At 34.7% G+C, this 283615-nt stretch overlaps 12 protein-coding genes across 25 annotated transcripts; 5 read left to right on the forward strand and 7 right to left on the reverse strand.

The window, feature by feature from the left end:
* The first annotated feature begins 12914 nt into the window (after nt 1-12914).
* On the forward strand, nt 12915-14298 carry LOC129236898 (thioredoxin, mitochondrial). Of its 5 annotated transcripts, none has more exons than XM_054871188.1 (3): nt 12915-13122; nt 13493-13696; nt 13775-14298. In XM_054871188.1, the coding sequence occupies exons 2-3, from the start codon at nt 13514-13516 to the stop codon at nt 14063-14065; spliced, it is 474 nt and encodes a 157-aa protein (XP_054727163.1). In that variant the 5' UTR covers nt 12915-13122; nt 13493-13513; the 3' UTR covers nt 14066-14298. The 5 variants fall into 5 exon arrangements, with proteins under 5 accessions (XP_054727163.1, XP_054727167.1, XP_054727166.1 ...); XM_054871192.1 differs by lacking the exon at nt 12915-13122 and adding an exon at nt 13190-13210; XM_054871191.1 differs by lacking the exon at nt 12915-13122 and adding an exon at nt 13197-13289.
* On the reverse strand, nt 14175-17162 carry LOC129236897 (5'-AMP-activated protein kinase catalytic subunit alpha-2). The gene is made up of 2 exons (XM_054871187.1): nt 16412-17162; nt 14175-16294 (listed from the first exon to the last, which is right to left on the reverse strand). The coding sequence occupies exons 1-2, from the start codon at nt 16682-16684 to the stop codon at nt 14873-14875; spliced, it is 1695 nt and encodes a 564-aa protein (XP_054727162.1). The 5' UTR covers nt 16685-17162; the 3' UTR covers nt 14175-14872.
* Nucleotides 17163-17640: 478 nt separating this feature from the next.
* LOC129236896 (carboxypeptidase D) lies at nt 17641-67581 on the forward strand. 2 transcript variants are annotated; one of them, XM_054871185.1, is made up of 12 exons: nt 17641-18759; nt 52037-52272; nt 53586-54065; nt 54325-54425; nt 58643-58748; nt 60324-60966; nt 61194-61603; nt 61676-61946; nt 62015-62238; nt 62356-62508; nt 62581-63668; nt 64954-67581. In XM_054871185.1, the coding sequence occupies exons 1-12, from the start codon at nt 18199-18201 to the stop codon at nt 65079-65081; spliced, it is 4401 nt and encodes a 1466-aa protein (XP_054727160.1). In that variant the 5' UTR covers nt 17641-18198; the 3' UTR covers nt 65082-67581. The 2 variants fall into 2 exon arrangements, with proteins under 2 accessions (XP_054727160.1, XP_054727161.1); XM_054871186.1 differs by lacking the exon at nt 17641-18759 and adding an exon at nt 34266-35842 and having other exon boundaries at nt 64954-67580.
* Nucleotides 67582-71022: 3441 nt separating this feature from the next.
* On the forward strand, nt 71023-116823 carry LOC129238186 (arginase, hepatic). The gene is made up of 5 exons (XM_054873223.1): nt 71023-71753; nt 71824-72021; nt 73508-73694; nt 109922-110021; nt 116342-116823. The coding sequence occupies exons 1-5, from the start codon at nt 71549-71551 to the stop codon at nt 116705-116707; spliced, it is 1056 nt and encodes a 351-aa protein (XP_054729198.1). The 5' UTR covers nt 71023-71548; the 3' UTR covers nt 116708-116823.
* Nucleotides 77941-108691, reverse strand: LOC129238183 (protein elav). Of its 5 annotated transcripts, XM_054873217.1 has the most exons (5): nt 107887-108691; nt 107572-107800; nt 96960-97371; nt 92779-94114; nt 77941-78339 (listed from the first exon to the last, which is right to left on the reverse strand). In XM_054873217.1, coding segments are annotated over exons 3-5 (1449 nt in total). In that variant the 5' UTR covers nt 96961-97371; nt 107572-107800; nt 107887-108691; the 3' UTR covers nt 77941-78227. The 5 variants fall into 5 exon arrangements, with proteins under 5 accessions (XP_054729192.1, XP_054729190.1, XP_054729191.1 ...); XM_054873215.1 differs by lacking the exons at nt 107572-107800; nt 107887-108691 and adding an exon at nt 98342-98581; XM_054873216.1 differs by lacking the exons at nt 107572-107800; nt 107887-108691 and adding an exon at nt 97744-98073.
* Nucleotides 116792-124046, reverse strand: LOC129238185 (endoplasmic reticulum-Golgi intermediate compartment protein 2). Its single transcript, XM_054873222.1, has 6 exons — nt 123872-124046; nt 123650-123805; nt 123293-123585; nt 117695-117992; nt 117443-117592; nt 116792-117381 (listed from the first exon to the last, which is right to left on the reverse strand). Exons 1-6 carry the CDS (start codon nt 123990-123992, stop codon nt 117065-117067), a joined length of 1335 nt encoding a protein of 444 aa, XP_054729197.1. The 5' UTR covers nt 123993-124046; the 3' UTR covers nt 116792-117064.
* Nucleotides 118087-120583, reverse strand: LOC129238182 (double-strand-break repair protein rad21-like protein 1). The gene has a single exon (XM_054873214.1). The coding sequence runs from the start codon at nt 120389-120391 to the stop codon at nt 118220-118222; it is 2172 nt and encodes a 723-aa protein (XP_054729189.1). The 5' UTR covers nt 120392-120583; the 3' UTR covers nt 118087-118219.
* LOC129238190 (COMM domain-containing protein 10) lies at nt 122577-187414 on the forward strand. 5 transcript variants are annotated; one of them, XM_054873230.1, is made up of 4 exons: nt 122577-122650; nt 124262-124507; nt 124637-125112; nt 125170-125901. In XM_054873230.1, the coding sequence occupies exons 2-4, from the start codon at nt 124476-124478 to the stop codon at nt 125238-125240; spliced, it is 579 nt and encodes a 192-aa protein (XP_054729205.1). In that variant the 5' UTR covers nt 122577-122650; nt 124262-124475; the 3' UTR covers nt 125241-125901. The 5 variants fall into 5 exon arrangements, with proteins under 5 accessions (XP_054729205.1, XP_054729202.1, XP_054729203.1 ...); XM_054873227.1 differs by lacking the exon at nt 122577-122650 and adding an exon at nt 187162-187414 and having other exon boundaries at nt 124637-125281; XM_054873228.1 differs by lacking the exon at nt 122577-122650 and adding an exon at nt 140826-140915 and having other exon boundaries at nt 124637-125281.
* LOC129238191 (uncharacterized) lies at nt 140719-141255 on the reverse strand. The gene is made up of 3 exons (XM_054873232.1): nt 141188-141255; nt 141006-141116; nt 140719-140923 (listed from the first exon to the last, which is right to left on the reverse strand). Exons 1-3 carry the CDS (start codon nt 141225-141227, stop codon nt 140760-140762), a joined length of 315 nt encoding a protein of 104 aa, XP_054729207.1. The 5' UTR covers nt 141228-141255; the 3' UTR covers nt 140719-140759.
* Nucleotides 154735-156119, forward strand: LOC129238431 (putative nuclease HARBI1). The gene is made up of 4 exons (XM_054873456.1): nt 154735-155075; nt 155137-155290; nt 155435-155529; nt 155583-156119. Exons 1-4 carry the CDS (start codon nt 154839-154841, stop codon nt 156117-156119), a joined length of 1023 nt encoding a protein of 340 aa, XP_054729431.1. The 5' UTR covers nt 154735-154838.
* LOC129238188 (uncharacterized) lies at nt 156089-157036 on the reverse strand. Its single transcript, XM_054873225.1, has 2 exons — nt 156904-157036; nt 156089-156837 (listed from the first exon to the last, which is right to left on the reverse strand). Exons 1-2 carry the CDS (start codon nt 157026-157028, stop codon nt 156252-156254), a joined length of 711 nt encoding a protein of 236 aa, XP_054729200.1. The 5' UTR covers nt 157029-157036; the 3' UTR covers nt 156089-156251.
* Nucleotides 187415-192647: 5233 nt separating the features above from the next.
* LOC129238433 (piggyBac transposable element-derived protein 4-like) lies at nt 192648-200081 on the reverse strand. Its single transcript, XM_054873457.1, is given in 6 exon segments — nt 192648-193075; nt 193367-193604; nt 196557-196736; nt 199297-199443; nt 199507-199786; nt 199828-200081. Coding segments are annotated over 6 exon segments (1527 nt in total).
* Nucleotides 200082-283615: the final 83534 nt, after the last annotated feature.

Below are 283615 nucleotides of genomic sequence, written 5' to 3' on the forward strand. Positions count from 1 at the left end.
TGTAATAATCTTATTATTATACCCAACCATTTTTGGCACTACGTAGCAAAAGTAACCACTCATGGGGCATAAATCGTATTACTCATTGCCAGAAACTCATACAAAATATTTAGCGCGTTATGATTAATCAAAAATAAACTAAATACAATACTCCACCCGTTTATCGACAACTTTGTATAAATAGTGCAGCTCTATACATATGTACACACATCCCGATGTGCATATGTAAATAATATATAATTTCAAGAGGTAATTTACAATTGAGGAACTACTGTAAAAAAATTGCGCTACATTGTATATTTTATAGATTAAATATTAATCCACAAATATAAAAAATCAGTAAACTTAGTTAACTAATGAGATTTGTTAGCCTATTAAAACATTGTTGAAAACTCTACTATTTATAACTATGCATGGGACGCCCTCTAATACCTACCTCAACCATTTTGAGAATATTGAATAGCCGGAAGTTAAATTAAGCAACCGCTCGAAAAGGTTTCGCTGGAAACAGTTTAAGTAGCATTGACCCGATTTACACGAGGAGACATCTGGAAGGGAAACATTTTGTTCGGTGGCGAAGGACGGTCGGGGAAGAGAGAAGGGATTTTGTCTCCCGTACTCGGCGACACGCTTTGCTCTTCTTATTCGTATTTCCAATCTTTCCAATTTTTGACAGTTGCTTCATTCGTTTTCTTCTTTTTTGGGAGAAGGTTCTGAGTTATGTGTTGGTTTTCAACCAAACGGAAGATAACAAAGATGACAAACATCCCAACACTGCTTGGGAAATGCACGATTATTTTTGCTAGTAAAGTAGGTATAATTTAAAATATATTATGGGGCATTTTTAAGTTGAATTCTAATTTTCCCCGCATTTCTAGATATTCAAGTTAATTTTAAGTTAATTATTTATGTATGAAGTATTTTTAATTTAATTTTTTTTATTCAAGTATAAGAATTTATAAATATATTTCAATAAAAAAAACAACAAATTATTTATAATTTAACCAGTTTGCATTTTTCATTCATATATTTAAGAAACTGTTGTCGAACGCTCTCTGCTTTACATGTAAGCGCGTGTTAGAATACATCCGAACCAGACGATGCTAAAGTGTTAAATGTCAAAATGTCGCGGCAACATTTTTGCCCGTGTGAACGCGAATGAAACTTCAAAAGAGAATTTCCAGTGTCTCCCTTCCAGATGTCTCCTCGTGTAAATCGGGTCATTGTGTGTTATGAAAATACATATGGCATCCCTCCAAGGGCCGATAGTGCCCATTTAGTCCCGATTTACACGAGAAGACATCTGGAAGGGAGACACTGGAAATTCTCTTTTGATGTTTCATTCGCGTACACACGGGCAAAAATGTTTCCGCGACATTTTGACATTTAATACTTTAGCATCGTCTGGTTCGGATGTATTCTAGAACGCGCTTACATGTAAAGCAGAGAGCGTTCGACAACAGTTTCTTAAATATATGAATGAAAAACGCAAACTGGTTAAATAATAAATAATTTGTTGTTTTTTTATTTAAATATATTTATAAATTGTTGTACTTGAATAAAAAAAATTAAATTAAAAATACTTCATATGTAAATAATTAACTTAAAATTAACTTGAGTATCTAGAAACGCAGGGAAAAATTAGAAATCAACATAAACATGTCCCATAACTATTTTAAATTATACCTAATTTACTAGCAAAAATAATCGTGCATTTCCCAAGCAGCGTTCTGATGTTTGTCATCGTTGTTATCTTCCGTTTATATGAAAACCAACACACAGAGAACGTTAAATATAGAGAATTCTCACGAGCTACGAATAGTGTGAATTGTCAAAAATGAAGTGAAACCGCGAACACTATTTCACCTCGCTTAACTCGACAGCGGGGAAGTTCTTAACAGGGCTGATTACAGTGAATTATGTACAAGTACATTGGCTCTGCTCAGTTTTTGGTTTCTGTATGAAATCAAATTGACGAATGCCGACGGCATTTTGCAAGGCATTTGCTTGTGCATTTTTATGTTCCCTTGGTAAACGAAAATTTATTCAATTTGTCTTTTCAAACAAAGGTGATGAAGAAAAAATGATTGAATTTATTATATGCGCCAAATAAAATCAAAGTAACTTTAATATTTTGATTTAATTTAAAAAAATACATTATAAAACGACCTCTCACATTTTGGTATGTGCGTTTTAGTAAATTTAAAACTAAACAAATTTGATGAAAATTTTTACTAATATTTTGAGTCGAAATTAATTCATAGCATACAAGTGTTTTGGTATATCGACATGTGTACATATTTACATTTGAATATGCATTTTTTGTTCCTTTGGCAAACCACATCTTTTTCAATTTACATTTTATTACAGGGAATAATAATATACATACATTTGTATGTATGCATTTTCTAGATAGTATAAAACTTTAAAATAAATAAAGGAAACAAAGAAACGTATTTGCATATATGGGACAACTAAATTCAATTGCATCTTTATTAAATATATACATATATGTTGCACGCATATGTGTGCACTGAAGCAACATGACCTACCTCACGAGCATCGCCTTATATTTCATGTAAATAACCTAATGATCAAATTCCTGCCTCACAAATGCTAAAACAAATTTCTGTTGAATACTCATGTACATATTTGTATGTGCGTATGTACACTTGGTGCCCATATCCCTTCAAACAAATCAAAAAATTCTGTATACAAAACGCTTCATTACCAGGCACACAGAAAGATGGCATATGCAAATATAAATATTGAATTCAAGCAAAACAATGCTTATTAATATACACATATGCATGTACATACAAGCGCACACACAGGGCATTCGCTTTATTCCTCAAAATGCGTATGTCGTTCAAAGCTAAAATTCTATGCCTAGCGACTACAAGAACAAAATGCAGTCATAGACGCAGGCGTAGCGACCATCATTCTAGTTGCCATAGCACTGAACAGTCGCGGCGGCGCCGAACAGTTTCAACTATTGTAGTGTGCAACAAAAACTCATCTTCAAAAAATTCATTGATAAATTCGAGCTCATAGTTCTAAGAGCAAGAACTTTCATTCATAAAACGAGCCGCCCATATGCCAATTTTCTCGACAATTCGAAATTAGTCAATATTGGAATATTTCGCGAAGAATTATTTGCCAATATTTGATAAATCTTCAATTTTTGTCAAGTCGAGTGCCCGCGGCATCGTACATATGTATGCAAAAATATATGTATGTAAATATGTCGTTCTAAATGCTCGACAGCCGCAGCTGCTGTGCGTCAAGTGCGCGCATGAGCATACAGTAAGTTGCAGAAGAAAACAAGTAGCTTAAAAAAAAGTCTGATTCGGACATTTTAATACTAAGATAAAATTTGGAAACAATTATTTTATGTTAACTGATAGTAGGCAAATAGTTAATTAGTAGATTACTTTACGTACATATGTAGTTTTTCAATTGATAAAAAGTGCACAAAACATATGCATATATCTGCAGTTAGAAACTTACTCTGAAATCAGAGCATTTGAAGATGCCTGTAACATTTCAAGCTTACTGTACATACAATGCTGTGCCAATGAATGTGCGCTGCGCCATGAGTGCGCGCTGGATTTCTTGCGAAGTTTTACCGTTTTATCTTGAGCTGTGGCTGGTGAGCACACATACACACAGCATATACATATGCGCAAATGTATATAAATTCACAAATTTACATTTGCATATGCCATCTTCCTGTGCGCCTGGTAATGAAGCGTTTGCTATAGAGGATTTTGATTCAGTTGAAGGTAATTCAACAAAGTTTTACAGACACCAGACAGACAGACATAACATATGTACATAATTTGGATGATTTGGAGAAATTCAAATATATATGTAGGTCATATTAAAAAGCTACCTAACATTCTTTGCTTCTAATCACCAACAAATTCTTATCGACTGCTGCTAAATTTACATAATTCAGCCCCTCACTGTTAATTTTTGTTGAAAAATGTGTCTATGGTGAATTGTCTTCGCGAGACGAGTACCCCTCGAAAATGAACACTTTCCAGTCATTAAGACTTCTCTATTCATTAACGTTCTCTGCAACACATAACTTAGAACTTTCTTCCACAAGAGAAGAAAACAAATGAAGCAACAGTCAAAAATTGCTTTAAGATAAGAAATACGAATAAGAAGAGCAAAGCGTGTCGCCGAGTACGGGAGACAAAATCCCTTCTCTCTTCCCCGACCGTCCTTCGCCACCGAACAAAATGTTTCCCTTCCAGATGTCTCCTCGTGTAAATCGGGTAAATCGGGACAACGTTATATATAGAGAATTCTCACGAGCTACGAATAGTGTGAATTGTCAAAAATGAAGTCTAACCGCCGCCGGGGTGTGGTGAAACTTTTAACAGAGATGTTTACAGCGATTTCTCTTTTAGCATATTGGCCCTGCACAGTTTTTGGCTTCTGTAGGAAATCAAATTGACGACAAGCCGACGGCATTTTGCAAAGTATTTGCATGTGCACTTCTATGTTCCCTTGATAAACGAAAATTTATTCAATTTGTATTTTCAAACAAAGGTGATGAAGAAAAAATGATTTGAAAATTATTTAATGGGCCAACATTTCAAATCAAAGTAACTTTGATATTTTGATTTAATTTAAAAAAATACATGATAAAACGGCCTCTCACATTTTGGTATGTGCGTTTTAGTAAATTTAAAACTAAACAAATTTGATGAAAATTTTTACTAATTTTTTGAGTCGAAATTAATTCATAGCATACAAGTGTATTTACATACATTTGAATATGCATTTATTTGTTCCTTTGGCAAACAAATTTTTTTCAATTTACATTTTATTACAGGGAATAATAATATAGTACATACATTTGTATGCATGCATTTTCTAGATAGTATAAAACTTTAAATTAAATAAAGGAAAGCTTCAAAGAAACGTATTTGCATATATGGGACAACTAAGTTCGATTGCATCTTTATTAAATATAGTGTTGCACGCATATGTGTGCACTGAAGCAACATGACCTACCTCACGAGCATCGCCTTATATTTCATGTAAATAACCTAATGATCAAATTCCTGCCTCACAAATGCTAAAACAAATTTCTTTTGAATATTCATGTACATATTTGTATGTGCGTATGTACACTTGGTGTCCATATCCCTTCAAACAAATCAAAAAATTCTGTATTCAAAACGCTTCATTACAAATATAAATATGTGAATTGAATTCAAGCAAAACAATGCTTATTAATATACACATATGCATGTGCATACAACCGCACACACAGGGCACTCACTTTATTCCTCAAAATGCGTACATATGTCGTTCAAAGCTAAAATTCTATGCCTAGCGACTACAAGAACAAAATGCAGTCATAGACGCAGGCGTAGCGACCATCATTCTAGTTGCCATAGCACTGAATAGTCGCGACGGCGCCGAACAGTTTCAACTATTGTACTGTACAACAAAAACTCATCATCAAAAAATTCATTGATAAATTCGAGCTCATAGTCCTAAGAGCAAGTAGTTTCATTCATAAAACGAGCCGCCCATATGCCAATTTTCTCGACAATTCGAAAATAGTCAATATTGGAATATTTCGCGAAGAATTATTTACCAATATTTGATAAATCTTGAATTTTTGTCAAGTCGAGTGCCCGCGGCATCGTACATATGTATGCAAAAATATATGTATGTAAATATGTCTTTCTAAATGCTCGACAGCCGCAGCTGCTTTGCGTCAAGTGCGCGCATGAGCATACAGTAAGTTGCAGAAAAAACAAGTAGCTTAAAAAAGGTCTGATTCGGACATTTTAATACTAAGATAAAATTTGGAAACAATTATTTCATGTTAACTGATAGTAGGCAAATAGTTAATTAGTAGATTACTTTACGTATGTAGTTTTTCAATTGATAAAAAGTGCACAAAACATATGCATATATCTGCAAAGTTAGAAATTTACTCTGAAATCAGAGCATTTGAAGGTGCCTGTAAACATTTCAAGGTTACTGTACATACAATGCTGTGCCTATGAATGCGCGCTGGATTTCTTGAGAAGTTGTACCGTTTTATTTCGAGCGCAGTCACCGACAAGCAGTCACCGCGAACGGTCACCAACGCTCCTCGGCTATTTATATTTACAGTGTTTCACATTATTGCTCAGTGCCTAAACAGCTACCTAGTGTTATTGTGCTATTTGTATTATCTTTGTGCTAAATTTACTCAAATTTACCCACTTTCACCGAACACACACATAACAACCGCAGAAAGTCAACATAATTCAGTGTCAAATGGCCCCTGGGGCCACCAACCTTGGGGATAATAGGTTTGCTCTATTATCCCCCAGCCCCCGAGCTAAAAGAAAAAAAAATCAAAGTGAAAATCCATTTCCAGAATTTCCTGAACTCCCGGTCACCAAAAAAGATGATCCAAAATTCATTATAGTGAAAGCCAGCGACCCAAAAAAAAATCTTTCAGCTTACTCCATCTTCGCGATCCACAAATCTTTACGGGCTATAATCCCAGTTTCGGATGGAAGCCTAATATTGTTATTGAAAAACCAAACAAACGCAAAAAAATTTCTAGATGCCAAGACTCTCCCTGGTATATGCGAAATAACGGCAAAATACCACGAAGGACTCAACAGCGTCAAAGGAACGGTTTATGCTCCATTCTTAAACAACGTGCCAGAAACTGAAATCGTAGAAGGATTAAAAGAATACAACGTCTCTAGTGCATACAAATTCCAACGCACAAGCGATGGAACCTTGAAACCAACCGGAGTCGTCCTCCTCACATTCGACAGTTACCATCTACCCGATAAAATAAATATCGCATGGATCAACACAACCGTCAGGCCTTACTACCCCAACCCAATGCGCTGCAAAATATGCCAAAGAATTGGACACACCCAAAAACACTGTAAAGGCATGCCCGCTTGTGCCTCGTGCAATCTACCTCCCCACGTTCCAGAACCATGCACAAGAATCTACTGTGCAAACTACGCTGGAGATCACACAGCAGCATTCAACTCCTGCCCGAAATACAAACAAGCAAAAGAAGTGCTTATAATAAAAACCCAAGAAAAATGCTCTATGCGCGAAGCCAACAAAATTTACAAGTCCCGCAATCCAATACAGGTTAGCTCCACATCCTACGCAAGCGTCGCTTCAAAAAGCAACGTACCTGAAGAAAAAAAAAATGTAAAACAAAATACCATTATCCCTTCAATAATAACCAAAAATAACACAGAAAACCTATAATCAACAAAAGAAACCAAAACAAACACCAACCAACAAAAACAACACCACAATCACATCTCACCTACTATTACCCAAAACACATGGAAATCCACACGTTTTCACAACAACAACCAAGCACAACAATACACTCCAGAGCATCATCTGCGACCACAAACAACAACATACTAGCTACATCTCCAACAATGGCAACATCCGAAGAATACCTAGACAAAGCAACAACGCTCAGCAAGGACCAAAACTCCATCTCGTTCTCAGAATAACATATTTACATACAAATTACTATTTACATATACACAATTTCCACAAACATCTGTACAAAACTATATCTATCACCACACACACATACACTTATCCATACATACTAAGCTCAGCCACTAAAATTAGAATAATTTTATACCATCAGTATGTTACTTGCTGTATAGCCTACATTATGTACCATAACAATGTCTGTTAAAATTGCACAGTGGAATATCAAAGGATACTTTAACAATTACAATGAGCTAGACCTCTTAGTCAGAGACACGAAACCTCATCTGATATGTCTCCAAAAAACCCATATCCCCCACCACATTAAACACGCAGTCACACCAAAAAACTACGCAGGGTACTTTAACAACAGCCAATGCAATAACACTTCTAAGCAAGGAGTGGCCATTCTTATCAAGCGCGATATACCCCACAGAATAATATTCCAAAATTCCATGCCTTTATCCATAGCCATCGAACTCCATCTTTCCCCGTCAATCACAATAATCAACACCTACATATCTCCTAGTCAAAAATTCTCTGAGAGTGATATTTTCCCTCTGCTATCCCACACCCACAATTCCACATTACTTCTAGGTGATTTCAATGCCTGGAGCCCATTATGGGGCTCTCCAAAACCAAACCCTCGCGGCATAACGATGGAAAATATAATCTTAACAAAAAATCTTGTCATCTTAAATGACGGATCTCCAACACACCTCTCTACACACAACACTTTCACATACATTGACCTTACGCTAGTTGACGCCAATCTACATAAGTCCTCGATGCACTTGGCAAGTAAAAGCCTATATGGAAGTGATCATTACCCAATACTTTGTGAAATGCAAACCAACTCACCTCCCTGTAATCTCAAAAAATCGCCAAAATTTAAAACAGACGCCGCCAATTGGCAACTGTATCAATCCCTCTGTGAAAGAAACTTCGGTAACTGGAACTCCACCAACGTCCACCAACATGCATCAAAAATTACAAAAGCCATCAAAATTGCTGCCAATATAGCTATCCCACAGAGTAATACCTCACACATCAGAAAATATTCAACATGGTGGAACAAAGACTTAAACACTCTCCGTACCAATAAACAAAAGCTTTGGCAAATATACAAATCCACCCCCTCCCTCCCCAACTTAATAGAGTACAAAAAAGCTAACGCACTGTTCAAAAAATCCGTCAAAATTGCCAAAAGATCATCAATCACAGAATTCACAAAAAAATAAACCCTACCTCCACACCAAAAAAATTTGGGCCTCCATAAAGTCTCTTATAGGCATCCCACCAATTCCCATTACAACAATCCGACTCCCAAACAACAAGATACTTTCCAGTTCTTCGGATATTGCCACCGCCTTCGGAAAAACTTGGTCAGATTACGCAATGGACTCCAACTTCCCATTAAATTATATCACAAACAAAAGATCAGTACTATCCCAAACATATAACCCTCATAAACTAACAGACGATGCACAAAGCCTAGAAGTTGATTTTAGTCCAACAGAACTACAACTTTCCCTGCAACACGCCAAAGGCAAGTCACCCGGTAGAGACAGAATATCCTACCCTATGCACAATCCTACAACCTGCCCATTTCTTGCAAAAAATCTCTGTTATCCCTCTACAACAAAATCCTACAGCAAGGCTGCTACCCACACCCATGGCTTTCAGCCACAATAATTCCTATACCAAAACCCAATAAGCAAACAAACAAAACCGACGGGTACAGACCCATTTCCCTTTTATCCTGCATGGGCAAAACTCTAGAAAAGATGATCGCCAAACGCCTAATGTGGTTCATAACAAAAAAAAATCTCATCAGTCACAAACAAATCGCCTTCAAAAAACAACATGGCACACTACAACACTTCATTGCAGACTCCCTAACAAAAAAAAACCACGTCACAATCTTGGCTACAGACTTTGAAAAGGCCTTTGACCGCATCGGCGCCCATATCGTTATCGAACAGCTAACATCCTGGGGAGTTGGACCAAAGATATACAATCTCATAAAATCATTCCTCACAAATCGTAAATTCTATACACGAGTAAACGGTTTTTTCTCCCCCATATACTCACTTGAAAACGGTATTCCACAGGGCTCCCCCCTTTCCGTAGTCCTCTTTATTATAGCCTTTGAACAGTTAAATAAAGTCACATCCGTGCACAAAAGTTTAGACTTCAGAATATATGCCGACGACGCTTTCTTCTAATATATACAAAATCTAAAGACATAAACAACGTACAAAGAACTCTGTCGAAATTGCTGGAAGACATTAACTCCTGGGGACAATACTCAGGAGCGATCTTAGCACAGGACAAATGCAAAATTCTACACATTTGTCGAAAATCCAACTGCCCCCAGCTACAAGTAAACACAATGAATACAACCATAGAAAATGTCAATTACCTGAAAGTACTGGGCATCATTTTCGATACCAAGTACACATTCAAAGAACATTGTATCTACCTAAAAAAAACCTTATAGCCCGACTTAACATAATCAAATACCTTACCTCAAAACACCTACATATTCACACCAACACACTTGTGAACGTAACCAGGTCTTTGATTCTATCCAAAATAGACTACGGTCTTCCAATATATGGAGGATGCGCCAGCTCTCATCTTAAACTTCTCAATAAACCTTATCACACGGCAGTACGCAGAAGCGTGTACGCCTTCCCAACATCTCCAATTAAATGCGTCCTCGCCGAGGCCGGGCTGCCATCCATCCTTGAACGATACAAAACAGCCACTTTGAGGCTCATTCCGAAAATATTGACCACAACCAAAAACGCCTCCATGCACAAAGGAACTTACAAAATAAAGTCCGCCGTACGACATTGCATCTCCAACCTTAACGACCTGGATATAAAAATACCGCCAACCTGTTCGACGGTAAGCCGCCAGGCGCCATGGCTCCTACATCCTAACTTAATCGATTATAGTCTTCATTCCTTCAAAAAAAATAACACCAGTCCTGACACATTTAAACAGCTGTATCATGAATTAGTCAACAAGAAAGATTTAGCCAATAGATCCCTATTATTTACCGATGGGTCCAAAATCGACCACAGTACAATTTTTGCTGTCGTTGATAACAACGGCAAACTATTAACAGGTGGTCGACTACCAAGTTACAGCTCTATCTATTCATCAGAAGCCTTCGCAATTCTGAAGGCAGTAACCCTCGCATCTAATGCAAAAGGCAAGTTCGCAGTCTTCACCGATAGTTTCTCTGTCCTCCAGAGTCTGGACAATATTCACAACAGCAATCAAATAATCTCCCAAATACGCGACCATTTAATAAAAAAACCTGGCAAAACAAAAATAATATGGACTCCAAGTCACAAAGGTATTACCGGAAATGAACATGCCGACTCTGCAGCCAAAAGTTTACACCTCTCTCCCGTCATCACGTTCAACCCTCTCATGCAAAAAGACTTCCGCAAGCTTATCACTCATTACCTCTACTTACAGCAACATAACACCTGGACTCATTTCAACCACCCTTACACTAACCTCAACCCTGAATGCAAAAAGTCAATTTTCCCATCTACACTATCGAAAACGCAAACCAGTGTCTTCACCCGCCTAAGAATTGGCCACTCCAAACTAACTCACGAACACCTCCTCTCATCCACACCCCCTTCTGCTTGTCCATATTGCAGAAACAACCTAAGCATACTACACATCCTCGACAACTGTCCAGCTCTGTCCACCAAAAGACAACTCCACTTCAATTCCACACAACCTTCCAAACTCCTAAAAAACATAACCGTAGACAATGTACTTAAAATATTCAATTTCCAACCTAATCAACAGCATTTAACCAATATCGACGAATTAAAAAAGCTTAACAATTTTCTATACGTGTAAAATAGCATATAAAGTTATATTTAAAACAATAGTACCGTAGGCCTAAGTAGCTAGTGTGCTCTATCAATTAGTGTTATATTTCATATTGCTCTAATAAATAATAATAATAATAATATTTCGAGCTGTGGCTGGTGAGCATACATACACACAGCATATACATATGCGCATATGTATATAAATTCACAAATTCACAAATTTACATTTGCATATGCCATCTTCCTGTGCGCCTGGTAATGAAGCGTTTTCTATAGAGGATTTTGATTCAGTTGAAGGGAATTCAACAAAGTTTTACAGACACCAGACAGACAGACATAACATATGTATATAATTTTGGATGATTTGGAAAATTCAAATATAGGTCATATTAAAAAGCTACCTAACTAACATTATTTGCTTCTAATCACCAAGAAATTCTTATCGACTGCTGCTAAATTTACATAATTCAGCCCCTTACTGTTAACTTTTGGTGAAAAATGTGACTGTGGTGTATCTCGCGCGCAAAACGAGTACCCCTGAAAATTGCTTACTTTCCAGTCATTGAGACTTCTCTATATATTAACGTTCTCTGCTTGACCCGATTTACACGAGGAGACATCTGGAAAGGAGACACTGGAAATTCTCTTTTGAAGTTTCATTCGCGTTCACACGGGCAAAAATGTTTCCGCGACATTTTGACATTTAACACTTTAGCATCGTCTGGTTCGGATGTATTCTATCACGCGCTTACATGTAAAGCAGAGAGCGTTCGACAACAGTTTCTTAAATATATGAATGAAAAATGCAAACTGGTTAAATAATAAATAATTTGTTGTTTTTTTATTGAAATATATTTATAAATTCTTATACTTGAATAAAAAAAATTAAATTAAAAATACTTCATATGTAAATAACTAACTTAAAATTAACTTGAGTAACTAGAAATGCGAGGAAAATTAGAATTCAACATAAACATGCCCCATAATATATTTTAAATTATACCTACTTTACTAGCAAAAATAATCGTGCATTTCCCAAGCAGTGTTCGGATGTTTGTCATCTTTGTTATCTTCCGTTTGCTTGAAAACCAACACATAACTCAGAACCTTCTCCCAAAAAAGAAGAAAACGAATGAAGCAACTGTCAAAAATTGGAAAGATTGGAAATACGAATAAGAAGAGCAAAGCGTGTCGCCGAGTACGGGAGACAAAATCCCTTCTCTCTTCCCCGACCGTCCTTCGCCACCGAACAAAATGTTTCCCTTCCAGATGTCTCCTCGTGTAAATCGGGTCCTTCCTGTTAATTTTTGTTGAAAAATGTGTCAGTGGTGAAATTGTCTTCGCGAGACGAGTACCCCTCGAAAATGAACACTTTCCAGTCATTAAGACTTCTCTATTCATTAACGTTCTCTGCGCCTTCTCTATGAATTTACGTTCTCTGGTAGCAGCACAGGGTATCGGTCTGATGTGATGTGCTATGCTCGTCAGTCGTGGTTGTTTGGTATGAAAATACATATGGCATCACTCCAAACGCCAGTGCATTGACATTTCTTAATCGCCAAAACTTTCCAATACACGGTTGAAAGAAAGAGAGGGCATTCTATCAGCCTTTTTTCCAGTGGACTTTTATTTTCAACACTTTACGCTGTTTTGTTTGATTCATTCACAATTCCTGCTAAAGCACCTAAATATAAAGGACTAATTTACATTAAATAACAGAGCCAATAGTAACAAGGTAAATTATTAATGAAGAGTTCTTGAATATTGGCTTAGAAGAAAATTAGATTAGTAGACGTCAGCCGAACAGCTGGGCGAAATCTGGGGTGAAAATAAAAACTGAAATTTATGTATATACGTGAGCTAAACCTTTGCTAGACATTTTCGTATATTTAAAAGCAACAGGTAAACAGTTTGTGTGTTGTGCGCTACAAAAATGCAAATAATATTTATCTCCCAAATGTGATACGTCATTTCAACTCAAAGTACGAGCGTTTACTCTTATTTTTTACCATCTGTATTTGATAAGATATTATCTGTGAGGAAAAATAATACAGTCTTATACTTATTGATTACTAGCAATACATTATTTTTGCATTGGGTTTCAGCTATAAAAAAATCAGCCGAAGATGCTAAAAATTGTTTCCCAAGGAGTTTCGCAACGTATAGTCGCTGGATTGGTAGGCAGCGCTCATAATAATTACCAACGTTTGCCACCCAGCGCAACTAAAGCCGCACAGAAATTTATATCGCAATCTTGCTGCTGCGGCCGTAAAGTTGTGGTCAAGGATCACTATGAGTTTGATCAAAAGGTGAATGCTAAGTCTTAAATTTTCAAATGTCAAGTGCATTATGTAATCAATACGGCTATTTTATTATTGAACTTTCAGGTAATAAATAGCGACAACCCAGTTGTGGTAAACTTTCACGCAGAGTGGTGTGATCCTTGCAAAATTCTTACTCCAAAAATGAGTGAACTTCTGGATGATTCGGAGGAAATCGACTTGGCTACCATAGATGTGGATTCAAATATGGATTTGGTTGAAACATTCGAAGTAAAGGCCGTACCTGCAGTGCTTGCTTTCCGAAATGGTGTGGTTGTTGATAAATTCATTGGACTAGTAGATGCAAATATTATAGAAAAATTAATCAACAAACTAAAACCCAAGAAACAGCTTTAAATCGCAACTACCATCATCATTAAAAAAAAAATATTTTACTGTAGTTACAGTACCGAGGAAGGTACTGAAGGTTTGCTGAAATAATTGTAATAGAAATAATTTTCCTATGTTGAGTTTGTAAGTAAAACTTTATTTACAACATTGTACTCTTCTGTTAAGTTAAGTATATTTTTTACATGTATTCCAATAATAACAATTTTTCCTGATTTAAGATATAAAATTATGCATTACGATGTGTTTAGTATCATTTGAAAGCACTGATGTGCGACATTAGCCATAATTAATAAACGAAGTGTAAATTTTTCGGCTTCCTACAATTGAAAAAAAATAGCCCATTTATTTCTTGTTAATATTTTTGAAACAGGTTATTAGACAATAATTAATCAAATCTTACAGTTGGCTCTTACTTAAAGAATATAGCTTTCTTTAGATTTGATTTTTTTCGCTAAATACTATAACAGAAAAAACTGCGATAAAACTTAATTTTCGAAATAAAAACCGTGTTTTTGAAAAGTTTCATTTGTTAAATTTCTAATAAAAGCGTTAGTGATACTACAATAATGAATATATTATTTTCTTATGATTCTAATACGTGATAGATGACTATCAAACGACGTTCCCATCTTAACTAAATAGGCACCTGCACCATTCCACTTTCTACCCGCTGCTAAAAATATGCATGTTCGACATTTTTTCCAATCAATATAGTGACCAAAGAATGTTTCTCAGACTCCTTATTTGCATAAGTTCAAAACTCTACTTCACTAATGGTTTCCCTCAATGACTACCTAAATTTCCTTCTGCCATTTAACGTGCCAGTTGTATGATCAAAGCGGCGCACATCTCGAAGAATTCCATTGTGTGGTGCCCTGTGGGCTGCTGCGGCATGGCACCCTGTACACTTAGTGGCGGTGGTGTCAAACTCTCCAATATAACATCATCTCCCTGCTCGACTTCATCGTTAGTTAGAGACTTAAAATCTAACAAGTAACTCTTGGAATCCACTTGATATAGCTGAAGCGACATCTTGGAGAACTTGCCTGTCTTAAGATTTTGGCGACGCACACGCACATGATACGGATTTATGATCTTCCATTCATAATCAAGAGCCTTCATGGCACGATACACTTCCTGCATAATATCGTTGGGCTTACTCTGCGATCGTATTCCCAAATGCCATTTAGCGCGCTTAATGGGAGTACCGCGTGCTGCTTTCTCGGGGAATGCAGCACCGCCCGATGCCTGTACCGACATGGCAAGTTGACGTTCGCGCATCGGTGCAATGCGTTCGGGATGAGGACGCATAGCGCCGCTAGTGCCGCCGGGTGTCGATGTGCCCGAAATTGAGCCTCCACCTGTGACTGTGGCTACCGGCCCAACAGGCTCCGACCTTTCACTAGGCGAGTGAGTGACAGGTGGTGGTGAACCGGCGACGAAAAAGTTGTTAATCTCCGTTTTGGCAGCCTCGTCAGCGAATCGCTTGTTATCAATAATTAAATGGTAAGCAATAGCCAGCTGATCGTGTGGATCGCCGCTGAGTAGCGCATTGTGCACCTCAGCCTCTTTTACGCCAAACTTGCCGCAAACTTCGGCAACTGCAACCGTGTCAATAACGTTCGAGTCCTGCTCAATAGATGAGGGGAAGAGGTATGAGGGTAAATCCTTTTGGAACCACTCGTGCTTTTTAATCTCCTCCATTGTAGCCCGTTTCAAAGGATCTACTTGCAGCATCTGACACACCAAATTGACCACCTGCTTATTTAGATATTCTGGTATTGGAAAAATACCCGATTTGATTTTTCGAAAAAGTGTAGGTACATGTTCGTCATCGAATGGAAGAGTGCCACATAGCAGTGCGTATAGAATTACACCGCATGACCATATATCTACTTCGGGACCAGCGTAGAGTTTGCCAGAAATCACCTCAGGCGCAGCATAATTCGGGGAGCCGCAGGAAGTGCGCAAGAACTCGCCATCTAACATCATGTTAGACAAACCGAAATCGGCGATCTTCACATGCAAATTATGATCAAGCAACAAATTTTCCGGCTTCAAGTCGCGATGTACCACCATGTGACGGTGACAGTAGTCTACACCGGATATTATCTGCTGGAAGAAGCGACGTGCTTCGTGCTCCTGCAACTTTCCATGCTTGACTATATAATCGAAAAGTTCACCACCGCTCACGTATTCCATAATCATAAAAATATCAGTAGGCGTGGAAATGACCTACATTAGAAGAAAAAGCAATAATAATAAATTGAAACAGATGACGTAAAAAAGATAGCAGCCCCTGTTGGTCTTTGTAATTCCACAACTAACCAAATCGACAATGTGTACACATACCTGATAAAGTTTAATGATGTGCGGATGCCTAAAGAGCTTCAAATTCTGTATCTCCCTGCGAATTTTTCCCACGACGTCGAGACTTTTAATCTTCTGTCGATTTAGTATCTTGACTGCCACTTTGTGGTGAGTCATCTGATGCTCGCCAATCTTTACCTTACCAAAGGTGCCCGTGCCAAGCGTAGCACCCAGCAGATAGTGGCCAATTTTAACGAGTGGTTGAGGGCCACTACCCGTGACCGCCTCGGCTGCGGCAGCACGTGATTGTGGCATAATGGCTAATGTGCAATTAGTAGCCGATATGCAAAGCTGTCCAAGCCTATAGAAGTGATCTTAATAACTTCGAGTGCTCCACTATGGTACGATGTTTCGGACTTCTGCTGAGGTCACGACAGTAAACGGACAAACACACGAGTACTTGTTACGTTTAGATGTATATTATATATTTTCCGAGCTCCACTTCCCTATCGCATTATTTTTCCTATAAATCTTAAAACTCTCTGCCACTGCTGCTTAATTACGCTGCTAGGGCAACGGCTGCTAATACGGGAAAATTGCCCTCAACAAACATTTAAATACGTTTAATGGCACCTCGTTTGCGGCTGAAATGCTTTGTCCCAATTTTTTAGCTTATAATTTCGATTTTCGTACTTATTGATGCAATTATGAACGTTTCTCACACTGTTAAAATTTTTTGCAATGACGAATGATAGTGAACGTTCATCGGTTTATCTGCGAATGACAACCTCGAAAATTTTCCAATTGTTTTTGACAGACGGGCACGCAAACACAGGGCGCTGTGTTTAAAAGTACGAATAATATATACTTGGTTAATGGGTAACTGTTTAAAAATACAATCAGAAACTTACGAATAAAAGTTTAGGGAGCAAAACTTATCGGATATTTAAAGTCAAATTTAGAACAGAATTCATGTTTGTAATGTTAAGTCTTTTTGGTCTTCAAAAGTTCCCTATGTCTCTGTGTGTATTATGACATCACTTTCTATATAAATTTAAATTGGTATGTATGTATTGTATAATTTTTTTACGCTAAGATAAAGTAATAAATGCCACAATTTACCGATTGCTGTATTCGGTTATGCGACTCCCAGCGACTCATTTACCTTGCCCACTTGTTTTTATAGAGGTGCGAATGTGTGGCTTCTTGTTTGTGTTTTGACAGTTGCAGCTTTTGTTATTCTGCTGCTGCTACTGCTACTACTGCTGCTAATGCCATTGAGTTGTTCAGTTTGTGTCGTTAACGTTGTTGGTTGGTCTAGTTCGTTTCGAATTTTTTGCGTCGAGTCGCTTTTTATTTGTTCATGCAATTAATAATATAAATAAAATTACCTCGCACATTTAAATATAACGTGAAAAACGGATTTTGTATTTCTCTGGTTGGGAACAGAAAGTGGGTAATTGTGAAAACGGGTGTGTTAAAATATCTGAAGGATCTGCAATTGCGCGTAGCGCAGACAAAGAAATCACGTAGCAGCAGAGAAATAATCCAACGTCAGCAAAGTAAATGCCAGCGGCCGTCAAAGTGCGCATTGCTGCGCAGTGCGTAAAAGTGATATTTTTCCGGAAAACAGATAGCTATTGTAATTAATAATTATTATCAGTGGAAAAAAGTGAAAAATTGTTTTTGTTACCAATTCGCGTCCGGTGAAACGCAAAATAATTCTAAAATTTTCTCATAAATCATATAGCTGTGTGGGTGTGTATGTAAACGGGTGCACTTTCGAAGTGATTTTAGTTACAACTTAAAATAAATTAAATTGCAACGCAATGCTTTTCATACCATTTACGTCTGCGCAAAGCGTATACGCCTATCTCATTGTCTTTATTATTACATGGAGCAACATGCAAAAGGGCGTCGAAGCCGGCGCAAATATTACTGCTGCGGCCGGCGTCGCAGCTACTGCTGAGGCAGCGGTAGCTTCTACACCACCCGCAGCGATTGTGGAAGATGAATCTTTTATAACCCACCCACCGCCGCATTTTCTAAGCAATGGTGAAATAAGTGCTTTATTTGCGAAGCTTCAGGATCTTTTTCCACATCTCGCTTCGAAATATTCCATCGGCAAAACGGTGAAGGGTCGTGAAATATATGCGCTTGCGTTGACAGCACGCAGCAAAAATGACAAAAATGGTAATCTGTTGCGACCGCTGGTTAAGGTGACTGCCAATATACACGGTGATGAGACGCTCGGTAGACAAATGGTGATATTTCTAGCACAATACTTGACAAAAAATTACGCGAACCTGCCGGAGGTGCAACGACTGCTGAACAACACTGAAATCCACTTATTGCCCAGTTGCAATCCTGACGGCTTTGCGGCAGCAAAGGTAAGTATTAGCTGAAAAATGAAAATATGCAATAATAATAATGCGAGTAAAAACTTAAGAGACTCAAATACATAATCTACTGCTCATAAATAAACGCGATACTTATAGGCACTTGTTTCAAATAAGGTGATGAAGATTGAGGAAACAAGTACCTGTCAAGAGGATTATTCCTTGAGCAAAGCTTAAACAAATACAATTCGAATTGAACCAAATTGCAAATATGTATGTATAAATGAAAACAAGCAAATTACTTTACTATCCAAAAAATAAGAAAGTTACATATAATTTTGGAGGTTGCTTTAAAGTTCATGGGAATACCGTCTTTCGAAAGAAAGATCAAATCACAATTTTGCCTCACATATCACAGATTACTTCCATGTTTTTTCTGCCTACTGCTTTAAAATTTTTCTGTTTTATTTGCTTCGGTTGAGAGGTTGGAGTCCGAAGTAATGATATGTTTAATTTAACTTCAATTAATTGTGTATGCAAGCGAAAAACAGATGTATTACACAGATAAAAAGAAAAAAAACCAAGAAGAAAACCAAAACCTCTCTCTAATTTTTTATTATTCTGAAAAACCAAATGTACCATTGCAGATGGCGATTACTTGGCCTGTGAATGTGTGTTTTGCTTTTTAATTCTATCATCTTAAAATATCGTGCATTAGTAACATTTGTGAAACATTTGTGCCTTAGCAGCATTCTGAGGCAACATATTGCATTGCAATAATAAATAGCAGCACTCCTTAAAACTCAATAATGAATTCGCGAAAAAACTAAAAATTTCCATAAGGGTATACCAGTGTTAAGCCTTTCATACAAATCTGTGTACATATTGGTAGTAGAAACATAACACTCATTAACACTTCTATGTATACATTTTCACATTTTTAACCATTTAATGATCCATTTCCTTCAAGAAATGTTTGCTCCCATTTTTTGTAGCCAATGACTACAATTCAGTTTTTATTTCTAGACTTACTGTTTAATATTGCTTTTCGGTTTTACTTCTTCTCTCACTAAAATACTTTCTACAGAAAAAGAAAATTTGAAATTATTAACTAAAAATTATTTTTCCCAAGCAAATCTGAAATTGCTTTGATATACAGTGCTGGGAAAATAATATAAATAAAAAATGTTCAGTATGTACATATGTATATACTATAAATTTAGTTTTAAATTTAAATTTACGTAAAGTCGTTTCTATTATTTTTTTCGACACTGTAATCTCCTAAAAAATATGCATACAAATGCTGGTTTGTTAAGGTTTCGCGATGTGAAATGAATGTAACAAAAATAGACAAAGAAAAAGATGCTTGTTTCGAATTACCATATAAAATTTTAGAAATGCAAAACAAGGGAAGTCTTGTTTTCGATTTATAATGATAAGCGAGTCAATATGTATTTTGATGATTAACAAAATATTGGGTTAACTAATAAAGTCAAATATATAATTAATAATAAAATATAAATCTTATAGTTTCATGTCGCCTCGGAGCGACTCCTATGAAAATTTCCTTTTTCAAAGTAAACAATTTTGTGCAAAGCTTATTCTATTTATCAGTTTTTGCAGTGAACAATTTAAGAATACTACTTAGTTTTATTTTATTGAAGATTTGGCATTTTTTATTGGAAGTTTTTAATTTAGCAAAAAATACCGAAGCATAATTTTGAATAACTTTAAAATATACATATGTATTTGCAAAATCAGCAAACGTATAAATAAACACATCATGCATATGTATGTGTGTACATACACCCCACACAACAGACATGTGATAAGCTGGGTTCTGCCTAAATGAATCCGAGCCGAATGTGGGGTTGTTTTTATTCATTATACGAGTATACGACATATCTTTATCTCCCATTTGCATTGAGGTTTTTTTTTGTTTGTAGCTACAAATAAATGTTACTACTATGTATGTATGTATGCATGAATGCGCGTATCAAAATGTTGCTGCTTCAAGTATCTCAGTTGTTGTACGCTAGTGTGAAGTACCACTATCTTCTTCCAATAACAACCTTTAATGACTACCGAGAGACTGAGAGGTAGCTGTCACAGTTTCACGAAACGAACTGTGTATTTGTATGAAAATGCAAATAATAGCAATAAACAATGTAAGAAATGATGAAGACAAACAGCAACAACACAAGCAATGAGATATACATATTGCATGTAGATAAATTACATTACATATGTATGCATATGTGTGCAATAACTACATGTAAGTAGCTACAAACCATAGCATTTTGTCACGTGCCTTCTCTACTTGTGATAAGAAGGCGGGCGCTCAATAGTGGAATGAACTGCGAAAAAATGAATCGAAGACAAGTCAACGATGCGGCCTAGTAAATGCCCGTGTTTTCTGACTTTTTTTCTTGTTGTAACTTCCACTTGAAAATTTCAACAATAATGGAAAATAAATTTCAAAATTCCAGTTCGAATGTTTTCTTCCGGCAACGCCTTCTTACTTTTTATTTATTTGCATATATACATATATATAAAATTCAAATTATGTATGTATCTATAGATCGACTTGCGTCCTAAACGCATAAACCGATCGTAACCAAATTTGAAACACGAACTAGATACCTTACCGGGATGGTCATGGGCTAAAAAATATTTTGATATATATAGGGGGCGTGGCACCTCCCATACAAATGGAATTTTTAACAGTCCGTATTTCTGGAAGTATTTACGTTAGACTACTGAAATTTGGTAAGGGGTTATATGACATTAATCCTTACCACATCCAGAAAAACTGCGTATAACGAAAAAGGGGGCGTGGCACCTCCCATACAACTGGAATTTTGTATAGTCCATATCTCTGGAAGTATTTAGGCTAGACCAATGAAATTTGGGAAGGGGTTATATGAGGTTAATCCCATATAAATGCAATTTTTCATTGTCCATATCTCCGGAAGTATTTGGGCTAGACAACTGAAATTTGGTAAGAGATTATATAAGGTTAGTACCTAACACCTGCATGAAAACTGGTGATAGCTAGAAATGGGGCGCGACACCTCCTATACAAATGGGATTTTTCATGCTGCATATCACTGGACGCATTTATGGTAGAATACCAAAAATTGGTAAAAAGTTTAATGAAGCTAGTATTTAGTACTCCTAGAAAAAATATGAGCTTAGAGAAAAATTGGGGTTAGACCATTTGATATTGAAACGAATTTATATTATCAACGATAGAGGTATTGCTGAATTGAATGCATTCTCTTATTGGTAAAGCTTTATCGGTAAGTAAACAGTCCAGCAATCTAACCAACTCAGGTTTTACCCATGGCCAATTATATGTACCCTGCTCCAGAGTTGGCGCACCGAAAAATCTTTTTATTTATACTCAAAATAATATAACAAAAAATGTCGTATATCCGTTCGTTTTAAATAATACCTAAACTGACTTAAAAAAGTTAAAGTTGTTTTATTTACATTGCATACTTTTTGATAGAAATGTGGGGTGAAACCCACGGGTATAAGCTAGTTGTATAATATATGTATATATTTTTTGTTTTGTTTACGCTATCATTTTGTGTGTGTCAGTGTGTAATTTTGAGTCATCTTCATCAATTAAAACAACCGACTGGTTAGGTAACGTTCCCACGACAGTCGGTTCTACGTTACCGGAACGGCCAAGGACTGTCACTTCAGGAGTATTCCCCATATATGTATGTATGGGGAATGATTATGCTGCTACAACAACAACAATTGGTTTGGCAAAACCGTTAGCGTTTAAATCGGAATTCATTGATGCCAGTTCGTACGTAAGCACTTACAGTTGTGTACAAAGTAATATGTATACAAAAGTAAATAAAATTGGAAGATTTTAGTAGTTAACAAAACTAATTCATTGCTTATAAAGCTGAAGCTGAAGCAATTGTTGTGCCATATTTTTTTTGTTTCACACCTTGCTTTAGTCGGTTAATAATGTCGTACTTGGTCCGATTATCTATATTGAGATTTATAAAAGCAAATTTTTCAACGCAAATTTATTTATAAGCCGATCACAATTAACAAAGCAAGCAAGTAATTGAAGACCTGCCAGATTTATTATAACAAAGATTTATAGACACAGCTGACTAAAATGTTGGCACAGTTTTTGTTAGTGAAATATTCAATTCAATATTCGGTGCAACTTAATCACATAAGATATCGATTTTTAATGATAACTTATTTCGTATTAACTGTAAGATCGCCTTAAACAAGATTCTCTGAAAATTGTTTAACCTAATCTAAGCTAAAAGACGAAAAGAATATGTATTTTCTCGAAATTCGCCTGGTTATTTTAACCCGAGACCTGACGACGGTTCGTTCTAGCCCAATATTTTATCGCAAAGTACTGTATATTCTTTTGTTGAAACAATGGTTCAGTGTCTAAAAAATAACACATTTTATAAAAGTTCTCTGCTGATTAACAGAGAGAAAATCAATGTCACTGAATCTAAGCTTTACTTAAAACCTATGCCTTTCACTTTCAAAAAACACTTTTGAATACCTGTACTTTCACGAAATAATTTGTCTGAGAGAAAATCTGGCTTGTTCTGGCTTCATACAACAAAGCATTAACTTTTCTTGAAAGTAATGACGTCTTTCGAAAGTGTTCAAATGTATGTATAATATTTTCTAAAGAGATTATTCTTTTTGTAACGCGTAGGTCAAAAAATTACACCGTTAATCGGTGCGGGTGTTTTTCATTTTACTTGGGTGTGCAATAAATTCTGATTCTTAGTTGTGCTTAATAATTTTCACACAACTGTATAGTATACATATATTTTATTTATGTGTTTTCCCATTTATTCCAATGTGTTTTTGTTTTTACCAAACTGTATTAACCATATAGGCTAAAAAAAAAATTGCCGAAAACTTGTCCATTTTACAATACTAATACATATACATACATACAGGGTGAACGATATGAAGTGTTACCAACTTCACACTGCTTGTATCTATGTAACAGCTCATGACATCAACGTCAAAATTGTTCTAATGACAGTTCAACATATTGTTTATAAGCCATCAAAAGCATTTGCGTCCCAGTTTTGTTGAACTTTTTTTTTCTGTGATGGAATTCAAACGTAATAGTGTTATATTTGGCTGGAAAATCACAACCAGTCATTATCAAAGTGAATAAAATGTTTGCGTATCGCACTATAGAACGTTACAATAATACTGGTAGCATTGCAAAACGCTATGGAGGTGGACCAAAAAAAACCGCAACAACGCCAGAAAGTGAAGGCTCGACTTGAACGAAATCCCTGTCGAAGTGGAAGAAAAATGGCCAAAGAACTGAAAATATCGCAAGACAGCATTCGACGCATATTGAAAAACGAGCTCAAGGTAAAGGCTTACAAGTTCCGAAAAGCACACGATCTTTCACCCCAGCAAAAAAAAGCTCGGTGCGAAAGAGCAAAGGAGTTGTTGCGCTTGCACGAACGTGGCGAATTTCCTAACATTGCGTTTTCTGATGAAAACAATTTTCCAATTGAGCAGTTCATAAACACTCAAAACGATCGTGTTTACTTGACCGAACGCTCATACGAGAATTCGAGCCTACGTATGGCCACTCGAAGCAATTTCCCATCGCAAGTAATGGTTTGGGCCACGGTGACCGCTGATGGACGCTCTCTAATCGTTTTTATCGAGCGTGGGGTCAAAGCAAATGCGAGTTATTATGGGGAAAATGTCTTAGAAGCTGCTTTAGAGCCGTGGACACGCAAACATTTCGGTCGTAGACCATGGACGTTCCAACAGGACTCGGCACCGTCTCATAAAGCTCGTGTGAACCAAGAATGGTTAAAAAATCATGTTCCACATTTCATTTCGTCCACACAATGGCTTTCGAATTCGCCAGACGCAAATCCGATGGACTATTCCATCTGGTCCATTTTGGAGAGCAAGGTGAGGACTATAAAATATGCCAGTATGGATGCGCTGAAAAAAGCGATTATACGAGAAAAAAGCGATTATAAAATACCTCAATATCACATTCGTACAGCATGCAACTCATTTTTTGACCGTTTGAAGGCTATAGTCAAGGCAAAATGTCATATCGAGCTAAAGCGAATGTATGTTAAAATTGTAATTATTTTTGAACAATTTTGCCTCTGAAATCAATAAAAGCTAATTTCACACAAAAAAGTTATGGTGTTTTGAATAGGTAACACTTTATATCGTTCACCCTGTATATATGTATGCAAAGCAAGTGGCTTCTGATGCCGCAGTACAAAAAACGTGTTTATTTTCATGCTGTCAAATAAGGGTACGTCAAATACTTATTCCACATTGTTTAATACTTTGGTTTTAGCTTAGTTGCTTTAAATGCCGCTTTACGCCTATTATTCGTTAAAAACTTTAAGGTTTCTTGCTGGCGCCCATAAATGCTTGCTGACACCTTCTGCTGCCTTCTTTGTTTCTATTTTATGAGTTTTTTGCCTCGATTGCTTTTGCGTTATTTTCGCTTAAATATTTTGCTTTCTGTTTTATGGCTTGACTTTTCAATTTTCATCTTAATTTTTTTCGTCAAACCTTTCGCAGTGCAGTCGCGGAGCGCTTTTTTGAAAGTAAATTTGTTTGCGCTTTTTTTATGTTTTGTGATGCCTTCAATAAATTGTTGGCTTAGAAATAACTGTATTTAAAGATAAATTATTCCTTCCTTTCTTTTGTGGTTACGTTTCTTTATGATTTCACGCTTTTCGGAATATATATATTTTTTTTTATATTTTTGTATTTGTGCTTCTCTTTATTCCTCTATTTCGCCTAATTTTTCATCTTTCATTGAATTTTATTAGATCTCTATATGAATTTAAGTGGCATAATTTTACATATTTCTCGTAATTAATGCCAATTATTTGAGATGACGCCTTTCACTTCACACTACTTTTCCTCAAAGGCCCCCTATAGCGTTTCATTGAGTCACATTTGAAATGTTCCAGTTTTTGTTATTGCTCCATGGCAATACAACCACTTCTGAAAGAAAGTCGTCAGTTAGGCAGAGCAAAAAAACATATTATCATATTTTAAGCTGAAATTTCATATTTTTCATGACCTCAGCACCCGTCGCAGATAAGGTTAGTTTAATCAGTAAATTTCCATTTAAGGAGACAGATACCGGCCATATTTTCCTTGATTTAAAATTATTTAAAACTAGCTTTAACCCGCGGCCCCGCTCGCGTCGGAGTTGAATTTGAATTTGAAAAGGTCGCACCAAGGAGCACCAGGAGGTTTGGTGGCTCCTAAAACACTCAGGCTAAAGAGCCCATTGTATTTAAAGCTCTGGAAAGGAGGTAGATAGTCAAGTAGGGAAGGAGAAAAGTATCAGAGAAAGAGATAGGAAAGAATAGAGATAGTTAGTCCTGTGAGAATTTTCCAGATTCTTTGGTAAATCTGTAAATATCCTCCAGTTTTAGAGAACGAATATTACTCATTCTCTTAACATCGGAACCCAATACTCATAGCCGTGCTGTAGCAAAGGCAAGACACTCACAGAGAAAGTGCTCAGTACTATCCGCCTCCTCCAAGCATGACAGCCATACCGGGTCCTCGATGATTGCAATGGTGGTCATATGCTGGCCCCATTGGTTGTGTCCTGTAATGATGCCGACCATCAACTGAATGTCTTTCCTTCTAAGTTTTAGTAGAAAATTTTACAGTTTTCTGTTCGGACTTGTCACAAAACACTTTGCAGTTCTGCACCGTTCCAGACCGGACCATCGCTCTTTATGTAGTATAGATTTCCTACATAATCGCTGATCCAATTCTTGATTCCTGCGGAACTGATTCCGATTATTGGCTCTGGCCCCTGTGGGGGCACCGCTGATCCACGGTTGGCCAATTCGCCGGCGATTTCGTTTCCTTGAACACCGGAGTGTCCCGGAACCCATATAAGTACAAGCCTGTTTTGTCTTGCGACAGAATTAAGCTTCTTACATTCTTGAACAATCTTTGAGGTTTGCTTCGCGTTCTTCAGGGCCTTCAATGCAGCCTGACTGTCACTGAAAACTCCAATCTGTTTCCCGCTCCATCTCCTCTCGATTATCCATTCGGCAACTTTCGGGATGGCAAAAACTTCTGTTTGGAAAACAGTTGCCATTCCCCCCATAGCATAGGAGTAGGAGTAGTTTTGAGGGATTTAGGATATGTATATAAAATAATAATTAATAATTAATTACCATAATATTACAATACCAGACATCCGTTGCTATGTCTGTTGGAAGGGAGTGTCATCATAAAAACATGCCTATAACCTTCATTGGGTGAAAATATGAATGTATAATAATTTTTACGTCATTTGGTGTTGTCGTTTCGTAGTGATGCGCGGACAACGTACAGACATTCACCTTTATAGTATAGATAAAGAAGTCAATATATTTTTTTCTAAATTGGCATACAGTTTATACATTAAAATAATATACAATTTTTTTTATTTTAATCATTTAAAATGGCGGATATACACTCAATTCTTCCAGGAAGGTCACAGCGGGGCTTCTCAATCGGCGGGAATTGTAGCATCGACGTCAGTGACCTGAATACAAAAAACCAAACATTTTTCTTGTTTATTAATGTCATAATTACTATATAAATTAACAATAAATGGAAAAAAAATCGTAGAATAAAATGCTTAAAAAAACAATAAATGGAAAAAAATCATGGAATAAAATGCTTAAAAAAAATTGCTTCGAAAAAATTATTTTTTCCAAAAATGTTCGAAAACTTGAAACACATAGAAAGTAATATCATTAAAAAGATGTGTGCGAAATTTCAGGGGATCGATCAATAACTTTTCGAGTTATCGTGTACGCCAATCCGAAAAATATAGTTTTGAGAAAAATGTGTCTAAAATCGGCAACGTAACTATACTTCTCCCAGCGCTCGAACGCAAAGAACAGAGTCGTCACGGTTGACGATCTATAATATAAGAAATACTTAAATTTACGCTCTAAATTTTAAATTTTCATTTAAAAAGTACCTCATGCAGCTGATTCAGCATTGTAAACTATGTTTTGTTTTCAACTGATTGCGCCAAACGTTGGCTGTGTGAGGCTCCTATTACGTATGTCCGTTGACAGCTAATTAGAAACGCAGTATTTTGACTACTTTAATTTGTTTTTTAGTTTCCAACAATTTTTTTATAAAAACAACAAATATCATATAAGTCAAAATTTAAAGCTTTGTATATTTTGCATTAATCACTAGCTCACTAGTTTCCATATTTCCAGTTCAGTGTAGTCTTTTCTAGGAATTTTGCACTCCTCTTTTTAATTTTTGTTTTCCACCAACACTCACTCACTCACTCAGCAGTCATTTCTATCCCACTGACAAGTCAAATGAAACTGGTTTTTCCTCTTTTCTCTTCCATTATAAAGCAGAATGATACGCCGCAAATTGAACGAAATAAAGCAATCGTCGTTATTTATGTAAATAGTACACGGAACGGAAATGACATAAAAATGACAGCATTAGATATGTTAGAGATGTGCGAGTTACAAAACAAATTACGCCAATTTCTCCGATCTCACATAAAAAACAAAACAAAATTATGGAGAGCAATGTTTTTGATTCCATGTTTTTTTTTTAATTTTTTGTCTCTGAACGTAAAATAGAACGTTTTTTGGTTTATTATCTGAATTCTACTGTGGACGTACTATCGACTAAAAAAATGCTTCTACTGATACGAGTTCCATCTGCATTTAAAAAGGTCACAAAAGCCAATACAAACACAAATACAAAAATTACTTATGTATGTGCAAGCAAAAATATTCCAAAAAATCTGCTGCCACGAAAGTTGCTCTAATACATGGCGTCTGTAGCGAGAAGGACAACTGCTGACGTATATTTAGCTAACCCTCGACCGCATATCCTGTCGTCCTTCCGTTATTATATACTACGGTTGTTTTTGCTATTTACACATACAGGCTTATTTGTATGTATATAAACATATGTACATATTTATTATTGATCTGTTCATTCACAAATTGATTCATACACAATAGAAGCTGAATCTTTGTAGATGCCAATTGACGTCGTTTTTCTTGGGTGAATGACAGTCTAAAAACAAAACTGAAGTAAGTCGTAAAACTGCGCAAAGGATATCATATAGCACTAGAAAGCTATTCTTGGGCTATCACGCGTCACATGCAAAGCGAAATTTTTAATAGATATGTATATATATATACTTCTTCTTCTTCTTAATTGGCGCGATAACCGCTTACGCGATTTTGGCCGAGTTTAACAAAGCGCGCCAGTCGTTTCTTTCTCGTGCTAACCGGTGCCAATTGGACACACCAAGTGAAGCCAAGTCCTTCTCCACCTGATCTTTCCAACGCAGAGGGGGCCTTCCTCTTCCTATACATACAAACATGTATAAATAGAAGTACATGGAAGCGTTGGCGTAATAAAAACTTCTCATGCAGCATCTGCTCTGTATTAAAGTCAAATTTCAATATGCGTGTATTGAAATTCTGGCGTTATCAACTTTTCTAAGTTGGATATTTGAGATTTCGTTTACACGCAATAGCTGCTTTCGATTCGCCAAGAAAAAAATTGAATGTAAAAGCAACAACAGTTTAGCAATTTTCAATCAACTTTCTTTCAGGCGGCTTGCTTAATCCAGTGTATTCAAGTGTAGTCAGTTGCCTTTATAACGAAGCCGTTGGGACCGACCAAACACTTAGTTTTAGGGGAGCTCCCATTATAGAGGAGTTAAAAACGACGAGTTGTTCTTGGCAATCAACGACTTGAAGTATTATAGAATTTTCTTTTTGTTTGTTATAATGGTTAAGAGGTGATATTCCATATTAAATTTTTTGCGTAAGCGATAAGGTATTGCTTGTCTCTTTACTAAGGCGATAACCTCAATTTAAGGGCACGTGTAGAAACAATTGTAATGCAAAAATTTACTGTTACATTGTTTTAAGTTCCCCATGCAAATTGTTTTTGAACTTTGGTAAATTCGACATACGTTATTAAAAAAAAAATGTCCCTTGCATTTGAACAAATTCATTATAGGTGAGTTATTCTGTATGGGAAAATCTGTTTCGTCGTTAATGAATTCGTTACGGAGAGGAATTCGGTGTGGAGAGGCTCTAATACAAGGTGACGCAAAATTAATCACCCTATCGGACGATTTATAATTTTTGCAAATGGGATCGCCCATCAATTATATCTGACACTTGTGAACTAGACAGCTGCAATATACAAACAGATATCAGTGCAAATATCAATGGTCAAAATAAAGATTTCCATCACTCAAAATCATTTCTTTTAATTAGGAAAAAAAGTTATTCAAAAACAGAATTGGATGATTAATTTTGCGCCACCTTGCATAAGGGGAAACTAAAAAAATTGTTAGTATAGTTAGTATAATTAAAAAGAATGAAGTGGAAAATCAATACAAAAATATCTAAGTGAAAATCTCTGCCATAATTGTATGAAAAAAGCTCACATATGTGATGACTTAATCAACTTCAGTTTAAACGTATTAACAGACCAGCCAATCATTTGACCACCACAAGAGCTTATTGCTCACAAGCGAATGCGGCAAAATATATGTATACTGGTGCGCATTTGTACACACACAGTTGCTAACTGCTAGCCCAGCTCAGCCCTTCTGCAAAAACAAATCGAAAGATCGATGCTTTAGCTTCCAGCTGACTTTCGGTCTAATTGGCTACCTATCGCCTCATGGCAATGGCCGATTGCCAAATCTGGCTCTAAAGTGCATAGCGCTTGTTGTTTTTGTTCTTTTTTCGCGATTAGTTTTTGTTTGTTTTGCAACTAGAAAATATCATGTGACTAAATGAGTCGTGCTTTTGTTGAACTATTTCTGTTTCTTAGTTTTACATGCCACTCAATGAAGTTGTGTTCAGAGAGCCAAAGTCGCAAGCTTGGCGCCTCTTTGTTTTGATGTTATTGGAATAAAAAGAAAGTTTCAAATGGCACAACAAAAGGTGCAATTGAATATGCAATGTTTAAAAAAAATATAACCTTGACAAACTTCCACAATTCATTAAAAATTTATTTGAAAATCTTAATTTGCCTCATCTTTTTATCCGCTTTTTGGCTTTGATTGGCGGCTAATTCGGAAAGTCGTAGCTGCTACATTTGGTCTTGTCTAATTTTTCAAGCATTCCACTTCATGGCACACATGGGCAAACATACGCACATATGCATATTATATAAGTTAGTGCTAAATGGCTAATGCTTAGCTTAATTCCACCAGTACGCCAGCTAATCCCTTCACAAGCTTAAATGCTTTTAAAGCGCGCAGATAAACACGTTGTACTGTCATTTCATTCTACATGTGTATATACATACATGCATACGTATATATGTATAAGTATGTACTAAGTACTAGTAAGTACGTGGTTGCATGTAAATCTTGTAATTTCTTCCCTCAACCGCTAATTTACTTGTTTATTTACACGCGCACTTAACAACTTGTCCCAAAGTAATGAGTATTGCTCGAATGTAGAGCTGTTCTCACCATTCACTCCATTTATGTATTTGTTGTTTTTAGTCACTCTCTCTTTTCACATTGGCACTATTTCTTGAGCGCATAAGCTTTCTTTGCGCCATCTGCATATCAAAGCTCTCTGCGCTCTGTCTCTCTTTTTTTTGCGAGTAATGCTTTTTCCAATTTAAGCTCCGCTTTTTCTATGCGATTTCTTATTACTAACAAAAAAATATTATTTTTAATTCCTATTCAAGTGCAAAAAAACACAACTGAAACTTCTGGCTAAGGTCAAACCAGCACGCATGAATTCTTGTATTCACTTATAGTTAAATAATATCCTTATCAGTCAATTAGTTCCACGATAAAATCTATTAACGCTTTTGAAAATGTTTTAAAAATGGTTTATGTGTATTTGCAATATTGTTTATCAAATGCTTATCTAAAGCAGAAAACGATAATTTCGCCTAAAATACCGACAATTTGAAAAAAAAAATAAAAAAAATTTGAATCCAACCGCCGAAAGAACTTGTAAATTTCGTGAGCTGCGTTACTAACACTGACATATTACCAAATTTTAAAGTTTTATTTCTTAATTTTTATTTTTTAAATTTCTGGACATGAAATATTCTAGGTATGAAAAAATTTGAGTATTCCCCTTTGAAACTATGAACTACACTTTTGTAAAAAAAAAATATAAAAAAATAGTCAAAACTATGCATCATGTCGCGCAACTGTACCCATTTTCATCAGCCATTGTTTTCACATCTGGATCTTACATTTTTACTAGAAATTCTGGGTATGCAGTTTTTTACTCCAAAAATGTCGAGCATTCCTTATATAGAACGTAAACTATGCATTCTATTTTTGGAAAAAATGGTGAAAAAATTAATTAAAAAATAAATAAATAATCAAAATTATGCATCAGGTCACTGCTATTATCATATTTTACTCATACAAGCTACTGTATGAAAGTTTTTTTCTGCTTGATAAAATGTTCACCTGTGGAAGTTTTTTGTAGACTTTTTTCTATCTATTTCAAATCTTATCTGTCGATGTTTCAACTTCACAAATGTATTATGATGAAATTTTTAAAATATAAAATTTACTACATTGAGGCTTTCTTTTGTTTCACTTGGAAAAAGTTAGACTCACTTAAAAGAACTTTATTTTTGAAATTTTAGAATGATTTATATTAATTGTTACAAGTTTTATAAAATCTAAAAAACCCATTTATACAAATATGCGAATAACTTAAAATTTTATTGAAAAATATATTTTAATATTTTTCGCAAAAGCTTCAAAAGCTTTAAGCTAGTTTATCAAAGTTTCATCATAACAACACATAAACTATAATTTTCCAACCATTTTCAAAGTTGGTTTTTGTGTCTTAATTAAAAGTTACTAAATGAATGAATGATTCGGCTTTGAATAATGGCGGGCTATCGGTTGATCCAATATGATAATCGGCCTTAACTCGCTATTTCCACACCGAATATTAGTTTCCATGGTACCAATCGTAGCTGATAATGCAAACCCCAGCATAAAATATTTTCTCGTGATATAACTTTGATACTTAAAATTTTTTATTTACAATTTATTTTAATAAATTTAAATTTCCTAAAGTAGCTTTTGAAAGCTCCAAACTTTTATGTTCGAATTTTCGTTTTTAAAGTTTTTTACTATCTTTTCAAGATTCAAATGTGTATCCAAAAAATTTTGATTTTTCATTTCAAAATTAATTTATTAAATTGAAATATTTTGAGCTGGCTATTAAGGCGTTTCATGCCCAAGATTAATTTTTAAAATTTCTTTAGTTAGTTTTCGGCTTTCAAATGTGAATCTAAATATTATATAAGATTGTTCATTTCAAATTCAATTTACTAAATTTATATATTTTAAGGTAGCTTTTAAAAGCCTCAGTCGTCGCCGCACTTTTTTGCTCAAATTTTTTTTTTCTAGTTTCTTTATAAATAGAACTAACAGTTTAAACTCTCGCTCTGTAGTCTCGAATTTGTATCCATAAAATTTAGAAAAGTAATGTACAGAGATGCTGCTCATAATTTTTCCCTTTTTCCATTTTTTATACTTGTATTAGAAATTATAAATCGGTAAATCGTTAATATCAATATTTTCAAATTCATTTTTTTTTTTAATTTCACTTTACTACTGAAGATCAAACTCAAACTTAAAAACTGTAAACTCCGAATTTAAAAATAAAGTTACAAAAAAATTTTCAGTTGAGATATCTTGAAGCTATTAGTAAAACCTCTAGTTAAATTCAAAATTTTTCATTATCTACTGGTGAATGAGGCGAGCGAAAAAAATGAAATTGTTTGGCGTACACTATTTTTCCATTTAAAACACTTTTATTACTTTATGGCTTAATAATACACAATTTTTGTTTAATCAGCTTTAAAAAATGTACAGTGCATGGGAATACATTGGGAATACATACGCCAAATTGGCACATACCTACACATCGAAAATTACTGATAATCAAACTAGTTTTAGCCCGATAAGCAAACAACTACACAACACCAAACGAGGGTGTTGAACACCGATAATGACAGTTATAGGTACATATTTGTTTACTTGAGTTAATAAAGTAAACAGAGAGGGGTTTAATTGCACAGGAGTACAGTGAGAGACGTACTCATACCAGGTCGAGAATCATCAAGCGGGAGACTCACTTTGATAGCATGAGATGCTAGAGCAAAGCTGAGTGCAGAAGAGCGATGAAATAGAAGTAACTAAATGCATTGAAGTGGCTCACCACGAACGTTAAACTACACTCGTGACGTCATTAACCAAAAAGTGAACAACTAGCTGAATGGAACCTAATGTTTTTTTTTTTTTTTTAATTTTTGTATGAATGGCTATTTTTGTAGCGCTCAAAGGCGCAAATTTCCTATAAAGAGCGCGCATAGTCACTCTCGCTGTCGTTCGGCGAAGCGCTTTTGGTGTGATGACTTTTGCCGCTGGCGAAGCGATGACGCCGACAAGCGATTCACACAATTTACGACATAAATCAGCAGCGAGTCATTGGATTTTATTCAGTTTGAGCAAAACGAGCGCCGAGCGTGAAGCAATGCAGTGACTTAGGAAGGAATAAACGCTTGTTGTAGCTAGAAATTTTGTTTCTCGCCACCCACTCTACCAACTGTTGGCAGTGGTGTTGCAGACAAAAAAAGCATAAGAAAAACGAAAACAAAAGGCAATAAAGTTAAATTTAAAACGTTAGGAAAAACAATAAGTTGTTTAGTGTGAAAAGGAAAATCAAAAACCTCGAAAATTGTATTCCTACAGTGGGTCTTGCATCGATAGATAGGCAATCAAAAACACTTCAAATACAACATTTTCGTGTTACTCTATTTGCTTAGTGTACGCTTTCGACTGAAAGCAGTAAATAAGCAAAATTTCGCAAATTTATTCACACTTTGGTGATAATAAACGGTTAATTGTAAGCGATTGCAAGGCAGCGTGGAGAAAACCGTCGCCTGTGTAGAAAAGGCGAGAGCAGCAAAGTGGTGCTTGAAATTTCGACAGCTTGGCGTGAAAACGGTGGGCATTCCGTTTTTAGTATACCTAGAAGAGTAGCAGCAGACAAAGAAATGTGAGATTTGGGGAAAATACATTACAATAAAAAAAATGAATAAATAAAAATAAAAACAAAAACAAAGAAAGCCGCGGCGAGGCATCAAAGCAAGAATTAAAAGACAGCGACAGAGCCTTTGCACGCATTTCCAAAGGCTCAGTGGTCGCGTCCAAAAATAGACATACCGAAAACGAACAGAAAAGTTACTGCCTCATATCACCACCCACTTTGCATAATAAATACGCACACCGCCGCCCACACGTCACACACGTCACACACTCATACAAGCAGCCGCCTACGCGCTCCCGTTTGCAGTGTATAACCACGACCGAATACCAACGACCAACATCGACCCGCAATCAGAAAGGCGCATCTTGGTTAAAAGCCGTAGCAGTGCTACCTCGCGCCTTGCAGCGACAGCCGAAGCTGCCTAACCAGCAACAAAAATAAAGTAGTATACGGTTTTAGAATAGTAATTTTGCGCATCGAGCTATCCCAACCAACGCCACTTATCACTTGTCAATTGCGAATTCCACGTCAAGATGTTCACACGTTTCAGCAATCTGCAACGGTGGCAGTCACATCTGTTGTTGTTGGCGTTCACGCTGATGGTGCTGCTGTTCGGCACCTTCACGCAGGCTTTCATAATCAAAGAGGACGAATCCTTCCTGCAATCGCCCTACTATCAATCGCAGGGAGAAATCGAAGATATGTTTGCACGCTTCGCCAAGACATTCCCGGAGAATGCGCGTGTTGAGACTATTGGACGTTCTTTGGAGGGACGCAATTTGATTGTGCTGCAGATTGGCAAGAATGTGCAACAACCACGCACTCCACTCACGCCCATGGTCAAGTACATTGGCAATATGCATGGTGACGAGACAATTAGCCGCCAGTTGCTCATCTATTTGGCGCAGTATTTGCTGTATAACTATGAGACCAGTTTGGAAGTGGCCAACTTGGTCAACACAACGGATATTTATCTGATGCCGACGATGAATCCAGATGGCTTTGAGCGTTCGCAGGTGAATAAGTGGAAGAGTGTTGTAACGTAGTAAAGAGAGGGAGCAGTTAAGTTTATTAAAAATTAAATTGCTAGTAAATATAAACAAACTGCTAAATTAAGGATTTCTAGTGGAAGAGTTGTGCGAAGTGTGAAAAATTGCGAAATTTTTAAAGTTGACTGTGAAAATAAGTACTTTAAATGTAGCGTTGCATGCGCAAGCAATAACAGCTCATTTATTTCGTCAATGGTGTCGGTGTGCATGGACTGTAAAGTTTTTATTTAAAGCGATTTTAATTTTTTATTTTAGTTTCTTTCTCTTTTTAATTTAAAACGTGACGAATATTTATTTTTATCAGCACTTCGAAGCCAAGTCATGCAATTTAATTTAACTTCAAAACTCGTTACTTGCATACTTTCAAAGTTTAACGCATTCGCATCGGCATATTTTCATATAAATCGAAGTATTTTAGCAGTGTGAAGATATTTCTGTGTTATTTAAAACTGCGATAATTGTTTTTGCAGCTTTTATACATATTTTATTGACATTTTCAGAAGTTATGCATGAGAAGTATTAGTATTGTTTTTTAGTACGATGGTGCCTCTCTTGTGTAAGGGTACTTCACAGAATTTGCATACATATCGTGTTTTGCTTCTTATCTCTTATGTTCTTCATACTAGACATATTTTTGTGGGATATTTTTCTTTCTTTGTATGCCTTAGTGTCTCCAGAGTGTGTTTTTTCATGTCACCAGACACCTTCCAGGTGGTGTTGAAGTTGGAGTAGTATATTGCATACACATATAATAAATTTTTCATTTCATCATGCTTCGAAAATTATACCTGATATACGTACATTAGGGTACTTCACTCTCCATACAAAAACAAATTGCTATTGTGTTTCCATCGGAAGATAGGATTAAGAAAAATGAATAACTCAGCCGAATCTTGACAGATTAAGGTTTTTAAAATTTCAAAAATTTACCTGTTCACGTCCCAAATTTTTTTCGCAAATATCAACACACCCCCGCATTGCACCGGCACATACTATATGGCGATTACTTTTCCAAAAAGGTTCTTTGATAGTTTTGTGATTGGTGGAGTCAGTTGTGTATTACAGCCTTCCAAAATAAGGTAGGAAAAGAAACATTTCGTTACATGGTGAAAAGTCGGAGCCGGCGGCCAAAGAAATGTTTGCTATTTATGGACCCAATACAGTATTGCATGCAACAGCAAAGCGGTGATTCTAACAATTCCGTTCTGCTAGGCCAATCGATGCCGGCCCTCAAATCGGATCGTCATGTTAACACTCATTCCGTTGTCCTGGAATTGAAGATTAGAAAAATTGTGTGGAAAAACTTGCATAGAAATAATTATAACTATCTGAGTTTCATCATTAAAACTAAGCGAAAAGACGTTGAGAACCTTTTACCGAATCTAATAAATATTGCTGGTATATTAAACGCCTAACGAAAAAGTTTACTCTGCAAATATATCATTCTTCTGTAGCGAAATATTTAAAGAAGAAATGAACAATTTTCATTTTACGATTATTTTAAATACAGGCACAGCTTTCTAAATTATTTTTGGATCTAGAGCTCTTCAGTGAAGCTTCAGCATCTATTTACTTTACCTTTTAACGCTCAATCTAGGGCGCGCTAATTGATTGAATTCAAGTGTTACTGCTCCACTTGTTTTGCGAGATGGTTTATATTTAACTCTTGTCTTTTATGACTCGGTGTGAAATCCAAATACGCCACGCAGACTACGCATCTCATATCGGTTGGGTTTTATTATTATTACTGTTACTTATTGGCGTATCTTAACTTTTCTTGTGAAAGATTTAACATGTAAGCAAGTTTGGGGTGACAGTCATGCATAATTCAAGCAGCTGAGCTGCATTACAATCAGTTGTTGCTGTACAATCAGTTACTTATATTTACATACTATAGCGTATCATTTGAATTAATTGAAATAAGCAGCTGGAGTTGACTCTGAAACCATCAGACCATCGTCTGAACAAGAATCATTTTGAAAAAAAAAAAAAAAATAGAAACTGAAGAGTTTTTTTTTTTACTTTTCGAGCTCATATTCACTCCGCTACCAAAGAAAAAGTGATTGTCAGGGAATATCAAATCTTCTATACTATATGCTGGTATTCATCGTCTGGATCATTTCGATGCCTTCCTGTGCTGATGATAGAATGGCGGTTAGAGAGATATAATGACAAAAACCATCTTCATACTTAAAGTATAGCCTGGAGATAGTTAGACGAACTAGAACCATTTGTTGCATAAAACATTCGCCATACATTTTCTGAAAATAGAGCTGTAGTGAAAATCCTTGGGCGGATTCTTCCGGTAAAGTAGAACCGACTCTCGTGGGAACTGGAACCACTTCGTTAGAGCAAATGAAGATGTTGTTGTTGTTTCAGCAGTTCACTGCTTCTTTTTATATAAGTCGCATTTCTTATTTGATTCGCCTAGTACCCTTTTATAATTCTCATCCGGCTTATGACATATTTAAAATATATGTTTTTGCGCTTGTAAGACTACTCTCACCTACTAACCAAACCTCTTTAAGTTCTAAAAGCGCTTGGCTGCATGGTAGTCCATAAACTTATATCCAGCCGGAGATCCCACTTATTGTGATTATTATTAACTTACAATTCTCCCACGCAGTAACAAGGCAATTAGTGCCCACCAAGCCTTTGTGTTTAGAGCAAGTCACCTAAAATTAACTTTCGCGCGTCGAGTTTTCGTCAGAAACTCAAAGTGTCATAAATACATAAAAATTTAAACTAATTTCAGGAATACCAATAAGAGGTCTCTCATGTACCTAACACCTTTAACGTATCAGCTTTCGGGAACTACAACCCATAAAACGGAAAATCAACGTTTTTCATAACCCATATTTTCTACTAAAAAATCAAGGATCGTTAAGAGCTTCATAGGAATAATATTCGCATTACCACGGTGTCTGTTAGGTGAAGAAGGTAGGAAAAATAAATAACCGAATATATCTATTTACGCCATTGTTATAGACTTACACAAGTGCGTCTCTGTTGTCTAGGAGATATTATCTAGTTTCTAAGTATCATCAGTTACTCGTTTTGTTTAAAAAATCTCATTGATACACTTTGAATTCTACAAGGAATGTCATTGCCGGAACGATTCAACAGACCTTAATACCACAAAGTCTAGATGCTTTGTTAGCTTTGTGCTTTCCCTGAAGTCCAATCTAATCTGCATACAAAGACTTTTTAACTTCGAGGAATCCACCTCCACCACTATATAAATTTATCTATATTTAGTACATTTATTTAGCGCCGTAATCAATAGTATTGAGCCATACAAGTATGTAAGCCTCATTAGACCGCCTACTATGGTGTTCATATGCCGTTCTCATAATACTTGGAAAGTCCTTTATAACATTTTGTACACACATATGGTACATACTAGAAATTCAAGTCCTAACAAAATGCTAACACCTGTTTGCGAATAGCCTAGACAGACTATTAAATTTTTTTCTCTATACCACCACCAATTGTCTGCCATTACTGATGTGCGAGTACATTCTCCCAGCTTTATACTCCCTGCTTACTTTCCTCTGCATACGTGTCCATGAGATATGATACATAATTTACACTCATAGTATACCGTTAAATTGTATTGGTAGGGAGCAAGTTTTTTTTTGCGAAAAATCAATAATAGACCAACATTGGAGTTTTCAGCTCAATTTTTGTTGATTTTGCGACAGCTGCTGCGACACCAAAATTCTAACAACTCAAAATGGCCTAAATATTCGTATGTATTTCGTAGCAGCAACACTACGTTTGGCATTAATGCATAGCAGCGGTAATAAAACAAATATACGAATAACTATCACTCAACGTAAGCGCTGTTGTGTGACGAGCTGGCGCTGCTGGTATTTTCATTTGAAAGGAAAATAGAAAATGTATTTCTGCTTCAAAAACAAACAAGTTAAATAAATAGAAATATATTAGAAGTGTGTGTAGTGTGTGGTTTAATCGTTGTTATTTGGAGGTTGTGTATTTGTTGCTGAGTGAGTTGAATGAGTGGGGAGTTAGTAGCGAGCGCACAGAAAAAGCCGCCATAAAGCCGATGTATGCAAACGCTTCGATATGTGTGTGGGCATTGATGGCAAACAGTTGAACAAATTTCCTGTTAACTTATTTTTGCCCTGCTGACACTACTTGCATTTCTGCACATTCCCCGCCGCAGGTTGTTACTCGCTCGTATCGTTTATCATTTGAAGTTGTTGTCAATGTTAATTACATATAATATATATTTTTGTTTTTGCTTTGTGACATTATGACGTTGATGCGTGCGATGGAAAATAATAATAATAATAATAAAACACCAAACTATTCACATCTACATAAATACATATTTATGTGTGTATGTCTATTACTGCCCCCATTCTTTTATATAATTTCGATTTTCAGCCGTCTCCAGTCGTTACTAACTGCTGTTTAACAGCGCATGGCGTCGGCGTGTCTTATTTTTAGTTTGATAGGAATTGCAATTGTAAATTAATTTGCTTAAAAATAAAAATTACAAATTTTTTAAAGACGTGGAAATATTTTATTTTAAATAAAAATCAGTATTATTTTGAATAAGCTCATGAATGATTAGCGCAGAAGTTCCAAAAAGAGTAGAAATAGCACCCGCTAAATAGTAGTAAAAAATCCATAAACCTTAAAAAAATATTGCTTTAAATATTTAAATCTAAAACACATAAAAAATATGAACCAGGCTTTCGTTTTTAAATACCCTGGGACTGATTAGTGATTAGATTCATAAAAAAATATTTTAAAATAAAAACAAATTTCAATTAGTTTATTACGAATTAAGGCGGTGTAATCACATTTCCAAAACAAAATATCAATTAAAAAAATGTTTAATGCAGTAAAAAATTTAAATTTATTGAAATAAATAAATACATTTTTTTTTAATTTTTTTTGTATTTATTTATATTTTTTATTTATTTATTTATTATTTTTATTTAAAATAAATAAAAAAATTATAAACAAAATTATTTATTTATTTCAATAAATTTTTTTAATAAAAATAATGATTATATTTTATTATGTTTTCATTAATTTCAAAATAGAAGTACAATACAAAATAAAAATAATTTTAAATAAAAGTATCTAATTTATAAAATATTATTAAATAAATTAATTGCTTTTAATTCTCTCATGGGTGATTAGCCCGACTAATGAATTTTCAAAAAAAAAAAAAGAAATTAAATAAATTCTACAATGAATAAAAAATGTAAATTTGTTAACAAGATATTTTTTTAAGTAAAATTTAAAATACAATAGAAGTGTTTAGTTTCTTAAATGACTAGCTTATTTTTTAGGAACACTTAAAAGGAAGCAACTACGAATGACCACCGCTATTAGGGTGTACTAATATAGTTGAATTTGTAAAGTAAAGAATAAATTCAGTAGTTAAAAAAATTCTACAAAATAAAAATTTAAATGCATTGCAAAGAAGATAAAAAATCAAGAAATTATTTTTAAAATTAGTTTCTAAAGAAAACAGTTTAAACAAATTCCGGGAAAAAATTAATAATTATATTAGTTTCTATTCTAGTATTCTATATTTTTTAATTTAACACCATTTATGTTTTAACATATGTACATATAAGTATAGTACTATTTTTTTTGTTTTAATTTCATGGATTATATTTCAATGATTTGGTCACAGTTGGACACGTAATTTTATGCTTTTTGCCGTGGGTCGCTTGTATGTGCATAGCTAAAAGTTTTCATTAATTTTTATTATTTTTTAGCGATAATATTTCGCTACAGTATGTAATTAAATGCATTTTATTATGTACTAATATTATACATTTGTCGCTATCTCAGTGCCTCTTTCTCACGTTGAAAAAAAAACATAGCGAATAGAAAAATAAGACTTCAACATTTTAAACTACAAATACAAAAACCATAAAGAAGCAATTTGCGTGCTGCCAATTTATTAACGAAATCGTCGTTCATAGCAAATTATTTTTTTATACGTTTTTTCTTCATCATTGTATTCATGAAGGTTGGCACATTTATAATGCAACTATTTGTGCTATTATTTCAGTACCATTTTCTTCTCATTTTTATTCTAATAATTATTGCTGCTCTAAATTCATTTCGAAAAAAAACTTCTTTAATGCAATATTAAGCCCAGCCGACAGCAACGCCAGCAGTGCAGTGTTGGTTGACAAATGACGTTTGTACTTTGAATTATATACATATAAAACGATTAAATTTAACTATTCGCCTTCGTACCTCTACCGGTCTTCAAAGACAACTTTGACAATGCATCTTGTTGTTATTATTGTTATTGTTTTTATTCTTACACATAGCTTGTTTTTGTTGTCTTCTTGTCGCACATCGTGTTTACTGTTTTGCGTTCATTAATATTTGTACTTTTATTTCAGTACTTCGTGTGGTTGTTGTTGTTGTTGTAAAAACAGCATTCCATACATACGACTATTTATGCTTACTATGTACCAAGTAAATACATAAATATGCATATAAAATAGATTTCAGCTCCATCAACCCCTCCAGTTAATTCAACTCAATCGATAGATAACACGCATTTGGCTCACTGTGGTTTCTTGACTACATTGAGCAGGCTGCAAAATGTCATGCAAGCAAGCTGACTTGATTTGATATCTAATTCGCTTCACATAATGCTAATATATAACAGCCAAACAGAATGGAAATAGCTATAAAAACATTTACAATGACGATATGAAAATGTTTGCTAACTTTCTGCCATTTGCAATAGAATTAGTATTAGATAGGGAAATGAAATTGATCAGCATCACGTTGGAGCGGTAATTTAAATACAGCGACAAACATGAAATTTCCCCTATCAATAGGTTAGATCGAACTAAAAGACTAAGACGTGGTATCTCCTGAACCAAATATATCCGTAGTGTTGCCACTAATATTTACAACTCCTAAATATATACACTCAGGACTCATGACTCAGCAACAATGTTGAATGTAAATCGCTGCTGGCCAAGCTCCAGTTTTACTAATAAAAAATGGGCAAGTTGAACGAATTCCGACAGTTAATCAGCCTGGGAATCACAGAAGGCATGCAAACACTCCGCATCTCTGCCTGACTATAATAGATTAGATTTTTTTTATTTCTATCTTTAACATTTGCTACTTCCTCTCCGCCACTGGTTAGCTTTGCTCTTTTTATTGTATTTATTAAACAAGCAAGCCTATATTTTTATTTTTATTAAATTAAAATTCTGAAACAAATTTATTGTGACTTCATTAGTATTGTCAACAGTGTCCAAAATTCAATGAACCTTTTCATGTGGCTGTCACTCAAACACATGATGGAAAGAATAATGAGATGGCGCCTATCGTGGTCCCGTTACTTTGCTCTCAGCGAATTTGACAACGAGTTACGTGATTTTAGCTCCAGTATGGCCAGATTACCATTTTCGTAACTTGATTTAGCATTTTTTTTTTGTTATTTAGTCTGAGAGTTTTTGTTCTTTCTTCATGACATTTTTCTAGCCTGTTCTAATTAAAAGCAATGTTTATAATTATGTAAAATATACATTTTTTTTAAATTAGTTAAATAATTCACTTAGTTTTATATAGCTTTACTTTCTTTAACATCTGGTGGCATTGCCCGCGATTGCAGGTGTTGTTGGTGTTCTTCTGCTTTCGGCAGTCAAATCTCTCTCTCGCTACTGCAGTATTGCCTACCTTTGGATATAAAAACGCACTAAAATTCCCATTCAAAGAAAATAACCCAACAAATTTTTATTGAATCATTTAAAGAATTTTGTATGCGTGACAAATTGTCTTTAGGATGTGCGTAATAAATGTGTTATGCTTATGTACAATTTAATTTATAAGTTATTTTTGTCAAGCGAGACTATTTTGTTAAGGGAAATTAATTTGAGGTTATGTAACTAATTAGATAAAGTACTCTTTTTGTAAAAATGTTAGTATGGTTTCTTTAGTATTTTCTGGTATTTTGTTGCTTATTTTTATAATGAATACACCTCTTGATGCCCTATGTCCCACTAAGGATTGATGGCCGGAAGAAACGATTACACCTCTATGGTTTTAATCCGCATTCAGTAAATTCAAACGCCTTTTAAAATGTGTAAAAAGTGTTCAATCTTAAGAAGAGTTCAGAGAGGGACATTTAATATTCTTCCATAACCTTAAAAAGAGCAAAAAATTAAATTCACACTTTCAAAATATCAAATTTTACAAAAACCAACTAATTTTCATTAGCACTAAAATCTTCTCAGAGTGGCCTTTTTTAACCTTCTTTTGTATAATAATACAGTTTTATTTTAACCTAAAGTTTCGGCAGCTTTAAATTAAAAAAAAAGAGGTTGTCTGTAAAGTCGGTTTACTGACGATAGTTTAACGTGATAACGTCATAAGAAAATACTAATTGAATGGTTGCATTTTTCAAAAGAAAATTTTAATTTTATTTGTTTGATAGATATTTTGTATGGATATAGAGAATGAGTTAACATTAACATAACATAATATACTTTAACATAACATAACATAACATAACATAACATAACATAACATAACATAACATAACATAACATAACATAACATAACATAACATAACATAACATAACATAACATAACATAACTTAACATAACATAACATAACATAACATAACATAACATATCATAACATATCATAACATATCATAACATATCATAACATATCATAACATAACATAACATGCTGTTCAAGCAAGGTAACGACGCATGAGCAAGATAACGACGCATTTTTTGGTGCGTGCAGCTGGCTACATAGAATTACTATATAAGACGTTATCACGTCAAAAAATAATAATAACATTAAAACAACAGGTATTATTAACAAACTTGGTTTTATTTTAAATTCTTCAAGTAAATCAAATTAATAATAATCAATAAGAAGGCATATGCAAATACAAATAAGTGAATTTATATATGTACATATGCGCATATACATACACATATACGCTCACTTAAGTAGGAGAGAGCAAGATGTCGAACGTTGCCGTTCGTTTGCTTTGTTTGCTTTGTCGTTCGTTCCGCGCTTTCGCTTGCAGTTCATTCAAGGTAACGGCAATGAGCAAGGTAACGACATATGAGCAAGGTAACGGCAATGAGCAAGGTAACACTAATGAGAAAGGTAACGACACATTTTTTCGTGCGTGCAGCCTGTTAAATCGAATTATAAGACGTTATCACGTCAAAAAAAAACAAACACGAAACTTAAAAATTTTCGCATTTTCGGTATAAAAAAGCACTACATTTATTGCGAAGAGCAAATGGTTGGCAATACTGCACAACTCAGCAAACGTGACGTTACGTACTCTCTGATGGGCGCAATCTTTTTTCTATCATTCTTGACTCAAACACACACTGTGCAGATACGATATTACGCACTTGTACACTCTAAGGTTGCTCATACGCCAGCGATAACCTCTCAACATATAATATTTGAATATGTACTTGTTCACATGCGATTGTACGCTAGTGTGTGAGTGTTTGCTTTAAGTTTTTGTTTACTTGCAGTTTTTTCACAGGAGTATTTGTATGCTTGTACAATAAACATTAAATAAACTTAGTTTTAATATCTTTTAGTTCCTCATGCAAAGTGCTTAAGTAGATTTTGCACCTTTTCAATTTGCACAGCACACATCTGCACACATTACCAACTTACGATCTAATGTATTTATGCACTCACGTGTGTATGAATTGTCATTGTTGATATGTTTATTATGCGTCACGTATGTATTTGTTTTGTTCATTGGCGTTACGTCTAAGTGGTTTTATTATTTTTTTGTGCTTATTTTTTAGATTTGGTTTCGATTAGTTTAATAAACAGTCAAACTCATGTGAGGTGGGTTATTCCCCACAACAATCAAGAGTAAGTAGGTGAAACGTAAAAATAAAGCACTGTCCTTGAGTTAAACTATTTAATTCAAATATTATCCCCATTAAAACTTCAAATTAAATAATAGATTAAAAAATGAATGTAAAAAGTATGGCATATAAAAGTAAGTTAATAAAATTTTATTAAATAGAGACTAAAATAAAATTAGAAGTATTAAATAAAATATAAACAAAAAATATTATAGAAATAAAATGAAATATAACAAACAGGATATTATAAAAATTAAATGAAAATTAAAAAATTAATTAATGAGAAGCAAAATAAAAAAAATACGACAAAAATAAATTTAAATTAAAAAAATCTCAAAACAAAAAACAAATGAATTGTGAAATGAAGTAAAAATATAAAGAGAAACAATACAAAACAAAAATAGCTAGTGGTGGTTTTCGTAATGTAATATAAGTATAATTATTTCTCTAATAAATAAATAAATTAACTAAAAAATAAACTAAAGTGAAATGAAAAAATTTATCGAGGACATTTCTTTCATAAAATAACATCACATAAGAGCCATATTTGTTCGCAAAAAAAAAAACAAGACGAAGTAAAACTCGATCTAAACTTTCCAAAGATTTGCCCGCCAAACTGTGGTGTTTATTTGCTAATAATTGTTATTTCGTGAATTTGTTTGATTTTATAATAACAAGTAACTTTTTCTTTTAATATACAAGATAAGTTAAAATAACTAACTTAAGGAGCTTTGTTGTTGTTGTAGCAGTACCTAATAGACTTCGATTACTTATGCAACGGGCACTTTATAATAATTATTTGCATTGTTGTTTTAAGCCGTTATCACATTTTTTATATGCTTACAACTGAAATTAAGTACTCAGTTTAACACATACGAAGGTGAGCTGAAAAATACTTTGGCTAGCATGCAAATATTGTTTTTTTTTAGTAAAATTCAACTCTCACAATTTCATCAAAGCGAATGCGTTCTTAGAAAAAAGTTGTAATTCATAATGCATTTCCTATAAATTGTTGTGGATGCTAGGTGATAGTCCTAGCTCCTAAATCAAGTGAAAAACGAAAGTGCGTGGAATGTCTTCTAGATAATTTCTGGAAATTTTAAACTGAAAAACCGCCACGTCGGTTTAAAAAAATGTTCCAATGAGCCTAAAGCCTCACTTTCTTTCAGTCGAAGCTAGTTAAAGACTTGGAAGATAGTTAAAGACTTGCATGTCTTTGGACAACATATTTGACGGTTGTATATATACTTACAGCTCATCTTACTGTTTTAGGTATACGACTTGTATACAATATCAGTTTCTTTGTTTGCTGTTTAGGAAAAACATGTTTATCTTTTGCTATTCTTAAAATACGTATGTTTGGATTTGTTCAGCCCTGCATGATTATACTTAGAATTTACTTAACTATTTTTATTTATTATTTGTGAATGAAATCATTCTTTAACAAGCTCTATAACTCCCTCAATTTTGCTCTGGTTTGCTTAAAATTTTAACACAAAATTACGGAAGCGTTAAGCCTTTTAAATATGTAAAAATTAGAACAATGTTGCAAAATGCATATACATACATACATAAGTATGTTTGGCAAAACAATATTTTATGGTCTGAAGAAAAAACTGAAATATAAGCAAAGCTTCGGGCATACTTTGAAGTGCATCAAATAATTTGGACAAATAACAATTTTTTAAGCTGCATTTTGTATGTCATACATACACCACATATGTAGGTATGTATGTTGTTGTATCAAATCAACAATTGCTTCATGGCTTCTGGTATTACCAAATGGAAGCATACAACTTTATCGTTTCATGTATTTTTATTTTTTAAACTTTCGAAGCATTTGTTATTGCACAATTGGCGTTTATTTGCATTTTTTACGAACAGAATTTCAAATCAACAATTTGCGCTGCTCACAAAGCGAGCTACGGCGTGCATTTGTATGTGCACTCATACATGTATACATAATATGTATGTGCATATGTGCATTTGTTGAAAATTGTTCGACAAATGTCGTCACATGAACAGCTTTCAGTTCACCGTACGTCTGGGCAGACATACAGACATACATACATAAGGATATATCAACGAGGCAGCCTATCAACATTTCGACATTTTTAAACGCCACGCATTCGCAAATACAAAAATTATTTGAAGAAATAAAAAACCCTAAAGTGCGTGCCTTTGTATGCCATAAAAAGTCAACAACGTGCGACAAGTACCAAATAGTAGAAAATAGATCCAAGTGCATACTTTTCACACCATAAACACGTGTATACATATATATGTACAAGTATACACAAATACAAATGTATGTACATATGTATGCATATATGTGTGTTGCGTGTAAGCGCATAAGAAAACATTTTTGAAAATATGTAGTTATTATTGTAACGGCAGCATTTTGTTGACGGTAGACGGGGTCCACGATTGTCTAAATAAGTGAATTAAAATTCGACTAACTGCAATTTTAGCAATTTTGTATTTTATGTGTTTGTGTTAAAAGCGCGCAATCATAAGTGTAAGCTTTTATGGTTGTTCGCTTTTTATTTTAATTGTTTTTCTGTGTATGGTTTTCTGTATTTTCTGTTTTGATAATTTTGTATGTGTTTTTGTTAATTTTTTCAAATTAGTTTTTGTTTTACTGTGTCTGTGAGTTGTGTATACTTATATCAAAATCAGTGTGAAACTGTTCAGATATACATCCTGATTACGCAATTAAAATTTTTCTATAACTAAAGATTTGCGACCTAAGAACGAAGAACTAAATTAATAATTTATGTAATAAATACTTATGTAGCTGTGCATAAACTGAGTAAGATTCCCCATGCAACCCTGTTGTGATTTTTCCATAAGAAGAACAAAGTATGTTTATGTTCAGTAAATTCCAAAACAAAAACAGATTTTTTGAAAATTTGCTTTCAATTATTAAATTGTTTTAAAATTGTACAAAGAACACAACCACAAGAAAAAAGAATATGGCTGGAGAGTAGTTTGTGGAATGAGTAGAATGAGGAATGAGAATAGTTTGGCGGTTTTTCGTGATTTATGGTCACAGCGGCCGCCGTAGCCGAATGGGTTGGTGCGTGACTACCATTCGGAATTCACAGAGAGAACGTAGGTTCGAGTCTCGATGAAACACCATTTTTCTAATAGCAGTCGCCCCTCGGCAGGCAATGGCAAACCCCCGAGTGTATTTCTGCCACGAAAAAGCTCCTCATAAAAAAATATCTGCCGTTCGGAGACGGCTTGAAACTGTAGGTCCCTCCATTTGTGGAACAACATCAAAACGCATACCACAAATAGGAGGAGGAGCTCGGCCAAACATCCAAAAAGGGTGTACGCGCCAATTATATATACATATATACATTAGCTGACCCGGCGAACTTTGTTCCACCCTAGAGGCAATAAAAAAGCAGATTTTTGATTTTTTTAAGTTAATTTTTTTATTAATCACGTATTTCAATGAAGCTTTAATAGAACGCACTCTTCAGTTAAGCACCTTGTGATACACGACATTTTTTGTTTTATTATCAGGTGCAAGAACAAACAACGCAGATGGTTTTCCGACCCGTGAGCATGCCACATATAATTGACCATGTGAGAAACATTGATTTTCTAGATTCAGATCACAAACTTTCAAGTATTGGCCTTGTGATTTGTTAATGGTCATGGCGAATGTAAGACGGATCGGAAATTGAAGTTTTTTAAACTTAAACGGAAGATCGGTTGGGATCGTCGGGATAATCGGATCATTGTTCATCAATTTATTTACCACCAAACGCGTTCCGTTGCAAAGTTTTGGTGGGCTTATGTTTCGAAACATGATTACTACAGGGCCAACTTTTAGGCGTAAATTGTGCGGTGGTGAGCCAGGCACATCCAAGGACTTTAAAAATTCAATTGGATAGTTGGTGGCTTCATCTTCATTTGTTACACAGCCAATGGATTTGAATGAATGCTTTGTTCCAATGATATCATTTTGAATTATGTAGTTTAGGTCATCTACACCTTTATTCTTAGCCGCTAAAATTGCTCGCTCACTCAACCATTCGTATTTTTGAGTGTTTGCAAGAAAATGACGTGATTCTGGTGTTTCGCCATAAAGCAATGAATGCAATGGCTCAGGTGGCGGAGTCAATAATGACAATTTCACTCTTCCACTAAGGCAGCACAATCCGGGCGTTTCTCCGGAAAACTTCAATGCGCCACAATACTCGCAAACAACGTTCATTGGCCCAATGCAAACGCTAGGAAGCAAGCAGTAATCAGTGTTGCAATTATATTGAAACGCTGTGCGATTCAAATCAGCACTTGATAATTCTCTTCTTTTGCGTCGAAAATGATCTACTTGTTGATTTCTGTTATTCGCTCGACGATTTCGCTTTGCCAACCGAGCCGTTTCACGGGCTGCCTCGCTTTGCTCTTGTGATTGAGAAGCACGAAGTCGAGCCATACTAACGTGGCGCTATTCACGGGCAATTCCTTGTACTTCTTCAGTCGTTTCATTCGCAATGTTTCGTATCCTTCTTGCATTACGACTTTGTCGGGAAAGATTCGATCGTCTTGATCGCGGCATTGATAATGATGATTCAAAGAGAATACAAATTACTGTGATTATATATTTCTGACAAAATTTATATTATTAAATTTTCTACTTAACCATAAACAAAATAACGTTTAGCTGTCATTTGCGTTTTGTTATTCCATATCAGATGCGTTTTCGTTATACCACATTTTATAATGACTTCATGGAAACACGTTGGAATGGGATAAAATGTATCCTATGCCCGTCTCCTCGTTCTAAGCTACCTCTCCACCAATTTTCAGCCAAATCGGTTCAGCCGTTCTCGAGTTATAAATAGTGTAACTAACATGACTTTCTTTTATATATATAGATATATATATACTATATATATGGTCACAGCGAGCGAAGATTGCTAGCCAACGGAAGAAGAGGCAAATTTACGCAGAGATGCAAATGATCTCTGTCAATCTTATTTTCATGCTAAATTTCTGTCGATTTTTCTATTTTCACGAAAATGAAATAATTTTCAACTGTGAAATGCTAATTTAATTTGCTGAATTGAGTGTGTGTGAGTGAACAGCAACATCGATAACTTTTGTTGTTTTAATTTTTTCTATTTTATAACACTTAATTAATTGTTTATTTGATCGCTTAATTTAGTTTTGTTTTTTATATCCTTTTATTTTTTTTATTTTTATTAGTCATATCAATTAATATAATTAATTTTAATATATTTAAATTTTTTTAATTTTATTTGTCTTATTTTTTTTTTTATTTACATTTTCGTTTTGTTACTTTAATTTTTGAATCTTTATGGTCTCTTATTTATTTATTTTTTTAATGAGAATTAAATTTTTTGTTTTTTTAATTTTTGTCCTTTTATTGTATTTTATTTTATTAACCACTATACAAATATGTGCTTTAGACAAGATATCTAATTTATTTTTTTTATTGGAACCCGTCTGTTTTACAGTGGACTTACTGCATCGCTCAGATGTATATATGTCTGTATGTAAGCATGCTTTATTCAATAATTCGTTAACTCGTTTGCATTTCGCGGTTTCCTGCGTTGAATGCCAATTTGAATTTAAAACCTCCAACCGACCAACTGCTTTGAATGATAATCAAGTGCGCAGAAAGGTCAAGTACAGGTGTACCCGCAAACCACTATTAGGCTTTTTGTAACCACCTAATGACAAGCCACAAATCCAAATATACCAATTTGGCCATACTTCGATTTTTATTTTTGCTCTACTTAGCCCGTTCGTCGTTTAATGTTGCTGACATTTAATATACTTTTTCTTGCATACATATGTATATAGTATATGTATTTGCATACATTTACATGTTTGTATGTGAGTAAACAAAATAAGTTCCCATATGGCAAAACTGAAAAGTCCTTTCAACGCTCCAACAGTTGTTGGTGCCTCTCAGCAATGGACGCCTTCATTGGCGTATTAGCAACACATAAGTATTTACTTCCACACATACAAATGAGCTGTGTAATATGTAATCTACAACTTGCTGTCCTGATTATCTTGGACGTATTACGCGCGTCTGTTGCTTTTTTTGTCTTATCAATTTTGCATTTTTTCCAATTCCACATTTTGTATTTTTTTCTGCTGTTTTTGCTCACTCTTGTGTGCCATTTTTAGCCCTACATCACTTCTTTATATAACTGTATTTTGTTTATTTGTTTCTTTTGCGCATATTTGCTGCGCCACTTGTATTTCCAGGAAGGTAATTGTGAATCACTTCCGAATTATGTTGGTCGCACCAATGCTGCTGGCGTCGATTTGAATCGCGACTTTCCTGATCGTCTGGAAAATCAACAAACCATTCAATTGCGTGCGCACACACGTCAACCGGAGACGGCGGCCATCATCAATTGGGTGCTGCTCAAACCGTTTGTGTTATCGGCGAATTTCCATGGCGGCGCAATTGTGGCCAGTTATCCGTATGATAATTCAATGTAAGTAATATGACGAAGAGGTGTGAACGGGAAGAAATAAGAAAGCAGTGAGGGGAAATAAGTGCACAAACGGGTTTGTGTGTTCGCAATATATGTATGTAATTCGGAGCATATGTTAATAGATAAATTTATACCCACGGAATATACTCGTAGGTGGGCTGTTATGGGAGTAGGGAAAATTGCCAAAAATGGGAGATACAATTGAAAGGATTCTAAAAGTAGTAATATTTAAAATAAAATTTACCTATAAAAGCACACATGTGCGCTTGTGGATCCCCACCGCAAGCATTCCCGCTTAGTCTTAGAGGAAAACAGTTCCTTAGCTTCAAAGAAATAACTTCACCGATTTTTCGATGTTTTCAATTAGTACGATTTTTCTTAGTCACTTCTAATTATTTAATTAACTTTCAAAAATGTTAGATAAAGTAAAAAGAGCTGAATGTTCTCCGTTAGGTGTCTTAAATGGATGGTACTGTACCTAAATATGATAAATGTATTATTCGATACATCAGCGAAAAATATATCACCGAGCGCACTAGTGTATGATGTAACCGAGATAGATATACACACAAAGGGTCTTTCAAAAGACGCGTCTAGATGTTGTTTTATTGAAAATACGGCTATTAATATTTATATGTGAAAAATGACATCATGTAAATGTGCACCAAGAACACGTCTACAGGTAAAATCCACCAAACAATCGTTTCATAAATTGCTAATTGTTGTCGAGATGTCGAGGCTGATGGTTGTTCAAGATCACTTTGCGCTACAACAGCAATTTTCCCAATAGAACGACCAGTTTTTGGCCAGCCAGTCCTTATTCTATCCTCGACAGAACCAATTTCATGATTTTTTTCATCTACCTTTGAATTGTCGACTCATACTGACAATTATTTCCACCAACAAGTTACGAATTTGCGATATGCTGTTCTTAAAGATCGATCATTTTCATGATAAGTTTCAATAAATCATGATAAGTATTTAATAATAGCCGTCACTTTTGAGTGGCCCGTGCACCCGATGAGTCGGTAGAAAATTAAGCTATCTGAGCAAAGTAGATGCATGTAAAGTGGAAAGACCGAAAGTATTCAAAATAAGCTAAATCTGTCATTTTTTATATAGCGGTAATTTTCAAAAATCAAGAAAATAGTTTATTCTATTAATAGGTAAAGCAAGTTTGCTCAAATTTCATCCAACTTTAAAAAATTCTTGAGTCAAAACCGATTGCCTCTTTCACGAGTAATAATATTAATTAATTTCGTATCAACCACTTTTACTCCAAAATACAATAATCTACTCGTATGCATCATTAGCGCCCATCACGAATGCTGTGAAGAAAGTCTAACACCCGACGATCGCGTCTTTAAGCTAATGGCGCATACATACGCCAACAATCATCCGATTATGCGACAGGGTCACAACTGCAATGACACATTCACCGATGGCATAACGAACGGCGCGCGTTGGTATGAGTTAAACGGTGGCATGCAAGACTTCAATTACGCCTTCACCAACTGCTTCGAACTAACCATTGAGTTGTCGTGTTGCAAATTCCCAACAGCCGCCGTGTTACCCACCGAATGGGGTCGCAACAAGCGCAGTCTGATGCAGCTGCTGAAACTGGCCCATATCGGCATCAAAGGCTTGATTACGGACGCTAGCGGTTATCCAATCAATGGTGCAAATATTGTGGTCTCCGGCCTGGAGGATAAGCCGGTGCGAACTACACAACGCGGCGAATACTGGCGCCTACTCACGCCTGGCATCTACAATGTACAGGCGTTGGCATTTGGGTGAGTTGTTAACCAGAGCGGGAAGGGAGGAGGAGTGCAAACATATGACTGCATGAATTTGTGAATGTCTCCTTGAGTTGAACATTGTATGCAGAAAAACTTGCGAAATCGATCGACATGTATGCGTATGTGTATGTGTGTGTGTGTGCAAGCAAAAGTGAATGCAAATTTAAACAAAAAAACTTGATAACTTTATGCAAAATTATAATGAGTTTTATTTGTTTCTTTCTTCTTTACATTTCTTTGGCGCTGGCTGCAGCTATCAGGCCAGTGAGCCGAAACAGGTGCATGTAACTAACGAGAACGGCGAGGCGCTGCGTGTCGACTTCACACTCTCACCGCTCGAGACGAATTACGATGGTATAAGCAGTTTTTACAATCCATATTTCTTTAGACATTAAAGAGCGAGATCTCAGCTGTGGTTCAGCCCGCCCAGTTGTGGATGGTTTAAATTTTCGTTGTTCATTCTACACTTTTTTATGTTTTTGCGCTTCATTTTATCATTAATTTAATGCTTTGTTGTTTGTTAAAAAAAAAGCTTGATGAAGAATTACAGCCAGCACAGCGTACGAAAGTGTGTATAACAAGTTACATAAAACTAGATTTGTTTTTTGCATGAGTCCACTTTTTATGGCTCATTTAGATAGAAATCTTCAATGAAACCACAAATCTATCAGTTTCTATTGAACTGTTTTGTGTGATCTACTGCAAGTGTGAGCTTTCACACCACTATATCTTCTCGGCTGATTTTACTGTGTATTCTTGCTGATCTGCTACTTAATTTTTTATTTCACTTGCTAAGCATTTTTTACATTAGTATTGTCTCTCACATGAGCGCATGGCATTACAAAAATATCGCAAAAAACTTTCACGCTAGCGTTCAACGAAGTTCATATAGGCTTGCATTTCCACTCTCACTCACTAACTCATCCATATGCACCGTTTTTCACACTCACCATGCTACTAATAAAAGCACACTCTACTTCACACAGGCATTCCTAAAGCTTTCATTATCGCGCCCCATAAGCTTCCATCAACCCATCTCACAAGCTGTCACTATCACATACCTTCATTCACCTTTAAAGTAGATGCCAATTTTTTAAACTTCCATGCACAAATGGCTTTCGACACCATCTTGCAGTCTGATTTGACTGTGTCCTTGTCAAATTTTCCTTGTGACAAGACTAGCGCCTGAATATGTCTGAATATTATTAAATATGAAAATATATGCATATGTAGGTATGTTTGTAGTTTTAATTACCACATTAACTACATACAATGAAATGGCATGAAGTAAAACAAAAATCCATAAATAAATGTATGTATTTATAATACGTCTATGTATGTATATTTAATCACTGTTATTGTTATAATCTACGTGTGTATGTGAGGAATAAATAAAAATAAAAACCGGTTTTGTGTCCAATTATTTATTATTCACCAATCTCGCTGATAAGATTTTAACTAATTACCAGGTATCGCTTATGAAAAAATAACTAATAAAAATAATATATAAATGAATATGATTTTATTGTTATCATGTAGTCACATTGTCATATTTGCTATAGAAAATATTCATCTTTAAATTTGAATCTGACCCAATAATGTCAAAAAGCACATGTCTCCGGAGAATTTTTTTTTTTGTGGAGAAAATGCACTAACCATTCACATTTTTTACGTTTGGTTAAATTTATCTTAGAATGTTTTTTATTTTTATTTTGAAAATCTGTATTAAGGAGATTAGAGAAAAAACTAGCCACTGTAAACTAAGAAAAAACTTTCCAAAGCCTACTCTAGGTGGCTCATAGACATTGTTGCATTGGGCAAATCTTAAAAGAAATCCATTATTTTTGCGAAACATTATTGGGCAAATGGTTTAAAACTGTCTTATGGTCGATCTTTAGCTCAACTTCGATTGATTCTGTGATTTTATCGACATTTTCTTTTTTTTCAAAAATGCCTGAACGGAATGGCCGAACCCAAAATTGCACGTAATTAACTGCCACAGTATCTGTACCATAAACACCATTTACAATTCCAGCCTGGCTTGCATTTTTGCCTTTATCAAAAAATAACTGTAAAATGTACCGAATTCTTCTCTTTTTGGTACTTTCATTGTTAACACCCTGTAACTCACAACTGAATGAAACAATGCGGTAACAGCAAAATAATTTTTTTAGTATGAAATGGTACCTTGACAATGAGCATAAACTTCAAATTGTTTGATTGATACTTTACGAGATATCGATCACTACAGCCATCTACCGCGAAAATAATGGTTTCATTTTTCCCAAACCAATATAAGCTCTTAAAAGCTCTATCTGCAACTATGTAGTGAAAGCATCGAAGCACTTTTTAAGTTTTCACTTAACGACATATAAAGCTTTTACTGAAGTATTTTCTTATATAACTTTTTTTACAACTTGCGTGCTTATTACATACAACAAAAATCTCGTACACATTTTAAAGCTTTCACTAATCACTTTTAAAAATTTTACGTGAATGGTGGTCTCATGTAAGCTTCGCGTTCCTCTATATTACTCGGAACTGTACAGCATTTTTTGTTTTAAAACTTGCGTTGTCAATAGCTTATCGGAAATACTTTGGAGCTTTGAGCTTTCACGTGAACAAAAAACTTGCAGAAATTGTTAGGCATTCACTCATAATTAAAGTGAAAAAATAATTAAATATCAAACGATTTCTGACCTCAATTTTAACTAACTTTAAAGGAAAACTTTTTATAATTCATATTTAACAAAAATTCAAAAAGGCACATCCGATTATGGAAATTAAAGGCTCAGGCAAATTTAAGTACATCGTCACGATATGTTGAGATCACTAATAACACGAAATGGAAAAAGTACCAGCAACCTCCAGCTTCGAATGATAAATCACCAAACAAAAGTGATACATAATTTCACCATCTATGTGAATTGTCCATTAGCTAATAAAGTGCTAACTAACAGAAAACCAGTGTAGGTATTCTTAACCCTAGAAGCCCAACCTACATCGTTTTTTGACGTACACCCTGAAAAAAAATAGGCACGCATCATCGGACCGACGTGACTTGCCAAACGAGCTCAGTAGTATATTTTAAATAATTGATAAAATATTGAAATGGACTTTTGACAGCTCTCAAAAACACCGATTTATTTAAATAAATGCTTTGGAAATTGGAAATGCTTTCACTATAAGCAGCTGTAAAATTTTCGTTTAACATTCACAAATTTTTGTGCCAAATTTGTCAGTTGTCATTTGCCGGGTTTACCTTTTCTGCATCACATAGTTGGGAACCCTGTATGCAGTTAACAATTATTAAATGAAATGAACACAAAAGAGAGTTGGAGTGGGATTAGTAGAAGCCTTAAATAACCTTAATACCTTAAATAATTTTGGGATTTTTTTAAATTTTCATTATTTAGCGCTGAAAACCAAACAAACATATTTTTTGTTACTAAAATAGTACAGTGGAGCGAATAATTTTTGGAAAATGCAAAAAAAAAAATTACAAAAAAAATAAAAACCCGTTTCACTTAAAAAAATTGTGTTATAACTATGCGCTCTGTTACAAATTATATTTATTCAGAGCGTTGTTTTGCTTTCAGATAGAAAAATAAATGCACATGTTTCTTTATTAAAATTAAAAAAAATATCAATATATATAAAATTAATTTTATAAAATAATTATATTAAATGTAAAAACTATTTATTGAAATTAAAATTTTTTTCTAATAATTAATTAGGCATACATACATATTACAGTGTTATAATCAGTAAAAAATAATGTAACTATCAATTATACTAAAATATTTGAAAAAAATATCATATATGAAATATCAATGAAGCAACAAACCCCAAAATGCACCAACCAACTGCAATTAAGTATGAATATAAACTTGATCAAATAAAAAAATATTAGCAGCTGTAAAATCAGCAACGTTTATTTTTATTTATTTATGGGAAAAAGATTTTGCATACCCGAACCTCACTTTTATATTTTTTATAATATTTTTACTTTAACGCGAAAACTCGCACTCATCGCAACCGTCGAAAGCCCAATGCTTAGTAGTAATGGATGTTGAAATTGAAATGCACCTGTAAATTAGGTTTTTCATTTGCTGAACTTTAATGTTTTTATTTTAGAAGACAAAATAATTTATATGAAAAAATGTTTTTCCCAAAGCCTTGCTGATCATAATTTGCGTTAATTTGTACGATGATTTATTCCTGCATCGAAGTTGCATTTTTTTTATTTTTATATTAATCTATTTATATTAGCGCCATTTCCATGTTTTCAATCTCCCTATACTTCTTAATTATATGTTTTATATTACTTTTCTTTTCTCATTTGGTTGCTGGCTATTTCTTTTGTTTTATTTTTGTTTTTCACAAATCTCTACTCTTTTTCATCGGCATAATTTTTGCATATTTTTAACATTTATTTAACATTTTATTTAATTTCTAAACATATCGTACGCATCTTTCTGCTCTTAAATTGGGTCATATTGCAAATATATTTATTTACTTTACGTTTGCCTTTTTACTTCATCACCCACATGCGTTCTACTCATTTTTAGGTGATTTCCGTAAAGTGAAAGTGGAACGATCCAAAGCGCTAACCAGCGAAGATGATTTCTTCACACCAACGAAATTCGAGCATCACAACTTTACAGAAATGGAAAAGTTTGTATTAAAAAATTTGAATATTTCAGCTCCCGAACTCAAGCAGGTCAAAAGTAAAAGTGTTTTTAATAAAATAAAAAAGCAACGCCATTCTTTAAAAAATTTAAAAGATATATTTCGGAAACTTGAAGCAGCGTGGTTCCTAGACCTGTGATGTTTATAGCTTTCACATCACAGTTGAGCTTGAAAAACTGAGCTTTTTGCAATTACTTACTTTTAAACATTTATAATATTTAAAGCTTTGCACCATAAGCCGTTGGCAGCTTTCATGTCAAGGTAAGTATTTGCGTTCGGCAAACATTCTAGTCGATCGATGCTCAAAAGACACTGGAATCATAAGAATTCTCAGCTTAAAGCTCACTCAAGATAACACATAATGTCAAGTTTAGATAGCGCAACGTATACCAAATTCTGTTAGAGCTTTAAATCAACGATTTCCCTGCGCTGCGAATCCTGTAAGTCAGTGGCGACTCAAATTTAGTATGCGCGCGCAGCTGTTTTAAGCTTTCACGCTTATTAGGAAAAAAGCTCTCTCTTTACTCAAAAATATGGAGGCGCACTTATTAACGTGCCCCTCCTTTACAGCCAATTCACAACTTTCGAGCTGTGAAATTGATTTCATTCGTTATCGCGCTTTTTAAAGTTATTTCTTTAAATCAACAAGTTATTTATTTAAAATTCATAATAGGCTAATCGACTTTAATATCCTTGAACAAAGATCAGAGCTTTGTACGAAATTGAGTCTCGACAAAATTTTTTACAAAAAAGTGGACGGAAGCACTTATCGAAAATTTAAAAACTAGAAAAATGTATTTAAATGAATGTCTAGGTAGTCTGTATTCTTTGTTCGGAACCACATATTTTTTGAAGTTTGATATCCCACATTGAAGCTTATTAAAATGACATATCGAAATAAAAAGACAAACCGACACGTTGAGAACTTAATTCGCAACAAGTTTTCCGGTTCAGTGGTAGAGTTTGATAGCTTGGCACAAAGCTTGGAGTACAGAGATATCAAATTTGATCACCTATTCAAATGGTCACGGTTTTGTTTTTGTAGGAAGCTCTATTTTATATTCATACGATGTGAAGTACAGATTACACAATTTGTTCCCATCTTTTTCAACTTATGAGCTTTGCGCTCCTCCAACACAATTGCATCGCTTTGGTAGTCACTGTATGAAATAATAATGAAAAGTTTAGAAATATGCTTCAGCCTTAAAGTAATAATTGCCGTGCAGCCGATTGCATACTGCCAAAGATATAAGCTTTATATTGAAATGAGCTCTTCTTTCAGTGCTAGTTAAACTGAGTTTAAAATTGGGCATTTACAATTAGTTTAACGGGAAAGCATAGTGGAACTAGCAGTGAAACTCCCAGAAAGTCGAAAAAAGCGTTTTTATTCATGAATGCCGATTATCGGAGGTCCTTGCACCCAAATTTGTGTTTTCGTCGATTTTTACACCCCTAACTGCTTGAGTTCTCCCTAACCTTTTTGCTAACGCTGTTTCTAAGAAAGCTTTTTGTTTTGCCAATAACATTAACATTTTTTCCCTCCTTTCAACGACTCTATAGGTTCATACACAATACCGCCGAATCCTATCCCAGCATCACGCGACTCTATTCGATTGGCAAGAGCGTAGAAGAGCGCGATCTCTGGGTAATGGAGTTATTCGTGACACCCGGCCAACATATAGCGGGCGTACCGGAATTTAAGTATGTTGCCAATATGCACGGCAACGAAGTGGTCGGCAAAGAGATGCTACTGCTGCTAACGAAGTACATGTGCGAACGTTACGGTGTCGACGAACGCATTACGAAGCTGGTGAACACAACGCGCATGCATTTTCTATACAGCATGAATCCCGATGGATATGAGATATCACGTGAAGGTGACAAATCGAGCGGTAATGGGCGTGGCAATGCGCATAATATCGACTTGAATCGCAATTTCCCCGATCAATATGGTACTGATAAGTTTAATGCGGTGACCGAACCAGAAGTGGCAGCAGTAATGAATTGGACACTCTCGATACCTTTCGTGTTGTCGGCAAATTTGCATGGCGGCTCATTAGTAGCCAACTATCCATACGATGACAATGAAAATGATTTCTCCGATCCGATTGCGCGGCTACGTGTCGCAACGACAATGGGTCGCAAGCTGAATCCAACGGAGGATAACGAGTTGTTCAAGCATTTGGCGTTGGTATATTCGGAGGTTAGTGGGAAAATATTGCTAAAACGATTTAAAATGGTTTGTAAAATAAAGAAAATATCACTGCGAAATCAGTGGGTATTCTTAACTCATTAAAATCGCAAAGCTGGCTTGAGAAGTGTACACTAAAAAATGTTAAGCTATTTTTCTTTGGCGAACCTAAACCTTCCTTTTGCCAAAGCGCCTGTTGGTGTGGTTAAATTTCAACCTCTCTCTGTATTTTCGTTTAGGCCCACCCCACCATGCATCTTGGCAATCCCTGCCCGCTCTTCAAACATGAACACTTCCCAAACGGCATTGTCAATGGCGCTCAGTGGTACAGCGTGACGGGCGGTATGCAGGATTGGAATTATGTACGCGCTGGCGTTTTGGAACTAACACTCGAACTGGGCTGCGATAAATTTCCAATGGCCGAAGAGTTGCCGAAATATTGGCATGCCAACCGTGAGTCGCTACTGAAATTCATCGAACAAGTTCACTATGCCGTACATGGTACAGTGCGTAGTTCGATCGGTTCGCACATTGCGGGTGCGGCAATAAGGTTGGACGACGCAAAACATCCAAGTTTCAGTGGTGCATATGGCGACTATTGGAAGTTGGCGCTACCAGGCAGGCATAACATCACAATAATAGCTGACGGGTGAGTGTGAATAGAATGAACTGCTGTGTGTTTGGTATCGAAGATTTGTTAAACTTATCCGTTGTTGGCCAGGTTTGCACCTTATCGTGAGGAAATTGAAATCCCGCAAAGCACACGGGAAATGCGACTGGATGTGGTCATGATGCGTGATGACCCACAACATTGGTCGTCCGCTAATGATTTTCGTGTGATAGAAAACGTGGTCAAAACGCGCTACCATAGCAATCCGGAGATGAGACAGCGATTGGCCGAGATCGAGAAGCAGCATGGACAGATAGCGATCTTCGGCTATGCGGAGAGTGAATTTGGCATCTACTATAGCTCGCTGAAGCTGACGTCAGATGTAAGTGCTGTGATGTTTATTAAATAATTTGTATTAGAAATGTGAAATTAATTAAATTATAATTGTAGATCGGTGATCCGGAGGAGAGCAAATACAAGATACTCATACTCAGCTCCTTCTTCGACACTACATCGCCGCTGGGCCGTGAAATCACTATGAATATGGTGCGCCACATACTTGAGGGATATAAAGTACGTGACACGAGCACCTTGAACTTGTTACGAAAGAGTGTTTTGTATTTTTTGCCAATAACCCATAACTTCGATGTAATCTTCAAAATGTTCAACAGAAAGTAAGTTTGATGGTGGCGCAAGTGAATTTAAAAATGGGCGCAGTGAAAATATGTTATTTTATATTTTCTTATTGAACACAATTTTTTTAACTTAATTTTTTCATTATTTTATCGCAGTAACTCCATTTGCGATCCCGAACTGGGCAATGAACTTGCCGATCGTATACTCGGTCCCGAATCAGAAAAGAAACGCGATTTACTGCTTCAATTCTTTGATAGCGAGCGGTTCGATTTGATGTTAACCTTCACTGCGGGCAGTTCAGAGTTAACGTAAGGGTTCAGCTCTCTTCACCGTCTTAAATTTTCATTTATTTCTGTCCCGTTTTTGCTCTCCCTTCACAGTTATCCCAAAGGCGATCCGATAATTGAGAAGTTCGCACACGCCATCAAAGATAGCAAATTCAGCGCACCTTCGCTCCAATGTCCTAACACCAGCACGCGATCGCTACATCAATCAGCTACCGAGCGTCTCACCAATCTCCTCTACAAAATGTACAACATTCCACTCTTCAGCTTGGGCATCTCCTGTTGTCGCATGCCCGAACAAACGCAGATCGGCGCTATTTGGCGTAGAAATATCGATAAAATCAAGAATTTCCTGCAGCTTATCGAAACAGGTGTGGTAGGTGTGGTGCACAACGAAAAGGATGAACCGCTACGCGACGCCTTCGTACGTCTTGTCGACTATAGGCCGGTCTACAATGTGACGCGCAATACCGCACGTTTCCAAATCATCTTACCACCGGGTGACTATGCGTTGGAAATAAGCGCACCCAGCTATGAGTCGACAGTGAAGCGCGTGGTAGTCACTCCACAGCAAATCAGCAATTTAGGTATAGTGAAGTTGAACGCCTACACTCTGCTCACCGGCGTAAGTGAAATACATCGCTTAGGCGGCGGTGGCGATTCAGACAACACAGGCAGTGCTACCTCTTTTACTGCTGCCGAAACTGCGACCATTTCGGGTTTCATTTTAGACGTATCCAACCATCCGGTCAAGCATGCAAAAGTCTCAGTGATAGCGCCACACACGCGTAACTATCTTCGCAATTTCACCGATAGTCTGGGCGCATACAGTATACGTGGCGTGCCGCTGGGCGAAATCACGCTGAAAGTAGAAGCTCCACGGCATTTGGGTGCTCAACGGGTGGTTCATGTGGAAGGTGGCGCGGTGCGCGGCGTCATATTCCGTCTAAAGGCTGACGAACATGTCTGGGGTATGCCGCGCTGGTTATTCATCATGTTTGCTAGCATTGTCATAATTGTCGCCATGATTCTGTGCTTCCTGTGTGTGCAATTTCTGTTGGCCCGACGACATCGTGTGGATAAACGATACTACAGTTTTTCGTTGCTGCCGCAAAAGGGCAAGGAACTGTTCGAAGACGATGGCGAGGATGGCGAAACGGAACTGTTCCGATCGCCCATTAAAAGTAAGTGTAAATGGCTAACTAGTTGTAGCACTTCAGTGGAGTGGAATACTATATCAGTAGAGTATTTTAATATGTATATGCGGCGAGGTTACGAGGTTTCCGCTTGGGAAAATATCTCATTTCAAGCAAAAGTTTCTTCTTCACTCCAAGGAGCCTTATACTACAAGTATAAGGAATACTGTACATACGCAGCTATATTTACCAATGACCGAAGAAGGTCATAGTTCAGTTCATTTCAAGCGTTTGGTACTATCGCAGGGTGCCTTCCATTGTGCCTTGCTGTGTACTTATGTATATGTCAACACCATTACCGTAGAGACATCTGTTAGAAACCGAGCCGATTTTTAAACAAGCCACATGCTTTCTTTGCAGGCTGACTAAAGTAAAAAATGTCCTGAAGAACCATCTCCTTATTACAGTCGCCTTGTGTATCCGGAACGATCCGAATTTACATCCGTCCCAGAACAATCACTTCAAAAATATTTCTCTAAAATGTGCTGCGTTGATACAGCAACAAATAACTAATTCATCTGATATCCATTTCAGTTGTTCCAAAGCTCGGTGAAAGAGATTTGAGGGTTTCACCGAACTAAGTAAAATTTAGTAATGCTTATGAAACAACAAGCGTAATATTTTGAAAAACAGCAAACCCTAAAATTTACTTTTTATTACACATTTATTCTTGGAGGTGTTATTGGAACTCGCTTATTCATCTACGATGTTGTACCAAGCGGTAATGTCCTGTTAAAGTAATGTTTTGGAGGAAGACGATGGCGCCACCTTTCACACAGCCATCGTTTATCTATTTACAATGCAAAAATACGGTCGTAATAAGGGACTCTACATCGCCAAATTTATACGTCTTGAAATTTATAGCTTTAACATCATACTTTTGCCAGGAATTTTATCGGTTTACCTTAAGAACTCCCGACCAATTCTCTTCTCACATGAATTTGTATGCACAAAATGTCGCCGACGGTATGTTTTCCTTTTATGAGTAAAGACGAGTTTACATACACGATCAGATGATTTGACAACAACTGCATTTAAGCAGATGGCGAAACAATCTTAAACTGAGTGATTTATCACCTGACTTGCTGCTCACTCTTATGTGTGAATTGCCATCAGGCATAAATCGTGACTTCAGCAGCGCACAGCTCCATATATTAAACTCGGCTTTAGATAATCTCGACAAATTATTGTGTAGTCGTTCTACTTACACATACATATAAATGTACTCATATGCATTTACAATTCAAAAATGTTTGCTTCTATCTGTTCACAGAGGGCATGTCCATACAGCCATACTTTGATGATGAGGGTGTTGAACAAGATCGCAGTGAAGACGATGATGAAAATGAATTTAATGACGATAGCGGCGAAGAGATTGTTATGCTGGATAAACGAAATTAACTGTGATCTAAAAATGTTGCTGATAATATAGTAAATAAAGAAGAAAAACACAGAAAGCAGCCAGCAAATATTTATCCAAAGTATGTATGCAGATGAAAGTCAGACTTTCAAAAACTTAAAACACATTTTTTTAAATGTAAACATTTTATATAGAAATATGTAAAGCAATTAAAAATTAAGTACACAAACGCTCTAATAGATTATTTATCACTTAAAAATGGTTTACGCAATATTTAATTTGAGCGAAATAAATGTAATTTATTTATTTTTATAAACAAAGAATAAAAATATTTAAAATTAATGTAATATTATTAAACGGCACAATTTATTTTAATAAATGTAATAATCATGTGAAAAAAATTGAAAGCAACAAAGAAAGTGTCTTTAAATAAAAAGCTAAAACAAAATACGAACCACTACTGCCAACCTCTCCAAACGAATCTCATCTAAAAGTTAACACAAAAGTTCTGATAAAAGTATATTAATATATGTATAAAATGTAAAATTTAATGTGAAACGGTAATTTTGCTAATTTTTCGCCGTGCTTTTTCTAAAAATACGTTTGTTCAACAAAGACTGAAAGTAATTGAAAAAGATTTAAATTAAATAAAACAGTGATTAAAACTTTCAGGCAGCTCATTAAAAATAATTTTCTGTCTATTATTTAGATACAAAAATTAAAATCAAAAAATAAATAAATTATTATTAGATGTATCTAACTTGCATCTTTTACGATAAAAAATATTAATAAATTAAACTTTTTGTGATAAAATTTTTCTGAATTGAATTGAATTTTTTTTCAAAATTGATTGTCAATATATGTCAAATTTTTCAGAAAAGCTTCAAAATTGGTTGTCAATACATAAAACATTTTTTATTAATAAATTAAAACTTTTTGTGATAAAATTTTTCAGAAAAACTTCAAAATTGATTGTCAATACATAAGACATATCTAACTTGCCCATTTCCAAGCTTTTGATTGGGAAATAGATGCCGTAAATTCAATTTGACCCATTTCTTCCAATTCTCAAATTTTACATTCATTCCATTATAACAAAAAAGGTTGTCGGAGTATAGCAAAAGGGTTATCGGTATAAATTACATTCACAGTAAAATACCTGCCTGCGAACGGCTAACGCCAAATATAAAAAAAATTTAAGGCACAAAATAGCTTTTCGAATAATACGCAGCGCCAATTTAAGAAAATTTTGCGAAAAATATAAAAAAATTTAGGTATTATCAACTCATAAAAGCATATCTGAATATATTTTGCTGCCTGTATCTGTTTGTTTTTTCAAAATTTTTATTAGTTAAAATTGCAACCTTCAACGTATATCGTATATCTAATAGAAATTGAACAAAATTTAGTTAATTTATTTTATTATCAATTTTTATGGCCATTCCATAAACGAATGATAAAAATTTGTGTTGTTATTGACGGTGACTTCGCTGGGCGCTCCTTTCTTCGACAGCCTGGGGCAGTGCGCCAACCTAAATTTAATCAATCTCCTCCATTATATCAACAGCTTTGTCTGGCTGTAAATATCTACCTATTGGGGGTCTCATAATGGTATCAAAACGCCGCTTTAGTGCTATTTGAGGAGTGCCAGACCGGCACTTCAACCATTTCCCCTACCTACCTACGGTGACTTCAAAGTAGCTTATGAACCCACTTTTTTTGTTCGTAACTGATTCTTTATTTTTTATTTAAAATTGTATACTTCAGCCTTAGTTTCCGAGAATGTAAATGATAAAAAAATTGTTTGTGGATATAAAATTCATTTATTTCTTTTATAAAATTTCTATTGCGTAAATTAAATTTTGTACATGTTAAAAATTATGATGTTGATTTTAATTTTTGAAAAATTAAAAGATCACCTTTAAATAGCTGTTGTACCACGGTACAATGAAAAAAATATTTTCGAAAATGTAATCAATCTTTTTTCTGGTTAAAATTGTGATGCTAGTACCGGTATATAAAACATTCCACACCAGTTTAGGTTTTCCGCAATTTTTTTACGTCATCTTTTGAAAGAGGTTGTATGTATGTAATTACAAAAATTCATATTAGTATGATAGTTTTTAGCTATTTTATGAAATTTGTTTTAGAAAAAATATTTAGTCACAGACTTTATTTTTATTTACTGGAAAATGTATTGAATACCAAAACTGTGCAATTAGTTAAGAAAATTAAGAAATAAAGAAAAAATTAAAAATATAAAATGATATTAAGCAGATGACCGCCGCTATGCAACTTAATTTATAAAATTTACGAAAACAATTAATTTGAAATGAATTAGTGAAACCGGTGTGCATATAAAACACGGATAAAAGAATGTATATGTAACTCAGAAAGTATATATATGTGCACATATGTTACATATGTTTATGTATGGTTGTATGTGCAATAATTAATTTGCGTAGCGTCATCTTTAGCTTGTAAGTGATTTGTATTTTTTACCGAAGAAAATTAATAAAGAGTATGTATATTTATTAACAAAAACGAGAAAAAAATATTACTTTTGAATTTTTGATGATTTAAATCAGAGTAAGGGCCGATTGTGCATGACTCAGATATTTTACGATTCTCCTAACACAATTCCCCCCTCAGCGACATTTCTGTTTGAAAATGAAGAGCTGCATGAGACTTCAGGTTTTGCGTCGTTTATTGTGAGCACTATTTTTGATATGCTTTACAATCTATTATATTAATATAAATTTTTTATAAACATCTTTTCAACGGAAAATTATAACCTAAAACGTGCAAAGAGCGTATCGACAGGCTTAAAGCCCTTTTTTTGTACTTTTATTTTTATTTCAAGGGGCACGTCGTTTTTATTTTATTGTATTTATTATAATCCTGTGATAAGACAATACGAGTATCTGCGCATATAAAACTGGAAGCTTTCGAACACACATATTTACTATGCGACATATAGAGGAAATATGCATGTATGTATACAATTTGCTTTTATTTATTTGCTAGTAATTTCTATAGCAGATAACAGTAAACGTTGACGGGTCAAAGTTTGTATATGCGTATATATATGTGTGTGTATATTAATAAAATATGTGGTACAGAAGTGTGACTTGCGATAAGAGGCTAACTAACGGTCGACTTCACGACAGCTTATTAAGTGCAAAAATATTTTTTTCTATTTTCAAGTTTCGATTTAATTTTTATTTAAATGGTCACTTAAGTTGGAGTTAAATATGATCAACTGCAACTCTGGCTATATTCCTATATCAGCTGTTACGGCAGTAACAAAATATTATTTAAAATTTTTAAATAAAACTACATTAAACATCATTTAAAAAAAATGTACTATAATTTTGCAATACTAAAACACACAGTGTTTGGAAGCTATTCCAATTTTAAGCTATGCAAATTTTTAATTGTTTTAATTGCACATTTTGCGAGAGAACATGAAAAACGTGCTTAGAACCCGTAAAGTTATGACTTAAGCATTAAGCTGATTTTAGCAAAAAGTTCCTGTTGCTTGTAGAATTTCGAAAAAATAAAATGTTCCTTACCGGCCAGACGGGGTAAATAGTTACACCAGACTCGAGGAAAGTGTAATAACAGATCTAACAATTTAAATATTGATACAAGTAACGACGTCTGTCAATAGTTAACAAGTGTGAGATTTAACTCCATTACATAAGAAGTGGAAAAAATGCGTAGCGGCATGATGAGCATCAGTTTTATCGACGTGGGGTAACTAGTTACCCCAGTGTGGCCGCAACCGTTGCTCGACATATATGAACGAGACTGATTTAATAAAACACAAACGGTTAATTATTGTTCAATTTTTATTTTATCTCCTTCAAAGTAATCACCATTGGAGGCGATACACATATGCCAACGCTTTTTCCAATCATCATAGCATTTCTGGAAGGCCGATTTCGGTATGGATTTCAGTTCCTTCTTCGAATTCTCTTTTATGACTTCAATTCTCTCAAAATGTTTTCCACGGAGCGGCAACTTGAGCTTGGGAAACAGGAAAAAGTCACATGGAGCCATATCAGGCGAATACTGTGCTTGCGGAACGATATTAACATTATTTTTGTTCAAATAATCGCGAACAAGACGTGGTGTGTGAGCTGGTGCATTATCGTGATGCAAGAACCATGACTTGTTGTCCTACAATTCCTTCCTTTTAAGACGAATGTTCTCGCGCAAAGGCTAATAATATTCAGCGTTAACCGATCAGCCTTGCGGAAGGAACTCCGAGTGCACCACACCTTCGTAATCGAAAAAAACAGTCAGCATAACCTTAATTTTTGAGCGACTTTGGCGTGGTTTTTTGGGTTGATGTACGGCCCTCTTTGAACGATTTGTACCACTGGAAAACACGTGCACGCGATAGAGCAGAGTCCCCATAGGTTGTCTGCAACATTTTTAAGGCGTCTGAAGCCGAAATTTTGTTGGAATAACAAAATTTCAAACAAATTCTTTGTTCAACTTGAATTTCCATCGTTAAATTCGAAAAACACACTCGAGCTTGACTTGTTTACAGTAGCACAGAAAACAAACTATGTGACATATCACGCTGAAATTTGCCATGTAAGCTTATAACAGTCCTACCATCCAACAAAAAATTTATTTTTGCCATATGTCATCCGCGGACCGTTTTATTAATAAAGTCTCGTTCATATTTGAGCAGAAGTATATATATATTTTTTTAATCGACTTGTTTGCAGTGTCAATAAACAAAATAAAGGTAAGTTTTTGATATTTTGTTAATAAAAAAATTGTTGCGGTGCTAATCATTGTAGAATCTTGATTGTTCATGTTAAATAATTTATTTAATTTTTATATGATGTATTATATCGCAAAACGTACAGGTGGCCGATGCGGATTTTCTTTGGGATGCTCGATAAAGCAGCTGTCAATTCCCGCATTATGTGGAAACTCAAGGTCAGTGGCACACGGGAATCCACTTCTGAGATTATCGTTTTGAAAATGCTGAATGCTCATCTCACTTTCCCGATGCTACGCTAGATATTGGAAGGACAATTTCTTCGGAAAGAGCTGCAGATGACCATGAAGAGCATCTTAGAAATTGACACCAACCCAGAAATAGGTGACCTGGAAAAAGTTACCTTCGATTCAGCGAGGGGATGCGTGGTGTGTGATCGAAAGAAGGCAAAAAAAAAAACACGTGTTGGATGCCCGGTTTGAATAACACACAAAAAAAGTAAACTTTATGGTATGTAATGTTTTTCATTTTTCCCTTCTAAAATAAATATACTTTTGGAAAGATTGGTGGATATTAATATTTTTTTAGGTTTGTGGCATATGTTGTGCATACAATTCTAAAATTTTAGCCCTTAATATTGAAAAATGGCGGAGCAATGAATTTTTTTATAAAACAAGCCATTTTTGCTAAATTTTCACATTCATGACTACTTTTTAAAAATCCATTTGTTAATTCAGTAATAAAAATTGTAAAAAATGTTAAAGGAATATTAAACAAATATAACACAACTGGTTATACATAAGTCTTAAAACATCGAAATATTCTGTAGAATCGAATTTATCAGCGTGGGGTAATGAGTTACCCCGGTGTGGCCGGTGAGGGTTAATGTCAAAGCAATCGGTAACTGGAACGAACCGGATTATGTGTTGCCGGCCGAGGGCTCCAGTAAAAACTCCCTCCGGGCACATACGTGTATCGGGAATATTTAATTCTGCTACGACAACAAAAGCAGCATGAAGGTGTGCAGTTCGATCTACGCAGATATAATTTACGAAAAAAGCAAATATCTCTCTCACATACATACATATACATATGTACATATGCACATACACATGTGCATCCAAATCACGCTAATACAAATAAGCAAAGTATTAGTTTACCAAAGGTTATCAATGCTTATCACTTTCGCGCGCGAGAGAGTCTTCTTTCTACTTTTCGTTTGCGTTAGTCGCACGTCTTTCAAGCAGCATCACCAGCATTTTTATATTGGCGTCTCCCCGTCATTCTCGTTCAGTTTGTCACTTTAATCGGCAGTTCAATTCCATAGAAGGCGACGTCATTCCAGTTGTTCCGCAAATTTGTTTTCTTTATCTTAAAAATTTATAGTTTTTGTGTGAGAAAATACTAAAAACAAAATAAGCTGACACATAAGAATAGTGATGAACGTGCAGCTAGAAATAGGACTTGAAGCCCGAATTCCTGCAATCAAACGCAACTAAAAGTGCATTCGTTTGTGTAGTAGTAAAATAATTCTTATCAGCAACAAAATTTGATTTTCAAAAATTCAAAAAAGAACAGCTGGTAGCAGTTCCTCACTTATTCTCAACCACACTTAGCCATTTAGCAACAGTTTGAATCGAGCAAAACCGAAAGTGAAACGCGCGCCGCGGCAAAGATCAATCCGCACGCCAACAAACGTGTATTTAGCACATAACTGTACTAAATAATTAACTAACTCTTGAACGAATAAACCCCGATACGACGATGTTGAAGCGCTGTGCCACACGTGTCACGAGCCAATTGAGTCGTTCGCGAAATTTCAGCAACAATGCCGATGGCGATGCCAAAGCGCGTCTGGGAATTATTGGTGTGCCTTTCTCGAAGGGTCAGGGTAAGGAGGGTGTAGAAAGAGCGCCTGCCCTCCTGCGTCAGCACGGACTGGTGCCGCTGCTCGAAGAGGTGTCCTACGGTAAGAAAAAGTGCTGTCGAGTTTTATTTGCTCGCATAGAAATACAGTAAAACTTTTATTCCGCTGCCAGGCAATTTGCAAGTGCACGACTATGGCGATTTGCAGTTCGATGTCGATCCCATACCGGCGGAGGCGCCCGAATATCGCAGCATTAAGAATTATGGTGAATTTATGGGCTGTAATAAGGCCTTGATCCGTAAAGTGCAGCAGGTGCTGCAGGAGAACGATCAGTTTTTGACGATCGGCGGTGATCATGCGATTGGATTCGGTAAGCGTGAAGCCCAGGAGGGAATTTGTTGGAATTTTCACTCATATACTATATAGCAAGCTGGCTGCTCAAGTGTGCTATAGAAAATTTTTTAAAACTAACTTTGATTACTTTTTTTAATTCTAACAAAGCAAAAACTAGTTTCGAAGTAAATTTGTAATCAAGTGTAAAGTGTTTTTTTTTTTTAGATTTTGTGCATGATTTATTTGTGTGTGCTGAAGTAGTGCTGGAGCAAATTATTTATAAAAATCGGGTGTTGCATGAATAGATAATGAACTGAAGTAGTCTAAATTTCCATTTCAAATTATGCTCTGCTCTTAAACGTCTTGTATGAAAATGTTACTAAAACTAATGAAAAGCGTATTATTACTATAAAAAACATGTTTTTCTTAAATTGAAAATTTTTATGTTAATTTTTGAATGTTATTCAAACTGCAATAAGTGAAAAATTATTGTTCCGAAAATATCGTTTTGCCTTTTTAATTGAAATATAATCTTTTGACGCCCTCGTTAGGTAGAAAATTACATAATTTTTTTTTAATTGGAGATAAAATTTTCTCTTGAATAGAAAACTTTTACGAAACCGTGCAAAAAACTGCAAAAGCGCATTTTTACTAAATAAATAACGTTTTTTTTTGTTTTTAATTGAAATTAAATCTCTTGAAAGTCATTACGAAAAATTGGCATGCAATCTCCTCTTGAAGCATCCAAGTTATTTGCAACCTATTTTCCACTTTTAAATAGGCGGAATACACAGTTAAAAACAAAATTATGTGTTTCACAACTGCACCTCGATTTTTTAGCATAAAGTTATGGCATTATATAAAAAATTAATTTTTATCTTTTAAATAACGACAAAAATGCTCAATTGAAATAAAAGAAATATTCAAACTTTTATCTAACTACATTTTAAAATAGCCTTCTAGCGATTTTTACTTACCTTACTTACGTTTACTTACTTTTACAATATGGGATTTTTTAAATAAAATATAAAAAATTGTGCTAGGTAATTTATATTTTTTTAACAATTACAAGCAATTCAGGCTCATAAATAAGCGTTTAAGTACTCAATTTTATCAAATAAATATTTTTATTATTTCTATTAATTCACATTATTGATGATTTACACTATAGTGAACAATTTTGAGGTTATGTACTACATTCGAGTTCGAGGCTCGCAAAATCGGACACGGAAATATGCAGTGTAAATATACATATTTATGTATGTATGAACGTGACCGACGTGTTCAGTTCAGTTTCTGCACAAAAAAGTCACAATCTCGACGCGTAATTGTTGCTTATCTCAAGGCGCTTAATTCAAAATATTGAAAGGCTCATGGACATCATTTATTATTTGAGAATTCTTTACTCATTCGCAAAAATTTGTCATGTTCAAAAGCATTTATCTTCCATGCCATTATCCACAAAATGCACTTTCCTTCGTATGTTTGTAATTTTTTGTTTTTGTAACTCCCATTTTCTTTAGGCTCTGTCGCTGGCCACTTGCAGCATACACCCAATTTATCGCTAGTATGGGTGGACGCACATGCGGATATCAATCTACACAATACCTCGGAATCTGGTAATATCCATGGGATGCCTGTGTCATTTCTACTCAAAGAACTGCGCGTCTTCTGGCAGCATGCGAAACTCGAACAAACGGCGCCTGTTTGGTAAGTCACAATTCGCACAAAGCTTTGTATGTAACACTATAATTATATATGTATGTAAATGTGTAAGTAATTGAGTATGCGTAAAACACTGTACTAGAAATCCTACATACGTAAAACTTTAATACACCGACATACATACGGATATACTTCTATCGCAGTCACGGGAACACCCTTAATCACGCGCGCACCTTTAACCCACAATCATTGTTTTGCTTAGTGCGTAATACGAGGGAAAAACTACTTTTTTTATTTTTCCACATAGTCTGTTTTCAGGCTTATACATTTCGTCCAACGCTGTTCTAGTTCGTTGATCCCTTCCGAATAATAGAATTTATCCAAGTCTGAGAAATAGCCATTCGTTTCTGCAAACTCCTACTCGTTTGAATAAAATCTTTTTCCCGCCAGTCATTTTTTCAAATTGGAAAACGAATAGTAGTCCGAGGAAGGCAAGTTTGGAGTATAGGGGGGATGTGAAACGAGTTGGAACCCGATTTCCATTAATTTTGCGACTACAACTGCTGAGGTGAGCTGATGCGTTGTAGTGATGGAAAGGAAAAATCACTCGACTTCCTCGATTCAAACGAATGCCAAGTACCGATCTGGCTGCAACTTGGTGTATGTTCTCCCAAGAGATGTTTCGAAATAAAAATAGCATCGATACGCGCCAGTAGTGCCACGAACTTTTCAAGCGACTCTCGTATATCCGCTATCAGCTGCTGCGATGGCACCTCTGAGCGAAAATATAAAACCCAAATAAAACAAAGTCTTAGTTTTGTAATAAATTTGTTTATTTGTTAATGTTTTTTGAATGCATTGAGTCTCACAAAAAAACAGCAGGAAAGAAGAATTATATACACGTAGATGTATTGATAGTCACAACAGCAAAGCTTGGAAACTAGAGGTTATTTATTAAGAAAAACAAACAGCTGCGTCGCGCTCAGTAGCATTTTTCACTATCAGCTGTCAAAATCAATTGCCATGCGGAACACCATATTTATACCCGCTTTAATATTCGTGATGCACTTTAAAATTATTTTCCACGTATTATTGCTGCTCAGCATAAATCATAAATCACGCTGCGGCTGTGATAGTCCTTCGGCGCTTCGTTGAGATCATAGAAACTCAGCTCCAGCCTTTTTTGTCGGCAATATTTTTGCCAGATAATTCCATAGCATCTACTAATCGCTTTTTTGTTGTTGTAACTGCATAAAAACACTATCGATAAGGCTTTTGTGGTACGCTGCTTGAATGACAGCCTTTGGCGGATTCAAATTCGGTTCATTTCAGCAGCATAGACCAATTGTTTTGGGAAGAACCTTATGCTCGTTTGTTGTTGTTGTAGCAGCATAAACATTCCCCGTGCATATACTTATGAGGAATGCTGCTGAAGTGACAGTCCTTGGCCGGATATAAATCCGGGTCGTTCCGTTTACGTAGAACCGACTGTTGTTTTGGAACCTTATGCTCGCTTGTTGTTATTGCAGCATAAGCAATAACGTTGCTTATTATTCTTATTTTATGTTTGCTTCCAACCGTAATCCAATTGCCAGTTGGCCAGTAGTGCAGCTACTCTCTAACATTCACTTTTCTTTTCAATGGGTATACAAATTCAGAATAATTTCATCAAATATTTTCAATTTATTTATACTTTTTAACGAGTTTGCTATACGAGTATATGTGTAATTTAAGTATTTTAAAAACATTGACTATAAAATATATCACAAGTTTATTGCTTCAAATATATACTCTATACGTTACACGTTTCATTCGCAGTCTTATCAAAATTGTACATACAAACATACATATATGAACTTACAGCTATTTGTACTTGTTTAGTTCATTTTATTGGAAGCTCTTTTATTTTATTTCTATTTTAATTTTTTAATTAACTATTAGCAAATATTCTGCTTAAAATGAAAAAAAAAAAAAAAAAAAATGATATGTATAAAACAAGGTAAAACAAATGAGTTAATTAAAAAAATGCACATTTAAACATTTTATAAAATTAGAATGCATAACAAAAGCATACTAAGAAATTGTTTCCTAAATAAAAAATACAGAATTTCATTGATAAATAAGATTTTGTAGCTTGAAAATATTATATATACAAAAATAAATATTTAAAAAAATATACAAAACTTAAAAAAAAATATCTTTTTTTAAATATAAAATTAAAAAAATTACATTTTTTAATTATAAAAGGAATTGCATAATATATATGACAAAAAATGCTTCTTTAGAAATTAAGTACATTTCGCGCATAAAATAATTAACACTTTAAATACAATAATCATATATTAAAAAAATAAGTTCTATCTAATTCAAATAACACAAATTTCTTGTGCTTAAAAATATATAGCTAATGGCATAACTCAAAAGCTTTTGCTCAAAAAATTGCTGGCAAAACAAATTTAATTCAATACTATTCAAGTGCTTTCAACTCAAAATTTCTCATTTTCCAAAACTTATAATGAAAGAGAATTTGGCGATTGTCATTATGAATTTAGAAAAATGCAATTTTTAGATAAAAAATTAGTTGGGAAAATTAGGAATTTGTTTTAAATCAAAGAAAAAAGCTCGCAAGCTTGATTAGGCTTATTTCTGAAAGAAAAAAAAATCGAAAAACGAACGGGTAAGTGTGTTGGAGGGGGAAAACTAATTTAGCAAGCTTTATCCTTTCTACTCGAAATTTTCGGTTCTTAGAGAAACAATCACAAATTGTGCTTTTGGCAAGGGAAGCTTAACTTCAGCAGTTTTCTGAAATTTTCAACATATGCTTTTTTGTGATTTCTAGGGATTTTTTGCTTTTTTTATTCTTTTAAACTGACCGTATACCGTTCAAGCTTTTAAGTCATGAATACAATGCATAAATAAATTAATAAATAAGAATATAACTTTACAATTACGTAATAAGTTTAATGATATAGCATATTCAATTTAAAATTACGAGAAGTTTGATAAAAGTTGTAATTATGGAAAAATGTTACAATGCGATTAGTTGTAAATCTAAAAAAATAGTAAAAAATGGTTTAGTTGAAAATCACAAAATCGTATTATACATTAGTGCAGACCCGATATGTTTTTAACGAAGTGGTTTTGTTTTGGTGAAAGGCATTTGGTTGGAATAATGCCGTACGTTTTCTAAAAGTACCTCTTTGACCTTCGTTAACTTTCGCTATGGTTATAAATTGCAGTAATTATTATATTTTTAGTACGTTTAGCATAAAGCAAATACAATTTCAATGAGAAGTTTCGGTTAAAAAAGTGTTCAACGTTCATAATATCTCCTGTTTCTCGAAATAATTTTTTTTTTATATTTTCTGCCCAAAATTATTTTTTATGCCCTTTATTTTTATTTAAATAACAAAATGTCATTTAAACTTTATTCTTTCAAACAAGCATAAAGTTACATTTTTGATTATATTTTGCTTTGTACGCAAATGCGTTTTTGATTTTTTTGTTTAAACTCAATTATTTTTCTGCTTCTTGCTTTAAACAATCATTATTTTTTTACTCTTCTTTTTTAATTTAAATTTTTTTGTTAAAAACTATTGTCACTCATTTGATTTTATTTTTTTTAATTTTTATTTCTATTCATTCTACATACTTTTTATTTAGTTTTCATTATTTCACTCAAGCTCAATTTTTAATTTGAATTTCTTTGTTCCGGGTGTAACCCCTTATCCCGTTTTGTACTCTATCGGGTCTACATTAATTATCATGATTATCGGTTAGATTGGTGATAAATGGTTGATGAACGATTATTTTTTAACACTCGCTTTTATCTTATGCTTTGCAATGTTTTCATACCTTTTTTGGCAAAAATTATAAGCAAGTCTTACAATCGCTAACAGAAATTATACACTAAATTTTCAAAAAAAAATTAGATTACTAAAATATAATAATATAATGATAATAATTAATAATTATAATAATTAAATACTTTGTACGTGAGCGGTTGGCGTTCAAGAAGTTCAAATAATCTGGGATTACATATTTATTTTTTATTTATTTTTCTTTAACTGTGAAAATTAGCACACAAACACCTGTAAATAAACAAATTAGAATTAAATTAAAAATATTACAATACAATGTTTTGCAAAATGTACGGCTAAGTAATTGAATAGTTGAATAGAAGAAGGCAAATACAAACCGAGCTTTTGTTATGACTCATTTAACGGTCGACTGATTTTGAGAAAACGAAAAAAGGTACATAACTTGGCATTTGATAACTAAACAGTGTTGCTTGTTTTTCTTTTTTTTTTTTGTACACTTCGGTACGGAGCACATCCAAAAATAACCAATAATGGGAGTGTTGAAAAGATTTACGCAACGCAATTCATAGAAAAAATTGAAATAATAATAATAATCAGTTGTCTGAATTATACGAGTACATATGTATAAGCCAATTAAGAAGTATGGAATACTAATTTTTCAAAATATATGAAAAATTATAATAACTTATAAAATTTACTTACCGAAACTATACACAATACAGTTATACAATATACAAATACATTTACAAAACTAGACTCAACAAATGCGTGAAATCGTGGGGAAAATACCGTTGTGTAATTTTTGATTGTTTTGCCTTCGATTCGTCTTCCGTTCATTACGAATAGCAGAGAAGAAACAGCTGCAAAAACTGAAAATTTTTGGCGAAAAAATTATGGTACACTATTTTAAACAAAGATACAAGGACTTTGTGTTCCAGTGTAAGTAAAAACTGAATTTCTCGTTAGCGATGGGGTGTTGTAGTCGATGATGGTATTTACGATACGGTCAAAGAATTATCATCACAAATTAAAGGATACAAAAGTAACATATTAGGAAGTCGGACACAAACACAAAGCGAGAGCAAGAGAGAGACAATTTGAATACAGTATATGGGTGTATAAAAAACACTGATGAAAAGAAAATCATATGAGAATACAGGGTACTTCAAGCTCGAGTTTCTTTGTGAGCGCTATCTTGTGGGCGGCTGTCACAGTTCAGTGGTGGTATTTGAGGCTCTGCAAAGATGGTGGATTTACCAAAATTCGTATTTTCTCGGTAATTTTTTTATTTTTCGATAATATTTGCTTTTAGATAACATTTTTGAGAACTAAAGAACTACTATAATCATTACAATTGTCCAACAGTTATACCAAAAATTTTAGCCAAGCTTCAGCCTGTATGTATACAATTTTCAAAATCAAATGATTCAGTGTGACGTAGGGTAGGGTTCACTAACATTTGTTTTTGCTTATCAAGTGAGTTTTGACTAAGCGGACAACTTATTTCTGCTTCTTATTTATTAAATCAGCTGATAATTTCCAAGATCAGCGAACCGATAAAAGTTTGTGGAAGTATTTTAAAGCGCTTGCCATCATAATGGTAGATATTTGTACGATAGTGTATCGATGCCCTACTCTCGGTCGTACGTTTTTTTGCGACCAAAATGACATCACATGCGCTTTTGACGCCTGCGTGAGTGATAGGTAAGCATTTACCGGCAGTTTCAATCTAGCTTGGCCGATATCTGGATACAATCCGGAACCTGTTTAATTCTTACTTATAGAAAAAATAGACTGGCGCATACTTTCGTAAAAGATGTTTAATCCAAATTTCTTCTCCAAACTTTGAAATGCATTTCTATATTTTCCTAGAAATGGTGGCACCTTCGAACGACAAATTGATTTTAAGGAAACATTTTGCTTGGTGTACACTCAGAAGCCTTTGGAAAAAGTGTGTGTGAAATTCCGTGTCCCACAAGATGCCGATATTTCACGTAAAAATATTCGGTTACTGTTGAATTTCTATCAAAGTGTTGCTTTGAAGAATTCTTATAGAAATCATATGCAATAGAAATATGAATGCCTGACAAAATACTTTTAAAGTTAATTAAAATTGTGCTCTCGCATTCCCTTTTTTGCTTTTTGTAGAACATTTTTTTTAACTTAAACCAATGAGCCGAAAACCACAAAGCGATAACAACCTAAAATAAAAACGCTAGCAAATTCATTTTTGGTACGCTGCTGACAACTAATACAACGCTATCAAATAAAAGATAAATAAAACCAAACTAAACAAACGAAATCACAGAAAATTCTGTTTTTAAAAATTAACCTAAATGATTAACGAAAACGCATCAGAAATTAATTGAACGAAGAAAATCGAAAAACTCGAGATAAATAAACTGTGAATTGAGCGAAAAAATATTGATGAGTTATAGAAATTATAGGGACCAATGGCACACACAGCAGGTAGGTAGTAAAAGTAAAGTAACCAAAACACAAATCGAAAATTGAAAAAATAGCAGTGAGTTAAAATCACTAAACGAAATCAGAAAACAAAGTGAACGAAAGAATCCAATAGAATTTAAGTGCGGAATTCTTGACAACATAACAACAGCGAGGGCGGGGCAGAACGAATGGCGCAATGAACAACACAAAACCAAATTAAAGTCCAATAAACAAAAATTTCTTTTTTAATTTAAAAATTATAAAAAAAAATATTTTTTAATTTAAAAATTAGAAAAAATAAAATTATTTTTTAATTTAAAAATTAGAAAAATTTTTTGTTTTTTTTATCAAAAAGGCGCAGAATTCGAAGTAGATGTAATTTCACAAACGAAGAAAAAATTATAAAACTAAAAAAAAACCACATACGAAACAATATTGAGAACGGAGCTATTCGAAACTAATACTCGGAGTGAAATATTACATGGAAATATCACTTGAATATACATATATATATTGTTTTTGTAAAATAAATGAAGAAAAACTCATAATCATATTTTGAAACACATTTATATGTAATATTACTTTCTTTTTGGGTTTTTGGTTATTTTTTGGTTTTGCTTATAATTAAACTGCTAGCAGAATAATAATAATTATGTATAAATGTAATCATAATTTTTAATATAATAATAAATTGCATTAAATATCGTTTCTTTTTCGTTCTTTAAAATGTGGTAAATATATAAGAAATGAATAAATTAAATATTTTAAACTTATATTTGTTGTCTCTTGGTAGTATTGAATATTATTATTTCTTAATTCGTTATGCATTTTTGCTTGTTGTTATTTTTTATATTTAGTTGAAAATTCATATTTTTCTTTGAAGTACATATTTTACATCAACACTTTTTAAAAGCATTCAATGATTTTTAAGAAAAAATGATATTAAAATGTTAAAACATTTTTTCGTAAATGAGTATTATCTTTTGTAAATAAGCAGAATTGGTGCTATCAAAATTTCAAGTATTTATTTCTGGAGCAATATCATGTATAGTTTGGTAATTGTTTCAAGTTTTGGAATGTTAAAAAAAACAAAAGAAACTTGTAAAATTTGCTTCTTCTCTTTTTTTTTAGGGAAAGTTTCGTTATTTTACTATAAATTAGGCTTTTTTACACTTATTTCTTAGAGGTTTTCCAGACTTCGCTTTTGCATTTTGACTAGCATTGGAATGTTTCTTTATTTTATTTCTTAAATTTATACACAAAAATAAAAAATAAATATTTTGAATTCATAAGAGAATTCGACTTATGAGATCGATCAACAAAACCTGGGTTAGCCTTTCAGCGCCGCTTGACTAGAAAGAAAATTCATAGAATTTTTCAATAAATTTTTACAGTAGAAAACCACATTTCAAAAAATGCGGGTATAAAAAAATTGAATTGTTTTAAAATACCAACTACAAAAACACAAGGAAAACGAGTGTGTTGAAGAGAGCGCACATAAATAAAGCAAAATTATGTAAAATCGCATTTCTTTCGTGGAACTTGTTTTTGTATTCTATTATAAATTCTTTTTGAAAGAGCGCCACAACTTAAATGTTACGAAAGAGCCGCAGCAAGTATTATGGGAACAAACACAAATCGCTCGACACAAGTACAAAACCGAAAAATAAACGAAAAGAGCAATGAAAAACAAAATCAAACGAAATGAAATTAATTGAAACAAAACGAAACGTTTGACAATAAAACGAAAACTAAACGTCAACTATACAACAAAACTTAACCAACCAACGAAATATTGTACAACCAACGAAAAACTTAGAGTGAATAAGAGAGAGAAATTACAAATTGAAAGTAGAAAAGAAAATGTGGAGTTGAAATTGAGGGGGAGGAGTGATGTAGGCGAATAATGATGTATGAACAGAGCGCAGCACGCAGCACACAGCGCGCGTTATTCTTTTTTTTTCATATAATCTATAAAACTGCAATATGTAGTATAAAAATAGAAGTTTGTGTATATGCAAGTTCTTCCAAATTCTGGAACTTACTCTATTATTTTAAACGATTTTCGACCAACGCTAATTGGCTTGCACGCAAATGTAAAGGTTTGAGCCAATTTTTCAGTGTGCAAATTTAGCTGTGGAGAATTTTTCGAAACTCAGTTATTTAACCCTGCCTTACTGGACGCTCAGCTAGCTAGCAGGCAGGGCTAAACAAGCTAGGACTGAAAAACTGGCGTTGTTTTTGTTTTCCAATGCCATAATTTAAGCCTTTTTAAATTGCCGCTCATACTCTTGGAGCGCGTGCGCGCGTTTATGTGTGCCACGTTAATGAAAAGAATTACTGATAAACAAATTATAAAGGGGAAACGTAGAGGAAATAAATCATGAGCACATAATAATGATAATGACAATAATAATTAGAATAAAATAAAAACAAATTAAATTCAAAAATCAAAATTTATATTTTATTTAAGGGTAAAAACACTGTTTGTCGTCTAAAGGTTTTCTTTTGCGTCGCTTCAAATACACGCATAATGATTTTTAGCGCACTTTCCTTATTCTTTTTCCATACAATTTTGATGCTTTCTTTTGTGTGGGAAATACAAATTGAATTAAAACGTAATTAAAATAAAAACACAAACTTATAATTAAAATTAAAAGTAATAATAAAGTTTAAATTTTTTCTGCAAATTTTTGATGTGTTTAAAGTTGCGTTTTGAAATGAGGCTAAACCGGTTTGAGTTTTTTTTTTTTAAATACATTTGGGCAAACACAATTTCTTATTCAAATTTTGCGTATAAAAACGTGAGGGTGCAGATGAACTTAGGCGGAAGCTGCCGGGTGCAAAGAGAGTATCGTATGTCAATTTTGTATGTAAATGTATTTGAGAAATTTTTAACTCATCTGGCATTGATATACGAAAAACGTAATAATTTATAAAAAAATCCGAAAATGTTGCATATAAAAACCAAAATAACTTTTTGATACTTTCCATACATAAATATTTTATGAAAATTTCATTTTGCAAAGAATTCAAAACTATTTTAATTTTTTTATTCTTCTTTCATTTGAAATAAAGTTAACAGTTCTATGTTTTAAAAAAAGTTTCAACTTATGAGGGAACTTCCAGAGACTTTTCAACTTTGCCTCTCGCGCGCTTCTAGAGTTCTTTCTGTGCTATTGGCTTACTGTGTAAAATTTCCAGGAGCCGAAATATGGTGCACTGCAGAAATTGCAAATTTTGATTTTTTAACCAACGTTATACGAGTACATATATTTTGCCCTCATTGCTACACGGTGCAATACCTTGTATGGGCTTGATGATTGGTTGATTAAAAAATTTTGCAATTAGTTACATTAACTAAAAATTAAGGTGACAAAATATGATTTTGTGTGGCTTGAGTATAATGCAATATAACTTAATCAAATAATAATATAAATTGAAATTAAAATATATTATATATGTATATATAATCTGAAAAATAATTAAGATTAATAAAATTGAAAAATACTTTGTAAAAAGGCGCATTCGCTGACTGCGTAGCGGTGCGCTAAAATAGTTTTGTTTATTTATTATTTTATAATTAATTTTTTTTCAATAAGATGTTTAGCGCTTTTGCAATTGTTTGATCGTATTTTTTGGCATACAATTTTATTTTCATTTGCTGTGTACAAACATTGTTGTTGCAAAACATAAGACATGAACAGAAAAAACCGTAAAATTATAAACATTAATAAAGTATAAAATTGTATTGAAATTAAAATTAAATTAAATTGGTTAACGCAAATAAATTACAAACTAAACGCAGGGAATGCAGTGAAAAGAAAAAAATATTTTAAAACATAAGTCAATTAAAACTATGGTTTACAAACTGCTATTTTATTTAATGCTATTTTGTGGTTTATTCAATTAAAAACAAATATTAAGAAATCATACAAAACAAACTGAAAACCCATAAAAATAGTAATTATTATTATTGTTTACCCAATCTATTATTATTTTCTTTTGTTTTGCTTCGTTTTGTTAAGGTACGCATATCATGGTAATAATTATAAAACATAAAACATTTATATAAATTGTGGATCATAATATGAAAATTAAAATTAAAAACTAATAATTATGTAAATAAAAAAAACGAATTATATGTAATAAAACGCACACATTTCAAAAATGCAATTTGAAAAAAAGAGAAACCCCTAAACTGCCGCTACTTTAAGTTTTCGTTTTTAAGTTTCGTAGCTGCGCTTTTGCTTTTGTACGTCAATTTGAGTTGGTTTGTTGCTATATGAATTAATTTTTAATTATTTTTTTCACTTCGCTTGTTTTTCGCCATTTTCGTGCATTTTTTCTGCTTTGTCTAGCTGCTTATTTGCTCGAAATACTGCAATTTTTTGTCTTGCTCCTCTCTTTTTTTATTTTGTGCCGCTCTTTCTAAACATATTGATTGATAACGACTTCTTGTGTTTGCCAACACCTCCTCTCTCCTCTAACTTTTGCATGCTTTGACATTGTTTACATAATTTTCAATAATTCTTGTAAGTACAACCATGCACTGCATTGACCGCTTTGCTATTGCTGCACTTCCTCTGAGGTTTCATCGCAACAAACATACATTTAATGTAAATTTTCATTTTAGTTTTGCCTTTCCGCCCTTTCCGCTTTAGTTTCATTAAAATTCGATTTTCTTGCCAATTTGTGTATTCTCTTTTTCCTGCTCTTGAGTGTCTGCACTCCTCTTTTCCCCCTCTATTTTCGCGCGTGATTGTAGATTCTGCATTCTTCATTAAAAAATTCTTTTTTTTTTTTTTTTTTTTTGTTGTTGTTTCAAGAAAAAAGCAAAGCATTTTATCAATATTTTGCTTCTTGCATTTGGATATATGCAATTGTTTCTCTTATTTTACTACTCTTTCGCTTTCATTTTTCAACTACGTGTTTTTGTTAAGTTTGCTTGTTTCCATTTAAAAAATTAATGCTTAAAATAAATACTACATTAAAAAGTAGTGTTATTAAAATATATGCAAAAAATTTATACTTTCTTCTGAGATACACATTTTCGCGTAGACACTATTGCACAGAATTTCTCTCCGCTTTTTAGCAAAACAAATATATTTGTAATAATTTTTTTAGGTTATGGTTTTGTGTGCACTTCGGAGGCTTTAAGTCTCTACAATAATCTCAACAGATTTACGTGCGTAATGAAATTATTTTTTCTTTGCAATTTTTACAATTGCCATTCAATTTATTTTGAACCTTTTTTGTGGCACAACAGTTTAAGACAAAGAATTGAAAAAATCAGAAAAGTGAGTTGAAACACGAAAAATTGTCTTAGGTTTAGAAAGCCATGCACGACTGAAAATAGTGAAATTATTAAAAAAAAAATTATAAATTCTTCTTTGAAAACGAAAGTAGTTAGAAAAGCGCGTAGTGCTGAAGATGCTTTAGTGTAGCACTTTATTAGTAGGTAATGGTGGAGTGGAAGTGGCCAGTGTATTGTAGAGCCGCGAAGCTCCACTCACACCACTGTATGGCATGCCACACACGATACACCCAATAGGGTAGATCACAATTAAGAGCAAACAACCAGGCATTACGGCATCGGAAAATTATTATGGCAATAAAACACTAAAATGTATAGAGCAGTTCACAATTAAATGCAAATAACATGGCAACCCAACAACAAAACATTCATACATTATTTTTATCGGTAGATGGCTGTAGTTTGCAAAAGCCGTGTTTTGCAGTATATTTGCACATAATTGCGAATTGCCTTTATAATTTGCAAAAGCCACGATGCCAGGCGATTTTCAGAAAAAAATCCAATATTTTTTTTGCTAGTTTTTGAATTTCCAATTCTCAACTGGTTAATGCATAAAATTTCTAGCATTATTCGATTTTCTAATTTATTAGATTTAGTTTTCATTCTATTTCTAATATTATTCGATTTAGTTTTCATTACCGTTTTTTCTCAATTCGAATTTTCATTTTCTTTTTTAAATTGTCGAAATTTTTTCGAAACGAAATGTTTTTTGCTTTAACTAATTTGTGTATCTCCATCAATCAGCCGAAAAGTGAGAAACTGTAGAAATCTTAGAAGAATGTGCAAAATGCAGACTACTTTACTGTCGAAATTTAATTAGTTGCACGGAAACTTATTCAAACAGAATTAGCACTTGGTAAATAAATTTCAATTTGAATGCTTTCATTTTAATTTAACCATTGAACTATTTGTTTTTGTTTTTGCTTATTATAAACATAATAATTGCATTGCATAATGAACGGTTGTAGCTATAGTGCTTTTCTGTTCTAGCTTTCTCTGTTGTTTCGAATGATGTATATGAACTACTAAGTGCTAGATAGTAATTTCTATAGCTGTATACCTTTTAATCGATTTTATTATTTTATTCTTTTTTTTCATTCATAATTTTCACATACATACATACGTATGTATATACTATGTGAGACTTAATCATTTAAGTTATTCTCATTTTTTATTCAAACTTCATTATGCCACTGCCTAACTTCAGTAGCAAACTGTTTCTCTTTATTTACTACACTGCTTGCTTTTCTCCTCGCCTGTTCGTTACGCATTTTTTGTTTTGCATTTTTGACTAGAATCCTTGTTTGTTTCATGCGTTTTGTGTATACTTGTGATTTTTTCATGTTTTTTTTTTGTTTTTTGTTTACCACCGGTTTCTCTACTACAACTACGTTCTTAAGTTTACATCGCTTTATATTAACTTAATTATTTTATTTGTTCTTATGCATTTCCTAGCTTAGCGCTCGGTTTACTTTCTTCGCTTTCGTTTGCATATTTTGTTCATGTTCCACTTTTTCACTTCTTAAGAAAAAATAATAATAGTAATATAGCAATACATGTGGCACAAACCACAACGTATCGTTTAGCATCCAAAATGTACTACTTTAATAATGAACTAATATAATAAATATTTTTTTACTTTTTTCTGGGTTTCTTTTTGTTTTGCTTTGTAACTTCTCTTACTGCCGCGCTAGCATTTGCTCATGCCTTTCTATGCGCACCTATGAAAAAACCGGTATTCGCGGTGCTAACCAAGTGTGCTATTCGCCCTGCTTGGCAAAAAAAAAACTACAACTCTAGGCAATCAGTCACCGTGAATACCCCTAAAACGCTATGTTTTAGCTATTTTGCTATATGTTTAATCGAAAATTGCAAATCTACAACTAAATCACTTAACAGCTACCAAATTATGTTTAAATAGACATACACTTGAATACATACATATATACCTATGTGTTTGTTTGTAATTATGTTAGCGTGTAGATAATATATGTACTTGTGTGATTAACTGTTAATGCAAATATAAATTTTCTTATATACATCTGTATATATGTACATAAGTGGTGGTACATATAGTGGTTTTTTTTGTGACAGTGGCAGCTCTTTCCCCGCTGGAAATCTTCACAGAAAGTCAATACCATATCCTCGCGGAATGCAATGAATCGCTTTGCGCCTGAACAACGTTGGGGAATATTGCAAACTTGTTTCCAAAGTTAAAGTTGTGTAGCCCAAATAGTGCGTACCGACAACTTAACATTTCACGCAACAGCCTGATGCGAATTTTGCACAAACAACTGCAAAGATTTCTCTGTTTGGGCCTTACGATTTTGCTCCAAAATCATCTTTTCCGAAGAAGCGGTTTTTCATCCCGGCGGCTATGTTCGCAAGCAAAACTGCCGCATCTGGCGATCGGAAAAGCGGAAAAGCCGCACGTGATCGTTGAGAGGCCAATGCATAATCAGAGAGTGACAGCTTGGAGTGGATTTTGGAGTTGAGGCATCATTATATATGGCATCGTAAATAATGGGAATGTTTGCTCTTTTGAATAAAACAATTACATACGGGAAAATTTACTTTTGCTCATCTTTTTTTTTTTTTTGAAATTTTAAAAAGAAACCACTACATGGACCACCCTTTATATGTGAAATTGAAAGCGAAATTGTCGTTTTTTAACAGCATATAACATATAAAAAATCAAATAAATACATTTAATATGTATGTGTGTATGTATATATTATATATATAAATTGTGTAAATATGCAATAAATATGTATGTATATATAAATATATTTCGCTTAATTATTTATATATTTACTGTATATATGTGTGTGTGCATGTATATGTGTTTGTATGTATTATGTGTACAAATTAGCTGGGGATCACGCACACGCGTCAACATTCCATAAATTAATTTTATATATGTATGTAAAATTAAATTATAAAACTGGGTACACGCGTAAAAGTTCTATATACGAGCCTATTGATTAAATTAAAAAAATTTTAAATTACAAAAAAAAAAAAACAATAACAACAAACAGAAGAGTAGTAGCTGTCGTGAGAAATCGAACTTATCCCAAAAAACTGCAGGAATTGAAAATATGGTGGTATGCAGCAGAGTTCACGCAAAAAAAAACATATTTTGTTTAACAAATTAATTCTAAATTAATAAAATTATTGTACAAAACCAATTCGAATATTCACACTAATAATGATTGGAACAAATCGAAATAAAAGAGCACTAAACTGTATTTCCGCAACAACGCAAACAAAATGAAATTGAAATCGAAACAAAGAAACCAACACAATAAGTCAATATATTGCACTACAAACGAAATCAAATAGATATTCATGAAAAATGGAAAACAAAATCGTACTCAACGAAATATCTCCAACAATTGGAAAGCTGTCTCTATTTGAGAAGAATAACCAATTTCGTTTTGTTCTTCTTTTCTACCTTTTTGAAAGCAAACCAAGCTAAAATATTGGAAATACGCAAAATAATAAGTTTTTGTTAAAAATTTACAAATACATACATATGCACATAAATACATACGTATGTGTGTCACAAGGAAAATATTTGTATGTCGTCTAAACCATACTATTCTTCACATTAAAATACGTTCACATGTTAGTTTTTATTGTATTCGTGGGCGTTTTGTGCTTTACATTGCAATTTTGTCGCAAGAAATTTTCATTTTCACATTATTCGCTTTATGCAGCAGCAGCGGTGGTGAAAAAGTAGTGCTAGGTCAGGTCAATGCCGGCGTCATTTGGTGCAGTCTGTTAAACATTTAATTAGGATGCTTTCAGCATATAAACGGTATATAACCAATGCCAAGCCTAAAATCCTTCTGATTAAGCGCATTATCACAACCCTGTGCAGCGCTTTCAAATTGCACAAGATCGAATTCGAACCTATCAAAAATGTCATTCAATGACATTCAAAAGTACATTTGTACTGATTCAATTTTATGATTTGTTGCGCTTACATTGCTGATTCAACAAGCAAACGACGCTTTTCAGCGCGTACGAATATTTAACTGCAATATAAAAAATTAAACTGCATTTTGTTGTATGACTTGGGCCGTATGCTGTTAAGCTAATATTTCTATTCAAAGCGTTCTTGTTACTACTCAGCGTATTAAAAGGCGGATAAATTTTCTAGTTACTTTTTATGCTCGTAGCTTTTACTATGCTTCAGCATGAAATTTCTCTGGAGTTAAATACTTATTCAACCCCATTATAGGCGTGAGCATATAAATAAAACAAAAATAAATTCTGTTAAAAACGACGTCGACATATTTTTCGACACTTCGTACTTTCCCTCCCCCAAAATGCACAACAAAAAATGTGCGTTTGACTGGTAGTTTCGTTAACATACATGCATACTGAAGTATGTATGGATGTAAAATACTATATTAAGTTACCGTATGTGAACTACATACAACATTTTTGTTAACAATTATTATAAATATTAGATAAATGGTAAATTTTTATACTTAGATTGTTTTTGTTTTTGATTTTTTTTTTAATTTATATTGCATTGCTTGTGTGTATTATTATGACTGAATTGATGTACGAATTTTATTTGCTTAAAAGTATTTATGTTTTTTTTTTCAACTTTCTGCGTCTATTATGTGTTTATATATGTATGTATAATTATTGTTCCACACTCGATACTGTCTTGCTATGACCCTCTATATTTTTATTAAAATTTAAATTACAATTGCAAAATCAACGCGCTATAGTCTTTTTTTATTCCTATGCTAAATAGGTTAATTCACCAGGGCGCACGCAGGGTTTGCTTTCATTTTCTATTTTATTATAAACTTAAACCAAAGTTCTTTGTTTATAATTTTGTTTTTGTTTTTTTTTTTTACTTTTACTATTTAATACTGTAGCAGCCTCCTTGACGTTGCTTTTACTATGTCCTCTAAGTTTATTGTTTATTTATATTATTTCATTTACTAGTTTGCTCTCGCTAGTCTATTTAAATATTTAAAAACTGGTTCCTGCTTTTTTAATTTTTAATTAATTCTACTATCGCTCTCGCTTGCTTTTCTGCGCTTTCCGAAGCGTGCCACTTGATTTTCAACCAATTTTTTTCACTTTTCTTAATATGTTTACTAAGCTTTTGAATATTATTACTGCCATTTATTGGCTTTGTATAGCAAGAAAAAAATGTTTAACTGCTTAAGTAATTATTTTTTATTCCATGAAATATATATTTTTTTATTACCTGCGTACGCGCTCATACCGCTAGCCATAGCTATTTCCCTCAAGCCTTGCAAGCGAGCATTCGCACTCTGACTATTTTAATGCATTTTGAAATTCAAATTTTTTTAAACGCGCTATTTTATTTAAAAATTGTGTAAAAATGTTCAACTTTAAAAATTGCAAATGAAAATTAATTTAAAATACTTTGCTGCCAGTAGGCCAAGTTTGCGTTTTACGTTTTTATGACGTTTCGGAAGATTACGTTTACCCTTTTTTGTTGTTGTCAATGTCTAATGCCTGTAGCATACATTATATGTATATAGTTTCTGCCGAATTGGCGCTCATTAAGCATCCCGGTTTTATATATAATTTTATTTAATAGTTTAGTACAACTTGCTTTTCATTTTGAATTCGTTTTCAAGGTAACTATTTTTATAGGTAAAAAAAAAATCATGTGCCGATTTCTTTGTTGAATTTCAATTTAATAGAAGGTTTCATTGTATTTTATAAATATTTTTTTCATACACGAGCACGCAGTAACGCCTTTGGAGAGTTAGACAACGCGCGTGAGCAAATTTGAAGGAATGTAAACAAATACAGAAACACTTCCTTGGAGTTAGATTTGCAAATCTCTAAACTTTTTTGTTTCTCTATAGCTATAGCTCTTCAGCTATGATATCAAAGCTGTATTTTTTCTGTATTTCTTTATATATTTTTCTATTCAAATTGCCACGAATTCTCCACCATTTTAGAAATCTACGGGCGCGTATTTTTTCTTTACGACATTTAGCTTATCTTCTTATTTTTACAATATAATGAGCATTCAAACAAAGAACAAAATCAGCAAAAATTCAGCCTATTTTATTTGAAGAAGTGAAAATAAGAAACCCAATTGCATCTTCACACTGGAGGATGGCCGATAAATTTCTGTACGCGATTCTGATTTGCCAGTAATTTTTTCGCTAAGCATAACTGCACCCATACACCCACAAATCTTTACAACCATCCTCATCAAATATCTAAATGTAAATTTAGCGTTCGCTTGTTATAGACATTTTTATGTTGCATAAAATTTGTTAGAAATGCATAACTAGCACCTAAAAGATATTTTGTATTACTGAATTTAAGCAATTTTTTTACTTTTGCGCGCCAGCAACGGGCAGCCTGCTCACATAAGTATAAACACAGAGACACACAGGCGAGTGTTTCAGCTGTTGGCAAATTTAAAAATAGCATACTTTGAGTAATAACTTTTAATTGCTGCTGAGCATTTGCTTAATATGCAAGAAATATTTCTGCATGAATAGACTGAAATTTGCCAAGTTTTGCAAAACCTACGGTAAACGTTAAATATACTATATACGAGTATATGTATGTCAAACCAGCTTTCACCTTATATTTTTTGAAACAATCAAAAACGGCAGGTTCATCAACAACCAATGCAAAACATGAGGGTTGTATGATAAAAAGTGGCTGTTCAATATACCCATGGTGTGGCGTGTGAGAAAACTGCCGCCTGCTGTCGCGCTTATCGAGGGGTTGGTTGCTAACCGGCACTTGCCGCGCCATTTTAATATTTGCAGCACTCATTTGTGCTCACATTTTCTTTGCACAAAAGTGTTGGCTAGCCAGTTGCGAGTGGCGAAAAAAGCAAAACACATTCAATGCTTTGGCTTACATATTTTCAAAACGCTGTATATTCGCTGACACACGCTCTCTTTTTCACGAATGAGCCTTTCTGGTGCTTCTGTGCTATAACACAATTTTCGCTTTGCCGATTTATTCTTTCACCTACTACTCTGTTTGTTTTTTATCATTAACTTAATTTAGCTGTTTAACAATAAATTAAATGAATTAATTTTACTTTCGCAAGTTTATTAATTAATTTAATTTATACCTTTGTGTTAGCTCAAAGTCAGAATTTCTTTAAGGTTGTACTTTTTAATTTTCTCTTAGAATTTCTTAATACAAAAAATGGAAAATACGCGGTTGGCGAGCACGTGGTAAATCGCATGTGGACAATAAAAGTGTGTTAGATGTTGAGAGCGTAAACCCAATCCATCCCCCACAACATGCTCTCCCACGCACGCACACTAACAAACTTCTACAAAAATCCAACTCGCGCATTTCCACCAACTTGCCTGATGTTACATAGGTCTCTCCGCTTTTCGTGGTTTGTTCCTGGAATTGTTGTTGTATTTCCGCTACCTTGTTTTTGTTTTTGCGTTGTGCATGTATGTATATGTATGATGTTGTTGTTGTTGTTTACTACTACTATTGTTGCTTTTTGCTGCTACTACTGAAGTTCAGTTGAAAGGGGTCTTACTTGGATTTATTGGTCTTGAAGCTAACTTGCAGCACCCGATTGCCCAGTGTGTAGCCGTTGAGTGCGCGAATTGCCATTGCAGCTTCATCATAGTTGGTCATCGAAACGAAACCATATCCTTTACACTGATTCGTAGTTTGATCCTTAACGATCTTGACCGATTGCACTGCGCCGAATGGCCCAAATAGCTGCCATAATGACGCCTCCTCCGTTTCGGGCGCCAAATTATAAATGAAGATGGGATAAGCACCGCCCGGACCACTGGCTAGTGCGCTTGCTGCGGCCGCTGTCGCACCCAAACCATTGGGCAGCATAACGTCCAACATATCACCGGCCATGGGTGAGAAACGGGCCAAGCCCTTATTGACCGGTGTATGCATTGCGCCGCCGATGCGCCGCACCAGCTGTGGATTGAGGAATGCAGGCAGCTGTGGTTGCATGATCTTGCTAGTGCTGCCAGGTGTGTTCGAGAATTTCACCACAATGGGGTCGGTACAACCGGAAGGGGTGGTACCGTTCAATGCAATAATGGCGCGTGTTGCCTCTTCACGTTTGTCGTAGCGTATGAAACCAACGCCTTTTGTCTGTGAATCGTTGCCAGCATTTTGTAGTATGCGTGACGTGATAATAGCGCCGAATGGTGCAAAAATAGCCTCCAACTCTGGCTGTGTCATATTCTTCGGCAGTCCAGAGACATATAAATTAGCGCCTTTAATGGCATCCGATGAGGGGCGAGCGAATGACACTTTAATAGTTTTATTTTGCAAACGCAGACCATTCAATACATTTACCGCTTGTTCAGCATCTTGTGGGCGTACATAGTTGACGAAGCCATAACCCAAACTTTGACCTTTGGTTGGTCCTTGCGGATTTAAGGGATCCATAAAGGCTTGTGATTTATCACGTATCAATTTTACGGATTCGATCTCGCCTACACTGGAAAATAACGAACGTATTTCATCTTCAGTCATTGTTTGTGGCAAATAGTTCACAATGAGATTGGTGCGTGTCTCGCTTGAGCCATTGCTGCCATTCTGCTGACCATTCGAATTTCCATTGGTGTTCTGCTGCTGCAATTGCTGAGTGACGGCTGCAGCGGCGGCGGCGACAGCTTGTTGTGTTTGCTGTTGCTGCACCTGTAAAATGGCCTGCTGCACCTGCTGCTGCTGTTGCAGTTGTGCGGCAGCTGCAGCAGCGGCAGCAGTCTGCGCAGGCGATGCATTCGTAGCGGCTAGGGCGGCTGCGGCAGCGGCCGGATTCGCAGCGGTCTGAGCCATTAATTGGGCCTGAGCGTCAACGGCGCCTGCAGCACCGGCATTCGCCATCATAAAATCCACTAAACGGCAAGTATAGGCACAGCGAATCGAAAAGGACGTAGAGTAGAGGTTGGTGTAGGATGCATGAGAAAAAAATTAAAAGAAAAATTAGATAAATTTGTAAAGTCAAATACGCATAAAAGGTATGTTTTGTTTTATTTGTATAAATATGTTCATTCATTATTTAGTAAATATACATGAGTCTCATTGCTACTGCTTTATTTGTAACAAATTGAACGATGATCTAAGTATTAACTTAAAACTTGGTCACAGAGAATTTGTTAACTTTATTTAGGATGTGCAATCAAACTCAGTGTCACATAATTTTGTGCTCCAACAAGTAATCTTTTAATGCATTATCCATGAAGCAAAGTTGGAGAGCTCACATCTTAAATAATGGTGTGCTCTACTCTATAGTAATCGAATAATAACGGGTGATTTTTTAGCTGTTATCTTTTTAAACAGTTGGTTTAAACAGCTGACGCACGTTTCGTGTTTTGTTTCACTTTCAAACATCTTTAGTTTGGTCTATAATTTAAACATGAATCGTCTTACAAACGAACAACGCTTGCAAACCATTGAATTTTATTATAAAAATGCGTGTTCTGTTCAGAAAGTTTATCGCGCGCTTCTTTCCTTTTATGGTCAGTTGAATCGAACCACTGAAGCGGCTATTCGAGCTATTGTGACTAAATTTAGAACCAAATTTACATTATTGGAAATCAAACCCCCAACACGCTTACGTAGAGGGCGAACTGAAGAAAATATCGCAGCTGTATCGGCCAGTGTTAATGATGACCATCAATTATCGATTCGTCGCCGTTCGCAGCAATTGGGCCTCTATTACTCAACAACATGGAAATGGTATCCAACTTTTTTGTGCCAAAAATGCAAGAGCTTGATTTGCATTTCATGTGGTTTCAGCAATGGACTTGTAGAGAGGCGAGTTCGGTGAACATTTTATTTCACGTTCGGGACCTGTTAATTGGCCACCCAGATCGTGCGATATAACGCCTTTAGATTATTTTTTGTGGGTCTATGTTAAAGCTCATGTCTATTCAGACAAGCCTGCTTCAATTAACGCATTGGAAGACAACATTAAAGCATTTATATGCGAGATACCGGCCGAAACATTGGAAAGAGTATGCCAAAATTGGACTAAGCGGATCGACCATTTAGCGCAGTCGCGGTCAACATTTGCATGAAATAATCTTCAAACATTAAATTATATGGACTGTACTATCGATTTAAATAAAAAATTTCATGCATTTTTCTGAATTTTACGTGTTTTTTTGAAAAACTTTCCTATAGCTCTTAAAAAATCACCCTTTATATAGTTATCGTTTCTGCAGCAGCAGTAATCAGCCTTGTTGTTTTGTTTTTGAAACACTACAAAATCTGGGTGTTTCTATTGGGCCATTGCTTTATACATACTGCAGCACAATTCACAATGGTATTGAATAGAACAATACAAATACATGTATATAATATATATGTATGTATACACGCTTGTCTGAGGAAATCGAAAATTAGTTAATTCCAGAGTGTTTCATTTAAAAAGAAATAAGGTGGAAACAAAAAAAAACCTCTCTACGGCCAAAATACAAGTATGTAGAGGCGCTTGTGTTATTCGGCTTGGAATGCCTTTTGCGCAAATAAATAGACAAGTGCTTAACTTATAACAACTATAAGAAAAAAGATCTAAGCGCACATATTCCTATGTAAACAAATATTAATGCAAAGTTTGTAAAATTTTCACTCAGACGATTAAGTCTCTAGCTAATAGTATATGCATATATGTATGTAGCTTGAAAAACTATTCTGAATGAATTGTAAGCTATTGTTTGCTAGCAGTTTTACTAAGTGTCCTTTTGTTAGACTAACTTTTTCCCCTTATCAAAACATTTTATTAATTTTCTACTTACAAATACTGTGCAGCGTAAAAAGTTATCGTTTCAGAAAATCACACCTAATAGACTTTCCCCTTTCATACAACAAAAATGCATTAACCCCTTTAGAATACTGCTTAATTGAGTTTCCTTGTTTAAAGAATGAATTGACTTATTTAATTGAATTGAATTAGTTTAATTTTTCTTGACAGAGAAAGAATAAAGTTTTTTTTATTTTCATTTTTCATATTTTATTATTTTGAAAGGGATTTTTTTAATTGAACTATTGTTCTATAAAACAGTATTCGATTTACCGGTCTATTGAACAAAAATTTGTGTTTTTTTTTTTTCAATGCTCTATAAAGCGGGGGTCACTGTATATACCTAAATTTCATTAACTTTCCTATTTCCTCATTCAAACTATGTATATATGCACGTACTTTTCTCTAAGGTAAATATTTATTACAAATCATTTAAAGCGGTAACCGTTTTATATACCCTTCAAAAACAACCCAATTAAAACAGATATGGAAATATATGCACTCACGTAAATACAACTGTATCTACAACGAAAAAGCTTGGAAAACGCGCTAGCTATAAAATGCCAAAAATATGTTTGGTTTTTGACGAGCTACACTGGGTGGGGGACGTTACCGCCGCCACAGTTAATAAAGCGCAATCAGCGTCGACAGCGTCAGAACAAAATATATACATACATACGTTTATACATATGTCCTCTTTACCCCGCAGCGTTTCTGTTTGGTATTATATTTTGTACTAATGCGCCGACGCATGAAAGAATGAAATAAAACTATGTACACCTACAAAGAGAATAGACAAAATATGCACACATTTGATGCACATACATACGTAAATGCGGAAACGCTGACGGCAACAGTCCTGCATCGTCGTACGCCAGCGTATGTACATGCACAATAAAGTACAGACGAAGGCTTTACTTTTGTATAATACTCACTTGTGTTGGCGTGTGGTTTTCTCGTTGCGGCCAGAATTTTGAAGCTTTTTTTTAGTTCAACTGCGCTGTTGCGTAAATTTTTTTGCTTTGCTGTTTCGCTGCTTGGTGGCGATACCGACAACTGTGTCGGTTACGTCAACGTAGATTGCACGAAAATGCAGTTAGTTGGCAACGCTGTGGCTAGCGTTTTTATTGAAATTAGTGAGAGGTTCGGCTACTGGACTTGCCAATCGATTTATCGATTTTCTTTATAATGTATATAAATACTTTGCTTGCCGCTTCACTTTTTTCTTGTATAAATTTTCCGCTTTCTGACGATTGCGCGGTAGATACACTTTTTCTAAGGAGACTTTTTCGTTTGACGTAAATTTGCTCGCACGTTGCTTGGAAATTCTGCTCGCTGTAGTAGTTGCTGTAAAATTAAATAAAGTTGATATAGACTTTTTTTCGGACAAACACATAACATTACTGCACAATAATTTATAAAGCTCAAAAGTAATTTTGGATATAGTTAAATTACAGGCAATTAAAAAATAAAATGAAGTTTAGACTTCCCAAGTTCTAACTTTTTGAGTTAGTACAAAAAGAATAGCAACGATTGCACGCACACTCGCAAATATATACCCATACACTTGCACGAGATTTAAATTCGCTATTGCCATCACTTTTCTGTATCTATAAGATACTTTTCGTTTGTGGTTTATATTCGCAATAGAAAATCATAAATATTACGTTTTTCCTTCAATACCGCATTCAATTTTCTCTTCGCCTCTTCGAGTCTTACTTTTCACTTTTTGCTGCTGCTGTTTAATGATTGCTCAAACAAAATGTGTATAATTTCCAAATGCAATATTTTCGCTGTATAGCTAGTATGCCGACTATTGCTCACGTTATTATGCCAGACAATTCACTACTATCGCTTCCTTTACTCTGTTCCATTATATCAAGCAGAGGTTGCCCGTGGGACGACGACGTCCCCTCCTCATTCCACTGCGTCTTTCACAAAAAAAAACATCGTTCTCTACGCTGCGCAACTGCGAGTTTGACTCTTCCAATCAATATATTCATGGATGCCTGCTGCCATGCTGCTTCGTATATTCGTACGGTTTATTCGTCGACTGGTCGCTTGGTTTTTGTTGCTGTTGCTACACCCTTTTTCTTTGCATGCTCCGGTCGATCTTGGATTTCCTTCTACTTTTCCACTTTAATAACGCAACAATGGAGTTAATGAACTTTACTCACATGCGCTTCAATTAATTACAAACTCTTGTACCAGACACTTTATAGTGCAATTAGACACAAATACAATTAGTTTTCGATCGTTCTTTCCTTTTCTATGCACACATACTCCTTAAACTTAATTTATCGAATTTCCCCATTACCTTTTTATAGCTTTCCCGAAAATATTTTTCTGCCCATGAATATAAAATGTATGCGAATATTAGTGTAATTAGTTGTCGCCGTGTCGTTTAACTAACGCAAACTTTATAGTTTTTTATTTGAATCACAAAGCGATTTGATTTGTTTTATGAATTGCTAAATTTTTTTCTCCTTCTCTAACTTTTGTATGTATATACACGACATAGACGACAATTAATACCGACAATTGATGTGTTTATGACGAGCACACGAATTCAAGTGAAGAACGAATTTCACACACGCGAGAATCGAAGTTACGAATTCACAAACGAATCCCAAGCAGAACAACGTCGCAGCGCACGTCAACGAGCACGCACTGCGGCGAAGTGGACTTCGCAGTCACTATTGGCGACGGAAGCTTTTATGTGTTGCCGGATTTTCATACGACTTCGTCCAAATTATTTCGTAGTTCAGTATCTGCGTTGTTCTTATGTTGTTTGTGTAGCACTGAAAACTAATTTTTTCACGTTCTCTGGCAATACTAGGTACGCTGATCTTATTGTTGCTTCAATATTAACATTTCTTGTTACTTTAGTTTTGATGTGTAAAATGGCCGACGCTCCGAAGAGCGCAAGCGGCTGCTAGGAAATAGTGAATACCTGTGTGTAGTAGATATTAGAATTGTGTACACATCAATTCATGGAAAACTCATATATGTATATATATACTTGCATGTACATATATACATATGTAGTTATATCGACGTAGAATTGTAATTTCGAATTCGAATTGTAATTGTAATTCAAATTTAATTTTAAATAAGGACATACAAACAATTTCACTATTTCCAAATGGCAGGATCCTAGCATGAACAGTAAAAAATTAAACAAAAAGTTCTTGTATTTTTTGTCATAATTTGTTTTTAATAGTTTTTAGTATAGAAAGTACCATAGAGAGAGAGAGTCGGATTCGATGTACATAGTTGTATATATTTACATATGTATGTGCTACATCCCGTCGTTAAGTTACAATGGACATTTGATGGTACCAATATAAACAGTTAGCCAAGATAATACCATTATTATAATAACATTTACTATGATTTCAGTTTTCTATATTTACCAAAAATTGTTGATAATTGTTTTTGCTCTTATTTTTGTCTGTAAAAAGTTATTCTTCGAGTTATCAGTTGTATGTACGAGTATATACTCAAAGGCATATGTGGCTTTATGAATGTGGACGGTATTATTTCCGATGGCTTTCAACTTCCGTTTCACTAGTTGGTATATAAATATATATATACGATTGCTTTTGCGTAAATTTATTCACCTTCATTAGGGAGAGTGCACATCATAAATACAAAGCACAGATTGCTCGTTAACAAACAGTGGTGCAGCCGACGTTTACTTCGCCGGCGACTTTAGCGCTTACGACGCCGCCATTAGCGATTTCCGACGTTGCGGCAGGTATGTAAATGTAAGTGACGAAAATTTACAATGCGAAAAGGGAGTTTCAGGCAGTGCGCAAGCTTCCGCCTTACTTCACGCACTGCAAAATAAGTACAAAAGAAGGAAAGAAAGAGAGGTCGTCAACCGCTTTATAGCGAGCGAAAACAGACCGACCCTCCGAACTACCAGAGAACGTTGATTAAAGTTCTCTGCTTCTACTGCATAACACCGCTTTTGGACGGCGATGAGACGATGATACAAACGAACAAATACAATGATATACAAGGTGTGTGTCAGCACACTACGAAGAACTGCAGGGTGGTCGCTTCTTTGCGTATCAGCAGAGAATCATATTGAACGGATGTAAGAAAAACAGATTAGCGTACTAGTAAAAATGAGGGACAAATGGACGCCCAGTTAAGGGTTGAAAAGTCTTCTGCCCGCTATTAATCGCGTGAGTTTTGTTTACATTCTCTGTATGCGTCGGGGGCGGCGATGCCGCGGTTTGAGAAAATCGTATTCTGACGGATGTACTCTTGTACATATTTATGTATATATGTTTTACGTAACACAAGCGTGTCGAGTAAAACTTGAGGGTGGCTTGGGCGCTAAATAAATTATATGGAAGCCAAGGATAGATAGAGCACAGCACAATTATTGCGAGCAAACGAAAAAGTGAATAAAGCGGAGGAAAAGTTACAAAAATATAAAGTGGTAGTAGTAGTAAATATAATGTGGCATTTTGTGTATAAAAAGGAAAAAATGCAAAGTAATAGAATACTGATGTTGTTGACTGTATGTATGAATGAATTTAAAATCACAAAATGCTATTCATTGTACGCGTAACATAATGCAATGCAATTAACACCATCAAAAGCGAATGGCAACAGTTAGTGGCAGCACCAATAAAAATCAGTTGCGACAAATTATCAAGCCGCAGAACAAAATGACGCACAATCATACGACGCTTCGATTTACGATCAGTTCAATCGATTCGCTTCAATATGATTAATGTGCAGGATTTATCGGCATACATCCATATAAACATAGGTATTGCAGACTAAAATGTTGAAGCAGGAAGTTTTTTGTTTTTATAAAAAATAACAACCACCATGCGCCAATTTTCAAAAGCGCCACTAACAGCAAATACTAGCACGACGTGCTCATCGCTTCGGTTTCCTCACTTACATACATGTGTATGTATGTATGCAGCTGCATGCCAAAATATGTATATACAGTTATATATGCATGTATTTCTGCTCTGCTTTACAATGGTTCTAGTAGACCAAACGGCGACGTCTGAAACGTAAAACAACAACAATAACTATAATAGCAGTTCGGTGACCAATTCACACGGTATCTGCAATTTGTTGTTGCTATACATTTAACAAGTGAACATCAATTTTCATATATATTATATGCATATGTATCTATACATACTTGTAAATATATACATATGTACATACAAATATGATGACGAGGATCGTGTTTTGAGATAAAGGCGACACATTGAAGCCTATTAGAAATTAGCTGATTGCAAGAAATTGGTGTGTTCGAAGAAGTCATTGCATATTTTTGAATAACACGGAGCTTGTGACAAAATTGATATTTTAGAGAGGGGCTGCCCAAGCTGGAAACGTTTAGAAACGTATAATCTGTTTTAAATGTTTCCCTTTTTTTATAGCTTTTCTCTAGGAGAGAATCTGCACTAATGATGGTTCACACAATCCCGTCATGGGTAAGGTAACGCAATTTTAGAGTTTTATTATTATTATTATTACTGTAAATAACTGTTGCCTTTCTCTGCTCGTTCATTTTTATATAAACATATCCTAACTTTTCATTTTTGTTTGCAAAAGTCAAAAGTCTCACTTCTCTCTCACAAAATTACCGCTGCAATCTACGTAGTCTTGTATTCCAACATTCTTGGGTGTAATTAGGTCTGTTCTTGTAAAATTTATCCAGTAACTTAATTTCGAGAGAATTCGCTCTCAAAGGGAAAAATATCAACAAAAAGCACATGAACGCAAAATCAGTAATAATTTGCAAGTTTTACGAACAGCTGATTAAATTGTTGGCGAGAAAACCCAAAAGAAGTACAAATGTTTTCAGTTGAGCTACCTCGTATTAAATTAAAAACAAAAAACAAAATAAAGCAAATAAAATGCAAAATGATTTTATTTTGCCGCCAATAATTTGTTAAATTTCATCATCGCTGTCAGATGAAGAACATTCTATTAGCAATTGTATTGTTGTGGCAATCAAATCTTTCTTCATATTATTACAGGGAGTGCAGCAAAGGTGGCTGTGGTTCAGAAGTGCATACCTAATAGCTATTTAATATAATATATGACTTCAAATAATCTTTCGCAACAAACAATTCCCAAGTTTCAATTCGTGTTTATTTCTGAGAATGTGTTTATTATATGAGTTTAGCGATACCGTTATATGCAGCCTATTATTTTTATTAAGGAACCGACCAATCGATTTGTGTTGTTGAAAGCTGAAATTTTAAAATAAAGGCATCATGCATACACGTGAATAAGTAGTTCTTGGGGTTTTCGTTTTTTTTTTTTGTTAGTATAAACATAAGTGCACGCATAAAATATAAATTTTTACCGCAAAACTCAGCAAATAATTTCTTTATTTTTTATAATTCTTTCCTACCACTACGCTAATTTAATACTTGAAACCTTAGTGCCGTGTAGCAATAATGGCAAGGAAACCTTCTATTTGTCAGTTTGCGACATTTTACAAGTTTTAACCACTTAAATTTTTTGTTGGTTTTTTTTTTGAGGACTTTATTGAGGAAATACAAAACCAAAGACGACAACATAGAAACTTGAGCCGAGGTAGTGTAGGTCAAGAATAAAGCGACATTATAATATTGATACTGGAGCTCTACATATCTACATAAATTCATGCGCACATACTTTATATGATTGTGTGTACATGGTACACACGAGTGCATTCATACAGAGCACTAAAAGTTGCCTTCATTCCAATATCCAATATTCACGCGCATCATCAGTAATAAACTCTTGAGCAGCATGGGATAATTTTCTTCTTATACAGTCCCCCTCTTCTTTGTGATTTTAGTCGAGTTCAACAAAGCATGCCAGTCATTTCTTTATCTGGCTCACCGGTGGCAATTTGAAACAGCTATAAATTTCGTATAAGTTATAGAAATGATTAGTTAATCCAACTAGGACTTTTTAACGCAGAGGTGGCCTGCTTCTTCCCTTGGTCGCTGTCTTTTTTCTTATTCCTGTAATAGCCCCTTCTATCGAATTTTTTGGTAAAATTTTCGAGCGTTTTTCCAGTTTGCTCTTCACAGTTACCGAATTTCGGCCTCGTTCTTTACTTTACATATAATTTTTTTGCTTTTTAAACTATCGGGGCGATACTACAGGGCTTGCTTTGCGCCTAATCACAGTGTTAGCGTCTTTACGTTTTCATTTTCTTATCCGGTGCTCCTGAAACCAATGGCAATGTCGAGTGGCGAATATACTGACTATTTCTTGCGATTGCAGACTTTCGACGTCAAGCTTTTCTGGTGATGTTAGAAGCCATTTTGCTGCTGAAAGGACTGTGTAGATCTTTATTGGATAGGACGAATACGGTTAAAAAACAAAGAAAAAGTAGAATATTTAAAATGAAATGGATTCATAAAACGCATTTAGACAAAGTCAGCTGGGTTTTACTCTTTTAAGCTGCAGTGCATGAAGAATTACAATTTTTTAGAAAAATTCAAATGGGCAAGCATAATCACATCTAATCCACCCTTAACTTATGCAAATGTAGCGAAAACAAAGCCCCTGAAGCAGCATTTTATGCCACTATTTACATATATATGTGGATGTGTGTATACCTATGTTCATATAGAGGGTATACCAAGTTGAAGTCTCCTTTTTAGCAGTGTTTCGTTTTGACAGTATGTAGAGTTCATTGTCATATTCTTTCATAGATGTTAGGTAGAAAATCTACAATTTATTAAAAATTAATATAGTTCAAGATAATTAAAGTCTGCTAGAAAAGGAGCGGATATACTCGTATGTGAATTTGAAATTTCGCAAAATTATGCATATTTTCAGTCGTTCAACAAAGCTCTGAATAAAAAAGTGAATAGCAAAATTTAGTATTTAGTCGATTAACTTGAAAATAGATAAAATTACCAGTGGAAGCTCGCCTCATGTGTTCAATTGAATATACCGCCGCCGTAAGAGAAGTATTGAAAAAGTTCAAAACTTGTGGGATGGTATGGGTATTGACGATAAATGGTTCAAACAAGATATTGAAACGTGACACATAGCCACCGAAGCAATCAATTTTTTACAAAAGAAATTCCCAGGAAAAATAATTTCACAACATTCTGCAATAATTTGGCTGGCAATATCAACCGATTTAACGCCATTGGACTATTTTCAGAGTTTATTTGAAAGCTTTGAAAGATAAAATTCGGTGCGAAATCGCTGAGGTAAAGTCTCAATTGTGCTTAAATGTCAACAGTAAACGTGCACGCGGTGGACACTTTATATAATTGTATTGTATATAATTGGCACGTATACCCTTTTTGGGTATTTGGCCGAGCTCCTCCTCCTATTTGTGGTCTATACGTCAATAAACAGACAACAAACTTCCATTCGAAATATGTGTTTTATGTGAATTGAATAAAAGAAGCTCGAACTTGAAAGACCTTGTATTAACACCCGTGCATGCATGCATGTATGTATGTCTGTAAACTAAACCGCTAAAACCTGAAAGTCAGCCGATTGTGTAAGGCTTTTACAAGCAAAACAACTTTGAATAGAATGAGCATACATACATACATAGAAGCATGTAAAAGCACCCCTTTGACTTTTTTCCTCTGAAAATCCTAATAATAGTTGTGCGGCATGAAAACTAATATTAAATGGACTTTCAACATTGCACGCCTGAACGAGCGCCGCTGAAACTCTTTCGGGGTGGACGTAACTGGGCCGCGTAGAACCATGTTCCAAAAGGCGATTGCAATATAAATGGGCACACCCATACATACAAGCGCATATGCACTTATGAGTAATGCGACATAAGGACAGCAGCCAACTGCCAGCCATGCAGTTAGCTTGTCGTGTCCTTTTTTAATGCTATTTTTTCATTTTTTCTTTTCTGTGTGTACACAAATTCTCTCAACAAGTCTCAATGGGGAATTTTCAGCTCGCGGCCGTAATGCAAATGACTCCTTCACGTGCTTTGGATGTTGCCAAGCGATCGTGTGATGGTGATCGTAGAACGTAGCATGTGTTTCAAAAGTTTTTGACAAATGTGCACATTTCGAAAACGTAACTCGCAAGCTGTCAGCTGTCAGCTGCATTGGTCCACAGTGGCAAGAGAATTACGAATTCTGCCTGGAATATTGTTGGGTAGGATCCCATCGGAATCGATTTTTTGAATTTGGGCCCATTGATTCCTGCCCCTGTTCTACCATTTTCCAATTTGGACCCATCAGTAAACCATAGCTGGGAGCCAGGTTTGAAAGTGATAGAGTTAGTTCTCCAGTCTGTTCGTTCATTGATTATAACTTGGAAGTTCCTGAAGAGTATTGGTTTGGGTGATAGTATATCATCCCTATGAAGAATGGGACTATGTAGGAAGTCTTCTAAGATCTTTAAATGTCCTTTCATATCCCCACTTTTAAGTTCAGATATACCTTTTAGTCTTAAGGCACTCGAGCGAGCTTCCCTTTCAATTAGAATTGGAAGCGGTGGTATGTTCAGGAGCACACCCAATGCATCCGTGGGACTCGTTTTCATAGCCCCTGTAATACCAACATATACCAGGCGATGCAGTTTGCTTAATTCGTTTGCCGCCTTTCTTTGCTTGACCTTGGGCCACCATGCTAAGGATGCATAAGTGACTATGGGTTTTACAACTGTGGTGAATGTGCAGAAGGTCATTCTAGGGCTTAGTCCCCATGTCTTACCAAAAAGCCTTGTACAGGCAAAGAATGCCCTTGTGGCTTTTGAAGTAACTCTCTCAATATGGGAGTTCCACGTAAGCGTTTTGTCAAGACTAACGCCAAGATAGTTCGCTTCTGTCGAGAGTTCAAGTGTTGTTCTATTAAGGGTCGGACATTTGAGATTTATGTTCCTTCTCCTAGAAAACGGTACAAGTGTTGTTTTGGATGGGTTGATGGAGAGCCCTTTTTCCGTGCACCATTTGTTTATTATTGTAAGGGCTTGCTGCATGCGATCCGAAATGGTTTCCTCATGCCAGCCTAATACATAAACTACTAGGTTATCAGCATAACCCTGAGTGTGACATCCTAGGTTATTCAGTTTGTGGAGAAGTTCATCTATGACTAGAGTCCACAGAAGAGGAGAAAGTACGCCACCTTGAGGGCAACCTCTTGTGGCTTTAATAGATTTGATTGTTCCTCCTAGTTCGGTGCTGATCGTCCTAGATTTCAGCATGAATATTATCCATCTAGTGATGGGTTCAGGTACCTCCTTTAGATATAGGGCATTATAGATTGCCTCATAGGAGGTGTTATCAAAAGCTCCTGATATGTCAATAAATGCACATTAAGCTATCTGTTTGGACTCAATAGCCTTTTCAATAACTGTTACCAGGCTGTGTATTGCAGTCTCAGTGGATTTTCCCTGTTGATAGGCAAATTGAAGTCGATGCAGTGGGAATTTAGCTAGATTGTATTCCCTAATATACTGATCAACTATCTTTTCCATTGTTTTGAGGAAAAATGAGCTGAGACTAATTGGTCTGTATGATTTAGGCAATTGTTCGGGTTTCTTCCCTACCTTTGGAATAAATACGACCTTAACCTCAGCCCATTTTGTAGGCAAATATCCTAGCAGTAAGCTTGCTTTGTATAGTCTGGTCAAATTAGGGATAATATGGTGTTCACCCTGCTGTAAAAGACAGGGGAATATCCCATCAGGACCAGGAGATTTGTATGGGCTGAATGTTGATATCGCCCATTGTACCCGCTTTTCATGGAATAGCTTGTTTGCTAGTTTTAAGTTCTCAGCACCCGCAGATGTAGTAGTTTCTGCCGGTACAGAGATCTCGTCTAGCACAAGTGATCCAGGGAAGTGAGTGTCCAGCAGAAGTTGACTGGTTTCCTCTGGATTCCTTGTGTAGCTTCCGTCTGGCTTTTTCAGGGTACTATTGCCGTTTGAGTGATCTTTTAGTAGGGCTTTTTGGATACGAATAGCATCCGGAAGACTACAAATCTTTTCACAGTGATTCCTCCAAGTAGCCCTTTTAGATTTCCTCAATTCTTTATTGTAGTTGGTTAGGGCTGTTGAGTCGGAGGACCAGTCCCCCATTGCTTTAGCTCTATTCCATAGGGTTCTTGTTTCTTTACGCAGGTTGGAAAGTGTACTATTCCACCAAGGAACATTTCTTTGTGGCTTTTACTGGGCAACTTTCGTGAAACGCAGATATTATGTTTGAATGTAGTTCGTTCGATTCGAACTCAAGCTCAGATATAAGCTGAATGTGACGCTTAGAGCAGTTAACACTTTGTTCTAAATAGAAATGAAAGTAGTCCCAGTTAGTTTTTCTGGGGTTTCTGTAAATTGTCATTTGTGGTTTGGTTGCACCTATATCGAATCTAATATGTCTGTGATCCGACATAGATGTTTCCTCTGACACATGCCAATTTGAGACTTCGGACAAAACATTATGGCTAGAGAGAGTGATTTCAAGGACTTCATCTCTGATTGCATTAATGAATGTAGGTTCGTTGCCTCGGTTTAGGATAGATATATTATACCTAAGTAGAAATTCAATAAGGTACTCACCTCTTGGATTGATGTTTGTGTTTCCCCACGCTGTGTGGTGCGCATTTGCATCACAGCAGAGGATCCACCGGAGACGTTTTTGCTGACAATATTCCACCAGGGCTATAACCTCCCTTGTTGGAGCAGTGACCTCATCTCCTGGAAGGTAGGCGGAGGCAAGTACTACCTCATGCTCACCTTTGCTCGTTGGCACTTTTACCCAAATCGCCACCAGGTCTTCTGTAATGAACTGTGATATTGGGATAAAGGTTAGTTGATTATTTATTATCAACGCCGCTCTGGGACGGTCTTTGTTGGCAGCATATATCAACTTACCGTTTGCGCTCTGGAGTCCCAGAATGACTCCTTTACGTACCCATGGTTCTTGAATGAAAGCTACATCCAAGAGTTCTTGGTTAAATCTCCTCGTAAGCACGTCCGAGGCTGCTTTTGCGTGATGGAGTTTTATTTGAAGGCATCCGAGTTGCCTTCTGGTGTTGTAAGGTTTACGCTTAGGCCAGGTCATCTAGTGATCCTTCGTTTGGGAATGGCTGCCTTTTTCTTGCCTCGGTTGCTTTTCAGCAGGACTGCTTCCTCAGCGGACATCTGATCCCCCCTTCGATCCTTGTTGTGGCTGTACGCTTTTTTATCAGCCTGCAGCGGGGGTCGCATGCGGATACCCTCGGCCACGTTATGGCGCCATGTGCCGGATGTTGTTGGCTTTTCTGGCTCGTGTCTGGAGCAGCTGGCCTTATCGTCCTGGGCTATTGAAGCCGTTGGAGTCAAAGTTCGCGCTTCCTCAGAGCTTTGTTTCGCCGAGGGGTCAGGGTCCTGTTCGGTAACCTTAGGCGGATCAATCGGGCCTTTAGATTTTGGACGAAGTTGGGTTTTACCGAACCCGTAGTTCAACCAGTTGTTGGAAGTCTTTATGACTTCTGCGGAGATTGGTCAATAGCAATGGTAATTTCTACCACAGTACCCTTGCGCACTCTGTTGAGCACCCGCCAGTCATTGGTGTTGAGGCCCTCGTTTTGGTCGTCAAGGAGGCTAATAATATCCTCAGTTGAGGTGCTGTCCAATTCTGGAAAGTGACCAGCGAAGATTTGAAGTTCTAAAAGTAAGGTGACTTTCTATTTTTCTCGAAGAATGTATATTTATTCCTCAATATCTATTTTGTCCACTTCAAACTAATCCCCCGCATATACAGTTCTCTTAAGCCATCGCTTTTTCCAATCCTTGACGAACATTTTATTATTGTCTTGAGCTATTGCAGCTTTGCAGTCTTCATCTCCTCCATCCTTTCATATATTTCTTCAAGTTTGCTAACAGGAAAAAGTCGTAGAGAAATCATCCCTGAGTAATGGCTCTTTTGAGGATCATCATTGGCGTCATTTAACAGCTCCTTAGCGATAATTCAGTTTCAGAGATCTCAATTTGGAGATTCGGCGACTAGTCACCCAGCATAAGCAGACCAAATAGGAAGAGCATTTAAAAACCTGTAACTTCACCACTGGTGCGAATAAGCTCTGGTCCACCGTTAACTCCCTGTCGAATGCGACGAATCACAACGACAAAGTAGCAATCACCTTCAGCGGCTGCACTTCATCGGTGTATTCGTGGAGATGCGTCCTGTCGTGCTTGCCAGATGACTCAGTTTGTAGCGAATGCTGTTGTTGTTGTTGTAGCAGCATAAACATTCTCCATACATATATGGGGAATGCTGCTGAAGTGACTTTCCTTGGCTGGATATAAATCCGGGTCGTTCCGGTAACGTATAACCGACTGTCGTGGGAACGAATGTCTGCAGTGTTGATTCCTACGGTAACACCCAAGCAGAAATTGCTTGCTGAGCATTTTACTGTGCTCCTTGACCCGGAGCAGGGAAGACGTCAGGAGGCATTCCGTGGCTGTCCTGATAGCAGTATTTTGGCAGATCTGGAGCTTTGCCCACTGCAAATTACTAGTACCAGACGACTGTTTGTTTTAAATGTCACCAGCAACATTACTTTGTCTTTGCCCCAAGAGCTTGTCGCAGGCTGAGGACCTTGCTCCGGTTTTGGACCTTAGGGGCGATAGCGATTGTATGTGCAGAGAAAGAGAGCAAACTGTCGAAGGTGACGCACAAAGTTTTGGGGACTTAACGGTCGGTATTGGTGTGTCATCGACTTTCACCTTTAACTGCAGTTTGACCTCGTTCGTCCAGGTGGTAAAGAGGGCCACCTATCTTACTTGAACAGCCTTGTATTTTATTATCAAATTTATTAGACGTACGAAGTATCCATACATGTCATACATACACACATATGAGTATACACACTGCACACGACTTTCTTATCCCTATTTACGTATTTCCTTTTGTTTTCGCTTACAGCTTGGCCGCTGATCAGCTCGTCTATATTGGCTTGAGGGACATTGACCCATACGAAGCATATATCCTGAATAAATTGGGCATACGAGCGTTTGCAATGGATGTAAGTACACTTAGCGATGCATATGTGTGTGTAAATGCATGCATGGATTTATGTTTGTAAGCTAGTTTGCACAGTGGCTAATTTCTGTTTATTGGTAATTCAAGACTGCTGAAAAAATTGTGTATCGTAGCTGCAGGCCACATTTCATATCCAACTCAACAGAACTTTTACTCTTCGATAGGGACAATATTTAGCTTAGATGTAACGCGCGCCTTTTTTGGTATACAAATAGGAATGCTATAACGAATACGAATCAAACGAATGGGATAGTCCATATATGGGGTAAAACTATCCCAAAATTGAAAACTGGAAAAATTGCCTCACGCGGTGTACATCTTCATTTAAATATTACATAAGTAAAGGCTGATCAGATTGAAGGTACTTTTTCCATTAGAGTTTTTTTGACAGATCACGCATGGCTACTGTCAAACTAAATACATTATTTTTCCAATACTCACTGACATTTCATCATGGAAAGATTTACGCCTCAACATCGTTTATAAATCGTACAAATGTATTACGAAAATCGACGCTCTGTGAAAAGTGTTTATCGGAAGCTCAGGCCATCTTATGGTGTTTTGGCTTAATGGCTACGTCAAAAAGGAATATTGCGGTATTTGGGCTAAATAGCAAACCGAAGCCATTCCTTCACATCATTGAAAACAACCGTTTGGTGTGGCCTATAGGCTGTAGGAATCATCGGCCAATATTTCTTTAAAGACGAGACTGGCATCAATGCAACAGTGCATGGCGAATGCTGTCGCCCCATGATAAACGACTTTTTGATGACGGAAATTTAGTCCCGTGATCTCCACAACATTTGGTTCCAACAAGACGGTGCTACTTGCCATACAGCCCGTGAAACAATGGATTTACGTCGTTTCAGCAATTTCGTTCTCGTCTCAGACCAGTGGATTGGCCACTTGGGCACACCTTTGGACTTTGTAAAGACTAAATCTTTTGTGGATAAGCCAGCTTCGATTGAGGCATTGGTAGCCAACATTACTAAAGTTATTTACGAAATACCGACCGAAGTCCTCCAGCGAGTCACTCAGAATTGGTGTATGGGACGGCCGGATTACTGCGCGGTTGTGGCCAACATTTGAAAGGGATTACGAGTATCTTTAAAAAATTAATTCCATGAATGGTTATACACAAAAGTAATAAACATTGCCCAATCAATTTGAATTTTTATATTTTTATTTCAATTTAAAATCCAATATCTCTAATTTGGTCACCCTTTACTTTATGCATCACAAAGTATTGCTGCTCAAAACCCAAACCCAAGTCCCGGTTATATGGCCATGAGGCACGAAACTTTTTTTTTCGATGAATGCACTCGACTCAGTCCACTGTGCATTACTTCACTCGCCCTTTTAATCGAGGGAGTGTATTCTACTGTCAGTTTGTGCAAAACTAAAAATTTTTCGATGTGTCCTCCGGCTTCTATCCTTAACTGGCGAAGTGCATATGTATGTATTTGTAATACATATTTACCTTGTTACAAAAGTTGTTTGACGTCGTTGTTATTTTCACTGCCGTTGGCACGGCGGCGACAACAGGAACAGGATCAATTTACCGATAACCTACTGCAGCTATTGGAGTGATCATTCATATGCTTTCATGCGTGTGTATATATGTATGTATGTGTACAGTATGCGAATTAGAATACAACCCTCACGGTGAACCGCTAGTAGCAGCATATTTTGTATAAAATTCGTGACTTAGGACTCACGTGCTGTGGTGGTTGTAATGAACGCAGGGTGTAGAGTGTCTCATATATGTACATGTGTGTATACAAACATACATTGGTGTGTGCAAAGGGTGCACAGGATCTGCTGATGGTACGTGCATGGACATTAATTTTTACAACGACGTTTCAGAAAGGGGAATGAACCGAATGCATGGCATAGTGCACGAAGCCACAGTTGTACATAGTACATACATTTATGCACATAGTTTATACCCATGTACATATATACATACATGCAGATGTATACATTTGTATCCACTTCTGCAGTTCAGTGCATTTGCAGGCCATTTGCACTTTTTTCCAAACGCCGCTGGGTGGAGGGGTGGCAAAGCACAGCTTAGAGACCTTGCACTTACCGAACCTTCCAACCCATTTTGGTATATTATTTATGAGACGTGAAAATCGTTGTGTTGAAAAATTTTAATGATTTTTGCTTTGTTATTTGCCTTTTGTCCCACCATGAGGATCTTTGGCATTGGAAAAATAATAACGGTTTGCACACACTTTGAAAAATTTCCCTGCAATCATAACTGTACGTGCGTTCGAGCTGTAATAATGTACAGGTAATGCTGCTGGAGTGACAGTCCTTGGCCGAATGTAATTCCAGGTCCTTCTGGTAACGTAGAACCGACTGTCCTTGGTTTTTTCCTCCCGGGCTCGCGGGTGAACACCAGTACTCTGGGCCGAATTATGCACAAGGTAGTGCAGCAAAAAAAAAAAAATGTGAGCGATTAATAAATGTTTAACTCTAAATAGAGCTTACATTTTCTTGTTGTAAATTTATGAATTTACACAGCTGTGACTATCAGAGTGTAGCTATTTTTGTCAGTTTTTCCATTTTTTTTCTTGCCAGTTTATCATATTTCGAATAACATTTATTAATCAATAACTTTTCGTTTTCTGAGAAGATGTCTGACTTTCAACTTTACCATCAAACTTTGAGCCATTAGTAAAGCGTAAGCAGTTTTTCCGACCAGATATATGTATGTAGGTATTGTCAACGCACTCACGTCTAGCTGGAATTCTAGTACTAATTAACCCATTAAGATCATGAAGCAATAATTAAAGGTGATGTAAGTAGCCAATTTTCACCCTGTGTTAGCCATCTTGAAGCTACTTAATAAATCCGTGTTGTCCTCTTGGAAAAGCTACTTTTTATTTCAGAGCAAATTCTAAAGAAAAAGTACTCAAAAGCGTAGAAATTAAAATTTTTGCTGAAAAAGTTAGCAGGCAATACTGTTTTGCCTATTCCATTTTGCTTAGACTTTCGCATCTTTCAATTCTATTGAAAGTTCTGTGAAAATTATTTATTTTATTTATTTTTTTATTTTTAAAAGCTTAAATAACAATACAATTGCTAAATAAACAAAAAGATAACGCAGCGCTAGCAACGGAGGCTTTCAGCTGGCTGGTGCAGAATTCCTGGTTTATATACGTCGTAGAAGATCAGAGTCCTTCAGAAATTTATAGATTTTCGAAATGTTGGAATCGGAAGGGTTAATTAATAGCGATAATGCATCATGACCGTCAAAATTCTGCTGTCTTTGTCTATCTAGTCCAGGGCAAAAGGCTAACAAGTGCAGGATACTGACTGGAGTATTACAAAATGGACATTGGCTTGGTTGCCTCCCTTGCAGTAGATATGCATTGGTGATTACACTGTGACCAATGCGTATACAAGTGTATGGCGTAGTATGTTTAGATGGGAGGGATGATAGATAAGTTGATTTAGTACGATTAGGATTAATCCTGGAGTAGTGATGGCTACAGTGAAACCAGTCAGCTACTAGTTTGGTTTACCTATGCTTCTCTATAAGTCGATAAACATAATTTTTACATAAAAGGTTTGATGTGATCGTAGGAGTAATGCTCATATCCTTGGCAGTATTATCAGCGATTGTATTGCCGTTGATGCATGAATGCCCTGGTACCCACATGATTTTGATATTAGAGGGTGAGAAATCAGGATTTTTCTTATGGTTCCAATAATGTGGTTGGAATTATTATAGTTCTTTATGGCCTGAAAACAGGACATACTGTCTGCGCATATAATGTATTTCCCCTTCGATTTTGACGAATACTGCATGGCGTAGAGAACTGCTGTTGCTTCTGCGGTGAAAATTAAACAAAACGGAAGTAGTAGTCAATACGATATAGGCTCTCCATTCTCTTTCACGACAGCAAAGGAAGTGTAATTCGCTTTGGAACCATCGGTGAAGATTAGCTGCCAACTAGTGCTTTTAAAGCGAGATGAAATTTCTAAAAAATGTGCGCAATACGCTACCGATGTCGTAGTAGATTTTTGCATGTAACTTAAGTCTCGTCGATAATAGTCTTAAGGGCAGTCCATTGTCTTTTGCAAAAGAGGCGCATTTGGAAATTGATGAAGCTATCTTAGGAGCCCGTGCACGCACGTCTGCCGAGTGAAAGCATTTTTGTAGCAAAGCATTAGAAGTGAGAGCAAGCTTAGGATAAAGCTTCCTTATATTGTCCTCCACATTGTCGATTAGTGATGGTAGACCTGATTCTGCCAAGATGTTTTTTATTGGCGAAGTAGGAAATGCACGTAAAGATCGTCGGACAGCAGTATGGTAAGGAGACGCTAGGAGCTTGATGTTATTTTTAGCATGTTGGCCATATATTTCTACGCCATAGTTGATAGAGGATAAGAGGAGCGCCTTTGGAATCAGCGTTTAACCAGTTCAACGGCAGGGAGCTTTACGGTGGGATATCATTTTTACAAAAATTGTTCAGATTATTGAGCATTCGATAAGATAATTGTAAGTAAAGTATGCAATGCTTTGGGCGTCTACTTGTGTTTCTGCGTATATATGAATTTATCTTTTTTTTAACACAGATTTTATACTTGTAACTTGCAGGTAATCTCGTTAAAAAATCAAATGTATGATTAGCGGACGTGACGAAATAAAAGTGGTTTTTCCTCGTTAAGAGTTTCCACTATTCTCAAGTTGTTTTATTATATTTATTACTTCAGTGTAGGTTTACAAATGGCACCTATAGATTCCAATCCGATGCATGGCCAAAATATATATATATATGACACAAATCCATGGGAATAGTTAAGTTAAAAATATAAATAATTAAGTACCACTTATAAAATAACATAAAATTATTCTATGGCTTACAACGACTTTTTTCAATTGTTTACTACATTTTCAGAAAGGGGATCAACTTATGCCCTTTTTTCCCTTGCTTCCAAATTGCATCAATGGATTAAGTAGCATCCGAAATCAGTTGTCAAACTTTACTTAACCTTGTATAATTGAATCATGCATTAAGATATAGTTTAACTCGTTGTCAAGGTGACATTTCACGCTAAAAAAATTATTTTGCTTTTTTTGTTTGTTCCATTCAGTTGTGAATTACAACAAATAGTACTCTCCCTCTGGACCCAACCTATAGATACAGCACGTTTTCTGGATCTACTGTTGGATGAATTAGACGAAGGTAACCGGTAACTACACCGTACTGACAGTCTAGTAAGCTGCTCCAACAACAACAACAACAACAACAACAACATTTTCACGATGTATCAATGCTTCAAACTCGTCCTTATAATTGTTTTGTTGATTTTTCTTAGTGCCTTCTTTTAAATCTCAGTATTTGAGCAGTGTTTGCTGCCTTAAGTTTCCATACCCCGCTTACTACCGCTTCATACATTTTCATCTTATGTGCTCTTGATAGTAATCAAGATTTGAATTGCTTTAAGTGAGCGGAGAAAGCTTCATTTGCCGCATTTACTCGCTCGTTTATTGTTACAGATATACCAGCATTATAACTGATATCTAGGCCTAAGTGTTTTAGCCTCTGGTGCTTATATGTGTGCGTGTCGGGTGACACTCGTACTTGCTTCGTGTCACACATACTTGTTGTCGGCTTTTGCATGATGAAAATCAAAAATTTTAGATATTAGCGTCAAGCACCCGACACGCACACATATAAGCCTGTTGGACAAGCATGCTGGAGCGTCACCAGGGGCTATTTAAACTTGCCAACTCTCACTATGTACTCTCGATTTCAAGCATCGATGAGCATCATCTCTTGTTTTCTTCGCATTTGTAGATTTTAACACATACGAGTATATTAGCGGTAGCGGTTTGACAGAACCTCTCCTCCAATTTCTGATGTAAGTCTTGATGTTCTTTCACAAATGGAGGAACCTGCATTTTTATGCCGCCTCTGAACGAAGCTGTTTTTTATGATTAGATTTTGCGGAAGTTTGCCTTGTTTTATTATTTGATGTTTCATGCCTACACTGTGAGCATGTAATTCAGTTCAGGCACAAGTCCACTCTATGAGCAAATTTATTTAAAACATATTGTTGACTGAGTGGAAGGTCGCACTATCTCGCCTGCCGGTTCGAAAACGCCCTATTTCAGAATCTGGTTAAAAAACCTTCAGAATTTTGTTGACCTGAGATAGGCGTTCTTGAACCATTAGCTGAGATAAGACAATATTTCTCTCAGTCGACGACATACATACATATATTAATAGATGTAGATGCAAATGCACTTTTTAACTGAAATTAATCCGTTCATTTTTCTAGTCTGTGGACAAGTACGGCATTTCTAAAATCATCGAACGTACGCTGGATTCGCTGAAGCCACAAAATAAGATTCATGTAAGCTTCGATATCGATGCATTGGATAAGGTGGTAGCACCGAGTACTGGAACTGCTGTTTGTGCTGGTTTAACATTGCGTGAAGGCATTTCGGTTGTGGAGGCGTTGCGTGACACAAATCGTGTACAAGGCATTGACTTGGTCGAGTTGAATCCCAGTTTGGGTAGCGAACAAGATGTACAGACGACGATTGCCTCCAGCTTGGAGATATTGAAAAGCATGTGCGGTTACAAGCGCAGCGGTAGCTTTGCCAACATAAACCTGGATCTATTCAAGACGGTGAAAAATTAATGTACTAGTATGATATGTACATATGTATTTAGTAGATTGTACGTTACGTTACACACATGTAGATACGAGTATACTTAGGCAATATCAAGAAATAAACATGTTTTATTAAAGTATAATATTTTTCCGCTGATCGCTACATGTGATATTTCACAAAATTACTTACATACATACATTCATATATAACATGTATTATTAATGCATAAATATTCAAATACGAGTATAGTACATGTGCATATGTACATACATATCCCTAAATTTGTTTTTGTTTTTTTTAATTTATTAATGAGATTCTAAATGAAGGCATACAAAGGGTCGGTAGTGAAACTCAAGCAGTTGATGTTTCCATTCTCTGCACTTTTATTCTTTTGGCTCTAGGTACTTCTCTGGCGTTTCATCAGCAGCTATGTGCACATAAGTTGCAATGCCGCTCGTCGTTTGTGGCACATTTGTACTTAGCAAACTTACGCTGCTGGACATGCTGTTCGCCGTATTTATGAGATTATTCGAAAGTATTTTCGTTGTGTTGATCTTGGAATCCCCAATTTGCATTTTACATGTATTTGCACCATCGAAGGATGGAGTGGTCGTATGATTTACTGATTGCTGCAACAGTTGCGGCGCTAATGTCTTAATAGTTACACGCTGCAGAGAAACCAATAAAGAATTCAAAATGCCTGCAAGCAGATAGCATTGTTATGACCAGAAGAAGACACAATACAAGGAAATTGATATTACCAGAGATTACAATGATGCCGGCAATTATTGAGCAGAGACGAATTGTAAATTGCAGGAGATTATCGCGATCAGTGCGTACAATTATCTTCAACGCCGACCAATCATATTTGAAATAGATGCCAGGAGACCCGTACGAATTTTTGGTTGAATCTAAAAAGTATGTAATACAAATAAATATTTTTAAATTATATACATATATGCTCGGTAGATTAAAATATCACTTAATTTAAGCAAAAATATTTGTGTACACACCCAGTTGACGTACATTCTCCGTTACTGAATACTGGTACGTATTGATGGTCGTAAAAGTTTTATGTATTTCGGTTGGCACAATTTTCAAAAAATACTGTACTGTCGTCTCCTCATCGGCCACCACAGTCTCATCGCCCTCCAGCGGTTGTACTATGCGACGGGAATATTGTCCAAAGCTAAGGCGGTTGATGCGATGCGTAAAGTTAGTTGGTGTTCTTCGAAAATCAATCGTCCAATGATCCCCGAAGAGGCCGACAAATGGTTGTGCTCCGCCAACCAAATGCAGCACTCCAGCAACCTTAAAATAATTATGTTTTCTTTATCTATTTCATAAAATCAATAAATTCAAGCCAAAATCGCATAATATGTAGGCATATACATACATACAATCATTTCCTTTTTGTACAATAATATTTATTTATATAAAAATAATTTATTATTTACATACTGAAAATTACAATTTAAAAGCGAATATGCATTCGTTACATTTTGTATAATAATAATGAAAATAAATGTTATCAAGCTTTATAATTTCGGGTTTTCAAATAATGGTCCTCGGGATATTTCAATATCTGAATATGGCTGTAACTGTGCAATGTTGAGTGCTCGAAACTTTTTCAATACAAGTAGCGAGTAAAACTTCTGTGCGGCCTGCTTTCTGGTATTGTTTACGGTTAATGTTGACAATATTAGGCAGTCCTGTTTGAGTAAGCGTGATTTGACCGTGTAGAAAAGTTGCGCAGCTCTCTTATTGAGTACGCGTTCCTCAAATTGTTCATCTGTCTCATTCTCCAATTGCTCCTCGGCAGGATTTGGAGGTGGTGGTGGCAAATCATAGTCATTCCAATCGGAAGATATATCGCTCGTGCGTTGCGTTTTATTTGTCTGCGCTTCTTGTTGCATAATTGGCATATTTTCAGCTTCTTGCAGTATGGATGATACTTGATCGGCTGGTAGGTTGGGTAGATTCTCAATGTTTTCAATGCCGGAATGATGCGGAGTTTGATATCCATGATGAAGTCCGGCAGGTGTCGCGTCCCCGTGATTGAAATCATCGGATGCATCGATACCATGATGAATATTACCCGGCGTTAGAGGTAAATCGTTTAGTGCAGCTAAATTGTCAATAACATTTATATCATTCATACTTAGCATACGACTGGGGCTGCGCATGTTGTCGAACAGCGAGCTCTCTGCAGGTGGCATCAAATTGTCTGTCAAAGAAAATTGTGCTTGTACTGCACTCTGTTCGAGGTCGCGCACAGGCTCCGGAGCCGTAAGACTCTGTGCTGTAACATCCGTAGTGTTCTGCTGTACCACTTGTATATCATGTTTCCGTTTACGTCCACGCTTATTATTAATTATATTTGCATCATTTTCATTTTGTATATGCTCTATAGCCAATAAGTCCGATGGGCCCAGAATGGAGAAGTCTTCAAGCGCTGAACCATGTGAAACTAAATGACGATGATAATTCATGAATAGTGCCCGCGCTGGAATCGTTCTAGAGGGTAGTGAAAAAAGTTTTTCCACACCACCCGTTTCCTTCCAGTATGTCAATCTCTTTGTTGGTGGGGCCAAATCCAACGTCGTCACAATATCAGATGTGTTTGCCAATTGTGCCTTCATTTCTTCGCCTGATATGTTTTTAACTTCATCGACAATGAGCTTACGTTTGCGCTTAGCTTTCGTCACACCTTTGTAGGCAGAAGCGTCTACTGGTGCCAGTGCAAAGCTCTCATCCTCATTTTGTAGCAAGGTTGACTGATCTAAAGGATTTTCATCTTCTTTCGAATTACCTATAGCCTCATTACCTTCTTCTTTTTGGGCTTCTTTCTCAACCTCATTTGCTTCAGAAGCGTGTTCACAACTTGATGTCACTGACGGTGGCCTAATATCCATATTATCCATACCATCGTCATCGGACTCTTGTGCTGCACCGATTGCTGCTTTCAGATTATTGTCACTGGTATCCAGGCGAGGTTCAGCAAATAAGTCATCTTCAAAGAGTTCGGGCTGACCAAATTCATCACCAAAACCGTCCCCATCTAAACGGGAGTTAGCTAAATCCGAGTCGTTCAACGTAATCTTCGGTTCATCTGCCAAAGTTACATCAGCTATTCCACCATCTCCAAATAATTGATCATCTATATTGGCATCAATCGGTCCTCGAATCAAATCAGGAGTATCACCTTCAAATCCCATATCACCAAAACCGTCATCATGGATTGAAAGCGACAAACTGCCTCCATAATCTTCGCGCATAGTGATCTCATCCGCTCTTGATTGGTTTATTGCAAATTGTGCTTCAATGTCAATATCGTTCAACTCGGGTAACGCTGTGTCGAAATCATGAAAAACTTCTGGTAGAGTGATCGCATTCACATTAGCTTCCCTATGACCTTCGGGTAAATCAACCATTCCCGGCCTAAAAGCCATTTTGATCTTAACAAACGCTTCATTACAATCGGCTAATAAATATTTGGCTTTCCTCGAATAAATCCTAACGACGCCCAACAGCAGATGCCCCGATGTGCGAAGCGCCAATTTTACTTTCGGTTGCATTATGCCTTCCACAGATTTCTCAATATTCGTCTCAAACACATGCGCCTTTGTAATTTTCTTATCCCAATGGGCAGCTAACCATACACGGGCCAATGGCCCCTTTTTGGCCAAAATTAAATGAGCATAAAACATATTTTATAAAATTCTAATAGCTACGACACAATTAACCAAACATTTCTTTACAGCTTTCTTTTTGATTGGATTTATAGAGTAGCCACATGTACGCAATTACAATTTATTTAATTGGGATGTGTATACGTTATTGCCACTTAAACAAAAATTTACAGCCAAATTTTCACCAAGCCACTTATTCAACCATATTGAAATATTATTACATTTTTGCTCAAAACAAAATTATGTACATATATCGTTTCTCAAATAACAAAACAATATAACAAACAACAAATAATTAACAATGGCAGTATATAAACGCCAATAACATTCACACACATCAATATTTCATATCGGTGTTTAATAAATGGCAGCACCCTGAATTGCCAATTGCTTTTAACAGTGCATCTTCACATTCAATTAATTATTGCCGATCAGCTGTCGTTTCCCCTGACATATATGAGCCATAAAAAAACAAATTCTTCAACTTAAGCCTTAGTGAGAACCAAGGCGAATTTATTACAGGTGACAGCAAACACGTATAAGTAAAACTCTACATGTATTTGTTGTTGCGTTTGGTCCAACCATCACGTCAAAATCAGCAAGCAAATGCAAACATACGAATGTAAACATACCAATACATACAAACAAAGCATATCATTTTGACGTAAGCCATACCTACGGTGAAAAATTCAGCTGGGTGAATGCTGTCACCTTAATAAATCCACCTCGGTGAGAACGTATTTAAGTAGGTAAAAATAAAAAAAAAATGCGAAAATTTACTAAGAAAAACAAAAGATCAAAATTTTGTGTTTCTACGGCAGTCTTTTGTGGCAACCCGAAAATGTCACTGAAGTGGTCGGTAGTTGGACGGTGTTTCTGCGTTATCAGAACGACCCGGATTTATATTCAGCCAAGAACTGGCACTCGAAAATTTGTATGCTGATACAACAATAAGAAAAAATGTAGAAACATTTAATTAAAATTGTATAGTGCTAAATATGATGCAAACTTCACACATTAAAAGACGTAAATTCGCATATTTCGGACATATCTCTGAGTATGCTGCTCTATACAACAACAAAGTAAAAGATAAACAAAGTTTTACAATTTAGAGAACAGATTAACTTATAAAAAATGTCGAATCTGCTGTTCTACTGATACTGGTTTATGGATGCGCCTTGGCTAAAAAAAAGACGCAAACTAAAATTATGAGCTCATTTAAATGATGTTGTCACGATTAAAATCTCGTGGTGAAGAAGAATTGACGGTCAAAGTGTCAAAGACTCTTAACCTCATATATACTCCTCTTCATGAGCAATGAACGGTATCTAATGGCAATACAGGGTGCAAACGATAGTCGAGAACATGCATATATGTGTATATAACTTTCAGAAGCCGTTATTTTTCTTTTTTCTCTTTTTCAGATAAGACATAGAGGACTACAACTTAACTCAAGAAATGAAGATACATACAGTTATCGTCGCTATATCACACCGATTTAGAAGTCTCTAATTTTCTTAAGTGCGCCCGTTCATTCGTTCATAAGATTGCCCGTGAATTGGTAGTATCAGGCACAGATCGAGATGGATTTTTATAATTATATAATATAGTAAGTTAATGTTGTGTAAAAAATTCGTAAAGTTTCATTAAGCTTTGTTCAAAAGCTAATTAATATTACTTTTAAGTTGCCCTCAAATACAGTATGCACCCTGTATATTGTCTGACTGATATGTAAAAAATTGAAAGCTTTTGCCCGTGGTAATATTGGGTAATCCATATAAGAGTACCATGGTTGGCACGATTCCTAATTGTTTTTTATTCGCCACCCAAAAATATTCCAAGAAATTATTAAAACATCTTTATTTGAACTGAATATTTTTAGAAAAACTTCTTTATGATGCCGGAAATAAAGTGAATACTTAAGTTTCCGCATAAAGGAACTTTCTTTCACGCCTGAGGTATATCAACTAAAGTTGTTTTATTCCAATTTCGCACAAAACACTTAAAAAATTAATAACAAATCAACTTGTTCTATTTTCATTATGCATTTTTTAAAAAACATTTTGAAACATATTTTCAATCTAATTAGTTTCATCTTGTAAAATAATAAAATTTTAAGTAATATTGATGTTTTATTACCCCACATCTACACATCGAAGGTTCAATGCTTAAAATCTGTAATTCTAGTCTTAATTTTGTTCTGCCATACTAACATGTTATTTTCAAAAAGTCAGTAAGCTAGTCAATTTGTGGAGCTCGTGTGCAAAAGCCGTCAAGGTGAGTTGTAAAACCAATAAAAAACCATTTATGTTAAGTCAGCTTTGATAAGATTTTCATAAACATGGAAATGTCTTGACAGTGCGAACCCGTGATTTTCACCCATTATTGTTTTAACACATATATAATATTTTAACATATTCTATGGAAGGTGCAGATGTGAGGATAGTTAAATTTGAACTCGTCATGGACACTATTCGATTTTCGCACAAATGACGATTTAATGAGTCCTATTACATGCTTGTCACAATGGGTCCGCTGCAGCAACGAATTTGACTCAGATCAAATAGATTATGTGTTATCCATGTACGGCACATTGGTAGCGCCTTCTATTCAAATACACATAATCTATTTTGCTCTCAGTGAATTCGATGCTGCAGCGGACCCACTGTTAGTCTGCAACACACCCATTGTTAGTCCGCAACAGACCCATTGTGACAGGTCTATGACTGAATGACTAATTAGTGACATAAAATATCACTTTTACAGAATGGTTTTATGTTAATAACTTTTGAACAAATTGTGCTGCCTCACCGGAATATTAATATATACTGGGAACAAAAACGCGTCATTAATATCGACTATTTTTGACCAATTTTGGCACATGGTCTTGAACTAGATAATTACCCGAGAAATCCTTACCTTATTAATACCCAAAGTGCCATGCAAGCGACACGCGTCGTATTGCTCCTCGTGCAGGGTTTTGATATTCTTCAGTGGTTTAGTAATCATATCATTATTTTTAATAATATCCTTAAAAAGTATATCCGCAACGGAATGATATTCTTCCCGTAGGAATGTATTCATATGTTGCATGCGTTCAAATTGTAATCGTTCCTCTTCAGGTAAAGCCCACCAAGTTCCTTCTCGTTGCAATGTACCATATGCAAAAACATCCTGCTGAGTCTCATCCATAAGATCAACACCGGAAAGAGCTGTTGCGATTATAAAATTACTAATTCAACTCCAAACTGTTATACATGTATGTACTATACGTACATGGACATGGCATGGCCACGGTTAAGTCGACATGCATTTGCACCTTATCATCCATGTCGATATCCGGTTCAAATTGATATATGAGATTAGCTTCTCTGTAATAGCATACTTCCTTGTAAACAAGGTAAATAATGAGCAGACGACTGAGTAATGATACTGTGTTAAGAATGAAACGTCATATTTTGCATATCAGTAGGTACAAATATTTAGAAATCTATTTACATGTGCCACCGATTTCTGTTGTCACCGTATATTTTTCGGGTACTTTCTTGAATGCATCTAAATTCTTGGCTAACTCAATAATGTTACTTTTGTCACCACGATAACGCAATGTAGCCGTCATTTTTAGTTAATTTTCAACTAAATATGTACGTTTCACACTGGCTAAAAAAACAAATCCTTAGAACAGCTGTAACAAAAAAATAAGTCATGGTTGGTAACGCGGTTTTACCGGGTATTGCCAATAAACATATACTATTTGAATTCAATAACTTCCTTATTTTATAAGACATTTTTTTTTTAAATAAACGTATGTTCATTGTACATTTCGGTCTGAATATTAGTTAATATATATTATTGTCCAAATTTTAGTGGAACTTTTTCCCTTTTTAGGGTACGAAAATTAAGTTTGGCAACTCTTAACATCACGTTGGCTATACAGTTTAGCTTGACGGAATGGTAGCAACGCCATTTTCATATGTATGTATATAAGCCAAAATGAAGATTCTTCCAAGCGTTGTCGCGTTTAGTTGGAAAAATCATTTTTATATTGTGCATTAAGGAGAGGAAACTGTTTTCTATACTGTAATTTACATATTCTGTAGTAATGGCTGGAAATTGGATAAAAATTACTGATAGGTAAGAACAGAAATGAGCAAATATGTTTGAAAATTAATTTCCATTAATTTGGGCGTCAAAGAATGACTAAAATTTATTATACATACGTGTTAGATAACCATTTTTAATTAAAAAATTTGTTTTGTATAGAGCCCGAGAGGGAATTAAAATCATAAATGCCCTGCCTTACGATACATTTACTACGGTTCTTAATTTTGTGCATCGGCAAATGACTCCCGTCGCTACCGAAGATGTTATTGAGCCGGATAATGCCCTAGAAGAATTAGAACGTTTGGTTGGTGTGCCGCGTACGGATTTTCTTTTAATGATTAAAACATTTTCTTACATCTTACGACGCACCTCAACATTTGTTATAAAGCCAACTCGTTTGCATGCAGAGTTGCGAGAAAAACTTCAGCTACAAGATGATGCAAAAATCGACGCGATTGTGAGGTTATGGGTGCGGCAAACGACTCCGATTATGAATAGTTTGGCTTGTGAACGGTATGAATCGAATGAAATACAAGATGTGGCATGGAAGTTAAATGTGGAAATCTCATCACACTGTGAACAAAGAGAGAAAAATGCTTTAGCAATGTTGCAGTTAAAAACTGGTACTGGAGAAGGTATCAATTTAGAGATGAACCATGAAGAGTTACTTCAACTGTATAATCAATTTGAAGGTATACAAAGCGAACTAGATTCGTTGAAACATCAACAATCTCAATCGCATCAAAAGGCTCTAAAGGAGTAGGTTATACTAAAACCCGCAGCACAAAAGAAATCTTATTAAGTGTAAGTAAACTAAATGTATATATACATACACATGAGTGTGAAAACTCAACCTGAAGAAAAATGTCGGAAATTAGAATTAAGATTATGTGATAAATGCTAGTCAACTATAAATAATATATAATATAAAACTTATAAAGAGGGTAATGTATAAACTTATTGCTTATATACTAAATTCAATGCAAAGTATTTAATAGTTGTACTCACCCTTATCTGTTACTGTCAAATACTATTCGGTGTATGAATATTTGGCGAGTCATGCATTGGTTTTCGTTTTTGATTTATAACGATGTCTTCTAAATACAAATATGGGTTTTTATAATGAAAATTATGTGCTTCAAATGATGAACAAGTAGGTTCATGAAGAGAAGTCTGAATAATAGTGTAATGAAAAAAAACTCGGAAGGACTGACCCACACTGCTCCCCAATTCTGCAGGGGTTATTGATGGTGGTGTAATCACATGTGAGGGTGCTGCTACAGACCTAGATCTGGTGCCCGAAAAAAACAGGGCTGGACCATCCCCCAATGGGGGCCTTAAAGACCAAAACAGAAGAGGACTGGGCTAATCATCGACTTACACAGTGAGAATATAAGAAAAAAGTACGGAAAGTCAAACTTGAATCCTATAGAAATTTCTGCAGTAACGTCGAAGAAATGAGGAAACAGCGAGACTTTGTAAGGTCCTTCATTTAGACCGCTCAGTAAGGCTGGATTCCATTCGAAAACCTGATGGTTCATACACCATTTCCAAATCGGAAACGTTTAATGCTCTACTCGAAACCCATTTTCCGGGTAGTAGAACTCTCTCTGAAGTAGAGAGTGGCATGAACAATAACGGTAGCAACGGTGGAACCTCTAGGTACAGCTGGTATATTGCTAGTCGGATAGTGATAAGGGAATCGATAAGGTTTTCCTTGTCTTCCTTTGAGAACTTTAAGTCCCCTGGACCTGACGGAATATATCCAGCAATGCTTAAAAAAGGAGGATACAGGCTGATTGAGGCCCTGAAAAGGATCTTCACAGCCTGTCTTGCATTTGGTTATATACCATCCCAATGGCGACGCGTAAGAGTAGTATTTATACCGAAACCAGGAAAAGATGACTATTCCCTAGCAAAAAGTTTTAGACCAATCAGTTTGACATCGTTCATGTTGAAAAGTCTGGAACGAGTGGTGGAGAAACATATTCCAGTGGGGGTATTGCCGAGAAGTCCACTTAGTAGAAATCAACACGCTTACCAGAGTGGAAAATCATGTGACACAGCCTTACACGATCTTGTTAGCAAGATTGAAGCCGGGCTGGAAGCTGACGAATACATAATGGGCGTGTTCGTGGACATTGAGGAGGCTTTTGATAATGCCACTTTCGGCTCGATATGTTCTTCTGCCGTACGACACGGAGTTAATCAAACCATTATAAAATTAATATCTTCCATGCTCTCTGAGAGGCTGTTAACCGCTGGTGGGAGCAGTGACGAACAAATTACAGTCAGGGCCAAGGAAGGATGTGGTACTTCGTCGTAGACTCTCTATTAGTGGAGATGCAGGAACTCGGTTTTCACGTCCAAGCATATGCGGACGATGTCTGTGCGCTAACATCGGATAAATCCTTAAGGAGGCTTTGCATGAAAGTGCAGAGGATTCTTGACAATCGATGATTGGTGCATCCGAACAAAACAACCATAGTCTTGTTTACGAGAAAACGGAAATTGGATGGACTCAGTCTCCCAACACTGAAAGTTGTGATACTTGGTCTTTCCAACGAAGTTAAATATGTAGGAGTAATCTTGGATAAGAAGCTGACTTGGGAGATATACGTTTCACTGAAGGTGAATCGTGCATTGAAGATTTTTCAGCAATGCCGTAGAGCCTTTGGCAAAACCTGGGGTCTGAAACCTGCTGTGGTCCTATGGATATACACAGCACTTATCAGACCAATCATCACTTACGTTTCTGTGGTCTGGTGGCGACGGAGCATGGTTAAGTCCACAATCCGGGAACTATACATGCTGCAAAGAAGTGTATGTTTATGCATTACGGGTGCCATGAGTACAACCTCTGGTGGTGCCCTAAATGCTATGCTTGATTTGCTCCCCCTGGATTTTAAGATAAAACAGGAAGCAATAAAAGCAATGTGTAGACTCCATAAATATGGTTTCTGGCACGAAGGTGGAACTTCGGGACACAGAGAAATCTTTAAGTTGCTATCGGAGCAGTATCCACTGTTTTTGGCACCTAAAGATGACCTGATAACCACAGTTTCATTTGGAAGGAAATTTGATGTCAGATTTCCATTGCGTGAGCAATGGAGCAATCCAGAATGCATGCAGGGAGGTTTGACGGATATTTTCTTTACCGATGGGTCCAGGAATGAAATAGGGTCTGGAGCCGGATGGTACTTAAACGATAGTAATAAGTATTACTATGCTATGGGGGAAATGGCAACTGTTTTCCAAACAGAAGTTTTTGCCATCCTGAAAGTAGCGGAATGGATAACCGAGAGGAGATGGAGCGGGAAACAGATTGGAGTTTTCAGTGACAGTCAGGCTGCATTGAAGGCCCTGGAGAACGCGAAGCAAACCTCAAAGATTGTTCAAGAATGTAAGAAGAAGCTTAATTCTGTCGCAAGACAAAACAGGCTTGTACTTATATGGGTTCCGGGACACTCCGGTGTCCAAGGAAACGAAATTTCCGACGAATTAGCCAATCGTGGATCAGCGGTGCTCCCACAGAGGCCAGAGCCAATAATCGGAATCAGTTCCGCAGGAATCAACAATTGGATCAGCGATTATGTAGGCAATCTACATAAAGAACGATGGTGCAGAACTGCAAAGTGTTTTGTGACAAGTCCGAACAGAAAACTGTCAAACTTTCTATCATCATTCATCATTACAGGACACAACCCGTGGGGTCAGCATATGACCACCATTGGAATCATCGAGGACCCGGTATGCCTGTCATGCTTGGAGGAGGCGGTTAATACCGACGTTTACAGCATCATCTGCCAAGCTTGCTTTATACGGAACTTCATCTCTATTTACACGATCTGATCTTCGTTCAGCCGATTGAGTTTCCCAGACAAAATTATTTCTATCGTATAATTTAGTTGATGGGCGACCACGTCGGCAAGCTTTTGAAGACGATTGATTTGTTTCATTCTCTTTACGTTTACGAGATACTAGAGACCGTTGATTTTGAACTCCATCCTGCATGTCTTCTTCGTCATCATCAGTTTGATAATCACAGGATCCTGATGATACATCTGGTTCTGACTCCGTGTCCGATTGTTATTCACAATCAGAATGATTGTCAACAACTTCTTCCAACAATTCTTTCCGCAGAGTTCTCGTGTGAGAATCTTACTTCTGAAAAAAAAATATAAAATTCCTAAATACGTTTGAAAAAATATGAGTGTCTCCCACGAGTACACGATTATTATTGAATTTGCTCATTCGAAAGAGAAAGTATACATTCTTACGGGGGAATAGATGACAGCAATAACAACACGCAGTAATCAAAAAAAAAAAATCTTTTTCACTTCTCGCGTGTAGATGCAAGTTTTTTTTGTCAAAGTAATTCAATTTTTTATTTATGTGTATTTGAGACATAAAAATTGTTTATATAGATGAAGCTAAGTTTGTACATCGTATATTTATATGTTATTGTATAATGGCCGTATACCAGATTTATGTAGTGAACAATATCATATAAAAATAAAATAAATTATTTAACATGAACAATCAAGATTCTACAATGATTAAAACTGAAAAAAAAATTTTATTAACAAAATATCAAAAACTTACCTTTGTTTTGTTTATTGACACTGAAAACAAGTCGATTTAAACAAAAAAAATCTATGTCGAGCAACGGTTGCGGCCACACTGGGGTAACTAGTTACACTGATGCTCACCATGCCGCTACGCATTTTTTCCACTTATGTTTATAAAAAAATATATAGGGGAGAATGGGGAGTTGTGAGACAGGTTTTGTTTTTGGACCCGTATTACTCAAAATCTTAATATTCTGCATATGTCAACGATGGAATCTTTAGTCAATGAATACTGGAAGCTATTGGTATGACCTATTTAACAAAACTATAATTTTCCTTAAAATTTAAATTGTATAAAATAATATAAAATATAATACAAAATATAAAAATGTGAGGAGTTGTGAGACACCATGGTTTAAATCAATAAAAATGACTTATTTTAGTAGTTAATTCTTTATTAAGATGAAAAATAAAAAAGAAAAGACAATTGTTATAAAAAAGTGTATAAAAAATGCAATGCCATCAATCTGATGATTCGCAGTGAGAACATGTATAATAACCAGTTCGTAAATTGGCACACTTTAGGTGCACAGCTCGATCGCATACATTGCAATGAATGGAGTTGTTTCTGCTTAACTTTTTCGGCATTGCACCTTTGCAGATGATGCAAAAATCTTCTTCTTCAAAATCTGATGAACTTATGAAAGATGCGTTAAAACGTCGAAAAAAACGGTGTCTCACAACTACCCACATTTGTTGTCTTACAACTCCCCAAATCGTTTTTTTTTTTTAAATGGCCGCGTAGTCATAAACACATCGAACGTTCATGCCCAAGTGAATGTGTAAATTCAAAAGTAATAGGACAATTAATAATTTGTATATATTAACATTTGCAATTTGCTTCAACATCTGATCGAATGTATCGCAAAACAAATGATGAAAAAACTTACCGAGAAATTCCAAAACACGGTAACTGGAGAGACGCGTCGAATGCGTGTAAATATGACCAATGCTAGCTGAAAAGTGAGATCGCATCGAGAACACTTGTTGACACTTAAAATCGAATGTAAACAAATGAATAATGCCGAAAGGTAACAATGTCTCACAACTCCCTGTGTCTCACAACTCCCCATTTTCCCCTATTTATATATATATTATATTTATATATAATATAATATTAAATCTCACACTTGTTAACTATTGACAGATGTCGTTACTTGTATCAATTTTTAAATTATTAGACCTGTTATTACACTTTTCTTGAGCCTGGGGTAACTATTTATCCCGTGTGGTCGATAAGTGTTAAGCACAACCCTTCGTCAGCACGCGGTCCACCCGTGTAGAAAAAAAGTGTCCACGTGTGGGCACGCGGGACTCAAAGTGTTAATGTTATCTGGTTCGGCCACCGTTCCCTCAACAGTCGGTTCTACTTAACCTCGATTTATATCCAACATCCATCGATATCGGTTTCCGTCGACCGTTTCGTTTTCTCTGTAAAAATATGGTCCAATGATGGTTTTTGCGCAAATACCGGCCCAAACAGTTATTTTTCGGTCACGCAATGGCGTTTCATGGATCTCGTGAGGGTTCTCAGTTCCCCAAATGCGGCAATTTGTTTATTCACGCTGCCAGAGAGGTTCAAATGTGCCTCGTCAGTCATTAAAATTTGCTTCCATTGGGTTCAGTGTCAACCATTCGAGCAACTGTTTTCGATGTATAGCGTTACTATTTCAGCGCGTTTTTCGGTGTAAAGCAATCCATGATTGAAATTGTACTGAATTGACGTACCGAAAACATGTATGTTGAAGTCGACAAATGACAAAGTTATTCAGCGTTTACATACTGACAGTGTGCAGTCGTTTTTTTTTTTTGACTCGGAAATGCATTGCGGCACCAACGGGGTGCAGTCGGTCTTGCATGGCTTAACGAGTCATTACAACCGTGAATTGGTTTCGTTCAAAAACCCCATATGCATAAGAACAAAAATGAAGTAAGCTGAATTTGTGGAGATTACGTATTAATTGGCATCAAGCGTAGTGGTTACAGTAATATTTGATCTAACCCTCTGAAAAGTTTTTCAATAATGCATTAAAATCGCATGTAATTTGTGTTATTTGGTAATGGAATCATTCTGTGCGACGGATGCAATTGGACGTGTGACGCTTTCATTTTCTATATTCTATATCAATGAAAATGAAACTGCATTTATGAACATATCTGATGATTCGATATCTCTCAAACAGTCATCGACTTTTTGATCATGCTCAATTTGGTCCTCCGGACGAAAATCAAAGGATCTCTAAACTATTATCGGAAGTGAAATCGCCATCATCTTCACTTTCGGATACATCTGTTTCAATCAAACTCATCAATTGAACGATTTCATTATCTGACATTTTCGAAAGATTTCGCCGCGATCGATCCATTTTTTACTGGAAAAAAATATTTTTGCTATATTTAGAAAATTAGGTAAAAATTGAAAACAGACATTTTTATTCACTTTTACTGTACCAAAAAGTGCACAAAGAGTATCACATGTGTATATGAAAAATTAGCCGTAATGCGGAATAACCGTCTGTAGACGGTCAATAAAAAATCACATATTTTTTAGTTTCACTATAACTAATAGTTGCAATGAAAAATATACAGAAAAACATACCTGTTTTGAATTTTTGAAGAAATTTCTGCAATGTTTGGTCACTTTTTAACAAACGAAAAGATGAAATTTTTCAACTGTTAATTTTTTCGACTGATAACAATTCAAGTCTTTTATTGAAAAAAAATGTCACTCTTAGCATTTTCGTGAATTAAATATTTTGGTAAACCCTTCTAGTGAATGTTTATGAATAAAATGAATATTACATACTAAAATTTATATGAATGTCTGTATTATTAGGAAACGCTGAGTCAAAAGTTCTTTTCCATTTTTCGCAACTTGCTAATTTAAGGGGTTATACGCAGTTATGAAGCAAATAAAAGACGGGTTGTCAAGGATTTATCCTGAAGAAACTTCAGAATATTTTAATTTGAAAATTTTTGGCGGTTATAAAAGCATCCTTCAAGAACGTAACAAAATTTTTTATTTATGAAAATGTTGATTATAGAGCGCGCTGCAGGCGATTTCTGGAACCTCCTTTAAAAAAAGACGATTTACGGTGTACATCGTAACTCAGGATTGGATTATCTGAAATCAAAAAACCAAACAAATTTTGTTAATATATTAGATTATCTAGTAATTAATCGTTCGGATAATCAAAATAGTGAATTTTCACAAAATGGCAGCTTTTAAAAGAAATGATTTCGATTTTTACGTTAAAATTTGGCCGTAAATTGATTATAAAATGGAAAATAAATATCAGATTTACAAAAGGAACGATTAATTACTAGAAAATGTATCTTTAAAGATTGAGTTAAAACGGTTGACCGATCAAACAAGCCGTTTTCGAGATATCGTGTACACCGACTTGAAAAATGCCGTTTTGAAAAAAACACGTTTAAAGTTTCAATACCTACCTTAAAACGTGCCGAGGCATCTCTACATATTTAGGTATAACTCCGAAAGTATTGCTTAGATCTACTTCAAATTTCGTGCGTATACTTTTGAATATATGTATGTACATTACAAAAATGAAATAAAAAAAATCGATTTTTTTGAAAGTCATAACTGCGTATAACCCCTTAACTGAAGCAAAATCCTTTTTCATCTCTTAAGTTTTTCAGACATGACATCGCTCATATAAAAAGCTAATGAATATACTAAGATTTCTGATAATATCTGATCTTTATTAATTACACTCTTTGCTTTTGACCAGACAATAGGTTTTTCGACTTGATATGTAAGGATTGCTTTTATAATAGCTTCTTTCATCGTTTCCTTAAATTTTGATTGCTTATTTGGCACTATCGAAAAAACAAACCCTCCTGAAAAAGCCCTCAAAATCATCATACCGAAAAGAGATCATATGTTTGACAGTAACAGGTCTATTAATATTCGGGAATTTTGTCAAAATTGCAAATCCAACTTCAGGAAAACTATTCAAAATCCTTGGCAATGTAATTGTTTCTCTATTTGATTGCGATGCTACGACATTCTTGGTGATCCTGTAAATCTTGACTAACTCAGAGATATATCTTTGAGTGTCTTGTTTAGCTTTCCCACTTTTCGAAACAATAGATGAACCTCTTGATAGCATTAACACAACTAAAAAGGAAATTTCTCTCTTCCTTCCCTCAGCGTCTGGTTGCAATTTTGCCGTTAATTTTCGAATAAATATTGGATAAAGTCCCTGGTATGAAACGGTACTCATGATGCTTTGCATAACGTCATCATCTGATAAGTATGATATCATGGTAGCAATGAAGTCATCTGAATCAGGCAATTCTGTTTCAATAGCTTGAATGTCAAATGATGATGGTCTACTAGTTGTAGCAACAGAGATCTCATTATTTAAATCAAAACCTCGACCTCTTTGTGCCATTGTTGTTTTTGTTGGTTGTTGAGTATCTATGGATATAGATGAAAGACTCAAATTACTCGATTCTGCTAACGAAACAATTCAACTGATAGTCCCGATTTACACGAGGAGACATCTGGAAAGGAGACACTGGAAATTCTCTTTTGATGTTTCATTCGCGTACACACGGGCAAAAATGTTTCTGCGACATTTTTGACATTTCTCTAATTTGTGCAGCGATTATTTTTCTCAATTTTATAAAGTGAAGGAAATATTTTCCAAAAATATGGATAAAAAACAAAAGTGCGAATTAATTACAAGCATATTTCAATGTAGAGGCTATGCAATTGGACTCCGACGACAGCGATAAAGAGGAAATACTTTTAGGTATGTTACTAAATGCTTGTAAAATGTGCACATAAGATTTTTAATTACTATATATTCCTAATAGGATTGGCCACATTGGGCGAGAAAGCTTCACCGTTGCCTATCAAGAGAGCCAAGCGGCAATGGATAAAGGAATGGAGGAAAAATAAGTGCGATCGCGGCTCGTTCGCCTTTTTAAACAAAGAATTGCTGGTGCACGATGAGGAAAGCTACAGGAACTTCCTACGAATATCAAAATCTCAATTTGATTATTTGCTGTCGCGAATAGCGAATGAAATACAACGCTCTGATTCGACTATGAGAGGCGCGATTCCCGCAGCAGAAAAATTAGCATTGACGCTGCGATTTCTCAGCACTGGTAAGTTTAAAGAAATGGTAATGTAGTATTGTTATGAGCCGGTGTTTTTTTTAGGAGAGTCTTACGTGAGTTTGGTTACCAGACCCGTTTATCCAAATCTTCACTATTTTTAGTATAGAAATTGTAATATTTTGCAATTAATGACAATTTTTACGCAGTTTCCGAACAGCAATTCAGAATGGGAGGCCATTGCAAAAGAATTCGCAGTTAAATGGCAATTCCCCAACTGCATTTTCGCGTTAGATGGTAAGCATATAACTTTTCGTCCATCACGCACTGAAGGAGCTTTCTATTACAATTATAAAGGGACTGGAAGCATAATTTTATTAGCCCTGGTGGATGCTAATTCCAAATTTATTTTCGTGGACGTTGGTTGTAACGGTCGCAGTAACGATGCTGGAGTATTTCTGCAAAGGAAATTAAGGGCTGTTCTGCAAGAAGAGAAAGAAATACCAAAAGCCGAGACGATGCATTTAATGAAGCCATATCCCTACCACACGCAATGTGGTGGAACATGCATTTGGAATTTTTTCCGATAAATCTGAAAGTGGCCACTGTAGAGAAAATTGTATTGACGTGTTGTGCTTTACACAATTATTTAATCGAAAATGGCGAAATGTTCACTGATGAGAGAGTAAACGCAGAAACTGTAAATAATAACCACTCAACTGATTCCGATGTATTCTACAATCCGCGAAAAGGTGCAGCAGAGAACGTACGTGAATAGTTTCTCAAATATTTGAATGAAGAAGGCAAACTGGATTGGTTACATAACAAATAATTTGTTTTTATTTTATATATACATATGTGTACATTAGTCTTTGTTTTTGAATTAAAAAAAAAATTAAATAAAAATTCACTTCATGTGTAAATGCTTAACTGAAAGTTTACAAAGTTACAAAAAAATTATTGGCTTTCAATGCAGTCTTTTCTTTAAGGCACTTTGGTGTTCACATTTCTTAACCGTAGATCAGCCCTACAAAAAACTTCACAATTCTATACCGTGTATCTTTTTTGATACATACTGAATTATTATTAAAAATGAAACAAACCAATGTGTTTTTAACTAGATTTTGACATAGTTATAAAATTAAGCTTTATTGACGCATTTTGTACAAATATTTTCCATATGTTTGTCTTTACAATAAGGTTTTTTGCATTTGCTGCAATATAAAGAGGTCCATTTGTTTTTATTTGCTCCGGAACTATAACACATACAACATCTTGCTCGATTCTTTTCTTCCAAACTTTCCATTTTAGCCTTTTTTGATGACCCAGCTTCGTTCTCGTCTGCACTGTTGACGACGCCAGTAAAGAAAATCGACGAAACCATGCCATTTTGAGTACGTTGGGATTGTTTTTCAACACAAGGTTTAGCTAATGAAATGGCAAGTTCATGAAGAAAACACTTGCGTTTTGTGTGCTTCCTTGTAGACTTCCAGTTTGGATCTATTTCATTATATATAATACAGTACAATCGTAATAGTCCGACATTTCTTAATCCGACACGTTCGGTAATCCGACAACCTCATAACGTCTATGGATGCAATTGGCATTATTTTATTTTGATCAGTCGTAGCAGAGCAGCAGAGGGGGATTGTGTTTTGTTTCCCGGTCACAACGTATTTGTAATTAAATTTGAACGACGCCAGTTCTCTCGTGATTTTTTTCTGTCTTTTCAAGTCATTAAATGGAACCTTCGGTAGTCCGGAATATTTGATAATCCGACAACGAGTCGGTCCCGTATGTGTCGGACTATCACGATTGGACTGTATATGAGTTTAATGCTGAGATGTCAATCATATTGGAAAAAACTGCCATAGTCCAACGATTGTTTTTTCGCTTGCAACTGTAACAGGTTAACATTTTGTCCACCGTATCAACTCCTCCTTTCGTCGAGTTATAAAAGGAAATTAATTCTGGCAATTTTTTTGAGTTACCTAGAACATTCGTGTCGTGGTGCATTGTGCTCATAACAATTGTGCATTTGTTTTTATGGCTCATATACGAAACAAGAGTAGTGTCCGGAGTAAATGCAAAAGTTGAATTAAATCTAGGAATGTTTTTGCACTGAAGTAACTTTGGAGGAATGGATCTCTTATTTTTGCGCATTGTTCCAACCATTGTTAGATTTCGTTTTAAAAGTTGTTGACCCAAAGTATGCGACGAGAAAAAGTTGTCCATGGTAGCGTTGTGACCTTTCAATCCTTCCACTAAATCAAGTACGACCCGCTCGCCTTGGTTGCGCTCTGGAATTCCAGTAATTCCTTTTCCCAAATAAGGCTGTATTTTCCAAACATAACATGTTTCGGAATCAACGGCCAACCAAAACTTTATACCTTACTTCTCGGGTTTCGACGGAATGTACTGGCAAAACTTACAGCGGCCGTGAAAACCCAATAATTGTTCGTCTACTGTGATGCAATCATGAGGATTATAGAACGTAGGGAGTAGTTTTACCCACCGTTCCCAAAGATCGCGAATTGGTGCAAATTTATCTTCACTTCTTCTCTGTCGTCGACTAAGTACGTCATCAAAGCGTATAACTTTCAATACATATAAAAATGTTTTTTCGGTCATAATTGTGCGAAATATAGGTCGCCCATATGTAGTATCGAATAAATCATGCAAAGTTTCATTTTTAGATCTATATAAGTATTCCAAAAAAACAATTTTTTATTTATGATATTTTAGTTTTTGAATATATGTATTAACGTACTTATTATATACACCAGCCAATATCAAAACAGCCAGAAAAGCCAGAAGTAAATCTTCATCAATTTCTAAATGTTTATCTCCATGCAATTCTTTCCCATACTTATTCGAATTTTCAATTATTATTTTCGTAATCGATGTAGGGAAAAATAATAGCATGGAATCTCGGATGTTTCCAACTCGGCTAGATGCGTTTCTTGTTACTCCTAAAAGAAGTAAGTCAGTATGTAAATTGAAAAATCGTAATATTAAAAAGCACAGTTAGTAACCTGGTCTCAAACTAATGACGTTTTCCGCCCTTGAACGACAGATGGTGTATGGCTCTGGATTCCAAATGGTACCATCTTTTGCAGTATATAACGGATCAATATCAAAGCTGAGACCAATATTCTCAAAAATATCTGATAAAAAACTTTCATTTGAGTCATTTTCAAACACATAGTCCTCCGCCTCAGTTTCTGAATTGGAAAAATTTTCAGATTCATCGTTTGAACTGTTATCCAGAACTTCATTCACCAGCTCCTCTTAAGTTAAATATTGCGGACGCGACATTTTTGAACCAAACTTCACTAACAATCACTTATTCACAAAAAAAAGTCCGAATAATATCAAAACAAGGATGAAACTAAAACTATTCGCACGAAAAATCATTAAAAATTTCATATGTATCAAATATGATACAATGAGTAGAATTATGAAGTTTTCGTTTTTCTCGCGGCCTACTTGATTTTAAAATTTGAAACTCAGTTTAAAATGTTTATATCAAAGGAACAAACAAAGTCATAAAAGTTGAGGTAAGTGTTGCCAACGTGGACGAATTTATTGGCTTCTAAAATATGAAATGTATCATTTTTGATACAAAGAACGATCTTCGGTTAAACATAACGTCTTATTATTATTTATTTACTAAAACATAATATTTGCCACGGAGTATAGTTATCACTTTTTTTTGGTACTTCAGTATCTAGAAATGAAACAAAAAAACAATTGTAATTCAACATCAACATGTTCCATAAGTTTTTTAAGCCATACCTACTTTATTCGCAAAAATCTTCTCCGTCAAATACTCCGCCCATGGATAGCTGCAACAGATCCTTGTCTGACCATGAAGACGTTCTATATGATGTTGGAGTGCTACGCTTCTGTTGAGATTCTTCTATATATTTTTTGATTACGGATTGGATTTCCCAAGCGGCGCCCTGCTGTTTATCAGGATCTATCTCATCCATTTGATTGGTAACCAAAGTTCCCAACCATGCGTATTTTCTGCCATTTTGTTTCTTTTCGATCATAGACCTAAATACTGAAAACTCATGTTGCATTTCAGCGAAATGGTTGCTTTTCTATAAAAAACAAAATTTGTTTTTTTTTCTATATTTATCGTCAAGTTTTGTACCTTTTTTCGTTTTTTCAGTGGCTCATCATTTACGCTCGAGCTACCGGTTTCTGTGCTCAGTGAGGTAATCTTTTCTGTGCTCACAAATGTGCTGTTTCCTGTACTTACATAACTTGAGTTACTCGAAGAAGCCATCTGAAAAACAAATTTGTGGAACATGTTAAATTATGTCAGTTATGTATTGAAATACATTTTATTATTACCTCAGTATTGTCTTGGCTCTGCCTAGTTGCAACATGGCCTTCAAGAAACGATAATTGGTCAAAGCACCAAAGCTTTGTTTCGTACAAATCGTTTACTCCACTTCCACTTTTTTTGGAGTTTTTTTTGTATACGTAGCTCCCTCATAAATTGGCTACGGAGGTTTTTCCATTTTTTTTTTTACATCGTCCAGTGTGACGCCAACCATTTCCGTTTCCAATTTTTTATGTATATCGGTAAATGCTGACGCTTTTTTGGCTCGATCCATACATTCACTAAAGTGAACATTATATAAGCAAGTATTTTCTTGCACATATATTATTAATTTTTCCACTGCTTCTCTTTCCCACTTGTATTCCATTTTTTCACTTTACGCTATACTTTTTAACACACAGGACTTTATCTCACAAATGACGAAAACGAATGAAGCAAGCGTCAAAAAAATTGTTTGCAGTCAACTTCAACATTGAAAATACGGATAAGCACAAAGCGTGTCGCCGAGTACGGGAGACAAAATCCCTTCTCTCTTCCCCGACCGTCCTTCGCCCATGAACAAAATGTTTCCCTTCCAGATGTCTCTTCGTGTAAATCGGGACATAAAGCTCTGAGATGTTGAGGGACACTCACAAGGATTGATGTTGCTCTGACAATATTCACTTCACTGTCGCAGTGGAGACCCTGTAAACCAACTATCTGCTATTTACACTGCTAAATTGAGGGTATCGTTCACTTGTGAAGTTGTGAGCTTTATAGTAATTTTATGTTCTACGCCGTGCACTTGCTGCCTACTTCCAGTCTATACGTGTGATGCTTTTATTCTCTCGCACTAACAGAAATTTCTCATATACTGCTGTGCTGCTCTAATTGACATTCAAGTTGTGAATGATGTAGGTAATATGTAGTGAACAAAACCTTCTGAACTCATGAATGTTGTTGTTAACATGTAGCTAACAGAATCTCTCGAATAAGTGAATTTCGTTGTTAACACATAGTTAACATTCAAGTTGTGAATGATGTAGGTAACATGTAGTGAACAAAACCTTCTGAACTCATGAATGTTGTTGTTGACATGTAGCTAACAGAATCTCATGAATAAGTGAATTTCGTTGTTAACACATAGTTAACAGAATCTCTGCATCTCTCTATTTATGTACAGGTATTTATTTTAGTTTACTATTTACATTCTAAAATTAGGTTTTTGTGTTACAAAAATTAACTTTTTACCATAATAAAATATTTCAGTTTTGGTTATTATTTTGATTATTAAATTTTTGCTTTTGTTTTCTTATGACTTGATTGTGTCTGTTGTGGCTCATTAGTACTGCTTTTCGAATTTCTGCGATGACTTCGCTTTTCGGGGTACCATTAAATGTATCTGTTGGATATACATAAAAAACATGTTATATATATAAAAAAAAGTGTAAACGAAAAAATGTAAATACCGAAAATAAGTTCCAGATTTTTGAGTCCCAAAAGCGCCGATTTATTAGCTTTCCCCTCAAAATTATAGTGGAACATCAAGTCATTTGAGTACACGCGCTTCATTACTCCTTTGATGCATCCTTTTGCACCCCTCAGCTTCAGCAAAATATTTAGCTAGAAAAGATAAAATTAAGTTATTTATTTTATTAAAAATTTTTTGAGCTTATTTGATATTGTATACATCCATATGTATGCTTCTGAAATAAATATTCTAAGTTAAAATAAATTTTCCAATTTCTGCAAATAGCCATACTTTTGAACACCCTATTGTACGTAATTTTATGTAAATCATAGTTGTTTGAGTGGAAATAGGTATCTCAAAATTTGTGGAATCTCTTATTTCGGCAAATTTTAAAACCGCTATACGGCGAATTCTTAGATGTTACAATTTTAATTTTACAATTTAACTCAAGCAACCATGATCACATGTGTATAGAAATAATAGTTACTATTGCTTCGGAGTATGGCTTGGTATTCAAGAGCTCCTCCAGAGTATTAATCGCATCCTGTGATGTTATTGGGAGCAAACTCTGAATCCTGATATACTCAGTATATTCAGTATATCAGGATTCAGACCATCTCCCGTGATGCGCGCAATACTCTGGTGAACTCTTGTCATCACCACTTTCACCTCCCTCATTAGCTGTCCCTGGACCTGAAATTCCGCTCTTTCTGGCATCTAAATAATAAAGAGCTTATAAAGTTATAATTCATTACTTCAATAAGATACTTGTATAACCTTTTTTTCGAAGTCCTTGAAATTCCTTTCCACCTTACTTTCTAGGTCCCTTAAGGTGGTCTTTATTTCCCCCAATGATTCACGGATATCGCTCCGCATTTCTCTCAGCTCCTTTTGTAAAGAAGCCAGAGAAACTGGTTCACCTGAAATAAGTGTTTTTTTTTAACAACCTCGCAAAAAAATAATGGTAAGAACTAAAATTTATTAAAATATAAAAAAATTTACTTGGAACCGCAGTAGCATGGTTGGATATCGTTGCGCTGGTGGAATGTGGGACTGCTGTACGCCTTTCGTAGGGCTGCGATACAGCAAACCGCTTACGCTGCACGGCAGACCCTAAAATGGAATTAGTTTTAAGTATGAATATAAGTATTTACAATTCTGTTAATATATTTTTATATTTATACCTGTAAAAATAGGGGGGCCCGAGCGTGGTGGAGAGATCATTTCGCTTTCCGAAAAAAAATGTCCTCCATTGTACTTAAAAAAAAGAACGAAATAAATTATGTAGAATGGGGACAAGAATAAGCTTATTTCTATCATTTATACAAAAATATTTATAACTTATACCACTACGACTAATTAGGACTACATTACTTTATATTTCACCTATACAAATACCTAGCCCTGACATAGATTCTACTGGCTCCATAAAATAATTTTCTGAATTAGAAATAAGGATCGCTTTAAAACTTTTGGTTTCCTTATCTAATCCAACAATTTTAACACTAAACCTACCGACAATTCTTGTATACCTATTCCTACCGCGCGCGGTCAAATTGACCGGTAATTAAAAAGATTATCAATTTTATTATTCAGTGCAGATAATGGTTGATTTGTGGCTAAATGTATATAAAATAAAGAATTTTCATGAAATTTCGTCCAAATTTATTTCTATATAATTTCTAAAATTCTTTATAAAAAAACAAATAAAATAAAATTTTAATACAGAATGTTATGCATACATAATATACTTATTCGACTTCTTCGGCTTCCTCACATTGTTTACAAATAATTGTAGTCTGAAATGTGCATTTGCCGCAAACATATTTTTCGCACTTCGAACAGATTTTTGTTGTTTTATTATCTTTACAAAATTTTATTTGGCAAGTTTTTCGTACGCACAAATCGGAACTTGTGGACGGTGTTGGTAAAAGCTTTTTTTCTTGAGATTTTGTATATGCATCTCTGAGTTCTGAAGCTAACTGGAACAAAAATTCCTGCCTGGAAATGTTTTCACCCGTCGTTTCTTTATACAAAATCCAGGCATTTATTCCAGCTAGGTCCAAAATGTAAAAAAAAACCTGAAGTGGCCACCTACAACTTTTCGACTTCACGCTGTATTTCCTTGCCATCTGATCTGCCACATCTACACCAAATTTTGTACTATTATAAAATCTAATAGTTTCCGGTATACGTTTGTTGCTTTTTTCTATTTCTATTGAGTTATGTTTGGAACTTAGGACAAGCACTTTTTTTTCGGCTTACTTTTATACACTGTAAGAGTGATGTAATTTGATTTATACAATTTGCTTGAAAATCTAACCATTTTATCTTTTCTTTCTTTGGCTAACTTTGGCAACTCTCTTTTGTTTCCACGAATTGTTCCAACAATTGAAGTATTTTTTGCAAGTAATTTCTTGGCTAATGATACACTCGTGAAAAAATTATCTGTTGTTACATTCCTTCCGCATCCTGTGAAAGGATCCATCAGCTTTAGAACAACGAACTCCCCAAGTGAAATTGAACAATCTCTCCTTTCATCCTTTCCCAAATAGGGAAACCCATTTATAATATACTTACTATTGACGTCACACGCCAACCACAACTTTATTCCAAATTTGTCTGGTTTGTTTGGCATATATTGTGTAAATCTACACCTAGTCTTCGACGGGAATAACTGCTCATCAACAGCAATATATGCACCAGGTTTATAACAATTTTGAGAATTTTCAATAAATCGATCCCATATTGTAGATATCATAGCAAATTTATTGGTTTGTAAACGCTGGCTTCTTTCGCTCTTCTTATCAAATCGTATGTACTTCATAATTTCTGTAAAATCGTTTCGGCTCATTGTTTTCGAAAAAAAAGCGGGTCCCCAATTTTTATTCCACAAATATGAGATATCCAAATTTTTTGCCTCATATGCGCCGTGAGCATATAGCAAAGAAATAAATGCTTCTAGTTTTGTTTCATTTAGCTCCCACTTAGTCCCCAACACCCTAAATGCTTCTTCTTCTGTACATTTTATAATATGATGCATTATGCGCTGATCAATGATAAGAGTAAATGCCGTCTTCATTTTTCCTTTCATTATATATCGTTTAGCGTATCCTGTTGGTCCTGACATATCCCTAAAAATATTATGCACTGGTAACCTGCCAGATTTAGGTCTTCCGTTTATTTCTTCCCAGACTGTTCCATCAGCAGCAGTTTCGATGCGTTGATCCTCTAAATCTGTCTCACTTTCGGATGTCAATAAAACCCTCTTTCTTTTCTGCCCTGAACGCTTATTTATAATATTCTCCTCTTCACTATCGCTTTCTGATTCCAATTCATTTGTAAATAGCTCTTGATCTATTTCCATGTTTTTTTCAATTTCAGAAGTTTCTTGTTCATCATATTCTGAAAATTCTTCTTCCATGTCCGTTATATTTCTTAGGTAATTTGTAATTTTCAAATGCTTTGACATTTTTAGGGTAAATATCTACAACAGATTATTACACTATGTAAGGAATAACAAATTTACATCCATGTTTTGATACTTTACCTTATCTCCTTCAAATAAACAATTGTAAAAAAAATTGCATAAAAAACTCTTTAGAAGTGCACTACTTGAGACTGTAATCAATACTATTGTTATTTACTCTTTTCACTTGAAAGCGACTCTGAGATAACTGTAAAAAATTTTTCTCTGAGATAACTGTAGAACATTTTTTCTCACCGGTCATATTGACCGACCGCGGTAGTTAGGCTACATAACAAATTTTTTTGGGAAAATAGAAAAAATAACTAAAAGTAAAGAGTGACCAACATATTATATGCATATTCTAAGAATTGTCATATAGTTTGATAACGGTATTATAACGTTTAAAAATGTGTAAGTTTTACAAAAAGTTTGAAAACGGTCAATTTGACCGGTGTTGGTAGGTTTAGTGTTAATGGACACCTTATTACATTGAAAATAACTATCTTTATCTTTGTTAAAATTTATTATAAAAAGGTCGTTTTTAGAAAGTTTGCTAGAACCTGAAATTTTTAATCTTTCCGTTATTCTGAAAAACATTTAACAAATACGTCCGCTGCGTGTAAGTGTGTGTGTATTAATGTGTTCTGTAAGAAAAATTAAACACAAATTTCAATAATTAGAAAAAATACATATGTGAAAGATATAATATCAGACTAATAACGCACAATTGAAAAATTACAAAATACTTACTGAATCTGCCCTGGTAGCTTTGCTGGATGTTGGACGTTGCTAGAGATGGCGGCAATGTAAAACCCGCACGCCTCCCTTTTAATTAATTCGCTTACGAGCTACAAGTTAAGGTTAAAAAAGATTTATTAGTTTAATAATATAGATTATTTACATATACATATGTAGATATACACAACTTTTCACAAATTGCTTATATGTATATGCATATTTCTTATACATAAATGGAAAGGTGTATGCACGTTTGTGTATATAAATATTTACATACATATATGTACATATATCACAATTTTATTCTTATCCTACAAACGTGCATACATTTTTTTCCATTTACTTACACTGCGCAGGCGATTGCTATTAACCAAACCACAAATAGAAATGTATAATGCAAACAATTGGCTTCTTAAACTATGGCATATGCACATCTTTCTGGTTTGGATTAATCGCACTGATCCTGTGACACATTTATTGGCCACAAAATCATATCAATTCACTGCACAGTGTATAAACAAAAGCTATGACCAACTGCACTGGTCATGCCTTTCCATATCTTTAACACATTCACTGATTTAATACTTACCGAGTCAGATGCAGATCCCTTTTAAATTTCTTGATTGTACAACTTTCGCCGTTTATATTGCTGTATATAGTATAAAAAAGATGTTATTAATACAAAATGGAAAAGATTAAATCAGAGGTTTATACATATTTCATGCACCAACCGTGCATATTTACATACAATGTATGGAATGCAAAGTATGTACATATGTACATGCGTAAGAATTTTACTTCGCAGTATATATGTACATACATATATTGCATATTTAATTCATATACACTACGCAGCGGACTAAGGGAATATTAAAATAGGGAGTTAAATAATTTTCTTTAGACATATTGAAAAGAGAACACATATGTATCTGAGGTTAGGATCCCCGCACTGATCCTGTATGGGCAACAAATTGCTTTTCAACCCTTATTTCTCACAAAAACACACTGCACAGTGTATGTATGGATGCAAAAGCTATGACCACCGGCACTGGTCATGCTTTTGCACATTTTATAAGCGAAAAAGGATTTTTTCACGTTGAGCAAACTTACCAAAAGAAAGATGCCCGCTTTTTGCCTTATTGTTTTCTTCTTTTCTTGCTTTTTATTTATTGCGGTGTGAAATACGTTTTTCTGAAAATAAAAATACATTTTATTAGTTTAAATATATATGTATATAATTGGAAAATTTAATAAAAACTGTTCAACTTACCTTTTCGCTTGCAGATTTTCATCGAATTAAACGCGATTCTTTTTTTTATTTCTATTTTCGCGGATGTCATTATGACATTTGCAACTTGTTTTTTGCTGTCACTTTCGCAGTCACTATAATTAAGTTTAATAAGTATTCACGAAAATTATGAGATAAATATATGTATAACCCATCAAAAATGACAACAGAATTAAATGTGATTGTGTGGGTATTATTGGAAAAAATTGAGTGAATGTGGTGGTAAAATTGGAAAAACTGGTGAACGTTGGTTTGCAGGGGAGTTTTCTCTACTTAGGACTTAAATTTGCTTTCTGTTTTAATATCCTAAAACCTGATAAGTGTGTTTTAAGTTCTGATACTGTTGTCGTGTTCTTAGGAAAAGCCTTATCTAAGAACTTCTTGACTTTATTTTCATTGTCAGGTAGACTTAGATACGCCTGAGTTTCTCAAGTAGATTGTCCGTGATGAAGCCTGTCTATGTGTGAGCGGTAAATTCTAGTGAATTGTTTACTACTTTTTCAAAATTATTTGGTAAACAGGAAGCATAAAAAATTGTACTTGCCATTTTGTAAACAGGAAACGAAAAAACTGACTCGGAAAGTGCAACGTAATGAATTTTGCTTGTGAACTTAATAACAAATATGTTTGTGCGTGAACGTAAAGTTAGGGAGGCGTTTATTTATACAAAAAATAGGGTGGTACTATATTCTATTATAGAGATTAGGTGTCACTATAACATTTCACCCACAACTCTTATATTTGTAACAATTTGATATATTGATGTCATTGATATCACTGCTACTCCATACTCTATGGTGTGCGTTTGCATCACATCCTATTATGAGTGGACTAACCCTCTGGTATCGTGGAGTAAATTGTGACCCCAAAAGCAAATTCTGATATACCGGGTGTTTTATTGAATATTCTTGATATATACACGACCATACGGTCGTGGTACTCTCTCTGTACCAAAACTACGGACTCCAGTGCGTGATAGCGGCGGACTATCCAAATTCTTGTTTGCGTGTCCCAGTTATCCATTTTAATAAATTTTAAAGATCAATCTGCAAATTAAAACAAAAAAGGAACAGATAACTTAAAAAGAAAAAAAGTTATTCAATTTTTTTTTGGTAGCGGCTTTCATCAGCCACCCTGTAGTATATTTACAGATTGGTGATCTTCATTACAATTTAATTGATCATTTACAAGCATTGTGTGCAAATTGTCAACGGCTACTGGCACAGGTTTTGTTACGGTCAGAACATCAGCATATTTTATATTACAACGTGTTTTGTAATGGTGACCAGTAACATTTGTTTGGCAAAAATAGCAATCTTCTTCTTTATGATAAGTTTGATTTTTCCATATCATTGGACTCAAAAGTTGTAGTTAGATGATTGTTATTCTTTTTTGATTTTGCTAGTTTTAATTTTGAAGAACAAGCCACACAAATATACTCTGGTTCATACCATTTACTAGTTACGTATGCGCGGTTAAAAATTTCATTATACACTAGAACCATTGCTTTATTGTTTTCAAATTTTAAACGATGCTTCTTATCTATAAACCAGCCGCAAATGTAGCAAAAGCTATTTCGATTTTCGCAAATCATTTCTGATCACACGTTTTTTGTATCTTTAGCACATAAACGACATGACAGTTCCGTTTTATTGATTCCTTATAACATTGAGCAGCAAACAATTCTTTCACGCCAAAAACGAAATGAAACTTCATAGTTTATATCGATATATGAATAGTTTTGCTATGTAATCAAATTTTTGACCGCGCATACGTAAGTAGTAGATGGTACGAACAAGAATATATATTTCTGGCGTGATCTTCAAATTTAAAACTAACAAAAATTAAAAAGAATAATAACTATCATCTACAATTTTTGAGGAAGTAAGAATAGAAAAAATATCATATTACTTGTAAAACTAGTAAAGTGACTATAATCTTATAAACGCAATTCCTTGGATAATTTCTAACGAATTCTTTTGAATTAGGGGTCATTAAAAGCAAAATTAAATACACTTTTGATGTAGTAAGAGAAAATAGATGTTTTATATAAAATTAAAGCTACCAACTAGTCTCAAAGTTGAAAAATTAAATTTTTTGAAAGTTTTTGGTCTCTATCTCCATGAATTCAAAAGATAATAAAAAAATTCTTTCACGGTTGGAAAGGTTAAACTTTTAGCTGGAAAATGAAAAAAAAAAATTAAATTTCGTCAAAAAATGACAAAGATACGATGTATTTTGTACTTGAATATGCCTAAAAACGGTTTTTTGGCTCTAAAACAAGATTTTGAGGGTGTATTCAAAATTTAAAACATACCATTCTTTTCAGTTTTTCATAAGCTACAACCCTCACCATGTCCGGTCCAAAGTTTTTTTGCAACTTTTTTTTTTGTACCACAGTGTTATTTACACCCTGTTTTAAAGCGGTATCTCTAGCCTTTTCCTGAATTATTGGCCCGGATATTGGAACATTTTGGCTTCGGGCCCTACAAAATCACTGGTAACATACATCTCGTCACATACTTTCATAAAGGACCTTTTACTTTGAATATTGTTTCCATCCATCCATTTCGCTCGGATATCTTCTTTATTTTTAATTTTGAACCTTAAAACAGATAATATAAGGACTCTGTACATAATTAAGTCGATTTTCTTTTTCATTGAAAACTGTTTTTACACTCCGAATATAAATTTGAACGATGTTTGTTTTTTTAGTAAAACTTACCTTTTGGCTAATGCTCGAGCGGACAAATTGTTTTCCTCACTAGCGTTTATGATTGCAATTTTTTCTTTCAAACTCACATTCGACCGCGACATTGTTTTACGTCTTTTCACTTTCACTGAACACACTTAACTGAGCAAACCGAACTAAGCATCCGCCTTAAAAAATATTTTCAGCAAACACGGGAATCCCCTTTTTTATTTACTCACATCGTATGTATGTACACAACCACTACGACGTTTCTTAAAAGTCAGTATACATAATTGTAACGAACGTTTTGCATTGTTATATATGTAAAGTTTTGTCCGCTCAAGGGGATTTCGCGTCCGCTCAAGAGAGGTTTTTCTCTGATTTATTATGAAACGAAATCTGTTTGTCCGTTGACAAGAGGTTCGCGTCCGTTTAATAGAGGTTTTTGGTCTAATTTTATGACAAATGACTGTCTGCGTCCGGCCAAGAGAGTGTCCGGGTAAGAGAGGGGCATATGTTCTGAAAAATGCACTTAAAACTACTAGCCACGATGTACGGTTGGCTGCTGTTGACTGGTTCGGCAAGTCTGAACTCGTCGGTTGAGCGACCGGACGGTTCGTGGTGATCTCTGGCGTTATAGTTTTTTGCTCCGTTGCTGCCATGATGGGCTTTTGATAATTGCATATATATTAAAAAGTGTCTCTCTGGCTGGTTTCGATTTTGAAACTACGCACCAGCTAGCGTAGCTGTGGGGCTTCCACGTCTCTTTTTCGTTTTACGTCTAGTTTACTCTAGACGGGGAGTAGTTATCACTCTTCTCACCAAAAATTTTGCGGCCGCCGTAGCCGAATGCGTTGGTGCGTGACTACCATTCGGTATTCACAGAGAGAACGTTGGTTCGAATCCCGGTGAAACACCAAAATTAAGAAAAACATTTTTCTAATAGCAGTCGCCCCTCGGTAGGCAATGGCAAACCTCCGAGTGTATTTCTGCCAAGAAAAAGCTCCTCAAAAAAATATCTGCCGTTCGAGTCGGCTTGAAACGGTAGGTCCCTCCAAACACCCAAAAAGAGTGTACGAGCCAATATATATATGTACAGAAAAATTCTGCGAATTTGGAAAGCGAAATAGACTGTTCATATTTTTCTCCATAGAGACGATGCATTTCAGCTACCGATAAATCACTGGGTAGATAACGTTTGGAAGTATCACGTCGAGTATAGTGCGATTCATATGACGGAAAACTTTTAATGAAATCCAAAACTACTTTTTCCTTTTCTACAGAAAGTTTTTTAGGACCCTTATGTTTACCCGCATGTCTACCTTAACACCATCCCCCTCAAGTTTTTCCTTCGCAATAGTTTTAATAAATTGTTCGGTTTCAGATAATGCAAATCTAAAGCATTTTTGACACACTGCAACTCTATTACTACTAATCTCCATGAATCTAGTGCTTCTGTGTCCATTTTCATACATGGTTTGGAAATGTCTTGAAGCCTCACTGTTTTCCCAAATAAAAGAATCGTGACTTGCACCTGCGTACCTACTGTTCACATACCTTATTCGCTGCTTATGGTCACATATCTTAAGATAGAAAAAAGTCATTTTATTAGTCAATTAAAATTTCAGAAATTAACTTACTATCATTGCGCAATACTGTAATATCCTTTCCTATTATAATAAAGGTGCGAATTGTCTCCAGCAGGTTTCAAAATTTTTATGTGGGTGCCATCTACGCACATAACTATGCCGGGAATTCTTGCTTTTCCAAAAAAATATCTTTTGGCTTCAAGCTCTTCAGTCTCGGTCATTGCCAAGCTTATCCATCTGGGGCATAGTGTTGCCTCTAAAATATTTAAAACTTCTGAACACTGTGGACTGCGCCATGCCAATATTAAAATCTTGCCCAGTACCATTTTGATAACCCCCTTCAGCAAAAAATCTTAGACAGGCTTCTAGTTTGAGCTCTGGCGATATCGACCATGTTTTAATAACAGGAGGCATTTCCCTCTTTAATATGTTAAGAACATATTGGAAAGCTATCTTATTAAGGCGGAATTGTTTAACAAATCTACAAGAGGAGTTTACATAAATTTTCGTCAATTGTCCTTAAAAAGTGAACTTACACATCATCAGGCAACTGGAACACGTCAACAGCATTATCCCTTACTTTTTCCGGGTTCGTCTTGCATCATTGCTTGTACTTTTATTAAAATCTATATAAAACGCTATTGAATCCATTTTACACACTTAAAAATATTTATTGGTGTTTGAAATTTTTACACAGCTGATTATGCTGATAACACAGTTCACGGATTGTAATGCAGTGCATCCGTCGGTAACAATTATGCCATTTTAGTGAAAAAGTGAATCGAGTGCGGATCGAGTTAACTCCCGCCGCATATCATCCGATGTTTATCATAATAGGCAGGAATAATATGAATATGACCTTTTCCTCGGATTGGTTTCATGCTTAACTCTTTTTACCGTGTTGGTTTCTTCAATTTCAATCAAGCCATTAACATAAGCTTTACGTAAATTGTAAGAGCCTAGTCGCCAATACTGTTTGTGTATGAGCTGCTGTTCTTCGTATGTTATTCTCTGAGTGCATTTTTTTCTGCATGATTCCAACGGACGAACGATACACGGGCTGGAACATGTTTTCCAGCTGTTGAAGTATAACTCTCTCCACGATTTCTTAATACTTTTCGCGTTGATGATTGCACTTTATTTGCCACAATTTCTTTCGTAACATTCTCGGAATTCACCTAGTTTAAAATTTTTGTATCACAAATTATAAAACATTTATTTTAATACTTACAGTATCGTTTTCTGAATCTGAGCTAGAAACAGCACACCCACTTATATCAAAATTAGGATCAACAATCGAATCATCGCTAGAAAAGTCAACTACTCAAATTGTTGACATCTAGTGAACCAAATATATTTTCACTATCCATTTAACGAGCAAGCACTTCTCACAGTTCAACAAACTCTTATCAACTGAACAGTTTATGTAAAGAAAAAAATATAAAATGCACACACAAAAACAAACTTCTATTGATTTAGTATACCGTTATTTTCAAACGAAGATTCACCAGAATGCCTTAAGTAAAATTAAGATGTTCTGTAAAACGAAAAATGTACAATTTATGATAGTTTAAGTTTTATAATAAGGTCTTATGTCTACTTAAGTGAAGGATATTTCAAATGATATTTTTAACATAACAGCTTATCTAAACTTAGGAAATCAATCAAAATACATTTTGCGGAAACTGTGCTGGGTGTATAACTTTTAAGTTAAAATAAGTTTTTATGAATAAGTCATAAATAACAAACTGAAATTTTCAAAAGAGCTTAATTTTACTTAAGATAATTTGACTTGGACAAAATATTCAAAAAATATATACCTTGAAAAGTAAACCCCTATCTTCTTCTTAATCGGCGTATCCATGGTGGATGTTCGCGATTACTTACAAAAGTCATTGTGATCTTAGTCGTACGGTTGTCAGGTCATATTATTAATGATGTCATTATATTTTTGTCACACAACGTTTTTCGCTGCTGCTGTTAGTTCGCCGATTGTTTTGAGGCCTGTCCACTCTTTGATGTTGTCTAGCCATGTCATTTTCTTCCTACCAATTCCTCTTTGTCCTTCAATTTTTCCTTGCATCAACAGTTTTAAAATATCATACTTGTCACCTCTTGTTATGTGTCCGAAATAAGCGACTTTCCTCCTTTTTATGCCCGTAAGCATGTTCCTAGCGGTTTGCATTGTATTTAGCACTACGTCATTTGATATTTTTTGTCATTCCAGCTTATTTTCAACATTTTTCTGTAACACCACATTTCGAAAGATTCTAGTCGCATCCATATAAGAGTGTTGACCATAAATAACAAATCTTTTCTTTAACCCGATTGGTATGTCCCGGCGTGTCAGTATCTTTTTGATCTTCATGAAGGCCGCTCTAGCCATTTCTATTCTGCCTCTTATCTCCTGATCATGGTCCCATTGGTCATTCAGCCATACACCCAAATACCTGAAACGTTTTACTTTATGGTTAGTCTCGCATAGGAATAGTCGCTGCTGCTTTTATTTACAATAATAAATTTGGTTTTGTCAATATTTATGTTTCGCCCGAAGTCTTTGCTGTGTTTTTCAACATTGTTTACAATAGTTTGGAGATCCTGGAATTATTTGTTACTAACGTTGTATCGTCTGCGTAGCAAATGTTATTTATGTATATCCCATTAACTTTAATACCTAATTCTGCGTCATTTATTGCTTCTTCAAATATTTTTTCTGCGTACACATTAAATAATAGTGGCGATAGAATGCAACCTTGTCTCACTCCTCTGTAGATTTTTGTCTCTCTCGTGGTGATGTTTCCGAATCTGATTTCTGCAGTCTGGTTCTAATATAAGTTTTGTATACATTTGACGTCATATTTGTTTATGTCCAAATCTTTCATTACTTCAAATAGCTTGTTATGTTGTATTTTGTCAAAGGCTTTCTCTATAAAACTCATGCATATATCTTGATTGGCGTCCTTTGATTTTTGTGTAAGCATTTGAAGACTAAATATTGCTTCTCTGGTCCCAAACCCTTTCTTAAAGCCAAATTGTGTTGTTCCTATAGCGGCCTCGCATTTCTGATAAATTCTGTTGTGAATAATTTTAAGAAAAATTTTTAGCGTATGGCTCATTAGACTTATCATCCGATAATCCTTGCATTGTTTTGCATTGGTCTTTTTTGGTATCACAATAAACGTGGATTTTAACCATGAGGTTGGATAATTAGCAGTTTCATATACACTTGTGGACAAAATAATAGGTGCAACAAAGTTTGTTTTAATTCAAAAATTTGTAAAGACAAGAGTTTTTTTATTGTTTTAGTAATGTTTTATTTCATTAAATAAAAATATGTTGAAATTCATTTTACTTTTTACACTGAAATGAAAATTTAATTATAACAAAAAAATACCATTGGTCAAAATAATAGGTGTGAAATATTATATGACAAAAAACAAAACATAAAGACAGTTCAACTTAAATTTAACCGTTAGTATTTCAATAACCAGTATATCGTCCATGGTTCTGTATAAGTTTGCCTATTCTATTGGGCATGGATTTTATTAATTTTTGGCAGGTTTCTAAAGGGGTAGCATCCCATATTTCCTTGGTCTTCTGCCAGAATTGCTCCTTGTTTTGGAATGCAAAGTCTGCCAGTCTCTTCTTCAAATCACTCCACAAGTTCTCAATATGATTGAGATCAGGGGATTGACTTGGCCATTGCATACAACTTATGTTTGCATTTCTTAGCCACTCCAACACCAACCTCGAGGTATGTTTGGGGTCATTATCTTGCTGATAACACCATCTCAGAGGCATGTTTTCTTCTGCATATGGAAGCATAACATTTTGCAAAATATCCCTATACTCAACCGCGGTCATTGTGTCTTTTATCCGAAATAAAGGACCAACACCCTGCCAAGAGAAACATCCCCACACCATAATGTTTCCGCCTCCATGCTTAATGGTCTTTTTGGTATACTGAGACGCAAATTCTTTGCCTTTCGGGCGGTGTACACTTCTTTTGGAATCATTACCGTATAAATTCATCTTTACTTCGTCACTAAATAAAATATTTCGCCACTTTTTTTCTCCAGTAGGATCACACCAATCTCTGTGCTCAATAGCAAATGCTTTTCTTCTCTGTATGTGCACCTTTCGTAGAAGTGGAACTCTTCTAGCTTTTCGTCCTGTTAGATTAGCGCCCACTAAGCGCAGTCGTATTCAATCCCATTTCTGCTGCGATTTGTCGCGAAGACACAAAAGGATCCTTTTTGGTAATAAGAACTATACGGCGATCCTCTGCCGGGCCGTCAATCTTGCCCGTCCACGATTTTCTTTCTCACACTTCTTTTTTAAAGAGTTCGTAACAAAGTTTTCCGACCGTCCCAATGTATTGGCAATATAGCGATACGTTTTCCCTTCCGCACGAAGTTTCTTCACCAATTGACGCTCTACTTCGGTGCAGTGGCTATTACGACCCATTCTAAATAATTATTGAACCAGTCAAAATAATACAAATTGAACAATGCAGCGAAACATACTTGATAACACTTCAAATAACAAGGTATTTTCGAAAAAATGCTGATACACCTATTTTTATGGCCAAGCGAATTCAATCAAACAATCATTACTTTCCAATAACACGCAAAATTACCAATTGAGTCGCAAAAATGTTTTTTACTTACGTTCTAGTTTCCTTTTGTTTCATTAAAATGTAGCGGTATCAAAAATAAATAACAGTTATTACACTATTGGGCGTAAAATCAGTACAGATTCAGCACACACCTATTATTTTGTCCACAAGTGTATGTGGTTAAACACTTTCATTAGGGTTGGCATTCCACTGTCATTTATAAGTTTGACAATATCAGCTGAGATTTCGTCACAGCCTGCTGCTTTTTTTGGTTTTGATAATTTTATCGCATATTTTATTTCAGACATAGTTATGGGCCTATTCGTAAATGCATCACTGCGCTGCATCATATGATTATTCTGCACTGCCACTGCTAATCAGCTGTTGATGATGCTTTAATTTGCTTATTCTTGTGTTTGCATTTATGAACGAAATAGAATAATGGAAAAGCTAATAATTAATTTAATTTTTGATCTGGACGATAAAACAAGTGATGCAAAATTGTGCAATCGACTAAAGAGAAATATAATTAAAAAAAAAAGAAGAAATTTATTGCTAAAAATTTTTCTGGATAAGAAGAGGCGAATTCCTAAAGTGCTGGATTACTTTAAAGTTATACAAAAGTATCCTGAAGACATATTTTTTGATCATTTTCGAATGAGACGTGAAACATTTCAAGTAAATATTGTATTAACATGTTTAGAAGTGTTTAATAAAACTCTACAACATAACTTTGCAGAATTTGCTACGCGAACTAAAGCCGTTCTGGTGTACATTTAGAAAAGGACGTTTATCTTTCAACTTGGAGCAATGTTTGTATATTACGTTGTGGAAGTTAAGCAATTGTGGGGTAACCTTTCGACATTTAAGCGATCGTTTTAATGTAGCAAAAGGTACCGTTCACAAAATTTTCCACAAAACTGTAAGAGCTATTTGTTGTTTAAAAAAGGAAATAATATGGCCTTCAGTATTGGAGCAACACACCATAATGGAATATTTCCAAAATAGCAGAGAAAATCCATTCCCTTTCGTTATAGGTTGTGTCGACGGTACACATGTCAAAATCCCAAAACCAAAAGAAGATCCTATAAGCTACTATAATAGGAAAGGATTTTATTCTATTAATGTGCAAGTGAGTTTGGCATTTAAATAAAATAAAAAAAGACATAAAATTAAATATTTTAGGCCATATGCGACAACAAATTTCGTTTCCTGGATGTTTTTATTGGGTATCCTGGTAGTTGTCATGACGCCAATGTATGGAATAATAGTCCAATTTATAATTCGGTTGTCGGTGGTCAAATACAACTTGCTCAGAACGCAATAATACTTGGAGACTCAGCGTATCCACTTTCTACGTTTTTGTTGACTCCATACAGAGATAACGGTCACCTTACGCGTGAACAAAAGAAATTTAACTTTTGCCTTAGCTCGACTCGTGTTATGATTGAGCAAGCGTTTGGGATCTTAAAAAATAAATTTAGAATATTATATAGCATGGACACAGCGAGCCATAAAAAAATTTCTAAAATTGTGTTCGCTTGTACTATTCTCCATAATTTTATTATTAATAACGGAAACCCATCAGAATACATATCATCAAATAATAATGTAATAGAAAACGACGATTTTTCTAGCACTACAATAAATGAACTACCAACGGGCGAAGATGAAGACGGAGTTACTTTAAGAAATAACTTAACAACATTATTTTCAAGTTAATTTCAATTTATTTTATACTTTTTAAAAAGCTTTTGCATAAATAATAAAAAAAATAAAATTCCATAAAACATTTGTACACAGCAACTAATTACTAATTTAAAAACATTCTTTGATATAATAGGTACATTTATTTTATTTATTCACCATTGCTTTTTCTAGCACCTCCTTTAATTCCATCATGGCATTTATACGTCTTTCTTCTATGAGTAGTTTTCTCTCTTCTATTGCAAGATTTTCCTCATGGCGTTTTTGCTCCTTTCCAGATTCATCTTCTAGATATTGCAGAATGTCAGTGTTTGTCCTTCGTCTTTTAATTCTACATATGGGAGAGTCATCACCAGAACTTTGCATATCGTCAGAAGGTGTACAAGCATTTCCTACATTTTCATCTATTGAAGACACCAGATTTTCTACGGGAGGGTTAATCGAATGTCGCCCACCATAAATTTCATCAAAATCATCAAAAAATGTCCAAGACGTAGCGTCTCTTCCAGACTCTTTGTTTCTTGCTTTAATTCTTTTATAAGTTGTGCGCAAATTTAGGAATTTTCTGGTGATTTGTTCTTTTGTCAGGTTGAAACTCGGGTACTTCTCCTTTATTTTTGTTAAAACCTGACCCCATAGCACTGACTTATTTTTTCTTCCGGCCACAAAATCAGTTTCCATATCCAAACGGGTTGAAATCAACAGCTTGCACATTTTCCCGTCTAAATCGAATCTAAAAAACATTAAATGCAATAAAAATAAGTAAAACAATAAAAGAAAATACAAACGAAATACTTACACATCTGTTGCATCAGCCATTTTTATGATTTGTATTTTGCGGCTATTTGCGCACAATATACTGCATAGTTGCATTTTCGACCACTTATGAGTTGCAGTGTTGCCAATTTTTGCATTTATGAACATGATGCGTATCAGATGCAACGCAGTGATGAATTTACGAACAGGCCCTATTTTAAGTAGTGGATCATCTGTTGAGTCGTTTGTGCTGATATTTACATCTCTTGAATCGTCTTTGAATAATTCATGGACATATTGTACCCAAATATTGCGTTTTTCGTTTTCATCTGTTATAACTTTGTCGTTTGTTCGTATAATGTATTAATTGTATCTTCTCAGGTTGCATATATCCTTTAGTTTTCTGTGTAAATTAACTTGTAACTTTTCCAATCGCTCTATATCCTCACATTGTCTGCCCATCCATTGGTTTCTTGCGTCTATTATTTTGTCTCTGATTTCCTTGTTTCTACGTTTATATTCGTCAATGTTCATGTTCCGATATTTCCTTCTCTCATTCATCAAGTTCAGAATTTCATCATTCATCCATTTTTCTTTTGCTACATTAATTTTTGTTCCTAATGTATTAGTTGTCAGTCAATAATTCATTTAGCTTGTTTTGGAAGTCATTTCTAATATCGTCGTTTTCCAGTTTTTGTATATCGATATGGGATTTTTTCTGTTTTGTTTTCCATGATGTTAATCGAGATCGTATCGTTGCCAGCAATAAGTTATGATCAGAAGGAACGTCTGCGCCTGGTAGTGTTTTTGCCCGTATCATAGATGATTTGAATCTTTTGTTAATCAAGATGTAGTCAATTTGATTAAGTTTTATATTTCTCATACCATCTTGTGGTGATTTCCATGTGTACAGCCGTCTCTCTGGTAATTTATAATACGTGTTACCAATTATGAACAGTGTTGCCAGAACCAATCGCAGCAGCGTACTAAAGCGATGATCAAAAAAGTAATAGATTGCTGTACTCCGTAATAGGAGTCTAAGCTAAATTTAAAAAAAAAAAAAAAAAAAAAAGCCCGGCCAAACACCTAACAGAAGTCTAATTTTCGTTTAATAATGAATCTGCAAGACAAAATACGGATTCCTTCTTATACATACATGTAGATATTCTTTTATATTAAATTCTTGTTCATGGTCCATTGAAAAAATAATCCGCAATTATTTCACGTGAGAAAATGTTCAGAAACACTCACCTTTCCATACTGATGTATCAGGATTTAATTCACTGAAACGAAAACAAAACACTCACTATCATCACAGTGACAATTCTCGAACTGAATAAACTTCTAACAAAGCAGTAAAGCTCATTCAGAAAGGCAAAGTCAAATAAACGTCATAACACAGTCAGTAACACAGGATATCACTAATTAACATATATTCTTTTAACATTAGCGGGTTTAATATTTTAAGCCTTTATGGCCAATGCGCACGTTGCAAGTTGCAACGTGTTGTATCGTGTTGTTATACATATTCAAAATTGACGATGTGCAGTAGCGGAGAAATTATTGTCAAAAGGGCGAATGAAACAAAAATATCTCCAGACATATGTCCTTTTAGTATACATCATGTTTACTTTTATGGCTGCTGCTCGCCCTCTCTCGTTAACAATGGGACTTACATAAGCAGCGATGGATAATGAAGGTTTCCCAATACGTCTTTTATAAAACATTTTTTTCAAAATTTGGCTGAAATTGTAATTTAAAACATGAACAATTTTTTTCCTGTTTCCTCTTAGAATTGGAAATTGTAATAGATTTCATATGAAGTGTAATAGCGTAATAAACTGAGAACAAATGTAATAGATCTATTACAATTGTAATAGACTGGCAACACTGATTATGAATTCCTCTTCTTGACAAAATTGCGCTAGTCTATTTCCTCTTTCATTTCTGTCTCCTAGACCGAAGTTTCCAGTCACATTTGTTGTTTCCTCTTTTCCTACTTTTGCATTGAAGTCGCCCATGATTATATTTATGTCATGTTTCTTAGTCATCATTAGAATTTTTTTAAGGTCATTATAAAAACTTTCAATCTCGTCATCAGTACAGTCAGCATTGGGAGCATATAGGTACTTGGATAATATTTAACTCAACTGGACTTGTTTTCAATTTTAGGATCGCCATCCTATCAGAGTATGGAATAAATTCGCTAACTTTCCCACAATGCTTTTTCGCGATCATAATGCCTACTCGTCTTCTATGTCTTGAAGAATCATTTCCTGAGTAGTAAAAGTTTACGTCTTTTTTTATGCAGCCGTTTGATTGCCACCATGTTTCGCTTATACTCGTACCAAGAAAGTCAAGTTTCAGTCTGTTATCACTGATTGTGTTGTCTAATTCACCTGATTCGTATAAACTTCGTACGTTCCATGTCGCAATATTTAATTTCCTTAAGTGTTTTATAATATTTTTACTCCTATTATTTGTGTGTTGTTTGTATGTAATTGTCATGGGAGAGTGTACCTTCCGTGGTTTCCCGTTGCCTTCTGAAGGATTATTCATTACAATAGTTTTTGACTGCTAATATCCTATTTTTTGTTTTTTTTTGCCGTTAAATGTCTTATATACACTGGGCATTGTTTACTTATATATATATATGGCTGTCGTCTAGGCCCAAATTGAATTTTTCGTTTGCTCGTATACAATCAATACATTTATTTTTGAGGTCATCTTTGCATTCGCTTGTTTTATGTTTTCTAAAGCATCTGCTGCATGTTTCTTCGTTTTTACATTCTAGTGATTTGTGGTTGTATCCTTTGCATTTAAAGCACCTCGTCACGTCAACTCCGTCATACACCTTGCATTTTTCGCATCCAATACTGACTTTTTCAATTTTTAGGGCGCTCGAGAAATGTTCTTCATCCACTTCCAGTATAGCATTGTAGTACGTTTTGTTGATTTTTGGACCGCGTATTGTTTCAAGACCTTTATTTCACCTTGCTCCATACATTTGTTTTGCTTCTTCAAGCATTCTAATAACTCTTCATTGTTCTTTTCGAAAGACATACCTGTTATCATCAGTTTTGGCTTAAGTGGTCGGGGGATCTTAATCTCGTATTGGTCACTTATATTTTTTTCCATTATTGCTTTAATTTTATTTCTTTCCTCATTATTCACACTATTAATTATCATAGTCCCATTTTGACGTGTTTTTATGTCAGCAAAGTTTAGCTCTTTAGGGTTAATTTTATTATTCAAGTCTTGTTTTGTTTTTGGTTTTATTATAATAGGCACACGTTTTTTTAATTCTGGTATATCCTTTGTTTTGTTTGGGTTACTGTTGAGTTTTAACATGTTTGCATATGTGCTTTTGCTTTTTTCCCTTACCAATGTTTTGATTTCTGTGCATAGTTATTCACTCTCTTTACCCGCAGTTTCAGTTTGCTCTTTCATTTGTTCCGCTACCTTTCTTACCTTTGTTATTTCTTCAACATTTTGTTTGTATACCTCCTGTTGGTATTTTAGACTCGCCATTTTTTCGTTGAATTTCTCATCCATCGCTTGTAACAGTTGTGTCATCTCTCTCTTGTTTGTTCTTAGTGCCTCTTCAAAGTCACTCTTATATTCCTTTAGGTATACAGTAGGTTCTGTTTTTATGCGGTAGATACGTTCCGCAAGAAACAGCATAAAAAAAAACAGCATAAAAAAAGCTACTAGTTCTATAGTAAAACTATAGATACGTTTCAAATGCTAAAACCGCATAAATCTGAAATAATGTAATAAAATCGCATAAAAAAGGGCACTAGTCCCATATTATAACTATAGATACGTTTCATAGACCGCATGAATCTGTGATGAGTTTTTGCTTAGCTGGTTTAGAATCTTGTTTATATGTACAATTCCCGATAGGTCGACATGCATTTTGTAATTAAAAAAAAACCGCACTATTTCAAAACCGCATAAAAAAAAGCCGCATAAAACAGAACCTACTGTACATTATTTTTATTGACGCTCTCCTGAATATCCCGTATGACTAGCAGTGATGTCATTTTTTGTTAGGCCAAAACAGCTGAATCGACTCAAGAAAACAGCTAAAAAAAGCTGAATCTACGGGGAAAAAAGTCGAAAAAAAGCTGATTTTTATATATTGATTTTTTTATTCAAGAATATTTAATTTATCAATAGTACTAGATTTTCAATATCTTCCTTATCGCTCGCATAATATTCTCTCTGTTCTATTTTATTTAGACAGCTGGGCGGTAGCTGGTAATCAAAACAGCATTTGTTTTCTCTGTTTTGTTAATTATATACGTGCATTTCGCGCGGTGAAGCTTAATTTTCGACGCGGTGCTGCTGTCATCGAACTTTTGTTGGCAAAGGTCACTTAAATGATTAACAGGGGCGATTGCGCTATGCTGTGCAACGAATAGGCAAAGCGCTGCCTCCTGCTCAATTGTTTTTGTTGCCTTTTGACTAAATTGTATTTTGTTTTTCTGCACAAAGCCGCTCATCGAACTAATGTGCTTTTTTGTAGCACCATGTGCACGCAAATCACATAGTTTTGCAGTTATGCTGCACTTACAGTAGCTACAATACGCCCGTGTTAAGTCTGTGGAATCCTTCCTCAGCCACTCCTTAAATTCTTTGCTCTGGAGCCACACATCTCGCACTTTTTGCTTATAAATTTCTTTCGGCATCGCTAACTTTTATGTTGTGTGGCAAACGAATTTCACAATTTTAGCGATGGAAGACGCGCAAATTTACATAGGTGGGAATTCTTTCGATAGAAGTAAATATCGATAATTTACTGATAGACTTACATTTTTAGCATTTCAATCGTCAAATGGGATAGAAACAACTCACCAAATTGAGAAAAAGTAAAATTAAAAAAATATATATTTCAATTTGCTAAAAAAGCTAGAATTCCCGCCGCCCGCTGTTTTGAAATTTTTCTCGCAATCTCATTTCCAAAACAGCCAGATCTGGCTGGAAAAAAGCTGAAATGACATCACTGATGACTAGATCAACGTTTTGAATGTATGTAACACACTCCTCGCAAATGAATTTCACCATGGGATGTGATTATGGTCGCTTTATAATTGTAACACACACACATAAGCTGCAAAACAAGCATGCTTGAGCGTCACCAGCAGCTATATAACACTAAGTTCGAGCTCATCTGCTCATATGCCCATATGACAATTTTCTCGTCAATTCGAAAATAGTCAATATTGTACAATAATATTTCGCGTTGAATTACTGTGCGCTCGGGAAAACGTCAACTAATTAAAACCACGAGTGTTGACGTTTAACAAATTGTTGACGTTTATGAATGTAGAAACTTTTAATAAAAAAAACATATTGATAGTGTGCTTTAAACGTTTTCATTGACTATAAACTTAAACTAAACATAAACAAATACAAAAAAAAGAACAAAAAAGGCTTACAGCCTAACTAAAACTAAAGGAACGCATTTCAAAAGAGATCACATTTCACATACATACTTATGCATCTAAAAAAAATCGGTTATTTTTTTCTGTTGTTTTTTCCTTTCCAATACTTGGAGGAGAGCTTTCTCTCGTAAACGTCTTAATACATTTAGGTCATTTTGCTCAACATTCTCGCATTGAGCCCAATCCAAAGCCCGGTTAAATATTTCGACAGCTTCGTTTGGTTTTATTGTCTGTACATTTGTACTCGTATCATCTAAATCGTTGTCATCATCATCGGTCACTTCTAACTCCTCAGCTTCACACGAATTAGAAACATTACCCAGTAGAAAATCTTCATTCCACTTTTGAATGGATGATACTGTATAGTCAACCTTCAAAAATGTATAAAGTTACTGGTCGTGTCGTTAAAATAATTTTATAAAGCGACAAACCTGAGGGTTTATTTCATAAAGCAGATCAACTGCGAGCTCCATTTGTTGTTGCAGTTCCGAGTTTATTTTTTCTTTCAATATGCTTAACGGAATATCTTCCTCCGAATCTGTCTCATTTTCCGTGAAACGCAAAACATTTTGCCATTGTATCTTTGCTAACTTTATTCCATGCGGCTCCTAAAAGCATAACACAATCCCTTAATGTAACAGCTTTCATAGAATCTACTAGATCTGATTTTTTTGCTGTTACCATGGCTAGAAGACTGTTTCTATAATATAGCTTCGTTATTTTAATTGCGTTTTGATCCATTGGTTGGATAAGTGGGGTTACATTCGGAGGAAAGAACATTGCAACTATGTTTCCATCTTCTGTTTCAAGCTCTAATTCACTTGGATGAGATGGAGCATTGTCTATCAGAAGGAGCGCTTTAACTGGCAAGTCCTTTTTTAAAAGAAAATCTGTTACCTAAAATTAGAAAATCTTAGCTATTAAAAGCCATATTTTTTCTGTAGCAGAACAAATATTAACCTGTGACACAAAGGATTTGTGAAACCAATCGTAGAAAATAGCTGTTGTCATCCATGAGGACTTGGAACTCTTGTACTCAGTTGGGCAGTTAAAGTTTTTGAAAATGCGTGGATTTTTTGCCTTCCCAATCACCAACAATTTAAGTTTATGATTTCCGGAAGCATTAGCACAACATAAAAAAGTAACGCGTTGTTTTTGTGTTTACGCCCGGAGCAGTTTTTTGGCACTTGATACGTAAGACTTTTCTGGCAAAATTTTCCAAAATAAGCCAGACTCATCAGCATTGTACAATTGATCATGGCAAAGACCCATTTCTTCAATTTTTTGTTTAAGTTTGATTTTAAATGGTTCGACCAGCAAAGACTGTGAAGATAGCTTTTCTCCAGTTATTTTAAGCAGGCGAACTCCATATCTTTTTTTGGAACCATCCATCACTTGCGTTAAAAGAACATTCCTTTTCTTTTATTTTTAGATGAATCTCTTTAGCCTTTTGTTTGAGCGCTAATGCATTAACCGGATAATGCTTTTCTCTCTGCTTTACAAACCATTGATACAGGCGCTTTTCCATTTTCGGCAACTCTGATGCTCTTAATGTCTTTCTTTTTCCCGGGCCGGAAAGCGTATTTTTGACACAGTCCAAAATTTTATTTTATTTTTTTTTTCATTTTTATCTTGCTAATTGTTGATTTTGAGATACCATATTGTTTTGCTAAAGCTACCGCACTTGCACCCTTTTCTAATAAATCCAAAATATTTGCCTTTTCTTGTAATTTAAGCACATTCGGTTGTTTTGAACACATTTTGGTAATGTGGCACTTACGAGAACAAAAAATCAACTGAACATAAAAAAGACAACACATTGAGATGGAATTTTTTTTCTATTCTACATACATAAATATGTATGTACTTAAATATAAGGGGAATACCCGAATTCTGAACTAATTTCATGAAATAAATATGTGTGTGTGATCAAAACTGTGTATTTTAACTGTTGCTTAATTAAAATTTTTGATTTATTTAAAGTTGACGTTTTTTAGAGCTTTGTGGTTTGGTTGACGTTTTAGAGTAGACAATGTAAAAAATTAAGGGTTGACGTTTTGGGATGTTGACGTAAACTAGTGTTGACGTTTTCCCGAGTGCACTGTGTTTGCCAATATTTGGTAAATCTTCAATTTTTGTCAAGTCGAGTGGCCGCGGCTCCGTACATATGTATGCACCAATATATGTATGTCTTCTAAGTTCTCGACAGCAATAAATATTTTTTCTCTGGCAAGTGCTCGCAGCCACATATGCAAGTTTGTTTATGGCAGTTTGTATGCATGTATTTATGTACTATATATACGTGTGTGCTTTTGCACGTCCATAGGAACGATTTTTCATATGCACATATTTATTTTATTGAGCTGTACGAATATATTGATATTGTAATGAAATCCTGTCGAAATTTATTATTGGTATGTGTTTCTTTAAGTTCCTCTTACCAAATAAATATTATTATCCTTAAGAAAATGAAATACTAGTTTTTTTAATTTTAATTTTCTATTTTTATTCACAGAAATTTAAGTAATCTTATATGTATATGTATATATATTACAATGCTATAAATAATAGGTATTTACATTTCCTGAAATGAAAAAAAAAATAATTATTTTTATTCACAAGTAATTTAAGTATTCTTATATGTATATGTATATACATATATTACAATGCTATAAATAATAGGTATTTACATTTCTTGAAATGAAAAAAAAAAATATATATAAAATTGGGAAAGCACGAATTACGAAATTGTTCTCATACTATAACAATTTCTCACACGACTTCGATATTGACATCGATTAAGTCATTGCGATTTACCTGATTTTTAAAACACTACTCTCAATCCATCATGATTAAGAAAAAATGGTAGTGCTTTAAAAATCTAGGCTCGGGGGCTAGCTGAAAAAGAAGAAAAAATAAAAGAGAAACCTGTAAAATAGACTAAAAAATAGAAAAAACCTGAAACGGAAAATACCTGTAAAATATATAAATAAAAAAAACCTGAAATATAGAAAAGTGGAAAACCCTGAAATAAAAGAATTGGTATCATCATATGCAAAAGATAGCTAATAGATTATTAATTACGTGTGTGAACGGTGAATCTCTTTTCGTGGGGCCCTGGCTTACAACCTACTTACAACCTACAGCTTTTTTAATTTATTTTGCAGTTTTCTTTCTTTGACATTATTGACCTCATTTTGCAAGAGCCACTTTGCATTCTTGAATAAAAGGACAGTTAATAGAAAATCTAATAGCTTCACGGGATGATCTCTACACTCGCCAGATCCTACAAACCAGTCGGGAAATACTTTTTGTGTTTTTTCTTTTAGAGCGGACAACATTAAACATCTAAGACCTGCAATGTGGGCATATTTTGCGAAGAGCTGACGGTACCACACCATTTGGAGTCGACACACTTCGAAAACCCTGTCTTCAGGATTGACAAGCCTTAAATCGCTGTCATCCGTGAAGTTTTTTGATCTTATCAGGGCTTCTGAATGCAACTTCAGCTCCCCTTTTGTTTTCGTCATGGTGTGGGTGCCATTTTCACATTTTAACTTGCACAGCACTTTCTGGTAAATACCACAGCCAGTGAAGTAACGCTGCACTTGTACCTCAGCTTCATGACTTTCTTCAGCAAAATTTAAGTCTTCCACATCAATCTCTTCTAAAATGAGATCGTCATTTCGCTGGTCTCCTACTTCTGTCTCAAGATGACGATCCTCGGGGCCTATATTCCAATCTAAATTTATATCGTCATCATCTGTACAGTTAGAACCTTTTTTCTCAAATCTCTGGCGTAAAATTTTCATTGAGATCAGTCGCGCAACTATTTATTGAATTTCGTGAGCTGTTGGATGGGTATTCATACCCTGACTAGCTCGTATGTGATAGAAAAAGTTTTCTAACGCATCTTGATTTATTTTCCCGGTGAAAATAAATCTGAGGGAGCTTTGCTCAATAAAAAGTTCCTCGCATAACTTTTGCATCGCTAAAATCGTTATGCGGAAACCTTCGATGCACTTAACGCATGCGTTTCCCGGCAACTTTAATGACCGCAAAAAATCTAGATGTTTATTTAATCTATCAATTTTTTTGGTGTCACCCCGCCTAATCGGACTCTTTGAAGGATTTTTCGACTGGAATCTTTTTGCATCCAAGACATCAAACAGATCATTCATTTTTTTAACGAACATCTGTGTTGGCTTAGCGCATTTTATCACGTAGTCGTCACTGCCTAATAAATTTTGGGACAAGGCCATGTCGATACCAGAGGCTACCGAATTGCTCAGGACCTGAGTCGCGCGTGAAACGCTCATTTTTTCCATAAAACTGGGATATATATGGGCCTCCGTTAGTTTCGGACAAATTTTGAAATGGGGATTCATTTGATCTATATCAAACAATTTTTTGATCACCTTGAAGCTTGTCACTCCATCTGATGTTAAGATGTCATATTCCATCGAGGTATTTCGGTCGGACTTTATCAAGTGACAATAATCGTACATGCAAAAAATCTTTGTGTCTTCGTGCAGAAAAAAGGGGCACTTCTCAGAAATCCCTAAAGATTTAAAGATACTAATGTTGGAGAGCGCTTGATCGCAAACTATACCTTTCAAATTTAACCCCATTTTTTTTTAGTTGTGCGATATTTTTCCCCAAAATGGACATCAATGTCTCCGTACGTATACCACCACTGGAGATATAATACGAAAACACGTATTTCCATTTGGAGCACAATCCTTTAACCATAAAAAATAAACATTTATTCCCAATTTTGTTTCCGCGTTGACCTTCCCCATGGTCTACAAACCCATCGATAACATCTCTAGCTTGATTATAGCTTAAGTCCGATTTGATGAAGCAAAACCTAGATCGTCACGCATAAACGTATATGCTTTGGAGGACATATATTTGATGTTTTGGGCCAATGTCTTTTCCTCCTCGCTATAACGATTTTTTTGGCCACTGACGATCATTCTTGCGAAAGTTACAGCATCACTGCTTGAAGTTTCTTCCGCAAGAACTGCACGATTACACAAATATTTATATTTTTGCAGTAGCTTCTCATTCTCTGCTTCTAACTCTTGAATTCTTTTTTTTTTTTTATTTCATTGCTCCGATAAAAACGAGCAGCCTGAGCAAATCGTTCGCTACTGCTTGTGATTTCTAAGTCCTCGCAGATGTTTTTGTTTTTGGGTACCTGCCTTGTTTCCTCTAGCATGGAATATTTTGCGAATTCTTCTAATGTGAGATCGTTTCCTACACCTACTGTACGATTGACGTACACTTTAGTAACGGGCGGGCAAACCCAATCAGAGGCAGTACTAGGTGAGCGACTTCTAGTAACTGGCTCTAATCTTAAAGATGGAACAGCCCCATCTAAAACTTTAAAACGACTTACTTGCTCTGGACTAAAGTGGCGCTTACAAACATATAGCCTGTCAGAATCTGCTGGTTGCACGTTGCAAGCCAGGGCCCAACTATTTCGAGCCTCTCCGCGTCGAGGAAAGGCGTACAACGTATGACCCTTTTCCACCAAGCATCCTACCGCGCAACAGCTTCGTTGCTTCTTCGGCATTGTACAGCTGTACGTAGGGTCATTGTCGTGCCCTATTAAAAAAAAATTATTTTATAATATAATAATTTATAAACATTTAATAATTTATAAACATATAATAATTCATAAACATATAATAATTCATCAAACTACATATAACGCATCACTACGAAACGACAACACCAAATGACGTAAACATTTTTATGCATTCATATTTTCACCCAATGAAGGTGCCACCACTCTCATTCGTCGCTAATTCTTAACTTCCTCCACTTTCCTCCCTCAAAACTCTAATGTTACCAGTTAGCAAGCCTCACCCTCAATAAAACCTATCCACCCTAATATATCTCGAGTTTTCAATAGGAAACTACTATTAACTCTTATTCCAACGCTCACATCGACCACAATAAAAAAAAATATCTCCGTACACATTGATTTGTACAGTAGCAATCACTTTATATAAAATTAAAAAGCAAGCATCGTGGGGTCAACTATGACCCCAAAACCAAATATGAAATACCTGGTAAAATATGAAATATATTTATTATAGATAATAACTATGTATGTAATATGATAAGCTTTTTTATATGAACATTGTTTTAAAATTTTGACGAGTTATTCGTCCATTAATGAATGTTCAACTAAATCATTGATATCACTGCTTCCCTATAATGTGTGCTTCGCGTTTGCATCGCGCGACTTATATCTTCTAAGTCTTCAGACTTAGATTAAAAAAGAAAATATTATTTTTTTTTTTAAATGTTTTATTAACCTCCTCGGTCCCGAGAAAAAAAACATTCACTTTCTTTAAAAATGTGTTTTTTATAACTACAGCGTCAAAATTAAGAGAAAAATTTGTTTCAAGTATATGAAGAACGAAAGGATTATGACATATTGCAGGTGCAGCCCGCTGGACATTTGTAACTAAGTTGAGTAAAAAACGTTATAATACCAAAAACGTAAAGCATTCATTTTATTTAATTCATATTACTTTTAAATTCATAAATAATACCAAGTTAATTAAAATGGTATTATAAAATTATTCTAATATTAATAGAACAATAATGAGCACTTAAGAATGAAACTCCATGAAGCAATGCCGATCGTATTGATGCACAGAAATATGTCACAAGAAATGCATTTAAAACGAGTCTTTTGATTGCATCCTTCTTTACGGCAACGCATAAACTTGTTTTTGTCAGAGATGGCACAAATTGGTAAATGTTTATTCTGCGTTGTGCGTACATCTTTCGGAGGCAACGGTTTTACTTTTCTTTTAACTTTTTTTGTCGGAAGTTCATACTCTATATCTGATGAGGACTCTGCCTCCTTATCTATGGTAGCATCAGCAATTAAACATTCTGCGATATAGAACTTGAAGTCAAGCAGATCCGTGATATTTTTTTTGTTTTCACCACATGTGTAATAGGAGGCGTACCTATCCGCTAAATCTACTCCTCCCATGCATTGGTTATAACCAAGGAACGGATTTTTATGACCTAAAAACCTCTTGAAAAGGCAAAATAAAGTAGTGAAAAAGGCAGAAAAAGACCCTAAAAAACAACGAAAAAGGTACTAAAAACATAAAAAAGGCAATAAAAAGTAAAAAAAAAAACATTAGAAATAAGCAAAAAAAATTAATTTATTTTGATTGAGAAAAAAGGCAATTATCTTAAAATTTATAACTCAAATGAAAAAAGGAACTAGTTTCATTGCACGAAATTTTTGTACTTTTTTATGACTTGGATCTGAATGGAGTTTTTTAAGTCAAACGCCTTACTGTTTATAGTTGTGGTAGCATTGTACTACAAGATGCATCTTAAAATTTTCGGGCAACATTTTCATGCGATTATCGCGAAGAAAGGTCTTGAATGTACTAAAAGTTCGTTCGACTTGAGCTGATACAAGTGGTGCGCAATTTAAATATGGAACGTTGGAAGCTTGCAAATTTGTAGGGATTGAGATGTTCTCCTCTCTTTTTAAAATTTTATCAACACTCCTTATTGTCTCCAAACCTACGTTGGCTGTAAAAACGGCTTGAAATTTTTCCAATACAAGTTTGGAAGCGGGTCCCCGCACTTCTGTAAGCCGCTTCTGAATATTATCTAGAATATTCAATACCTCGCCAACTGGGGCTCCTAAAAAATTAATGTATGTATGTAAATAATTTTAATTTTTTTTTTCATTAAACAACTTCTAAACAACCTGTTTTCTGAAGAACTTCAAAAACCTTTTCTTCCAAAATAAATCCAAAACTATGTTTTATATATATTAAATTAGGCAAAATAGAGTCTTTGTTTAACAATTGTTTGGAGAAACTGACACATGCAGCGTCGTCTGTTATGTGGTCAACTATTCTTTTTATAGACTCAAAGTTGTCGGCATAATACGCGGCTGCAATTAACCACGTACCCCATCGAGTTATCACCTGCATGACATAATACAATATTTAAAATCAACAACAATAAAATATTTTTTAGATGTACCGGCCGTGGGGGAAGAGATAAAGTTGGTTCAATTTCTTTGAAAACTGCCATTCTGGTTGGGCTTTTTAAGAAAACTTTCTTTAAGTTTGAACTCAAGGCGTCAACATCCGAGTATCTTGAGCGTATAGCTTCGCAGACTCGGTGTATACCATGCGCAATGCAAGTTATGTGAATCATATTGAGGTAGAGCAGTTTCAACGATGACGCACTCCTGTTCATGTAGGGCGCAGCATCCGTGACAAATACCAAAACCTTTTCGCGTTGAACTCCTTCTGGCCATAGAATATGCATAGAATCGTCAAAAACTGTTGCGATTGTTGATGAGTTCACTTTTGCCAAAACCTCCACTGTCAAAAGATAACCTCACCCGTTTTCATGCAATGGTCCAACAATAACGTTAGTTACACTGCGACCAGCTTTGTCTGTAGTTTCATCGATGGACACAAAAATGGGGTTTTTTCCTATTTCTAAACGAATTTTCTGAAGAACCGAATAGTAGCAATCCTTGAGATAATTTTTTCTTACAGTTGATTCATCAGGAAGAGTTTTGTGAACGTGCTTCTCAAAAAATGACTTAAATGCTTCACTTTTTAATTTATAGAAGGGTATGTCGGTTGCAATCATTATTTTAGTGAGATCCGCGTAAAATTCATTCTTTTGCATAAGCGGCCCTATCATTTGGGTCTTGGTTTTTATTAATTGTATTCCTTTTACATGTTTTTCACTTTTGATGTGCTGCTGAAGATAATACTTTTTATCGTGATTTACTTTTTTTGAACAAGTGCTACAGAACAAAATGGATCCATCTGTATAAACCATATCAGAACCAAACTCTTTAATCAGCTCATTAATTTTTAAACTTGTCGCTGTTTTAGATTTCGGCATTTTTCGTTTTAATATTATCGTTTGCTCAGTTTTTCCAATTACGAATTGTTTTGAATAAAAAAGCTGTTGAGTTAGCAGTTGAGCAAACGCCTTGAATTTAGCAATAAATTTGGTACGCAACAGGGTGATATGAGCGTTATAAAATTATTGCTGAAATAGTAGATATTGAATACATTGCACGATACAAATTTCTTCAACACCATTTTTATATACAAATCAATTTAAAATATGAACTTTTGAAAGTTTGAAATGGAAAAAGGCATTTATTTCAAAAAAGGCAAGAAAAGGCATTTATTCCGAAAAAGGCAAAAAAAGACAAAATGAAATGTGTATATCCGGCATCAACTAAAGCTGATTCATCGTAATTTTTAATCAAAACCACAATACCTGTTATCAGAAAAAAAGACATTTTCCATAAAATCCGTTTCCTTGTTATAACGTAAAATCGCATTGGACAATCGATGTTGATGTATTTTCTGCCTACTTTATCCCATCGTCGAGCGGATTGAAGAGGATGTGATCCACTCGATTTTGAAGCTATTAATACAGAACGACTATCCATCCACTTAACAATGCACATGTTATCATCTTCTCTTATGAATTCTTCGAAGCTACCTCTTCCCTTTTTTAACAACGCTTTGTCGTTCTATAACTTTGCCCGAAGTTCCTTAGGCGCTCTGTTAAGTTGAATAGTACCTGTTGCAAATATACCTTTATCCAACAAATACTCGAGAATAGCTATATAGGTAAAATAGCGGTCAATGTATATCTCACAACATTTATTGAGGTGTGTAGAAAGCTTTTTTACCACCAATTCCCAAATATTTATCAGGCTTTCCGTCGGGCCATGTATTTGCCCCTGGTATATAAAAAAGTCCAGTATCAAGCCATCAGTCGATGCTAAAACAAAGTTTTTCAATCCCACTGGATTTGGTTTACCTTTTACGTATTGTTTAAGACTCGTTTTTCCTGAAAATGGAATCATTTGCTCGTCGATACTACATTTATTGGGATTAGATATCGATCTACACTTTCCCAATAAAACGTCTAGTTGTAGAGTACCTCCACTTCACTTTCAAACTTCTTTCGAATTCTTTAAATATATTTTTAATACTCAAACTCAAATTATGTAAACCACTCCAATCCACTCTACTCTTCAATTTCAATGACATAATTCTTTTCATTTCAATTTCAATGACAAAAGTTCTTTTCCTTTTTTTTGAAACCCGAAACATAAGTAAACACATGGCACACACCAAATACATTTTTTTGTCATATGATACCCCACCCAAAGCAAAGCCATAGCTCACTGTGAAGTAAGTTAACCTGAACAAAATTTAAGTCAACTTAAGCAGAATTTCATTTGTATAGTATTTTAAGTGTTTACAACTTTGTTATTGATTTTTACTTGTAACAATGTTTGATTGTAATTATGTATATTTTATTGATGACAAGGCAAAAAGAAAGTATAAAATAAAGCCATTCTATCAGAAGGCAGCTCAGTCTCAACCTGATAGTTGGAAGGCAGTTATTTGCCTTAACTGAAAAAAAATCTTTTTTATTTACAAAGGAATCTTTAGTCGGCAGGTTTGCCCTAAAGCTCTTCCATAAAAATAATAACACTTATACTTTGACGATCCTGCCTCACTTTTCATGGCGACCCTGCCATGTCGAATTCTCCAAAGTTTATCTTTTTTATCCTCTTCGGTAACTGACATATTGTCAACAAAATGCATGGCATTTCTCAACTTGAAAAATCGATCTCTAGGGATTTGGGTGATAGCTGGAACTTTTATTTGAGGTTGATAATACATACGTATCCTTGGAAGTTTCATGCACCCCGCTATAATATGAGCGCCTACAAGCTTTTTGTACTCAGAAGGAGTTGCGTTTAAATGGTTGTTGTTTTGATGAGCGTACATATTACTTTTTTCTGAAACCAAACTCCAGAAATCGTCGTTGAAATATTCACAAAAATAATTATAAGGTGTCCACATCTGTCTATTTTCAACATCCCATTGGTAAAGTTTTTTGAAAACCATTTAAATTTTCTGTTTTGTGTTTGCTGCAGAACTTCGCGTATGGAAGGTTCTTCTTCATCGAATAATTCCGAGGTTATTTCCTCCTCCAAATCTAGCCCAATTTACTCCTCCATATCGTCTTCATCATCTGACATTCCCTCAATATCACTTTCCAAGAGTATATCGAAAATTTGCTGCTCTGAAAGTTTACTTGCCATATTTATACTAATACGTTACAAATGTGCAGCTAGCTGGTCATGAGAAAAATTGCCAAAAATAACGGTATTAGAAGAAAGTAATTGAAAGAATTTATACATTACCTCGTTAACTGTAGTTTAAACAATAATATTAAATATTATTTCGATTTTTTCTGCTTCACAATTTTGAAAATTTTAAATATTTTGGCTTACTACTTTACTAAAACTGTTTTTCGTTCAGGTGATGAGACTCAATGTGCTTTATTTTACAGTACTTCCAGCTTTGAGAAAAAGTGTTTACATTTTAGTACAAACAATATGTGCAGCTGGCTATACAAATGGTCACTAGCTCAATAACTGTTTTAAAAACGTTTCTACGAGCATTTAAAATTTGTCCAGTAGGCTGCACGTGAGGAACGAGGAGGTTAAATGAATTCAACCGTTTTGATTATATCGAATTTCATGACTAACTTAAGGGGGGGAAACCGGTTTAGCGGGCCGAAATTTTGGTGTTTTTCTTGAATTTTTTGAACAAGGAAGGAGTAATCAGAAATTGTTTAACCCTTCTGTTACATTCAAAAAAATTTACACATGTGATATTCGGGTCACGAAATGACCTTACCTGTGTTTTGCTTAGATATCAGTATAAAAGTTTATAATTTTAATAGTAGTTTTTAAAATTCATTAGTTTTGTTGATTATTAAGCTGTTATATATGGGGCATTCTTTCTGAACGTGAGACCCCCTGCCCCCAGAATAGATTTTGACGAAAAGAGGTCTATGAGGGCTTAAAATGTAGGTAATTATGTTTACTTTCGAAAGCAAAGTGGCACTTCTTGAAATTCAAAATGGCGGATCCAGTATGGCGGATTCAATATGGCGCAATTTTGCAGTTCGTGCATCAGATTTATGCTATGAACTGATGATAAAAAATGTGATGAATAATCAGTGACCAATAAAAATAAATAATTAACTTGGAAATATGTAAAATTAAATCCAATGCAACAATTTTACTTAAAAATAAATAAAGAAAACACGAAATAGCATAAATCTGATGCACGAACTGCAAAATTGCGCCATATTGAATCCGCCATATTGGATCCGCCATTTTGAATTTCAAGAAGTGCCACTTTGCTTTCGAAAGTAAACATAATTACCTACATTTTAAGCCCTCATAGACCTCTTTTCGTCAAAATCTATTCTGGGCTCAGGGGGTCTCACGCTCAGAACGAATGCCCCATATATATATATTTAAATACATTAGATACATTTTTTTTAATTTGAATGCTCCAAACAATAGGTTTTCGAAACCGTAACCGTTGAACGATGTTGTGGGCACACAGGTTTTTTTGCATATTGCGTACAATATCTGCTGACGGTTGAGTTCTTGGTAGCGTTTTTCTACGTTCAATTTCCCCATGAACAAGGTCTAAGCCAAGATTTTCGAGGAAAAGTCTACGTTTATATGTTTTTGCAGCATTCCACGAAGGATTGATTTCTGTCCATAATACAAAGGCAATCAACGCTGAGATATCTACGATGTTCGCAAAAATTGCTACAGGCCAACGATTAGTTTGTCTCTTGCATGCATATGTTTCTACAAGTTGATCAATACGAGTAGTATCCACTTCAGATTTTGTAGAGTTGTAGAAATTGATGATATCTGGCAACTTTTTTGGATGGTTTTCCATAACGCTTTTATCATGGTGCAAGGTACTTAAAACAGTCGCCATCTTATATTTTTTGGGTATGTATTGCACAAGTGTAACTGATCCATTAAAGAAATGTCGACTGCTTAGCACTGATAGACTCCTTAACTCCGCTTTAGTACCACAAACCGGTAAAAATCGTTTATTACTCTTCTCATTTTCTTCAATAACTCCAGTGCCAAATCCCGAGTAGTAAAAAAGTTGTTGGGTGTAATATTCCGCCCTTTATACCCACTAACGAGATCCAACACAACGCGCTGGCCTTGGTTCCGTTCCGGTGGAGCGGAAGCTGACTCCTTCCCTAAATACATTTGGAAATTAAGGCGAAATTTTGTACGCACATCCGCAGCTACCCATGCTTTCATTTCATATTTGCTTGATTTACTTAGCATGTAAACTAAAAAGGGGCATCTGCCCCTAAAAGGAATTAAACGCTCGTCTACTGCAATATTTTCGTATGGAACAAAGAGTAGCGGTAAATTAGCCACCCACTTCTCATACAAATCGCGAATCGGACAAGTTTGTCGTTCATTCCTTGAGCCCTTCGATTGTCTCTGTCATCGAACCTCAAAACACGATTAATTTCAAGAAACGTGCCAAGTGACATTGTTGCACGGAATAATAGTCGGCCGTGCACTTCATCTCAGAGGCTTCGAATACTTTCTCCGTGTGAACGATATACTCCTGTAAAAAAATACATTTACATATGTCTTCATTTTAGCCATAAATATGGAAAATTATATTGATTTAACTACCTGCTAAAATTAAAATACCCAAATATGCATCGATTTCTATCTCATCTATTTTTTTATATCCAGCTCCAATTTTTTTTTCGCCCTTTATATTGCTGAATTGTGTTATAATTTGCTTTAGTTGGTACGTAAAGCATTGATCGAATGATTCCTTGATAGTAGAAATACGATGTACTGCATATGCAGTAACTCCCTGTCTTCCGTGGATTATATTTTCTATTCTGGCTCTGCCACTATTGTGCCCAACTGGTTCCATTGACCACTCAATAGCTCTATCCTTGCAATAATACATAGGAACACTGCTTTCATTTTCCAATGCAGGTACTATATCTTCATCGTTATCAGAATCTAAATATTCGTCAGAAGATCCTTCTGAATCAAATTGTTCCACTATATAATCTTCATCCCCATCTTCACTACACTCATCAAAATCCTCATCATTGTCAATAATATGCTCTATTTGGCTTTGAGTCGGACGATTTGGCCTCTAAACCAAATTTTCATAAATAAACACACCAATAATAATTAAATATTATAATAAAAATACTTACAGAAGCTTGGAATCTTTCCATTTTTATAAGAATTTAACAAATACAAGCTTTTGCAGCAAAAACCTAATCACAAAAAAGGCGCGAAATATACACTTTATATGTAAAACAGCTGAATGACCCGAAGGTGCGCGCACGTAAGTTTTGATGTTACCACCTGTTTATTAAATCAAAATCATTTTTTTTTATACTTCTATTGGATTTATGTCAATGCACAAAGTCATGAAGGAAATTGTGAATGTTGTTAATATTAGCAGATATGATGAAATTCAACAAAAAAAGGTCATAAAATGACCGGAATGTAACAGAAGGGTTAAGCTGGGAGAGTATTTAATTTTTAAGTACATTTTTAAATTTTTTCAAGCCATTTGAGCCGGAAATAGTGGCGTTAGAGCATGCTGCCCTTGGACCATCGTCATCCAAGTATCTTGCTGGTCGGCATTCCTCAAGTTGCAATTTTTCTCTGTAATCAACAATTTTTTTTTCGTTAACAACAGGTTTCGTAAGATTATGAATTAATCTGTGATGAAATAATATTGAAAATTGCATGGTTTTGAGGCGCTTGAACCCAATGTAATTTTTCATACCATATTTTTTCATCTATTTTGCTAAAAAAAATATTTTTAATGGTAATATAATCTCAGAATTAGGTTCATATGAATTAGAATTGAATAAAGAATAACTCTGAAAAAATTTCATAACGATTGGTCGATAACTTTTTGGGCTAAAGTGCCCACCAGTTGAAAAAGTCGTTTCGAGAAAAACGAGTTTGAAATAAAATGTAGTGAAAACGAGAAATTCAAAGCACTAATTAATTATATAAACTGCTTACTGTTTAACCAGCTATTTCAGCACCACAGAGCAATCCCTCTGATAGTACGTACGTGTCATTTTGGGCTTGCATCTTCTCTTGACGAGCTATACGAGCCTCCCTCCAGCGTCTCCAACGTGCTGCGTCTATTCTGTCATGTTACGCGAGGTTGATCAAGAGTTGAAAGTTGGTGGTATTTGGGCTTTGTGAATATTGACTGCTTTACGAAATGAAAATGTATTGTCAGTTTGTATAGTTATTATAATTTTCATTTGCACGAATTTTGGGCACAATTTACTTGAAGATGAGTGATCAACAGAACACTTTACACAATGAGTGTGGGTGCAAGGTTGAGGGTTGTGAAGTGGAAGAGCGCATGCATCGCATGTATCTTATTACAGCGTTTTTTTGTGTGTCGAAGAAATTGACAGTTCTTACAACTCATGGGGCTTGGGTAGTATGTCCTTACCTTGGTAAGGTAATAGCGGTCAAAAGTTAGAAGGACTACGCCACTTGGAGTTAGTTGACCTTTTACTATTTTGGGAAATTTATAAATTTCTACGACACCCCACACCCTGTTCTTTTAAATTTTCTATTATTTAATTTTCTGCTACTTCATTTAAGCATGGAGCGTAAATTGTACCTTTTGTGGAATTTAAATTCTTGTGCAGCTCAATTTTCACGTTACAAATTCCGAAAAGCTGTTTCGTTGTTGTAAACTTTTTAGCGATAGCACCATTTTTCACAAGAAGTAGTAATTTTCCGTCCTAAGCTCAGTAATTTTTATTATCTCAGAGCTAATGTTTTTCAATGCAAACACACTATATATTTAGGCCTTTCTTTTGTTGTTGTCGGTAAAGTGGGGGGGTGGATTTGAAGATCGTCTTTGGTTATTTGAACGTTTTTCTTCAGGTTGGGGACTAGAGGATAATAGGGCGAACCTATTATTCTCTGTTGGGGTCCCCTAGGGGGACATTTTTACGAGTTTGTATTTCATTTAATTGGTTAGAAAATATGGACAGTTTTTATGCGAAAAATAGGGAAAAGAAACGAGTGTGTATGTGTGTCACTAATTTTAAAACTTCTAAAGCACTGAATTACAGTGAGAGCACAACCGCATAGTATGTCTAGTCGCAGTCGATGACTCTAGTCCTACTGCTTTTCCGTTATAACGGAACAGAAATAACGAAAATTGATGTTATTCATGAGTTAATGAATATTGAACTAAATCGTGCATATCACTGAATCCTATTATGAGTGGATTAACCCTCTGAGATCGTGGGGTCAATTATGACCCCATAAACCAAATATGATGTACTGGACAAAATATGAGATACTTATTTATTATACATAATAACTATGTTTGTAAGTAATATAATATGATAAACCAAGCAAGGTCTCTAAAGAGGGGCCACATTTATTCTTTGATTTTATATATAACAATTATTTTAAAATTTTGATAAGTTATTTATTAGTTACTGAATGTTCAACTAAATCGTTGATATCACTGCTTCCCCATACTGTGTGGTGGGCGTTTGCATCGCATCCAATTATGAGTGGATTAAGGGAACAGATATCTGTAAACGGCCATATTTTATTTTAAAATTTTGATAAGTTATATATTAGTTAATGAATGTTCAACTAAATCGTTGATATCACTGCTTCCCCATACTGTGTGGTGGGCGTTTGCATCGCATCCAATTATGAGTGGATTAAGGGGACAGATGCCTGTAAACGGCCATATTTTATTCTAAAATTTTGATAAGTTATTTATTAGTTACTGAATGTTCAACTAAATCGTTGATATCACTGCTTCCCCATACTGTGTGGTGGGCGTTTGCATCGCATCCAATTATGAGTGGATTAAGGGGACAGATATCTGTAAACGGCCATATTTTATTTTAAAATTTTGATAAGTTATATATTAGTTAATGAATGTTCAACTAAATCGTTGATATCACTGCTTCCCCATACTGTGTGGTGGGCGTTTGCATCGCATCCAATTATGAGTGGATTAAGGGGACAGATACCTGTAAACGGCCATATTTTATTCTAAAATTTTGATAAGTTATTTATTAGTTACTGAATGTTCAACTAAATCGTTGATATCACTGCTCCCCCATACTGTGTGGTGGGCGTTTGCATCGCATCCAATTATGAGTGGATTAAGGGGACAGATATCTGTAAACGGCCATATTTTATTTTAAAATTTTGATAAGTTATATATTAGTTAATGAATGTTCAACTAAATCGTTGATATCACTGCTCCCCCATACTGTGTGGTGGGCGTTTGCATCGCATCCAATTATGAGTGGATTAAGGGGACAGACACCTGTAAACGGCCATATTTTATTTTAAAATTTTGATAAGTTATTTATTAGTTAATGAATGTTCAACTAAATCGTTGATATTGTAAAGAAAGTATTTGTTATTTGTTTTAATATATTTATTTATTTATCGTTTCAAGCCGGGCATACAGCTTGTAAAACGATTGTTTTCTTTCTTGTGTCTTACATACTACGTACAAGCGTTTTTATAGTAATTTTTGTCAATGCAAGCCAATAACAATTTTTTTTTATGTAATATGATTCTAGCATTCACGCGCCGCACATAAAATAATTACGTTAGCTATGTTTGCGTTTAGTTTCAAGTGTAATGAACCTTTTAAGAAATATGATACTCTATTTAAACGGCACAGCAAAGTGAATGCATAAGTGGACAATAAATTAAAAACCAAAACAAAATGTTTATGAATATTAATGTTAAGGCATATCCGACTTATAATCATACTACAATATCACTGCTCCCCCATACTGTGTGGTGGGCGTTTGCATCGCATCCAATTATGAGTGGATTAAGGGGACAGATATCTGTAAACGGCCATATTTTATTTTAAAATTTTGATAAGTTATATATTAGTTAATGAATGTTCAACTGAATCGTTGATATCACTGCTTCCCCATACTGTGTGGTGGGCGTTTGCATCGCATGCAATTATGAGTGGATTAAGGGGACAGATACCTGTAAACGGCCATATTTTATTCTAAAATTTTGATAAGTTATTTATTAGTTACTGAATGTTCAACTAAATCGTTGATATCACTGCTCCCCCTTACTGTGTGGTGGGCGTTTGCATCGCATCCAATTATGAGTGGATTAAGGGGACAGACACCTGTAAACGGCCATATTTGCCCTGATTTTCATTAAAATTATTTGAAATGAAGAAGTCAATATATTTTTTAAAAATTGGCATACAGTTTATTTATACAGGGTGGGCCAAATAAGACCTACTAGGCAGGTCCATACTTTTGCCTAGCAGTATGCGCAGTTGCTCCATCTTATTGAAACCACAAATTAGGATACTGCTCCGCCATTGGCCGCAAAAAGTTTTCAATCAATGTTCTGTGAGAAGCTCCTGAAATCGATTCCGGCGTTTCATCCTCATTTTCGAACAAATATGAACCGATAACTCTAGTGGCCATAACACCGCACCAAACAGTACATTTAGATGGGTGCAACTGATGTTTGGTCTGTTGGCCTTGGATTTTCAGAGTCCCACAATCTGCAGTTTTGTTTGGTGACATAACCATTTAAATGGAAATGCTCTTCATCCGGCATCCAAACATTATTAAAAAAATCAATTTGTGTGGCTAATTGTGTAAAACGAATAGCGTATTGTAGTCGTTGTTGGGGGTCTTGCGGTAGGGTTCCATAATAAATTTCCAACAATTAAATTATAACCTACAAAAAGACAAAAATATATATGTCAAAAAATAAAAAAGTTATTTGTGCTTTACATTAGTAGGTCTTATTTGGCCAACCCTGTACATTGAAACAATATAAATTTTTTTTTTACAATATTTTAATCATTTAAAATGGCGGATGTGCACTCAATTCTTCCAGGAAGGTCGCAGCGGGGCTTCTCAATCGGCGGGCATTGCAGCATCGGCGTCAGTGACCTGAATACAAAAAACCAAACATTTTTCTTGTTAATTGATGTCATAATTTCTATATAAATTAGGGAGGTATAGAATTGGAATGCATTTGAGGTGTTTTTGCGGGTGCTATAAATAAAACACGAAAATTTTTTTTAGTATCCATTTTTTTTACCAGACATTAATCTTTTAACAATACATAAAAAAAAGTCAAAAAATGAAAAACTGAAAATTTTATAAGCTGTTGAAGTGGGCGGGGTCCAAAAAAATGGCGCGCTAAACTGTCATAGTTGCAAGCTTTCTAATAGTCTGAAACCAAAAAATTAAAAAGGTTATTAATTTAAATAAATGCCACTATCGTAGTAACTAAGAAAAACTGAATTTTTGTTTTTCTAAATTACGGCTGTCGAAATAAAATGTACATTTTTTTCTACTTTTTGAAAAATAGTAAAAAAATGTTTACTTTGTTAAAATAATAGTTTGTACGATAGAGATATCTATTGAGAATACTCACAAAATTTCAAGTGAATGGGTTCAGTTGAACTTGAGATATCATGTCAAAAGTTTTGAGAGAAACGCGTTTAAGGGGTTACATCTAGTTAGAAGCCTTGAAAAATGAGGTTTTTAAAAAAAATTTCCTGAGAAAACTTCTGAATTAATTGTTTTAAGCCTTTGTACACATATTATGGTAACTTTGAATAATATTTAAAAAAATTTTATTTGCAAGAATAACAGTTTTTATAGCTGCTACAGCAGATTTCCAGGAACCCCTCCAAAAAAAGACGTTTTACGGTGACCACTATATCTCCGAAGTGGATTATCTGAAATGAAAAAACCAAACGGATTTGATTAAAGTATTGTATATTCTTGTATTAATCGAAGGAATAAGCAAAAAAAAAAATTATTGACAAAAAAAAAATCTATTTTTTGGAATAGTTTTGGCCTTAAATTGTGTATAAACAAAAAAATGTTTATCGGTTTTAAAAAAGCTTCGATTAAGTACTAGAAAATATAGTTCAGAAGCCGGTGTAAAAATTTCAGACTAACCGGTTTAGCCGTTTCCGAGAAATCGTGGTCACCGACTTTCAAAACACAGTTTTGAGAAAAACAAGGTTAAAGTTTTAAAAGCATTTTGCACAGAGTTAAAAAATTTTTTTTTCAACTTACATCGAGTCGTCTATTCCAGGGCCATATAATATACCCTCCGCTGCTTCGGCAGCTTCCAATAAATCAAGCTGGTGTTGTCTACGGACCATTCTTCCCTCTCGTGTGCTGTCATGCGCTCTGCGGTCGGAGATCGTCACGCGCTATTCATCTTTCTTTTCGGAATATGAATGCGCATTGGGCCCAAGTGAAACCCCCATTGCATTCATATAATATAATAATGATTTTATGCCTTCGTTAAATATGCCGGCAGCTATTAATGCAGACATTTCAACAATTTTCGATCCGACTGGAAGTATTTTAGGAGTGATTTTCCATATCAACTGGTTATAGCTCTCGTTACTGTTTTGGGTAATTCCACCAACACATCTTTCTAATAGTTTTTTGTTGCTGAGATCTGTATAAATCGGATGTAAAGCTTCAGCAACATCTTGTGGTAATGACGGATAATCATGTTTGAAATTTTCCAATTCAGTGGCAGCTGCAGCCCGCTGCCAACTGCACCATGATTCTGGTCCGATCGGGCACTTCTCGTGTTTTGGATTTTTATCTGTTGAGCAATAATGATTATATGTGGCCCAAATAGCATTATACATATTTTCAACGGAATCACAATTTCTCCTGATTGCTAAGCCATAGTATACTGTCAATTTGTCAATTAATTTACCAGTAAGTTTGCCTTTTCCACCAAGATTTTTTTTTTGTATTTTTTCCCCACTTGTGTTATTAACTATTTGCACATTTTTTTTCACACAATCTCGCAGTCGCGTGCCCATTCTCTTCTGTACATGTCCAATACATTCTTTTTTTAATAACTTCTTGATCACTGTAAGGTGCAGCTTTCAAAATTGATGAGTACGTTTTGGAGTCACCGTCTCCGATGTAATTTCTGTACATCACCCCAAATGTTTCCACTGAACGTTTGAATAGTTCGATTATTGCATCGACTTCCATTTTTCCAGAAGAACCTGAATGATTTGCACTACAATTATGCTTATAATCTTCATACCAATCATTATACTCTTCAGTATCGAGTTTGTTTCTCCAAGTTTCACACTGTTTGCAATATGAACTTTTCACAAAAATATCGATTATTTTTCCGGAATAGTATCCAATTAATGAAGCCACGCCGTACAAAGAAGAATACCCTCGCTTTTTCCACGTTCCATCGCCAGATACGGTTAATTCTTTAGAATTTTCTTCGCCTTGGTTTTTGGGAGTCAAATTTTGTTCTTGAGCACAAGAAGATAAGTTGTTCGAAGATAAGTTGCATTTCCGACCAGAGGCCTGAGCGGCTTGGTCGAGCGCGCTGCCTAATGATGTAATTGGCACTACGCGGTCCCCCACCCCTGGCAGAGGGTGGGTGAACCATGAGCTCAAGTTCACTTGAGCTGCTTCCGGAGTCTTGTTCATATTTCGTGTATTTATTAATCATTAATCAATTTGAGTTGTGCTGTTTTTCGTCAACGAAAAGTTGTTCGAAGATAAGTTGTATTTCCGACCAGAGGCCTGAGCGGCTTGGTCGAGCGCGCTGCCTAATGATGTAATTGGCACTACGCGGTCCCCCACCCCTGGCAGAGGGTGGGTGAACCATGAGCTCAAGTTCACTTGAGCTGCTTCCGGAGTCTTGTTCATATTTCGTGTATTTATTAATCATCCTGTTTTTACACAGGAATGTATATTATTGATTATTAGATCGTAAGTACTCTGTGTTAAAAAAGCTGGCATGTCCATCAATCCACAAAATTTTGCTGCTCCACTTAACCCTAAACCAAGAATTCTCATGACGAATAAAAACCGTCTATTTATCTCATGAGTGCCCTGTAAAAGAACTAGAGTTTATGTAACGATTTGCACACTTATTGCAAATTAAAACAATTTTGAAACCAAGTCCTCGTTCAGAAGCAGTTTGAAATTGAACATTTCCGTCACAGATTTTGCACTTCAAGTATTCGGAAATTGTTGCAAATACTGTTATAAAGTTTAAAATTCTGTATTCAACAGACGAATTACGCGGAACTGAAATTTCGTCTTGCATTTTGAATTTCTTCGCAGAGGCACTAAAACTGCTTTCATCCGTTTCAGCTGTTTTTGGATTGAAAACATTTTTACGTTTTTTTGTTCTAGACTTACGTACGCCTAGGGATTTTCTTGTTTCTCTAGAACACTTCATTTTCACGAAAAAATCACACAAAGAAATTAAATCACAATTATAAACCACAATTATAAGCGAGCTCACAAGTTTACTGCTTTGCTTGTCTGCTTAGACTGACTACTTTTTGCCAGTTTGGGAATGAAAAATGTACATTTACAGTGTAGGTTAAAAATCTATACTAATACACTGTCACTTTAGGCATCTCAGTAAAAGGTGCCGTTGTGCGTTACGCCGGCCTGCTAATTTAAAGTGCTCTGACGCGTCGTTACATTTATGCGTATAACTTCAAAAATAATCTTCGGAATGACTTGAAATTTTCATAGTGTTTACTTAAATATATGTACATTACAAAAATGAAATAAAAAAAAAATCGATTTTTTGAAAATTCTAACTAGATGTAACCCCTTAAAGTTTCGGGTAAAATTACGCCCAGTGTCAACCACAAACTGACATTTATTTAGATACCAAAGTTTAAATGTATATCTGTGTTATTAGGAAAAGTCGTATTAAATGTGGTTTTCCATTTTGCGCAGCTTGCTCTCTTAATTCCAGCAAAATTTTCTTTCGGAAACGACGTCACTCATATATGAAGCGAGTGAGTACACTAATATTTCCGATAATATCTGCTCCTTACTTGATCCATTCTTTGTTTTTGAGGGAATGATTGTCTCCTCTACTTGATAAGCTAAAATTGCTTTGATTATAGCTTCTTTCATATCATTCATTGTTGCTTGCTTAGTAGGAAGCATGGAGAAAATAAACCCTCCTCTAAAACAGCTTTCAAAATCTTCGTAACCTAACGAAATCATATGTTTGACAGCGACAGGCCGATTTATATTGAGAAATTTCTTCAAAACAGCGAAGCCTACTTCTGGAAAGCTGTTTAAAATGCGAGGCAATGTTATGGTTTCCATATTTGATTGAGACGCAATAACGTTTTTTGTGATCCGATACAATTTCACAAGTTCAGATATGTATCTTTGAGTTTCCTGCTTAACCTTTTCAGTTTTTGAAATAAATTATGATCCTCGAGATAGCAATAAAACGATCAGAAAAGAGATTTGTTTCTTTCTTAATTCAGCATCTGGTTGAAGCTTTGAAATCAATTTCCGAATGAAAACTGGATCAGAACCCTGATATGATGCTGCATTTATTATGCTCTGCATAACATCCTCCTCTGATAAGTATGACATCATCAAAGTTATGAACTCATGTAACTCAGGAGTTTGAGTTTCAAGAACTTGAACATCAAACGTGGAGGGTCTAGTTGTCGTAGCTTCTGTTATTTCCTCGTTGAGATTGAATCCATGTCCACCATGTGCCATCTTAGTATGTTCAGGATTTCCGTCAAGAGATATCGAAGAGATACTAAAACTGTCAGATTCTGATACTGAAGCTTGTGAACTCACGAAACTGTGTGAAGATGAAGAACAGACGCAGGGGTCAATATCGCAATGACAGCATACAGTTCTAGATTCACGAACTTTCTTTTCCTTCTTTCCTTTGGGAGTTAAATTTGCCTTTTGTTTTAAGACTCTAAATTCAGATAAATGTGACTTTAATCCTTTAAGGGTTGTTCTGTTCTTTTCTCGTTATCTGGCAAGCTCAGCAATGCTATCTTCTGAAGCTTTGTTAAATTGACGCCAAAGGCTTTCAAGTACTCAAGCAATGAAGTATCCGTTGTTAAGTTTGTAATGAGGATTTTTGTATTTATAAAGGCTGTCTATGTGTTGCGGGCCGAAATTTTGGTGTCTTTCGTGAATTTTTTGAACAAAACAAGTAAGGGATAAACGCTAAAAAAAAAACACTTTTTTCATGAATTTATTGTAGCGAAACAGTTCAAGTCAGTTTATTAAAAGTTGTTGCATATTATAAAGTAACATTTCAAGAATATTTAATAAAATTTTCATGTAAAAATATTGCAAAATGAGCGAATGAGAGCACATTTACGTAGACGTCTTTTCAAAAATACATTTTGCAGTAGGTGAGATATGCTCTCAGCGTAGAATCATCTGAAATCAAAAAAATCGAATAATTTAGTTAAAGTATGAGTTAAACTTCCCCCCAACGTTTATTTTGACGATTTATTTTCATTTTCAGCCATTTGGTAGTCGTTTGAAGTAAAAAGTGATTTTTGACGAAAAAATGCCGCTATTTTGTAGGCGTAAAACCACCTTAATATAAAAAAAAAATGGCGAAAAAAAACGTTGGGGGGAGGTTTTTTATATGTAAAATATGTGTGCAAAATTTCAAAAGGATCGGTTGAGTAGTGCCAATGAGTGCCAATGACTACGCACTTTAAAAAAAAGGTTCGAGAAAACCGCGTTTAAAGTTTGTAACGGACTACGCGCGCAACTGCTGCGTCTTGGCAGATGTTTGAGGCGGCTCGGCTTTATGCTCTATAACTTAAAAAGTTTTGCTCGGATTGACTTAAAATTTTAACACGGTATTTTTGAAATGTTTTACTACAATAACATGCAAAAAAACAATCGATTTTTATCCCTGTTTTTATACCTTAAGGCATAGAGCTTTTACTTACAGAATTCAAGCTTTTGTGGATTAAATAACATAGTGTAGAATGTAATATAATAGTATAGGTGTAGAATGTAATGCTAATCTCTATTTGCAGTGTTGCCATTCCTACAAAAGTAATACATACTTAACCACTTTGGTACGGCGCGCACTGGCCTCGAAATTTTGCCCACAGCCGGCACTCACCATTCGCATGTTACTTCGTGCATCGACAGTGAATACGTTTTGCTCTTTTACAGATCTGTGACGAGAAAAGCTTTGAAGCACTGAAAACTTATTTTACATTACAGGCGAAGATTACTTGTAATGTAAATCAAGAGAGCGTATGTTTTTTTACGATATTTCTAAGTGTTGGCAAGTTTATTTACATAAATGAAAAATTAGAAAATTTAACTCAAATTTATTGTTTTATTTCATTTATATTACTAGTTTTTGAATATTACTGTTGAGATATTGGTGTGGTTAGGTAGGGAAATAAACATATAAATATAAACTATTAATTATATTTATTTATTAATATTACTAAAGAGCGCGTGCGGGCGCTTGCCGGGTGCTCGATCCAATCTAATCTGTCTCAACGGCAACGACAAGCGGGCAAGCAGAGTGACGCTATCCCCACTTACTTACTTCATACATATATACATATATAGATAGATAAGCGCAGAACGCAACTGCGCAACTTGTATGTATAACATATGATGTATCAATATAATATATAATATATACCGTATAATATAAATGTATATACCTTACACATTCTCGACACACCTCCTTACATTTATATTATACATAATAAAATAATTTTCAAATAATTATTAATACATAAATTTTCATCATTAATTCAAAATTACAATTTTACATTTTCATAATAACTTAAATTAAGTTTAACATATTTCTAAATTTTTCAAAACTTTCTTTACATAATGATTTAGTGAAAATATCCGCCACATTATTGTTCGACTCGACCTTTACAATGTTTATAATCTTTTCTTTTACCATTTCATGTACATAATGATAATGGACTTCTATATGTTTGGAATTCTTTGTAAAATTACCATACTTTGCTATATTTATCGCGCCTGAATTATCTTCATATACATTAATAGGTTTTTCAATTTTAATTTCAAATAATTTTAATAATTCAATTACAAATTTAATTTCACTGGCTGCTTCTGATAACGCTACATATTCAGCAAAGGTTGAAGCCTTTGTTAAAGATTTTTGTTTTCGTGATTTCCAAAACACAACATTACCAAATAATTTTAATACGAAACCAGTGGTCGATTTTCGATCTATATTATCGCCAGCCCAATCGGCGTCAACAAAACAATCCAAAATTTCACAGTCATTATCACCTTTGAAAGTTAAATTTAAATCTTTTGTTTTGTATAAATACTTCAAAATTCTCAAAGCATATTTAAAATGAGTTTCATTATAATAATTTTGAAATCTACTTAAGTAATTAACTGAAAAACTAATATCTGGCCTTGTAGCCGAACTAATATATAATAGAGCACCAATTAAATTTCGATATTTAATATCCAATTCACAATTATCCGATTTTTCAATTTTTAAATTAACTTCCATAGGTGTATTATACAATTTGCTATTTTCCAAATTATATTTACTCGCTAAAGACTCTATATATTTAGTTTGATTTAGTTTCATTAATTTTTCCGGCACACTATAATCTACGGTAATACTTAAATATTCTTTAATTTTTCCCATGTCTTTCATTTTAAATTTTTCTGATAATTTACCTTTAATTAAATTAATCAAACCTTTACTTTTTCCACAAATTAATAAGTCATCAACGTAAATTAATAAATAAATAGTATCTTTTTCCAATTTCAAAACATATAAACAAGATTCAATATTATTTTTCTTAAATCCTAATTTTAATAGAAAATTATCAAGGCACTCATACCAAGCTCTTAGACTTTCTCGTAAACCATACAATGCTTTATTCAACTTACAAACTTTATTCGTTCCATCTTCATAACCTTTAGGTTGTTTAACATAAACATCTGATTTCACGGTACCATTGAGGAAGGCTGTTTCAACGTCCATTTGTTCTTAATAAGGCCGATTCTACAACAATAAGATAATAAGATTTTTAAAGTTTGCATTTTAACTACCGGAGCATAAATATCATCAATAAATTCCTTTTGTTGAAAACCGCGTACAACTAAACGAGCTTTATATTTGTTATCAGATTTTTTCGTATATAACCATTTCACATCAATAACTTTTTTATTTTCAGGATTTTCAACTAACTCCCACGTATTATTATCCTTTAAACTTTTAATTTCATTATCCATTGCTATTTTCCAATTTAATTTATCTTTTGAATTTATCGCCTCCTCAAAGGTATGTGGTATATCAGTTCTACATAAGTTCGCAAAAATACAATTACTATACGCTTGACTATCATATCTATCGGGAACACTTTTTGATCTGGTAGACCTTCTCATAGGAATAAGTTCATCCTTTTTTATTTCTTTTTTATTTAATTTCGTCTTATTTTTAATTTTTTCAACATTTTCTAAGTTTTCAACCTTTTCAATATTTTTAAAATTTTCAACATTTTCTAAATTTTCAACTTTTAAATCAATCTTTTTATCATCAAGCTCATCTTTTTCATTTAAACTTTTAAAACTATCATCGTTAAATTCATCATCAGAATTTTCTGTGTTTTCATCAAAATCAGAACTAGTTTCATTAAATTCACTCTCGCTTTCATCCATATTTATACCGATACATTTTTCTTTTGAATTTAAAATTTCAATATTTCGAGAAACGATAATCTTGTTATTCAACAAAATACGATAACCCATGTTGTCATAACCGACCAAAATTCCCAATTCGGCTTTCTTATCCCATTTAGACTGTCGTTTTACTTCCGGCGTACGAACAAAAACCTTACTTCCATATAATCTCAAATTTGACACGTCTGGTTTTTTTCCAAAAAATATTTCGTATGGTGTTTTCTTTTCGATGGTATTTGTTAATGTTCTATTTTTCAAGTAAGTCGCCGCGCACACGATTTCCGGCCAATATTTTCTATCAATTTGCGCTTCGTCTAATAAACAACGCGACATGTTCATTATTGTGCGATTAAATCTTTCGGCAACCCCATTTAATTCATGAGTATACGCGGGACACGGAGAAATTACGATACCCTTACTTTTAACAAAATCATCCACGTCACTATTAATGTATTCTTTACCGTTATCGCATCTCAAATATTTAACGCGCTTACCCATTAAATTTTCACATTCATTCACAAATCTTTTGAAAACATCACATACCTCTGCTTTTGATTTCATAGTATAAACACGAGCAATTTTACTATAATCATCTATAAATGAAATGAAATATTTTTCACCTTTGAAACCCACCGTTTGAAAAGGTCCACAGACATCAGTGTGTACAATTTCTAAAATTTCTTTTGCTTTCTGTCTGTTATTTTTAAATGGTAAATTTGACATTTTATTTTCGATGCATGTTTTACATTTCATAAATTCACTCGTTATATCTTTAGGAATACCGTCCAATAATTGATCTTTACTTAAAATATTTAAATATTTAAAATTTACATGACCCAATAATCGATGCCATTTTTCTTTCAGATTCATATTATTTTCATTTTTGTTCGCGATATTTACAAATTAATTTTTCTTTTTCAATACGATAATACTTCTCATATGATATAAACCATTCCTTTTTACAGCAACAGCTGTTATTTCGTTTTCTTTATTAATAATTTTTGCCAATTTATTTTCTAAAATAATTTTATTATTATTCGTAATTTTACTCACACTAATTAAATTCGCAGTCATATCTTTTGCAAAAAATACATTTTTCATATTAATTTCACCTTTTTTACCGAAAACATTAAAAATACTAACTACATTTCCGACTTTTGTAGCTTTTACAACACGATTATCACCCAAATGAATATTTATAGGATTTGTTAAAATTTCAAAATTTTCAAAATATGAATCATCGTTAATAATATGGTCCGTACAACCACTATCGAGTAACCAATTAATTTCGCATACATTATTATTATTATTAAACTTACATTTTTGCGCTGTATTACAGTCAACTCTCGCAATCCAAGCTCTGTTGTCTTCTTTTTGTTCTCCTTCTTGCTCGGCTTGGTGCGCGCGCATTCCTCTTTGGCCTCTGCCTCTTCCACGGTTGCCACGTCCTCGATGCGTGCCTCTGCCTCGCGTAGATGGCCATGTTGAACTGCCGGTTGCATTTTGGTCGCCATTTTTACAATCTCGCTGAATATGACCAACTTTTCCACATTTGAAGCACTTTCTTCTATCGGACATGAATGCATTTGACCTCGGCTTGTAATTTTCCTCTTTTTGCATTTTTATTTCTTTCATCAAAACTTTGCTTTTTACATATTCTGCCGTTTGTTCTTCTTCTTTTAATACATCAATTAAATCGCCTATATAGCTATAGGACTCCGGCAAAGTGTTCAATATATAATTCAGTTTTTCTCTTTCTGTAATTTTTGCACCCGCACTTTTTAAATCATTAATGCACTTTTCAAAATCGCTAAAAAATGTAGAAGCGTCATTATAATTTTTTAACTTAATTTTTTCTAACTTATTTCTGTACACAATTTGTAAAGCCGTTGATTCTTTCAGATATAAACTATCAAATTTTTTAGTCATGTCATATGCCGTTTCTTCGTCATTAATGAATTCCATTTGCTTATTGGAAATACCTTTATAAATGAGACTTATTGCTTTCACTTCTTTTGCGTCCCATTCTTCGCCTTCTTTGTCCGTCTTTGCTCGTTCAATATTAACTGCGCACTTTTTCAACTTGACCGACATTGTTAATCGTTTTTTCCACATGGCGTAATCTTCACCATCAAAAATAGGTATCTTGATTTCACCATTGTCAGCCATTGTGTATTGTAAAACTTTCTCGAATTTTCTGACTTAAACGAGAATACAATTTTGACTTTTATTTTAAAACGATAACACTTTTTAACTTTTAACTTTAACGGCAATACTTCACAAAATATTACACGTGCTTTCTGACATACACTGTAACTTATTATTTTAAATTTTCACTTTAATGCGGTACCATAGAAAAACTATTATCACTCGTGCTTTCTGACATACACGGGATTACTTTATTTTTATAAAAAACCGGTACCACTGAAAACTTTTTAACCACCTAACCAAAACCTGGCACTGCTACCATGTTGAGATATTGGTGTGGTTAGGTGGTGAAATAAACATATAAATATAAACTATTAATTATATTTATTTATTAATATTAATAAAGAGCGCGTGCGAGCGCTTGCTCTTTACTTGCCGGGTGCTCGATCCAATCTAATCTGTCTCAACGGCAACGACAAGCGGGCAAGCAGAGTGACGCTATCCCCACTTACTCACTTCATACATATATACATATATAGATAGATAAGCGCAGAACGCAACTGCGCAACTTGTATGTATAACATATGATGTATCAATATAATATATAATATATACCGTATAATATAAATGTATATACCTTACACATTCTCGACAATTACAATAAATGTTATTGTTTGGTGTGGTACATTTCGAAACATGGGACTACAAATAGGCCAACATTGCATTTTTTACAATAATATCTAGTACTGCACCTTTTTTTATCCTTTGAACATACGACAAATCTTCTCATAGGATTTTTCCTTTTTGTTTAATCCCTAATGTACAGCGCTGGAAAATATCTTTCCTTGAAGCGCATAACATTTACTGACGAAGTACCAGTGTTGTATTCCCGCGGTTTCGAGTACTGCTTTAGAATTTCGGTTATTAACGCTAAATGATAATCAGACATTGATATATTCTTTTTTGTATTAAATTTGTATAAACAATACGCATTCCATACTGAGACGTCTAATAAATGAAAAAATAATTTCTTGTACCATTTCAGCGCTTTTCTTGTGCATGAAACCGTCCTAATGATTGCGTCGCTTTTGTCAACTGCACCCATCGAATTGCTATAATCTATAACACATGTAGGCTTTTGAATATTTTCACCCGTTTGATAGTTTTTCTTTTGACAATCTTTATATTCTGCTGAATGACTAGTGGATAACATCCAAACTTCGCATTTGTCTTGCCATTTCAGTGCGAGCAGATTTCCTGATGATTTAGAACTAAGATCTCCTTTTTGTAATTTTTCTGGCATTTTTGGCATACCAACACGTCGCTTTTTTACTGTCCCACATACGTTTGTTTAAAAACTGTGCAAATATTCGAATAGTGCAGGACTTGAATACCAGTTATCTACGAACAATTGATTACCCTTTCCTAAACAAGGTTGCATCAATGTTGCAACAATATTTCCAGTTTTACCGAATTTTTCAGGAAGAGCTTGCACCTCGGTATTTGAGCCGGTATAAACAATTAGATCCAAAATGTATCCCGTTGAACAATCGCACAATACAAATGACTTTATCCCAAACCTATCACTTTTGGATGGTATATACTGCTTGAAGAATAATCGTCCCTTAAGGGGTTATATCCACTTGCGAGGCAGAAAAAACGCGTTTTTTTGTGAATTTTTTCCAAAGAGGCATTTTATTTTATACATTAATGAACAAAATGTAATTAAACAGAATTTAATGTACTTTAACAATCAGTGGTTTATTTTAAAAAATATTGGATCCCCTAGCTCCTGTAGATTATCTGCGGAAAGACCTCCAAAAAAAAGTGCTTGGCGGTGAGCAAGATATCTCTGGTCCAAATTATCTGAAAACCAAAAACCAAAAATATTTAGTTTAGTAATAAATAAATACAGGTAATGATCGAAGGTCTAGTCAAAATTTTGATTTTTGACAAAATGGCGGCTGTTCAAAAAAAAAATTCAGTTTTTCATGAAAATTTTTCACTTCAAAGTGGCTTAAAAAATCGAAATTATTGTCCAAAACCTTATTCCTTCGATCATTACCTGAAAAATATATCTGAGTAAGTCGTGTGAAAATTTCAAACCGATCGGTTTAGCGGTTTCGGAGAAATTTTGCTCACCGACTCTGAAAACACGGTTTTGAGATAAACGCGTTTAAAGTTTCGGGAACGATTTACACTAAATTAAAAATTTTTTTTTTCAACTTACATCGTGTCATCTATTCCAGCACCATAAGAGGAACCCTCTGCTTCGTCGTTTGCGTCCAAAATGTTTAGTTGTTGTTGTCTACGAGCCATTCTCCCCTCGCGCGTCGACCCTTGCGCTCTTGCGTCCGAAATTGAGATGCGCTCTGCGTCCTCTTTGCTCACGTAGGAATGAGCATTGGGTCCAAGTGATAATCCCATAGCACTCATATAATAAAGAAGAGATGTTTTACCTTCATTAAAGACCCCGGCTGCAATGTTTGCAGCTATTTCAATAATTTTAGAGCCAGCTGGAATAATTTTTGGAGTTATTTTCCATATCAGCTGATTATAACTTTCATTATTGTTCTGGGTAAAACCACCAACGCATCGTTCCAATAATTTTTTGTTACTTAGATCTTCGTAAATTGGAAAAATAGCTGATGCAACATCAGGTGGTAAGGCCTCATAATCATGTTTATAGCTGGGCCAAGTTCCCAAGGCTCGCGCTTTTTGCCACGAACACCACGAGTTTTCTCCTATAGGGCAATTATCATGCTGAGGGTTTTTATCTGTAGAGCAGTTATGGAAATAAGATGCCCAAATGGCTTTATACATACTGTCAACAGAATCACAGTGTCTCCTAATCGCTAAACCATAGTAAACAGTTAATTTATCAATAAGTTTCCCAGTCAATTTACCTTTGCCACCAAGTAACTTTTTTTTTTTGTTTTTCCATTCTTATCTTTCATTTCTTCTACTGTATTATTTACTATGTCTCTTAGCCGTTTGCCCATTCTTTTTTGAACATGCCCAATACATTCTTTCTTCGTTACTTCTGTCTCACCATAAGGAGCAGCCTTCAAAATCCCCGAATAAGTTTTAGAGTCACCATCACCGATGTAGTTTATAAAACGAACTTGAAACTTTTCCAATGAACGTTTGAACATGGTAATAACAGCATCAACTTCCATTTTTCCTGATGACCCCTTGTGGTTAGCTGAGCATACGTCTTTGTGCTCTTCCCACCATTCCTGATATTCAGTCGTATCCTTGTGAGATTTCCAAGGCTCGCATTGCTTACAGTAAGAGCTTTTAACTAAAAGATCAATTATTTTTCCACTGTAGTATCCAATTAGAGATGTAACTCCAAATAGAGAAGTAAATCCTCTTTTTTTCCAAGTTCCATCTCCCGAGACTGTTAAATCACTCTTATGTTCATCACCTTGCTGTTCAGCCGTGGCATTCATTTCCTCAACACAAGCTTTTTTTAAAAGTTTATCTGTGACTACTGAGACACATTCGTGGATATTTTTAACGATCATATCATATGAAGTTTGGAGCAAAAAAGCTGGCATGTCCATTAGCCCACAAAATTGAGTAGCACCTTTCAAACCTAACCCAAGGGTTCTCATCACAAATATAAATCGTCGATTTATTTCATACGAGTGTTTGACATAGTTACAAGAGTTTACACTACGAGGATTACATTTATCACATAAGATAACAATTTTGAAACCAAGTCCACGTTCTGAGGCTGTTTCAAATTTTACTGGCTCACGGCAAGTTTTACACAATACATACTCACTAATAGCCGTAAACACAGTTATAAAATTTAAAATTCTATATTCAACTGACGTATCGCGAGTTACATATATTTCCTCTTGCGCTTTAAATTTTTTTGCTGAGGCGCTGAAACTGCTCTCATCATATTCCACGGTTTTCGGATTAAAAACGTTCTTCCGTTTATTTCTTCGAGACAACTGTGCTTTGGAAGTTCTACGAGTTTCTCTGCTAATTTTGCGAGGCATTTTTTACTTTAATTAATTAAACTATACACACTGAGAAATACACAAACTGAGCAGAAACACAACTTGTCCACGTGGAAGATCACTTTTAACTGATGAGTTCACATATTTTTAACTTAAAATTCCGAGTGAAAAACAATATGGTACGGTTACAGAGATCGGATGTTTCTACTGTTATTTTAGAAGGAATGCCTGTAGGTATAACAAAGAAAGAATGCCTGTAGGAATAATACAAAGTATTTTCTATAACTTAAACTAAATGGGGGTTTATGCAGATTCCTGCTGCATACAATAGGTTTCAGGTATAAACTAGACCTTTGTATTATTATCTTAGGGTCCCAAACACAATATAAGTGGAGAACAAAAGTATAGCGGCTAGCAGAACCAGGTGCTACTCCGGCTCGTGCTCCGCCTACTTTCGAACGCTCGGAGACGTTCTTACTAATACGCTCATATCTTCGAAACTAATTGTCGGATCGATTTGAAATTTTCAGAGAATATTCTTAAATATATGTACATTCAAAAAATGAAAAAAAAAAAAAATTCGATTTTTTGAAAATCACAAGTGGATATAACCCCTTAAAAAGTAGCAGACTCTCGTCAATGCATAAATTCCTAAATGGAGAAAATAATTTTTTAAATGTTTCGCGCAGTTTATCAAAAGGTTCCCGAATTTTTGTCAGTCGATCTTCTGACCTTTCAGAGTTTTTGTCGCTAAAGCAAAGCATCTTTTACAATACTGTATATCAGTGGTCGCCAACCTTTTCAATGTGTTGAGCTACTTTCAAGATTTTGAAATAAACAGCGAGCTACTTGCACAAGCCAACATAAATTAAATAATATTCGACATACAATACATGTATTTATTTTACTAATATACGTTCTATATATAATAAACTTATGACTTATAGTGCTTATACTTATGCATAACTACATCCATGTTCACACCTATCAATCGTAACAAAATTTTTTGCAGTCATAATGGCAAATCACAAGCGACTTAATAAAACAACAAAACAGTAATAGTACATTATTATATAAATAAAATATGGGCAGATAAAAAGAGCATATTTAATGAGAAGGTTGACATTCTGACTCATCGATAATATTTTTAATATTTGCAGTATAATTTGAATACAGTTATCCAAATGTATATCTGTAAGCCGATTGTTGTATTTATTTTTAATAAATTTCATATTGGAAAAAGAAGATTCACACAAATAAGTTGAACTGAATAACGCTTTCACTTTCAACGCAACACGACATAAAACCTGAATACTTATCTTTACTTACTAAAGTCCATATACATTTTGTATTTGAACCTAAAGATTTTAAAGTCAAGTCACTTTGAAAAGCAATCAGTTCCATTTCTGTCACAGCAATGTCTTCGCCAAAATTGTTCATAACACAAGTTGCAAACTGTTGTATATCAATGTCCATGAAGGACATTATCCTTGCCTTGAAGCTGCAAGTTAAGCTCATTTAATTTCTCTGTAATGTCCACAAGAAAACCAAAATCTCTGAGCCAAGTCGAATTTTCCAGTTCAGGAATCGGTTCATCGCGTTCTTTGAAAAATTGGAGTATAGCAGGCAGGACATCATTGAATCGTTTAGGCACTCGTCCTCTGCTTAACCATCGCACTTCAGAGTGAAGAAGTAGCTCTCCGTATTGACAGTCAATTTCATCAGCCAAGGTTTTAAATAATCTTCTTTGTAACGCTTGAGCTCTAATCTTGTTCACGATTTTCACCACCAGTTTCATAACGTTGTTCAAGTTTAGAAAATTTCCACATAATGCTTGCTGATGTATAATACAGTGGTAACTAAGAAATTGTGGAAAACTTTCATCCTTATGACATAGCGCCACGAGCCCCTTATCACAACCCACCATAGCTGGAGCACCGTCAGTTGTCAGGCCTACCATTTTTGATATTGGAATTTTCTCAGAAGAGATGAGATTTTTTAAATGAGAAAACAGCTCTAGCCCAGTAGTCCAGTAGTATGTCCTTTGAGTGGAATAAACTTCAAAAGATCTTCTTTAATTGTAAAATCCCTAAAAGCCATCCTGACAAATATGGCCATCTGTGAGGTGTCAACTACATCTGTTGATTCATCCAGTTGCAGTGAAAAATAAATACAGTTATCTAAGTCACTTCTTAACTGTAAAAAAATATCATTGCTCATTACTTCTACTCGCCTCATCACTGTATTAGCAGAAAGTTGCATAGATTTTATAGCAGACACTAGTTCGTCTTTATTTCTAAAGTTGGCGAATAGAGAATCTGCAGCTTCCAAAAATGCTTGTTCTATGATTTCCCCGTCTTCATAAGGTTTTTTCTTTTGTGCAATTATCTGGGAAACACGATAAGATGCTTCAGTTGCAGCCTTATTTTTGTCGATTGTTTTCAAAAATATTGACTGTTGTCCAATTAACTAGATTTTTAAATGTTTCAGTTTTTCTTTTCTGGAGGCAGAATTTAACGGGAATGCCTTCTCAAAATTCGAATGTACAGTTTTATGATGCCTCTCAATATTTCCTTTTTTAGGAACTGACACAGATGTATTACATAACAAACAAACACTTTTGCCTTTAACTTCTGTGAAGAAGTATTGTTCTTCCCATTCCGAATGGAAATGGTATGTCTTCGCCTTCTTACTACTGCTTGCCATAATGTTTCGAACTTTAACCCAACCGCTGCACGCAGAACGTTGATAATGCCGTTCAGTATTAAACTGAGCGCAATGTCGAAGTGCATTGCGTATACATATATAAAGCCAAAAAATTCTCGAACACGCTAATCGGTTCCAGCCGATCCTAGAAGGGAGACGCGTCTTGGCGTCGTGTTTGTCGGCGCGAAATCGCTTACCGCAGTGTTGCCGCTGTTTATCTATTTATTATGAAAATTTCTGAAATTTGCTAATACTGGTATGATTTTCAGATTTTTGGATTTTTTGCAACGTGAGCAGCGCGAGCTACCAGAATTGCCTTTGCGAGCTGCCGGTAGCTCGCGATCGACGGGTTGGCGACCACTGTTGTAAAGCATCGTAGCAGCGACAGACACACGTGTTAGCTCGTTTGTTCTACGATGAAGCACAATATCACGCTTTTAAAACTCTTGGCCAACAATTACAATTGCAACATTGTCGATAGTGGGAGCATTGAATCGTCTAGAGTGCCCACCTACAGGTACGTTGTCTGGACGAATCACGATTTTATGGTTGTCTGATGGCATTCGATCCATCGCTGTTTTGAACAATCGGACCAATGAATTATGTGTATGTGTATTCGGTCAGTTCTCCAACTATTGCTCGTCGAGCATTAGTTGCAATTGTACAGCGTCGATCAATTTCATCTTCGATATTACCAATAAAATAAATTTGTAAGAACTGATAATTTGCATCCTCGAATGGTAATAAAGATCCGACTTGATGGTAAATTTGTCCTTGAATCTGTGTGGAAGAATTTGCAAAATTGTAAATTTCACAAACTTCCGTATTATAAGGACAAATTACCTTAAATGTTGGCATGAAATTATCTGTGATTATTTTCGAAGCACCAAACGATGTTATTTGAAAACACGAATTATACGTTTGAATTTTGTCCAAAAAATGCCTTGTTAATGGTGTTGTTCCCGATACAAATGAACTTAATGGATCAGGGGGAAGTTTTAATTTCGGTAGTTTAACTTTTCCACCGGAACAACAAAGACCATCGGTTTCATTTGGAAATTTCAGTGCCTTACAATGTTCGTAAACTTTAGTCATGGTTCCAATTATAACAGAATTGTGCAAACTATAGTCATACAAATGATGTTGAGATTTTGTACAATTCACCTCTGTCTACTAATACGCTGAGTCATGCTCGCATTTTGTTGACCTTGCACTGCACGATTTCTTCTCATTCTTTCACGATCATTATTATTACGTGTTTCCCGTTTTTCATTCGAATGAGCAGAACGTGATCTGGCCATACGTTGTCTACTTTGCTCATTATGCTGACTTTGTTGCTCTGCAGTCTCTTCATTTCTCCTTGCAGCATGATTACGTGTATTGCGCGATTTACGGCCAAGATCAGATCGTTTCGGCATTTTTAAAAATCGTCGAAAACCACACTTTCAAAATGTTCAGCTGTTCGCAACAAGAAACATAAAAAAGCATCAATAAATACTATATAATAACGAAAATATTGAATAGTCCATTAATGTAATCTCACAAAGCAACAGCGAAGATAATTCACAGCAAATATGTATGTATTGTTGTCTAGACACACACAACATTTAACAAATGTGTTTTTGCATCTGTATTTTGGCCTGTACACAAAAAAAAAAACAATAATAAATTTTAGTTCCATGTGAATTCAATTGAACCTAAATGTTCCAAATACTCACTAAACAAACAACGTAATAAATTTAGAATTTTGTGTTCACGAAAAAACAGTATAACTGTATAAAACAATGAGGTTTAAAATCCAACTAAAAATCAGTTTGATGCTGCACTGATTAGCTTAACTGTGATCGCATGACTATCAACACCCAAGGATGATAGATTTACCAGGCTTGCTAATAACTGCGACGAAAAAAAATGTTGAGGCGAATTTTATCTGCCACCATACACGGGGACGCAAATGAAGGAATGAAAACAAAATGTATAAAGTGGTGTGCGATGCTCGTAAACAAACTGGTGCAAGCCACGACCGGCAAGCCAAGAGGATTCCCTTTGTTCACGACCGTCAAGCCATGAGCATTCCCTTTGTTCTTTTTTCTGTAATATTGAAATGGCGTACTGGCATCATATTGCAAAACCTGGGGTGGATTGGTAAATTCTTTGAAATTCTTCAAAGTCTCTCCGGTAGCAGGCGAGGTCCATGCTTTTAAAAGAAATCGAATTTTCGAACGAGAGGCTGCTGAAAGAACTGAAGGAAAATGAGCCAGCGGACTATAATAATTATATCAGGATGGACGAAGCCTTGTTTAGAAAATTGTTGGACTTCGTAACGGCAAAAATAACGAAACAAGATACCATAATGAGAGAGGCAATATCAGCAGAAATTAGACTGGCAATAACTTTGCGGTATCTTGCAACAGGAAACTCTTTTGCGGACATGAAATTTTCGACGGCGGTATCTCCACAAGCTATTGGAAATATTGTCATTAAGACATGCGATGCCATCAACGAAGTTTTAAGGGACTACATTAAGGTTTGTCAGCTAATTCTTTTAACATTACATATCTTAAAGTAATACAAATCTTTTTAGCTACCGAAAACTTCGGCTGAATGGTTGGTTGTAGCTGCCAAATTTTGTGAAAAGAGCAAGTTTCCGCATTGTATCGAAGCCCTGGATGGAAAGCACGTTACAATAAAAAGGCCACCGCATTCTGGTTTTAATTATTTTAACTACAAGAAAACATTCAGCATTGTACTGATGGCGATTGTTAATAGCAAATCCGAATTTATGATGGTGGACATTGGTACAAATGGTAGAATTTCAGATGGTGGTGTCTTTAATAACACTAAATTTTTTAAAAAATTCGAAAGAGGCCTACTAAACTTACCAAACCCAAGCCCAGTAATTGGTGAAGCACCGATTCCATTTTTTTTTTGTTTCGGATGACGCCTTTGCTCTTCGTCCAAACATAATGAAGCCTTATGCACACAGCGCCTTATCGCCCTCACAGAATTTATTTAATAAAAGGCTCAGTTCAGCAAGGGTAAAAGTGGAAAATGCATTTGGAATATTGGCAGCAAGGTTTCGAGTAATGAATACTACCATAGCTCTTTCGCCCGAAAAAGCAAGCAAAGTAGTATTAAGTTGTTGCTACTTGCACAATTTCATAAAGAAAGAAATTGATTCCGCTTACAATGGCGCAGAATATATTAGCGAAAATCCACTACTAAATTTGGAGCCAACTTTTGGTAGGAATTCAACATCTGAAGCAAAAACAGTACGAACCAATTTATGCGAAGCCATCTATGCCTTACAAGGTTCATAAAGAAATTCAGGATTGTTTTCTCATATTTTTATTCAAAGATTTGTTTTGCTTATTACTAGTTACTTAAATACTGAAAAAATAAAAGGAATAAAAAAGTAATTAAATTTTATTAATTCAATTGAAGTTTACATCTGAGAGTAGGTCTTGAAATGACGAATACTGCACTCTATTTGCTCGATCAGCATCTCCTACATGAATGATTTGTGGAGAAGACGATGAGCTGAACTGGATTGGGGTCGATTGAGAAACAGACGCACTGTTTGAAACATCGCTCATTGATATTGTTTGCGATATTGGCTTATAAATAGCATGCCGAGGTGGGTATGTGGACGTTTGGGTCTGCACAGAATCCAATGTCAATTTCTCCAACTGTCCCAAAATAAAAATTTCGTCGCAAGCCTTTTTCGCAAATAGCTTTTGTTCCACTGATAATTTGCGATATGAGCACGCCCAGCCCTTTGCGTAAGTATCGGCTTCGTCGCTTTCTTCTTTTTGTGCCAAATTTTCAATATGCCTGGTAGCTTTTCGTAATAGCTCCTTCCTCTCACAATTTTGTGAGCTTCTAGGTTTCTTCGTACTTGGCATAGGACTCTGAAAGATTAATAGGAATGTAAAGTTAGAAAACATACTTTTCCAGTGCCTCGCTGCATGCTATTGTAACTGACAGTTTTAATTAAATTTTTGATTTTTCTTGTTGAGCTTGAGGTCAAGTATAAATAAAAAACAGGACGGCGTCTGTATTTTGGTTTTTATTTTCGTCGCTACTTCGATCTGATGATGATCTCAGGCGGAGATCGAAATGTCGACGAAAATAAAAACAAAATTTCTGACGCCGTCCTGTTTTTTATTTATACTTGGCTTCGAGCTGAACAAGAAAAATCAAAAATTAATAATCAAATCAAGGCCAATAACAATTTTCAATATAATTTGAAATAAATATACTTACCCTTGAAGCATTGTCATCGTCTGAACTTATTACTGTACTGATTCCAGGCTCGGGCATCTCTTAAAAAATCAAGGGCTTCAAAATACCATAAATTCGGTTCATACAGATCATCAAGGCCAGCACCACTTTTTTCACTTTGAATTTTTTTTTTTAACTCGCGACGGTAGGCAGTGCGCATGTTTTTGATTTTGTTTTTTACCGTATTCACTGTAGCATTTTTATCAATTTTATTGTATTCATTTTTTAATTGTTCGTATGCTTTTTTTCTAAAATTTTTATTTTTATATTTTTCACTACTTATATCCCACAGCTCTCTCAAATTTTTATATTCGTTAATAAAATTAACATAATTTTCATTATTTTCAATTGCCATTTCTTTCCTTTTTCACTTTATTTTACTCCGCACGAACCTTCTTCTTCGCTTGTTTTCAACGAACTGAACGAGTAAAAGCAGTAAACAATGATACAAAATCAAATTTATTTGATATTTCAGGCAACGGTTGCAGCAACACGAAAATCAATTGGCAACAAAGCTACACACGACGCAACGGTTGCTTCAACATGGCCGTGTTGCTGCAACGGTTGCCTGGTGTGTATTTAGCTTATTATCCTTGGTCAACACACATGTTGCTCTCAGAAATGAACTGCACACAAAACACAAATCAGTAGTTCGGCTTTCGTGTATGTGTACTGAAGCATTTCTCTTCATAAAGAGCGTACAAACCTCTGTGTTTATGTTTACTCTCCGTCGAAAAAAATTTGCAACTTAGCAACACGACACAAATCGTTTCACAATAACGAAAAATTCGTATATTTATTCAAAAAAAGTTGAACACATAAAATGAATGTCAATTCGAAGCTTAATCTAAGAATCGAGCAAAGTTCTGCGGCAATTTTCACTAAAAACACAATTTGTACAATATTTTGATTTTTTCTATGAAGAAAATATTAAAAAACATTTTTTTTTCTAAAAACCTTCCCCGAGTGGATCCCTATAATATGAAAAAAGAACGAATAAAATTGGCCTCGTATCGGCCCAAAAAAATGCGTACAAACGAACATCATTTCATTTTGATATACAGCTGCGGTCAACTAATTAGCAACGCGTCGGTACCGGTATTTGTTTTATTAATAACTAGAAACAGCCCTAACATTATTGACTATTCCCCAGTAGGCACCTTATTGTGAGTAATGTTAATTAAACCCACCACCGTGCTTAAGCGTAGCGCGGGTGTATTTTGGGTTGTACGCTTCCGAACGGGGGCGCCGAACATAATATTTTCCATCGAATGAAAGTCTATTTATTTTCGTTTCATCAGAAAAAAACACCTTCCACTCTTTTACAGACCAATAGCGGTATTTCATAGCGAACTCTAACCTCTTCTTGCGATTTCGTTCCGATAGTAAAGGTTTCTTCCACTGATGGAGAGCTGTTGTTTTCGCCAAAAACACTAACACGGATTTCATTTGCGGATTTTTGTGGGAATTTTTTGGATTCGCACATTATAAGTTCATCTTCTCTAGCGGATGTTTTTCGAGGTCTTTGCTTTCGAGGAACTCTCTTCGTGGTTTTATTTTTCCTGAAATAGTGTATAGCGTTGAAAACCATCTTTTTTGATACGTTTAGGGTTTTCGCGATTTCGCCATACGATTTTCCGTTGCTGTGAAACTTGACTATGATGGCTCTCATAGTTTCGTCGCAGGATTTATTTTTACCCATGATGTTCAGAAACTAAAACGCCCTAGTGTATAAAAAATTGATGGTGTTTTTCTATTAAGTGCAGAATCTAAAAGTGCAGTATATGATATTAAATGCCAGTAAAATCTCCCGTTGGTAATTACGTGACCGACTATTTTTCGAACTAACTCTTAAAAATGCATAAATCTAAAGAAATAACGGGAGTGAATGAAAAATTTTGACTTTAAATTCAATGCACATTTTTAATAAACAGTTAACTAAGAAAAAGTAGACGTATTAACTGTAAGCATTAATCTAGCGCAGTTGAAGATAATATCTGGATATCGTTGTTAATTAGTTGACCGGAGCTGTATATACATGTATAGATAGAAGATAATAACGATGTATGTAATATGAAAAACCAAGTAAGTCCTTCAAAAAGGTGTTCTTTATTCTTTCTCTTTTTACATAGAAATTATTTTAAAATTTTGATGTGTTATTCATCAGTTAATGAATATTGAATTAAATCATTCATATCACTACTTCCCCATAATGTGTGGTGGGTTAATCTTCTGTTATCGTGGGGTCAATTAAGACCCCAAAACCAAATCTGCTATACCTGGTAAAATATGAGATATATTTATTAGAGGATAACTATGTATGTAATATAAAAAACCAAACAAACTCTCCAAAAAGGTGTTCTTATTTATTCTTTCTCTTTTTATATAAAAATTATTTTAAAATTTTGAGTTATTCATCAGTTAATGAATATTCAATTAAATCATTGATATCACTACTATCCCATACTGTGTGGTGGGCATTTGCGTCACATCCCATCAAGAGTGGGTTAATCCTCTGGTATTGTGGGTTCAACTAAGACCCCAAAACCAAATTTGCTATACTTAGTAAAATATGATATACTAGCAGACTCGGCCACGCGTTGCTGTGGCTAATGTTTTTGTTATATTACATAGTAGTAAACTATTCTAGGCAAACGGTAGGAGAATACCAGTCATGGGGACCACCATGCTTTTTTACACAGATGCCATTTGTAAAAAACCATGGCAACCTCCATGATTGATTTCCTACCACGCACAGTGGTCAAGTAGCCAGACGTTTTGGTCATAAAACAATAAGTCAAAGAGAAATAGTACGATTTTGATGAAATTTTTACATAAAGGGTTTTTTGTGTCGCTGATTCTGAAAATGAAATCAGAATTTCAAAATTCAAAGTGGCGGACGCAAAATGGCGGACAGTTTTCTCGAAAAGTGTTCAGATTTTACTGAAATTCACATTACCAAGGTTTTCGGGGTCGCTGATTGTGAATATGAAATCTGAATTTCAAATTTCAAAATGGCGGACCCAAAATGGCGGACAGTTTTCGCGAAAAGTGTTCAGATTTTACTGAAATTCACATAACCAAGGTTTTTGGGGTCTTTGATTTCGACAGTAGATTACGATTTTCAAAAGAATATGCCACATTAAAAGGGGGGAAAATATGTCGAGAGAAATAATACACTTAAACTGAAAGTGACGTATCATACATTTATTTATGAAATGAACTTAAATTTTAATAGGAAGAACATACATTTATTCATATCTCCTCGTCATTGTTCACATCAAGGATGCTGTCTGCCTCAGCATCTGCGAAATCATAACTGAGAAGGGCAATTGCTTCCGGGGACAAACTTTTTCCTATTTTGGGAGGGGTCTTTCTTAAACTAGAAATCAATGGGTCCGAAGATGCTAGAAGTCAGAGAAAAATGTCTTAAATATTTTTTTCTCTCGAACATTTGCGGGAGAAGTGTTCGCGATAATTTTGTACATCTTTGATTCGTGACTCCTGAGCTTTTTCGGAGAGCGGTCCTATCGGCAGAATAGCCAGTTCTACTATTCGCGGGCCATGCAACAGCACTTTGTGCACAGTTGTCGACATGCAGTACCACGGATATAACTTTACAAATAAATCGGCGGTTTCATCGCAATATTGGCCAAAGCTATCTACTTTTACATGAAACCCGCCGGAAAGGACTTTCAAAATTATATGAAATCGTTTCATGAGCTCAACATCGATTCCTATGGAAATGTATTTATATTAATTTATATACATTAATGAAGTTTTCATTAAACCAGGTCAACTTTATGGATCAAGAAGTCAGTGCTGATGACAGTTTGAAGTCAACGACACGAAGGAACAGTGGTGGGCGCGGGCGTCCAGAAACTTCTTTTTCGGAATCCAGTGATCGCTCAAAGAGAAGGAAAGCACAGAAATTGCGTGACAGTTACAGTGCACAGGAGCTATCGTACGCCACGAAAATGGTTCTTCGTGAATCTAGAGCTACCTTAGCATCGAAAGTCGTCGCAGATGTTACCTCCACATCTCCCATGCGAGCAAGCAAGTAACTCAATGCCATGGAGGCTAAAACGGAAACACAAATGTCCCCAAACACCGCTTTAAAACTCGTATTTGATTCGAAATTTCCTAAGTCTCAGTACATAGATATGAGGCACATCACACAATTGCATAATTGTAAAGTTTTCCCCAGTTACAATTCCGTTTTAAACGCGAAAAAACTATGCTATCCCGAAGATATTTCTATTTCCGAAAACTGCGCACAAGTTAAATTGCAATCACTTTTGAATCATACAGGGCAACGGATATTAGAACTCTAAAACGATGTCTTAGATACTATGAAAGCCAGCATTTATGAAAATTTAACGCTCGTTGTAAAGTGGGGGTTCGATGGAAGTTCCGGGCAAAAGGAGTATAAGCAAAAATTTTCCGATCCTAATAACTGCGACACAAATGTTCTCCTCACTTCCCTCGTGCCCCTGCAACTCATTGGCTACGACAAGGACGAATACGATGATGTTGTTATTTGGACCCTCCTCTCCATGGTATTGCAGACCTATTAGATTGCAATTCATACGCGAAACTGAAGAATCCACACTTGAAGAGAAAAAAATTGTCGTAGAACAAATCTCAAATCTGAAACCTTTGCAAGCAGTGATAGACGGAAAAGATTGTAAAGTAGGTTTTAAATTGACTTTTACAATGATTGATGACAAAGTCTGCAATACAGTAACTGGCACTAAATCTGCAATGAGATGTTATTTTTGCAATGCGACATCGAAAAATTTTAACGATTTGGAGGCTATGCGACAGCTGGAAGTTGATGATTCAAAATTAATTTACGGATTATCTACATTGCACTGTTGGATCAGATTTTTTGAATGCTTACTTCATGTTGGTTGTAAACTGAAAAGCGAAAAATGGCAAGCTCGTGGCGAAGATGGTAAGCTTTCTTTGAAGGAAAGAAAAAGTTTCATTCAAAAGGCTTTCAAAGATGAATTAAACCTCCTCGTTGATCGCCCAAAGCAAGGCATGGGTAACTCGAATGATGGGAATACGGCCCGGCGTTTTTTTGAAAACACTGAGACGTCTGCTCGGAATGTATATAAATTAATATAAATATATTTATATTAATGTAAATTTATGTAAACTATTTACCGTTACGCTCGTTGAATCGTCCAACCAGCTTTTATTACTCTCCAGGAAACGATTTTTCGTACTGCGAGCATTTTTTCGTTTCTTTTTCAAAACAGAAATAACTTTTATCAAAGCCATTTTTGATTTTTCTCCGATAACATATGAAGGTGTTGCGTCGTCCATTAGTTTATTACAGATAATTTGTATTAAATTATCAAATTTTTCTGACAGAAAAACATCATGGATGGCATCGAATATTTTCCTCCTTGTCCATGAAAAAATTATTTTTCTCTTGAATCCTATTAAAAAAAAAAATTACTTTAAAATAATAATTTAATTACCATTTAAAAATACTTATTACATTAATTATTTTATTATTATTATTACATGATTTTTTAATATTATGAAAACATGATTTTTATCACTCTTTTGCATTTATTAATAATTATTTATTGTTTTAATAACAATATTCACTACAGAAATTGAGATAAAAGTAGAAATAAACACTCTGCATATGGGTATTTCTAAACTGGCGTGACGGGACATTTGTATGACTAAATGTCAAAAAAAAATGCTTACTTAACATTTCGAAACATTTTATATGAATAGTTGCATTGTAATAAAGGGGACTTTATTTTAGTAAACAAGTTACCGAAATTTATTAACAACACTAAATAATATAAGCTAATATATAGGCTGGCGTGGCGTTACAAAACACGGAAGTCCCCCTTATCTTGAATTTTGAAAAAGCATAATTCTTCGAATTTTGTAGAACTATTCGAGTGAAACTTTTTTTCAGGATATTTAAATATTTAAGGTTAACATTCCAATTTCCTATGTTAAAAAAATGGTTTCGGTTTTTTTTTACCACACAAAGTCTCTGGCGTGACGTTACCTGACGTTATGTTACTGAAATTTATATAAATTATTTTTTTTGTTGATATACCAATTTTTACATTTTTTGTAGAAATTTCAAATAGAAGGGGGGTGTATGTAGAAATTCAATTCGGGTTAGCGCTGTGATTTTGATGTTTTCAGAAAATAAACCAAATAAATAGGCACATAACTTTTGACGTTTAAAAATAAAACATGAATTTTATTTCAAAAATACGGTTTTGTTTATTTAAATATTCCAAGTTAATTTTATTATTATACAACACTTTTATGTGGAAACGCAGTCTCGGCTGCTTTTATTTGCCTGTCTTCGCTGCTTGATAAATGATGAATTTTATGTATTCCAGAAATTTTCGGCAACTCATTCCACTTTTCTATTAGCAAAACAGAAAACTCTTCTATTTGCTGTGTGGGAATGTAAACTAAGTTAACTCCAAATATATGATTTCGAGCACATTGGTAAAAAGAAACTGCAGTATCCAAAATTATATTTTTCGTTTTTGTTACCTGCCAAACTTTTCGTTTTATCGTTGCTCCTACCCCATCGACCGCACCTTTACCATGAGAAGTTGCAAAATAATTCCACTCTAAAACTTTGCAACCAAATTCAAAAACAAAATCTGGCAGGCTTCGCGCAATATACTTATTTTGAAACTGAGAGCTACTTCCATCCGAAAAAATATAAATATTTTGAAATTGCCCATGTTCTTTTTTGATTATGTCTACAAGTTTTGTTAAAAAACAGTACACATCGAATATATTGTGAGTGAGTTTGTCACTGATTATGGAGTACGATTTTACTTCGCCAACCAGCCAAGCAACGCAAGTGAAAATGGTAACTTGACGGTAGCTAAAATGTGCGCTTTGCACCTAATTTTGACAAGTTAACCTATAATTCTCTGCGAAGTCAATTTGAAGAATTAGATCGTCGGAGCTAATGCCATTTTTTTTTGCTTTCGAAATAGTTTTGTTGGGAACGTTTAATAAAAAAGTGGCGTTTAAACAAAGGTAATTGGGCATCTAGTTCGTACAAAAGATCAGACAAAGATCCTTCGGTGAATGTCAAAGCAATGCGGTCTTCAACTTTGCGCCAATGTTTCCATTTAACAGATTCATCTATCAATGGCCAATATTTTAAGGGCACTAATTCATTTCTTACATCCTGAACACAATGTTTGCACTTGTTCATCATACATTTTTCGTTTTTAATGTTGCAACAAGCAGATTCGAGAAATTTTTCAAAGTTGGATGAAAAACATTTTATAAAATCAGCACTGCTTTCCAAAACAAATGCAAAATTGGCGTGATGCTTACAAACACACATATTATGTGGTATCTTGCATGATAGTTGCACTTGTTTTGGTGGCAGTTCGTAAAATGCAGACTTGCTAACGAAGTTAGTAGTTTTCTCCAATTTGTAGAGTTCGTACGACTCAGCAACAGATAGCACCATAAAACGCTTGGCCACTACTTCCCCATCGACAATCAATGTGTCCTTTCTACCTGCGGCTTGGACACTAATATCATCTCGAGTAAACGTCTACGACAAACTGTTTTTGTTTTCTTGTATTGCCGATTTAGATTCGTTCTTCAATGATAATGTACCATATTTTTTGTATAACAAATCAACAATATACCTTCTTTTCTGTGGGTCGGCCGGCAAAGCAGTTTTGGCTTTTTTTAATGCCTTTCCTATTGTTTGCCTGCACCAGCTTCTGGGCTGGTTTGAACATTGAAGCACTAACCATAGAAAGGCAATAATAATTCCACTGCATTATTTTTACTATTATATGAATTTAATTTATACTTTAGCCTCAGCAACACGTGGTGGTAATGCCATTGAATTGTAGCTTATTTGAAACGTTGGTATTTTTAACACAGCGCCATCTATTAAATACTTACTCAATCCAGTCAACAGATGCCGCCATCTTTTAGAATCGTTTAGAGCTAACAGATAATTGTGACTATTAAATAATAAACAAATATTTTGCAATAAAATAATATTGCGACTATAAATTAAGATAAACGCTATCCTATCAAGGGATAAACGCTAAAAAAAAACACTTTTTCATGAATTTATTGTAGCGAAAAGGTTCAAGTCAGTTTATTAAAAGTTGTTGCATATTATAAAGTAACATTTCAAGAATATTTGATAAAATTTTCATGTAAAAATATTGCAAAATGAGCGAATGAGAGCACATTTACGTAGACGTCTTTTCAAAAATACATTTTGCAGTAGTCAGCATATCTCAGCGTAGAATCATCTGAAATCAAAAAAATCGAATAATTTAGTTAAAGTATGAGTTAAACTTCCCCCCAACGTTTATTTTGACGATTTATTTTCATTTTCAGCCATTTGGTAGTCGTTTGAAGTAAAAAGTGATTTTTGACGAAAAAATGCCGCCATTTTGTAGGTGTAAAACCACCTTAATATAAAACAAAAATGGCGAAAAAAAAACGTTGGGGGGAGGTTTCTTATATGTAAAATATATGTGCAAAATTTCAAAAGGATCGGTTGAGTAGTGCCAATGAGTGCCAATGACTACGCACTTTAAAAAAAAGGTTCGAGAAAACCGCGTTTAAAGTTTTAAGTTATGAAAACGTCAAGAAAATACTTTTTTCTCTCTACTTACACGGAGTCGTCGATTCCAGCACCATAGAGTATATTTCCACTAGCTTTGTCATTGTCTTCAGCATTTTTTTAGCAAGTCTACGAGCTATCCTGCCCTCCTTAGTCTGTTGGTGGCATTTTTGGTCAGATCTTTCGATGCATTCATCATTCATATCACTACTTCCCCATAACGTGTGGTGGGCGTTTGCGTCACATCCCTTCAAGAGTGGGTTAATCCTCTGGTATCGTGGGGTCAATTAAGACCCCAAAACCAAATCTGCTATACCTGGTAAAATATGATATATATTTGTTATGGGACAACTATGTAGGTATGTAATATGAAAAACCAAGCAAACTCTCCAAAAAGGTGTTCTTATTTATTCTTTATCTTTTTATATAAAAATCATTTTAAAATTTTGAGTTATTCATCAGTTAATGAATATTCAATTAAATCATTCATATCACTACTTCCCCATAATGTGTGGTGGGCGTTTGCATCACATCCCATCAAGAGTGGGTTAATCCTCTGGTATAGTGGGGTCAATTAAGACCCCAAAACCAAATCTGCTATACCTGGTAAAATATGATATATATTTGTTATGGGACAACTATGTAGGTATGTAATATGAAAAACCAAGCAAACTCTCCAAAAAGGTGTTATTATTTATTCTTTCTCTTTTTATATGAAAATTATTTCAAAATTTTGAGTTATTCATGAGTTAATGAATATTCAATTAAATCATTCATATCACTACTTCCCCATAATGTGTGGTGGGCGTTTGCGTCACATCCCATCAAGAGTGGGTTAATCCCCTGGTATCGTGGGGTCAATTATGACCCCAAAACCAAATTTGCTATACCTGGTAAAATATGATATATATTTATTGTAGATAATAACTATGTAAGTAATATTAAAACGAAGAAAACTCTCCAAAAAGGTGTTCTTAGTTATTCTTTCTCTTTTTATATAAAAATTATTTTAAAATTTTGAGTTATTCATCAGTTAATGAATATTCAATTAAATCATTCATATCACTACTTCCCCATAATGTGTGGTGGGCGTTTGCGTCACATCTGTAATGAAATGATTATTAAAGTAATTTTTATTTCATTTATTGAATTTTATTACTTCAAGCTGGGCATCCAGCTTGTAAAGCAATTGTTTTATTTCTTGTCTCTTACATACTACGTACAAGCGTTTTTATAGGAATTTTAGTCAATACAAACCAATAACAATTTTTCGGTGTTTACTTATGTAATATGATTCTAGCATTCACGCGCCGCACATAAAAGAATTACGTTAGCTATGTTTGCATTTAGTTTCAAGTGTAATGAACCTTTTAAGAAATATGATACTATTTAAACGGCACAGCAAAGTGAATGCATAAGTGGACAATAAATAAAAAACCAAAACAAAACAATAAATGTTTGTAAATATTAATGTTAAGGCATATCCGACTTATAATCATACTACTTATCCCATCAAGAGTGGGTTAATCCTCTGGTATCGTGGGGTCAATTAAGGGGGTCTTCTACCGTCGCGCCTTAATCTCGGGCCTATTTTTGGGAATTAATTACAAAGCAACCACTTGAGATAATGAAATCAGATTTTTTTTATTTAATTTGCACAAGTTTGCACTATTTAAAAATATATTTTTCAAATCGAATTCTTTGGCCCTGTGTCCTTGAACCGTCCTCGAGGTTGCCCTTGTAAAAATGTCCTAGGCGACTTTGTGGCACGCGATCGACCATTTTACTTATCTGAAATCAAAAAAAATTTTTTTTTTATCATAAAGTGTAGCGTTGGCTATGTTTTCCCAGTGGCGATTTTAAATATTTTGAAATTTGTAAAAAATGCGTGATTTTAAAAAAAAAGTTTGAAAATTTCCTCTTTTTTTTACACTTTAGAGGCCCGCAAAATTAAACTAATCAAGAATTGAAAAAAGTGGTCTGGGAAAACATAGCGAGATGTTCACTGAATAACTGGAAAAAAGATGGAATGAATTCGACAAATATTTATAGTAGATGTGTGACCAGAAAGTTGAAAAAAGTCAACTTTCGGGAAAAGGCGTTTAAAGATAAAGAAACGCTCGAAAATGCCACGCGCATGCATGTATTCTCCCCGAAATGCTCATGAAGGAACATGTTTTTCATAAAACCCTCTTTATAGCATACTCTTAACATTAGTAGCTTTTAAAAAATCTAAAAAAAAAAAAATCGATTTTTTCAAACCGTGACGGTAGAAGACCCCCTTAAGACTCCAAAACCAAATCTGCTATACCTGGTAAAATGTGATATATATTTGTTATGGGACAACTATGTAGGTATGTAATATGAAAAACCAAGCAAACTCTCCAAAAAGGTGTTCTTATTTATTCTTTATCTATTTATATAAAAATTATTTTAAACTTTTGAGTTATTCATCAGTTAATGAATATTCAATTAAATCATTCATATCACTACTTCCCCATAATGTGTGGTGGGCGTTTGCGTCACATCCCATCAAGAGTGGGTTAATCCTCTGGTATAGTGGGGTCAATTATGACCCCAAAACCAAATTTGCTATACCTGGTAAAATATGATATATATTTATTGTAGATAATAACTATGTAAGTAATATTAAAACGAAGAAAACTCTCCAAAAAGGTGTTCTTAGTTATTATTCTTTCTCTTTTTATAATATATAAAAATTACTAGCTGAAACGGCGAACTTCGTACCGCCCTAGCGTAGCAATGATGCACTACTTTATTTTGTATAGCTGACCTATCTTAGGTATGAGTACCTATTCAATTTGAACTGGAATCTATAATATCCTCCATATAAAAATAAATCCATAATTACCTGGTCTCGCTATACCTGAAAAGGACTTTACTAATTTAACACGTTGACTGTCAGCTACGAGATAACTCGTAGTATGATTTCCTTTCCACGAAGCCAACTACGAGCTATCTCGTGCTACCTAAAACTACCAGTTTTTGTGTAGCTACGAGTAAAACCGTATTATAATAGTGTTAGTATTGATAAATGGCTTCTGTGAAAAGCAAAAAAAATTTTGGGTTTGGCTTCCGTGAGCTTTTGTTTTTTATTAAAAAAAAATTCATTCAATATAATGCAGAAATTAACTCAAATACAAGAAATAAAGTAATATATTATTGTTTGTGGAAGTTTTTAAAACAATTTTCCACACAAAGGGCTGGCTTCTCTGGACTGGCTGGACAGAAGTAATGCGTTTCTCGGCGTTTTTTTTCTTGGGTACATACACGACATGGCTTTATGGCTTTGTCGGACGCTGTTTTTTTTTCGTTGGTGGTAAACACTCTAAATAATGGAGCTCTTTAGATCTTTTTTTTTTTAAACTGGTTGAAAATCTCCAATCAACGCCAAGACGAATTCTTCTCTGAACTTTATCAGTTTTATTTTAGATGAAGTTACTTTTTGGTAAATTCTCTGAGCATTTTGTATATATATCTCTATAATATGAAGTGAAACCTTATTGTGCTATTAGATGGAGATTAGTAGTACGAAAACATTTGATCTGATCGGTCAATGCCAGACATTCCGTTATTGTAATCTCGAATTATATTCGGTTTCATAGAAATTCTACCATTTCAATAGCGTGCATGTTTGAAATGGAAAGGACTTCTCGTTTCCCTTCCCATTTGCATACAGTAACGATTTACCACATCTTTGGGGTTTCCTTTTCTGTTACTTCGTAGGGTTCCACACACATAAGTTTTTCGTGTATATAACAGTTTTGTAAGACTAAGTGAATTATAAAAATTATCCATGTAAAGCGCGTAGCCTTTATCGAGATAGTCCTCAAGTAAATGTAAAACAACGTCAGCAGTGTGACCTACATTATGGGTAGTTTCCTCAGATTTTCCGCTGTAAATTTTTATTTTTATTACAAGACCGTCGCACAGTGGTGCCACAACGGCCGAAAATACAAGGAGTCATTCTAGAACTTTGAAAATTTGCAGAAATCACTTTTAAGACATTTTAAACTTCTAGTTAAAAAATCCGCCCACTTTTACGCCTACCTCCCACACAACCTTAACAATTAAGTAGCCATAACTTCCATAAAATTAAAAAAAAAAAAATAGCAAAATTTTTTATACTTGTATTTTGTGTAATTCCTAATATTGGGTAATAATTTTGTAAAAATCTGCCCCCTCTTACGACCACCTCCCATACAATATATTACTAACTTAAAAAATGCTCTAACTGGCATAAAATTTTAGGTCAAACTTTAAAATTTGGTACATTTACGTTTTAAAAAGTTTTCAATATTTGGTGTGAATTTCAAATTATTCCTACTATTTTTACGCCTACTTTTCATAGTACTGCAATAAAAGAATTTTTTTTTTTAATCTTTTAATTTTTTACATCATCATGGTATTCCAATTTCTTTAACTGCAATTTTGTTCTAAATGAATTAATATATGGATCAGACGATATTTGAAGATGATGCATCAAATCTTCATTCGTAGAAATGCGGGAACTTTTACGCGAATGAAATTGCCGACAGTTTCTGTAATTCTTATTCATGGCTTATTGAGCTTCTTCAGATAACATTCCTGTAAAACAAAATATTGATAGTTGTGATTAAATATAAACATTTCTCAAACAATAATATAGCAAGAAAACATACCTATTGGCAATATAGCCTCAGATACAATTTTACTGCTATGAATCAAAACTTTATGTACAGTAATGGGCATATAATACCACGCATAAAGTTCTACATATAATTTTGCAGTGTCCATGCAATAGACGTGGAACTTGTTGGTATCTATAAGTTTCCTAATATTTATGGTATTTAAAATAATTTTAAATCGGTGAATTAAATTTTTATTAACACCAGTTATGTCAGCCGTTGTTTCTGGATTTTCAAAAAATCTTCGAGAAACATTTCCATCATTGGTTGTACCCATACCCTGCTTAACAATATCAACTTTTAATCCCAGTACTGATCTAAAATTTCTTTGAATTTCTTTTTTAGTTTGTTCCTTCTGTTCTTTTGTATGTTCCTTTGTCCTCCATGCTGCAAAATTTTTATTATATGCGATGTGCAAAATACACTCCATAAATTTAATTCTCGCATGAAGCGGAGAAATTCCAAATTTCAAAGATTCAGCTGAATTTTCTCTTAAAATCACAGCATTTAAATCGTTCATTTCAGTGGGCTTTGCTCCACATATAAAACAAACTGCCATAGAGGAACTTCTACTAACAGTTGTAGCAACTTTCCCATCTATCATCGTCATCGCTAAACTATGTGATATTGTAAATTTAATATTACACACCTCAATTTCAGAATTTTTCAAATTTTGAATTTCATTATTCATTCTATTTACTTCGCTGTTTATAACATTTGCGGTTTCTTTTACAAATTCAAATTTGATAGGCCTGCAAAGTCTAGTTGAAGATGGATCTGAATTACTCCAACACGTATATAAATCATTTTGACAATCAATTAATGTCAATGGCACAAGAGACGTTAAAAACATATTTTTATCTGATAAATTTTCATCAGAGAATCGTTGATGGTATTCGCTGTGCCCAGATGACCCATCACAGCCCCATTTGCTTAACCCTTTGCACTCGAAGTTTTTTTTGAGTCATATTACCAGCAACTCGAAGCCATTTGAGTGAAAAGATCATATTCACATGTAAGTTCATGATATATGCATTGAAAGAAAAGTCATCGTTGTATGTTATTATTTTTTTAATTGTTTATGGATACAAATGTTAGGATATATAAAAAAAATTATAAAATTATTACATTTTGTAATCTTCCAAAGTGTGATACCTCTCGAAGCAATTGCCAATATCTAATCTTGGCTTCTCTAGACAGGTATCACAAAAATAATGGGTCTGCCGTCTTTCGCCTGGAATTTTTCTATTCGAACACACTACACAATCTTTCTTGGTTCCAGAACGTATAATATGTAGGTGGTTGTTGAGTTTGGCCTCCGTATTTGGTGTGTAACTGTATTCTCGAGATGTGCTGTTTTGTCGGAAATTCCCAATCAATTGGTCCACCAACAATTTTACAAACTGTAATGAAAGAATATTTATTGAAGTTAAATATGTTTATTTGTTTATCGTTCCAAGCTAGGCATCCAGCTTGGCGAACGATTATTTTCTTTATTGTGTCTTACATACTAATTACAAGCGTTTTTATAGTAACTTTTATCAATGCAAGCCAACAACAATTTTTCGGTGTTTACTTGTGTAATATGATTCTAGCATTCACGCGCCGCGCATATAATAATTACGTTAGCTATATTTGCGTTTACTTTCAAGAGTAATGAACCTTTTAAGAAATATGATACTTTATTTAAACGGCACAGCACAGTGAATGCATAAGTGGACAAATAAATAAAAACCAAAACAAAATGTTTATGAATATTAATGTTAAGGCATATCGGACTTATAATCATACTACACCTCCCTTCTTCGGAAGAATGCTCATACAACTTTTTTTTGTATGAACATTCTTTTACATTGAATTGTTAAAATAAAAATGTACATAAGAGTAATCTTAATTTTATTTATATGTATATATTGTATTAATTTTCTAAGTTTAGACCGGTCTTTAAAACTACTTATTGTTGATAAATCTTAAGCCTATTTTTGTGAACTATTTGTTTTTTTAAAGATAACTTATCGACTATAGTAACATTATTTTTATCATCTATTGCTTTAATGGTATAAGGCCCACAATATTGGGGTTCCAGTTTATGGGCCACTTCATTTCTAAGTAAAACTAAATTGCCTATGCTAAAATTGTGATCTAAACTATTTTTATCATAAAATGTTTTTTGCTTAATTTTAGCTATGTCTATCATATTGCGAGCTCTTTTATGTGCTACTTCTAGCCTAAATCTTACTTCTCTAGCGTAGTTATCTATGTTATATAATGGAGTAATTTGGTCTACATTTTTGAACTGCTGAAACATGTTTGGTGTTTTTCCAAAAACTAATTCATACGGACAATAGTCATGTACTGTAGAAGGAGTGGTGTTAAAACAGTATGTGAAGTATTGTAGCCACTCATCCCAGTCGTTTTTGTCAATCGATATGTAAGATCTTATGTATTGATTGAAAGTTTTATGTGATCTTTCTATTACTTCTAATGTTTGGTGGTGGTAAGCAGTTGAATTAATTTTCTCTATTTTTAGCAATTCACATAGCTCTGTTAGTATTGAATTTTTGTATTCTGTACCCATGTCCGAAATGAACGTCTTCATTGGACCGTAGGTAAGAATAAACTTTTCAAATATTGCTTTCGCCACTGTCTTGGCGTTTTTGTCTTGGATGGGTATCGTGACTAAATATTTTGTCATGTCGCATATTATTGTGACTGCATAAGTATTGCCATTAATTGTTGTAGGTAGTGGGCCTATCGTGTCTACAATAACTGTATCAAATGTACCTGTAGGTGTTGGTGTTATAGTCATTGGGCTTTTTAAATGCTTTGTTATTTTGGTTTTTTGGCATTTTTCGCAAGTTTTTACGTACTTAGCAACATCTTTTGACATTTTGTTCCAGAAGTAATGTCTTTTAATTTTCATAAGTGTTCTGAAAATTCCGCAATGACCGCCTTCTATAGGGTCATCGTGGTATCTTTTTAGAATGTCCATTACAGTTTTAGCATCATTGATCTGGGTCACCTCATTCAGTAGCGCTACTTTTACTTTATTTAATATCATATTGCCCTTATTTTTAAAATCATTTATCGAGACAAATTCGAAAATTTTCTCGCTAGGTGCCACTTGTAAATTATTAATGCCATATTTGTCGGCCACTTCGTCGAGCCTAGAGAAGAATTGTCCTAAGTCAATTTTCCCATTAACAAATAAGTCATCAATTTTTATATATGCCATTATAGATTTTCCTCGTTTGATGTAACATCGCGTGGGTGTAATCTTTAATTTATTGTATTTCCTGACGTCAGTGTTATTAATTGGGACATATATTTTGGGCTTATCATATGTTTTAATGTGCTGCTGTGTAGTTGGACTGTTGTTATTTTTCGACATTGATCTAGTCACTATTTTGTATAAATTTTGATTCTTTTCATTTATTTCCTTTAAGTCATTGATTGTAATGCGAGACAAAGCGTCCGCGACGTGATTATCTTTTCCTCTAAGATATTCTACTACGAAATCATACTCTTCTAAATCAAGTCTCATTCGTGTTAGTTTTGAACTTGGATTCTTCATTGAGAACAGGTAAGACAGGGGTCTGTGATCGGTTCTAACTAAAAACTTTGTACCATAGACATAAGGTCTGAAATGGGTTATTGCCCAGTGTATGGCAGCTAACTCTTGTTCAATTGTCGACTTGTTGCTTTCTCCTTTTGTGAAACTTTTGGAGGCATATGCTACTGGTAGATGTTTTCCTTCATATTCCTGAGTAAGTACTGCACCGCACGCGTATTTGCTTGCGTCTGTTGTTAAGCAAAATGGTTTCTTAAAGTCGGGATATTGTAACAATGTAGGACTCATTAATGGTCTTTTGAGGTACACAAATGCATCATTGCATTCTTTTGTCCATTCGAAAGCAACTCCCTTTTTAGATAACCTTGTTAGGTGTCTTGAATATTCAGCGAAGTTTTTAATAAACCTGCGGTAGTAGTTGCAAAAGGCGACGAACCTTTTTGCACTATCTCCGTCTGTGGGTGTAGGATAATTTTTTATTACCGAGTACTTATTATCGTCTGGAAGTATCCCCTTGTTTGTACATTTATGCCCGAGGTAGGTTACTTCATGCATAAAAAATGAACATTTTTCAGGATGTAATTTTAGATTATGTGTTCTACATAAATCGAAAACATTTTTCAAGTTTGAAAGCATATGTTTTTCAGAGCAACCAAGGACTACTACGTCATCCATATATAAGAAAGCTTGCTCTGGTTTTAAACCACTGAAAGCAATTGTCATCATTCTTTGGAATGAATTAGGTGCTACCTTTAAGCCATATGGTAGTCTAGTAAATCTGTATGAACCGTTGTTGGTTGAAAAGGATGTGAAATTTCTTGAATTTTTATCAAGTTCTATTTGATGAAATCCAGTCATTAGATCGAGACATGAAAAATACTTTGCCCTTCCGAGTTGGTCTAAAATGTCATCTATTCTCGGCAACGGGAATTTATCTGCAATTAATTTTTTGTTGATTTGTCTGTAGTCGATTACTAATCTCCATCTTTTTTTTACTGTGTTCGGTAGAGACTTTTTTGGTACCAATAGTATTGGACTATTGTATTCTGAAAATGATGGTTCGACTATTTTGTCTTCTATAAGTTTGTTTACTTGTCTCTCAATTTCATCCTTATGTGTGTGGGGTATACGGTAGTTCTTTATGTATACCGGCTGTTTGTCTGTAACCATTAACTTTTGCTTATAAAAATTATTTGTTGTTATTGTTTCTGTTTCTAACCCAAATATGTCACTGTATTCGGAACATAGGTTTGTCAATTGTTTTTCATATGTTTTAGGAAAATTTTTTCTCAATTTGTCGAGAATGTCCGTTTTTCTTTGTGCATTTCCCGTGTTATTGTTTATTATGTCGTAATCAGAAACATTTTCAGTTAAAATGTTGCTTTGCTTTAAAGATACTGTATTATAATTTGTATTTAAAATGCGGATATAGGCGTTGTCAGGTTTTACCAAGGTATTGGCTATAAATATTCCAGGGTGTGGTTCTTGATTTGGAATCAGTGCTTCATCCAAGGTATTAGGTAAGTTTATTTTTCGTATAACTTCTGACCTTGCGGGAATGATTATTTCGTCGTTACATGTTGTTGTTATTGGTATTTCTATAATTTGTGTTAAATTGTCTGGTCTCAGAATTAGAGCATCGTAATTTTGAGTAAAGTCTAATACACAATTGAATTTTTTCATGAAATCCATGCCTATTATACCATCACATGGAATTGGAAAGTTATCCGGGATAACGTGAAATTTATGTGGAATTAAAAATTTCGTAAATTTTAAATCAAAAAATATTGTACCAATAGAACTGATTTTGCCTTGCCCTATACCGCTTAATGCTGTAATGTGTTTTGTGTTTATTTTTTGAAAAGTGGATTTATTGAATTTTAAGAGTGATATATCTGCGCCAGTATCTACAAGTAGTGTAATGTTTGTATTTAAATCTGCTATTTTAGGTTGTACAAAAATGCTAAAGTTAAGGTTAAGCGTATGTATCTTAGAGGAATAGATTAGTTTTCCGAGTTGTTTTCGTCCGATTGGGCAACTCGTACATTGTGTGTCATGTTCCGGTTGAAATTTGGTCTGCCTTGTCGGTAACGATATCTATTTTGATTATTATTTCCTAAATTATCAAAATTTGAACGATTTTGATTTCTAGGGAAGTTGTTTCTTCTTTGAAACCTTCCATTTCTGGCAAATCGTCCATTAAATGGTCGTTGACCAAAATGTAGTATTGTGTTTTGTTGTCCTGTAGCTTCAGTACAGCTACCAATGAATTTGCTTATCGCATCGTTCATATTGTTAAAATGGCCGGCTTCCATTATTAATTTGACTTTTTCAATGCTGCAGTTTTTGGTCAATGCTTTTACTGCAGTTTGTGTCGAGTATTTACTTGCGAGTTCTGCCGACAACCCATCTGTGATATAGGCATTTTCTAAGTTTTTTGTAAGAGCTTCTATCTCATTACAATAACTATTAGCTGGTTTGTTGTTCTGTCTGATACTCATTATTTTTGCAGCTAATACTTCTACCGATTCTCCTTTAACTGACCTGTTAAGTTTTGTGATTATTTCAGAGATTGTTGTTTCTGTGTCTATGAGATTTCTGGCATTCCCTTTTAATTTTGTTTTTATGAGTGAAACAGCAACAGTTTCGTGCTCACCCTTGATCACTTCAACTAATTTTAAGGAATCTAAGAATGACCGTAGATTTTCTGGTTTACCATCGAATTCAGTCACTAGCTTTGCAGCCGTGCTGAGAAATTCCACAACTGTTTGTGTCATTTCGCCTTCTTCTTCTGACTCTATTTCTGAATTAGTAATTGGACAATCTGTTTCTGAGGAAACTGCTTCAAGCTTTGTTAATAGATTAGCTGGTGGGTTTTCAATAATATTTATTGAAATTTTCTCATTAATTGAATGAGATACTTCCTGTTGGATGTTGTATTTGGCTAAAACTTTTACTAATTGATCTCGTAGTTGCCAAAATATGTCAAGAGCTTCTTTTTGATGATCCTTTGTGAGTCGCTCGAAATTTATATAAGTTAAATTTCTAATTGATTCTAATGCTAATACTAAATTTTCTAAATGTTTTTTAACTGTTTCCTGTTTTATTTGTATATTTTTATTTATACATTTAAACGATTTTTTGAAATTTTCCTTTTCTATGAGTAAAGTTTTATGAATTTCGGACCATTTGTTCATATTTTGTCTAACTCATTAGATCTACTCATATACTTTTTCTTTAGTTTTTTATTATGCATAGCATATAATTTTAATGCTAATATCAATAAGGTTACGACTGTGATTACAATTAAGCAAATTTCTACTAAATTTAAGCCAGTGTTAATGACTACTTCGTTTACTACATTGGCATTGGGTTTATCAACTTTTGATAAGGTTTTTCCCATTTCTGAAAGATTATCTATTGGGGACCTTATACCGTAAATCAAATAATTTATGCAATGTAATAATGTATAATGTATGTATAAATTTTTTTTTTTTTTTTTTTTTTTTTTTTTACATTGGATTTAAAAGTTTTTGTTTTTCAAGTTAATTCATTTATTAAGTAAGCATATTAGAAAGTATATTAGAGAAAGTTTATTATATTTAACATATTCATAAAATGATCTTTAACATATTCAACATATTCATAAAATGACCTTCTGAGTAATTTTTACAGTCAACAATTTTTTTTTTTTTTTTTTTTTATAAGGCAAACAGAAGCCAAAGTTGTTTAACTTTAAAAAAGAAAATTATTTTTGTCTCGAGCGGTTAACGCTTACAGACTCTAACTGTCTGCGTGAAACACGCACAGTTTTTTTTTTGTTTTTATTTATTTAATTTGCTTACGCTGCTGCAGCAGGAATTCCAATTTTGAGATGCGTTCCCAAATGGAGCAAGCCTTTTTCCAAGGTGGTGGTGGCTGAGTGTTGACTTCTCGGAGGAGATATCCAATGCGCTGGGTATAGCCGCCTCTGCGCTTTGGCTTCTTTATGATTGGGATGACTGGTTCTTGATCGGCTGGTTTCTTTAATAAATGGTTTCTTCTCCTGTACTCCTCAATGGAGATAGCTTTCGGCCCTTCTGTGGTCATCTATCTTCTGGTCTATTGGCCAGACCAGGAACTTCACGCAACTGGTAGATCTTATTGGCTGATCAATACCAGGACTTTGTTATTAGTATTAGTATATTATATTATATGCTTTCCGCCACTTGTGCAAAAAATCTTAGCACCAAGCTGGACTTTGGAATAAGCATTTGAGCTTTCCGCCACTTGTGCAAAAAAATCTTAGCACCAAGCTGGCAGGATCGCCATGTAATGAAAGAATATTTATTGAAGTTAAATATGTTTATTTGTTTATCGTTCCAAGCTAGGCATCCAGCTTGGCGAACGATTATTTTCTTTATTGTGTCTTACATACTAATTACAAGCGTTTTTATAGTAACTTTTATCAATGCAAGCCAACAACAATTTTTCGGTGTTTACTTGTGTAATATGATTCTAGCATTCACGCGCCGCGCATATAATAATTACGTTAGCTATATTTGCGTTTACTTTCAAGAGTAATGAACCTTTTAAGAAATATGATACTTTATTTAAACGGCACAGCACAGTGAATGCATAAGTGGACAATAAAATAAAAACCAAAACAAAATGTTTATGAATATTAATGTTAAGGCATATCCGACTTATAATCATACTACAAAACTTCAAGTGTGTCATTGGTTTTTCATTATTTATTTTTTTAACAGAAGTGTACAATATATATGCATTTACTGTACACATTTCCATCCCCCAAAAAAATAGTTTTCTCCACCATTTCAGGGATTTTCTCAGAAAACAATATGTTGCAGCATATTGGTCGGCCCGATCTACTCCACGCATATTTTTTGTGTAATCGATAACAATTTTAGGTTTTTGTATTCTGACCAATTCACCACCACGTACTCTTCTATCAACCGATGTCAAACCCGCTTCATTACGAGTACTTAACAAAGTGACAATCCTTTTGTCCTTCCATGCGAGAACTAGGGTTTTGCCTTTTCTGTAAGCCACTGTTTTCCTGTCTCTTACAAATTGCGGTTTTTTTATTGTCGTTGGTAAATATTTCCTATTTGTTTTGATTGTGCCGGTGAGGAAACAATTCATTTTTAGCAGTTCTTCAGCAAGGGGTATGCTTGTATAATACCTGTCGGTATACATATGATAACCTTTAGCATTAGGAACATTTTCCAATAGTTTTCTGTACAGGTCTAAAGGAATTCTGGAACTGACAGGCAGATCAGGTCTTATGAGATTTTCAGAAGTAATACTGCCGTAATAAGGCAAAACCGAATAAACATAACCGGTAGTTGAGTCGGCCAGAACGTAAATTCTAATTCCCCATTTAGTGGGTTTAGCTGGATTATATGTCATAAAACATATAATATTTTCCCCTTAAATTTTATAACGGATTCATCAACGCAAATCGACTGATACGGTATAAAATGTTAAAATTTTGAGTTGATGTATTCTAAAAAGTTATTAGCTTTTTGAATGCGAGTCCTTAAGCACGTATTTCTGCCTACTGGTGCATTTTTGTGTAAATGAAGCATCCAAAATATTTGCTGGAATCTATCTCGGGTAAATACGTCTGAAAAGAATGGAATTTTACTGGTGAACTTGGTACACCAATATTCCTGGAGATTTGCAACCGGCATGGTTCCCATATTCAAGATCACTCCGATGAAGGCCAGAAATTCTTTCCGATTAACATCACTCCATGTATTCCATATTGATCTCCTTGACAATTGCCTTCCACGCAGTCTTGAATTTGCGTAATCATTTGTCTCTTTTATTATGGAATCAATCAATGTATCCGTAAAATATAATTGAAAAAAATCTAACGGTTCTTTTATATCGTTGGAAATTTGTGGTCCGGCAATTCGAGGTGAAATATCGAAATCCATAGGAGATGGAATATTATCCACTTCCGAAACATCCATCCATTCGTCATTTCCAGTTGAATCTGTTGTGTCTTCTATATTTCCTTCTGTATCACTTTCAAATCCCTCAATATCACTTTCAATTCTCGGTATGTGTCGTCGTACTGCAGGAAATATATCACTATCACTAGAATCGGATTCATGGCTTAGTTCAATATTGTCTGCTTCATCACGGCCAAGAGCGTCTATGTTATTTCTGTAATGTTCACCATGAACTTCGAATTCTAATTCGTCGCTACTACTTTCAATATCACTATAATTTTCACAAATTTTTCTTTTATTTGCCATATCGGGGATATAAATATGAATTCAAAATATAAAAACAACAGATAAACTAGAATCTGATACACACTCTACTGCTGAATAACACGACTTAACTCACTTCCATCCAAGTGCGGAATGCGGAATGTTGCTCAAACCGCGATTGTGTGCTGTCATCGAGAGCATAACAATCTGCGAGCCGCGACCGTTATTTGTCACCAACAGCGAAATATCCTATAACTAATTTTTACGATTTGTTTTTGTTCTCATGTTAAAAACTGAAAATTATTTCCATTGTCTCCGTAGCGGAGCCCTCGACTTTGAAGACAAATTTTAAATGGCTCCGCTCCGGAGCCCTCGAGTGCAAAGGGTTAATAAACGCAACTGATGTGGAAACTCTTCAACTTCACATTGCGATTTAGATTTAAAAATTCTTGAAACTGTGTGATCAAGTAATTGTTGTAATCCAACACTACTACAATTTTCTTCAACCCTAATATTAGCAGGATAACATTGCTTTTTAACTGCCAAAATTTGTTTATAATTTGGAAAAATATCACAACCGATTTCTTTGGCTGAGCTTCTTAAAATTTCATACTGGTGCTTTGATAATGCAGCATCGATTATGAGGCTAAGTGCTTTTTCAGGTGTAAACGATTTAAAATTTTCTTCTTTATTATATCTTTTAGCTGCAGACACTATCAGCTCTTCAGAATAATTTTCACAAATTTGTTTTATTTTAGTCCTCATGACTTTCTTCAAATGAAATACAAGGTCTTCCACGTTTGGCTGAAAGCGAAGTACTTGGCTGCTCAATATTCAAAACGTTTTTATTTATCGTATAAAGCCGTGAAAGCCATTGTTTATTATCAATTAAAAACTTGGATTTAATGCGCGCACTTTTGTTCCACTTTAATTTAAATTTTGGATAGAAATATTTTATTAAAAATTTGCGAAAATTAATTATATTTGTCTCAGACAAATTATAATTTGCTGATATGACACCAACAATAAAGTCAATATCTTTATCCCTATCGAACAATAGTTCAACAATCGCATTATAACGAATATTAGATTTATCCATAACTTTAATAAATTTCTAAACACTTTATATTAAACTTGTATTAACTGTCACTGTCACAAAGATAATAATGCAAGCATATTTATATTTTAATCCATAACGGACAATTGACGATTCACCGCCAGCTCATTAAGAACTCACTTCTGTGTACTCTCCCACCACTCGCTTTGGCGACAAGACTCGCTCCGACTATTGCACGTAAACATATGCATAGCGCGCAGTGTGAATTTCGCGCATGGTTGTTTGTGGTTTTTGTTATGTATAAATCGCTGTGCTATGTCTTGTTTCCTTAAATTTTAGCTGAATTTTCAAGCTTTAATTTGATATAAGTCTTAATGCGGTGCTCAGCGGTGCAATATATTTTCTAGTCCTTTGAAAATGATAAATGTTCATTTTTTTGGGCTGTATATATGCTACATGCAACTTTTTTCCATTTTTTAGGAATTTATTTTTTTTTTTGTCATTTTTAATAAAGAAAAATGGTTCTTACGAATTGCATTTTTAGAAATGTTGTGTGATGTTTCATATGTAAATAACAAGCATTCAAATATAGCACTTTGAACTCCCATATTTCAAATATGTTGTCATACCTTAACTTTGACATACTGTGTACAGAAAAATAATAAAGATTATGGTCTAAAATTTTAAAACAACAATTCTTAATTAGTTGTTAATAAATTTTGAAAATTTCATGCAAATCGAACGATGTGAAAAAAATTGATTTATGGCCGCAGTCTACATGAAAAGTTCCCACTGTGCGTCGGACTCACATAGTTCATATAGTTTGACACCATATTTGTGTTTTTTATTTTTTATGTATTGGCGGAAAAGCAATCTTCCCCGCCATAGCATCGTGGATTCGTCAATACAAATATTTTTACTTGGTACATAGTTTTCACGCATAACATCGTTGAAATGATTTAGGATTGGTCTCACCTTGTATAATCTGTCGGTAGATGGTTATGAGTTATCAACCAAATGAAAATAACGAAGTATCAACTGGAATCGATTGCGGCTCACATGTGTGCGCCAAAAGTTTACATTATATAGCTTGTTTGTGCTCCAGTACAATAAATAAAAAACAATGCAATAAAAACTTTCATCTCTGTAGCACTTACGTCTTGCCAATTTGATATCCTTTTAGATTTTTTATAGCATTTTGATTCCCATTTCCAATGTTGCAATTTCTTGCGCAACATATAAATTAGTTTGTTCTACCAGTAATGCAAGAAAATCATCCGAAAAAAATAAATCCACCAGCGTTTGTACTGTAAAATTTGATGTATCTAATTTCACACCAACATTTTCTTCGAAAAGAAATAATTCAGGATTGTGTTGAACTTCTGTCCACAAATCATCATTCTCATTTGACGTTGTTGCTTGAAAATCATCGTCATTATTATCAGATTCGGAGACCTCTTCAGGTTCGGAGATGACTTCATCTTCACTATCACTTGTATTCTCAGAAGGCTCATAAATGTCGTTACTACCATCGCTGAAATCATCTTCTGAATCACTTAGATTTGCGTTGTACTCAATTTCACTTTGATTCAGTGACCTTTTCTTATCCATATTGGGTTCTTGATAATTATAACAGTAATTTTAGAGAATGTTTATAAATCTAAAAAGAAAGAAAATAATAATAAAATTATGATAATTATAATAAATAATAATAAATAATAATAACTATAAAACAAAATACTATTGAAAGCAAAAATGATGTTTTTTTTAGGAAAAAAAAGGACCTACCTACTACGAGATAATTCGTAGCGAGTTCTTTCCCAGACGCCAACTACGAGATAACTCGTAGGTCCTTTTTCTTCTTTAAAAAACATCATAACAATGATCTAGAAATAGAGTTTTTAGTAATACAATGTGAAAAAATCAAAATGTCATTTTTGGCCACTTTTCTGAAAATGGCCTTGGCAGTCAACGTGTTAAGTAAACCCTGAGCTCAATACCACGCGCGATTTACGTTATCGCTCCACAACAATGTGAAAAAACACATCAAGTTACTTTTTCGACAGCAATATGACAAGTGATTCTTTTATTGATTCTTAACTACTATTTATACATTTTTGTGATTAAAATATTGGAAATGTTTAATATGCAATTTATTTCATATAACTTAAATTCTATGGAAATGTTATTACAATAATTGATTAGTAAGCTATTTATTTTGCATGCCCTAAATTGAATGGAAATGTTATTGTATTAACCTTTAGTTTAGGTAAGCGTTTATTTCATATAACTTATATTTAGTTGGTTACTGCTGTGACTTCACTTCCGGTGTTGATGACCGGTTGAGACATTAGCCCTAGGTGGCTTTACTGGTGCTTGTTGTGTTGGTGTTGTTGTATCCGTTGGGGTTGCGGTAGCGGCCTTAACTCCTCCCCCCATAAAGTAAAGCGAAGGCCACAAAGATGTCTTTGGGGCAGGAGCGTTGAAAAGATGGTTCGGCAAATATTTAACCTTCGTTTTTTTGATGGTATATGCGATGATGAGGATGACAGCAATCCCAAAGGTGAATATTACTACTAAAATTCCTTTGTTCTTTTTTGATGATGCCTCGTAGTTCTCTATTTGGTATTTCCTTAATTTTTTCAGACTTAATTTTTCTTTTATGACCCTCGGTGTTATTTTCGCATAAGTAGCTGGTGGTATGAAAATTTCTTCCTTGTACTGTAGAGGGGTGTCTTTGAAGACTTCATCGTTAACGTAAATTGTGCAGTTAATATAGTGTAGAAGAGCTGTGCCGTTTATATCGTATGGTTCTTCATAGCAGCTTAATTTGATTACCGGTTTGTTAACGTTGATGAATAGGATGTAGTTCGGCTCTGGTTGGGTGATGGAGCTTATCTCGCCGTTATCTTCCAGGTCACATATTGCGTCTCTGTTATTTACTAGTGGGGCGATACATGTTGAGTTCGTGGTGTGTTGGGAGTATTGCGACGACTTGCAGTAGTACTGACCTTCTATCTTTGGGCAATTTGTGTCAAAAAACTGAATGTTGTTTCTATTATATGTTATATATGGTTTTATTTTAATTTTTTTGGTTTCATTTATATGTAGGGGAACAATATGGTAAAGTTTATATGTTTCTTTCGATAGATTTGGTATTTGAATATTGAAAATAATATTTGAATTGTTGTAGTAAGCTTGTAATTGAAGCAGCTCATATATTTGTTCTTTTGATATGATTTTTAATGATTGATTTTTCATTTGTTCATATATTTCGTCTATTTTTTTAGTACTTAATATAAATTTCGGTATTATTTTTAGTTTTGCTAAAATAATTGATTCAGCGATATTGGCTAAGTGATTATTTAAAAGATCTATGTTGTAATTAATTTGGTTAATATATTGGAGCTCTAAAAATCTATTATCTTCTTTTGATATACTATTCATTAGTTTGTTAAGGGGGAGGTAGGGTTTAGCGCTAAAAAAAAACACTTTTTTTGTGAATTTTTTACAGAAATATGGCTTAAGATACTTTAATAAAATCAGTTACATGTTATTGTACATCTTTTCAATAAGTTTTTAAAAAATATTAATAATAAAATATTGACAAATAAGCCCATGACAGAGTTTTTTTGGAGATATGTTTTTCGAGAGGTGCTCTGCGGTGCCAATCGGCATTCGTCGTAGAATCATCTGAAACTAAAAAAGTCGAATTTTTCAGTTAAAGTATGACGTAATGCTCCCCCCTACATTAATAAAAATTTTTTTTTTCATTTTTGTAGTTTTGGTGGCAAAAAAACGTAAAACGAGCATTTTTGGCGAAAAATTTCGCCATATTTGTAAGTGAAAAACAACTTTAAAAAAAAAAATAAAAAAAAAACAGTGTAGGGGGGAGGTATTTTTGATTTAGAAAACGTGTGCCAAATTTGAAAAGAATCGGTTGAATAGTTTCGGAGTTGTGATTGGCACCGACTTTTAAGAAGTCGTTTCGGGAAAAACGCGTTTGAAAAAATGACTCTGAGAAATTATCGATGCTCCGCATTCGAGGTAGAGTGCCTACAAAGGCTATAACTTTGAGAGTTCTGCTCCGATTCACTTAAAATTTTGACACAACATTCTTGAAATGATTTACTATAAGATGAGTGAAGAAAAAAAATTTCGATTTTGTAATAAGACCACGTTTAGATCTGTTGCGTGGTGATAGTGTGTGTATTTTGTTTTCGAGTTCAGTGAGTTTTACTTTGATAACTGTTGTAAGTGTAGTGGTCCCGTGAAGTCTATTGAAGGTGTTTATAGTAGTGTGTATTTTGTTTGTGTTGTTTATGTATTCTTCAAGGTTAATGATGTGTATAAGATTATTATAGTTAGTAACATAATTATTCTTGCAGGTCCAAGCTCAAATTTCACTATTTTTTGTCGGGTGTTTATGTCTCGGTTGTCAATTTGTTGGGGAAATATGTGTGGTAGCCTAAGGATAAAGGTATTATTTTAGTTGTTAGTTTTTTGTGGTTTGTGTATTCTTTTCACTCTTTCAGCCACAGTTTTAGTATGATGACTTTATAAATAAAACAATTTGATATTTGGTTAAATAAGGCTTTAATTATTAAGAAAACTTTTTTTTTTTTTTTAAATACCTTTTAACCCTTCTGCTATGTTAGGAAAAAATTACACATATAGTGTTTGGGTCAATTTGACCCACTTATAAAAACCCCACTAATAACACTATTTTATTGAAAGAATTCATATTTTTTTATTTGAATCAAGTTAAGTGTATGTTAATTGTAGAAAATAGTTGAGATATGTATGTTTTAACGGCAATTTTCACAAACTAAGCTGCTATGTTCCTTGCAAACAAATTTTTGGCACGTACTGCAAACAGCTGAATATTTGTTCGAATTTTTTGTATGATGACAGAAGAAACATCGCTGTCGTTTTTTGGTGGATTAATTTCTGTTAGAAATATTAGAAGTAGACGCTTCTTCTACAGATTTGGAGTTTTCTTGAATATTTTTTACTATATTCTTAGCAGCGATTCCTCGCGGCAGTCTCTCTCTACGGACAATATTTGGTTCGATCATTTGCTTTCCCAGCTCTTCAAGAAAAAGTCTTCGCTTATAAAGCTTGTTGGAGTTCCATGAGGGATTTATCTCTGTCCATATTACGTATGCGTTATATGCCGAAATATCTAACATATTCGAAAAGAGGGCAACTGGCCAACGTTTGGTCTGACGTTTACATGTATAGTTAGCAACCAGCTGATCAAGCGCATCCACACCAGCTTTTGTTTCATTATAGTGAAGTATTATTTCTGGTTTTTTTCTGTCACCCTCATCAACAAGTGGAGAATGGTAAAGGGAGCTCAATGCTACAACAAATTTATATTTTTTTGGGACGTACGATACAATAGTTACATTATCCGTAAATAAAAATTGACTTTCTAAAACGTTCTTTTTCTTCATGTCGACAATTTCTCGTGGCAAAAAAAGCTTATTTTTCCTCACTGTACCGACTAAAGTAATGTTCCTGCGAAGTAGCTGAACGGCGAGATTGTACGTCGTAAAACAGTTATCGCAAGTAATAGTGTGACCTCTGGGAAGGGGTTCTGATAGGGATAGAACAACACGTTCACCTAAAAATATTTGTATAGAGACGGTTTATTTATACTGTACATAGGTTTGAGACATACAAAAAGCCAATTTATAAATGTATTACCTTGGTTCCTTTCCGGTTGCGTATTTCTTTCCCGTCCTAAATAAACTTCCATGTTCCAGGCATACTTGCTTTTTGCATCACAAAGAGCCCATATTTTTAAGCCGTATTTTGCGGGCTTCGATGAAATGTATTGCCTGAAGATGCAACGACCACGAAAAGGTACTAACTGCTCATCTATTGTTACATTTTCATGTAAGTGATAATATGACCTGAGCTGCCGATTCCATTGATCCCAAATGTTTCTTATTGGTGCTAATTTATCACGCTGTCTTCTCTCATCCCTGTCTACAGCGGAGTCAAAACGAAGGCATCGTGATATGTTCATAAATCTTTCCAAGCTCATTGTGGCCCAAAAAATTGGTCTGCCATAATTTTCATCCCACAAAGGAATTAGACTTTCATTGTGCGATTTGTATACTCCTGCTAAGATTTGCAATCCTATGTATGCTTCCAATTCTATAAGGTCTATAATTTTCCAATTGTCTCCAAAAAACTGCAATCCTTTGATGTTGGTCATTTCTACCACTATGTTTTTTATACTTGAGGGCATGAAAATATCAAAAGAGGATTTTATATCTGTGACCATATAAATAGCACCCTTTGATGGGCCAGGACTTTGACATAAAATTTGATTTCGAGGAATTTTGCCTCTTTAAATTGGAAGTGGCTGATCATGCCATATTATGCTCTTATCTTTCGATAAAATATTTGGCAAATTGACTTCTTCTGTCGCATTAAAAATAAATAAATAATTGGCGCGTACACTTCTGTTAGGTGTTTGGCCGAGCTCCTCCTCCTATTTGTGGTGTGCGTTTTGATGTTGTTCCACGAATGGAGGGACCTACAGTTTCAAGCCGACTCCGAACGGCAGATATTTTTATGAGGAGCTTTTTCATGGCAGAAGTACACTCGGAGGTTTGCCATTGCCTGCCGAGGGGCGACCGCTATTAGAAAAATGTTTTTTTTATTAATTTTGCTTTCACCAAGATTCGAACCAACGACCTCTCTGTGAATTCCGAATGGTAATCACGCACCAACCCATTCGGCTACGGCGGCCGCCGCATTGCTACCTTCAAAAACGACATCTAGTTCACTTTCACTGGTTGAAGTATTTGAATCGTCCGTTTCATTTTCTGCGATAGGTACAAAGTCTTCATCGCTATCACTTTCGTCGAAAATATCCTCAGCATCAGAATTCATAATTTGGTGTATTTCTTCAATACTTAGTTTCTTTTCAAAAATAAAATTATAAAAATGTGTAACAGCAACATAAACATAGTAAATTAAATAACTTGACTTACTCTCTTTTTTTGGGACTTTGTAGAAATATATATTTAGCAATCACTTTCTTTATAAAAACTTTGATAAGCTCCTTACTGCGCGATAATAAATTACTAACTAAGCAAACAATCGACACTTACTCTTTGCACAGGTGCATAAAACGGGAGTTCCACTTTTTCGAAAAGGCTATAAATTTATCGAGAATATACATATAAACATAGAGCTGTGCAAAATATACTCGATCTCCGATAACTAGCTTTCTTTGTCTGCGTTTTTGATCGAGTGATGTAATAATAAACGGCAAAATGTTTCAAAATACTAGGTGGGTCAAATTGACCCAACAACGTAATAAGTGTAATGAAATTACATTTGGCATCCTCCAGCAACATAAAAAACAGATGTTATATTAATTTTGTTATTTATCTATTCCTTTTACTGCAGTTAACAAATAGAAGAAGAATCAATACAATACCACTAGACTAACAGGCGAATTTCGATGAGTTTTACTGAAAATTGGGTCAAATTGACCCAAACATAGTAGAAGGGTTAAGGCTTTTGAGGTACGAGGTGGTTAGTTTACTTTTGAAAAATAATACTCTTTAAAATAATACTTTTGAAAATAATACATCACAAGTCTTTTGAAAATAACACCACACGCACTCACAGCCAAAACTTAACTGACTAACCGAACTTCTACTGACGCTCACACGAGCGACAAAGTAGCAGGCGAGCATTAACGGGAAAAGTCCCGTTTTCAATATTGATGTCGAAAATATACATATAAGCACATGTGACTTTTGCTAGTACATATGTATGTACATTTTCAACACGCCACCTCAAAAGTTACATTAACAAATTTTTAAAATATTAATATATTCACTGACGAGCTTGTGCGATTCTTTTTATTTAATTTTTTTAATTTTTCTATTTCTGGGGATAACAATTTTGATCCAGCATTCGCTCATGGGATTAAGGAAACCCAGTAAAACTTAATCCAGATCAATTAATATTTATAGTTAACAAAATTCATTTTCAATTAACAAAAACATTAAGAAATTAATACAATAATTCAGTTTTTCACTTTCATAAGCTTTTAGAATAAGTAAGTAATATGAAATTAATATCATTATTCAATTTTCAGTTTCAAAAATTTTAGATTAAGTTTGAATATTAATATGAAATCAAATATATATAAAAAGCTTCATAAGCCTTTTAGATTAAGTTCAGGGTGTAATCAGAAATAAAGTTGTCCTTCTTTTAGTTTAATTAGGTTTGGTATGAATAAATTGTCTCATTAATTTATTCTGTCAGCCCCAGTTGGTTTCTCAAGGTGATGAATCGTGCTGCTGGTAACGGTTTCGTCATTATATCGGCCAATTGAGAATCTGTTGGAATATACTTAATACAAATTAATTTCTTCTGAACTTGTTCCCTACTGAAATGATATTTAATATCTATGTGCTTTGTTCTCTTGTGGGAAGTAGGATTATTAGCAATACTAATACAACCTTGGTTGTCTTCAAATATATCTATTGGACCTTTTAATTCTAGTTTAACTTCATTTATTAATGACTTAAGCCATAATGCTTCTCTGACACCTTCAAATAGAGCCATGTATTCCGCTTCAGTTGACGAAGCAGCAACGGAATTTTGTTTCATAGTACTCCATGAAATTAAACAATTTTCAAACATTTTAAACACGAATCCAGTAGTGCTTTTTCTGTCAGTCTCGTTTCCAGCCCAATCAGAATCAACATATCCCATCAGAATACTATTAATATTTATATTTTTATGAAATGTCAATTTCAAATTAATAGTGCCTTTCAGATACCTTAAGACCCGTTTAAGACATTGCCAGAGTTCCTTATTGTTGTTATTTGTATATCGACTTAAAATGTTTATCGATGTATTCAAGTCGGGACGTGTACATAACATAATGTACATTAAACAACCAATCAAGTTTCTACAAGGTGCATCATATGATTCTTCTGATTGTAATGCCTCATAGTTTAGTTTGCTTGGGAGAGGTGTACTAACTGCATGACAATCTTCCATGTTAAATTTTCTTAAAACATTGCTAATATATGCTGACTGACTGAGACATAACTTATCGTTCTTCCTGTCAATTTTTATACCAATAAAGAATCGAATTTCCTGTAAGTCAGTCATTCGAAATTTACTTAGTAGGTAAGATTTAAATTTAGACATTGTATAAGAGTCATTTGTAGCAATTACTACATCATCAACATATAGAAGGATATAAATATTTTTAGAAATATCTCCTTTATCTAAAATATATATACAATACTCAGCTCCTAAATTTCCAAATCCAGCCTCCTTTAAACCAATTCAAAAACTTCAAACCAACATCTTGCAGCTTGCTTAAGGCCATAAATTGCTTTATTGAGTTTACATACTTTATCCTCATCTCCATGGACTAAGCCTTTTGGAATCGTCATGTAAATTTCATCTTTTAGAGTTCCGTTTAAAAATGCGGTTTTTACATCCATGTGATGAATTTGTAGGTTATATTGATTTGAGAATGCTAAAAGAAATCTGAAGCTAGAAATTCGTGCAACTGGTGCAAATGTCTCATCATAATCTGTCATATATTCCTGAGTAAAACCTCTTGCTACGAGCCTTGCTTTATAACTTTTTAAATTGCCAAATTCATCTTGCTTTATACTAAATACCCACTTGCAATCAACTATGTTTTTCCCGTCAGGCCTTTTCACTAAACACCAAGTATTGTTTTGGGAATGAGAGTTAAGTTCATCTTCAACGGCTTTTTCCCATTGAACTCTATCTTCACGAAATTGAATTTCGTCATAAGTATTCGGGACGTCATTCAAACATATTTGAGCATTCATAAGACATTTTTCTAAAAATCGATATGACAATTTGAGTTTATCTTTAATTCTTTCACTGCATCTAATTTTCTTTTCAATTGCAACCCCTTTTAATTTATCACCAGTTTCAATAACTGGATCAGCATTCTCGAGACATGTGGAATTTTCTTTAGGGTGCACATCTGATCCTTTATGAACAGATTCATAATTTTCCACCAATGGAACAACCAACTCTTCCAACTCTGTAATTACAGAATCATTACTAGAATCAACTTTATCTAGTTTAACATTAGAGTCTTCTTTATGAACATCACTATTTTCTATGATGTTAACTTCACCCACCACAACATCCCTTGCTATCATAAACTTCCTCGAGTTCATGTTCCACAATTTATACCCATTTGGCTCATAACCGACAAGTATAGTTTTAATTGACTTATCGTCAAACTTCCTTTTTTGAACTTTATTAAGTGCATATACTGTCGAGCCAAATATCCTGAGATATTTCAAAACAGGCTTTTTATTATGCCAAATCCATAAGCTGTTTTCTTTATATCTTTCAAGGCTCTACTTGGGGACCTATTAATTAAATATGTTGCTGTTAGAACAGCTTCACCCCAAAATTGTTTGCTCAGTTTAGCACAACAAATCATGGAACGAGCCTTCTCGGTGATTGTTCTAATCATCCGTTCTGAAACACCATTCAATTGTGGAGTATGAGGAACTGTAAGATGATAACTGATGCCTTTTTCGACACAAAACTCACGCATTTCATTAGATAGATATTCCCTACCATTATCGATATATAGATTCACTATTTTCAAATTAAAGTGAGCTTCACTTTTTGCAATGAAATCTTTAAAAACAGAAAATACATCCGACTTATAAGTTATTAGGTATGTAACACAATAATGTGTGAAGTGGTCAATAAAAACCACATAATAATTTTTGTTATCAATTGTAGTGGGTGTGATTGGACCACAGACATCAGAATGGACTACAAACAATGGTCGCTGGATATGCTCTTTATTTTTACTTTTTTCAAATTTTAATCTAGATTGTTTGCCGCTAATACAAGCCTCAAATATATCACTGTTTGACTCAATACGACTTAAAAGATTGATATCTTCAAACAAGTTATTTCGTTTTAATTCTGAAAATTTTCCTAAACTTATATGACCTAATCTTTTATGCCACAAGAGATACTCTGCACTTTTTAATTTATTAGACGTGTATACTTTTGTATTTAATTGAAATGTTATAATTGGTATATTATACTCACTCTTCCCTTTAAGCACTAATTTACCGTTTTTAGTGACCTTTATGCCTTCAGGACTAAATTCAGTTGTTAGGCCAGCATCCTGCATCCTCTTTACTGATAATAGATTGTGTGGAATTTCCTTGCTATATAGCACATCCTTCAGTGAGATTTTGTTTCCAGCATTGCTTAGGTTGACCACTCCTTTGGGAGTAGCATTGATATATTCTCCGCGCTTTGCAATCTCAATTGCAATATTGGACTCCAAGTGTTCATACTCCGAAAACAACGCTATGTCTTTGATTAGATGGTCCGAAGCCCCAGAGTCAAGAATAAAATCTACCTCACTTGCAATTGCATTATTTTGTGTATTTCTTATCATGAATGCAAATCCGCGATCTAACTGTGTAGTTGTAGCTATTTGAGCCTGTCTCTCTTTGCCATTATTTTCGTTAGTCTGATTCCCTGCCTGCCTTTTCAAAATGAAACAATCTTTCTTTAAATGCCCCAATTTGCCACAGTGAAAACATTTTAGAGGTGATTTAAACCTGTTTTTAAAAGGCTTCTTAAATTGATTTTTGTTATGTTTATTTTTGTATTTATTGAATTTAAAAACGTTATTTCCAATGGCCTGCAACACCTTAGCACTTGTGTCCTTGCTGACACTTTTTAATTTAATTTCCTGGTCTAAAAGTCGTGTTTTTACAAATTCTAATGTCAGGTTTTCCTCTGACAGGGTTTCAATTGCCGTGATTACTCCTTCGTAACTTGGTGGAAGGCTTAAAAGTAACTGTGCAATTTTATCCATTTTATCCAACCTGCCTCCTGACGAAATGAGTTCAGTTATAAGGTCATCAAAAATCTTAAAATGATTTAGAAGTGGAGTATCACCCTTTAATTTTAAAGCAAACAACTGTTTGCGCAAAGATAGCTGAGAAGCTAAACTTTTCCTCTCATATATTGCATCTAAATTTGCAAAAATCTGTTTGGCAGTATTTTCTCTGCTCGCAAGAACAACAAACGAATTGCCTAAATATTCTATTACAATATTCTTTGCATTTCTCTGTGCCTTTGTTATTTCATCTGTCACCTTTTCTGGTTCCTCATCAACTACTCTTAATAAATCTTGTTCTTCTAATAGCCCCCTTACTCTTAATTTCCACATAGAATACCTCTCGCCGTCAAACGGTTTTATGTTTCTCTTTTGAAAATTTATATACACCAAAAAATTATTATTCACACATGTATGCACATATAATTTGAAGTTTGCGTTATGCATGTATGTACGTATGCATGGATGCAAGAATAAAGAATATCACAATAACGGAAAAAAACTTTTAAGCAAAATTACGAGGTACACACGCATTTAGGCAAAAGAAGAGAAAACTAAAAAGAAACGGGATTCAATGCACACACACACACACATATACACATAAACACAAACATAATGTACGTACATCAATAAAATTTCACAATGCTGAAACAAATAAAACTTTAATTAAGATTATTTATAACTTTTCACAATGCTGAAACAAATAAAACTTTAATTAAGATTATTTATAACATTATCAATTCATATATGAACAATGAGATTTATCTTGCGCTGACTGGTCCCATAACCTTTTGAAAAATAATACTCTTTAAAATAATACTTTTGAAAATAATACATCACAAGTCTTTTGAAAATAACACCACACGCACTCGCAGTCAAAACTTAACTGACTAACCGAACTTCTACTGACGCTCACACGAGCGACAAAGTAGCAGGCGAGCATTAACGGGAAAAGTCCCGTTTTCAATATTGATGTCGAAAATATACATATAAGCACATGTGACTTTTGCTAGTACATATGTATGTACATTTTCAACATTTACTAACCACTATGGCGTTCAACATAAAACTAATCTAAGCAGTAATGAAAAATAAAATGTTATGTATATGCAAAATACATGAATAACTTATTTCTTATGAAAATCTACAAAACATGTTTTGTCTTTGCGGATACAAAGGGGGACTTTACAGGTGCTACATTGCCAAACAGTACGTGCTGGACTTCTTTTAGTGCTGCATTTCGCGCATCTTCGTAAAGTAGATCGCTCTGGCTGATGCATATTACTTTCCGTGCGTAACTCTGTCGGAACTGAAGGCTTATGACGTTTTATCAGAACTGGTAATGGTGATGACGGTCCAGAGTCACTGAGAGAACGTCTGGAATGCTTGCCGTTCTTCGCCTGAGCTGGTGCTAGTATGCCTTGGTAAACACTTCTGCGAAAGTCTTTTGTATCCAATTGGTTCAATTGTGGGTGGTGTTCTTTCTGGATCTCTTTATATACTAAAAAAGCATTCACAACTGCGCAGTCCAAGAAGTGAAAAAAAATTCGGTGCCACCATTTGTGCGACTTTCTGTCGATGACATAAGTACTTTTCAACTGGTCGAATTTATCAACATAGTTCATGCAACTGTTGTACTGCATCACAGCTTCAGGACATGCTACTTCAGTCCTGTCTCCATTGCGTTCTCTACGAGTAACAACACCTGCTTTCGTTGGATCTATATAATTGGTGAGAATGAAAACTGATCTTTTGTCTTTCCACTTTAGAACCGCAACGTTCGTGTTACTGACCCTGTAATCATACTGTCGCCGTGACAAATCTTTGTCTTCTTTTAGTTTTGGCAGATTTTTGCGATTAGAATTGACAGTGCCACATGCTAATATATTGTCTTTTCGCAGATCGACTTGTAGAGAATAGCTATTAAAATAATTATCAAAGAATACTTTATGATTTTTATATTTTAAGTTTTCGCAAAACTGACGAACCACCTTTCCACCGAGATCAACCTGTTCCTTGTCACCTTCTTTTCCAGTATATATGTCGAAATCTAAACAGTATTCGGACTCTGCACATTTCATCCAGACTTTATATCCACGTTTTATTGGTTTTTTTGGAATATACTGTTTCAAATAATTGCGGCCCTTGAATTTTATCATACTTTCGTCTATAGCATAATAGTTTTGTCAAAATTTCTTTGCAGTATATCCAAGAGAGGTCTAACTTTGTAAAGCTTGTCATAATTAGCAGCGGTTATATTGGGCATCATGTTGCTATCATTCAAATGCAAGTTATTGAGAAGCCAGCCAAAGCGATTGAGTGGCATAAAATACGATATATAAGGATCATGCGGGTCAGGGGCAGAAGACCAGTAGTTTTTATAACTGGGCATTTTTTTATACCCATTACCAAATTTAGAGCAAGAAATACTTCTATTTCTTCAGGCTTAATAGGTGTATATGGCGTTTCTTTTTGCGTGGCGTATAAATTCGTTTGGAAGCAGATTATTTCAACTAGATCCTCTGACCAAAACATGCTAAATATTTGTGTTAATGTGACATTCTCCAAATCAATTATATTTGTCGGTACACCTCCACCTCCTATATACTCACTTGGCTCTTCCATTTTGTAGTGTCTCTTCCACTTAGGTTCCACCACTTCAGTTTGATTATGACTGGCTGAAGTTGAAGGCAATACTAAATTTGACAAAGGAACGTCATCATCCGAGGTAAATCCATCATCTAACTCTGGCTGTAACTCGGGGGGTATGTCACCGAGCACCATCATACTTTGCGATCCATCATTGTTGTCATCTTCATCTGGCTCCACGCTACATACACTCTCACCATCTGATGGTATGTCTTCTAAAAGAAAGTCTGCAATCTAACGTTCATTCAGTATGCGCGGCATTCTGGAAAAGTAAATACAATGAATTATTTCCTTATAACGAATAACGAACAAAATATGACCTACTAAAGTCACAGTGGTTAGTAAACTAATATTTATATTTACGCTATTTATAACTTACCTTTACGAGATTCTTTAAGATTTTATCATAAACCAAGGAAACCAACACTAAATAACAAAAAAACACTGAAATTGTAACATAATAAGCACTCTTACCTTTTTTAATGAATTTCAAACTCTTCCGTTGGAAAATTAACACTGCGCTGCATTTTCAAATATTTGAAACAACTCAACCGTCACTTCTCTACTTCAAAGATTGCAACGCGTTGACAAACAAGGACATAAGGAAGCAAGGCAGTACTGCACATTATCGATAGATGGCGTAAAAATATATTTTAAAAAATCCGGAAAAGGTGGTTTCAAAACTAACCACCGAACCTGAAAGAGTTAAACTGATTAATATTAAATTTTTTTGCAAGAAAATGAAGTACTAATTATGCTCGCATGAAATCACCAACTTACGACGTTGAAAATTTGTATTGACGACTGAACATAGGAGAAGGCAAAGCATGTGCATATGTATGCGAGTGAACACAAGCTTTTCTCAGCGACGGTTTTGTTCATTTAAAATTTTATTAACTAGGCGATTCCTCGACCTACATATAATATTAGGGTCATGAAATTCGATTGAAATTTGAAAATCAATAATGTTCATATTTTTGAACTTTTTCCAAAAGTTCATATTTTAGAGTACTCAATGGAAGCGAAAAAGTGTTCATATTTTGGGATGTTCATATATTAGGATGTTAATATTATCACAAGTGCACTGTACATACAAGGTACATTTTTTCAAAAAATAATTCAGGAAATAAAAGTTTTAATTTTTTGACAAAAACTGAAGACTTAAAAAACTAGAACTAACAAATTTTCTTACTCATATTCATTTTTAATTTGCTTCGCAAACATAACAGCTTCAGCCGTTTCTACATCATACTTATTTTTTAAATTTGTTTTTATCAAATTAAATTGTGAAAAATTACGTTCAGCCGCTGATGAGCTTTGAGGTAAACTCATTACTTTAGATGCAAATTCAAAAATGTCATTGTATAAATACAATAGACATTTTTCTGCATATTTTATATTACCTACATTTCCCCAAATTTTTTCCATATTGTTTAAACTCGACAGATTAGTTTCTAATTGCAACAATCTATACTGTGTGGATATATCTTCTTTTTTCACTATCATACATGTTAGGAAATGAGTTTAAAAGTGTTAAGAAGGAAATAAAATTATTTTTTGAAACTATTTTTCAGGATCTATTGAAGATATGCACTTTAAAGCAATATTATCGAATTTAAACCCTTTTGTGATTTTCATGAATTTCCAATTGCTATTCAAATGTCCGCATGTTAAGAAATTGGTCAATCATCCCTTTTCCGACAGTTCCATCCCGAGGATTCGAAATAGCATTTACTGCTGAATGTAGAGTTCGTTTTCTGATTTGGTATATATGAACTTTCTATCTTTATAATAATCAACCCATTCTCTTGGATCATCAGATAAAAGCATTTCTTATGAGTCTATTCTTCTTGCAAACATAATTCAATATAGAAACTACGTATCTTTGATTTAATTTGCAAAACATCTGCGGTATCTATTTTTTTCTGTGATGTATATGATTCTGTATTAACTCCAATATAAATATCTTTCAAAGGTAGAAAATTTGACTGACCATTAACATTTAATGTGCTTAATTCCGCTTTATTACAAATATCGCGTTTTATAAAAAAAGGTAAAATTAGTTTATAGTGGGTTTCAAAGTTTTTGTAAATTTTATGTAAGCGAAACTCCTCTGACTGGAAATCTATATTTAATTTTGTGATAATGTTCAATATATGTGAAAGAAAATAGAAATATATTTTATAATAAGGATCACCAATTTTTTCAGCAATGTATTTAGATGTTGAAATGTTTTTCTCTGCCAGTGAAGATATAAGAAAACGTTGCAATGCATCCCACTGAGCCAAAAGTCTATTAACCACTTGCTTTAGGGATAACCAACGAGTATCACAAATTCTCAAAATTTTATGCTTTTTTATGTCAACGTAATTTTAGAACTCTTCAAATTGGCCGATTCTTTTGGGACTATGTGCAAAAAAGTTGCATACATCCCGCAGTTTCTTGCATGCATGAGAGGTACATAAATGCAGCGAGTGATAAATGCAGGGCATATAAAATAAACTTGAATTCAACGTTTTGAATTTTCCACACAGCCCTCTCATCTCAATGGCCATAACAGAAGCGTTATCTGTAGCAAGTCCAATTACATTTTTTAACGCAATTTCTAATCTATTTAAATATAGATACAGTGTTACAATCTCTTAGTCGAAGTAGCCCAAAAAACATGTCACAAGTTGTATGCGTCTATTGAAATATTTAATTAAATTTAACCGCTTCCAACTCTTAAATAAAAAGACCACCACGTTTTTATATTTCATCAATTTTTATTTAATTTCCTTTCTTCCTTTACGACCCGCCACCGCAGAAATTCATATACAAATCGAACGCGTCTTAACCGACAAAATCAAATTCAAGACAAAGAAATAAGAACATAAGTCCCGCTATAATTCATATATGTAATATGTATACATAAAGAGTCTTAGGAATTAGGTATTTATGTACAATAATAAAATCAAAGCCTACTATGTATTAATACAAGCTATCTCGTTTTAACCAAAGCAATTAGTCTTGTTCATTTTGCATGTCACTGCAACAAACTCACATACATATGTGTACATATCACATGAATTTATATTAATATACATACATATAAGCGTAAGGAAACTTGCATTAGGTTGTGCCATCACAATAAAGCGATGTTTGTTACAGTGACTTCAACACTTACTTTTGGTGGGCGACCCGGTATAACCTTATTTTCCGGTTATTTTCCATTCCGGCAATCTTTCAAAACACGAAAAATAGTCACACGGGAAATTGGTTTATCTTCAAACACCTTCAGAATTTCACTTGTACTGAGTCGTGCAAACATTGGCGACAGATTTACGTAAACCCAGCTTGTACGGCATTTTGAATGGAAACTTTCGCGTAATATCAGTTTGACAGTTAAGTGCAGAGTGGGTTAAATAAGACCTACTAATGTCACGCAGCAGGTCCACAGTTTTCCTAGCAATATGCGCAGTTGCTAAATCTTGTTGAAACCACAAATTAGGATACTGCTCCTCCATTGGCCGCAACAAGTTTTCAATCAATGTTCTGTGAGAAGCTCCTGATATCGATTCCGGCGTTCCATCCTCATTTTCGAAGAAATATGGACCGATAACTATAGTGGCCATAACACCGCACCAAACAGTACATTTAGATGGGTGCAACTGATGTTGGTGTGTTGCCCTTGGATTTTCAGAGCCCCACAATCTACAGTTCTGTTTGTTGACATGACCATTTAAATGGAAATGCGCTTCATCCGACATCAAAACATTATTAAAAGAATCAATTTGTGTGGCTCATTGTGTAAAACGAATAGCGTATTTTAGTCGTTGTTGATGGTCTTGCGGTAGGGTTCCATAATAAATTTCCAACAATTCAATTATAACCTACAAAAAGAGAAAAATAAATATGTCAAAAAATAAAAAAGTTATTTGCGCTTAACATTAGTAGGCCCTGTATAAACACACTTGGGCATGACAAGTGCATGGCGAATAGTGTTTAAGGCAGGCCGATTATATTGACCATAATGCGGTCTTAGCGCACGAAAAATATTTGTCACAGAACGCTGATTTTCATAATACAGTTGAACAATTTGTAGACGTTGTTGCGGTGTGAGTCTTTCCATGATGAAATGCCAAACGCTGTTCAACAAATCCACGATGACAGTTTGCCACAACTCGCGCGCGATCTGTAAAAAAAAACGCAAATGAAAAAAACTCCTCTTAATTGATCACCCGTTACATCAGTGTGTTTCTTTATGCACTCAAATATAAAGTCATGTAAAAAATAATAGGGACACACAGAAATATTTCATACGAATACAAATAAAACCATTATTTTCAGTTATTTCAGGTTAGTGTTTTATTTTTAAATAGGCCAATAATATAGCTTAAAAATAATAAAATAAAATACTCAAATTCTTTGCAAACAATAAAAATAAACCAAATTTTAAAAGCTGAAGTTATTTCACGTTGTGAAAAAAAGGGACAGCTACCAAAGTTCAACATTTTTAAATTGTTTATAAATTAAATTATTTTCGCTTTTTAATATTTTGTTGCACAGCCTTTGCTTTGTATAACAGCCATGCACCATCGAGGCGTGGAGTCAACCAACTTGTGGCATGTGGACTGAGGAATAATTTCCCAAGCTTCCTTTATTATTGACTAGAGGTGGCCTTTGTTGGTCGCTTTTTCCCCTCTCAAAGCTACCTTTACATGTTGCCACAAGTTCTCAATGGGATTTAGATCCGGTGATTGAGAAGGCCAATCCAGTATGTTTATTTTATTATTGGTTAACCATTTCTTGGCCAGCTTCGATGTATGCTTCGGATCGTTGTCTTACCGAAACACCCATCGAAGTGGCATATTATCCTCAGTATAAGGCAGCATTACCTCATTTAAAATAGTACAATAAGTCGCAGCTGTCATTTACTCCTCGATTCGGTATACCGGACCAAAACCTTGGTAGGAGAAACATCCCCATACCATAATTGAGCCTCCACCATGTTTAATGGTTTTAATTGTATATTACGGTTTGAAAGCGGTGTTCACTGGCCTGCGAACGTGTTGGGAACCACAGTCAGGATAAAACATATTAAATTTAGACTCATCCGACCACAGGATATTCCGCCATTTCTGCACTGACCCGTTAATATGCTTGTTCGCAAAAAATAACCTTTTAGTAATATTGTTTTTGGACAGAAGAGGTACTTTACGTGGTCTTTTTGGCTCTAGATTTTTTTAATTAGTCTTCTGCGAATAGTAGTTGTGTCGACATTTAAGGAAAATTCACTTTTAATATTAGTTGAAATTTCAAAGGGGTTCTTTTTAAGAAATCTCACTATATTGTTTTCAAGACTTGGAGATATTTTTGTTTTTCGCCTACGTGTTTCCTTATGTGGCGTGTATATTACGCCATTTTCTACCATTCTCTTAGAACAGTTCAATATTTTGGCTATCTGTCTATATGAAAATTCCTTTTTTCGCAATGCTTTTATCTACTCTCGAAGCTGGACGCTGCAATGTTTTCCTCTGCCCATTATGGTTGAATAAATTGTAATTGCTTATCTCTTTAACTTATGTACACATTCTATCTTTTATATAATATAATACTTTTATTCTTTGTAGTTCTTTAAAATCCTCAGTATTTTTGAATAAATATTAATTTAATTTTCGTGGCCCTATTATTTCGCACACACTAAATTGAACTCACTTCACAAAATGATCAAAAATTATGAAACGACGCAAAAAGTTTTTGCTTTGATAACGGTATTTTACTTCAACGGCATCCCAGCAAGCAATCACACAAATAACCTCGTACAATTTAGTAAAGCTGAAGCAGAGTTATGTTTTGAAATTTTTCAAAGGTCGTGTCCCTATTATTTTTCACATGACTGTATGTCTGAAGTTAGTCTCAATGCTTAGTGGACATATGTGTGTGGTGAGCGTTTGCGTCACATCCCATCATAAGTGGTATCGTGGGGTCAATTACGACCCCAAAACCAAATCTGCTATACCTGGTAAAATATGATATATATTTCTTATAGATAATAACTATGTATGTAATATGAAAAACCAAGTAAGCCCTCCAAAAAGGTGTCCTTATTTATTCTTTCTCTTATATAAAATTTATTTTAAAATTTTGATGAGTTATTCATCAGTTAATCAATATTCAATTAAATCATTGATATCACTACTACCCCATACTCTATGGTGTGCGTTTGCATCGCATCCTATTATGAGTGGGTTAACCCTCTGGTATCGTGGGGTCAGTTATGACCCCAAAATCAAATCTGCTGTACCTGGTAAAATATGATATACAGTGTATCACTAAAGTAAGTATGCAGCGATGATTTCACCATGGTACAAAAGAAATAAAACTCAAAAGTAACACTACGAAAACAAAATACAATTTTATTTATTTTTCAAAGTCTTATATACATATTTACAACAAAAAATAATATAAAAGTAATTCTTGTTTTAGCCAGATCGGCTTAATATGAAAGAAGTCTTAAAATCACATTACAAAAATAAGTATGCATTCAATCAAAAACCGAATTCAAGAAAAATTTTTAAAATTATAATAAACTGTTAATATTTCGTTGGATAGCCTTTACTCTTTTTGACAGCTTTTAACCGCGATGACATAGAGATTACCAGATTCTGAGTCACAGAAGTTGGAATCTTTCCCCATTCCTCCATAAGTGCTTTCTTTAGGTCATCTTTGCCATTTATTTTATGTTTCCTTATTTGTCTGTCAAGATGTTCCCACAAATGTTCAATGACAGTCAAATCTGGCGATTGAGGTGGGGTTTTTAATTGCTTTGGTGTGTTATACAGCAGCCATTCTCTCACAACTAGAGCAGTATGCTTGGGGTCATTGGGCTGTTGGAAGACAAATGATCGCTCAAGCCCCAATTTTAATGCACTTTGCTTCAAATTATCCTTCGAAATGTTGAAATAAACAGTTTTGTCCATTATCCCTTCAATCACAAACAGATTTCCTACACCAGAAGCCGCCATACAACCCCACACCATTATTGAACCGCCACCATGTTTAACTGTGCCGGTCATGTTTTGAGGATCAAGCTCTGAATTTACGTTTCTCCATACTTTTTCTCGTCCGTCGGAACCAAAAATATTAAATTTACTCTCGTCAGAGAAAATAACGGTATTCCAAAAGTTTTGGTCTTTGGTTTCGTGCAGTTTTACAAATTCAAGTCTTTTCTTTCTGTTAGTACTATTTACAAACGGCTTTTTACGGATGTTCCGACCATGGAAACCAGCAATATACAGAGTACGACGAATGGTTTGGGGATTAGAAGTCTTGCCAGTTTCTTTTTCCATTTCAGCCTGTATTTTAGGGGCACTCGTTTTGGGGTTTTTCTGTACCTTTCGTACAATTATCCTGCGTTCCTGCTCCGTGAAAATTTTCGGGCGACCAGTTCTTGGTTGGTTCTTGGTATTACCTTCTCTTTTAAATTTTTCAATAATTTTTTGTACCGTGGCATTGCTTTTATTAACATCTTTTGCAATTTGGCGTTGGCTTTTATTATCTTTGTACAATTTTATTATTAAATCCTTCATATCTTGTGAAAGTTCTTTGCCTCGAGGAGCCATGACCAAAATTTTAGCTTGAATTCACTTTATAACTTTAAAAATAATTCGCGCTTACACAACGAAACAAATTTGATGGTTTTTGTCGCAAATAAATCACATAAAGACTAACGAAATACACAAATTTGCGAACTGCATACATACTTTTGTTATATGATTTTTACCGTTTTCTACGTAATGACGCCAGACAAGATAACGGAACAATATGTCGCCATCGTGTCTTTTATATTCTTGTTAGGGATTCTGCATAGCAATTACATATGTACATACATTTGATAAAAATATGTCGAATTATTTTGGGAATAAATTCACATATTCGGCTGTTAATCATAGTGCATACTTACTTTAGTGATACACTGTATATAAAAAAATTAGTTTAAAGAAGTAGTCAACTAAATCATTGATACCACTACTTCCCCATAATGTGTGGTGGACGTTTGCATCGCATTCAACTATAAGCGGTTTAACCCTCTGGCATCGTGGGTCAATTCTGACCCCAGAAACCAAATCTGCTATACCTGGTAAAATATGATATATATTTCTTATAGATAATAACTATGTATGTAATATGAAAAACCAAGTAAGCCCTCCGAAAAGGTGTCCTTATTTATTCGTTCTCTTTTTATATAAAATTTATTTTAAAATTTTGATGAGTTATTCATCAGTTAATCAATATTCAATTAAATCATTGATATTACTACTGCCCCATACTCTATGGTGTGCGTTTGCATCGCATCCTATTATGAGTGGGTTAACCCTCTGGTATCGTGGGGTCAGTTATGATCGAAAAATCAAATCTGCAATACCTGGTAAAATATGATATATATTTCTTATAGATAATAACTATGTATGTAAAAATTATTTTAAAGTTTTGATGAGTTATTCATCAGTTAATCAATATTCAACTAAATCATTGATACCACTACTTCCCCATAATGTGTGGTGGGCGTTTGCATCGCATTCAATTATAAGCGGTTTAACCCTCTGGAATCGTGGGTCAATTCTGGCCCCAAAACCAAATCTGCTATACCTGGTAAAATATGATATATATTTCTTATAGATAATAACTATGTATGTAATATGAAAAACCAAGTAAGCCCTCCAAAAAGGTGTCCTTATTTATTCTTTCCCTTTTTATATAAAATTTATTTAAAAATTTTGATGAGTTATTCATCAGTTAATCAATATTCATTTAAATCATTGATATCACTACTACCCCATACTCTATGGTGTGCGTTTGCATCGCATCCTATTATGAGTGGGTTAACCCTCTTGTATCGTGGGGTCAGTTATGACCCCAAAATCAAATCTGCTATACCTGGTAAAATATGATATATATATAAAAATTATTTTAAAATTTTGAAGAAGTATTCAACTAAATCATTGATACCACTACTCCCCCATAATGTGTGGTGGGCGTTTGCATCGCATTCAATTATAAGCTATTTAACCCTCTGGCATCGTGGGTCAATTCTGACCCCAGAAACCAAATCTGCTATACCTGGTAAAATATGATATATATTTCTTATAGCTAATAATTATGTATGTAAAAATTATTTGAGGATTTTGATGAGTTATTCATCAGTTAATCAATATTCAACTAAATCATTGATATCACTACTGCCCCATACTCTATGGTGTGCGTTTGCATCGCATCCTATTATGAGTGGGTTAACCCTCTGGTATCGTGGGTCAATTCCGACCCCAAAACCAAATCTGCTATACCTGGTAAAATATGATATATATCCCTAGGACTTATACCCAAGTACAGGTGTGGCCAGTAGCTACTTTGGAGTGATGTAGCTTCTAAATCGCTAAAGATATTGACTTGAAATATTTGATCTAGGAAAACGAAGTAAATGTACGTCGATTGGTGTCTTATTTGTCATGCTAGGTTCATGCATTGATGGGATATAAGCTTTCAAAGTTGACACCTACGACTTCTTATACCCGAGTACAGGTGTGGCCAGTAGCTTTTTTTCTCGTTTTTTCTCATTTTTTGAAGGAAAAACATTTTTATTTATTATTTTCTTTATAAAATATTATTTTATTGATTATTTCTTATAACTAAATATGCAAACAAATTTAAATTATTCAATTGTCTTCATTATTTTCACAATTATTACATGTAAATGTATTTGAAGAATGCTGTATGCATATTGGGCGCTGACATATTCTGCACATGTTACGCGTTCGTCTTCTGTGTTGGTCATGGATGTAGCAGAGAAAACAGCTTCCAACCTGCTGTTTCTTTGGTTTTGCACCAGCAGCTGCAGACGTTGATGACCTATTGTCAGCACTTCCTTGCAAGGCCGTACTTATGAAACTCGCGACTGCAATTTTTGTGTTGAAGTTCCGCATCACTTGCTGATTCACCGACCGCTCTTCAATTATGGGCATAGACAGTTCCTTGGCGAGCTGACGAAGAAATCTTTTACGCTTCGCATTGGTGCATCTGATGTTGGGATTATTCTCATAATATATGATGTACGCTGCCAATGCCGTCAAATCAATCATATTGAAGAATAGGGACAACGGCCAACGCTTTGTCATACTTTGGCAAGTATATTCTCCAAGCTATTGGTCCATCACGTCCACTCCTCCTTTTTTCTTGTTATAAAACTCGATCATTTCTGGTTTGCCGCTTTCGCCAATGTGATCATCGTCATGCATTGATGATAGTTATAAGGCGTTTTTCAATAGGTGCGCTTCAACTTTTTTCCGAACGACGCAATATTTTTTATTTTTCGCTTGTCATTTGTAAACTTCATTAGTGTACATTTCATCATGGAACGCTACATACTTGAGCAACGATTGCAAATCGTGCAAATTTTTTATGAAAATAATCGTGCAAATTTTTTATGAAAATTTATAAATTTTCCAAAAAATCATCTTCAGTGATGAAGCTCACTTTTGGCTCAATGGCTTTGTCAACAAGCAAAATATGCGTTACTGGGCAGAAAGCAATCCACACGTAATTCATGAGGCACCGTTGCATCCCGAAAAAATCACTGTTTGGTGCGGTTTACATGCCGGCGGCGTAATTGGCCCATATTTTTTCGTTGACGAGAACGATCGCCACGTTACTATGAATGGAAATCGATACCGCGACATGATAAACGATTATTTTTGGCCGCAATTGAATGGTATGGACTTAGACGACATGTGGTTTCAACAGGACGGGGCCACAAGCCACACAGCACACGCTACAATTGATTTGTTGAAGAGTAAGTTCGATGAGCGCATTATTTCCAGAAATGGACCGGTCGAATGGCCGCCGTGCTCGTGTGATTTGAGGCCTCTAGACTATTTTCTTTGGAGTTATGTGAAGTCATTGGTCTACATAAACAAGTCGGCGACGATTTGTGAGCTCAGAGCCAATATTGAACGCGAAATTGCTGGAATTTCGGCCGATTTATGCAAAAGAGTGGTCGACAATTGGGTTCAACGATTGGACTTCGTAAAACGTGCACGCGGTGGTCATGCAAAAGAAATCGAATTTCATACTTAAATGTATATGTTCAAACTCGATAATAAAAAAAAAAATTAGTTAAAAAAGTCAAACCGTTTGTGTTTTATTCAAAAAAGTTCAAAAGTTGAATCGCTCTTACTGAAAAACGCTTTATAACTGCCTTGTTTTTTTCGGCACATAGGAGCATATGGATATTTTGGGCCTAAAACCGAATGTGCTTGACCTCTCTGCACGATCTTTGTGTGCCAACATCTCCTTTGGTATGTAGGGCTTATTTTTCCGCAGAGTTCCAACTGCCGTCAAATTCATGGATGCCAAGCTTTCCAGTAGATTTAGGGATGTAAAAAAATTGTCCATCGTTATATTTCGGCCGGTTCCATGAAAGCGGCTTACTAAATCCTTCACCACGCGTTCACCCTGGTTAGTTTCCCGTCCCGTAGGTGCTTGGCCAGTATGTATTTGTCCATACAGTGGATATGCGTTTTTGGCATCACATACCCACCACACTTTGATACCATATTTTGCCGGTTTCGATGGGATGTATTGCGTGAAACGGGTGCGGCCACGATATGGAAAGAGCTGCTCGTCTACCGTTAGATATTCACTTGGCTTATATGACTGCTCAAAGTTGTAGTTCATCATGGTCCACAGCTCGGATATTGGTGCAGCTTTGTCTGTTACCAAACGTTGTGCCCGTGTGTTGCCCTCGTCAAACCTTATAAACCGCAGTATGGCCTGAAAGCGGTTCCTGTCCATTGACGCACGATATAATGGAAAATTCTCCACCGACCACAAGTCCGGCGCACATTCGGCATTGCTGCGGTTAGCGCCAGTCATAATAAGCACTCCAATAAACGCATACATTTCGCTCAAAGTAACCTTCTTCCATGTTTTTGGTTCCGCCTCTGGATGTTTTGCGTTTAATTCCGCATATGTAGCTTCTGCGTTTTTGTTGGTGCAGCGTACTATAATATCCACCATTTCCGGAGTCATAAAACATTTATATGTATTGACTGTTGACATCATAGTAGTTGATCTTGCGGGCCCACTTCGCTGTCGCAATATATTTTGTTGCCTAGTTTGGCGTGCAAGTCGTGGCTGTGAGCTCCATATGGTACCATCACGTGCTACGAATTCAGCTACGAATTCTCCTCAGAATCATCTGCAGCATCGGATTCATTGTCAGATTCTTCGTAATCAGCTTCATCTACCTGGGCATTGTCAATTGTGTAATCAGGGTCTTCTACATCCGATTCAACCACGCCATCTGCTACTGCTACTTGTTCGCTTTCATCCCCTTCAGGGTCGGAAAATTCAAATAATTCATCATCTGAGATTTCGTCAAACAGGTTTTGTATGTACTGCTCTTTTTCAGCGTCAGATAATCTATAAAAATAATTAATTTTTATTCCATTTATGAAATTACAGTGTTGGAAAAAATAATAGAAACGATGTGAATTTTTCTTTCTTTTGGGTATATTTCTTGCAAAATAATTTTTGCTGTTGAAGTTCATATCTTTTTATAAAGAAACAGTTTTATATATAAAAATACAGTACATGTTTCTTTGCAAACGATAATCTGCAGGTTATGTTTTTTCTGCTAAGGTATGGTACTTCTCTTGCACTATAGGGCTTTAATCCCTCAGATATTAATCTATTTCGGATTGTTACTGGCGCTTATAAAACATTTTTCAATTCTTCTGAGGATAAAAATGTTTTTTTTTTCGATTCTCGTATAAGTAGTTGGTCAAACTTCTTTGATGTTGCGCGCTTTCGTCCTCGTTTTTCCTCTGTAATTTTAAAATTAATCGCAGAAAACACCTTTTTTTAGCATTTCATTAAATCGGCAATCCGTGACATAGAAAGGCCATCACTTTTTAGTTTTTTTATAATTTCTCTTTCATTAACAGTACATTGTTTACCACGTCCCATTCTGAATGCAATATTCATAAGATAAGAAATATTTTATGAACAAGACAATAATAAATATAATTTTTTACATACTTTTCCAACAAAATATCAAACAGTTTAAAAATAACAGTATATTATTAATTTTAACTGTAGCTATTCAAATTTTTCCGAAACGTTTCTATTTTTTTTTTCAACTAAAACACGCGGTTCTGCACCAAAAAGAATACTGAGCCTAAATATTTGCGAGTATGCACATAAAAACAAGACAAAATAAAGTACCGTTATCAAACAGTATTACACAGTGTGTATCTGCATAAATAGGTACATACTTACAAACTAAAAATTTTATATGAAATTTGGAGTGATTGTCGTTTCTATTATTTTTTCCAACACTGTATATTTGAGTTATTTGTATTTACCTCATATATTGATTCGAAGACAAATATTCCATGTTTCTTCTGCTATCCATGTTGTACAATAATATTTTGAATTTTTTCTGACTTGTTATTTTCACAAATATAAATCAACTTCACACTTCAAAAGAACGCTTTACAGTGAATATAAACTCGCAAAACTGCCGTTTGTATAGCTGCAGCCCTTAAGTTTCTGGAAGCATTTCTTACCTGCCAGGTAGTTGGATTATATCAAATGTTGTTTGTCAGCATATTTTAGCAAGGGTACAATATAATGTCTTCTTCTAAATAATTAAGAGTGCGCGAAAAAGGTTGTATTCTAAAAATTCTAACAACAATAGAAATTATTGACTTCTTAGAAATAATTTAGAATGCGCGCAATTCTTATATGTTTATAACTACTTAAAATGTTCGTAAGACAGTCAGCTACAACATTGCATTAACAAAAATAACTTGTTTCTCAGAAAAAATGAGAAAAAACGCGTAAAACAGGCTACTGGCCACACCTGTATCCGGGTATAAGAAGTCGTAGTAAAAGTTGGGTATAAGTCCTAGGGATATACAAAAATTATTTTAAAATTTTGAAGAAGTATTCAACTAAATCATTGATACCACTACTTCCCCATAATGTGTGGTGGGCGTTTGCATCGCATTCAATTATAAGCGGTTTAACCCTCTGGCATCGTGGGTCAATTCTGGCCCCAGAAACCACATCTGCTATACCTGGTAAAATATGGTATATATTTCTTATATATAATAACTATGTATGTAATATGAAAAACCAAGTAAACCCTCCAAAAAGGTGTCCTTATTTATTCTTTCTCTTTTTATATAAAATTTATTTTAAAATTTTGATGAGTTATTCATCAGTTAATCAATATTCAATTAAATCATTGATATTACTACTGCCCCATACTCTATGGTGTGCGTTTGCATCGCATCCTATTATGAGTGGGTTAACCCTCTGGTATCGTGGGGTCAGTTATGACCCCAAAATCAAATCTGCAATACCTGGTAAAATGTGATACTTATATATATAAAAATTATTTTAAAATTTTGAAGAAGTATTCAACTAAATCATTGATACCACTACTTCCCCATAATGTGTGGTGGGCGTTTGCATCGCATTCAATTATAAGCGGTTTAACCCTCTGGCATCGTGGGTCAATTCTGACCCCAGAAACCACATCTGCTATACCTGGTAAAATATGGTATATATTTCTTATATATAATAACTATGTATGTAATATGAAAAACCAAGTAAACCCTCCAAAAAGGTGTCCTTATTTATTCTTTCTCTTTTTATATAAAATTTATTTTAAAATTTTGATGAGTTATTCATCAGTTAATCAATATTCAATTAAATCATTGATATTACTACTGCCCCATACTCTATGGTGTGCGTTTGCATCGCATCCTATTATGAGTGGGTTAACCCTCTGGTATCGTGGGGTCAGTTATGACCCCAAAATCAAATCTGCAATACCTGGTAAAATGTGATACTTATATATATAAAAATTATTTTAAAATTTTGAAGAAGTATTCAACTAAATCATTGATACCACTACTTCCCCATAATGTGTGGTGGGCGGTTGCATCGCATTCAATTATAAGCGGTTTAACCCTCTGGAATCGTGGGTCAATTCCGACCCCAAAACCAAATCTGCTATACCTGGTAAAATATGATATATATTTCTTATAGATAATAACTATGTATGTAATATGAAAAACCAAGTAAGCCCTCCAAAAAGGTGTCCTTATTTATTCTTTCTCTTTTTATATAAAATTTATTTTAAAATTTTGATGAGTTATTCATCAGTTAATCAATATTCAATAAAATCATTGATATTACTACTGCCCCATACTCTATGGTGTGCGTTTGCATCGCATCCTATTATGAGTGGGTTAACCCTCTGGTATCGTGGGGTCAGTTATGACCCCAAAATCAAATCTGCTATACCTGGTAAAATATGATATATATATAAAAGTTATTTTAAAATTTTGAAGAAGTATTCAACTAAATCATTGATACCACTACTTCCCCATAATGTGTGGTGGGCGTTTGCATCGCATTCAATTATAAGCGGTTTAACCCTCTGGAATCGTGGGTTAATTCTGACCCCAGAAACCAAATCTGCTATACCTGGTAAAATATGATATATATTTCTTATAGATAATAACTATGTATGTAATATGAAAAACCAAGTAAGCCCTCCGAAAAGGTGTCCTTATTTATTCGTTCTCTTTTTATATAAAATTTATTTTAAAATTTTGATGAGTTATTCATCAGTTAATCAATATTCAATTAAATCATTGATATTACTACTGCCCCATACTCTATGGTGTGCGTTTGCATCGCATCCTATTATGAGTGGGTTAACCATCTGGTATCGTGGGGTCAGTTATGATCGAAAAATCAAATCTGCAATACCTGGTAAAATATGATATATATTTCTTATAGATAATAACTATGTGCATATGTAATATGAAAAACCAAGTAAGCCCTCCAAAAAGGTGTCGTTCTTTATTCTTTCTCTTTTTATATAAAACCGTGTTGCCTATCTGAGAGGCCACCCGATTTGCTTATCGCTGCTGCTATTCGTGGCTTCAGCAGTCTTTCTAACAGTTTCCCTGTCGTGTCGAGCATGCACAAGGGGCGGTACGCTGATGGGGCTTCCGTGTCTCCTTTACCTTTGCTTATGAGAACTAGCTTTTGCCTCTTCCAGATTTTTGGGAAGATTCCTTCACATAAGCAGGCATTATACATGTTTAGCAGTACTTGCGGACGTTCGTTTGCGATGACTTTCAGCACCTCCGATGGGATTCCGTCAGGACCTGGCGCTTTGTTATTTTTGAGGGTTGCTGCTGCTGCCTTCAATTCCTCTACCGTGAAAGACGGTGGCAAGTCGTTTTCTTCTATGTATTCCCTATCTGCTCTGAGGTCGTGCGTAGGGAAGAGTGTATTCACTATGTTTTCCATAGTGGCTTCGCTAAGTTCAGGAGGGCGCTGCCTTGCCCCTAGCTTATTTAGCACAATTTTGTATCCTAATCCCCAGGGGTTTTGGTTTATATCGCGTCTTAGCTCCTCCCATTTTTCTTTCTTGCTCTTCTGGATGACCGTCTTTAAGATGCGTTTTGCATCTTTGTATTCGGCGTGCTCTTCTATGGCGAGACCTGTTCTACGTGCTCTTGTGTACTTCCTCCTTTTTTTGATGCATATTTGCCTCAGCCCGCAGATTTCATCTGTCCACCAGTACACGGACTTCTTCGGGTGTGCGCCTTTTATCCTGGGCATTGCTGCTGAGCACGCTTGCGTTATCCTTCTCAGGGTTATCTGTATTTTTAGTCTGGCGCTATTTGGCTCTTCATGGTTTGACTCGTTTTCGTCAATTTTGGCGATGAGCTTTGGTCTATCGATCTTTCTTGCGTTCCACTTTCGTGAGCTTTTGTTGTATTTCGTTGCGCTTGTATTTGTCTCTCCAACACAGTAGGTGATGTACTGGTGATCACTGCCATTGTAGTCCTCAAGAACTGTCCATTCACGTATATTACTAGCGTAACTCTCAGACACTAGAGTTATGTCCGGTATTGTGCCTTCACAGCCAGGTCTTCGAAAGGTTGCTTTGTTGCCCACGTTTGCAACGACGAGCCCTAGTCTTGCGGCCATGTCTAATATTCGTTGGCCTCTCGAATTTGTTGTTCGACTACCCCATTCCATGGCCTTGGAGTTAAAGTCTCCGGCGATGATGAGATTTCCGCTTTTTTGTCGAGCTAAATCTTCAATATTTTCCAGTTTAGCTTGGAAACCCGCAAATAGATAATAACTATGTATGTAATATGAAAAACCAAGTAAGCCCTCCGAAAAGGTGTCCTTATTTATTCGTTCTCTTTTTATATAAAATTTATTTTAAAATTTTGATGAGTTATTCATCAGTTAATCAATATTCTATTAAATCATTGATATTACTACTGCCCCATACTCTATGGTGTGCGTTTGCATCGCATCCTATTATGAGTGGGTTAACCCTCTGGTATCGTGGGGTCAGTTATGATCGAAAAATCAAATCTGCAATACCTGGTAAAATATGATATATATTTCTTATAGATAATAACTATGTGCATATGTAATATGAAAAACCAAGTAAGCCCTCCAAAAAGGTGTCGTTCTTTATTCTTTCTCTTTTTATATAAAATTTATTTTAAAATTTTGATGAGTTATTCATCAGTTAATCAATATTCTATTAAATCATTGATATCACTACTACCCCATACTCTATGGTGTGCGTTTGCATCGCATCCTATTATGAGTGGGTTAACCCTCTGGTATCGTGGGGTCAGTTATGACCCCAAAATCAAATCTGCTATACCTGGTAAAATATGATATATATATAAAAGTTATTTTAAAATTTTGAAGAAGTATTCAACTAAATCATTGATACCACTACTTCCCCATAATGTGTGGTGGGCGTTTGCATCGCATTCAATTATAAGCGGTTTAACCCTCTGGCATCGTGGGTCAATTCTGACCCCAGAAACCACATCTGCTATACCTGGTAAAATATGATATATATTTCTTATAGATAATAACTATGTATGTAATATGAAAAACCAAGTAAGCCCTCCAAAAAGGTGTCCTTATTTATTCTTTCTCTTTTTATATAAAATTTATTTTAAAATTGTGATGAGTTATTCATCAGTTAATCAATATTCAATTAAATCATTGATATTACTACTGCCCCATACTCTATGGTGTGCGTTTGCATCACATCCTATTATGAGTGGGTTAACCCTCTGGTATCGTGGGGTCAGTTATGACCCCAAAATCAAATCTGCAATACCTGGTAAAATGTGATACTTATATATATAAAAGTTATTTTAAAATTTTGAAGAAGTATTCAACTAAATCATTGATACCACTACTTCCCCATAATGTGTGGTGGGCGTTTGCATCGCATTCAATTATAAGCGGTTTAACCCTCTGGAATCGTGGGTCAATTCTGACCCCAGAAACCAAATCTGCTATACCTGGTAAAATATGATATATATTTCTTATAGATAATAACTATGTATGTAATATGAAAAACCAAGTAAGCCCTCCAAAAAGGTGTCCTTATTTATTCGTTCTCTTTTTATATAAAATTTATTTTAAAATTTTGATGAGTTATTCATCAGTTAATCAATATTCAATTAAATCATTGATATTACTACTGCCCCATACTCTATGGTGTGCGTTTGCATCGCATCCTATTATGAGTGGGTTAACCCTCTGGTATCGTGGGGTCAGTTATGATCGAAAAATCAAATCTGCAATACCTGGTAAAATATGATATATATTTCTTATAGATAATAACTATGTGCATATGTAATATGAAAAACCAAGTAAGCCCTCCAAAAAGGTGTCGTTATTTATTCTTTCTCTTTTTATATAAAATTTATTTTAAAATTTTGATGAGTTATTCATCAGTTAATCAATATTCTATTAAATCATTGATATCACTACTACCCCATACTCTATGGTGTGCGTTTGCATCGCATCCTATTATGAGTGGGTTAACCCTCTGGTATCGTGGGGTCAGTTATGACCCCAAAATCAAATCTGCTATACCTAGTAAAATATATATATTTATTATATGTAGATAATATGATAAACCAAGCAATCTCTCTAAATTGAGGCCACATTTACTCTTTGTCTTTTTATATAAATAAATTAAACTAGGCGGATCCGTGCGCACCCTGCGCAACAAAATATGTACAAAACATAGTTGTGACTTATGCAAAGATACACATTTATTTTTTCTATATATAACAGCAGCTTACACATTCAAATTAACCCTTAAATGCATGACATCGCCGATTTGAATATTTTTTTTTAAACGAGAGGTAACTGCTTATAAAGTCATGAAAAAATAATAAAAAAAATTTTTGTGCTCAAAATTGTCATTTTTTCTTAAGGATAAGGGTTTGTTGCCAAATGGCTACATCATGTGTTATTAGAGCGATATAGTGAAAATTGTCAGGACTGAAACCAATCGAAAATGCAAGGAGAAAAAATTATTTTATTCAATTTAAATTTTTCAAAAAACATGTAAATGATATATTAATTTATATGAAAAAGTTTAAAACAATTATTTTTGTTGTTAAAACACAGAGCAATGCCACATTTCTCACATTTAACGCGACTGAAGCCCTTACATTCAGGATATTTGCAGCGCATTTTAGTTTCCGTGTGCTCGGGCCAGTGTCCAGTTTCATCTCTGCGAATATCCTTGGGAGGAACATGTTGAGCAGGACCTCTTTTCTTTCTTCATTTGAATTGCTGGTTCTATGCTACTTGGTCTGCCACGTTTTGTTCCCACTTTCACTTGTCTGAGACAACGACCTACTTCAAGACGAAAATCAGCTTGGTTTAAAAGATCAGATTCCGTTTGTTTCTTCTGCTTCAGTACGCGTTTGTAGGTCAACCATACATTGACCATTGTCATGTCAATCAAGTGATAAAATATTCGCAAGTACCACTTTCTACTTTTAATTGCAATTTTATACCGACCCATTAAACTATCTAAGAGGTCCACGCCTCCCATATGACGATTATATTCGTGAATAATATTGGGGCATTTACATCAACTACTTTGCCAGCTTTCCGATCAAATCGTTTTACTAATATTTCATGAGATGTTCCTGCAAAAGAAGATATTAGGTTAACATATTTATTATCCTTCCAAACTACTGAAGTTATGTATTTCGACTCCATCTATAGTAGGGTGGTCCTTATTTTTCGAAATCAAAATTTTCAATGCAGGAATCTCTCATTATGTTGTTTTTGATAAAAAAAAATATTTCCTAAAGTTTCATACCGATAAATTACCGTTATCACGTGCCGCAATGCCATTGAAATCATAATTAGAAAAGATATCGCACCCCCGCAAGAAAAGTGACACAAGTCAAAAACATTAAATTGTGCAGGAGAGTAAAAATTAAAAACTGTAAAAATAAAAATGCTATATTTAGTCAAAACTAATCCTTGGTCCACATGAACTTATTTTTTTGTGTTGTTTTTTAGACTCAAAAGTATAATTTAGATTTTTAAGCAACTTTGAAGCATACAGAGTCTTCAAAACTACCCCTATTTTAACTTGTGTCATTTTTCTTGTGTTGCTAATTGATGTATTTTTATTTGTGACAGTATTGAATATAGTAATAAAAAACATAATAATATTTCACTTTATTTAGCTTTATTATTTATGACTAATGTAATTTTAAACATCAGTAGGTACAACAAAAAATAACTCTGCTTACAAAGCAGTATGTAATTTAAACAAAACTACTGTTGTTAAATAGGTACATACATTTAAGAAAATAGTGAATTAAAAATACTGAAATAACTTTGCGGGATGTGATTTGAACGGATCAACTCCAAACAGTCTTCTTTGTTTTTTCCTTCGATCACTATTTTTTTAGAGTAAGCTTTCTTCAGAGTAACAGAAGAAGATTGGGGTTTTCTCTTTCGAACTTCAATTTCTGCAAATTCGTCCTTGTATGACAGTTTGAAAAGAAATGAATCTGGTCTAGACTTCTCAAACCTCAGAACTTTAAAATCAGTCATTTTTATAGTGTTGCCAGTCACATCTTTAGCATAATTGGTGCCTGTCATACTACTTAAATGTTTTAAATCAAAGAAATCTAAATGACTCATTTCGTTCACCTGATATGGATTTCCACGCTTCTTGGCTGTTCGTATTATTGTGACATACTGTTGGGGAATAATAATTGGACCACTTTTGAGTGACTTTTTTATCTGTTTCTCAATTGCAGAATGGGCTGCATCACCCTCATTCTGAGTATGGCCGCAAATCAAGAATTTGTGTGTAATACATAGCTTTTATTTTCAGTGTTTTAACTGCATGCATAAACATTGCAATTATATACCGATTCTTGTTTTGTCCGCAACAGTTGTCCGAGTAGAACGTGAATTCCAAATTGTCATTATTAATTTCAGAAGCTTTCTTCTCCAGATACTTTAATATGCAAGATCCGATTTCATTCGCACCACGATGTCCTTCGCCCTCGTGCCAAAAAAAACATTCCACAGAATCGTTACCAACTTCGCAAATCGTAAAATTATAAGAATTTATTTTCGATTTGTAATAAAATATTGATAAATTTCCTCTAGGACACGGCATCACCGCTTGAAGATCAAAAGTTGCAAGAACAAAATTATCACCAACACATCTTTTATCCTGTTCTTTAGATTCACGACTTAACCTTTTTTCTTCCTGATGCTTCTCGTTTTTTTCCTTTGTGCCTGGTACTTCTGGTGCGTTTTTGTAAGATTCGCACAAATTGCATAAATCTTTTTTCGGGGAAAAAAATGAAATATTAAACTCCCCATTAAAAATACGTGAGTACATCATAAGATTTGCTGCTGGTTGTTTTTTTTCGGCTTGTTCTTTCATGTAGTCTCTATGTAAGTCAGCTAAACTTTTACCACCATCTATGTACTCTCTGGAAGTAGTGGCACGGAGGTAATGGCTTTCCATGCGTGGTATCGAGTTGATATGGTTTCTTACGGATTCTTTTATACCAGGTGCAACTGTGAAATGATTTGAGTGTTTTCCCCTCTTCTCTGGTTTAAGAAATCCATTTTCTTTTTTTTCCAAAACTGTTCTTATAGGTCTGTCGTTGATTCCCAACGTATTCTTAAAGAATAGTTTGCAAACTCTCAATTTTTTTGCCTCTATCTGAAAGTAGAATGCGTTGTTCAATTTTCTGTGGTTTTCCGTGCGCGTGTACCTATATTTGGGCTGTATACTTTCAATGTTCCCAGCAATAAAAGATCGTTGTTGTTCTAAGTTGCCAAGTGCCCAATAGTTGTTGAAAATGGTCTTTCTTTGATTTTCTGAAAACTTGGTTGAGCATGAAAGTTTGCATTTGTCTGTGCATGGTGCTAAAATTTCTCTGGCTTTGATTATTTTGGACGTCTTGGAAACGGATTGATATTCTTTTCCCATATTTCTGAGTCGTTTCGCTGTCTCTTTTTTTCTTGCTGAAATTCTAATTACTCTCTTCTTACCACGTTTAGAAGACGAACTTGGTGGTGATGATTCGTCACTTAATGTTAATTCATTACTTGATGTTGATTCATCACTTGATGTTGACTCAGATGAAGAAAAGCTGGGGTCGGCCTTTGAATCATCGCTTAGGTTTAAATCAGCATTGCTTTCATCTGATACAGTTTCTAAATTTTCATGATCAGATACTTTAGATACTACACCATTTTCTATTTTTCTTAAGACGAATTTTGTATCTATTTTCTCGTCCATTTCCATAGTATACTGCTGTAAATTATCTGGAACAGCCGAGGATTCAGCAGCTTGCATGGGTTCCCCAGATTCAATATTTTCAAGTTCAACATAATTGGGGTTTTGTACTTCAATACTCCCAATATCAACAGATGTTTCCAAGGTATCGGTGTTATTCTCATCTTCCAAGCACAATCGTAAAATTCTCGAAGCTCGAGAAGACGAATCCATTTTATCTAAAACAAAATGAAATATTTGATAGTTTTAAAATCAATGCTTATTGAACTGTCCCTTAATTAGTTCGTTTATTTAGAAAAATAAAATAACTGCACATAACACGTTGTATTATATACGATTATGTGGTTGTAACATAAACGAAGAGTTTTTTTAATGGCATTCCTGTCATAAATGCAAATAAAATAAAAATGACATAACAGAAAAAGTGACATATCACAAAATAAATCGTCAACAATATACTTACATGGAACAAGAAAAGTGTCCTAATCCAAAATATTATTATAATGTCTTCTTGTTACTTTCACTTAAAACAGGAAAAACGTCATAAATCAAAATAATGTCTATTTTCCACTTTCAAAGCAAACAGGATGCAACACGAAAACTGTCACAACTTAAAATATGTCGGTTTTCCGGAGCAGCGTAACAACCTCACTCGTTGGAGATCTAGACACAACTGTAATGTGTCACCTTTCTTGAATCAACAAAGTTGTTTGGCGGGAAAGTACAAAACGACACTAGTGGCCTCTCGGGAGAATTACAGAAATTTAACTTGTGACATTTTTCCTGATTGACTATTGACTTCTTTAGAATATAATGGGCACATAATATGAAATTTGAAAATTTTTGAGTTGTGTCGCTTTTCTTGCGGGGGTGCGATATATGAAAAATTGACGATATGTTTTGTTTTGCTTTTTTATTTTATGCAAATTCTCATTAAAAAAAAAAACATAAATAAAAAGAAATTCAAATAATTTTTGAATAAAAACTTAGTTCACTTGTTATTTTTGTTACTGAAGTCGACACTCGTAGCCTCTCTGGTGTGTTTAGGGTAAGTTTTTCTATATTTCTCCACAACCTATAATTATAATATAAATGAAAATCGTTAATTTTTAATAAATAACAAAATTTTGTATGACGTGTTTTACTTACTTGAAGAACGAACTGCTTTTGGTTTTCATTTTTAGTGAAAGAATTGTTGAATTCTTCCATCAACTTCACCCCCCTTTCAGCTGTGTCGTTGACTACATTAATGTTGTCCAAGATTTTTTTCCCTTCAATATATTTCGGGTTAAGATGCCATTCAGCAGCATTTTCATTCAAAAATGCGGGATTTATATTGAAGCGTTCAAATAAATTCATTGAATTTTCAGTTATTAAACAACTTGGAAGGTCTTTTTGTAAAAAAATTTTCAGGTCCTTGTATTGAACAGAAAGTTGTTTCGAGGCATCGGTTTCATTTTTTGATTCACTTTGTTTATCCTGCATTATATTTTTAAGCTTTTGCGCCATCTTCTCTCTTTCTTTAATTGGCACATTGTGATCAAATAATGAAAACACGACCGCCTCATCTGCCAAGTACCAGAGATGATTTATAAACTTCATTATACATGCTTTTGCCACTGTTTCGTCTTTTTGTAGGTAATTATTCAAGTTTCTCAAAAGACAAATATCTTGCCATGGAGCCTCGATTGCTCTGTTTGCTCTAAACCATGGTTTTATGTAGTTAACAACAATAAAACCACATATTCTGCATAATGCTTGTTTTTCATCTTCCGTTGTTTCGACTTCATTCCGTAATAGAAATATTTTTATACTATAAATGGCCTTTGCCATCCACCGAGCTTGATGATAAGCACTTGGCTTTCGTATGATATTGCCCTTAGGAAGTGCTCCACCCAAGAGTATTATCGATAATTCAAGGAATTCCTTATAATCATTACGTGGTTGGTGCTCTTTTTCAAGTGTTGTCAAGCAAAATTGTAATATTTCATCGCGTTTTCCTTCTAATAATGTCGTTAACATACTGCTTGTGCTAAAGTCACAGATATTTTGTGTATTGATTTTTGAAAAGTTAGCTTTGAATTTTTTAAATAATGGAATGTCCGGACCAGTAGATTTAAATAGTTTTACACTTGAAATAGCCGATTGCAGCACCAACTCATAAACATGATGCCGACAAGCTAGATATAAAATGCTGCGACCAAGTTTCATTTCCAACATGGCACAGGCTCCATTTAATCGGCCGGTATTGGAAGATGTTGTATCAAATACAAAGGCTTGAACTTTATGTTGCAATGACCACTTTTCTAATGTGTCATAAACTGCGCTGGAGATTTCTTTTCCACATCCTGAAGGAATATGTGGAACTCCTAAAAGCTACTCGATTACAGGCGTTTTGACTATAACGGGTAGGCGGTCAACTTTACTCGTATTGGTCAAATCTAGCAGTAATTTGGTATCCCAGTGCACTATTGCAAAGTCAACATTTAAGCCTGAAAAATTTCTTTCGATATCTTTTGCTATATCTTTGTGATATTTATGTCTTGCTCGTCTAATAGATGACCGATTTATGACAAAGTCCATTGGATCTAAAGAAAGAGTTTCCACACAAGCATTTAAAATATGTACTGCATCTCTATCACTGACATGACATTTATCTAAAGCAGCAGCAAGTCTTCCAGTCAGAATCAAATTTCTTGCTCTGCGGAGTTTTCTATTATCAGGCACAAGCGATAAATTATTTTGTTCTTCACATGATGCTGTAGGATCGGAACAAGTATTGAGAAGTCGAGGTTCTGCCTCACCAAAAACGCTGCCTCTTTCAGAAGTTTCTGAATCAGAAGAAGAAAATCTGGGAGTTGGAATTAGAAATCAAAAATATTTATTTATGTATTTTAATTGCTATTTTATAAATTTAATATATTACTTACCGTAGGTTTGATTTTTTTCCTTTTCAGCTTGTAGTTTTTGCTTTTCCAACTCTTTCTTTTTTTCAGTTACCGCTTTTCGTTTTTCTGCTGCAGTTATCTTGTTATCTATGCCAAGCATACTACCTACACGATTTGGTTTTCTTTGGGCAATTAAAAACTGTTTGTCTTTTTCAATAGACATAATGTTCAAAGCATTTGCATGGGCAATGTCAAACAGATTATTTAATTTTTCGCTGAACGCCTTTTCTTTACCTTGTTGGTTATCTGTTCTTCGTTTACAGCTTTTTTCTAAATTTCGCCATTCTTCATACAATTTTTTTAACTTTTTCACACTATCACTCTTGTCTTTGGTCGGAATTCTTGCCTTTCGCCAAAATATTTCACACTCGTCGATCACTAAATTTGCCGCTTCTGACAAATTCAAGCGTACATTTCGCATATTATTAAATAAAACAGATAAGCAATCTTGATTAGAAGGCAGCTTGCTGCCAAGAATTTGATTTTTCATTGCACCTACTAAATAAAATCCTTGTCGCGGCATTTTAAAGTTTTTCTTAAATGACAAATTTATGCCTCTTAATTTTTACTTCACTTATAATGAATCACACAAATTGCGTGGAGCTTAAAAAATTTTTAATGCAACTACAACGCTAACAGAATAACGGAACTATTCGCAAAATAATTACAACACATATGTGTTATTTAAAGCAGTCAATATGCCCTTTATTGCTTGCTTCTTTTACGCTAATTATGATAACGGTAAAAAGAAAACCAGAAGATAGCAAAATAGCAACACAGTGGCATTGCGGCACGTGATAACGGTAATTTATCGGTATGAAACTTTGGGAATAATTTTTTTTTATCAAAAATATTATATTGAGATGTTCCTGCATTGAAAAGTCACCAAAATATTTCATGCAGTAAATTTAAGGACCAGCCTAATCTATAGTCGTCATATATTCATTTCTTTTTTCATTGCGGCTTCTGTTGGTAATTTACAATTTGGAATTCTGTTTCTACGAACAGTTCCAAGCGAGAAAATACCTGTTTTGGCTAAATACACCATTAGTGGAATGGCTGTATAAAAATTATCTTGATATATGCGATAATTTTGTTGTCTTGGAATAATACGAGACAAACGCAAAACAATGTTTGATGTTGCCCCAAGATCTGGTTCGTCATGCGGTCTGGGCATATTGTTTTCAGCACCAGTGTATATTTCAAAATTATAGGCAAATCCAGAAATTCCTGCCAAAACAAACAATTTGAAACCCCATTTATGGGGTTTCATTGGCATATATTGCTTCATGAAGTATTTCACTTTTGTTGAGCACATTTGTTCGTCGATGGCCAGTTGCTTTTCCAATGGTATGCTTTTAAATTTGGAAAGAAGATGATTGATTAGGGGCCTTATTTTGTATAACCGATCATGCTCTTCTTGACCACGTGGTATAAAAGAAGAATTATCATTGAAGTGTATATTCTGCCGCAATTTTTCAAAGGCGTTGACCGGCATTATGTCTTTTACAAAAGAAATGCTCAGTTTATCACTCCAATAAGATCTAATACTGGGCGCATGTACAATAGACATGTACACTACAATGGCAATGCACTTTTTTATATCGGACGGAGCATATTTGTTATGTTTCTCTGGATTCTTTTGTACACTGTACAAATTTGTCTGCTAGACAATGTTCATAATAAGTTCATCAGTAAAAAAGTAACAAAAAAAATGGTATGGAGTCTCTAAACTTAATAATTCACCGTATATTTCATCGTTGCCATGAAATTGGAGTTGATCTTCATTTAATTGTAGATTTTTTTTTTTTTCCAAATGGTGTTTTTTTTTTTTTGGTGCGTTGTCCAAAATCTTCGGTTGAAGGGGCTGCAGAATTACATTCCAATGACGGACTCGGCGCTAAAGGAGGCTGCGTAATTGCATCTATTTCTGTATCATCATCAGAATGTGCCAGATCAGTCGGAGCAAAGTCTGGGTCCTCTATATCGTCGTCAAAGCCATTCTCATCTTCACTTTCGTCGCTATTATATTCCAGCAAATATTTCGTAAGCTCCTCCACTGATTTGAATGGTTTATTCATTTTGGAAACAACTGAACAAGAGAATTAATAGTGGTCACACCAGTTGAACAAACTATGATTATATGCACAATGTAGCCAAATGGCAACATGTAGCCAAATGGTAATTTGATAATAATCAAAATTATTTTTATTTTATTATTTTTTTTATTAATTAATTATTTTTCAAAGTTCACACTTCACTACTTATGGACAATGTGTATACTCATGTCAAAAAATTGCGCCAAAAAAAGCACGATCAATGAAAACACACAAGTCAACTTACGATTTCGTTTGAACAGTATGTAGCCAAAAGTCTACATCACGAATTAAACCGTTATCTGTAGTATATGCGAAATTATAGAACTTTTAATGCTATGTTGCCAAACGGCAACGCAATGCATTTAAGGGTTAAGGGGTTACATGGGTTTCATTGGGTAAAAAAGGCCTATTTTTTTCTATTGGAAAAATTATTTATTTAATTCAAACTTTTTCCGTCTTATAGATACATATTTAAATAATTTCTGAAATGTTCAAAAAAAAAAATTAAAACTCCTCCATTGTGACGTCACTTCCGGTGGCCCCTCGAAAAAAGGTGCGTCCGCGTTGTCCGCATAACTCCTGACAGGATCATCTAACTTTAAAAAACAAAAATAAGTGTTTTAGTTAAGACCATAAACTCGTGCTTGAACGAAGGAAAGAAAAAAAGTAAAAATTGGAATTTTGGCAGACATTTTTCCAAAAAAATGAAAATGAAACTAACTATGTACATATACAAACTTTTCTTACAACTGTCGCGCACGATGACTGATTTCGTTTCATCGCACGCGATAACTTACCAGGACGACCGTAAGTAGAATAAATATAACACGTTAGTTAAATTATTAATTAGTTCAATGTAATGAATATAGAAAAAGTAAAGTACAGTACAATTAAACTAGTACATTAGTTAGTTTTATCAAGTATGATTTTTAGACGCGTCTTGGATGGTATTCGCACTAGTACTCCATTCGTTAATTACAAAACTTCTTTTTCGTGGCGTATGTAGGGTTGTTGAAAATGGGGTCAGGGTCGTATTATAGCACAATATTAGTGTTGTGGTTATTTATTTATGGTGTGACACAACACTTCTTTAAATACTACAATATTTGACGTGAAAATAAATTCCTGGGACGGCATCATTGCGTTCGATGATGATTTTTAATTCTTCGCGTATAGAAATTTGCGGTAAACTCACCTTCCCTTTGTGACGGCATAAAGTTTCGCCGTGCAAAACAGACATTGTTGGTCTATAGGCCCAACGCTATGTGGTTTTACCGAAATGCCGAGGCGTGCGCAACAATACGTTTTTGGTAGCTTTTCCTGGGCCCTTCTAGCGTTCACATTACTGCTTAATCTTAAAACATAAGACGGCTGCAAATCCATTCTACGCTGAACTACCGCCTGTTGACTTTATTCCAGTCGGTGGTTACACATACGGGGGGCCTCTTATCAGTGGCTTCAAAAAAAGTTTTTTTTTCTCAATTTTTTTCGAGGCGAAAAAATCGACACACAGGAATAATCTTTTGCATTTATTTGAAGGCATGATTGAAGAGTAATAAACAATTTTTTAACCAAATGGCGGCCATATGAGGGATCTCGCACAGCTCCTCGTTACGCGCTAGTAAAACGGCGTGTAAGATTGCGGTCGTAGTTTTCACCTGAAACACAAAAAAAAAGTATTGTCTTATTCAGAAGGCTTTCCCGCATATAAAAGACTACTCTTCTAAAAAAATATGAAAAAATTAACATACAATTAATTATTGAAAAAGAGTGCTTTTTCGCTATTTTTTTTTCAAAAAAGGTGTTAAATAACATTAAAAAATGTATTTTTTTTTGTATTTTGTTAGTTAATTAGTTGCTCATTTTAATTATCTTTACATATATTATCGGTTTGGAACGATAACTTTCGTCGTTTTTTTTTAATCCTACACACCATTTTCAAAAACATGGTTTTGAGAAAACGTGTTTCAAAGTTTTCAGAAGGTAGACAGTATGCTCACACGAGGGACGGTACATAGGCCTGTAACTCCGAAATCACTTTGAATTCCGCTATAAAATTGTGAGGGCATATTCTCCTATAATATATCTATCGATTGCAGTAAAAAAAAATTTGATTTTTTGAAGCCGACTGATAAGAGGTCCCCCTTAAACGCTGTATATCAATATTTCTTTGCTCAATTGTTTGACTTTGTCCAGCGATTTGACGCCTTTTTCGCTCAGCTAAGGCATTTAAGGTCTTCCTTCTTCGCATTGTAATCTGGGGATAGTAACAAAATGTGAACAAATTTAATTGTAATATAAATTTAACAACTTACTACCTACGTTTGCAATAGCTTTGACTTCAACGGCTTTCAACCTTTCAAAGGAACAGAAATCAGCTGTTCTTACTGCCATCCAAAAATATGAAAGTCGTATGTATGTATGTACATACATCCGTAAAATTATCATGTCAATAATCAGTAAATCAGCTGTCAATCAAAATTAATATGCGCTTGCCCTGCCATCTCCAAAAAGTTTAGTTATTGGTTCTCTTTTTATATAAAAATAATTTTAAAATGAGTTATTTATCAGTTAATCAATATTCAACTAAATCGTTGATGTCACTACTTCCCCATAATGTGTGGTGGGCGTTTGCGTCACATCCCATCAAGAGTGAGGTCAATTGTGATCCCAAAACCAAATAACCCTTACCTGTTATATAGAAAACAGTATGATATTGAAAACGTTGCGAAGCAGGTTTGCGACTCAAGTAAATGTAACTGAACTGGCATATAATCCAGTTTTGTGTTTACTCTTTCTGTATCTCCTTATTTAAATATTTAACATATAATTAAGTCATGTTTCCGTATCTCGAAGGACCATGTTTAGGGGTACCCCTTAACCCTTTCAATACGATTTTTGGCCAGTGAAGGTACTTCTGTATAATTGAACTAAATGTGCTGTAAATAAGTAAAGGAAACTATTTACATAATTTCAGATATTTTAGAAAATATGCAGTGGGGAGCAAAACTGAGTACATGTTCGAGGACTTTGCACAAAAATGCCCACAGAATGAAAACGATCAAAGCAAATGAAACAATATTTATTTCTTTATTCAATAACAAATAATTAACAAAATTTCATAATTAAACAAAAAAAAAAGAATATTCCATAAACCGTACAAAAATAAAAAATGAATGGTACTCGTATGTACTCAGTTTTGCACTTTTTGAAAGTGCAATTTTGTTGGCTTTTTTTAATACTTGGTCCATAGACCTTTATTTTTTATGACTGAAAGAATACGTCTAGGCATACTTTGTACCAAATTATGCAAAATGTCTTAATTTGCTTGCATTCATGAGTTTATTCTCAATCGGATTGAGGTCGGGACTTTGTGGGGGCCACTCCATCAACTTAAAACTTTGAGTCGTAAGCCATTCCTTAACCACCTTTGCTGTATGCTTGGGGTCTCCGTGCTGCTGAAATGTAAGTTCAGCTGACTGATATGCGCATACGTTCACAAAGCTGGTAAGATGGGTTTGAAGAATACTCAGGTAGTCCTCCTTTTTCATTATGCCATCTATTTTTACTAAGGGACCAAGCTTCCACCACGTAAAGCAACCCCACGCCATAACATTGCTGCCTCCGTGCTTGACGGTTTCCTTTATATGGCGTCTTTGCAATGATTCGCCTGGACCCTTCCAGCAATATTGCTTCCCGTCGGCCTGGTAGCGGTTAAATTTTGACTCATCTGCATTCGGCGATAACATAGCTAAAAATAGAAATGTGCAAAACTGAGTACATGCGAGTTGTTTTTGTTTTTCATTTTCTTTTTCATCATTCTTTTGATTTTTTATTTCTCTTTCACTGAAATGTATTCTGAATTGATACAGAAAAATTAAAAAAAAAAAACATTGTTTCATTTGCTTTGATCGTTTTCATTCTGAGGGCATTTTTGTACAAAGTCTTCGAACATGTACTCAGTTTTGCTCCCCACTGTAGTTTTTGAAAAAATACCTTGGGACACATACAGCAATGGACACGTAAATGGCACATTTTTTAAAGCCAACTTTGATATGCTATACTAACGTCAGTTAAAAAAAAAAACGAACGGGTATTTGCTTCTTTATAAAGATTTATTTCTTATATTCAACGATAACACAAAACAAATATTGAATTCAATTTGAACACCAAAAAATTTAAAAATTCTGAAAAAGTAACAGAATTTGTTGGACACATAAATGGCACAACCTTAAAAAATTAAAGAAAATCTAGTTAAAAGAATATTTTTTTCTTGTTTTTTTTTTTTCACAAACCTTGCAAGTTATTAATATTTTGTGCTGTAGCCTTTGTTTTTAATTACTGCTTCACCTGCGACTCATACTTTCTACGAGTTCTTGACACTTGTTGTTAGGTATGGAGTACCATGATTCCTGAACGGCAGACCAAAGATCATCCAAATTTTTATAGTTTTTCCTTGCCACTTCAATCATCAGTTTTTTCCGTACTAAACCAACTCTTTACTAGTTTGGAGGAGTGTTTGAGGTCATTGTCTTGCATAAAACACAATTTAATGGGCATATTTTCAAAGGCATAATGTTCCATGTGGTTTTTTTTAAATATTTAAGTGCTGAAACTTGTCCATTTTACCATCAATTCGAACGAGTGGGCCTATTCCGTGCCAAGAAAATGCACCCCACACCATATTTCCGCCACCGTGTTTGACCGTCTTCTGGGTGAACCTAGGATTACATTTTTGGCATATCGGTCGGTGTACAAATATTCTCCCATCTGGTCCTATCCTGTTGATTGTGGTTTCGTCACTCCACAGCACGTTTTTCCAAAAATTTAGACTTTTTCCTTCATTGGTTCTTGTCGAAAGATAGCCGTTTCGAAATATTTTTCTTAGACAGAAGTGGTTTTTTCCTGGAAATGCGTCCAAACAAGTTTGCCTCGTTTAACCGCCTTCTAACAAGCCGAGAGGATATTTCTGTGTCCAATGAGTGACTAATATCGGATGCTATCTGCCGCGATGACATAAAAGGATCAACTTTCACCATCCTTATAATGGCAGCATCCGTTCCCGCATCGGTCTTTCGTGGTCTTGGCTTCCGAGTTTTGCCTTTTGTCAGTATTTCGGGGTTACCAGCAACTGAATTAATTGCATTGTATACTTTTTTTCGTGAACAGCTCAACATTTTAGCCATTTCTGCAACTTTTTTCCCTGCTTAATGCATTTGCCATATGACCCTTCTTTCTTCAATTGTTGTGTGTTACCTGACCCCATTTTGTGTTAATTTTTTTCCAAACACTTTAAATAATAAAAATTGTCTAACTAAACAAAATATTGTACACATCTAGTGCAGGTTGCGTCTTTACTGCATATAAAAGCAAACTGTGCCATTTATGTGTCCACTTATAATCAGCGATGTTTACAAAAAAAAAACGGATAACGGTAAACAACAAACCAGACAAAACGGTGCATTTAGGCGCCATAAGTTGGAGTATTATGTTTCACATTGCGTTCATATGAAATTTTGTGCCATTTGCGTGTCCATAGCTGTATGTCCCAGCAGTAGTTTAATTATGGGATAAATATGTATATCCCAGCGGTAAATAATCAGAACACAAATTTAGGTATTCAAGAGTAAAAAAAAGTAGCGTGTTTGATACCTTCGATTAACTCTGTCTTTGTACTATACTACTTTCCGGACTCATACACTTTCCTGACCAACCATCCCCAGACGTTTTCAATGATGTTAAGGTCGGGTGAGTATGGTGGCCACTCCATGAGATCAACTTTTTGGATTGGGCGGGATGAATTGGAGCATTATCATGCTGGAAAGTCCACTGCGGGATTTGAAAAAGGTTTTGGAAATGCGGAAAAGCCGTTTTTAACACGGAGTTGTAGTCCTGTGCGTTCATGCGCGATGTCAAAAATTGAAGCTCGCAAGTGCCGTAGTACGATATTGCTCCCCACACCATAACCATATGGCGGAAGAAAAGATCCACCAGCACTCATGCATGTTATAACAGTAATGAGTGATCCGCGTTCTGCGGAAGTCATGGCCCCTATCTGTCTTTTTCCTTTCTGCGCAATAACTTTTGGTTGTCGAGACTGCACTATAGACAAACCCGTTTCGTCGACGTTCCAAATGCGCGTGGCCATTTGGAAGGCCAGGGAACGCAAATCCAATCCCGTGAGCCCCCAAAATCGAGACTCCATCTACAAAGAGTATTTAACCAATTCTTGTTCGATTTCTTGGGTGAAAACTGGCTTACTACCAAACTTTGGTGAAAGTAACTCCTCAGCCGGTGTCTCGCTTTTAGCCTTGAGCTGCAGTGTGGTGTGCGAGACTTCAAATGTTTTTGAGGCCAGCAAAATACCCATTTCTTCGTTTTTCACAGCTGCAATGGCCTTGCGCATGCTTTCCACATCCCATTGCCTTCGTACTCCTTTTTTATTCATTATTACACTCTACCATACTAACCGGTCGCAAGTATTAGACTATTTTTTCATTTCTGATTTTTTTTTTAAATAAAAACCTTGTAAAGTTTATAACTCTGAAATAATTAAATGAGATGTATATTATGCAATTGGAAGATAACTATGTTTCTGCGACTCTTGTATAAGCGTATAAAACCGTTTCTGCTACACCGTCTTTATAAGTCGACCATACGCAACCACGTGTTTTGAGCAATTGAAAGAAAACTACACAGCTGCCAAAGCTTTTCATTCTCTCTTTCTTAATTTAACAGCTGATTCGGTAGGCGACGTTGCCCCAGTGCAAAGCTGTAATTTTTTTTCATTCTGTATTTCTTAATTTAACAGCTGATTCGGTAGGCGGCGTTACCACAGTGCAAATAGTTTATGAGAAAAGCAGGTGTACCATATTAGCTGCCTATAGCATAATACCCGACTTTACTCTATATCAAGTACAATCTAGTTAGATTATGCTAACCGAAGCACGTGTTGTGAAGTACTGACACCAACCTCCGGTTTAATCCCATCTCAGCGCTTTTAAAACGAATATTTTTCGGTCCAGTAATTTTTGAACATTCTCTGGGACTTATATATCCGCGCAGTATTGAAAGGGTTAACTGAGGGGACAGAGTCTCACGATTCCTCCTAGTCGCCATTTTTCATTTTCTGCTGTTTTATACTCGGAAAAATATTTCAAAGCATTAAAGACGTCGTTTTTCAAACTCTGATTGTAGAGGTGATAGTAAAATTGTTATATATGTAGAGGTGATAGTAAAATTGTCACCATTCTTTCTTTTAAATAAATAGACACGCCGAAAATCGTAATAAATCAATGCACGGAAATTTTCACGAGTTAGTTTCACGAGCGAATTGTTCCGTTGCGGAAAAATGGCGAGTGGAATAGCAGTTAAAATAAACTCGTCTTCAGATGAGCAATTGTTTCTAAATGGAAAAGTTGTTTTTCTTATAGGTAAAACTAAAAGAAACAAAGTAATTCATGAAACAAATGTATCTAAGAAAATTTTTAGAGAGTTTTGCCACTCATATGAAGAGTTACGGCAAGACGAACAGATTTTTTTCGAATATTCAAGGATGTCTATTTATATGTTTGCTTATATTTTGCCATTTTTGACATTTTACAATTGAGCCATTTGATGAAAAACGAGGTGCAATATCTAATACACCCAAAAAGTAAAAATTTAATACAATTTAAAATTTTTATTAGTTACTACCATCTTACAAGTAGGTAAAATTATTATCCGTCCGCTACCCCACATGCAGTATATTACTTATGATGTATAAGTCTGCATGTCTCTTCAATTCTTGAGTTAAGTTGTAGTCCTTCATATTGTTGTGAATTTAGAAGCTACGCGAATCTACTGGCAACAATCGTGAACGGATAACATACTAAAATAAAAACATGATAACAATGGTGTAGGCCAGTCGTTGTAATCCCGGTTTACCTTAGGCTACTAAGAAGCCTTTGCACTATAATCGTAGGAAGAGTTTTTTTCAAACACTTGCGGTATTTAACCTTCTCCTTACTTATATTACAGGAATATTTTTGCGCAGACTTTTTTCGCGAATCCTTACCTGGAATTTTCAGGACACTAATCGTAGCTTACTTCAAGACTTTTACTCGAGCGCCAGTTAATAATAATTTAATTTTGGGTCGCGTGCTGTATCAACGACAGCAATCACCGTCTTTATTCAGAAATAAATAAATAAAGACTGACCAAAGATTTTACAACTGTTAGATAAAGAGACATAACATAATTAATACACCAAAAAAATTGTAGTAGTGCTTTTACTCTTTATGAGTTTCTAGATTTAGTTTATGGTAAAAGATTTCTAAAACATTTGAGTTGTGTCTTTTGGTTTAGTGTGCGATACATAACTGGTGCATGCATTTGTATGTTTGTAACTTAATCTATGCGTGTTTTTTTATTAGGTGGATGGTCTTTGTACAAGATTATTTTGCAAAATATTTAAATATTGATATTTGTACATAATTCCTTCGGCAAAGAGCATTTTACCAACACCAGCAGCGGAGTAAGTGGCCCAGACCTTTATGTGGCTGCCACCATATTTAACTGTCGGTCGCAAATACCTATAAACCTTTTATTAGGTTTTGACCAAACGTTTACTCTACCATCTGACCCGAAAATGTGTCATTTGCTTTCATCCGAGAATATCACGTCCTTCCATAATGACAAATCATTCAAAATGAAACTGTGAGCAAACGATTTCTTTCGCGCAATTCTATCATGTCGTCTAATCCTTTTGAAGGACTAGGGATGGTCTCGTCGTTACAGTTCATATTAAAGTGTTTTTCCATCATATCACTTAATTTCGGTGCATTCAACCATGGGCCAATCTTGGTAGGCTTGACAATCCATCGTTCTTGTCGTTCGTTGAACAGCTTATTTATGACTTTTTATTTTTAAATCGGCAAGTGGTGTTTTGCTTTTCTGTTCGGATTTTGTTAACAAATTTTGCTATTTCTCTTTCGAGATTTTCCATTTTTATAATGCTCAGTAATTAAATTTCGCATCTTAATCGTAGTATGGCGGCTTATCTTGAACTAAGAACTAAACACTTAAATGAATTCTTGATGAATTGTGCGTCGTCTTGATGAAACAAAAATTTTTTTCTTTGCCATATACGGACGTTTCTTTGTAATTTCGGTCTTCTAACGTTCCAGTAACGCAATACACTATTCAATGTTGTTAGTATTCCCCTTCTCAAGATAGTCAACGAATACTAACATACGCAAACTGAACAAAGTAGCAGAAGATTTTGAAAAACTTCCGTTACCTATCGCAGCTTTGCTAAGATGGACCATAGATTTTTCTCCTACTTTGTTTAATGTCTATTTTTATGAAGAACGGTAATTTTGCTAAAAACCTTTTTATTTTATTACTTGTAATTTAAATAAAGGGAACTTGACAAATTTGGCATTTCTTTCATAGTGGTGCGAGGTTCTCTTTTTTGTATTCTCTCTCAAGCTTTATTATTGCAAACAATTAACATTTATGGACAATACTTTTCCAGCGAACAGAGTAAAATTTTGGCAATTCCAAAAACAATGTTAGCTCCATTTCGCTCGCCTAACAGAAAATATTATGTTTGCGTATAAGGGTGCGAGCAGAGTGAGCGCTGATGCCGAGCGGAGCCGACCCGAGTTTATTGACGCTTATTTTCATGCGAGAAGAAAATTTGTACGAGTATATAACACAGTGAATGCGAGAATCAGCGCTGAAATTCTGTTTATTCCATGTGTTTTGCGGTTATGTCATTTAGTTTTGTTGTTCATTTGTGTTTATAAAATTGCTGTACACGGTAATGGACTCATCTGATGAAGAGTATTTTGCTTCTCCTAGTGTGATTAATGCAGTTATTAACACAAGCGTTTGGAAAACATCCAATTACACTAAAAAGGAATGAATTTGGTGAATTTCATCATTTATATAATGATTTAAGAAAATATCCAGCTAAATTTCAACAATATACCCGGATGAGAATTGAAACATTTGATTACATTCTGGACAAGATAGGTGTGAAAGTAAACAAAAAGTGGACAAATTTTATTAAGGTGCCAGTAACTTCTTGCGAAAGATTGATAGTGACTCTGAGGTAAAATAATTCTTTAATACTTTGTTTAATTGAATTATATTTCATGTAATAATTTGTATTTATAAAAACCTATTTATGTATCGAGTCATTGTAATAAATTGGCGTCCTCTTTGCTGTTTGTATTTGGTCCAATAATGGCTCAATTCCAATTTGTATGGAGGCAAATGATGAAGTGGTTGTTCATTTGTGATTTCAATTGGCACAAATGTGCTGGACTGAAAATGTCCTGATGTGCTCAAATCAATTGAGTACACGTTCTCAGGCCTCATCTTCGTCCAAGACTTTTTTTTTCTGAATTTCTTTTTTCAAGCAAAAGTAATTTTTTTTCTATTTCTAACAGTTCGGCACTGCTGCTCTTCGCAGTCCGTTTCCTCTTTGGCCATGATTCAGGGTTTGTTTCAAAGCTTTCATAAATTTCCTCATTTTTCTCAACTTGTGATGTGTTGTGGACGTCTTCATTTTCATACTCCTCCCCCTCACTATTTTTAAATTTCCCTGACTTTAAATTTCCACTTAAATTTCTATATTTCATCTGAACCTTTAAAAAAAGGAGAGACTGGAAGTATGGCCAAGTTGAAGTGATTTGTGATGCAGTGTCACCAGCATCACCAGACTTTGGTATTGGAAACTTCCTCAGTTCACTCCGGAATTGGTCGCGCAAATATTTCCATTTTTTCTTGAAATCTTCCTCTGAAAAAACAAATTTTTCATATTACAAACATTTTAACAAAAGACAATATCTTTATTTAGATATTTGGCTACTGGTGCATCGTTTGCGTCGCTGGCTTTTTCGTTTAGACTTAGCAAATCAACTGTTAGACTAATTGTAAAAGAAACAACTCAAACGCTATGGGAGGAGTTATTTCCTGTCCATATGCCGCCGCCAACTAAAAAACACTTGGAAGAAGTTGCAGCGCAATACTGGAATTTATGGAACTTCCCACATTGCATTTGGTGCTATTGATGGAAAGCACATACGTATCAAGTGTCCAGCAACTTCTGGCTCAATGTTTTATAATTACAAATATTTTTTTTCCATTGTGTTACAAGTTATTTTCGATGCCAACTGCAAATTTATTGCGATCGAAGTTGAGTTGGGAAGCAAAACACAAAAGAACCGCAAAATGAATTCAATAAAACTAGCATCAAGAATGGTAGATTAATTAGAGATCACTTTTGTAACTATCTATGCCTCAATAAACTCAAATAATATGTAATATTACTTACTTGATACTTTTACTTCTGCTGCAACCGATGTCCACAGTTTTTCCACACAAACACGATTGTGATACAATTTGTTTTTATGGTCCCACAAAGCAGGCCGGGAAAAATTTTCACTTATTATTTGATTTATATCCATTTTTTTATTTTTAAACCATTAAAAACACAACTGCACTCTAAAAAGTAAACGTCAACAATGCAAAAAAGCGCGCCAAACGCTTTGAAACTGTTTTCTCGCACTCATCGGCTTTGCTCTCTGCTCTTGTCGGCGTTCACTGTGTTATACACAAGCTTATTTGTATTGACTTGTATGTAATCAGTTTTATCGCACTGACAATCTCGGCTCGACTTTCAGCGCTCACTCTGGTCGTCACCTAAGAGGTGAAAACGTTAAAGATAGGGTTAATCATCCAACTAAAAGAGAGGATCGATCACCAATTAAATTTTGTATGGCAGAATTTTCGTAAAAAAAAAATATTTTTCTTTTCTTTTTGTTTTAAATACGTTACATTGAATACTACTCTATTATATACAAATAAAAAACGTTAAAATAGAAAAATATTTAATGCTCCTCTTTACGTGCCAGCTGTCATTAGTTCAACAAACCCTCAAATGTACACAAAAATTGTTGTTGGTTGAATTCCATTGCAATGAAGAAACGCTTGATATTTCAGAAGCAGCAAAGAGCTCTCAACTCTTTAGTTGAGTTCTTGGTAGAACTAGGCTTCATGTCTTCTTGGTTATTAAAGCAAGCATATGTATATTTTTTATAAAAATCCATACTTTTTACTTAATTTAAAAGCAAATATTGAGTTGCCAAAATGTATTCTTATTTCGAATTTCTATTATGACAGCAATGCTTTAGTTTTTAATTAGTAACGAGAGGGAGGGTTTTTATGCGAAATTATGCGTAACTACGTTTGAAAAGCTTTGCATTGAATAAAAGTTACTGAAGTTTAAATAGATTATGACTTTTTTTATAGAATTATATTAAAATAATGCGAGTAACTAACTATTATGGTTTATGTTATAAAATTTATTTCCCATGTCTTTCACACAAGAAATAAGCAAAAATATTTGATCATTTCATTCTAGAATAAGTTTAAATTATACAAAATAAATATATGTAAAAGTTGTAAATATTTGAAAACCCCGCAAATGTATTGGAGATTTTAAATCAAATCGAATCTGCATCAAAAATTTGAAACAAATGTATACAAAAAATATTGTGCAGAAAAAACGCCTTAAAATAAAGGTGTTTGAAAATGATTGCAAAAAATGAAAGAAGTCAAAATAAGTGTTCAGTTGATTTCCAACATTTTTATTCATACCTTAACAATATTAAGATGTTTTCGTATTTAAGAAAAAGAATTTGTGAAAGCACAATTATTTTTAAAATTGTTATTTGTTTACCAACATTCCGACTTGTAATACCTTAAGTACTATTGAGCGTACGATTTATATGAATATGTACATTAAATTCAAATCTAAAATTCAATTGAAATAAATGAAATAAAATATATTTGTTTAGCATTAAAAGATTACTTTATATAATATAAATGTTTATTTAGTGGAAAATTGTTAAAAATTATTGAAGAGAATAAAAATGAAAACTAGAAACTTGTTTAAAATACAAAACAATGTGGATTCACTTCATTTTCCAGACAATAAAAAAGCAAATTGGTGCTGAAAAGCGAAGCCGCCAGGTAGGTGCCAACAACAAATTTCAACTTCACAAACATTTGTGTAAATTATTGGATATTTATTTGTTTTATCTACATATATTTTAAACTTATACTTAAGTCAACACAATTTTCACCTGATACACCATTTTTTAGTTTCTTAACTTTCCGTCATCTAGCTGATACGAGCGACGATCATATTCACACATATTTAGAATCAATTAGGTATTCATACATATTGTATAAGGTTTTCCAATAAGAGGTGTTATTTTGATATTCAAAGAAAACTCGGATGATGATCGGATGTTTCCTCCAATATCCTTTTCATGAAAATTTCCATAACCGAATTTTAAAGTGGCTGCCCTATGTCTTCGATAGCCTCACGAACTCCATCTTTGAGGTCTTGAATCGACCCTGGGCTATTGGCGTAGATCTTCCCTTTCACGTAGCCCCAAAGAAAAAAGTCACAAGGTGTTAAATCATAAGATCTCGGTGGCCAATTGTGATCACCTCTTCGAGAGATAACACGTTCCGGAAACTTTTCACGTAAAAGAGCAATGGTTTCGTTAATCATCTCTCGATAGCGCAATCCATTCCAAAATAACACCTGTTATTGGAAAACCCTTTATTTTAGTAAATAACAGGAACAAATTTCTAATAAAAGAAAAAGAAGCCCAAGGTGACATTTTACACTAAAAAACTCTTTCGCTGTTTTTCGTTTGTTCCAATCAGTTGTGAGTTACAGGGTGTTAACAATGGAAGTGAACAAAGAAAATTCTGTACATTTCACAGATTTTCTTTGATAAAGGCGAAAATGCAAGGCCGCTGAAATTGTGATTGGTGCTTATGGTGCCGATAATGTAAAGCTAACGTGCTATTTTGGTTTCGTCAATTCCGTGCAGGCATTTTTGATGCTAAAAAAAATGCATGTAAATTTTGTTTTTGGTGTACTGCTCCTTGTATGAATTCGTCATGGCTTGGTATTCACCGATTATTCTGTCATCGTTCAAAAATTACCATTGCAATAGCAGCTTTCAAAGTAAAAGTACATACGTTCACATATACAGTGATTTGCAATAAATCCAGAAAAATGAATGCATATGGCAGCTTAGATGCAAACTTGACAATCAGCTGGCAAGACTGTTTTCAAAGGTT

Source organism: Anastrepha obliqua, chromosome 2 (assembly GCF_027943255.1).
Source record: "Anastrepha obliqua isolate idAnaObli1 chromosome 2, idAnaObli1_1.0, whole genome shotgun sequence".
NCBI classification, from domain to species: domain Eukaryota; kingdom Metazoa; phylum Arthropoda; class Insecta; order Diptera; family Tephritidae; genus Anastrepha; species Anastrepha obliqua.

Bases quoted from the DNA above. Each gene is read 5' to 3' on its own strand.
- LOC129236898 (XM_054871188.1), top strand. From the start codon at position 13,514: ATGCTAAAAATTGTTTCCCAAGGAGTTTCGCAACGTATAGTCGCTGGA. The intron at 13,697-13,774 runs GTGAATGCTAAG...TTGAACTTTCAG, and splicing joins ACTATGAGTTTGATCAAAAG to GTAATAAATAGCGACAACCC.
- LOC129236897 (XM_054871187.1), bottom strand. From the start codon at position 16,684: ATGCCACAATCACGTGCTGCCGCAGCCGAGGCGGTCACGGGTAGTGGC. The intron at 16,295-16,411 runs GTATGTGTACAC...CTTCTAATGTAG, and splicing joins ACATCATTAAACTTTATCAG to GTCATTTCCACGCCTACTGA.
- LOC129236896 (XM_054871185.1), top strand. From the start codon at position 18,199: ATGCTTTTCATACCATTTACGTCTGCGCAAAGCGTATACGCCTATCTC. The intron at 60,967-61,193 runs GTTAGTGGGAAA...ATTTTCGTTTAG, and splicing joins TGGCGTTGGTATATTCGGAG to GCCCACCCCACCATGCATCT. The intron at 61,947-62,014 runs GTAAGTGCTGTG...TTATAATTGTAG, and splicing joins CGCTGAAGCTGACGTCAGAT to ATCGGTGATCCGGAGGAGAG.
- LOC129238186 (XM_054873223.1), top strand. From the start codon at position 71,549: ATGTTGAAGCGCTGTGCCACACGTGTCACGAGCCAATTGAGTCGTTCG. The intron at 71,754-71,823 runs GTAAGAAAAAGT...TTCCGCTGCCAG, and splicing joins GCTCGAAGAGGTGTCCTACG to GCAATTTGCAAGTGCACGAC. The intron at 110,022-116,341 runs GTAAGTACACTT...TCATTTTTCTAG, and splicing joins TACGAGCGTTTGCAATGGAT to TCTGTGGACAAGTACGGCAT.
- LOC129238183 (XM_054873217.1), bottom strand. The intron at 78,340-92,778 runs GTAAGACCCCTT...AAAAATTTTCAG, and splicing joins TTCAAGACCAATAAATCCAA to TTTTTGCAGCTGTTTCTTCT.
- LOC129238182 (XM_054873214.1), bottom strand. From the start codon at position 120,391: ATGTTTTATGCTCATTTAATTTTGGCCAAAAAGGGGCCATTGGCCCGT.
- LOC129238185 (XM_054873222.1), bottom strand. From the start codon at position 123,992: ATGACGGCTACATTGCGTTATCGTGGTGACAAAAGTAACATTATTGAG. The intron at 117,993-123,292 runs GTAAGGATTTCT...AATTATTTTAAG, and splicing joins GCACTTTGGGTATTAATAAG to GTTGCTGGAGTGCTGCATTT. The intron at 117,593-117,694 runs GTGTGTACACAA...CATACTTTTTAG, and splicing joins GGAGAATGTACGTCAACTGG to ATTCAACCAAAAATTCGTAC.
- LOC129238190 (XM_054873227.1), top strand. From the start codon at position 124,476: ATGGCTGGAAATTGGATAAAAATTACTGATAG. The intron at 124,508-124,636 runs GTAAGAACAGAA...TGTTTTGTATAG, and splicing joins TGGATAAAAATTACTGATAG to AGCCCGAGAGGGAATTAAAA.
- LOC129238191 (XM_054873232.1), bottom strand. From the start codon at position 141,227: ATGATCTCTCCACCACGCTCGGGCCCCCCTATTTTTACAG. The intron at 141,117-141,187 runs GTATAAATATAA...ATTCCATTTTAG, and splicing joins GGGCCCCCCTATTTTTACAG to GGTCTGCCGTGCAGCGTAAG. The intron at 140,924-141,005 runs GTAAATTTTTTT...CACTTATTTCAG, and splicing joins CCATGCTACTGCGGTTCCAA to GTGAACCAGTTTCTCTGGCT.
- LOC129238431 (XM_054873456.1), top strand. From the start codon at position 154,839: ATGGAAAAGCTAATAATTAATTTAATTTTTGATCTGGACGATAAAACA. The intron at 155,076-155,136 runs GTAAATATTGTA...ATAACTTTGCAG, and splicing joins TGAGACGTGAAACATTTCAA to AATTTGCTACGCGAACTAAA. The intron at 155,291-155,434 runs GTACCGTTCACA...CTTTCGTTATAG, and splicing joins TCGTTTTAATGTAGCAAAAG to GTTGTGTCGACGGTACACAT.
- LOC129238188 (XM_054873225.1), bottom strand. From the start codon at position 157,028: ATGTTCATAAATGCAAAAATTGGCAACACTGCAACTCATAAGTGGTCG. The intron at 156,838-156,903 runs GTAAGTATTTCG...AATGTTTTTTAG, and splicing joins ATGGCTGATGCAACAGATGT to ATTCGATTTAGACGGGAAAA.